The sequence below is a fragment of the Malus domestica genome, chromosome 11, assembly GCF_042453785.1.
Source record: "Malus domestica chromosome 11, GDT2T_hap1".
Lineage (NCBI taxonomy): Eukaryota > Viridiplantae > Streptophyta > Magnoliopsida > Rosales > Rosaceae > Malus > Malus domestica.
Window position 1 is genome coordinate 11545921 of NC_091671.1, and position 287290 is coordinate 11833210.

At 37.6% G+C, this 287290-nt stretch overlaps 18 protein-coding genes, 5 long non-coding RNA genes, 3 other non-coding genes and 3 pseudogenes across 55 annotated transcripts; 16 read left to right on the forward strand and 13 right to left on the reverse strand.

The window, feature by feature from the left end:
* Positions 1-5713: 5713 nt before the first annotated feature.
* LOC139189334 (exonuclease V, chloroplastic-like) lies at positions 5714-8154 on the reverse strand. Of its 2 annotated transcripts, none has more exons than XM_070808170.1 (5): positions 8020-8154; positions 7049-7198; positions 6804-6957; positions 6492-6568; positions 5714-6135 (listed from the first exon to the last, which is right to left on the reverse strand). In XM_070808170.1, exons 2-5 carry the CDS (start codon positions 7171-7173, stop codon positions 5919-5921), a joined length of 573 nt encoding a protein of 190 aa, XP_070664271.1. In that variant the 5' UTR covers positions 7174-7198; positions 8020-8154; the 3' UTR covers positions 5714-5918. The 2 variants fall into 2 exon arrangements, with proteins under 2 accessions (XP_070664271.1, XP_070664272.1); XM_070808171.1 differs by having other exon boundaries at positions 7049-7193; positions 8020-8133.
* Positions 8155-15089: 6935 nt separating this feature from the next.
* On the reverse strand, positions 15090-18215 carry LOC103430000 (uncharacterized). 2 transcript variants are annotated; one of them, XM_029088497.2, is made up of 7 exons: positions 18084-18215; positions 17273-17678; positions 17029-17181; positions 16358-16462; positions 15923-16132; positions 15628-15732; positions 15090-15397 (listed from the first exon to the last, which is right to left on the reverse strand). In XM_029088497.2, exons 2-7 carry the CDS (start codon positions 17537-17539, stop codon positions 15209-15211), a joined length of 1029 nt encoding a protein of 342 aa, XP_028944330.2. In that variant the 5' UTR covers positions 17540-17678; positions 18084-18215; the 3' UTR covers positions 15090-15208. The 2 variants fall into 2 exon arrangements, with proteins under 2 accessions (XP_028944330.2, XP_028944331.2); XM_029088498.2 differs by having other exon boundaries at positions 17273-17705; positions 18084-18194.
* Positions 18216-33340: 15125 nt separating this feature from the next.
* Positions 33341-36654, forward strand: LOC103447939 (vicilin-like seed storage protein At2g28490). Its single transcript, XM_008387163.4, has 4 exons — positions 33341-33767; positions 34641-34819; positions 34931-35011; positions 35465-36654. Exons 1-4 carry the CDS (start codon positions 33365-33367, stop codon positions 36482-36484), a joined length of 1683 nt encoding a protein of 560 aa, XP_008385385.2. The 5' UTR covers positions 33341-33364; the 3' UTR covers positions 36485-36654.
* A 3011-nt stretch (positions 36655-39665) lies between these two features.
* Positions 39666-42425, forward strand: LOC103447857 (protein disulfide-isomerase 5-1). The gene is made up of 5 exons (XM_008387061.4): positions 39666-39937; positions 40378-40436; positions 40523-40698; positions 41931-42030; positions 42115-42425. The coding sequence occupies exons 1-4, from the start codon at positions 39818-39820 to the stop codon at positions 42023-42025; spliced, it is 450 nt and encodes a 149-aa protein (XP_008385283.2). The 5' UTR covers positions 39666-39817; the 3' UTR covers positions 42026-42030; positions 42115-42425.
* Positions 42426-42602: 177 nt separating this feature from the next.
* On the reverse strand, positions 42603-45609 carry LOC103447856 (elongation factor 1-alpha). The gene is made up of 3 exons (XM_008387060.4): positions 45396-45609; positions 43883-44365; positions 42603-43784 (listed from the first exon to the last, which is right to left on the reverse strand). Exons 2-3 carry the CDS (start codon positions 44342-44344, stop codon positions 42903-42905), a joined length of 1344 nt encoding a protein of 447 aa, XP_008385282.1. The 5' UTR covers positions 44345-44365; positions 45396-45609; the 3' UTR covers positions 42603-42902.
* LOC114819868 (small nucleolar RNA SNORD25) lies at positions 44536-44618 on the reverse strand. The gene has a single exon (XR_003767167.1). It is a non-coding gene; the product is annotated as a small nucleolar RNA SNORD25 (small nucleolar RNA).
* Positions 44746-44826, reverse strand: LOC114819869 (small nucleolar RNA SNORD25). Its single transcript, XR_003767168.1, has one exon. It is a non-coding gene; the product is annotated as a small nucleolar RNA SNORD25 (small nucleolar RNA).
* A 1557-nt stretch (positions 45610-47166) lies between the features above and the next one.
* LOC103413049 (histidine biosynthesis bifunctional protein hisIE, chloroplastic-like) lies at positions 47167-52488 on the forward strand. 3 transcript variants are annotated; one of them, XM_029088500.2, is made up of 10 exons: positions 47167-47408; positions 48003-48070; positions 48190-48222; positions 49879-49927; positions 50060-50135; positions 50231-50418; positions 51201-51446; positions 51520-51615; positions 51707-51858; positions 52121-52488. In XM_029088500.2, exons 6-10 carry the CDS (start codon positions 50245-50247, stop codon positions 52323-52325), a joined length of 873 nt encoding a protein of 290 aa, XP_028944333.1. In that variant the 5' UTR covers positions 47167-47408; positions 48003-48070; positions 48190-48222; positions 49879-49927; positions 50060-50135; positions 50231-50244; the 3' UTR covers positions 52326-52488. The 3 variants fall into 3 exon arrangements, with proteins under 3 accessions (XP_028944333.1, XP_028944334.1, XP_070664097.1); XM_029088501.2 differs by having other exon boundaries at positions 47204-47408; positions 49813-49927; XM_070807996.1 differs by lacking the exons at positions 47167-47408; positions 48003-48070; positions 48190-48222 and adding an exon at positions 49003-49045.
* An 8669-nt stretch (positions 52489-61157) lies between these two features.
* On the reverse strand, positions 61158-66765 carry LOC103403969 (pentatricopeptide repeat-containing protein At2g27800, mitochondrial-like). 6 transcript variants are annotated; one of them, XM_029088504.2, is made up of 7 exons: positions 66690-66765; positions 64812-66159; positions 64301-64638; positions 63977-64177; positions 63551-63801; positions 62364-63032; positions 61158-61329 (listed from the first exon to the last, which is right to left on the reverse strand). In XM_029088504.2, exons 2-3 carry the CDS (start codon positions 66053-66055, stop codon positions 64635-64637), a joined length of 1248 nt encoding a protein of 415 aa, XP_028944337.1. In that variant the 5' UTR covers positions 66056-66159; positions 66690-66765; the 3' UTR covers positions 61158-61329; positions 62364-63032; positions 63551-63801; positions 63977-64177; positions 64301-64634. The 6 variants fall into 6 exon arrangements, with proteins under 6 accessions (XP_028944337.1, XP_070664095.1, XP_008341039.2 ...); XM_070807994.1 differs by lacking the exon at positions 63977-64177 and having other exon boundaries at positions 63561-63801; positions 66690-66761; XM_008342817.4 differs by lacking the exon at positions 61158-61329 and having other exon boundaries at positions 61718-63032; positions 63977-64182; positions 66690-66761.
* Positions 66766-68914: 2149 nt separating this feature from the next.
* LOC114819525 (uncharacterized) lies at positions 68915-71173 on the forward strand. 2 transcript variants are annotated; one of them, XR_011573285.1, is made up of 3 exons: positions 68915-69149; positions 69696-70797; positions 70883-71173. It is a non-coding gene; the product is annotated as an uncharacterized lncRNA (long non-coding RNA). The 2 variants fall into 2 exon arrangements; XR_011573284.1 differs by having other exon boundaries at positions 68915-70797.
* An 8983-nt stretch (positions 71174-80156) lies between these two features.
* Positions 80157-82920, forward strand: LOC103447859 (elongation factor 1-alpha-like). The gene is given in 3 exon segments (NM_001293878.1): positions 80157-80228; positions 81082-81564; positions 81763-82920. Coding segments are annotated over 2 exon segments (1344 nt in total). The 5' UTR covers positions 80157-80228; positions 81082-81102; the 3' UTR covers positions 82645-82920.
* A 5645-nt stretch (positions 82921-88565) lies between these two features.
* LOC103422849 (uncharacterized) lies at positions 88566-89518 on the reverse strand. Its single transcript, XR_011573081.1, has 2 exons — positions 89056-89518; positions 88566-88913 (listed from the first exon to the last, which is right to left on the reverse strand). It is a non-coding gene; the product is annotated as an uncharacterized lncRNA (long non-coding RNA).
* Positions 89519-103478: 13960 nt separating this feature from the next.
* On the forward strand, positions 103479-104464 carry LOC139189308 (uncharacterized). The gene is made up of 2 exons (XR_011573082.1): positions 103479-103786; positions 103865-104464. It is a non-coding gene; the product is annotated as an uncharacterized lncRNA (long non-coding RNA).
* Positions 103628-103724, forward strand: MIR391 (microRNA MIR391). The gene is given in 1 exon segment (NR_120970.1): positions 103628-103724. It is a non-coding gene; the product is annotated as a microRNA MIR391 (primary transcript).
* Positions 104465-104673: 209 nt separating the features above from the next.
* LOC103447862 (proteasome subunit beta type-4-like) lies at positions 104674-108734 on the reverse strand. The gene is made up of 7 exons (XM_008387067.4): positions 108513-108734; positions 108360-108424; positions 108098-108174; positions 107030-107159; positions 106688-106847; positions 106377-106562; positions 104674-105073 (listed from the first exon to the last, which is right to left on the reverse strand). The coding sequence occupies exons 2-7, from the start codon at positions 108419-108421 to the stop codon at positions 104960-104962; spliced, it is 729 nt and encodes a 242-aa protein (XP_008385289.1). The 5' UTR covers positions 108422-108424; positions 108513-108734; the 3' UTR covers positions 104674-104959.
* A 4322-nt stretch (positions 108735-113056) lies between these two features.
* Positions 113057-125060, forward strand: LOC103447861 (E3 SUMO-protein ligase SIZ1). Of its 4 annotated transcripts, XR_011573084.1 has the most exons (19): positions 113057-113396; positions 113533-113665; positions 114449-114529; positions 115249-115291; positions 116406-116478; positions 116690-116852; positions 117062-117192; positions 118138-118206; positions 118654-118741; positions 118831-118906; positions 119066-119139; positions 119334-119441; positions 119996-120157; positions 120785-120889; positions 120978-121058; positions 121171-122383; positions 123854-123917; positions 124023-124193; positions 124291-125060. XR_011573084.1 is itself a non-coding variant. In XM_008387065.4 (18 exons), the coding sequence occupies exons 2-17, from the start codon at positions 113642-113644 to the stop codon at positions 124163-124165; spliced, it is 2634 nt and encodes an 877-aa protein (XP_008385287.2). In that variant the 5' UTR covers positions 113168-113396; positions 113533-113641; the 3' UTR covers positions 124166-124193; positions 124291-125060. The 4 variants fall into 4 exon arrangements, 2 of the variants coding, with proteins under 2 accessions (XP_008385287.2, XP_070664098.1); XM_008387065.4 differs by lacking the exon at positions 123854-123917 and having other exon boundaries at positions 113168-113396; XR_011573083.1 differs by lacking the exon at positions 123854-123917 and having other exon boundaries at positions 113170-113396; positions 121171-123593.
* Positions 125061-125747: 687 nt separating this feature from the next.
* Positions 125748-127909, forward strand: LOC103447860 (putative pentatricopeptide repeat-containing protein At1g12700, mitochondrial). The gene has a single exon (XM_029088507.2). It carries the CDS (start codon positions 125876-125878, stop codon positions 127694-127696), a length of 1821 nt encoding a protein of 606 aa, XP_028944340.1. The 5' UTR covers positions 125748-125875; the 3' UTR covers positions 127697-127909.
* A 2055-nt stretch (positions 127910-129964) lies between these two features.
* Positions 129965-132683, forward strand: LOC139189309 (uncharacterized). The gene is made up of 2 exons (XM_070807998.1): positions 129965-131839; positions 131882-132683. Exon 1 carries the CDS (start codon positions 130382-130384, stop codon positions 131666-131668), a length of 1287 nt encoding a protein of 428 aa, XP_070664099.1. The 5' UTR covers positions 129965-130381; the 3' UTR covers positions 131669-131839; positions 131882-132683.
* Positions 132684-133539: 856 nt separating this feature from the next.
* LOC103447941 (putative pentatricopeptide repeat-containing protein At1g12700, mitochondrial) lies at positions 133540-135580 on the forward strand. The gene has a single exon (XM_008387164.3). The coding sequence runs from the start codon at positions 133654-133656 to the stop codon at positions 135457-135459; it is 1806 nt and encodes a 601-aa protein (XP_008385386.2). The 5' UTR covers positions 133540-133653; the 3' UTR covers positions 135460-135580.
* Positions 135581-141790: 6210 nt separating this feature from the next.
* On the forward strand, positions 141791-143377 carry LOC139189433 (pentatricopeptide repeat-containing protein At1g12300, mitochondrial-like). Its single transcript, XM_070808384.1, has 3 exons — positions 141791-141934; positions 142492-142666; positions 142773-143377. The coding sequence occupies exons 1-3, from the start codon at positions 141791-141793 to the stop codon at positions 143375-143377; spliced, it is 924 nt and encodes a 307-aa protein (XP_070664485.1).
* Positions 143378-143408: 31 nt separating this feature from the next.
* On the reverse strand, positions 143409-144856 carry LOC139189310 (uncharacterized). Its single transcript, XR_011573085.1, has 2 exons — positions 144528-144856; positions 143409-143949 (listed from the first exon to the last, which is right to left on the reverse strand). It is a non-coding gene; the product is annotated as an uncharacterized lncRNA (long non-coding RNA).
* Positions 144857-145013: 157 nt separating this feature from the next.
* LOC114819738 (general transcription factor IIH subunit 2-like) lies at positions 145014-161594 on the reverse strand (annotated as a pseudogene).
* A 5334-nt stretch (positions 161595-166928) lies between these two features.
* On the forward strand, positions 166929-171060 carry LOC139189088 (uncharacterized). Its single transcript, XM_070807359.1, has 3 exons — positions 166929-167631; positions 169110-170753; positions 170840-171060. The coding sequence occupies exons 2-3, from the start codon at positions 169121-169123 to the stop codon at positions 171016-171018; spliced, it is 1812 nt and encodes a 603-aa protein (XP_070663460.1). The 5' UTR covers positions 166929-167631; positions 169110-169120; the 3' UTR covers positions 171019-171060.
* Positions 171061-172712: 1652 nt separating this feature from the next.
* LOC103422850 (uncharacterized) lies at positions 172713-184656 on the forward strand. 16 transcript variants are annotated; one of them, XM_070808001.1, is made up of 10 exons: positions 172715-172866; positions 172954-173271; positions 173387-173432; positions 173628-173677; positions 173831-173871; positions 174232-174307; positions 182559-182635; positions 183460-183544; positions 183728-183777; positions 184326-184656. In XM_070808001.1, exons 7-10 carry the CDS (start codon positions 182597-182599, stop codon positions 184458-184460), a joined length of 309 nt encoding a protein of 102 aa, XP_070664102.1. In that variant the 5' UTR covers positions 172715-172866; positions 172954-173271; positions 173387-173432; positions 173628-173677; positions 173831-173871; positions 174232-174307; positions 182559-182596; the 3' UTR covers positions 184461-184656. The 16 variants fall into 16 exon arrangements, with proteins under 16 accessions (XP_070664105.1, XP_070664102.1, XP_070664108.1 ...); XM_070808007.1 differs by lacking the exon at positions 184326-184656 and adding an exon at positions 183186-183283 and having other exon boundaries at positions 183706-184130; XM_070808000.1 differs by adding an exon at positions 174687-174755 and having other exon boundaries at positions 172716-173271.
* A 1341-nt stretch (positions 184657-185997) lies between these two features.
* LOC103422851 (putative pentatricopeptide repeat-containing protein At1g12700, mitochondrial) lies at positions 185998-188300 on the forward strand (annotated as a pseudogene).
* A 2337-nt stretch (positions 188301-190637) lies between these two features.
* On the forward strand, positions 190638-194360 carry LOC103447942 (putative pentatricopeptide repeat-containing protein At1g12700, mitochondrial; annotated as a pseudogene).
* A 38-nt stretch (positions 194361-194398) lies between these two features.
* LOC103447864 (auxin response factor 4) lies at positions 194399-200034 on the reverse strand. Its single transcript, XM_008387068.4, has 12 exons — positions 198964-200034; positions 198791-198847; positions 198435-198617; positions 198260-198344; positions 198094-198184; positions 197430-197594; positions 196659-196778; positions 196495-196570; positions 196106-196268; positions 195285-196030; positions 195008-195198; positions 194399-194827 (listed from the first exon to the last, which is right to left on the reverse strand). The coding sequence occupies exons 1-12, from the start codon at positions 199300-199302 to the stop codon at positions 194644-194646; spliced, it is 2400 nt and encodes a 799-aa protein (XP_008385290.2). The 5' UTR covers positions 199303-200034; the 3' UTR covers positions 194399-194643.
* A 26304-nt stretch (positions 200035-226338) lies between these two features.
* On the reverse strand, positions 226339-232550 carry LOC103430002 (MLO-like protein 3). 2 transcript variants are annotated; one of them, XM_070808022.1, is made up of 15 exons: positions 232321-232550; positions 232143-232200; positions 231772-231983; positions 231541-231657; positions 230567-230627; positions 230330-230424; positions 228610-228684; positions 228393-228484; positions 228211-228260; positions 228069-228109; positions 227802-227975; positions 227661-227696; positions 227262-227329; positions 227051-227111; positions 226339-226829 (listed from the first exon to the last, which is right to left on the reverse strand). In XM_070808022.1, the coding sequence occupies exons 1-15, from the start codon at positions 232447-232449 to the stop codon at positions 226470-226472; spliced, it is 1629 nt and encodes a 542-aa protein (XP_070664123.1). In that variant the 5' UTR covers positions 232450-232550; the 3' UTR covers positions 226339-226469. The 2 variants fall into 2 exon arrangements, with proteins under 2 accessions (XP_070664123.1, XP_070664124.1); XM_070808023.1 differs by lacking the exon at positions 228610-228684 and having other exon boundaries at positions 232321-232537.
* A 26548-nt stretch (positions 232551-259098) lies between these two features.
* On the reverse strand, positions 259099-262938 carry LOC114819526 (uncharacterized). Its single transcript, XR_011573559.1, has 2 exons — positions 260390-262938; positions 259099-259978 (listed from the first exon to the last, which is right to left on the reverse strand). It is a non-coding gene; the product is annotated as an uncharacterized lncRNA (long non-coding RNA).
* Between the last annotated feature and the right edge of the window lie 24352 nt (positions 262939-287290).

The following is a 287290-nucleotide window of genomic DNA, read 5'->3' on the forward strand; positions in this document are numbered from 1 at the left end:
AGCTCAGTTCAAGAATAAGCCTGTGGAAAGTTACTTCTTCAAAAGCAAAAGTATCTCATATCATCTCTTCTCATTTTTCTTCTCTTTATCCTTCATGCTGCTGCAAGATGGGGAGAAGGTGAACAATCAGTCGGAGCTCTGATTGCTTACCTTGTCTGTCACCTCTTTCAGCAGACCCCCTAGCTCGGCGACTTGGGGGACTCCTACTACATGGTTTGTATCGCGCTTGACCAAGCCTGAAACTACAAGTAAGCTTCAAGTGAAATTGATACATTACCTTGTGCATCTCCACCAGTTAAAGATACCACCCCTGGATGGAGGAAGAGTACTTCCAGAGAAGATGCCACATCTACCTATGAGACAGATAAGGCAAGTCAAGACGACACCACACTCCGATACTTAGAAGTTTCGTGATTACGAGATCATTCTCCCATAATATTTCCTAATGTCATTTGTACTAAATCATTCACTTGTACTCACTAAATGAGAGCTTGAACCTATGTACTTGTGTAAACCCTTCACAATTAATGAGAACTCTTCTATTCCGTGGACGTAGCCAATCTGGGTGAACCACGTACATCTTGTGTTTGCTTTCCTATCTCTATCCATTTATATACTTATCCACACTAATGACCGAAGCAATCTAGCGAAGATCACAAAAAGCGATCGTTTTCGCTACCTAGGATCTATCTCGCAAGAGAACGGAGAATTAGATGGAGATTTCAACCATAGAATACGAGCTGGATGGAAAGAGTGCATCCGGCGTGTTGTGTGACCGTCGTAGGCCACTGAAGCTCAAGGGAAAATTTTATAGGACGGCAATAAGGCTAGCGATGTTGTATGGCACAGAATGTTGGGTGGTGAAGCATCAACACGTACACAAAATGGGTGTAGCGGAGATGAGGATGCTTCGTGGGATGTGTGGGCACACGAGAAAGGATAAGATTGGGAATGAGGATATCCGAGGTAAAGTAGGAGTAGCCGAAATTGTAGGAAAGATGAGAGAAAATCGGCTCCGGTGATTTTGAACATGTGCAAAGAAGGCCGACTGACGCTCCGGTTCGAAGATGTGACTACGGGACAGAGGTTCAGGGCCGAAGGGGTAGAGGAAGACCTAGGACAACTTTGGAAGAGACTCTAAGAAAAGACTTAGAGTACTTGGATCTAACGGAGGACATGACACAAAACCGAGCGCAATGGCGTTCTAGGATTCATATAGCCGACCCCACTTAGTGGGAAAAGGCTTTGTTGTTGTTGTTGTTGTTGTTGTTGTTGTTGTAGGGTTCTTACAGGTTGAATTAAAATTCAATATTCTTTGCGCTTTCATGCTTGTGTAATTGTTTTCTTGGTACCTCCGATGACTTAGCATTGTGGTTTAAATGATTGAGATTAGGGGTTTGCATCTAGAATTACTTGGAAGAAAATAAAAATTCCTTCTGAACTCGTCACTTTTCTCGCCTGGTAAATATCCTCTTTACTGCTTTATTTATTTATATATGTGTTTGATACATTTGGGTATTATCTAATTGATTGAATTTACATGCATATTATGATCATAATCATTCATATTATCCAACATCTACACATTCCTAAAAAGTTGCAAAAAGTGGTGAAAAGAAACGGTTGCAAAGGTGGAAAATTGTGGGATTGAGAGATGTCGAAACCATTGGAGAGAGGACGAAAATGGGTTGAAAAGAATCATGGACGTGGAAAAACAGCAGAGGGAAGAGGAAAATGAAGGTCGGAATCGAGCAGCGCGTTGTTTAGTAAGGCTGGGTTCAGTTCGGAACGGTTTGGTTTTTGCCAAAATCGAAACCGAACCGAAATTTCGGTTCGGTTTAATTTTTTTTCGATTTTTTCGGTTCGGTTTCAACCCGGTTCGGTTTTTTTTTTTTTTTATCCTCCCGTTCTTCGTCTTCTTCTTCAATAGCAAAAAGAATTCTGAATTGCCGAAAACATTGAATACATTCTTCAATCAGTTCTCAAATGCACTTAATAAGATACCTTAAAACAAACATATGCAACTAGTTGTTGGCAAATTACATCTAAACCAATCAACAAATTTAAGTGCACCATCGCGAAACATATGAGATTTAAGCTGCTCATCAGCAATTAAACAACAATCCTTGCATTTCTTAATTTCCAAGTGAATCAAATTACATTCAAGAAATTTGAATTATGCATTATAGCTGACATCTACCATTTCACCCTTCTACTACTATGCACAATCAAGAAAAGCAAAATAGGTGCAGCATAAAAACCCATAAATCGACAAATAAATAAGAGAGATTAGGGATCTTTGGTGAAGGGAGGGTTGCTGCGGGTTATGGAGAAGAGGGTAATACTTACGGATTGTAACCACAGTTGGAGCATTTGAACTGAAACAAGAAAAACCCAACAGTAGAAAAGCTATTTCATAAACCACAAACAGAAAACTCCCAATTTACCATATTAAAATCAACCAACAACACAACACAAAAACACAACCAAATTAAAATCAACCAAAACGAAAAAAATAAATCTTTTTTTTAATTAATAGTTAAAATAAGGAAGAGATTGAACCAATTCGAACTCCCTCAGCCATCCTCCTCTGCTTCCAATTCGAAAGGGACGAGGGAAAATTATGATTTGGAAGAAGGAATTCGTGAAGAGAACAGGAGAAGACTGAAGAGAGAGTGATTTGGAGGGAGAGAAAGAGATAGAGAGAGAGAGAGAGAGAGAGAGAGACTGAGGAAGCAGAGAGATAGGAAGAAAGTAGCATAGGGGTGAGAGAGAGTGTGTATGAGAAAAGGTGAAAACTGAAATGGAAGAGAGAGTGACAACTAGGGTTTGTAAACTTAAGAAATTTTATAAAAGCATTACATATTAGAAACCTATAAATATATTACTGGTTATAACATCACAAGCCCATAGTTAAGTTGTCTTGAAACAACCATCCCTAACCTGTAGGTCAAGGGTTCAAACCTTGACGCCAACACATTTTTGAGTATTTATATATAAATTATTTTTTTTCGGTTCGGTTCGATCTGGTTCGGTTTTCGAACCTCAAAAATCGAAACTGAAATGGTCAAATTCGGTTCGGTTCGGTTTAGCAGTTTCGGTTTGGTTTTTTTTTGTTCGATTTTTTTTGGCTTCAGTTTGGTTTGGTTTTCAATTTTTTTCGGTTTTCGATTTTTTGAACCCACCCCTACTGTTTAGCGCCGGTTTGGATAATTTCTCAAATGGTTAAATAATTAGGAAAACTAATGAAAATGACTTGAAAACTTTGAGTTTTAACGATAAGGATAAAATAAAGGGTAAAGTGAATAGTACAATGATTGATTTTTTAGTGTAAAAATGTGGTTTTTCGTTAAAGTGAATAATACCATGAGTTTTTCATTAAAGTTCTCATAATAATTTCTTACGACCAATACCACTTTGACAACGTTGGGTTGACAGATGTAAAAACAAATTTTTTTTTTAAGGATAGGTTGGTTTTTCAATGCATATTTTCAAGTACCATTTATCCAATGAGGATCCTCTTCGTGAGGATTCTGGAGAGTCTTAAATCGTGTCCATTCGTCGTACATTGTGCGGTCAGAAATCATTTTAAATATTTTATTTTAAATTAAATATGAATAGTGCCTAAAGAAAAATGATCACACGATATACGATGAACGAACACGATTTGAGGATCCTCATGATCCTTACAAAGAGGATCTTGAAAGGATCCTCCTGGCTCTTTGTCAACTAAAAACCAAGAAAAATACTATTATATTCTTCCCTGAATAATTAAAAAATAATAATAATCTATCATCTAATTTCATAAAATCTATCGTTTGACAAAAAAAATAGTATCAAAATAAAATTATGAGCATTAAAGTAATTTCGCACAAAAATATTTTGCTATTTTTTTTTAGGAAAACTAATGAAAATGACTTGAAAACTTTGAGTTTTAACGATAAGGACAAAATAAAAGGTAAAGTGAATAGTATCATGTTTGACTTTTTAGTGTAAAAATGTGGTTTTTCCTTAAAGTAAACAGTAACGCGGGCTTTTCGTTAAAACTCCTTTTTTTTTTTCTTTCCTAACCCACATGTCAACAAAACATATATATATATATATATATATATATTAAAATAAATATAAATAAAAATTCCCATATTCTCTCTTTCACATTTGTCTCCAACTTATCTTTCTTCAATGTACTTTTTTACTTTTAAATTTTTTATGTGTGGACTTCATCTAGTGCTAATTTATAAGTACTTTAGTATAAGTGCTTTCTGCAAAAAGCAAGCTCAAATGGATCCTTAATGTATGAGATGTTGAATACTGGAAAATAGCTTGCATTGGGAATCTTGGGATGATATTAGAGCCAAGCCAAGTTCCACTATGCATCTTGGTTGTTCTCCGATTGGCTAGAGCTCGTAATAGTAGTTATTAGAGTCAGGTAAATATATCGAGGCATTGAGTTGACATCAGCCTAGGAGTGGGTTCAAAAAATTGAAAAAATCAAATCGGACACTAAAGTAAGCTGAAAAAAAAAATTGAATCGAAATCCGTTAGTTCTGTTTCGATTTCAGCCCCACGCATCTAAACATTGTCATTTTATTTTATCCTATGAGGTCATCTCCAACCGAAGGGTCCAAAGGGTCAGAAGGCCAAAAATAGCCCGAAAATCGTCTCCAACCGGGGGCTAGGCCAGAGGGCTCGTGGAATCTAAGAGGGCCCCACAGAATCTGAAAGGGCCAAAGAGCTGGAGGGCTGGCCAGAAAAACTGGCGTCAGTTACGGTTGGATTCATTTTTTTTATATAGGTTTTTTGGGTCCTTTTTTTTTTTAATTCTCAAAAATTCTATTTTTTTCCCTATAAATAAAACCTAAACCATTCATTCACCATTCCTCACAAAATTTTCACCATTCCTACACCATTTCAATTCTCATATTTTCTTTCCTCTTTCAAAAATCTATCCTTCAATTTTTTCCATAATTTTCAAATGGCCTCATCGTTTTTAAATTTTATTTGTAGTTTTTAAATTTAATTCATCATTTTTAAATTTAAGTTATAGTTTTTAAATTTAAGTGGTTGTTGGATTTGAATTTAAGTTGTTGTAGTTTTTAAATGTAAATAATAAATTATGTTTGGCCCTATGGCCCTCAGTTGGATACGGTTCTTTGTGATAGGGCTAAAACGAGCCCTATGACCCTTTGGCTCTCGGTTGGAGACGGATGCAAATATGGTCATGTACTATTAATTAAAATATTAATATCTTGAAGGACCAGAGGGCTACGAGCCCTCTGGTCAGCCCTCGGTTGAAGATGGCCTGACATAAACGATGGGGTTCCGAGCTTTCCTCCCCACGCCTCACTCTCCTCCACCTCCAGCCCTCTGCACTCTCTCACTCCGTGCTCCTCAATCCTCACCGTACCTCACGGCCCGGCCTCTCCTCTGTCTGCGTCTTCAAGTTTTACAGGGAAAAGCATATAGAAAGGAAAAGGTAAGCCGTCCCTTCCGCACCGAAGTGTTGCCAAAGGAGTAAAAGGACTGCCATCGGGACAATGTCCCACACTGGAAATGTGGGAGTATGCTTTTGGGCACCATTTTCTTAAAGGCCGGTTTTATCGACGCAAGTTCCCCATATGGGCTTGTCTCATTGAGTAGTTTGCGGTGGTGATAACTTGACACCCAAGTTTTCAAGTTCTTGACCCATCAGACTTCATCCGTTGAGCATAACTTTCAGTACAAAACAATTGAATTTTAGAATATCTGTTTGACGAAACAACAGAAACGATACATTCAATGTACATCCTAGAGCTCAAATCCAACACAGCAATTACCCCAAAAAAGCAACTCAAAAAAGAAGCAACTCTAAAAATTTATGCTTCTTGTACCCTTGTATAGGATGCTGATTGAAACATAACCAATGCAGGTGCTTTTCTCTAACTTGGTGGACTATTATAGTCTGCTTTTTTATCTTGGCAGTCATTGGAATGTTGACAGGACAGGCATTTCCATCGCTCTTCCTTAGGAGTGCATCTGGCTTCACGCTCTCCTCGCAAGAACTCGAGTCTACACTGAATTTGACTTTTGATCCAATCAGAGTCATATGCAAACTCATCTTCACCAAGTAATGAATGATCTCTCTGTAACTCATATCTGAATCAGAGACAGTCATATCAGTGTCTTTCCAAAAGGTATAGTACCAAGTATTTCAACATGAACAAACGTTTACTTGAACTATAATTGAAGTAAGGGAAGCATACTGCTTATCTTTTCATACATTGAATGATACCATAAGTCTTTTTGTTGTTGTCAGCAATGATTCGGGAAATCAAAATGGACCGGCTACTTTTTCACTCAAATGTGTTCAAAGTTCAACTATTTACACCAGATGCAATCTTTGTGGCAAATCATATATGACCCGGAATTGGGACATTCAAAGATATACCTATAGAAACAAAATTGAACAAGCAAAAGTAAAAGAAGATCTCCTGCATAAATTTTACACTTACCTCAATAGCAGCTGGTCATGAGCAGGTCGCAGGTTGCTGCACATGTTCCCATAGTGTCTCACTATGTCATCAAGGGTCTGCAAAACCAAGAGAAAGTTTTACCTATAAAAAAATGCCTTTGAGAAGTGGTAATTACCTGAAAGCTCTACGTTACACACTTTTCCTATTAACTAACCATTTAGTTAATGTAAAAACCATCAATAAGAAGCCAAACCACTTACTAAAATAAGTACAGTAATATTGATAAATCTGAAAATCATGATTTACTAGACTGAATGTATCTATTATAATTCAAGTGGAGAGACTCTTTACCACCGCTGGGAACCCTGACTTAACAGTCCTCGCTCTGATTGTCTTAGGTAAAACGTAATGAGGTTTCAAGGAAAAGAAATCATAAAACTTCTCCGATGGGAATTTATTGGCAGCTAAAGCATCCCAAATACATTTGTAGCACATCAACTGAACCCTGCAAAAATAGATGTACACAGTGTGAGTTCATTTCTTCTGCAATGGCAACGAAAAATCAGCACGAAACATAAGCTAATAAAGGTGCAGACCTTCCATTTCTTTGTTGTGATTCATGAGGAAGTGTATCTTTCACACGAGTCTTTGTGTCAACTAATATTGGGTTTCTGTTGGTTTCCGTTACAGACAGTCGAATCTCATCAATCACACCCACCATCCATACCCCTTCTATAAAACCTATTCTGATACCATAACAAAGTATAGCCAATCATTGAAAGAAAGGAAGTTAAGAAGATCAATGCTCGGATGCCATCAATTCTATGAAAGAAAACAGAGAATTGGCTGTAAGAATAAAGCACAAGAAAGAACGTGCCTATCTGACATACCAATATATAAATGTCATCAATCTCAGAAGAATATCCTGAAGCATATTTCTAAGGACTAATCCTACTAAAAGTTAGATGTTTTTGTAAGACACTCTCAATCATGTTTCATTTTCAGTATTGAGGTTTCAGATATCCAGAGCATTGTCTCATTAGGTCCCAAAAACCACATCTGGATCACCGTCAGCAATTAGTAGAGTGTATTTCATATCATTTCAATCAAATACATGATAAGTTGTATATTGACTTAAAGGGCACCATAATCTTTACAATCCAGGATTCATACTAACATCCAACCCATACAAAAAACTCCCAAGCAAAGCATCAGAGCTGCAAACTTGAGCCAGACATCACTCCTTATAGATGATAACTACTTTGTGCAAGAATGAGCCATATGATCCATTTATTAATTGATTATAATGCTAAAGAAGCCATTGAGCCATATGATCCATTTATTAATTGATCATAATGCTAAAGAATCCCTAAGAACGCTTTATCTAACTAATTATAACAAAATGCCCCACAAAGATAAATTAATAAATAGAAAGATGAATCTTGGACCTTGCATGGATTGACAGCATATAATATCAAGTAATGCCAAGATTGAATCAAGTAGTTCCACCTAAACAATGTATCAGGAGTCAAAGATTGAATCAAGAGACGCAGATGAATTAACTTACAGTGGCAGCTCACGTGTCAAACTCCGCCTATGTAATTTTACATTGCCGGTCCCAAGCCCGGATAAAGGAGGAGGGGGAGGGCATCAGGTAGTCGACAGCCGGCACTCCATGATCACGTCGAATCCTTATGAAAATGAATCCAGAACAAAATCGCGCTAAAGCTAGGGCGTCACCCGTAAGTGGCGCGCTGTGTGGCCCGAGCACAGTGATAAGTGAGCAAGGGTCGCTGTATCTCCATCGGCTCCCGGATGCAGTGTTAAATGAGCAAGGGGGCCGTAGAAACTTCTTTTCGAACGACTCCACTCAAAGTTGTTTGGGAGCATATGCTGCTATCAATTTTACACGGGACACACAAAAGAAGTACTTTGATCCTATTAGACGGGGGATGGTGAAGAAGCTAGGACAGAAGGGTAGAGTTCAAGAGAGCAAAATGCGTTTAGGAACGTGGAATATAGGAACCTTAACGGGAAAATCTATGGAAGTAGTGGAAGTTATGGTGAGGAGAAGGATAAATATTATGTGCCTACAAGAAACTAAGTGGGTTGGTAGTAAGGCAAAGGATCTAGAAAACTCAGGGTTTAAACTTTGGTATTCGGGCACAAATAGAACGAGAAACGGTGTTGGCATCATCGTGGACAAGACCTTGGTACAAGATGTTGTAGATGTCAAGAGGGTAGGAGATAGAATCATGGCAATCAAGATTGTAATAGGACAAGAACTTATCAATGTGATTAGTGCGTACGCACCTCAAGTAGGGTTGGATACGAGTTCGAAGGAGAAATTTTGGGAAGACCTTGGAGACTTGGTGCAAGGAATTGCTCAGACGGAGAAGTTATTTATAGGAGGAGATTTAAATGGACACGTGGGCAGGGAGACAGGCAACTATGGAGGTTTTCATGGTGGCCATGGTTTTGGGGAGAGAAACGAGGATGGGGAAGCTATCTTGGATTTTGCAATGGCATATGATCTCTTCTTAGCCAACACCTTCTTTAAGAAGAGAGAAGAACATGTGATCACCTACAAGAGTGGGTCGTCAAAAACACAAATAGATTTTCTTCTAATGAGGAAAGGGGATCGTATAACTTGTAAGGATTGCAAAGTTATACCAGGAGAGAGCGTGGCTAATCAACATCGCTTGTTGGTGATGGATGCACATATCAAAAGAGTGAGACAAAAGAACAAGACTTGGAAGTGCCCAAGGACTAGATGGTGGAATCTAAAAGAAGAAAAACAAGCCATTTTCAAAGAGAAGGTAATCACCCAATGTGTGTGGGATAGAGAGGGGGAAGCTAGCCAAATGTGGGATTCCATGGCTAGTTGTATCCGAAAAGTAGCAAAAGAGGTATTAGGAGAGTCCAAGGGCTTTGCCCCACACCAAAAGGAATCTTGGTGGTGGAATGAGGAGGTACAAACAAAGGTGAAGGCTAAGAAGGAATGTTGTAAAGCCTTATACAAGGAGAGGACCGATGAAAATGGTGAAAGGTATAGAAAAGCGAAGCAAGAGGCGAAGAAAGCTGTCAGAGAAGCTAAGTTAGCGGCTTACGACGATATGTATAAACGACTAGATACCAAAGAAGGAGAGTTGAATATCTATAAACTAGCTAGAGCAAGGGAAAAGAAGACAAGGGACCTAAACCAAGTGAGATGCATCAAGGATGAGGATGGAAAGGTTCTTGCTACAGAGAACGCGGTTAAAGACAGATAGAGAGGTTATTTTCATAATCTTTTCAATGAAGGACATGAAAGGAGTGCTTCTTTAGGGGAGTTGAGTAACTCAGAAGAGTGTAGAAAATACTCTTTTTATCGTCGAATCCGGAAGGAAGAAGTGGTTGTAGCTTTGAAGAAGATGAAGCATAGAAAAGCAATAGGCCCAGACGATATACCAATCGAAGTGTGGAAAGTTTTGGGAGAGACAGGTATAACATGGCTCACTGACCTTTTCAATAGGATTTTGAAAACGAAGAAGATGCCAAATGAGTGGCGAACGAGCACTTTGGTGCCTATCTACAAGAATAAGGGCGACGTGCAAAATTGCATGAACTATAGGGGTATTAAGTTAATGAGTCATACAATGAAGCTCTGGGAGAGAGTCATTGAGCATAGATTGAGGCAAGAGACACGGGTTTCGGACAACCAATTCGGGTTCATGCCAGGGCGCTCAACCATGGAGGCAATCTATCTCTTACGAAGATTGATGGAAAGATATAGAGATGGGAAAAAGGATTTACACATGGTCTTTATAGATTTGGAAAAAGCGTATGATAGGGTCCCAAGAGACATTCTTTGGAGGATTTTAGAGAAGAAAGGAGTACGAGTAGCATATATCCAAGCTATAAAGGATATGTATGAAGGAGCAAAGACTGCCGTAAGAACTCATGAAGGACAAACCGAAAGCTTTCCCATAACTGTAGGATTACATCAAGGCTCATCCTTAAGTCCTTACCTTTTTGCGTTGGTAATGGATGAGTTAACAGGACATATTCAAGATGATATTCCTTGGTGTATGCTTTTCGCAGACGATATAGTGTTGATAGATGAAACTCAGGAAGGGGTAAATGCAAAGCTTAACCTTTGGAGAGAAGTGTTGGAATCTAAAGGTCTTCGCCTAAGCCGATCAAAGACAGAATATATGGAGTGCAAGTTCAGTGCAAATGGAGGCCAAAACGAGTTAGGGGTGAGGATCGGAGATCAAGAAATACCAAAGAGCGACCGTTTTCGTTACCTAGGATCTATCTTGCAAAAGAACGGAGAATTAGATGGAGATCTCAACCATAGAATACAAGCTGGATGGATGAAGTGGAAGAGTGCATCTGGTGTGTTGTGTGACCGCCGTATGCCACTGAAGCTCAAGGGAAAATTTTATAGGACGGCAATAAGGCCGGTGATGCTGTATGGCACAGAATGTTGGGCGGTGAAGCATCAACACGTACACAAAATGGGTGTAGCGGAGATGAGGATGCTTCGTTGGATGTGTGGGCACACGAGAAAGGATAAGATTAGGAATGAGGATATCCGGGGTAAAGTAGGAGTAGCCGAAATTGAAGGAAAGATGAGAGAAAATCGGTTACGGTGGTTTGGACATGTGCAAAGAAGGCCTAATGACGCTCCGATTAGAAGATGCGACTATGGGACAGAGGTTCAGGGCCGAAGGGGTAGAGGAAGACCTAGGAAAACTTTGGAAGAGACTCTAAGAAAAGACTTAGAGTACTTGGATCTAACGAAGGACATGACACAGGACCGAGCACAATGGCGTTCTAAGATTCATATAGCCGATCCTACTCAGTGACTTGGATTTTCCAAGTCTCCAACCGAGAAGTTTTCCTCACTTGGAAAATTAAGGGAACACTACCCCAACCTACATGCTCCACTCAGAAAGCTTCAACATACAAGCTTCAACAAAAGAAAATTCAAAGAACTTAGCGAAGAAGGCTTTGGTGTATTTAACACAATACGTTGAAATGAAGGAAAACTTATTTATTGATATCCCCGATAAGCTACAAATATGTACATATACATGAGTCAAAATAAACAAACAAGATGGAGCCTTCACAAAGGTTGCTTAGGAGAAGTCTCAGCAGTCGGTAGAGCCCCAGAAAGAGAAGGCATCGAAGGGGGATCATTCAGAGCCTCAGTATTGGACAGAACCCTAGAAGGAGGAGGCATCAGAGGTTGATCATTTGGAGCTTCATTACGCGGTACAGCCCCAGAAGACGAAGGCAATAAATGCCTTTGGAACAAACCCACAAATCTCTGATGATCAAGTAAAACCTGACCATCAGTTTCCTTCATCTGGTCAAGCTTCCTCTTCATGTTTGTAGCATAGTCATGTGCGAGCCGGTGCAACTGTTTATTCTCATGCTTGAGCCCTCTAATCTCCTGTTTGAGACTCATCACTTCGGCCGCCAATGATTCAACTTGGCGGGTTCGAGCAAATAGGCGTTGGGCCATATTAGACACAGAACCTGCACACTGAACACTGAGAGCCAGCGAATCCTTAACAGCTAACTCATCAGACCGTTTGGAAAGTAGTCTGTTATCTTTGGGAGTGAGAAGGTTCCTGGCCACCACCGCAGCGGTCATATCATTCTTCATCACGGAATCCCCAACGGTAAGAGGACCAGTAGGGGAGACGAAGGATGGGCGCCATATGTTGTCTGGAGAAGGCGGGGCTGCCTCTTCAACAAGGTTCAAGTCAAAACGACGGTCGGAGGGGCCAGACATTTTCAAAGGTGTTGAAGAGAGAAGAAGTCGGACAAATCAAGATCTTAGAAGTGCAAGAATGGAGCTTCTACTGGTGGAGATTCAAGTGTGCTTTGGAACTTAATGCCAGCCCCTATAAAAAGCTGCACTCGACGGAGCTTCAGACATCGAAGAGGCGCCTGCTCAGAAATCGAAGAGGCGTTTGCTTTCTCAAAAGCTGAGCTGCTTAGAGACCACGAGGGTGATCTCATAAATCGAAGAGGTGTTTGCTTTCTCAAAAGTTGGGCTGCTCAAAGACCATGAAAGCCGATCTCAGAAATCGAAGAGGCGCTCGCTTTCTCAAAAGCTGGGCTCCTCAGAGACCACGAGGGCCGATCTCAGAAATCGAAGAGGCACCTACTTTTCCAGCCTTGTCAGCACCTGTCACACGCACACTCAGCTTTGCGGAAATTATGGGTATTCTGTCGAAGACTTCTGGGGAAGTAGAAAACACATGAATCTTACTGTCCAATCACCCACTTCCCACACGCAACAATAGCTCATGGGTACCACAGATAACTTTGCCAAAGTTCTCTGCCAAAGTTGAGCACGTGAAGCTTGCAGCTCCCACTACATCGCTCTGACCAAGAAGGGTAAAAGAATAGCAAAGAAACAGCACTAACAAAGTTTAGACCCATAAATTTTAAAGGTCTAGCTACCATATTATTACCCACAAGGGTAAAGGAACAGTACCACTGCTGGATAATTGGAAAGTCCCTGTGTCTCAACCTCTGTGCCTCGTGGCAAGGTAGACTAGCAAACATGCCCAACCTTTACTCACATCCGAGAAAACACTCCCAACAAGATTGCTTCCTAAAAAATCGAAGAGGCACCGTCCTCCGAATCTCGAGAGCCAGACTCCCAACATGATTACTTTCTCAAAAATCGAAGAGACACTGCTCCCCGAATCTCGAGAGCCAGACCCCCAGCATGATTGCTTTCTCAAAAATCGAAGAAGCATCGTTCTCCGAATCTCGAGAGCCAGATACCACATACCACTTTTTCAAAGTGCTCTGACAGAGTTAAAACATGTGAAGCTGGCAGCTCCCACTACCGTGCTATGACCAAGCAGGGTAAAGGAATAGCATTACTACTTGTTGTTAGGGAGACTCCTATATATGTCGACCTCCATCCCCAACGGACAGGCAGACCTGCAAAAATGCTTAACCCTTCCTCATATCTGAGAGGGCACTCCCAACGAAGCCTTTCGAAATATTCAGCTTTCTTTCACCCCGATAATACCTCTGCAAACAAGCTATACTAGAGCAAGAATATCTCATATCATCAGGGTTAAAAGCAAGAGTATCCCATATCATGCTTTTTCCCTGTCTTTTCCTTTGGCCTTGTTTTTACCTGCAAGACAAGGAGAAAGAGAGCAATCAGTCGGCACTTGAAATCAAGCTCCCAACCAGGAACTGACTGCCTGGAACCCCTTACCTGATTACTTACCTGGCATTGCTCTCGAGTACTCATCTTCAACATCTTATGTTTCCAGGGAAGATACCGCATCTGCTTGAGGAACAGATAGGGCAAGTGCGAAGGATACAAGGAAGCATGTGGAGACAAGCGTAACAGCACACGTGCCTATACATCCATTACTCTGTCAAAGGCAAAAGTATCCCATATCAGCAGGGTCGAACGTACTCTAGATTTGATGGACTTGTTTTGACCCTCAAATTCTTCAGTCGGCCTTATACTCTGGAGGAAACCAGAAAACCCTCCAGCTCAGTTCAAGAATAAGCCTGTGGAAAGTTATTTCTTCAAAAGCAAAAGTATCTCATATCATCTCTTCTCATTTTTCTTCTCTTTATCCTTCATGCTGCTGCAAGATGGGGAGAAGGTGAACAATCAGTCGGAGCTCTGATTGCTTACCTTGTCTGTCACCTCTTTCAGCAGACCCCCTAGCTCGGCGACTTGGGGGACTCCTACTACATGGTTTGTATCGCACTTGACCAAGCCTGAAACTACAAGTAAGCTTCAAGTGAAATTGATACATTACCTTGTGCATCTCCACCAGTTAAAGATACCACCCCTGGATGGAGGAAGAGTACTTCCAGAGAAGCTGCCACATCTACCTATGAGACAGATAAGGCAAGTCAAGATGATACCACACTCCGATACTTAGAAGTTTCGTGATTACGAGATCATTCTCCCACAATATTTCCTAATGTCATTTGTACTCTAATGTCATTTGTACTAAATCATTCACTTGTACTCACTAAAGGAGAGCTTAAACCTATGTACTTGTGTAAACCCTTCACAATTAATGAGAACTCTTCTATTCCGTGGACGTAGCCAATCTGGGTGAACCACGTACATCTTGTGTTTGCTTTCCTATCTCTATCCATTTATATACTTATCCACACTAATGACCGAAGCAATCTAGCGAAGATCACAAAAAGCGACCGTTTTCGCTACCTAGGATCTATCTTGCAAGAGAACGGAGAATTAGATGGAGATCTCAACTATAGAATACGAGCTGGATGGATGAAGTGTAAGAGTGCATCCGGCGTGTTGTATGACCGTCGTAGGCCACTGAAGCTCAAGGGAAAATTTTATAGGACGGCAATAAGGTCAGCGATGTTGTATGGCACAGAATGTTGGGCGGTGAAACATCAACACGTACACAAAATGGGTGTAGCGGAGATGAGGATGCTTCGTGGGATGTGTGGGCACACGAGAAAGGATAAGATTGAGAATGAGGATATCCGAGGTAAAGTAGGAGTAGCCGAAATTGAAGGAAAGATGAGAGAAAATCGGTTCCGGTGATTTGGACATGTGCAAAGAAGGCCGACTGACGCTCCGGTTCGAAGATGTAACTACGGGACAGAGGTTCAGGGCCGAAGGGGTAGAGGAAGACCTAGGAAAACTTTGGAAGAGACTCTAAGAAAAGGCTTAGAGTACTTGGATCTAACAGAGGACATGACACAAAACCGAGCGCAATGGCGTTCTAGGATTCATATAGCCAACCCCACTTAGTGGGAAAAGGCTTTGTTGTTGTTGTTGTTGTTGTTGTTGTTGGCAGCTCACGTGTCAATCCTTCAAACAGTAATTGATCTACACCAGTTATAAACTTCAGAAGCTTCAGAGCCCATACAACTTCAATCGATTTGACACGATCTTTAACCCTTTTTACAGCCTGCCCACAAATATAAGCAGATTGTAAATGTGCATAGGAAACATGGAGCTACGAAAAGGTATGGAAAAGTGCTTTGTACTTTGGCAAGTAAGAAAAAGGTTCCATTCATCTAAAAAAAGGCTGAATTCTAGTTCAACATGAACTATGATTTTAAAATGCCAAGAGTCAGCTAATTCATGCAGGACAAAACCCCAAATACTACCAAATCGTAACTCTTTTTGAATGCTTACCTCTTCTTCAAGTTTTACATGGCGAGCAATACATGCTTCCATAGCCTTACTCACTTCTTGCATGCCAACAAGGAAAACAAGCTCCATGTTTCGGTCATACCATTGCTATAATGGACATGTAATGAGAACAGATCTAGGTCAAATATCTTTTGAAATCGTTAAGTTGGTGGACAGAAAACTTACATTAAACCCTCTTGCAAAGTAATAATAGCATTCAGATTACTAAAGTTAATTATTCATAGTTACTACTACACCGGCACATTGCAAATACTATCTCGAAAAAACAACCATATACCACGGTTTCAATGTCGATGATACTAAAGTACGTGACACTCAACCCTTTCTTCCTACACAGGTGCAATGAGTCCGCCACCCGAGTCATCTTCTGGGCACTCTTCAAACCTACAGCATCCTCGATATTGGGTTCGGACAAAACTGATAACCTGCTCTTCGGATCCCATTTATCTTCAATCAATTTGACACGAACTTTAGCTTTTTTTACAACCTGCCCAAAAATATAATCAGATTGAAAATGTTCGTAGGAAACGTGGAGGTATGGAAAAGTGCTTTGTACCTTGGGAAGAAAGAAAAAGGTTACATTTCGTCTAACAAAAGCTGAATTCTATTTCAACATGACTACCAAATTGTAACTTGACTACCATAGGAATCGGCTAATTCATGCAGGACAAAATCCCAAACCCCAAGTAGTAATCACCTTTTGAATGCTTACCTCTTCTTCAAGTTTTGCATGGCGAGCAATACCCGCTTTCATTGCCATACTCTCTTTTCGCTTGCCAACAAGGAGAACAAACTCCATTTGTTTTTCACACCATTCCTGTCAGTGACATGTACGGAGAACAGATCTAGTTCAAGTATCTTTTGAAATCATTAAGTTGGATGGACAGAAAACTTAAACTAAAACCTCTCACAAAGTAATAATAGCTTTCAGATTACTAAAGTTGTTTATTCATAGTTACAACTACACTGTGCCCATTACAAATACTATCTGGAATTAGCGACCATATGTGGAAATTAGAAGCATTTGTGAACACACACCGGAGAAATGGGGATTCTCAATCTGATTCCGCCTCATTTTCACTTTCCAACTGAAAATTATTCAAATTTCAAATTTCTAAATCAAATATTTTGCTTTAGACTCATACACCATTGATGTGTCATAAAGAAAAGCAGCAAATTTAAATCAATCTATTGCATAGAAACCATTGCATTATCATCGCTATACAATTCAAAAATCAATCCCAAACATTCAATGTAACCATCCAAATCCATTACCAAATGATTAACAATCAAACAACAGAGTTTCAAAATTTACAAACATAAAGCAAAACCAATTTTGCAAAGACCTCAAAAAAAGAATCCGAAAGCCAATAAATTCCATACACTGCCAGTAATGTCGGTGACAAGCAAGCCCTTCTTCCTATACCGGTGCAAAAACGATTCAGCCACCTGAGTCTTCTTCTGAGGACTCTTCAAACCACCCGAATCCTCAAAATCGGGTTCGGAGCAACCCGATAGCCTCCTCTTTGCATAGCCCTTCTCCCAATAATGAGATAAAATGTTGTAATGTAAATTATCTAAAACACCAAGTCAAGAGAGGATAAAAATTATAAAGCATCAGACTTACAAAATGAGAAGATGTGATATTTGGGACCGGGGAAGTAACAAGGATCCTGTGTACCAGTCGATCTTCAAATCCAGCATTTCGAGCAGACTCAGAATTCAAATGCAGATGATTATAGTCACGTCTCACTTTTGAGCACTCTATGACATCTTCATTCGTGAATACTCTAGCTTGCTTTAATGTATCTCCAGTTCCAAGAAAACTAGCTGGTGCTGACAAAAAACCTCTCAAATAAGGTAGGTTGACTGAGAGTAAGTTCCGGCTGAGCATAATTGTAAAGGGTTTATAAACGCTGTCCGACAGAGCAGCACCCCAACAAAGTTATGTTCATTTTTGCCTTTACCAGATAAGTGTTGTCCTCTCCATAGAAAATACAGGTCTTGGCATACTAACTAGTGTATGCGTACACCTGCACCATCAAAGTACACCTTCAAACCTTCAATACACGTAATGTTTCAGGAATCAGGATCATGGGCAAATTAGTTTTCGCGTATATTGCTAGACTGAAGTGAAAGCCTTCATTTTTTCCTCATATCATTCCTATGTTGCTTGTACTAGGCATTGTCACAAACAATTGGCAGGCATAAATTTCAACAAAACATAGATACACCCAGTTATCAAAATGTTTGCTAGGATCGACCCGCGAGATTCCAAAAGCTACAGATGATTTATTATTCATATGAATGTCAAAAGCATTGCCGGTCGAAAACTAGACAAATGAAAATATAAAATCTCCAAGCAGAACATTAGGCGTTTGGAAAAGCAATCTGCATACAGTTGGGAATGCGAGAACACGGATTGGGTTGATTTTTACCTGATATTGGTCGCCTTAAAACAAATGCATCACTTGGTCTTTGTTTTTTAGGAGAACTGAAGAGAGGGACTGAGAGAGAAAAGGCAAACGAAACTAGCAAATGGGTTGCTGCCTGTAGTTAAGGAGAGATTTTTTAGTGTATCACACGAGGTGGTACCATGTGTTCCTATATAAATCGTGGGTTATGTGTGTTAAAAGGATAATAAATTAAAAATTAAAATTTTTCACCACTTTCATAAAAACACGTGATGTACCATCTGTGTTCCCGTCACAACTAAACATTTCTCGTAGTTAAGCGTCTGGTTAGTATTCTACTTGAATCCAATTTTTTAAACTCAAAACCAATTTTCAAGTTTTAGACCTTAAAATCTTGTTTGGTATGACTATTTTTAAAGGGGTGTGATATTCACACACCTCTTTTTACTTCTCCCACACCATTTTGGTTTTCGACTGTCGGATCGGATGAATTAAAGAAGATCAACAGACATAAATTAACAAGGGGTGTGTGAGAAGTAAAAAAGAATGTGTGGATAGCACACCCCTTTCTAAAAACTAAATTCAAGACTAACTAAAAAATATAGTCTATTATCTAAAAACATAAAAACTGAGTTTTTAGAGTTTTTAAACATAAACTCACTCCTTTCCTTTCTCTCCCTTGTCCTTCTGACTCCAAATCTATCTCTCTTTTCTTCTCTCTCTCCTTTTTTTTTTTTTTACCTTTTTCGTCTTTTCTCCAATCCACTCTCTTCATTCTCTCGGCTCTTTCTCTCACTCTTCTTCCTCTCTATCTCGTATGATCCTCTCTCTTTTTTCTCCTTCCTTCAATCATCTTTTACTTTCTTTCCTCCTCTCTCCTCTTTCTCCCTCTCCTGCGACCCCCTCTGTTTAAATTTCTTTGTCTAGTTTAAGTCGTAAGATTTAAAATTTTTAAATCGCAAATCAATCAAGTTTTTAAGTCTTAAAGAAAATTGTTTTCAGGAAATGTTCTTAAGAAATGATAAAAACTTTCAAATAGAATACCAAACAGGCTCTAAGCATTTTACACTTTTTCTTCGTCGGAGACCTCTTCATCAACGGAATGTAAAATATTCATACTATTCACCGGAAAGATGTAAATAAAAATATATATTCACATTCTTTTATATCTTTACGGTAATCTCCACAAGTTAAAGGGAGAAAAATAAATGAAACCACATATTTTTATCTCTTTAGAGATGCAAAGTGCGACGTAAATACATTTCATAAAAAAACCAAATGATGATTCTTCAATACGCTTTTCAAATTGCTTTTCTAAAAAATTACTTAGATAGATTTTTAGTAAAAAATTCAGAATGTTAATAAAAGCCTTGTAGTTTAAGTGCTTCTCGCAAAAGAAATTCCAAACGAATTCTTAACGTTAAGACTCAAATATTGCAAGTTGGAAAAATAGCATGCATTGGGAATCTTGGGATGGTATATGAGGCTATGAGCATCGTATTAGGGCCACGTTCCACTATGCAACTTGGTTGGTTTCCTGTGGGCAAGCTCGTATTAATTGTATTAGAGCCAGGTGATAGCATCGAGTCATGGAATTAATACGACCCCTTTTTTTCTTTTTCTTTATTGTTAGATTGGAATTACACTAGGGCAAGGCAAAGCCAAAATACATTAGAAAAGCCCACACAAAGGACAAACAACGCTACAAATCATATAAACAACATACAACAGGGTGAAAGAGGGCTAAAGACCGACACAGTCAACAACTACATGTCACCCTAATTCACTCCAACACCAACTCTATTTAATGTGGGCAAGGTAGACCATCTTTGTTCATAATATGTACAATCAAAGATGGGGGTCTTTCGACCCAAGTATAATTGTTCATCTTCGAGCCCTTGCTCCTCGAAATCTTGCCAAAGGAGAGAAGGGCTACCGTCGAGACAATATCCCACTAGATACTCCTTATATGCCCTTTTTAATTGGGCAACTTCTACATATGGGATTGAATCATCGAGTTAGGGCTTGTTTGGAAGTACTTTTAAAATGTCTACATACGCTTTTGATGAAAATGTTTTTAGAACCATTACTTAGTAAAAACGCAAGTAAATCCTAAAAAAACACTTGAAGTGCTTTATGGGAGAAGCACATAACTGGTGTTTTTTCTAAGAGGCACTTCAAGTTCTTTTGGAACCCAAAAACATTTTCTCTAAAAGCATTTGCAGTCATTTTAAAGCACTTCCAAACAAGCACTTAGTGTTGGTGGTAACTTGACTCTCAAGTTCTCATCCCACATAAGTTTTACACGCTCATTTTTACTTCTCACACACCTTAATTTTCGACTATCTGGTCAAATAAATAAAAAAGACCAATAACTACAAATTAACTAGAATGCACGAAAAATAAAAATAAGTGTACGAATAGCACTATGCTTTTCAAAATTTTGAGTCAAAAGTTATATTTGCCTGCAAACTTGATTAATCCATCACTAATGTTAGAGTCATATATGACTTTGGAGTTATATAGGTCGAAAGTATTATAGAGTCGCAGGTGCATCCACCATAATTGATAATGCAAAAATTATATTTGACTCGATCCCTTTTTAAAACATAAATTAAAAGTTAAAAGTTAAATTTAACTTTGTATGCATTGTGAATGACATAACTTGCACCATATTTATAGATCACCATTACACTATGTTGATGTACAAAATCGGGTCAATCATGTAAATTCGACAGTAAATCACACATACACACAAGAAGAGAATGATATATTGTGGTTTACTCCAAGTTAGGGTTACATCCACATTGGTGTTAATTCGATTTCACTATGTAAATGAGGGTTACATCATACACAGAGGCTAGAGAGGCCATTTTTGTCATCCATCTAAAGTGAGGGTGAAAGATCCTTTTCATGAAACAAGGATTTTTTTTCACCTCTTACATGCATCATGGGCTAGTTAGTGAAGCCCAGATATTGAGGCTCAATATATGGTATAATTAACACACTAAAATGTTAAAAAATAAAATATACTATTCTAAAGACAAATACAAAGTCATATCCAACTATATATATATATATATATAAAGGGAGAAGGCCAGTTTGGTGAAGCATTCAGAAATGCCAAGAAAACCCCTTTGTTTTCTTCACAATTGAAATCCAGAAAAAGCAAAAAATGAGGACAAATTGGTAAAAAACCATAACTTAAAAAGAGATAGCATCATAAGCGTGAGTTTTGCCGAATGAAGAATGAGAACCATGCCGTGGGATTTAACCACCCTCCACATTCTGCAAACTACCAACCAAATCAAAAACGTCCATTCCCTCACCTCCCTCCATCTCCTTATCCTCCAAGAGCTCACTGGTCTCTTTCTTTTCACTCTCTCTCTCTCTCTTTCTCTCTCTCTCTCTCTCTATCTCTCTCTCTTTCTCTCTCTCTCTCCCTCTCTCTCTCTCTCTCTTTAAAAGCTAAAATTGACAGAAACTGACGACGGGTTTGTAAATGCAGGGAAGAGGAATTCTCGGAATTTAGTTTTGCGCTGGCATAGTGTGGGCTTTGAGAGCAAGTCGTACAGTTTTGGTTTCTAAAGGTTTAGGATATCACACAGTCTATTGGGAGCAGTCTGGAAATCCCAATGGCCGTGTCTAGGTATGTGTTCAAATTTTTCTCTTCTGTGATTTCTTCGTTCATCGATTCTTCCCTTGCTTTATGGTATGATCGTATAAATCTATCCTAGAACCTTCCATATCTGAAACTCTGGAAAAAAGATTTGGGTTGCTTGACAATTCACCCTGAACTTGATAACATCAACGCCATGGAAGCCTGATTATAGCATAAACAATACTTTCAACTTTGAAGATGCATCAACTCTTGGAATTCATTGGGCTACTCCCCCTTAGCAGTTACGAACAATTGGGAAGTTAGTTTTCTTTTTTATTTTGAATTTCAATTTTGGTCAAAGTTGGGAATTGTATTGGGAAAGAAAACAAGTCCATTAAAAAAAATGAGTACGAAATTTTGGGGTGGTTTGTTGGCCGTATGATAAGGTTGGGGATGAGATGATTGGGTTGGGTTTAGAAGAGGTTGATTTCTAGGAGAGGGGTGGAGGAGGAAGTCTAATAAGAGGCTAAAAAGGCTACCACATAATTCTCTAAGGTTTTTCCTCAACTGGGTTCTCTGCTTTAATTTCTTTCATTTTAAAACTCGGTTGAAATGGATAAAAAATCAATGCATGTACTCAAGGTTTTGTTTGGTGTCTTTGTTGAGTTTCAGAACTTTCCTCTCTGGTTTTCTGATTATGTTCTCAGTTGGGATTATTTCTCACCAATTTCCTTTGAGATTTGTGCGTGTGTTTGTTAATGCTATGTTTCTTCATTTTAATAGGAGATGGAATTGCTCTCTTCCTCTTTTGGTACCTACATATGCCCTCTTTCTCACATTCCTTCATTTGGGGTCTAAAGTTGAGGCTTTTTTGTGTAAAATATCATTCTATTAAGTGGCTTATCATATGTTGGTTCTCTACACTTTCTGCATAGTTCAGAAGGCATGTTTTTTGGTTCTCTAGCTCTCTCTCTCTCTCTCTCTCTCTCTCTCTCTTCTATTGGGGTTTTTTTTTAATTTCTGTGAATTCTACTGAGTTTTCTTGGTTTAGAAATGTGTAGAATTACATTTAAGAGGCAATACAATGGAAGAGAAGCACATATAAGTTCTTAGGCATTTCCTACATGATGACTATGCTTAATTGCCTACTCTCCGCTTGGTATGCTGCTTTGCTTCTCACTCCTTCAACTACTCTCTCTCTCTCTCTCTCTTCCGCATGGTTGAAAATTTATTGGATTTCTATGCAAAAAATATGAATCTTGATATTGGGTTGCATGATACTGTACAATTATCCTTTGTGTATTACATGGTATATATACCATGTTTAATGTGTGACACAATAGTTTTGTACACTTCAATTATTAGTCTTGTGTAATTAATTAATAATTTGGATTAATTTAATTAATGTATTATGTATGATTTACTTACATTTTACAATGGTTTACTACTGTTTGTTTCGCATGAGGCTCTGGAACAATTTGAGAAAGAACAATACTTCTTCAAATCATAGCCCTTCATATGTAATAGCTGCAAAAGGTGTGGGGGGTTCAGTCCCAACGTCCCTTTATTTTTTTCATTCCTATTTGTCTTCTAATTATTTTAGATTTTTAGATTTTTGCTTTCTATTGGCTTTTTACTTGGGTTTGGGATGGAGAGTAATGATGTATGTTTTCTGATTAAAGAGTTAGATGATTGTGGTTATAACGACACGTTCCATCTTGGTGAAGTTGATATATTCTTTTTCTTTTAGGAATCTCTTTACTTTGTGTTGGTTTTTCTATGAAGAAATGAGATAACATGCTTCTAATAAAATTAGTTCTTCATATAGGGTTTGCAACTGCATATCAATAAATTTCAAAAAGAAAAAACAATGTTGGACTTCATTGGTCCATGGAGAGGAGAAAGCCAAAAAATTTATTATCTTTTTACGAAAAACAAGCTTTGTAGTTTGCACTTTATGTATTACTTCAATGTATTCCAAGGAAAATTGTGAATCTTGTTGATGCACAAAATCAGTGGGGACTTTGGTACAACAGAAAGTGTCAAGTTTGTGACCTTCGCTAGATTGCTCTGGTCACTAGTGTGGATAAGTATGTAAATGGATAGAGACAGGAAAGCAAACATAAGATATACATGGTTCACCCAGATTGGCTATGTCCACGAAGTAGAGGAGTTCTCATTAATTGTGAAGGGTTTACACAAGTACATAGGTTCAAGCTCTCCTTTAGTGAGTACTAGTGAATAATTTAGTACAAATGACATTCGGAAATATTGTGAGAGAATGATCTCTATTTATAAAAGAGAGTTTCTAGTTTCAGTCTGACATTAACACATGTCGTGTTATGATTAGCTTCTGATGTCGACACGTGTTGCGCTATGATTGGCCCTTCTGATGTTGACACGTGTCGCGCTGTGATTGGCCTCCTTCTGGGTCCTTGACGGTATAACGTTGACCGGTGCTCAGTAGTTTCAGGATTGGTCAAGTATGGTACAAACAGTGCTCCCCTAAGTTCCTGAGTGAGTGAAGTTCCTCGTTGGGGACTTGCAAGATCCAAGCCATTGAGTAATCACGAAACTTCTAAGTACCGAAGTGTGGTATCATTTTCACTTGCCTTATCTGTCTCATATGTAGATGTGTCATCTTCTCTGGAAGTACTTTTCCTCCATCCAAGGGTAGTATCTTTAACCGATGAAGATGCACAAGGTAATATATCAATTTCACTTGAAGCTTACTTGTAGTTTCGGGCTTGGTCAAGTGCGATACAAACCCTATAGTAGGAGTCCCCCAAGTCGCCGAGCTAAGAGATTTACCGAATGAGGTAACAGACAAGGTAAGCAATTAGACTTCCAAGCAAGCAACTTGGATCGGAGGTTCAACTTCAGCTTCCGGTTGATTGTTCTCCTTCTCCTTGTGTCGTAAACAGCAACAAGGATAAGGAGAAGCAAATGGAAAATAGATGATATGAGATACTTTTGCTTTTGAAGAAGTAACTTTCCACAGGTTTATTCTTGAACTGGGCTTGAGGGTTTTCTGGTTTCCTCTAGAGTATAAGGCGACTTAAGAATTTGAAGGTCAAAACAAGTCCATCAAATCTAGAGTACGTTCGACCCTGATGATATGGGATACTTTTGTTGTTGACAAAGTAGTGGATGTATCGGCACGTGTTTTGTTACGCTTGTCTCCACATGCTTCCTTGTATCCTTCTCACTTGCCCTATCTGTTCCTTAAGTAGATGTGGTATCTTCTTTGGAAGCATAAGATGTTGAAGATGAGTACTCGAGAGCAATGCCAGGTAAGTAATCAGGCAAGGGGTTCCAGGAAGTCAGTTCCTGATAGGAAGCTTGATTCCAAGTGCTGACTGATTGCTCTCTTTCTCCTTATCTTGCAGGTAAGAACAAGGCCAAAGGAAAAGACAGGTAAAAAGCATGATATGGGATACTCTTGCTTTTAACCCTAATGATATGAGATACTCTTACTCTGGTATGGCTTGTTTGCAGAGGTATTATCGGGAGGAAAAGAAGCTGAGTATTTCGAGAGACTCTGCTGAGATTGCCTTCTCGGATGTGAAGAAAATTTGAGCATTTTTTTTTATTTGCAGGTCTGCTTGGCTGTGGAGGATGGAGGTCGACATATATAGGAGTCTCCCTAACAACAAGTAGTAGTGCTATTCCTTTACCCTTCTTGGTTATAGCAATGTAGTGGGAGCTGCAAGCTTCACGTGTTTTAACTTTGTCAAAGCACTTTGAAAAAGTGGTCTGTGGTATCTGGAAAGCTGATGTTACGTGTGAAGATTGCAGACAAACTTTATCCAAGGAAATCTGGCTCTCGAAGTTCGGAGAGCAGTGCCTCTTCGATTTTCGAACAAGCAATCCTGTCAGGGATTTGGCTATCGAGATTCAGATAACGGTGCCTCTTTGATTTTTGAGAAAGCAATCATGTTGGGAGTCTAACTCTTGAGATTCAGATAGCAGTGTCTCTTCGATTTTTGAGAAAGTAATCATGTTGGGAGTTTGACTCTTGAGATTCAGAGAGCAGTGTATCTTCGATTTTTTAGAAAGTAATCCTATTAGGAGTCTGACTCTTGAGATTCGGAGAGCAGTGTCTCTTCGATTTTTTAGAAAGTAATCATGTTGAGAGTCTGACTCTCGAGATTCGGAGAACGGTGCCTCTTTGATTTTTGAGAAAGTAATCATGTCGGGAGTCTGGCTCTCGAGATTCGGAGGGTGGTGCTTCTTCGATTTTTGAGCACGTAATCCTGTTGGGAGTCTGGCTCTCGAGATTCAGAGAGCGGTGCCTTTTTGATTTTTGAGCAAGCAATCTTGTTGGGAGTGTTTTCTCGAATGTAAGTAAAGGTTGGGCATTTTTCCAGTCTGCCTTACCACGAAGCACGGAGGTTGACACACATTAGGACTTTCTAGTTATCAAGCAGTGGTGTTGTTCCTTTACCCTTATGGGTAATAGTAGGGTAGTTGGACCTTCAAAATTTATGTGTTTAAACTTTGTCAAAGATCTTTGGCAAAGTTATCTGTGGTATCCGAGGAGTTGATGTTGCGTGTGGAAAGTGGTGCCTCTTCGATTTTTGAACCAACGGCCCTGTTGCCCTTTCTTTTATAAGGGCACCAATTGTGTGCAAGAAGTACATTCAAAGAGTTATTGCTTATAGGAATTTTCCCCCTACTTCAGAGATTTATTGCACCTCATTTCTCCTTCATCATTTTTGATAATGTCTGGCTCATCCGACAGTCGTTTTGACTTGAACTTTGGTGAAGAGGCAGCCATGCCTTCTCAAGACAACATATGACGCCCATCATTCTTATCCCCTACTGGTTATCTTACCGTTGGAGACTATGTGATGAAGAATAATATGATCGCTGTAGTGGTGGCTAAGAACCTTCTCACTCCCAAAGATAACAGACTACTTGCCAAACAGTCTGATGAGTTAGCTGTTAAGGATTCTCTGGCTCTCAGTGTTCAATGTGCAAGTTCTGTGTCTAATATGGCCCAACGCCTATTTGCTCGAACCCGCCAAGTTGAATCATTGGCGGTTGAAGTGATAAGTCTCAAACAGGAGATCAAAGGGCTCAAGCATGAGAATAAACAGTTGCACATGCTCGCACATAACTATGCTATAAACATAAAGAGGAAACTCGACCAGCTACAGGAATCTGATGGTCAGATTTTACTTGATCATCAGAGGTTTGTGGATTTGTTTCAAAGGCATTTATTGCCTTCATCTTCTGGGGCTGTACCGCATAATGAAGTTCCAAATGATCAACCTTGGATGCCTCCTCCTTCTGGGGTTCTGCCTAGTACTGAGGCTTCGAATAATCACCCTATGGTGCCTCCTCTTTCTGGGGCTCTGCCGACTGCTGAGACTTCTCCTGAGCAACCTTTGTGAAGGCTCCCTCTTGTTTGAATATTTTGATTCATGTATATGTACATATTTGTAACTTATCAGAGATATCAATAAACAAGCTTTGCTTCATTTCAACATATTGTGTTAAATACATCAATGCCTTCTTCACTAAATTCTTTGAATTTTTCCTTTTGTTGAAGCTTGTATGTTGAAGCTTTATGAGTGAAGCATGTAGGTTGAGGTAGTGCTCCCTTAATTTCCCGAGTTAGGAAAACTTCTCGTTTGGAGACTTGAAAAATCCAAGTCACCAAGTATCAAGGTGCAGTAGCATATGGTAGGAGTCCCCCAAGTCTCCGGTCGATGGAGTTAACGAATGAGGCATTTCCTTTCTAAATGGTAGCCAAAAACTCCTTCTTCATATATATTTGTTATGAAAGTTGTTAGGCCCAAAGAAGATGAGGCCTAGGCAAATTTTTTTTTTCAAATTTTTTTTTATTCAAATTTTCGAATTTCTGAATTTTTGAATTTTCGAAATATATATATATATATATTAAATCTTTGTAGGTGAAGTTTTGGTGTTGAAGCTTTATAGGTGAAGCTTTGAGGTTGAAGCTTTGTTGGGTACCATGAATTGATTTTGCTTCACACTATCTTGATCAAGATAGTGTGAAGCTTTTGTAGGTGAAGTTGTTGTGTTAAAGCTTTGTAGATGAAGCTTTTGTGGGTGAAGTTTTTGTGGTGGGTGAAGCTTTTGTTGGTGAAGCTTTTATGGGTGAAGCTTTTGTGGTGAGGGAAGCTTTTGTGGTGGGGGAAGCTTTTATGGGTGAAGCTTTTGTTGGTGAAGCTTTTATGGGTGAAGCTTTTATAAGTGAAGCTTTTGTGAGTGAAGCTTTTGTGGCGGTGAAGCTTTTGTTGGTGAAGCTTTTGTTGGTAAAGCTTTTATGGGTGAAGCTTTTGTAGGTGAAGCTATTGTGGGTGAAGTTTTTGTAGGTGAAGCTTTGGAGTTGAAGCTTTGTAGGTGAAGCTTTGGTGTTGAAGCTTTGTAGGTAAAGCTTTGGAGTTGAAGCTTTTGTTAGGTACCATGAATTGATTTTGCTTCACACTATCTTGATCAAGATAGTGTGAAGCTTTTGAGAATTTGTAGTTATCCTCCATTGATGAAGCTTTTGTTGGTGAAACTTTTGTGGTGAAGGTTTGTTGGGTACCACGAATTGATTTTGCTTCATGGTGAAGCTTTTGTGGTGAAGGTTTGTTGGGTACCACGAATTGATTTTGCTTCACATTATCTTGATCAAGATAGTGTGAAGCTTTTGAGAATTTGTAGTTGTCCTCCATTGATGAAGCTTTTGTAGGTGAAGCTTTTGTGGTGAAAGTTTGTTGAGTACCACAAATTGATTTTGCTTCACACTATCTTGATCAAGATAGTGTGAAGCTTTTGAGAATTTGTAGTTGTCCTCCATTGATGAAGCTTTATTGAATTTCCCTTTTTTTTTTTTTTTTTGGGAAACTAGAAATTTGAAAATATGGGAAAGACAACATATACAAATTTTGCTTCCACACTGTTGAGCAAGAGATTGTGATGCAAGTCGTACCTTGTAGTAGTCGAATGTTTGGATGAACCATATAAATTGAATTTGCTTCGAACAGTCTTGAATTTGCTTCGAAGGTTTGAGAATTGTAGTTGCCCTCCATTGATGAAGCTTTTGTTGGCACCATAAATTGGTTTTGCTTCACAATGTCTTGATCAAGAGTGTGAAGCTTTTGAGAATTGTGGTTGATCTCCTTTGATGAAGCTTTTGTTGGCACCATAAATTGGTTTTGCTTCACACTGTCTTGATCAAGAGTGTGTGAAGCTTTTGAGAATTGGGTTGCCCTCCATTGATGAAGCTTTTGTTGGCACTATAAATTGGTTTTGCTTCACACTGTCTTGATCAAGAGTGTGTGAAGCTTTTGAGAATTGTGGTTGAACTCCTTTGATGAAGCTCTTGTTGGCACCATAAATTGGTTTTGCTTCACACTGTCTTGATCAAGAGTGTGTAAAGCTTTCTACGAGTTGTAGTGTTTGCATTGTTACAGAGGGGAAATGTCTGAAGCAGATGCAAGAGGGCTGAATAACTTGATCTTCGTATGCCATGCACTGAAGTTGTTGTTAGTTTGCAATAAGACTTTGTTGGTGACTATAACTCTTGTTGGGTATAAGTGTTCCCCTAGTTGAGTTGTCAAGCTTGAAGGCATTTTATTATTTGTGAATGCTAGGAGTTCACATGTACAAGTTTTACCACTCGTCTTCTGGTAGGTAGAATGAATGGTGAATTGCTTTCATCACTTGGTTGGTGGTACGAAGGTGAGTTCCTTCATCACATTTCATCACCTGGTTGGTGGCATGAGGATGAGTTCCTTCTTCACCTGGTTGGTGGCATGAATGGCAAGTTGCCAAATGATATTAAAGTACGGGTTGTACATTTCATCACCTGGTTGGTGGCATGAAGATGAGTTCCTTCTTCACCTGGTTGGTGGCATGAATGAGAGTACGGGTTGTACATTTCATCACCTGGTTGGTGGCATGAAGATGAGTTCCTTATTCACATTTCATCACCTGGTTGGTGAGAATAATGGCAAGGTGTCGAGGCACATTGTAGTAAGTGTCGAAGACACAAAGTATGTTAAACTCTTTCGAAACACAATTGGCTTATGTATGGATGTGTTGGAATGTATGATGTTTATGTATGAATGTGTTGGAATGTATGATGTTTATGTATGAATGTGTTGGAATGTATGATGTTTATGTTGATAGATATGAGTGATGCTTATGAATGTTTTGCTATGCATGAAGGGATCCATGATTTTGATATGTGAACCATGTTGGTTGTAACACTTAGTATCACATACTTTGTGTCAAAGTACGCATGTTGAAGCTCTGAGTTGGAGTATAAGGGTAGGTCAGCGTAGACCAAGTGTTCTAGTGCTAGGAACGCAAAAGACTCAAAAGAAGTTGTCTGAATTCCCTCTTCTTTAAATATTTGCCGAATGGCTTGTGTGACAAAAGATCTCAAGCGGTTGAGAGTCAAAACATTTGTAATGTGTATGTCTTCTTATAATAGCATTTCCTTCAGTACCTAGTCCTCCACTTTGAAAGAGTGAAGCTTGGCCCCATAGTCATAATAGTCGACGGTACGTTCACCCCTGGTTGTCTTAATACGAACTTTTATCCCATTTGTTGTAATAGGCTTGCTGAGAGTAAAAATCCTTCCTCTTACCAAGAGACAAATACGTTTGGTGACTTAGCGAGTAGCTAAATGAGGTAGAAGATGATGCAATGGGTGTCTGAATGGCCAATATCTCATCACTTGGTAGAACTTGACTTCCACTTTCCACTTGTTGATAGGGGTTAACCATATGGGGGTTCCCTTAGCATATCCTTGCTTCGGCGGATGCGTGGTTATAAGCATGTGTCATCACCTCATAGTAAGTCTTTCAAGTGTTGGCATTGATCATGTACTTGAAGAAACAATCACGTAGGCCTGCCGTGAAGGCCTTGAAGGTGGTCTTGTTAGCACAGCGAGAATACTCATGGTTGAAGTGACCGGCATACTCTCGTAGTGACTCATTCGGCTTCTGGCAAATAGTATACAAGTCATCTACATAATGCAAGCGATCGGTCTGGAAGATGTGTTGAGAGACAAACAGTTTCCTCAGTTCCTCAAATGAGTCTACTGTCTCAGGTGGAAGACGGCAATACCAGTTTAGAGCTCCGTCAGAGAGGATGGAAGGGAAGAGAAGACATCACTCTTCGTCGGTATGCATCTGATATGCCATGGTGGACTCAAAGAGGTTAAGGTGTTCAATTGGGTCCTCCCTTCCAGTATAGAGTTGTAAACCAAACTTTTGTTTTGTCTTCGCTTGAATGGGGGTGTCGAGGATCCTTCTTGTGAGAGGGCCAGGCCTGGGTTGGTTCCAGTCAAGTATCTCAGCATGACGTTTGGCCTTCAACTTGTTTACTTCCTCAAGGAGCTGTAAGACAATGGGGTCCTGAGTGGAGTCATGTACCACTGGAATTTTCTTTCGTAAGTCTCCATCGCCTCTTGGAAATAGGAAAGTTTGAGTAAGGGCATGTGGTTTTTTCTTGGACTCGTCGTATTGACTTCTAGGGTGAGTCTGTTGGAATACCTCAGAGTCTCATGTACCTTCATGTTCCTCTGGGACATGTCGTTTCTTCCCTAGATTGGCAGTTGGCCTGGGTCGTGGGAAGGGACTGAGTCTTTCAGAAACCCTTGGGTCATTGATCTTCGAGCATATGTGGAGGGGATTCTCTCGACGTTGCTTTAGGAAGTCTCGGCAGTCACAATAAACGGCTTTCGATCCTTCCAACCCTTCTGCAAGGAGGTGTCTTCCTCTACTTCTTCTGCTTCGGGTCGAAGCATCTGGGTTGAGAAAAGTCTCATGTTGATCAATGTTTTGATGATTAGCTCGCTCCTCATCAAGGATACCCATGTCGAAGGGAGGTGACCCTCCGTGTTGGGGGGCACCCAAATGATGGTTGATGTCCACAAGGGCAGCGAGCTCGCGTGTTTGAGTACGCCTAGTTTCATGGAGCGTCCCAAAGAGCTTCTCATACTGCTCATGTAGGACCTCATTCTCCATTGCTATCTTGTTGTTCTGAGCTTCTAGCTCATCAACTTTAGCTTGAAGAACAACCCTATTTCTTTCCTTCTTTCGTTGCTTCGCACTAGGTGCAAAATGGGTGTCATTCTGTGTGTTGTCACTTCCTTCGCTCCCCATGTTGGAGATGGATACCTGGTCAAAAGAGAGTGTACGAATGGTGGAAAGCTTGGCAAAGCTGAAGAGAGTGGGAATAAGTGTCGTTCCCACAGACGGCGCCAAATGTTGATGAACAAAATCAGCGAGGACTTTGGTACAACAGAGAGTGTTAAGTTTGTGACCTTCGCTAGATTGCTCCGGTCACTAGTGTGGATAAGTAAGTAAACAGATAGGGACAGGGAAGCAAACACAAGATGTACATGGTTCACCCAGATTGGCTACGTCCACAGAGTAGAAGAGTTCTCATTAATTGTGAAGGGTTTACACAAGTACATAGGTTCAAGCTCTCCTTTAGTGAGTACTAGTGAATGATTTAGTACAAATGACATTCGGAAATATTGTGAGAGAATGATCTCTATTTATAGAAGAGAGTTCTAGTTTCATTCTGACATTGACACGTGTCGTGTTGTGATTGACTTCTGATGTTGGCATGTGTCGCGCTATGATTGGCTTCTGATGTCGACACGTGTCATGCTGTGATTGGCCTCCTGGTTGGAGGGAAACTCTTCTGGGTCCTTGACGGTATAACGTTGACCGGTGCTCAGTAGTTTCGGGATTGGTCAAGTATGGTACAAACAAATCTCATATTTCTTTGTTTTCTTTTAAGTATAAACATATCCTGTATACTGTTTAAAGACTAAAATTATTCATTGCAGTTTGAATGTCATAATTAAAATCAAGTTCATTATTACTTGGTGCGTGTTCTGCCAATGCTTTGACGTTAAACAATTGTACAAAAAAAATATCATAAGGAGATAATTGAAAGAAAAATAATATAAAAAAACAAGAATATCTAAAGCAACACATCTTTGGAGCGCATAGCGCTTGTGATGTAAAAATACCTATCGCATGCGCGTACGTGCGTGCAGAGAGGCTAGTCTAACAGTTAAAAGCGGGTACTCCCCATTTATTAAAGACAAGAAAAATGAACTCGATGTCAAACCGTGATAACCCTATAAATCAATGGAGATTGATATCTATACACAGATAATTAACAAATTACTGCGAGTTTAAAATTAGAATAAACTCTAGTAAAAGATGATGCAAGAAATGCATTACTCATAACAAAAAATCTGAATTGTTTTCTGAGCTTTCGACAAAGAAAAAATTCTTTTTTAACAGAACAAGTAGATTTTCGGTAAAGAGAGATTTTTCAGTGTGATTAAAATACGTGATCACATGTTATTATATAAATAATTAGATATATATGTTAAAATATTAATAAATTAAAATATAAAAAATTTCATCATTTATATAAAAATACGTAATGTACTATTTGATTTTTTTTTTTTTTTCAAAAGCGTGAAGTGATGTCTGTTTGTCAGACTTACACTCTCACGCTGTGTTCGAATATTTCTCTTTCAAACACCAACTGTGTCTAAGCCATAAACCGCCAGCAAACAGCATAGACTCTGCATGGCCAACACGCGTCCCCATGCTCTTTCCCTCCCTTCTATATAAACCCCACACTTCGACCTAATACTTCACAGAAAGGTCATCACAGAGAAGGCAAAAAAACAAACGAAAAAATGGGAAACAAAGTGATGACGTTTGTGGTTCTGATGCTGGTGATGTGCTATGGAGTTTCAGTGGCGGTGGGGTACACTGGTGATCAGGATGAAGGTTGGAGGAGAGGGACGACGGAGGAAGAAGATAGGAGGGAGGAGCAGGAAAGCGGTGGGAGGAGGAGGCCGGAAGAGGAGGAGGGGCATTATCCAGAATCGGGAGGGGAAGAATCGGAAGAAGGTTGGTTTTTGCTGCCACAGGCAAAGCAGGTAGTGAAAACTGCAGCAGGAGAGATGAGAGTGGTGATGAGTGCGCGCAGTAGGGTTGTTGATAAGCCCATGCATATCGGGTTTATTACAATGGAGCCTAAGTCTCTCTTTATTCCTCATTATCTCGACTCCAATCTCATCCTCTTTGTCCGCAGAGGTAATCTCATTACTAATCACTAATTAAGAAGATTTTTTTTCTTAATCTGCGAATGCATGCAAGGATGCAAACTGGTTTACTTTGAAATTAGTGAGTGAATGATACCATTTAGATCGACACCAACACCAACATGCGGTCTTACAAATTTATAGGTTTTTTTTATATTGAAACGATAGTAGATTTCATTGAATGAGGCGAGGCCAAAACAGCCCCAACCCCATCAAGAAGGATCCATTACAAACAGTCCTGGAGGACAAGATCAGCGATAAAACTAGGAGGTCAGACCAGCCAATCCTGGCGGCTACCGATACTTGGTGTTACGAATCCTTGTTTGATGATATAGGCTCTTTGATGAGTTGCTTAATCTTCCTTGCTCTATTTGCTTTTTCTTTTTTCTTTTTCTTTTTTAAATAAAAATTGGTTTTAATTTCTTAATTAACTGAAGCGGATGCATGCAAATTGTGCAATTGGTACTTCCAAATTGGCGAGTGATCACACCTTTGATGGATTGCATCTACTTAATTTTAACTGGTTTCTTCTTAGTTAGTTGATTTTACTTTTTGAATTTAAATAATTTTCTCAAATGTTTTTCAATTTAGTTAGATGTATGCAATTGTACAATGTGGGACTTCCAAAATGGTGAGTGAGTAGTAGACAATGGAATCCTATTTTTTAATTTTTTTTCTTAATTAATTACATTTATTTTGTTTTTGGTGGATATTTGCATTTGATCTTGTGACTTGAATTTTATCCATGCAATTGTGGAAAGTTGGACTTCCAATTTTTTTAGTGAACAAAATTCCCTTTGATGGGTTGGTTTTGAATCAGATTCTAATGAGTTGTGGAACATGAATTATAATTGTTTGCTTGCAGGAGAAGTAAAGGTGGGGTTGATCTACAAAGATGAATTAGGAGAGAGGAGATTGAAGACAGGGGATGTGTATAGAATTCCAGCTGGGTCTCCATTTTACTTGGTGAACACTGGAGAGGGCCAGAGGGTTCACATCATTTGCAGCATTGACACTTCTGAGAGTTTGGGAATGGGTTTGCAGGTACATAACAGATTAGGTTTATGGTAATTGAAAACTTCTTAATTAGGGTTTATGGTAATTCAACATTTCAGTATATATAACTAATTTGGATGTTTTTGCAAAATAATGCAGTCCTTCTTCATTGGTGGAGGAAGCAACCCACAGTCTATTATTGCTGGATTTGACCATGAAATACTTGCAAATGCCTTCAATGTAAGCACATCACAGTTTTATGATGATCAATTCTTAAATTTAAAATTGCTACATATTATTGATATATCATCATATTTTCAGTAAGAATCCGTTCATATTGATGTCTGAAATTCACAAAATATGTGACACCAACTCTGGAATACATTTTTTTAATCAAATTTAAGCACGTGACATGTGAAATCATGGTTGATTTCCCCGATTTATCCCTTAAAAGAGACTCGTGCACAATATCACATGTTTAATTTTGACCAAAAAATCTAACATAAGTTAGTGTGAGAACCAACGCTCCACATTTTGTCGAACTCGCGGATACTAATTTGAATGGATTTTTAATTCAGATACCAAAACTACAATTGGGTGTGCACAATTTTCTCTATGATTAACAATAATCCTAGAACACACCAAATTTGTTTACCAAAAGTTAAAGACACAAATGTGTGTCCAATACTGCAGGTCACATCATCAGAACTAAGAGAGATGTTCACAAGTCAACAACAAGGTCCAATCGTCTTTGTGCCCGAATCTTATTCGCCAAGTGTCTGGTCAAAATTCCTCCAGCTGAAACAGCAAGACAGACTTCAAGAAATGAAGAGGATGTTTGACATCCAACAAGATGATCACCAAGACAAATCAGAAACATGGTCATGGAGGAAGCTCTTGAACTCAGTTTTTGGCGCTGATTCAAACGAAAACAAGAGGAGGCGAGATGACTACGATAAGGGCAAGGGAACAGGAAAATCACCAGACTCTTACAACCTCTACGACAGAAAGCCCGACTTCAGAAATGACTACGGATGGAGCATGCAGCTCGATGATTCTGATTACTCACCGTTGAAACACTCTGGCATCGGCGTTTACCTTGTTAACCTCACCGCTGGGTCAATGATGGCACCGCATGTGAATCCGAGAGCGACAGAATACGGCATTGTGTTGAGAGGCTCCGGAACACTACAGATTGTGTTCCCAAATGGGACACAAGCCATGAATGCCAACATAGGAGAAGGTGATGTATTTTGGGTGCCAAGGTACTTCCCCTTCTGTCAAATCGCATCAAGAACTGGCCCGCTCGAGTTCTTTGGATTCACAACCTCGGCGCGGAAGAACAGGCCTCAGATTTTGGTTGGTGCGGCGTCTGTTCTTCAGGAGCTCAAAGGACCCGAGCTTGCAGCTGCTTTCGGCGTGACTGAAGACCGGTTGAGGAGGTTTGTTGATGCTCAGCGCGAGGCAGTGATCTTGCCTACGGCACAAGCAGCACCGCCGTACAAGGAGGAGAGGAAGCCGCCGAAGGAGGAGGAGGAAGAGAGGAGGCAGCAGCATCCGGAAGAGGGCGAGAGAAGGGAGGGCGAGAGAAGGGGGGATGCGGGAAGGGGCGAGGAGATAAGGGAGGATGACAGAAAGGATAAGGGGAGGTTTGAGAGGGTGCCAGAAGTGATCAAGAGTGTTGGGAATGACATAGTTATGGGTTTTGATTGAGAGAGTCCTGGTGGTGAATAAAACTTCAGGTTTTGTGTAGTTTCTATCTCTCGGACTTATTTAGGAGCTTTTTGTTCATGTTTTTACTTTTTTTGGATAAATTTGTGGTGGTTTTCTGGGACCTTTGCGAAGGAGTTGCTTATTAATAAGACTGTAGCACTTTCTGTTTCTGTTTGGTGACTATTTTTTGTGAACGAATTGTTGCTTGCTTTACGATTTTTTTTTTTTTTTTTTTTTGGTTGGGCGTTGAAAACCAACTTGATGTAGTGTGAAATGGACGAGTGGGATTTTGTAAACGGATAACGGATGAACAACGGGTGAGATTTTAAAAAACAGATTATTCGCTTCTTTACTTTAATGGTCTCAAAACCTTCAAGAACCAATACTACTCTTGGTCTTTACTCTTCTTCTCAAAACTCCAAGGTCTTAACGGTCTTAAAGCCCACAAGAACCAGTACTTCTGTTGGTCTTTACTCTTCTTCTCAAAACCCCAAGGTCTTCAGCACAAGTTTGCTAAGAATATTCGAATTTGGGAGGATGGTTGGATGCCCTTTCCTTCCTTGTTCCGAGTTTTCTCCCCAAAGCCTGACGGTTGTAGCTTGAGCTATGTCAACGAGCTGATGAAAGATAATCCCGGTTGATGGAACTTGTGCTGCTCCGAGAGTTTTTCACGGGCAGGAAGTGGACCTCATTAGATATCTGTCTATTGGATTGAGAAGGATGGGAGACAAGCTTATTTGGCACTTTGACAAGGGTTTTTTTTCGGTGGAGAGCGCTTATCACCTAGCAAGACAATGGGCGTGTGATCGCTCTGCTGCAGCTTCCTCTTGTATCGCTGGAGACGCTGGAATAAATTGTGGCGTTCTCAAGTGAAGTGGCACTGGCACACCGCTCTTGGTTCGAAGAGCCCCCTGACCTTATTGTAGACCTGCTCTACGAAGAGTACAATAGGTGGTCTGTTGGTGCAGCCGTATGATTGCCGCTGTCTAGCTGCTGGCTATCTATTGTAATGCTGTTCTCATGTATTGCTCCTTTGGTTCAATGAGAAGTCTATCTTTTCAATCAAAAAAGAAAAAGAAAAGGAAGCCCTCGGTGCATTCTCGACGTTCATGGTGTGTTTACCAAAGGGGAGTTTACCAAAGGGGATAGGATATTTTATTGTTTTGAAAAATAATAGATTTTTTCAGAACTTTAAAAATAAGAAACACGTGACATCTTTTGATTGAGCCAAATCAAAAAATGAGTATACGAAATTTGAGTACCTAAGTATTATTCCCACGATATCACCCTTACACCTTCATGACAATATATTTTCTCACAAAAACTGGTGGAGGTACAGAAAGAATTTATGTGTGAGAGTGTGTGTAGTGGTGGCGCTGAAGGAGGGGAGGTGGTGGATATGGGTATTGACATTTCTTTGCCCTCTCTTTGTTCTTGCTGGGCCCTTTTCTGTCATTTACTTCAATCCATTTGTGATAAAAAAAATAAAAAAACATATAAATTACTTTGCACAAAAGCATTTTACGAATCACATTAATTTTCATTTTCATTTATGTGAATTAGTCAACAGTTAGCTTTCAACAGAAGAAAAAGAAAAAAAAAAAGAAAAAAAAAAGTCAGGCTTGTGCTGCTAGAGGAATTGATCCTTAAAGAACCGCATATTTTGACAGGATTGTACACTTTTATGTCTCGCTATGTGACTTATATAGATGAATGTTATTCCTACTTTGATTTTTTTTTTAAATTAGTAAACAATTTTATTAAGAATTTAATTCTGACTCCATCAAATTTCAACTTCTTTTCAATTCAATTCGTCTCATTTTAATTATGAACTAGAAGATGAGCACACACTTTGTGTGTGAACAATTTCATTTTCTTTTTTGTTTTTTATTAAGGATTTATTTTTGATTAAGGAGTGTGATTAGTTTTTAAAAATTAAAAAAACAAAAGTAGACAATGATGATGAGATCTCTTAATAAGGGCCTATTTTTCTTAATATTACATAATTACCATTTTGCCCTTTTTATGTAAATATTGTGTATCAAAAGTAGGGCTGGTTCGGTATGGGATACCGAACCGAAAATGACATAACAAATCCCGAACCGAAAATTTTCAGGACGAGAATAAGAGGACCGATCCCAAACCGAAACTTCGGGATTCCCGAATTTCGGTATTCCCAAAAAAAATTTGGTATTTCGAGATTTCCCGAAACTGAACTTGCATTGAAATCCAAATCAACTAATTGAAATCGAAAACATTCGAACCTGCATGAAAAACCCAAAATGAAATCAGAGAAGTGACAGTGAATCAGTGAAGATTGATGGGAGATAGAGAGACAGAGTGAAGAGATAGTTCGTTTTCCTCTTGACCCGAGCCCCTAATTCGAAACCCTAATCCCCAATTCGAAACCCTAAGCCCCAATTCGAAACCCTAATTTGAAACCCCACATAGAGAATCAATGGAGAGAATCCGAGGTGGGGATGAAGCCGTGATGTGTGGTGGTGGCCGGAGGGGAGAGAGTTCGTCGGAGTGAGACTGTGAGAGGGTGGTGGCTGCTAGGCTTCGAATTCGAGAAGGAGAGACAAAGAGAATCTGAGACTGAGTGAAGGGCCAAAGATGAGAAATGAGAGAGAGTGAGTATGGATGTGTCGGCTTGGGTTTGAATTGAGTTGAAGGAATGTTTTGGTGGCTTCGCCTTTCTGGGTTGCAAAGCAGATGGAGATAATGAGAGAGAGAGAGAGAGAGAGCAGCAGACAGCACCCATGTGCTTTGATAAAACTTCAAGCGTCGGGCACACAATCAGATCCTTATCCCCACACTTAAGTTATTCTAATAATATAAATAGGCCATATACATATATTCCAACATATATATAACAATAGGGTTTAAAGTTCGGTTCGGGATGGGAATACCGAACAATTTTAAGTGTGAGACCGAATCTCATACCGAAAAATTCGGGATCGGTTTGGTTTCGGTATCAAAATTTTCGGGATTTTCGGTATGGTTTTTTTTCGGTTTGGTTTCGGTATGGTTTGGGATTTTTGGTATTTTTTTCCACCCCTGATCAAAAGTAAGAGTAAAATAAAAAAATGGGAATATGATTATCATTTTGTCAAAATGTTAAAATTACAATTTTGCCGTCCTTTTTTGTCAAGAATGACTCAAAAGTGAGGCCAAAAATGAGAAAAAAAGGCAAAAAGTTGACGAGGATGGTTTTCTAAATATACAGTTAAGTGTAGATTCGTAAACGAGCTGAAGTTGGGAGAGAACTTCACATAGGCTCGTCCGTCGATCATATTTTCACGGAAAATTTTTATAATTTTCTCAGCAGCGATGAAAACCCACTCTCCTTGTCTAGTTTTCATCTCAGTTCTTCTCTTTCTTCTTCCAATTCTAACAACATATACCGAAGCCGAGGTTATAACCCTAACCGCTGACACCTTCTCCGACAAGGTAACAACTGCAAAACCCCTTCAAATTCTTCATTGATTTGCATTCAATTTCACAGATCCAATCTAAATAATTTCACGGATCCAATTTTTCAATTTCTACACACAAGCATATATAGTTAGGGTTTTTAACCCTAACCAGATCATATTTTTCCTTACTCATCAATCCCTGGCGGTCTTATCAATGCTAATCCCTAGTTAGTTTTGCCCTTTTTGTCAATTGTGTTTTGATATAGTATCGGTGACAGAATTAAATGGCGATTGAGTCTACGAAATCGGACTGGAAGTTAAAGTGAAATTTTTTATGGGTTGAGTTTTATAAGAAATGTATGTTTTTTATTAAGTAGGTAGGAGTTTGGAAAGATATGCCATGCCCGCTAATTAGAAATTTATTTTCCCTTTATCGCCTTGCCGATTGTTTATTTGCGTATGCGTTTTTCGTAGGTGAAGGAGAAAGACACGGCATGGTTTGTGAAATTTTGTGTGCCATGGTGTAAGCATTGGTAAGTTTCTCGCATCTTTCGAGTTTATGATTGGCGAGATTTATTTGATTGTTATTCATACTGGTAATGGTAACATTTGGTTTCAGTAAGAACTTGGGTACATTGTGGGAGGACCTTGGGAAGACAATGGAAGGTGAAGACGAAATAGAGGTTGGGGAGGTTGATTGTAGTACGAGTAAACCAGTATGTTCAAAAGTTGACATTCATTCGTATCCTACGTTTAAAGTATTCTATGATGGTGAAGAAGTTGCAAAATATCAAGGTGCGATTTGAATTTCGTTTCTGCTATATCAGTTGTGTTTCCATCCATATTCATCTTTGTGCTGCATAAAATCTTTTCTATTTGATCTACTCAGGCTTACTATTATCACTTACACTATCTCTAAACAATTGCGCTTCCAATTTCTATGAAATTCCTGTTGAAGGGCCTTGTCCAGAAAATAGATTTCAAGTGCAAGCTTCTCGCAGGCTTGGGCACGTATTTCCCCTAAAGTGCCTGTTAGTAACATCTGAGAAAAGAAAGTGTTCATATATATTTATTTTCAATTCAGATCAGTAGCACTTGCCTATTCATTTTTGTTCGATACAGATTCATTTGGGAAAGCATTATAATTTATTTTGGGCATATAAATTGGCCATCACATCTGCGTATCATTCATTATCCAACTTGTCATCTTAAATATAATAACAACAGTGGAAATCCATCACAAATAAGAAGTCCTAACATTTGGCTACGGCTGACATTGAAAGAGGCAATATGGTATTGTTGTGGAAAAGTGATAAATACTGCACTTTACCTTATCATACCCCAATGTTGAAAAAGATATGTGCATGTTTTTATATTATTTTTTGCACTTTTTTCTTTTTTGGTGGAGGAGGAATGTTAGATATAAATTGCGAAAAATGTTTGAGTGGTGCTGTCTTAAGTGTGTACCTGTGAAAGATTTGGCTGCTTTGTGTAGTATAGCGGTGCTAGAGATGAATATTTGTGGTGACTGATCCTTGGCTTATTTAGTATATACATACTTAATATTGGCTGGCTTTGTTTAGTATAAATAATGAATATTTGTGGTGACTGATCCTTGGCTTATTTAGTATATACATACTTAATATTGGCTGGCCTTGTTTAGTATAAATACTGGGACATTGGTTCTGTTAACCATTAGATTGGTGGCCATGACAATGACTATTATTTCTGTGTGATGATGATACCTCAGATTATAGTCAAATACCTAGGTTTCAAAATATATGTAAACTACTCAGGTCCCATAAGCAAATGTAGGTGATGGAATATCTAGCTATGGATTCATTTGAAGTGAGTTTGATCTGTTATCAGTCCAAATAACTGTTTCATCTGTTGTGTATATTATTTGTAGACTCCGGTCAAGTGCAGCCTATTCAAGGCTGAGTTTTTAATTTATGGCCCAAACGACGTATTAGACTTTCTATAGTGCAGTATCTCACTTAGTTATTGTTTCTTGTACAAATGATCAGGGCCGAGGGATGTTGACTCACTAAAGAAGTTTGTCTTGGAAGAAGCTGAAAAGGCAGCAACAAAGGCACAGCTTGACAGTGATAAGGAGTTGTAGATCAGGTAGATACCTTGTGAAGGCTAATTGTGAAATCTGAAACTATGTACTGCAGATGTGTGTGTAACAAATGAATGTACCTGCTGCAGATGTGACTTGCGTGTTGAACCAGCAGTAGCGCACATTGCGACAGACATCATCTCAGCTTCGGTATTTTGGTTCGGGCACAACAATTTTGAATCGGGATCACAACTCCAGCGAGGCAGATATCAACCACAACCGATACGTACGTGGGCAAGAGCAGCTTGTATTCATCAATGAAATTTAAATACTACGTAAATTTCTCACAGGATATTTTGTTTGGATGTTCGTTAGGTTGGTGGGATTGTCCATGTTTAAGTTGTTGCAGATTTAAATTGAACACGAATGTTCGGATTTATAAGATGTTTCAATTGCGCAAGATAGTGTTTTTTTTTACTGAAGTTTGGCACGGTCTCTGGCTGACCAGAAGGTTTGGGCGGATAGCTAGTATCCGAAACACGGTCTGCACAAAGTGTGGTATTCACCACATAAAAACTCGGCACGCCCGAAATTCAGATCTAAAAAGAAAACATAAGAGCAAAAGCCAAGAAGACAATTTTAACACAAGCAGATTTAACACAGATTGCGGACATTAATACAAAGTTGTCCAATGACCCACTAAACGACCGATTTCAATGTATAAACCAACAAATAGCATACAACACAGCTTGCCGAGCAACCAGAATCGCTTCTAGCGGCTCAGCTCCTCCACAATCCTTGCAAGCAAGGCAAGAGGGCTACGATGTAAAACTTGTAAAACCTGTCCAAGTAACTCCGAGAGTAGCACAAAAATGGAAAATAAACGACTTCAGACAAAACTGATCTAGCTAAGGGCGGGACGATAACATAAAACACTTCACTTCTTCTTGGCTGCGGCTTTGGTCACCTTGGCACCAGTTGGCTCCTTCTTCTCCACACTCTTGATCACACCCACAGCAACGGTCTGGCGCATGTCTCTCACAGCAAAACGTCCGAGAGGGGGGTACTCAGAGAAGGTCTCGACAACCATGGGCTTGGTGGGAATCATCTTAACCATACCAGCATCTCCGTTCTTCAAGAATTTGGGCTCCTTCTCAAGCTCCTTACCGGATCGCCTGTCAATCTTGGTCAAGATCTCAGCAAACTTGACAGCAATGTGGGAGGTGTGGCAATCGAGCACTGGAGCATAACCATTTCCAATCTGCCCAGGGTGGTTCATGATGATGACCTGAGAGGTAAAGTTGGCAGCCTCCTTTGCAGGATCATCCTTGGAGTTGGAAGCAACAAAACCACGCTTCAGATCCTTGACAGCAACATTCTTAACATTGAACCCGACATTGTCACCGGGAAGAGCCTCCTGAAGAGCTTCATGGTGCATCTCAACAGACTTAACTTCAGTGGTCAGACCAGTGGGACCGAAGGTCACAACCATACCAGGCTTCACAACACCAGTTTCAACTCGTCCCACAGGCACAGTTCCAATGCCACCAATCTTGTACACATCCTGAAGTGGGAGACGGAGGGGCTTGTCTGAGGGCCTCTTGGGCTCATTGATCAGGTCAAGGGCCTCAAGAAGGGTTGGTCCCTTGTACCAGTCTAGGTTGGTGGACCTCTCAATCATGTTGTCACCCTCAAATCCAGAAATGGGGACAAAGGCAATTTTGTCAGGGTTGTACCCAACCTTCTTGAGGTAGGATGAGACTTCCTTCACGATTTCATCGTACCTTGCCTTCGAGTACTTGGGAGTAGTGGCATCCATCTGCAAAATTCAGAAATAATGAAACATAAGTTAGAACTGTCCACAAATAAGTACAACCATAACAACTGAAATGTCCCCAAATAATGTATAAGACCCACCTTGTTGCAGCAGCAAATCATCTGCTTGACACCAAGAGTGAAAGCAAGCAGAGCATGCTCACGGGTCTGACCATCCTTGGAAATACCGGCCTCAAAACCACCAGTGGTGGAATCAATAATGAGGACAGCACAATCAGCCTGGGAGGTACCAGTGATCATGTTCTTGATGAAATCACGATGTCCGGGAGCATCAATAACAGTGCAGTAGTACTTGGTGGTCTCAAACTTCCACAAGGCAATATCAATGGTAATACCACGCTCACGCTCAGCCTTGAGCTTGTCCAACACCCAAGCATACTTGAATGACCTCTTGTTCATCTCAGCAGCCTCCTTCTCGAACCTCTCAATGACACGCTTGTCAATACCTCCAAGCTTGTAGATCAAGTGACCAGTGGTGGTTGACTTCCCAGAGTCGACATGGCCAATGACCACAATGTTGATGTGAAACTTTTCCTTACCCATGATGGGATCTCAGCAAGTTATCTGAAAGTGCAGAAAACAACAATCATCAAAACACAACGGGCAATTAGCCTGAATGAAATATACAATCATCTAGGCATGGCCAATTAATCATCAAACAATTAGGCAGACAGCATATATTATAAGAAATTAAATCCAAATCAACAATGTAAAGTATTTATGGAAATATAAAATAGAACTCAGTCCCTTAGATGTTCTTAGATATGCGATCATTACCGCAAATCATTACAGGTCTGAAGGAATCATCACAGTTACTACAAAATAAGTAAATATTTACAGGATTTACAAATTAAAAGAAACAAAGATAAATTTTAATATAATTTAAAAACATGCACAACCAAAAAAGTTAGTTGCTACAGTGTTCCTAAATAAACAAGAGAAAATTGAACTCAGTCCCTTAGATGTTCTTAGATCTGCGATCATATCCGCAAATCATTACAGGTCTGTAGGAATCATCAATGTTACAATCAATTTATTGAACCCAAATGCATGATATTACTAAATGTAACAAAATTAAACGTTTTAAATACAAATTTCGAAATTAATTTATGAATAAGTTTAGTTGCACCAATAATCCTCAAATAAACAAGAGAAAATTCGAGGTAAAAATTTATGGAAAGCAACACGATTAATATTGCTTCAAGGGAACGAGTCACATGGAACTGATAAATCCACAAACCAGATAATGAAGCCTAATATGGTAAAAAAGATAAACCCAAATCTGATTAGATCTTCCGCATCTGATACAAGAAGCTAAAGGATTTGCATGCACATTCAAGAACCCAGTTCATAAATCCTCAAACATTTTCAGAAAAAAAAAAAAAAAAAAAAACACAAGAAACCCACATGCAGTTTCTTCAAAACCCACGAACGCAAATGAAAAATTTTCAACACAAACCCATAGATCCAATCACAAATATTCATCCACAACCAAAACCCAGATCATCGATTCACTTCAATAAATCAGATAACATGCAAACCAAGAAGATTTCAAGAATTTTGAAGCCATAGAAGTTTAAGCAGAAATGCTAACCTCAAGTAATCGAGGAGTGAAAGATGGAAGGGGGTTCTCTCTCGCCGCAGACTTTGTAATCAGGAGCGAGATCGAGTAGAGGAAGATGGCAGTGAGGACCTCGGGGATTTAAAGGGGAGCGAGTGCTGCATCAGTTTCGTTAGGGTTTCTTTCTGAGCCGTTGGATGTTTGGTATTTGATCTAACGGTTATAACGTTTACTTAGCACTGCGGCTGGCTTGTGCGTGTGGTGATGCCCTAATGTTTACACATGATGTTGCCACTTTGCCGTTTCGCGTATTCTTTCTCAGTAAATGACCATCTTGTCCTTTCATTTCATTATGTTGATTTACCTCTCTCGTATTTTGTATTTTCTGCTTATTGAGCTCTTGCATAACCGTATTGAGTTTGGATTTTGTCAGTAACTAATTAAATATTCAATCTAATAAAATTTATCATTTGAAAAAAAAAAATTAAGATCAAATATAAAAAATAATAATTAAAAACAAAAGTTTTAACTTGAAAACTCACTCACTAGAAGTCAACAAAGATGTGCCAATAACCATGAAATATGAAATACGAGAGAATTTTTAGCGTGCTCAAAACACAGTGGTACATCATACGTCACTATACAAATAGTGAGATACTTGTGTTAAAAAAATTAATAACTTAAAAAATAAAACTCTTCACCACTTATATAATGACACGTGGTGTCCACCTCTATTCCTAACACACTAAGAAATTTTCTCCATAAAATACCAAATGCCATAATGAGATCAAGTCTTGGTTTGGTAAACATTCAACTTCAGCTTTTTTCACAGCTTTGGGTGAAAAAAGCCAAAAACACAAATATGAAAAACCCAGCTTTGAAAAATCAGCTTTTTTTCACAGCTGCTTATTCTCACAGCACAGCAGAAACAAATTTTTTTTTTCAAAGCAAAGTAATACCAAACCAACCACAAGTCGGTAGAAAAGAAACCTTGCCTAGCTTGACCATAAGACGCCATCCAAGAAGAAGTGTCATCCGCTTAACATCCTCCTTGCACCAAATCTCACTCTCAGAAAACTTGGTTGGAATAGAAGACTTTACAGAATTCTATTTTGTGACAACAACTATAAAAATTAAATTTGACATTCAACAACTATAAAAATTAAATTTGACATTTCTATTAAAGACGATCTAAAATATCAAACTCATTCGTAATGAAAATTACCACTAGACTAATAATGGGTAGAATTGGCACTAAGATGTCAACATTTGGGATTTGGTGTGGAGATCAATTTTCTGGGTAGTCATTTCAATTCAAAACGTATTTGGGCCAAAAGTTGGGTTTGGCTGGGTTTAGGCCAATCTAGTGGATCCCGTAACAAACCGCACGAGCCTCTTTTTTTTTTTTCTTTTGCACACGTGCCTCCTTTGTGATATATAATGTTTTGTATTGTCATAAAATAGGGAAAGGATCCTCTCTGATCATTTATACCAAACTCATCAATTCGGGCTCTTAAAATTTGATCAACCAATTAAAAGCAGGTTCCTTTAAAAGTTATGATAACTTTAACCGTTGAATCAAATTTCAAATGTCCGGACTGGTGAATTTTGTGGAGGAAAAATCCTTTTCGTAAAACGGCACCACTTGAGCAGCAGCAACAAACGTTCAGCAAACAGCGGTTAGCAGTAACTGGGGGTGGGCAAACAGGTATAGGAACCGTGGGTCGGGACAGAGATACGGACGGGTTCCTAATTTTTAAAAAGAGAAATGTGCAGGGGTGGGGCTTTGAAATTTTAGGAGCGGGGCAGTTTCAGAAGTATAGAAAAACGGGGATCCGGACCGGCCCGTTTGTAATTGCAATGGACGGACGGGATTGAAAAGGAACCTACCAGCAAATCTGAACCGTTAGTTTTACCCTAGGACCTATGTCTCCTCGAGCTCGACTCGATTCTCTCTGGCCTTCTCGCCTCGTCGTCTCCTCCACCACCCCGAGCTCGACTCTGTTGATTATGACCTCGTCGTCAGCAATGCCCAGACCAATGAAGGTTGGTTCTGATTTAGCTATTACCTTCTGAACATGTTGAAATTAATCACAGATATGGGTACGAACAGGTTGTATGAGAGTGTGTTTGTCTGATTGAGTGGTAAAATCGTCGACCACCACATTCTCTATGGTGAATTGAGTCAATCTGAGTGGGGACAGCTTGTGTGAGGTTGAAATCTGGGCTCTTTAGGAATGGTTAATTTGACTAGAAATTCCTAGGAATTGTGGGTTGTGATGTGGGGATTCAAATTTTGGTAGCTTTTATCCTTGCCTTCATGGATTATATCATTACAATATTTTATGGTCTTTACGAGCTATGTTTTGTAATTTCAGAGTATCTTGATGAAGTGATGTTGATTCCCAAAAATACGTCAGTTGTATTGTTACTGATTCAGATCCTTTAACTTCTCGTCTTTAGTTAAGTTGCAAAATCCATAATCAATTTAGAGTTGGCATTATTACTTTGATCTTGTGTTTAATGAATCTGTGACCCCTAGGGCATGTACTTGGATAGGGTGATTGTGTTTCTTATGACCCCCTAGGGCAGATTTCAAGGGTTGGTAAAGTTAGGCTATTTTTGTTTCTTTTGTTGTAGGTGAAAGGTGGAAGATAAGGTGGAGTACACTGAACCAGAAAGGACTAGTTTCCCGGCGGCTGAATAAGGTTAGTAAAAGTCTTCTTCCCACTGTATTCATTTCACCATTCAAACCCACTATTGATTTTGGTCTGATAAATGTAGATGGTCAAGAGTAACTTACATTTTTATCGTTTCTCTCTTGCAGCTGTCTGGAGAAGAGTGGCTCCAGATTCTTGAGGTTGGTTTCTGTAAATTTCATCATTTTATAGCCTCAAGAACTTATATTCTGGACTGATCTGTCTTGAAACCACACTTGCTGCTTAAATTCATTATCCTCATCTTGTGCATGACATCATTTATACATTGCACGAGATCAAATAATCACCGACTGGTTGGTTGGCAACCAGAATGTTAATGCTTAGAACTTATTTGGTGGATTTCCTGTTCTGTGTCTAATTTGAGTCTATTGTTAGCTGCTGTTCCTTTTTCCTCAGGGTTGAGCCTATTTTTAAGCTGCTCTTCCTTTTTCCCTCTGCTTCTCGCATTCCTGTTTAGGCATTATTTATTTTCTTTAGGAACTGGAAGATCCTGTGACCTTATAGTTCTGTTGACCAATGTCAGAAGGCATTCGTAATGTAATAAAACATATGCAGCCCTATATTTTAGTAGTCTTGTGTTATGATTCTGTGGTCTGTTTTGTTTGTAGTTAGGTTAACTTAGTTAATTGAAGATCAGCTGCTATGTAGTTAGGTTAACTTAGTCTGGCATCGTAATGCTTCTTCTAGGGCACTGTAAAATCTGTAAAAATTAAGTGTTTTTTATTTCCCAAAAAAAAAAAAGGGACCCGTGTACCCGGACCAAACCGGCCCGTTTGAAACGGGCCGAGTTAGGTCCGGTTCCTGTTTTAAAATCTGTTGTACCTGCCCCGGACCAACCCTTTTTTTTTTTAAACTCCGGTCCGGTCCGTTCCTTCAAAATTTGGCCTGGCCCGGCCCATGCCCAGCCCTGGCAGCAACCAAGTACGCCTCCCTTTTTACTCTAGCTCTGTTCAGATTCTTGAGGTATGAATACATGTTACTAAAATGGATTCCGTTCCTAGTTTTTTTCCTTTTTCACATACACCCACTGATTAATGCTGGTTTTGAATTTACTAAAAAAGCTCTGCAAATTCATGGGTTGTGAAGAATTCATTGATACCCAATAAAAAATAATGGGTTTTGGAAGAAAAAATTGATTAATGCTGTTGCTTTGGATTTGGAGTAATTAAGTGGTGTAAAGTTTGGAGCATTTAAGTAATATATGCCTGGGTTTTAAATTTTCAGTAGAAACTTGATGGGAATTTTGTAAAAATGTGTTCAAATATGTTTATAAATTATAGGGAGGCAGCTACTGATGTTGTTGTGAGGACATTTTGCAAGAAGGTTTGAACTTTTGGAATACATTTGAACCGGTTTAATCGAAACCCCCTTCATAGGACTATAGGAGGTTTGGTTCTGCATTGTTATGGAACAAAAAAACTTACATTGATGTACTGAATATTCTTATTGGGTGATTATGGAATATACATAGCTATACGTGATCGATCATTGATATGTCGTTCATATTATTGGTTCCTGAAAAATTGATTATGCGGCTGTTGATATGGATCCTGCTCCAGCTATAGTCGATATGGGTGATTAGAATATGAAATCATATAATTTTCTATCATTGCATCACCTCAACATGAATCCTTTGTGGAACTGTATTCATTTCATGTGAATCAATATCTGACAAGATGAATACTAAGTTAAACCAATGCTCGATTTCCCATTTTTTATGTACAACACAGAATTATGTTAGCTTCTGAGGAGAGGACCCTATAAAGAATTATTATAAACTTCTCTTTTTTATTTAGGGAATCATAAGAATCAGAAAGGGACTGGTTGGAGAAGTTCTCTGCTATGGTATTCTCTCTCTTTATCTCTCTCTCTCTCTCTCTCTCTCTCTCTCTCTCTCTCTCTCTCTCTCTCACACACACACACACACACACATATTTCTATCATAACTCTCATGATTTATCTATTGTATTATTGCAGATACGATTTCCATTGTCTTAATTCCTCTCAAGATTTTTTAACTTTGGGGGACTCACGCATATTTCTTCAATCCTAGGTATCATTGTGGATGCATTTGTAATTGATATTATTTTCTTATTTCCATTGTTCCTTTTTGGTGACAAATGACTTCATCTTGTATTTATGTCTCAGGAAAGTTGATGTGAATGGCGATTCCACATTTGCATTCTCTGCAACCTGTGAGAGTTTCTTCCCCTTGCCGCGTTTCCGTTTCTAACCAGTATCACTATGGTAGAAGCAATTTCAGTAGAAAGAGCAGTTCTCTTGTTTACGCTTCCTCCACCAGCAACTTTGACAGGGACCTCCATCTGCAATCAAAGGTACCTATTTCACTAACTTAATGTTGATTGTCATTCTTTACTAGAAATATTTCTAATTGAGATGTTGAATAGAGAAATTACAGAAGGATTCTTCATTGTTTGAATATGTTTTGATAAACCCATCAGCATTTACAGAAATCAGTACCGAATAGAACTGCAACACTCCTTTAGCTGCTTCTGATGATAAAGATAGCCTTGTTATATCTTCTTTTTTAATTACACTGCTTCATTTTGATCTTGTGACTTAGCATGAATCATCCTACAGAATGAGTGGTAATACTGCTTAACCAAGCCCTAAATTTTTACTTAACCCATGTTCTGCGGAAATGCAACTCAACCATACAGGGCACTACATAATTCAGTAAAAAGAAAAATTGTGTTTTGCTTTCTTAATTTTTCTATATTTATGGAGTTCTTATCATTCAATATTCATAGTAGGTGTTTACTAAGAATTATACAGAAGGAAATTTGATGTAGTTTGTCATTTCCTGATATTTGAGCCCCATCTGGAATCTAGAGACCAACCCCCTTTCCTTGAATGTACAAAACATGTACCTACAAGTAGTGCCAATAGATGACATGTATTCATCTTCACTTAGTTTCGTATATGTGCTAAACTTGTTACAAATCACTCTCATATCGTGACAGGTACTGTAGTGCCAATAGATGTAATGTATGCATCTTCACTTAGTTTATTTTGGATGCCGTCTTTTTCCTCTTCCCATTTTCAGAATAGAACATGTAAATGGAGGAGATTATAATATCCACCAATAATATTTCAGGTTGAAACAGTGTTAGACAGTGTAAAATGGGATGAGAAAGGTTTGGCAGTTGCCATAGCTCAAAACGTTGACACAGGAGCCATCTTGATGCAAGGCTTTGCTAACAGGGAAGCAGTGGCCACGACAGTTTCCTCCCGGAAGGCTACATTCTACAGTCGGTCGCGATCAACATTGTGGACAAAGGGAGAGACCTCCAATAATTTCATTAATGTTCAAGAAATCTTCCTTGATTGTGACCGAGACTCGGTATGTCATTGGCTATTTTAGTTGGAACCCATTTTCTAATCCTCAACTACTTTAACTCAGACCTTTTTCTCAGATAATATACCTTGGGAAGCCTGATGGACCTACTTGCCACACAGGGTCAGAGACGTGCTATTACACCCCAGTTCTTGATTTGTTGGAACATCGACAGGTTTTCAATATTAATCAATTAAAATAACCTATATATTTTTATCAAGCATCAAATTACTTGTTTTGTAAGTGATTCAGATGATTTGTGACAGGACGAAGAACATAAATTGGCATTGACCACTTTGTACTCGTTAGAGTCAACAATTGCTAAGCGAAAAGAAGAGTTAGAAGTTCCAGAGAGTGGAAAGCCCTCATGGACTCGGCGTCTACTATCTGATGAGAAGTTGTTGTGCTCAAAAATCAGGTAAAATGTTCAAAATGTCATATTGTGTCAGATTTGAGTCAGAATGATATAAATTTGCATTTTATCTTAACTTCTCAAGAACTCGAAAAAAGGTAGCAGAAGGAATTAGAGAAGTAATATCCTTGTTATTCTCAGATACAGACTTTTGGGTGGTTCGAGTTATAGATGTTATCCTCATTGTCGAAAACTATATTACTAAATGAGCTATCTTCTGTATTTTCACTTGTAAGCCTCTGTTCGTGGTTTTTCTTTCTCGATCCAGGGAAGAGGCGGATGAGCTATGCCGAACACTAGAGGAGAACGAAGACAGGCTGCGTGCTGCCTCAGAGATGGCAGATGTGCTTTATCATGGCATGGCTCTTCTGGCCCGTAAAGGCGTGAAAATGGAAGAGGTTTTGGAAATTCTTCGGCGTAGGTTTTCTCAGTCGGGTATCGAGGAAAAGAGAAATCGCAAGTCACAAACCTAGGCATAGGCAGCTTAGCCTGTCAAGTTTAATGATATTCTTTGATCAAATTTTTCCTGTTCTTCTTAATCGTTTTATTCACCAGGTACTGTGGTCTCAACTGCTAAAAGACGTATTTATGAACGTTTATTTGCAGTTAATTTGATTAGTGTGTGTTTTAAACTGATTTCGTTGTGAGTGTCAATTGTTTGGATTCGAAATTATCAACGTATATCCGGTTGATCAGTAGTCTTGGTACTTAGGTACTCCTTAATTATGTTTATGGAGAAAATCCTAATTAATTGAGAGAGAAACGAGTATAGGAACGTACAATTATGGCTTGTTTCTGGTTATTGTGTTATTTTTTTTCAAACTTACTTTTGCTGTGTTGTAAGAATAAACCATTGTGAAAAAAATAAAAATAAAAACCAAATGTTGGATAAACTATGTGGTAAAAGTGCTTTTAGCAAGAAAAAGATGGGGTTAGGATTGTCAATATAAAAGTTTCATTAATTGATACTATTTTCACCTGCCTCTAATGAAAAAAGATTTCTTTTTTTATTTTTATTTTTAGAAGCATGTGTAGAGGTGCTTCTGCTTTCTATTGGTTTGGATCCATCATTTTGAAAAAAATACACTTTTTTTTATATGAATATAGCTTTTCTTCAAAAATCTCATTCTACACTCCTCATAAATATAATTTTCTTGCTAATTATAGAATGTTTGAAGTGTAAAATGAGAATATAGCATTTCTTCAAAAGTCTCATTCTACACACCTCACAAGTATAATTTTCTTACTAATTATAGAAGGTTTGAAGTATAAAATGAGATTTTTGGAATGTCAATAACAATTTCCTTTAAATAAATAAAAAATTTAGTTATAGAAATAAATAACAAAAACAATTTCCGCTGCCGGGATTCGAACCCAGTTGTTGTGAAACAATGCTCAAACCAATTTTTCGTGCTACAGCGGATTTTTAGAACTTACTTTTGTTGTGGTGTAAGAATAAACCATTGTGAAAAAAAAAAAAAAAAAAAAAAACCAAAGGTTGGATAAACTAGGTGGTAAAAGTGCCTTTAGCAAGAAAAAGATGGGGTTAGGATTGTCAATATAAAAGTTTCATTAATTAATACTATTTTCACCTGCCTCTAATGAAAAAAGATTTTTTTTTTTTTTTTAGAAGCATGTGTAGAGGTGCTTCTACTTTCTATTGGTTTGGTTTGAAAAAAAATACACTTTTTTATATGAATATAGCATTTCTTTAAAAATCTTATTCTACACTTTTCATAAATATAATTTTCTTGCTAATTATAGAAGGTTTGAAGTGTAAAATGAGAATATAGCCTTTCTTCAAAAGTTTCATTCTACACACTTCACAAGTATAATTTTCTCACTAATTATAGAAGATTTGATAAAATGATATTTTTGAAATGCCAATAACAATTTCCTTTAAATAAATAAAAAATTTAGTTATAGAAATAAATAACAAAAACAATTTCCGCTGCCGGGATTCGAACCCGGTTGTTGTGAAACAATGCTCAAACCAATTTTTTGTGCTACAGCGGAATTTTAGATGCTGGTAGAAGAATTTAAAAAGTATTTAAAAGTAAGAGACTCTTTGCAATTTGTGATAAATATGCCAAATTTGAATCCCCTCATCTTTATATATAAAGCCAAGGGCCCAATGAATAATGTTTTTTGGTGTCACAAGCTTAACCAAACATAATTAGACAAAAATACCCCTCAAACAAAAAACTTCAAAAGCAACTCAAAATAATGCAACAAATGTGGCAAGGGTATTTTTGTCAAATTGACAGTGTTTTTTTAATAATTAGTTTTTGAGATGTGTTATTCCCACCCCGATGTCTTATCTTCCCACCCACCTTTTTATGAATTTTTTAATTACAAATTTGTCCATTTGTAAAATGACTAATAAAAACCTTAGATACCCCCTTTTGCATTACTTTTTTTTTATATATAAAATAAAAAAGAAAAGTTTAAGTGTGATAACTCTCACGCTATGTTTATAAATTTTTTACAGAAGATCTTATAAGGATTGAATGCATTTATTTTAAGTTATAATTTTCTTGTAGTCTAGTTTAATTAAGTTGTACTTTTATGCAGGTGTTCTTGAAATCAGGTCATCCAATTCCTCCTATAGCGACAAATTGGGAAAGATATTGTGAACGATGGTGTTTAGAATGGGCTACTCCGTACATTGATCGTATACAACAATTCAAACTTATTGTAGGGTCTACTGTTATAACTAGAGAGATCGTGGAGCTTGGCGAAAATTGAAGAGAGTAATATTATTTGTTTAGAAGAGAGTAAAATATTTGTTTATATTCTTTTTTTAAGAGAAATTTATCTCTAATTATATATAGGGTTATTTTAGGAATAACAGTGGGTGAGAAAATAACATTTTAATTTTTTAACTTTTTATAGTGGGTGTAAATATAACGTGGGTGGGAAAATAAGACAACGGTGTGAGTTTAGCAGCTCTCTAATTTTTTCTATACATTTTTATTTTTTTTAAATAATTAGTACCTCACAATAGGCTAGCAATAATATGATTCAATCAGTTGTTCATTAAATATTATTTTCTCTATTTATAAACACGTTCAAAACATCTTAAGATGTGTTGACATACCTCGACCTGGGATGTCCGCTAGGACTCCGAATCGAGCTGTGCTGGCCGATACTTGGAAGGTGACGAAGCCATAAAATATAGTTATGTGGAAAATATGAATAAATTTAAACATAAAAGTGCCTAAATATAAGAGTATGCAACACAATTCACAAGTGTAACAATGCAATATTTAAAAAGGAAAACTAATGAAAAGGGCTTGAAAACTTTGAGTTTTAATGATAAGGACAAAATAAAGGGTAAAGTGAATAGTACCAGGATTGACTTTTTAGTGTAAAAATGTGGTTTTTCGTTAAAGTGAACAGTACCGGGTGCTTTTCGTTAAAGTTCCCTATTTAAAATGTAATATATATATATATATATATATATATATATATATATATATCCCGGGCCGGGATGTGACAGGCGTGAAATGCCAGTTATAAAAAATGTCTTTCATACGCGGATAATAATGTGATTAAATTAGTTGTCAAATGATTTTTTTTTTTTTTGAACAAAAGATATTATCTACACTAAGGGGAGGGTGTGGGCTTAACCTCACAATGGGTTAGGAATAATGTGATTCAATAAGTTGTTTATTAAATTTTATTTTCTATATTCTTAATATAAACTCAATAGATACCGATTTTATTATGTGGATTTAGCTACTTTAATTGGTTTATGAAGAGTTTCTTCTAGCATGATCTAAGCTTATTCATTTACTTCAAATATTTGACCTTTTTTTTTTGTCAATTTATGCATATAAATACATTTAAAACGTGTATGACGCGTAGCACGTCGTGATTCAAAAAATGCATTATGCACACACGTAAGCGCATGCATGAAGGCTAGTAGCATATTAAGTGAGTGGTCAACTAAGATTGACCGATGGGTGGCCATAATTTTAATTATGTGGGTTTAGGAGAACATGGTCATATGAGTAATGTTATTCATATCATGTTTTTGTACCACATTTCTATACCACATTAGGTGGCATTTGATGTGGACAACCACATCATTTCAAAATTTTGCAAAACCCAAGGAAATGAAGGAGAAAAACTCCTCGTATACCACAATCATCATTTAATTAACTAGTTTTTCTTAACTATTAGTTTATTAAATAATGAACTAAATTTAAAAATCTGATTAATTCAAATGATATGGTTGTCCACATCAAATGCCTTATAAGGTGGTATGAAAATATGGTACAAAAACATGGTATGAATAGCATTACTCATGGCGATATATCTACGTGTCAAAATATCACAATCATCTCCGAATTCTTATTTTTAATATATGCTTTTTTATACTATAGTTCAACTGGTTGTAATTATAATTTAGATTCCTACCGCTTAAGGTTATGTAATATTCTATATATTGTAAGCATTATACACATAAACAATCAAAGAATAATATTTCTATATGATCTCGGCCTAACTAGGTCCTAGGGTTTGTCCCAATCCTTTTCAGTGGTTTTTCTCTCTCCCTCTTTGTCTCCTCTTTCAGCACGTCTGCCTCTTCTTATACTTTTCTACTCGACCCCAACACCACCCAATTTGTCAAACTTACCGAATCCAATTACCTTCACTTTTCGATTTGAATGAATTTATAAAGTAATGACCTTTCAGTAATGATCTAAAACATATATTCATTGAGATATATTGTGGAGCGGATCCAAATAAATGGTTACCGTCACAAACTGATTAGTGCTTGAGTGCGTAATAGTAGTAAAGACCAGCAAAAGAAAAAAAAAAAAAATATATATATATATATATATATATATATATATATATAAATCTAAACTTGGCAATTAAGAGAGAAGTTTGACAAGAACAATAACAAGTATTAATCAACATTATAGATATTAGAACCCTTTGTTCAATGTTGACTATAGCATATTCAAAAGAAAGCCAAAACCATGAAAAGAAAAATGAAACAAAAGCAAAACGATTGATCTGTCTTTACGCTTCAATCTTCAAATTACTTCTTTGACGCTGTTTAAGTGAAACAAGGCTCTCCAAGCACGTAAAAACACAACCAACTTTGCCGATTCCACGAATGTTGATTTTCCAATGGCTTTCGTCATTAAAATTGTACATGATTAACTGTTCTCCGAACACCATCAAATCATGAGACTCTGTCCAGAAACCGGAATGTTTTAATGTCGAATACAGGATGGAAACCCTCGTTTTAGTCCAAGACTCCCTCACTCCATATTCCGTCATGACCCAAAACTCGTTATATGTTCCACCACGAGGATAAGAATGATGCGTTATGCATAAACAGTGTCTGAAGACTCCCAATTTCATCTACCTCTTAATACTTTCAACAGAATCGCATTCAAGTGGGAGTGAAATTTCTCGAACCCTCTCCTTCCTCGTTAGAGCGAGGGAAACAATCGCTTGTGACTGATCTTCGAGTCTTTCCCCGAAACAATGGAGATCTCCATTCAACAAAATCCCCTGTTGACTTGTAATGTAGGGAAACAATCTCTCAATCTTTCTCCAAGAATCGGTTTACAGCGTATAAACACTAAACACAACCCCTTCATTGAAATCATCGATGAAGGGGTTGGTTAAGCAATCGTGTTTATTGTAGATTCCCGTAACCACCTTGTGTTCATTAGTGGAACGATCAAATCCAACCCCGTATACCTTGACTGAATTCCGATAATTCTCTTCTCTTGGTATTTCGGCAGTTTCTTGGTTTCCTTGGTGGAGGGGTCAACCAAATATAAACTTGAGTCACACAACATGCATAACAAGTCGTTGCAGGAACACAAGAAGGAAACGAAAAAACCCGACACTTCGCTACATACTCGTGCTCGATGGCTGATACCTGTGCCACATCAGTAACTATGACGCTTCGTCTTTGGCAGAGTGTCTTTGTCTTTGATTGCCTTGTTGAAGTGCATTGTGATGAATTTGGGGTTGGCGATTAGAGAACGCCATGGCTTTGAGACGCACTCAAAGCGGCGCAAGGACTTAACTGGCAACCATGAAAGAATCTCGTGTATGAGCTCGGACGGAAGGTGGCTAGGGCTTTCCCCCAGCTGGGGTTTCATTCTCCTGCAGAGAGAACTAAATTATTAGGGGTTACAATGCAAAAGATAATTAACTGACTTTTCCAGCAACTTATATATTAGGGGTAGTTTGCTTGTTATTCTAGTCCTAGCCGTGTTTTAGGACCTGCAATGTTGGCATTGAACAAGGAATCCAGCAGGGTTAAGGGCCCTATCCCTATCAAAGGTAATTAAGGAGTCTGACTGAAGGATTCTAGAATTAATTTCCGAAATACAAAACAACAAAGCCTTATCCAACTAAGTGGGTCGACTGTAATTTCCGAAATACTACAGATAAGTTTTCAATGAAATTAATCAAGGTCAAGAGATGAGAAAAGAAAAAATCATCAATTACATACCCAACTTCTGCCCCCTCCTCCCCTCAGAACAAAATTCTTTCCGCATGTGGGCTCTTCAAATCCTTTTCCTCAATTTTTGCTCAATTCGATTACATCTAGTTCAGAGTACAATTATTTGGGTATGCTAATCCAGTGACTTCATAATTATAAACAAGTAAAATCACGTGACAAAAGGTTCACATACGTGTATTTACCGGGCCTCTGATTAACAGCTAGGGGAATCACGAACATGTGAGATTCAACAAGACAGCCGACAAAATAATCAACCAGAACCCCAAGTGTTCATCCACAGTGTCTGTAAAGCAAATCTGGACAACCTGTGAACTGTGACCTGTGAGATCATGCTTGCTAATTATAGAAGGTTTGAAGTGTAAAATGAGAATATAGCCTTTTTTCAAAAGTCTCATTCTACACACCTCACAAGTATAATTTTTTTACTAATTATAGAAGGTTTGAAGTATAAAATGAGATTTTTGGAATACCAATAACAAGTTCCTTTAAATAAATAAAAATTTAGTTATAGAAATAAATAACAAAAATAATTTCCGCTGCCGGGATTCGAACCCGGTTGTTGTGAAACAATGCTCAAACCAATTTTTTGTGCTACAGCGGAATTTTAGATGCTGGTAGAAGAATTTAAAAAGCATTTAAAAGTAAGAGACTCTTTGCAATTTGTGATAAATATGCCAAATTTGAATCCCCTCATCTTTATATATAAAGCCAAGGGCCCAATGAATAATGTTTTTTGGTGTCACAAGCTTAACCAAACATAATTAGACAAAAATACCCCTCAAACAAAAAACTTCAAAAGCAACTCAAAATAATGCAACAAATGTGGCAGGGGTATTTTTGACAAATTGACAGTGTTTTTTTAATAATTAATTTTTGAGAGGTGTTATTCCCACCCCGATGTCTTATCTTCCCACCCACCTTTTTATGAATTTTTTAATTACAAATTGTCCATTTGTAAAATGACTAATAAAAACCTTGGATACCCCCTTTTGCATTACTTTTTTTATATATATAAAATAAAAAAGAAAAGTTTGAGTGTGATAACTCTCACGCTATGTTTAGCAATTTTTTGCAAATGATCTTATAAGGATTGAATGCATTTACTTTAAGTTATAATTTTCTTGTAGTCTAGTTTAATTAAGTTGTACTTTTATGCAGGTGTTTTTGAAATCAGGTCATCCAATTCCTCCTATAGCGACAAATTGGGAAAGATATTGTGAACCTCCGTACATTGATCGTATACAACAATTCAAACTTATTGTAGGGTCTACTGTTATAACTAGAGAGATTGTGGAGCTTGACGAAAATTGAAGAGAGTAATATTATTTGTTTAGAAGAGAGTAAAATATTTGTTTATATTCTTTTTTTAAGAGAAATTTATCTCTAATTATATATAGGGTTATTTTAGGAATAATAGTGGGTGAGAAAATAACATTTTAATTTTTTAACTTTTTATAGTGGGTGTAAATATAACGTGGGTGGGAAAATAAGACAACGGGGTGAGTTTAGCAGCTCTCTAATTTTTTCTATACATTTTTATTTTTTTTAAATAATTAGTACCTCACAATAGGCTAGCAATAATGTAATTCAATCAGTTGTTCATTAAATATTATTTTCTCTATTTTTAAACACGTTCAAAACATCTTAAGATGTGTTGACATACCCCGACCTGGAATGTCCGCTAGGACTCCGAATCGAGCTGTGCTGGCCGACACCTGGAAGGTGAGGAAACTATAAAGTGCAGTGATGTGGAAAATATGAATAAATTTAAACATAAAAATGCCTAAATATAAGAGTGTGCAACATAATTCACAAGTGTAACAATGCAATATTTAAAATGTAACTTATTTACGACATGGCAAGCAAAACATAATTCCATATAAAAACATATATATATATATATATATATATATATATATCCCGGGCCGGGATGTGACAGGCATGGAATGCCGGTTATAAAAAAGGTCTTTTGCACGCGGATAATAATGTGATTAAATTAGTTGTCAAATGATTGTTTTTTTTTTTTTTTTTGAACAAAAGATATTATCTACACTAAGGGGGAGGGTGTGGGCTTAACCTCACAATGGGTTAGGAATAATGTGATTCAATAAGTTGTTTATTAAATTTTATTTTCTATATTCTTAATATAAATTCAATAGATACCGATTTTATTATGTGGATTCAGCTACTTTAATTGGTTTATGAAGAGTTTCTTTTAGCATGATCTAAGATTATTCATTTACTTCAAATATTTGACTCTTTTTTTGTCAATTTACGCATATAAATACATTTAAAAGGTGTATGTCGCGTAGCACGCCGTGATTCAAAAAATGCATTCTGCACATGCGTAAGCATGTGCATGAAGGTTACGCATGTGCAGAATGCTAGTAGCATATTAAATGAGTGGCCAACTAAGATTGACCGATGGGTGGCCATAATTTTAATTATGGGGGTTTAGGAGAACATGGTCATATGAGTAATGTTATTCATACTATGTTTTTGTACCACATTTTTATACCACCTTAGGTGGCATTTGATATGGACAACCACATCATTTGAAAATTTTGCAAAACCCAAGGAAATGAAGGAGAAAAACTCCTCGTATACCACAATCATCATTTAATTAACTAGTTTTTCTTAACTATTAGTTTATTAAATAATGAACTAAATTTAAAAATCTGATTAATTCAAATGATATGGCTGTCCACATCAAATGCCACCTAAGGTGGTTTGAAAATGTGGTACAAAAACATAGTATGAATATCATTACTCATGACGATATATCTACGTGTCAAAATATCACAATCATCTCCGAATTCTTATTTTTAATATATGCTTTTTTATACTATAGTTCAACTGGTTGTAATTATAATTTAGATTCCTACCGCTTAAGGTTATGTAATATTCCATATATTGTAAACATTATATACATAAACAATCTAAGAATAATATTTCTATATGATATCGACCTAACTCGGTCCTAGGGTTTGTCCCAATCCTTTTCGGTGGTTTTTCTCTCTTCCTCTTTGTCTCCTCTTTCAGCACGTCTTCCTGTTCTTATACTTCTCTACTCGACCCCAACACCACCCAATTTGTCAAACTTACCGAATCCAATTACCTTCACTTTTCGATTGAAATGAATTTATAAAGTAATGACCCTTCAGTAATGAAATCATTGAGATATATTGTGGAGCAGATCCAAATAAATGGTTACTGTCACAAACTGATTAGTGCTTGAGTGCGTAATAGTAGTAAAGACCAGCAAAAGAAAAAAAAAAAAAAAAAAAAAAAAATATATATATATATATATATATATATATATATATATAAATCTAAACTTGGCAATTAAGAGAGAAGTTTGACAAGAACAATAACAAGTATTAATCAACATTATAGATATTAGAACCCTTTGTTCAATGTTGACTAGCATATTCAAAAGAAAGCCAAAACCATGAAAAGAAAAATGAAACAAAAGCAAAACGATTGATCTTTCTTTACGCTTCAATCTTCAAATTACTTCTTTGACGTTGTTTAAGTGAAACAAGGCTCTCCAAGCACGTAAAAACACGACCAACTTTGCCGATTCCACGAATATTGATTTTCCGATGGCTTTCGTCATTAAAATTGTACATGATTAACTGTTCTCCGAACACCATCAAATCATGAGACTCTGTCTAGAAACCGGAATGTTTTAACGTTGAATACGGGATGGAAACCCTCGTTTTAGTCCAAGACTCCCCACTCCATATTCCGTCATGACCCAAAACTCATTATATGTTCCACCACGAGGATAAGAATGATGCGTTATGCATAACTAGTGTCTGAAGACTCCCAATTTCATCTTCCTCTTAATACTTTCAACAGAATCGCATTCAAGTGGGAGTGGAATTTCTTGAACTCTCTCCTCCCCCCGTTAGAGTGAGGGAAACAATCACTTGTGACTGATCTTCGAGTCTTTCCCCAAATCAATGGAGATCTCCATTCAGCATAATTCCTTGTTGACTAGTAATGTAGGGAAACAATCTCTCAATCTTTCTCCAAGAATCGGTTTCCAGCGTATAAACACTAAACACAACCCCTTCATCGAAATCATCGATGAAGGGGTTGGTTAAGCGATCGTGTTTATTGTAGATTCCCGTAACCACCTTGTGTTCATAAGCGGAACGATCAAATCCAACCCCATATACCTTGACTGAATTCCAATAATTCTCTTCTTTTGGTATTTCTGGCAGTTTCTTGGTTTCCTTGGTGGAGGGGTCAACCAAATATAACCTTGAGTCACACAACATGCATAACAAGTCGTTGCAGGAACACAAGGAAACGAAAATACCTGACACTTCGCTACAAACATACTCATGCTCGATGGCTGATACTAAATTCTGTTCATCGGTATCATTATGATCGAGAAACTCGTCGAGGTGCATGGAGTAGAGTCCATTATGTGCCACATAAGTAACTATGAAGCTTCGTCTTTGGCAGAGTAAACGGTCTGTCTTTGATTGCCTTGTTGAAGTGCATTGTGCTGAATTTGGGGTCAGCGATCAGAGAACACCATGGCTTTGAGACGCACTCAAAGCGGCGTAAGGACTTAACTGGCAGCCATGAAAGAATCTCGTGTACGATCTCGGATGGAAGATTGTTAGGGCTTTCCCTCAGCTGGTGTTTGATTCCCCTGTAGAGAGAGAACTAAATTATTAGGGTTTTCACTGCAAAAGATAATTAAATGACTTTTCCAGCAACTTAAATATTAGGGGTAGTTTGCTATGTTGGTATTGAACAAGGAATCCAGCAGGCTTAAGGGTCCCTAATCCCTATCAAAGGAGTCTGTTTAAATAATTCACTAGAAGGATTCTAGAACTAATTTCCGAAAAACAAAACAACAACAACAAAGCCTTATCCACTCAGTGTGGTTGGCTGTAATTTCAGGAATACTACAGATAAATTTTCAAAAAAATTAATCAAGGTCAAGAGAAATAATTAATGAAAAAGTCGGCAATTATTTACCCAACTTCTGCCCCCCTCCCCCCAAGAACAAAATTCTTTCCGCATGTGGGCTCTTCAAAACCCTTTTCCTCTAAATTTTCCCTCAATTCGAATGCATCTAGTTCGGATTACAATTTTTTCGGTATCCTAATCCAGTCAATTCATAATTATAAACAAGTAAAATCACATGACAAAAGGTTCACATACGTGTATTTACCGGGCCTCTGATTAACAGCTAGGGGAATCACGAACAAGTGAGATTCAAGAAGACGACAGCCGACAAAATAGTCAACTGGAACCGCAAGTGTTCATCCACAATGTCTGTAAAGCAAATCTGGACAACTTTCTGGGACCTGTGACCTGCGGGATCAAACTTGGTGAATACTGTGGATGGCTGCATTGATGCTTTGTGAATCAAATTCCATGATCTTCATCCAGTTCTCAACGTCTCCGATTTCCTACGACACAAACCCACAAAAGAGTCGGAACTATTAGTACATTCCACTCTCAAGAACTTCAGAATTTTCGGCACACCTATTGCCAAAAAGCGTGGCTTTGGTTACGAGTCTTGTGACTCTAGCTCACATTTCTCAAAAGCTAATTATTATTTTGTTCCTTAGAAATTAAATGAACCTTAATGGCGGTGTTGATAGAGTGCATGACTGAGAGCCATTGATCAGTCCGTTTGACGAATTGGGAAATGGCGGCAGTCAATGCCTGAATTTCAAGATCGATTTGTTTCTCGTTTACAAACAATTCTTTCACCCCACAGTTCACTGCTTCCACCAGAAGCTATGCCACACTCACAGCCTTCTTAGTGGCATCATCACTCGCCTTCTCTGCCGCAATCAATCGCATTATTCTTAATTATTTATCTATTAACTAATTCATTCAAACAGTTGAGAATTCTGGCAACATAAAGAAACAAACCACAGATCAAATGTCGGGGGTACTGACCAGTGAGTTTGTGGATTCTGAGGGAGGGATGGTGGTGCTCTTGTACCAATTGAGCAAAGAATCTTCTAGTTCTCCGGGCTTTGTCTTGGACAAGCACGATGCCACAGGAGCATGTTCTAAGGGAAGAGATGCTGGTGAATACATGCTTGACAGAAAGTTCTCGGAGAGTGAGCTGTGCTGATTTCTTAACATCACTGTTTGAGGTGGGTTAATATATTATTGTTTCCTGAAACGATTTTCGACCAAATGGCAACATTTTTTGTAATCATCGAACACAACGTAATGATGCACTGTTTTAACTTCAACAATAAGAGGGGTAACTTGTAAAACGTGTTTATCTGCCACAACAAAAAGGAAACACTGGATCAGATTCTATTCACATCAAAAGATGCTAACTAATAGCTTTCCTCCAAGATAAGAATACTTCTCAGTCACTTGAAGTCCGGTAAATTTGTGCTAGATGAAATCAAAGTAAACGGGAGATGTGCTTGCAGGTGATCAATGACACTACCTGAATTGAGCATGGGCATTTGGATCTCCATAGTCGTCTTCAAGCACATATAGAAGCTTCCTGTAAACATGCCCACTCAGAAGGTCTTTCTCTTCGAAGTCCTTCAACAATTTCATTGCTTCGCCAACCCTTCCTTGTCTGCAGATTTCATCAAGTATTGTCTTATAAGTAATGAATTCAGCTGATCTTCGATTCTCAATCATCTCCCACAGATACTTCAGTGCTTCCTCAACCTCTCCATGAAGAGCCAAAGCATTCACAAGTGAGTTGTATGATTTACTACTCAGCATAAACCCTTTGCTCTTCATTTCATTGCACAGCTGCTTAGCATTATTTGTTCGGCCTTGGCAACATAACCCATGAATGAGATAATCGTAGGAAAATGAATTTGGTGTGCATTTATAGACCACGCCCATCTGATGGAATATTCTAAGTGCATCATTGAGATGAAGGGAAAGTACGTACCCCTTAATCATAGAATTCAAAGAGTAAATATCAGGCTCAATCCCATCATCCACCATTTGCCGAAACAGACACCTGCTTGTCTCCATATACATGTGATTTATGTAAGAATTAGATCCTCTACTCAAAAAGGCCGTAAAAAGAATATTGTACGTCCTGATTGAAGGCCTACACTCCATGTTTCTGCTATTCCTCATGTGTTTAAATATATTGACAGCTCTAGTCAACTTCCGAGCTTCCGTGAAAAAATAGATAATGGAATTGTAAAGCGCCTCAGAACCAATGTAAGAAATAGCAAGCACTTGGTTGACAACATCATCCATTTCTTGATACATTTTAGCTATGCCAAGTTTCTTTATCGTAATGTGATAAGTAGAAACATCATGTCTGAACCGCGGCTGTTGTGATGCCCAATTGAACAACTCTAAACACACAAAAGGATTGTCTTGCTGAGTTATAACATTGCAAAGCTCTTCAGGTGTAAATCTAGGCAACAACTGGGATAAGGCCCTTTGAAACTGGACTTCATCAAGAGTTGATCTATTGGATTCCGATCTTTTACGTTCTCTCCTTCTAAACGATCGTGATGGGGGCTTGGTCGAGTAAAAATTATGCAGCAAAAACCGCTCATATATACCAAAATATCCATTTGAAGCGATTTTGGGAACTGGGTCAATTTGGGTTTGAATCAAATAGTGTATAGGCCGCAATGTGCTAGTGATGGAATTCAAACTATATGAAAGAACATCCTTTCTAAAGCAATATCTACGAACGGAAAGCATATTACTGAATGATTTACCGCAAGATCGAAGCACCAAGCTTCGTAATACTGCACTTCTTAATTTGGTTGTGCCTCCTTACAAATTATGAACTTGTAGCCTGAAAACTGAAATCACAAGAAAAAATCATCAAAAGCTCAATCAGACAAATACTTTTAAAGATCGAAAACATATAAAACGAAAAAAACCAAGGCCTTTCATCATCAAACATAATTTTTTTGAAAAAGAAAAAAAAACATGAAATGATTGCAAAAGCTGATTTAAATAAAATTAGACCTTTCTATATGATTATACAAAATAAAGCTAACCCAGAATCCAAAATCCACAAATTACAAAATTCTCCAACATTACTCTGGAAACTGACTGAAACACCACAAGGGGGTAAACAATGCGCAATTTGTACCGAAACCGATACGAAATAGCAGACGCCTAGCTTAAAAAAATTAAAATAAAAAATAATGAAAAATGCTTGAATACCTAGCGAATACAGAAGCATTGAACGCAACAGTTTCCAGGAGAAAGAGAAACAACATACAGATTACTATTTGTATTATTTCCATTCCTTTAATTCATTTTCGGGTTTCTCGGCAACCAAACAGGTCGTAAGGAAATAAAAAGAAGTTGGGAAGAAGATTACCTGAGAAAGTGGTAAAGATGAGAATGGATGGGAAAAATGCTGGGGAAATGGGAACTCCAATGCAACTCCAATATGTGGCCTTCTAATGGTCTGTACAAAACTCACCGTTCTAAGGACGCGGATCCTCTGGATCCTCTTCTATCCGGAGCCTCCAAACACATTAATCCTAGCCGTTGAAGTAGATCGTGCGGCTAGGATAACTGTAGCTCCTTTTTCATTTGTCAAAGACTCAAAGTTGTCTCTTCTCCAAAAGCCAATTGAACTTTAGGACTTGTTTTTTCTTTTAATTGGCAGCCAAAGCCAAAGCCAAACCGTACTTGTTGTAAATTGGAATCGACAGGTGAACCACAGCAGAAGGGAAGAAGGGAGAAAAGATGAGAATTTGCAACTCAAAATTGAAGGAAATTTAAACGGTATTGTTGTAAGATTTGAGAGAAAAGACTTGTCGGAAGAAAGATGTATGCACTAAAGTATCGTTTTGTATGCAGATGGAACGGGACAGGATAGGATGGGACGGAACGGAGAGGTTATAATTTTGTGTTTCATGGATGTGGAACTAGTCGTTCCAGGAGGTGAGGCAGAACAAAAATTCACCCAAAATTCTGTTCCACCTGTTTTAGGTGCATCAAACGTGAGACGGAACGTCTCGTCCCACTCCATTCCGTTCCGTTCCACGTACCAAACGGTATCTAAAAGGACAATTTTTTTTTTTGTGGGGAGGGGGAGGATTTTTGCTAACTGTAAAACAATCCTTGATTCACTATTAATTTACAATCAATGGATAGAAACAAAAAGGCGAGTGCAAAGAAATAGAGAGGTTCCGCTCGGCATGACATTTTAGGTTTCACAGTAAGGCGTTCACGCTGAAAAATTGGTCGCATTATTGGACCCACTAATCTGGTTTGGTGCAGCTTTTGTTTATAAGTATTTTAATTCAGCAGAAAGTAAGACATAACAGTACAAATCAATTTCACATTAAATGGATGCGTTTTAATTGTTTATTTATCTATATTTTTAGATTAATATTAGAGAGATCAAAATTTTAAACCAAATTTACAAACCAAATAATATGGTTAGAGATGATTGGATTATTGATTAAATGTTGATTAACATGTTTGTTTCTTATTAGTGACATTGCAAATTTAATTTAAAATTTTGATTTCCCTAGCATTATCCATCTTTTTATACAATTATATTGAGGTGGGGAATTAAGCTAAGTTACATAATGACTTAGGGCTTGTTTGGATATGTTTTTAAAATGTCTAAAAGCGCTTTTGGTTAAATTGATTTTGAGTTCCAAAAACACTTTAAGTGCTTTTTGGAAGAAGCACCAGATATGTGCTTCTTACGGGAAGCACTTAAGCCATCTCCAACCGAAGGGTCCAGATGGCCAGAGGGCCGAAAATAGCCTGAAAACCGTCTCCAACAGAGGGCTAGGCCAGAGGGTTCGTGGAATCTGAGAGGGCCCCACGAAATCTAAAATGGTTAAAGGGTTGGCTGCATGCAACCAGCCAGCCAACCTAGGGCTAGGCAGAAAAATGATTAATCATGTCGGTTATAACCGACATGAATGCTTGAGCTAAAATTCAAATGCAACGGCTAGCTGACGTCAATCAGCTAGCTGTTGCATTCGATTTTTTTTTTTACAGTTTTATTATTATTTTTTGTTTACAAAATTTTTCCCATAACTTCTATTTTTCATTTTTTTTAATTCTATTTTTTTTCCTATAACTTTTATTTTACAAAATTTGTTTCATATTTTTTTTTAAATTCCATTTTTGTCCTATAACTTCTATTTCACAAAATTTGTTTCATTTTATTTTAACTTCTATTTTTTCCTATAACTTCTATTCCACAAAATTTGTTTCATATTTTTTTTAAATTATATTTTTTTTCCTATAACTTCCTAAGCCTTTATACAATATTAAATTAAATTGTGAAACAACATTAAACAATATGAAACAACTTTAACCAACATACAAATTATACAACATAAAAAAAAAGGGAAAATTAGAATCCCCCTTACTTTTCGAGTACTCTTTAGATCAAACATTGGTTCTATTTTGAAATTTGATTAGGATGCCTAAACTATAGTCATGTCAGCATTTTTATATCTTTATTTAAATTACATGTTTTTTATAATTTAAAATATTAATTATTAAATTCCATATATATCCTTTTGGCCTGATATATTTCTAAACCCTATTTCTATACGTGGCCTTTTTTGTAGGATGTGCCGCTGGATTGTGTTTCCAGAATTCTTCTTTCATGTTTGAATTTTGTGATCCTCATTTTTTAATTTTGAATGGACTTATCCATTTCAATTAATGGTTATTTTTGCTATTTTATATTGATATCATGTGAGATAATTAGACGTATTCTATATTCTTAGATGCTTGAGGCTGTTACGTTTAGAAGGTTTTATTGAGATTCTCTACAACGTCGACCTTGTTGTCTGTGGTACGTACAGAAGGTTTTTAGATAATTATCATAAAGTTGCAGTTTCATCGACTTTAGTCTGGGTTCGAAAGGGGATTGGGATTGATTATTTTGTTGTGCGTTTGTTGCTTAATGCTCTGTTTGCTTGTATTTCTTCTGGTCTATGCTTGAATACTAGTAGTTCATTTATATTGATAAGTTATAAGATGCACACTGAGGAGTTGTGTTGAGTTTTTGAAGATTTGAAAGTTGCCCAACACATGTTCGATGAAATGCCCCAATAAACATTGGTGCTGCATGTATTTTGCTTGGGCGTGTAAGGCTTATGAAAGGCTTGTTTTACACCAATTTTTAACAAAATAAACGAGAGAAAAATTAAGCAATTAATAACAATGGAGAGGACAGTAATATATCTTCTTTGGTGTAAATAAGTTGTTGTAGAATAGGTTGTTTTTTGTTTTTCTTCTCTGCTACTTGGCTAACTAGGAATTCCCTGGTCCAATTAGTTTTTCAGCATTGATCGATTTATAGGTTTACATAGCTCAATTTTCCAATGTATTTTTGTAGGTAGGACTTCATGGAAGGAGCTATTGTTGAGAGATGTACCCATAATGATATTACTACTTCTATTCCCATTTTTTAGCACACTTCATTTTCTGAGTTGTGCAACCAGGTTAGCTCAAGGTTCAGTGGTTTGGTAGTTGGTTCATTTAACTTTACATATGCTATGAATGGATGCGCATGTTGTCTTTTGGAATGTGACATGGATGTGCGTGTATTGCACATATCTGTAACAAAGGAGAACGCATATTTTGTTGATATATTGGTGAGTTTAAAAGAATCAAATGAAATTGGCAATGCTAGTCAAGATATTCGTATTACATAACCATTTTTGGCTGAAGGTGTAATGCACACCGATGGGAATGAGTTTTTGGAGAAATTTAAAACACCTACTGCTAAGATGTATTTATCGCATCCTTGGAAAAGCTATATAAGTCATGTTGGTCAGGATTATGAGGATGGAGCGGATGAGTTCAGGCTTAAACTATGCAAGTATGTTGTTGAGATGGGTTTTGAATTTGAGTATGTCGCAAATGAGCATAAAAGGATAATAGCTTCTTGCATTACGAAAGATATTGAAGGTTGTATGTGGCGTGTTCATGCATCTATATGCAGTGCTAATGGCCATTTTGTTATCCGGACATCAAATAATCAGCACATATGCAGCGGTCGCATTCGAGAACGTGAAAGTGGGATGATGATCTCAAAGATTGTGTGTTCCATACTGGTTGAGCAAATTCGGTCCAATCCACACATTAAACCAATTCAGATAGTTGATGATTTCAAAAAGAATTATGGTTTGGATGTTTCCTATTACAATGCATGGTACGGAAAAGAGATGGCGATGACAATGATTCATGGTGATGACGTTTTATCTTACCAAAAGTTAGGTTGGTGTGTTGAACAGATCCGCAAAAGTAATCCTGATCCCATTGTGTGTTGGAGTGCGATCCAAACACCTCCCACTTTCGTCGTCTATTTATTGCTTTTAGAGGTTCTATTGAAGGGTTTAATTATTGTAGACCCTTACTATTTTTGGATGGTACGTTTGTGAAAACAAAGTACAAAGGCACTTTGCTTGGTGCGACAGGGAAAAATGGTAACCAAGGTATGCATGTAAAGATGTTTATATATTTTTGTATGTTAATTAACATCATGTTGTATTAATTCTGTTATATTTTTCATTTGTATAGGTTTTTTCCCTCTTGCATTTGCTCTGGTTGATGCTGAAGATGAGGCTAACTGAACTTGGTTTTTGATGAACTTATCTGACGTATTATCTGAAGATGAACATACCATTACATTCATATCGGACCGGCACAAAGGATTGCTTCAATCTGTGGCAAATGTTTTCCCTACTTCTCCACATGGATTTTGTATTTACCACATACAAAAGAATATTAAGAAAACATATCCTATTGGCTTTGGGAAAAAGTTTCGTAAGATAATGGTCCAATTATTCAAGAACTAAGCTTATTCATCCACTCCAGAAGTGTTCGACGTAAACCTGCAGATTTTGAGAAAAAAGGGTGGTGGACTAATTGACAAACTTATCGCATTAATATGTCAATATAACGCTAATTAACGTACCTATTAGTTGATAGTTTAATACCAATTGATCATTAATCGTCTAACTAATGATAAAAGACAAACCAAATAATTGGTACATTTGGATTAACACACCAACACTTTGGTAGCTTCTTATGTTTCAAAAATAAAAAACTTTACGTACCAAACGCCTGAAATGATCTAATTTAATATTATTTCATGAATCAAACGATCAATATGAGTCAGTGTAACATTAAGTTACGTACCAAGCTACTGGTACATTACAAACAGACATTGTATAACGTTTTTCCAGATCGATACATTTCAAAAATAAAAAAACTACACGTACCAAACGCCTGCAATGATCTAATTTAATATTATTTCATAAATCAAACTATCAATGTGAGTCAATGTAACATTAAGTAACGTACCGAACACCTGCTACATTACAAATACACATTGTATAATGTTTTTCTAGACATATACGTTTCAAAAATAAAAAATTTTACGTACCAAATGCCTGGAGTGATCTAATTAATTATTATTTCATGAATCAAACTATCAATATGAGTCAGTGTAACATTAAGTAACGTACCAAACACCTGGTACATTACAAATACACATTGTATAACGTTTTTTCAGACAGATACGTTTCAAAAATAAAAAAACTTTACGTACCAAATGCCTGGAATGATCTAATTTAATATTATTTCATGAATCAAACTATCAATATGAGTCAGTGTAACATTAAGTAACGTACCAAACTCCTGGTACATTACAAACACACATTGTATAACATTTTTCCAGACAGATACGTTCCAAAAATAAAAAAACTATACGTACCAAACGCCTAGAATGATCTAATTTAATATTATTTCATGAATCAAACTATCAATGTGAGTCAGTGTAACATTAAGTAACGTACCAAACACCTGATACATTACAAATACACATTGTATAATGTTTTTCTAGACGGATACGTTTCATAAATAAAAAACTTTACATACCAAACGCCTGGAATGATCTAATTAAATATTATTTCGTGAATCAAACTATCAATATGAGTCAGTGTAACATTAAGTAACGTACCAAACACTTGGTACATTACAAATACGCATTGTATAACGTTTTTCCAGACGGATACGTTTCAAAAATAAAAAACTTTACTTACCAAATGCCTGGAATGATCTAATTAATATTATTTCATGAATCAAACTATGAATATGAGTTAGTGTAACATTACGTAACGTACCAAACACCTGGTACATTACAAATACACATTGTATAATGTCATTCATCTTGTCGTATTCCTATTTGACATGATCATATCAAAGACATAACATACTAGTTAAAACATTCAATAGGTAAAGTTTAAAAATATGCAAATATATGAAAAATAATTAAGCCAAACATGCGAATGTGAATATCTTTTCAATACGTACCAAGACAAGAATAGTCATAAAGAATGACTTATGTTTCAATTTCTTATCACTTGCTAGCCTCCTACATAGCACTTCTGCATACGCATCTATGGTATGCAAGTACTTAAATACATTATTACGTCTCTAATCTTTATACCTTCAAATGACCCATTAATTACCTGCCATGTGATTCCCTTGTTAGTGATTAGAAACTCTACATCTTCTTGCATTATTTGAGTTGTCTTTCCTGACCATAATGCTATCCTGTGATATATGGTACAATAACACAAACACATTAATTACAATGCTCCAATTACCAGTCCTATAATATGCATATACAATGGTGTAAAAATGATTACTTACCCAGAATAATCGCTATTTATGAAGTCTTGAAGGCGTTCGTAGTCATCTTTATCAAACCTGGGACCCACAAACGTTTCAGACAGAACAATATTTTTCTCATGACATTTTCTTGCAACCTTCTTCGAAACATAAGTATCACAATCTATCTCTTGTCTAATTGGATCATGAGGTGACCAACATCCAATTTGTTTCATCTTCTTTCCTGTCTTTGCATTTTCATAAGGTACGTCACCAACTTTCCTCATTGATTCATCAATTCCAGAACTCTTGTGTTCCACATTTTTCCTTTTTTTGCCAGATTTTTTTTTTTGTATTTGCATATTCAAAGTCCGCTTTTCTAAGTACCTTTCGTACCTGTCTTCTTTTCACTCCTTTGATTATGGATGCTATTTCTGGGGATGGTTGTTTTTTTTTATCGACCTCTTCAAGTAAGACACTGATTTGCATATTCGGTAGTTCATGCTCCCATACTTAACCGTTGGTAGCGCAATGATGTACCTGAAACATTTTTAATCAAATAATTTGTACCATTATATATATATATATATATATATATATTGTAAGCTGCAAGATGTCCACACGAATCATATATATAGCACACTACACGATTCATAAATCCTAGGCTGCAGACGTACCAAATGCTACCAAATAAAAATTGCGATCAACATAATGTTAGGATTATGCAGTGTTTTGATTGACTTTTTTTTTTCGGCAAGTACGGTGAAATGTGCCGATTCATTCAATTCTTGGATTAGGAAAAAAAGGCTTCTGAAACTTAGTGTTTCCTAGTGTTTCCTGGCCTCAGTATCTTTGTCATACAGTCCCTCTACTACTCTATATTTGTCCCGCTGTCCAGGCGCATCACTGGCCATCCCCACGGTGCTTCTCGGCTTCTGAGAGTGGGGATAGGCCTGGGGGTTTCAATCCTATCTGTGGCGTGGGCGGCAATTTTTGAAAGGTACCGAAGGAATTATGCGATACAGCAGGGATACGAGGCTAGTTTCTTAAGTGCAATGCCCAACCTAAGTGCAACGTACCAAATCATAGCCAACACACAAAAGATCAAAAACCTTCGACTTCAAAAGATAATCAAAATCAACGCATCCAACTGATAATTTGAATAAAAATCAACACTGGAACCTGAATACTAACGTCGACCTCAGTGCGGAAAGTAGGCTTCTGAAACTTATGGTACGTTCATAGGAAGGAAGAAAGTGCCCCTGGAAAATTGAATTCACTAGAGATAAATAACATTATTAATATCCTTCTTATATTCAACAAGTAGTATTCTACTTGGATTATAACTCTGAGACATTAGTTAGCAAGAATCTAGGAGCCTTGCGTGCAGTTTGGCATGAAGAAACTGGATACGGGAAACACGTATGTTAAAGGCTACGGCAAATTATGTAATTTAGGTACATTACAATGGGTTAATTAAAATACACATGGCCCCAAAATTATAGAAGAATGCTTAATCAAATTGTTAAAATGAACAGATGTTTAATCTAAGAAGTCTAAAAATGAGGGGTCTATATCAAAACGCCCCTAAAAAAAAACATTTAACAACATGAAACTTAAACAATATTTTTAAAAACATTTAACAACATAAAACTTAAACGTCTACTCCATGCTTCTTTTGGCCCAAAGATGTGCAACAAGATCATGTTGTAGGTACTTGTTTGTGAAACGTATCTTTATATAGCGCCTCATGTACTCATTTATAAAGATACTACCAGTTCTTGGATTGAAAGGCAAATTAGGCCCATCATATATTTTTGCACGAGCCCTTCTTAACCTATTTAGATCTTCTTGGTCGTCATCGGACTCTCCATCAATATACTCATCTCGCTCACCCTCCACTATCATATTGTGTAATATGATGCAAGACATCATGATGGAGTCCAAATTTTCTCGACTCCACCCTCTTACCGGTTCGCTGATGATCTTCCACCGTACTTGTAGAATACCGAAAGCTCTCTCAACATCTTTTCGGTATGCCTCTTGGTGTAAGGTAAACAACTTTTTTGCCTTATTCCTAGGGTTTGGAATTGCTTGGACAAGTGTCGCCCACTTTGGGTAGATGTCATCTGCCAAGTAATACCCCATATTGTATTGACGGCTGTTGATGTAGTAGTCAAGTTGAGGTGTTTTACCTTCCGTCAAGTTATTGAAGAGAGGTGAATGCCCAAGAACTGTAATGTCATTTTGGGATCCAGGGACTCCAAAGAAAGCATGTCAGATCCATGTGTCATATGAGGCAACCGCCTCTAACACAACAGTTGGCTTTCTCGACCTTCCGCTAAAGATTCTTTGCCATTCGGTGGGGCAGTTCTTCCAATCCCAATGCATGCAGTCTAATGACCCTATCATGCCCGGAAACCCATGGTCTTAAGCTTTGCGAATGAGCCGATTCAGATCTTCTTGATTTGGCTTGCGGAGATACTCGTCTTTGTAAACCTGAACAATTGTGTCACAGAATTGTTCAAGAGTATCAAGGTATGTAAACTCAGACATACTATAGGTTTCATCCATCGAATCAGCTGGGGAGCCATAGGCCATCATTCGAAGTGCAACAGTAACCTTCTGATGAGGTGAGAAACTAGGGCGGCATGCTCTATCCCGCTTTTGTCGAAAGTATGGATTGACCTGCTAGACATCACGAAGTAAACGCTCGAAGACATGATGCCTCATCCGGAAGCGACGTCTGAAATCCTTTTTTGTGTACATTGAGTTGGGGTTGAAGTAGTTTTTCATCAGATTAGCATATGCCATCGCTCTGTTTCGTGGTTTGTAAAAGCGACCAGCAACAGAGCTACTCCATTGAGGTTGTTCCTCAATTGGCTGACACACCTTGGCCGCAGCCATGGCTGCTGCTCTGTTTTGTTTGTTGCGCCTTACTTGAACTTCTTCATCTTTTCGTCTCATTTGCGCCCATTTTCTTCTAATTTGGAATTGGATGAGGACCCCCAGTTGGAATCCGAAAAGGATACAAAGTTGGAATTCATTGCAAACTTGAATTGAAAGAGATTGAATTCAAAGATGTGTGAATTATAGCCTAATATCCACCCTATTTATAGCAAAAAAAAAAAAAATTCAAATCCAACAGCTAGTTGACGTCAGCATGATGTCAGCTACCAACGGCTAGTTGACGTCATGCTAACGTCACTTAGCCGTTGGATTTGAATTGAAGTTGTAGTTTTTAAATAATAAATTATGTTTGGCCCTCGGTTGGAGATGATTTTCTGTGATAGGGCTAAAACGAGCTCTATGGCCCTTTGGCCCTAGGTTGGAGACGGAGGCAAATATGGCCATGTACTATTCATTAAAATATTAATATATTGGAAGGCCAGATGGCTAAAACGAGCCATCTTGCCAGCCTCCGGTTAGAGATGGCCTTAAAGTGCTTTTCCAAGATCCACTTGGATTTTTACTAAGAATTGGTGTCAAAAACATTTTCACCAAAAGCGATTTTAATCACTTTAAAAGCACATCCAAACAAACCCTTAATACCGAACTCGCTTTATGGGAGTCAAACTAAGACTTTGATTTACAACTAAAGAGGAATATTGTTACATTATCGTGTAGTGAAGAAGAATATCGATCTTTTTTTAGTCTTATTATGATTTGCAACTCACATTTGATCTCCCGCACCAAATAATCCTACTTCCTTCTTCTCTCACTTCAGTTTTGCATCTCGTCCATCTTTCTCTCATCTATTCCACCAAATTTTGAGTTGCTCTCATATATTCCACAAAAAATCATAAGTTTTAGGAAAATTACTTTTTTTTTTTAACAAACGATATTACCTACACTAAGTGAGTGGAAGAGTGGGTTAAGTCTCACAATAGGTTAGCAATAATGTGGTTCAAATTCGCTTTTGGTGAGAATCGAACCGAAGACCTCTTACTTAGAAGTAAAGAGGAATACACACAAAAAATGTCAAGATTTTAAAGAGATGGACCAAAAATATTGATGCTTTGTCAAGATTTTAAAGAGATAAACCAATGATCAACTTTCAACAAACACCAAAAATGTCTAACTTGCATTGTGCATACACATTCAAAACACCACATGTCTTGTATTTCATTGCAAAAGGCCTTTATATGATGACTCATTATATATTTTATTTTATTTTGTCAATTTGTTGACGTACAATTTTTGCAAGATAGTTCTATCCACACACCGATTTTTTCTTTTTATATACCTCTCTCAATTTTTGGCAGTCTCATCAAATAAATAGAAAGAGATCAATAACAAAAGTTTAATAAGTGCGTGAAAGGTAAAAATTGACATGTAAAATGTCACTTTCATTTTTGCATCTCATACTCCTTATATGGTGAGCTATACATGCATCTATCTAATACCACATTCGCGATGGATCTAAATTTTTGTTGCAAGCCCAATAATATTTTGGGAAGTAAAGACCCAATAATAGTTCATAAACTCGCTACAACGTCAACAACGTCATACAATTGTATTTTGGGTGTGCTATCCACACAACTATTTTTACTTCATACACACCCTCTTAATTTGCAGCTGTCGAATTGACTGAATTAAAAAAATGATCAAATGACAGAAATTAACAAGGATGTGTGAGAAGTAAAAAGATGAGCCCTTTTTTATTTGTTTTACTCTTAATTAAATCATTTATTATATAATACAATAATGGCAGTCCTATATAAAAAGAAAATTATTTTAACTAATAATATATAACAGTATTACAATCACACTAAAATGTTATCCCACAAGTGTATCGCTTAAACCTTAAAGATTTTTTTTTTAACAAATAATATTATCTACACTAAGGGAGGGGGTGGGCTAAGCTGTAACATCCCACATCGCCCAAGGGAGTGATCCTTAAATGTATATTTTCATCCCTAATTAGCATGAAGCCGTTTGGGAGCTCACTGGCTTCGAGTTCCGTAGGAACTCCGAAGTTAAGCGAGAAAGGGGCTAAAACACTCCCAGGATGGGTGACCCATTGAGAAGTTGCTCGTGAGTTCCCAGAAACAAAACCGTGAGGGCGTGGTCAGGGCCCAAAGTGGACAATATCGTGCTACGGTGGTGGAGCGGGCCCGGGAAGTGATCCGCCCCGAGCCAGGATGTGACATTAGCCCTCACAATGGACTAGCAATAATATGGTTCAAATTTGTATTTGGTAAGAATCAAATGTAAGACCCCTCTCACTTACAAGTAAAAAGCGATACCACTAAATCCTACTACTAAGTGACAAACCTCAAAGAATTTGATAATTCATCAAACACTCGAGCTATTTTTTTTATGAAAATAATTTTCTCTTATTTATTTTGTAGTTATTAAGTCGAAGAGAGACGTCGTAGATGGAACCCGCAATAGAGTGCTTAATCATAATTGTATTATTTATTATTTTTTTTCTAAAAATAAGACAACGAGTGGCAAGTCACGATTATCTACTTTTTTTGTGGACTGAGAAGACTCACATAGGCATTTTAAGGGGAGTGCCTCTCCTTGGCCACAAGTCTAGCTTCCACTCCAATAGCGTGTTTCGAACTCGAGACCTATACACATTTTTTGTAGTGATTGAAGGATGCCTCGCATCTGCCTTTACCACTGAGTAGTGGCGAAGCTATGTGAGGGCGAGGAGTGGCTGTTGCCCCTCCCCTCACCTGAAAACACATCTAGGAGCGCTGGTTCAACCCATTCGCTCTCGCCGGAAATGAGAATTCTCGCTTCGGTGATCTAGTTTCTATAGTAGGGCTGGGTTTTTTTTTTTTTTTTTTTTAGATTTTTGGAGAACGAAATCTAAAAAAAAAAGAGGTAAAAAAAAAAAAGGTAGTTGCAGAGCGGTGGAACCTGCGAAGAAGATGAAGGCTTATCAGTTTAATATTCCCTATACCAAACGGCGACAACTGAAGAAAATTAAAGCCACCAGAAAACTCGCTACACCGATTCATCTCCGCCATAAATTTGATGCTCATCATAGTTCATATCTTATACAAACACATAGTTTGATTCTTGTGAAAAACATGATAGGCAATAACATCAATTGACATATGATAAGAATGATTAAAACTATAAAATAAAAAAATCCCAAAGTATTGACCATGGATAAGTTAAGCAGCAGAATGAAGAGGTCGTCGGTGTGGCTTGCTTCGACAACGAGAGTTGGATGCCTCAGCTTCCAGCGACAACGCTCTCGATCTCCTGATTCTGATTCTGGTGGAGTTGGTGGAGGTTATTGGCATTGGGGTTGCCGGAGAAGAAGGGGATTGGGTGGGGTGTAGTCGAGGTTGACAAAGAAGAGGTATTGAGGGATTGGTTGCTAGAATAGTAGATCTGTTGTTGTTTGGTTAAAGAGTTAAGAATGATGGATGTTGTAATTTTATTGAGCCATAAAGTCTAGTGAGTAAAATTGGTGAGTACTCAAGTTTTGTCTTTTTCTTTTAAGACCCCTACCATATTTATCTTAAACTCTCACATTATCTATAAATATTGTATTACTTTTTAAAAAATAATGTAAATATTGTTTAATACTTATTTTACGATAAAAGAAATTCATTTAAATCCATCTAGGCTCCTGACTAGATCTTGACTAGGCGCCTAGCTACTAGGCCCCAGTTCGCTGCCTGACTAGCACTTTTTTTTATAATCTAATCCTAGCCAACTTAAGCTTATTACATTAGCTTTGATATTACCGTTTACAACTGTTTTAGTGAAGAGATTATTTTCTGCTATGAATATTGACTTAAAACTTTGCACTCTTCAATATAAAAGCAACCGATTTGATTGAATCTTACACTTTTTTGAATTTTACCCTTCCCCTCGGCAAATCCTAACTTCGTTACTACCATTAGGCCACCAGTTCGTGGTTAATCATAATTGTATTCAGGGAGATTATGATCATCTGTAATTATTTATTTTTTAAAATACTAATATTGAAGGATGTCGTTAGCGAAAAAAGCGTAAAACGGGATTACCGAAATTTTTTGAACATGCCAGGGCAGCAAATTATGTAAGTTCAAGCAAACACTCACAACCGTCAGATCAAATCCTCAATCATCCAAAGGCGGAGAGTAAAACCCTAGCCCTACAGAAGCCCCATTTCCCCCTATTTAAAATTCACGGGGCTCACACATTTGCTATCCTCTGCTGTTCTCGCTCTTCACACTCTGAAGTCGGCGTGAGAAAGCTCCTGAATCTTCCTGTCGCTCTCGTCTGTTTCTTCCAGGTTTGCTCAGATCTTTGTCTCTTTGTCGCAGATTTTATTATATTTAATTAAATTCTGTGCGATTATATTTGTTCGATTTAATTTTGATTCCTTTTAGATGTTAATTTCCTGAAAGTGTTTGAAAATTTTATGGTTTTTTTTGTTCGTTCACTGATGAATTGATGAACTGGGTTGTGGTTTTTGTTTGGTATTTATATTTGTGATCAGATCTGGATTTATGCGTGAATTGCATGTGGATTTTAAGGGTTTCGTTTATCTGACACTGTTAGAGGAATTTATTTATTTGTTTCATTTGATTTGGATTCTGGGTCTGTTTCATCTGTTGAGAGAGTTACAGAAAAGTATTATTTTAATTTTTTTTTACGTTAATAAAAAAAGATATAGTTTAGTGATTGTTTATTTGCTGATCGGATACAATCACGCATGTGTTACATATGATTTTGTTTTAATATTGTTTATTAATTTGTGACTCGTTGGTGTTGCGTTTTGAAAATCTGTCCCTCGATGAATCGTGGTGAATTTGTGAAATTTCTGAAACTATAATTTTCCCCTTTGTATTTTGTTAAAATTACAAAAGATATTGTTTACTAGATTATGCAGCGAGTCTTTTTCTCTGTTATCAACAGTGATGATTTTTCAGTCCTGTAATCATTTTTGCGGATATGATCACCGATCTTTAGTAATATCGAAAGGACTCTGTATTTTGATAATCTTTGCATTGATTTAGTTGTATTTTTCTCGTATGTTATGCAGTATTTTGTTGTTTTGGCGATGAGTGATCATAATCTGATGATCTTCTAATCAAATAAAGCTAAGTGACTGATTGATTTCGGTTATCTGCTTGGATTTTCAGTTATTTTTCTGATTATCCAACATGGGTAAGGAGAAGTTCCACATCAACATCGTGGTCATTGGCCATGTCGACTCTGGGAAGTCGACCACGACAGGTCACTTGATCTACAAGCTTGGTGGTATTGACAAGCGTGTTATTGAGAGGTTCGAGAAGGAGGCTGCTGAGATGAACAAGAGGTCATTCAAGTATGCCTGGGTGTTGGACAAGCTCAAGGCTGAGCGTGAACGTGGTATTACCATTGACATTGCCCTGTGGAAGTTCGAGACCACCAAGTACTACTGCACTGTCATTGATGCTCCTGGACATCGTGACTTTATCAAGAACATGATTACTGGAACCTCACAGGCTGACTGTGCCATTCTCATCATTGACTCTACCACCGGAGGTTTTGAAGCCGGTATTTCCAAGGATGGTCAGACCCGTGAGCATGCTTTGCTTGCTTTTACTCTTGGCGTCAGGCAAATGATTTGCTGCTGCAACAAGGTGAGCCTTATATATCTTGTGTCGATTGTATTTCAAATTTTATACGGTGTATTGGTATTTCAATGTTTTTATTTTGCAATTATATATCTAATTTTGTACGGTGATGATATTTCAATTGGTATTGGGTGTCAGCTGTTATTGCTGTGAGTTCACAAGCAGTTTTAACTCACGTCACACAATGTTAATTATTGTGTACAGATGGATGCCACCACTCCCAAGTACTCAAGGGCAAGGTATGATGAAATTGTGAAGGAAGTGTCGTCCTATCTCAAGAAGGTTGGCTACAACCCAGATAAGATCCCCTTTGTCCCCATTTCTGGGTTCGAGGGTGACAACATGATTGAGAGGTCCACCAACCTTGACTGGTACAAGGGTCCCACCCTTCTTGAGGCTCTTGACCAGATCAACGAGCCCAAGAGGCCCTCAGACAAGCCCCTCCGGCTTCCACTTCAGGATGTGTACAAGATTGGTGGTATCGGTACCGTTCCTGTTGGACGTGTTGAGACTGGTGTCATTAAGCCTGGTATGGTTGTGACTTTTGGCCCAACTGGTCTGACTACTGAGGTCAAGTCTGTTGAGATGCACCACGAAGCTATGCAGGAGGCCCTTCCAGGTGATAATGTTGGATTCAACGTTAAGAATGTTGCTGTCAAGGATCTCAAGCGTGGGTACGTTGCTTCCAACTCCAAGGATGATCCCGCAAAGGAGGCTGCCAACTTTATCGCTCAGGTCATCATCATGAACCACCCCGGCCAGATTGGACAGGGATATGCTCCAGTTCTCGACTGTCACACCTCCCACATTGCCGTCAAGTTTGCTGAGCTCGTTACAAAGATCGACAGGCGATCTGGCAAGGAGCTTGAGAAGGAGCCCAAGTTTTTGAAGAATGGTGATGCTGGATTTGTGAAGATGCTTCCCACCAAGCCCATGGTTGTTGAGACCTTCTCTGAGTACCCACCGCTCGGACGTTTTGCTGTGAGGGACATGCGCCAGACTGTTGCAGTTGGTGTCATCAAGAGCGTTGAGAAGAAGGATCCAACTGGAGCTAAGATCACCAAGGCCGCAGCTAAGAAGAAGTGAACCGCACTGGTTCAACAGATTTCCGCAGGCGAAATCTTCTATCATCTTTATAATAATAGTAGTCGTAAAAACTTCTCTATTAGTATTTCTTTGGATTGCTGGTTGTGTATTTTCGTGTCGGTGTCGTCGTTAGGCATTCATTCTCAGAACTGGGTGCTTGACCGGCGGTGGCGCTGCTAGTGTTTTCCTTTTATGTCCTCTGTTGAGAGTCAAGGTGCTCTGGGTTCTTCCCGGAGCGGCTAAAAGCTTTTGCGACCTGGTTCTTGCTACTCTCGCTATAAAAACATAGTTTCTTTTAAATATCTTTTACTTCGCATGTTCGCTTCTTCCAGTTGTTTTTTTATATGAATTTGAATCAGCTTGTGTTGTGGTATACTTGTATGATCTCTGATTCCCGAACTTCAAAATCTCCGGCAAGCTCTGACTGCGGTGGAAGTGGTCGGTCTACGATGTTTTTATGTGGAAATGTTATAGAATGTCTTTGTTCTTTGTTTAAGATCAATTTACATGGAACGGTTTTGCTGTGGTTGTGACGGCTTGGTCAAAACACAACTGTATTATTGGATCGAATCCGTTTTATGTAGCTCATTCTTGTCCATGGGATTAGACTTGTTTGGTGATTGGTCTGACCAACAAAATAAGGGTTTGTTTGGTATTTTATTTGAAAATTTTAATCATTTCTCAAAACATTTCTTAAGAACATTTATTGAAAATAATTTTCTTTAAAACTAAAAAACTTGATTGGTTTACTATTTAAAAATTTAAAATTTTACTACTTAAACTAGACAAAAAGATCTAAAAAGATGGGGTTGCAGGAGAGGGAGAAAGAGAAGAGAAGAGGAAAAGAAAGTAAGAGATGATTGAAGAAAAAATAAAGAAGAGAGAGGATTGGATGAAATAGAGAGGAAGAGGAGAGAGAATGAATCGAGAGAACGAAGATAGCAGATTAAAGGAGAGACGAAAAAGGTATAAAAAAAAAAAAAAAAGAGAAAGAAGAAAAGAGAGATATATTTGGAGTAAAGGGGAAGAGTGAGGGAAAAGAAATGAGTGAGTTTAAGTTTAAAAACTCTAAAAACTCACTTTTTATGTTTTTAGATAATAGATTATATTTTTGAGTGAGTCTTGAGTTCAGTTTTTGAAAATAATCCTACTAAACAAGTTTTTAAGGCCTAAAATTTGAAAATTGTTTTTGAGTTTAAAAAGTTGAATTCAAGTAGAGTACCAAACAGGTCCTAAGGTTTGGGTTAGCATTAGATTAAGGTTGATGGATGTGTCATTTGATGCCTTGAACATTTGTGTCATGGGCAAATCATTCGGCTGGGATAAGCGACTAAATTTGCCTTCAACTTTTTGACAAGGCAATGTTGCCTTGTTAAACTCCTCGAGGCAAGGCAATGCTGCCTTGTTAAACCCCTCTCGAGGCAACATTTTCCTGTTCTCTTGTCCATAGGAGAGGTGAAATGCAATTGGGAATCAACGACTAGATTACAGGCATTTGCTAATCATGGTGTTACATCTGTTTTGTTTGCTCTTTTTTTTATTTTTTGGAAGACAGAATTTTATATCCGGGCAAAGATGCCAAACAGGAACAAGAAAGATTTATGGTCATTTACTACTAAATCTAATGTAAATGGCTGAGATTAAAATACTAAAAGCACATGATTCTCAACCAGTGATATTGAATATAAGCGTGAGGCATGAAATTTTTATCATTCAGGGATGAAAAGAGATTCTCTCCGGATCTCTTCCACCAAGGCCATCGGATTAAGTGATCCGGACTTTTGAAATTTGATCTAACGACTAAAAATAGAGGCATCTTTTAAAAGCTATAATAATTTTAACCGTTTGATCAAATTTCAAAAATTTGGATTACTTGATACGGTAACTTTGGTGAAAGAGATCCGAAGATAATCTCCTTCCTCCAGGATCAAGGGAACATTGCTATTAAGTTTCAGGTCTAGAAAATAAAATAAAAATTTGATAGGACTAATTGGCATTTGGCAATCTTCCTGCCGCATATTAAATTGTAATGGATAAATCCGTTGTTGAAGGAAGAAATGAAAAAGTCGTGTCAAACAATTTCGAAAGGATAGAAGTACCTATTTTCTTAATAATTGTCACTATCAGATGACTGCGATCTAAGAACCACCATTTTAAATTAATACTATGGACCTCATCCTCATGGACTAAAATTATTTCCCTATCTCTTTCCATCCCCTTCCATTCTATCATCTCACATTCTTTTTTTTTTTTTTTCTCTTGCTATAAAAAATTAATATAAGATGTTAACATGATTTAACCGTGACCGTTCAAATAAGAAGAAAGAAAAAAAAAAAAAATAAGAGAATGCTACTCTCATCCTCACACTTAACTGGCGGCAATTTTGGCCCACAATCATCATGCACGCAAGTACGGAAAACACTTCCTCAGCTTCCGTGATGTGTATGTCTCTCTTCACATTTAATTACGTGAGAAGAGGAGAGAAACAGACATTTCAAGTTGCAACAACGCGGATAGGATTAAAGCAGTTTTTTTTTTTTTTTTTTGTTTACGCATTAATCCTTACAAAAGGAGATAAATCTCACTAAGTAATGGCTCGTCTATGAACATGAACTTGAATAGTATATATCTGCAAGCCACTATCTCTTCATGCTGTCAGTTTTCGAAATTCTTTTCTTTTTCATGTCATATACTGTTATATGAGATTAGTAGTTTTCAAATTCATGTTTGTAGAAATTAAATGGAATTTGATCCTTACATGGTGGCTTTCTGTACCGCACAAGGCCCATAAGTGCATAAGCAAAGTCAAGGGATTTCCTTCTAACTAGTGGCTAAGCGTACGCAACCTACATTCATTCACTAGATTTGTGCTTTAGTCAATAAGTCATTTCGGTCACTGAGATTTGAAATCGATAGAAGTGGTCATTGAGTTTATCTATAGTCAATCATTTTGACCTTTATGTGAAAATTTGATAAATAACCTCAATTTGATAAATAATAATAGAATACTATTTTCGCTAAAAAAACTTTTTTAAATAGACGAAGGACTTGAAAAAGTTGACGGTAGGATTAATGGTGCGGGGCGGAAGTGGTCTAGCTGAAGGACCACACAAACTAAAATACGAGTTAAAAGATTAAACCGTAACGCGTATAGGTATAAATTCAAATACCATTACTCTAATTACGTAATAGTATTATTCATTTCTACCCATGGCGTAAACTGGTAACAACTCAATCACGATTAAACAAGTAACATAGAGCTCTGTCTGCCAACGATTGAATGACTAAACAAGGAAAAACACACAAACAATTGACAAAGATGGATGATTGTATACGCTCATGTGTGGTCATGTCTTCCACATGTTGATTGTCCCAAGTCCCAACACCGCCAAGAAAACTAATCATCCCCCCCCCCTCCCCAAAAAAAAAAACAAAAGGAAAAGGAAAAGAACTCTTGGTCTTTCAATTTTATTTCGTCCTTAAATTTTTAAAAGTTGCTACAAAAATTGATAGAATAGCACGTAACTATTTTAGAACGACCTTTCAATAAATCACCTGTTTTTCCAATCTACCGTAAATATGCTGCCATGCAACTAGTTGACCCTTTTTATCGTGGAGTAAGCATTTATGTTGCAAAACAGACATATCCACCAAATTCAAATAGGTCGATTTAGTTTGGAACTGTTTCTTTATTCAACACTAAACTAACTAAACCCGCCAACGAGAGTTGATTGAATTGATTAGGATCATTCTCTTTGCTAGGCCAATATCTAAGTTCGAGTTCAACCGAAAATCTCTCTTAGTGAGCGATCTGTAAAAACCTGTAAGTGTCCCCTCATCCTAAACTTTTAGTAACAAAAAAACTAACTGAACAAATAAAACTAATTTTTCACTTTAAAAACAATTGGCTGTAAGGGACAAGACTGAATTATATGATTTACATATTGTTTTTTACACACGTCTCCATTTGACAAGTCGTTTCACTAATATACTAGTTTACGAAACGCCGTATCAACTTGGTTTTTATCCGTGCAAAAAATGTTTTTGCTAACACAGCTGACACTGTGATCTGTTTGAACAAAAGAATCAACTAAATTAAATTGCGTTCACGATTAAATCTATCAACTTTTATAGCTAACGCCACAATTATCCTCTCTTTTAACATATTTTTTGAAAGTTTAAAGACTAACTTCAATAAAAGGACCAAAATAGGCAACCACTAAAAATAATGCAACTATTTTGTAATCAATTTATTATTTGGACCAACCCTTTTCTTTTCTTCTAGGACACATGATATTAATGCTTTAGGAGATTGAATTCAAGCGTACTCCAACTCCACCCCTAAGCTATCATATAACAAGAAATTTGATTTCATGCAACCCATTCTCAACCCATAACCATATGAGCTCCAATCTTTTAAACGTGAAACTTGTTCGTATCGGCTTCATAACTAATTTCAAAAGAAGCTTCGATCGGTTCTATATATATCAATATAATTCTTGGATATAGCACTTGGATTACTAGATTTGGTATATTTTAATCCATTGATTCTCGTCATAAAAAATAAACGAATCCATACCAATAATTATAACTAGTACCAGAGCATTTGTGGTTTCTATGCTCACGACAAGAGTTGAACTCTCGTCATCGTCCTTTTGCTTAGCCAAGCTTTAAACCTCACATGAATGAAAATCGAAAACAAAAGGAAAAGAGAAAATATATTTCTACCCATAGAAAAGGATAAGAGAACTAAAACTTACATATGGTCGAAAAGCTGATGCCGAGAGAAGGGGACTCTAAGTATGTGGGACATCCATTGTCATATAATCTTCCTCTCTAAGTTTTTCAATGATTTGCAGACAAACTTACAAATGGTTGAAAAGCTGATGCCTTGAGAGAAGGGGACTCTAAGGAAGTATGAGGGACATCCATTGTCATATAATCTTCCTCTCTAAGTTTTTCAATGATTTGCAGACAAATGATCGATATTTTACTTTTAGTTCTTACATAAAGAAATAGTAATTAAATCAAATAAATGATTTCGAATGCAGATAGATTCACTTTTACTAGCTTGAGAAATGATAAACAAACACTCTTTTTAGTTTTTTACTCACCCTTGCTTAATCTTGTGTGTTGTTCTAGTTGATTTATTCAATCTGACGACAAAAATAAAAGGCTTTATAGCCAAAATGATTTCCGAGATTGGCATAATTCTTCGTTTTGGTCTCTATGATTTAAAATTGATACAACTGGTGTCTGAGTCTTTCCACCGTTAGTTACTTTGGACATTTTATGACAAATTTTCGTTAAATAAGGAAAAATGATAAAAATACCCTTAATTTTATCATATCATTTGGCCCATTGTTTATTAAATTTAGGGTATTTTTGTCATCTTAGTGCTTATTTATCAGAGATTTTTCACGAAATGACCAAAATAATTGATGATGAACAAACTCAGAGACCACTCCTATCGATTTCAAATCTCATATAATATTTGAATAAAAAACCAGAATAGAAAGAAGTATACGAAAAGTCAAAAAGAGGTGTAAAAAATCACCTCGTTATAAACTTTTCTTTTTATGGTCAACATAAGAATTTGAAGTTGGATCAAATTCAAAACATGGATGGATGGATGGAGGGGTGGATGGATGCATTGCTCATGCTCATGCTTCATGTGATGAGTGTTCTTTGCTTTGTTTAATGGTCAAGATGATCGTTCTTTGTTTTTTTGTTTTTTTTTTAGAATACTGATCGTTCTTTGTTTGAACAATGGTACAAGTGTGCCAAAAGCAACCAGCAAACAAGAAGAACGACAAATCAAAGGCAAATATCCCAAAACCCCATAAAGCAAAAACGCCAAAAAAACCCTGATCAAGCATAGACTCCAAATTCTGACCCGAAATAAAATAGAACTCCAAATATATGTTAAAAAATTTCATCAAATCCTTCATACATCATTAAACATTAATTCATAATCCAAATTAAGTAGGTTCATAAAACACATAAATTAATTAAGATTAAATTTAATAAGCTAACTTAAGCTAAGCTAATAAGCTTATGCAGCTTTTGCAGTACAAGCCAAATAACTGCAACGCAGATCATGTAGTGCTGTAGCTAGATCTCCATCATCATCATCAAACTTGATCTCTTCTTCTGCAACTCTTTCACTTCTAACTTCAAAACCCACTTCTTGATTTGCATGCAGAGCTGCCCTAGCTTGTGATCTCTTCCTTCTCATGGCTTCCCTCCTGCGATCATGATCTACCATCCTAAAACAAAAACCACCCACAAAAAAGAATCAAAACCCAATAATATATTCTGAAAAATGGAAAGAGAGAGCTTTAGAGAGAGAAAGTAGTGAGAGAGAGAGAGAGAGAGAGAGAGAGAGAGAGAGAGAAAAGAAGTTTATACTCCTTAGAAAAGGTGAGATGGTGATGGGTTATCCCTGAAACACAGAGAGGAAGGCCAAAACTGCCATGGAGGTTTAACATGGACTGCATTTTCTTTCTTCTTTTTTTTGGGGTTTTTTGAGGAGAAAATGATTGGGAGAAATTATTGTATGTGTTTTTGGTGAATTTTGGGATGGGGATTTATAATATAGGGAGGGATGGAGAGGAGTTGAGTTGGTGAGGCTCCAAAGATGAAATAAATGCAAAAGTCGGGTGGATCTATGACCGATCTAATTGCAGAAAGGAGACTGAAAGTGTAGAAGAAGAGCATAGCAAATATAAGAAGCATGCTTGGGTCCTTTGCTATTTACTGTGCAGGTTAAGATGGAGATTGTGCCACATGGTAAGAGACATGGGCTCTCATTTCCTTTGCCATTTGAGTACTAGGCAACATTTGGGTTGATGTAATTTGGACCTAAAAAATAAGGCCTATGTATATGTTAAGAGCAGTCCAATGTGAAAAGAGCAGTCCTATGTATATGTTATGAGTTCAATATATTGATATCACACTCATGAGTTCAATATATTGGTATTACGTTCAAATTTTCCAACCCACTATAGAAGTGTAATTCCCATTTGGGTTAAATATGTTGGTATAATATCAAACTAGCAATATTCTGAATTCCAATAAGAGGGTATCATGTGTAGTGAAATCGTTAATTTGTATTACATACGATATTAAGTTCCATTCGGTTTACATATGTGTCAACATTATTTAACCCAATCTTATATTGAGACTTTCGGTTCAGATATGTTTGGTTTGGTATAAAATATAAAAAGCATAAATAATTTTCAAACTCGGTTAGCCGAAGGTTTAATTTGCAACTAATAAACTCTCAATACTTATATTGAGATTTTCGGTTCGGATTGGTTTAGTTTGATACACAAAATAAAAAAAGCACAAATTACTTCCAAACTCGGTTAGCAGAAAGTTTAATTTGCAACTACTAAAACCTTAATACTTATTTTGAGACTTTCGATTCAGATCAGTTTGGTTTGGTACAAAATAAAAAAGAGCATAACTAATTTCCATACTTGGTTAGCAGAAAGTTTAATTTGCTACTACTAAACCCTGAATACTTATATTAGAAATGCTAGCTACTCGTTCTTATTTAACAATTCAAAATCGTCTATTGACCAAGTTTAAAAATTGTTTAGTCATCTAACAATTTTAAAATAATTTCATAATTAACCTTGAGCAATGAGTACGGCCGGATCCATACGAAGTTCAGAAATAAAATTATAAATTTTGATATTAGAAGGTAAAGATATTATAAAGAATGAAGCAAACTAAAGGTGGAAATTTTGTGTGCACATTTTTTCTTAACGAGTGAACGGTTGATATTTAACTAGTTAAGATCGTTCACAAGTGAAAACAAATGTGTGAGCAAAGCCCAAACTTGAGTTGCACAAAACTAGAACACATGGTACAATGTAATATTGCAAACTAACAATATCAAAATATTTCTTAACAACGAGATATCTTAAACTAGTTTAATTTCCGAGTAGGGGAACTCAAACTCGATCGGTTGCAAAGTAACAGGAATAGCAGATCCAATTATGACATTCTTCAAAATCAAGAAGGCTGGCAATCAGTAATGAAAGAAAAGAGGAAGGATTAGTAGAGATAAAACTACACTTGCTCTTTGACCCTATCGTAGTTCCAACGGCTATATGCCCGTTTTAAAGATCGGGTCAAAGAGCTTCAAGGTGTTATGATCCCACATCGACTACACTTATGGGGGTGTAGGGGTTCTTAAGTCCTTGGGGTCCTCTCACCTATTGGACTAGTCTTTTGGGTTGGGCTCTTCCCTTGGGCTTGAGTACCTAACATTGGTATCAGAACGTAGATTCCCAACACTGCAGAGGGGGCGACTTGGAAAGGGCTACCTTAATGGGACTTCCAAAGGGTGCGCCGCCGTTAAGAGTGAAAGCCACCAGAGTAAGGGCCGCCGTGGGTGTTGGCTTCCGAAGGGTGGTGTAATGTTATGATCCCACATTAACTACACTTATAGGGGTGTAGGGGTTCTTAAGTCTTTGGGATCCTCTCACCTATTGGACTAGTCTTTTAGGTTGGGCTCTTCCCTTGGGCGTTGGGTCCCGACGCCACGGAAGGGGCGACCTGGAAAGGGCAACCTTAACGGGACGACCAAAGGGTGCGTCGCCGTTAAGAGTGAAAGCCACCAGAGTAAGGGCCGCCGTGGACGTCAGGTCTTCTGAAGGGTGGTGTGATGTTATGATCCCACATCGGCTACACCAGAAATAATGTAGTGGTACTTAAGTACCTTGGGGTCCTCCCACCTATTGAACTAGTCTTTTGGGTTAGGCTCTTCCCTTGGGCTTGAGTACCTAACATTCCCAAATTCTAACATGCGCATGATTTCTCAAAAGTCTACGGGTCATCTTCTTCCCCTGATAATGTAATGTAATGGCATTGTTAAACATACGACAACAACGTCTAATTATAATAACATTGCATTCTGAAAGTAAATTTAAACAAAACAAGGATGGAAATCTTGGTTTAATTTCACAAAAAGCATCCTAACTTTCGGATGTGAGTCCAATATTCGTGATTTTAAGTGCACCGAGATATTACTGGGACGGAAAAAATTGATAAAAGTATAAGACCTATTTCTTTAAATCTCACCCGTTTATTTTATGATGTTGTACATGTTCTGCCAAATCTCAGCCGTTCATTTTGGATGTGAATCCATATATTATAATGCCTAAGTTGCTCCATTGCTGGAAATAACGGATCAGGATCCTCTCCTGAGCTAAGGGTGAGGATCATCATGTGCAAGCCCATTGGGCCATTCAAATTTTATCCAACGGTTACAATTATTATAACTTTTAGAGATACCCCTTGTTTGTAGCCGTTGAAAAAAATTTGAACAGCCCGTTGGACTTGCTCAGGAGGATCCTCACCCTTAGCTCAGGAGAGGATCCTGATCCGGAAATAACATTCAGCATTCTCCATGCCTATAGTCTGCAATAACAATATAGAGAGCGCCAATTCACAAATTTCATATGTAGGGGTATGTAGGACTTTTTGTATCCAAAACTTTTAACAAAACAAAAATTTTAACTTCTTAATTCTTAAAAGTGGGTTTTACTTCTATGCTACGTAGCATTAAATGCTACGGCATTGAATGATCAGAATTCAAGGGATCACAACAAAAATAATAAGATTCAAATTTAAAATGTCTTGCTTAACAAAAAATGGATGGAGTTAACCACAAAGACCAAACTGCCACACCAAAAAGAGTTTAAGAACTGTAAAACGACAAGAGAAAACTTCAAAGACAGCTATAAAACTCGGGGACAAGTTAAGGACCATCACTGTAACTAATCCTATGTCTCCGCTTTGCTATGCAAAACAATGATATGCTGATAAAACCTCATGAGCCATAACCAACTGATCGACACCAACTACACATCATCGAGGGCAACATTCATGGCTTTGTTCTTGGCGTTGTTTAATAGATTTCGAGTGCCGCTTATCCCCGAGCTTACTTATTTCTCTATTTTACTAAGATCGGAGGTGGAAGTGAAGCTGCTAATCGATGGAGCCGGAGTGGTTAACCACCACGTTGCTCAATATATAGTCCGTTAAGGAAATGGTCAAACTAGTAGCTAAGGATTTTGCTCCGGATAACATATAAGGAAGTCTTTAACATGACAGACAAGATGAAGTATCTTCGTCTCGTAAAGTGAATGGACTAGGATTCTTTTTAGATCCCATCTGGAACTTCAATCTAGAACGTTCATGCAAATCGAGTGGCCATGAATAATTTATTTAGAGACCGTTTGATAATCATTTTGTTTTCATTTTTATTTCACTTTATTGAAATATGAAAACTAAAATCTTCTTTTGTAACTACTTTAATTTTTTTTTAATTAATGAAAACTACTTTCTTGAGTTTTCACTGTTTGGTTTTCAATTTTTTTTAAGGGTCATTTTGGTTCCGGTCCCTAATCAACCTAATTGTTAGACTGAAACCTTGTTTGTTTAAATATTTTGATCGAGGTCCTTCGCTTCATTTAAGAGATTTAATTCATGCATTGTGCATTTAATGTCCCACAAATTATGAAATTTAAACAAATTCAAATAATATTTTTAAATATAATAAATACTTAAAAATCAATTTTAGAGTAATATTGTTCTTCACAAAAAGCAAAAAAATAATGTTCTTCACAAAAAGCAAAAAAATAATGTACCCATAATTATTAACATATTATAAAATAAAAAATAATGATATATTTTAAAACATAAAATAAATACATATAATTAGCATGGGTACATTTAAATTAAAAAATATGGGTACAAATACAAATAAAATTTAAAAAATATGGGCACAAAAATGAATTAATATATTGGTACAAATTAAAACTGAAAAGAAAAATGGTACAAATTAAAATAAGGCTTGCAAATTAAAAATGGGTACAAACTAAAAATAAAAATATATGATAAAAATTTTACCCATAAGTATAAATATACAAAATGTAACGTTTCTAATACTAAATGAATATATTTAGAAATAAAAAATATTTTATTATTGAAATAATTAATGACGTTTATTGAAATCTAAGAACCTTGATAAAAAAAAATTGAAAAAGAATAAGGTTTTAATCAATGGAGTAGGAAAAATAGAGATGGGAACCTAAGGGTCTATTTGGTATTCTACTTGAATCCAACTTTTTTTACTCAAAAACAATTTTTAAGTTTTAGACCTTAAAAACTTTCAAAAATTGAACTCAAGACTAACTCAAAAATATAGTCTATTATCTAAAAACATAAAAAGTGAGTTTTTAGAATTTTTAAACTTAAACTCACTCATATCTTTTCTCTCCCTCCTCCCCTCTCACTCCAAATATCTCTCTCTTTTCTTATTTCTCTCTCCGCCTTTTTTTTTTTTTACCTTTTTCGTCTTTCCTCCAATCCCCTCTCTTTATTTTCTTGGTTCTTTCTCTCACTCCTCTTCCTCTCTATCTCATCCAATCCTCTCTCTTCTTTCTCCTTCCTTCAATCATTTCTTACTTTATTTCCTCTTCTCTCCTCTTTCTCATTCCTTGTGACTCCCTCTTTTAAGATTTCTTTGTCTAGTTTACGTCGTACGATTTAAAATTTTTAAATCGCAAACCAATCAAGTTTTTGAGTCTTAAAGAAAATTGTTTTTAAGAAATGTTTTAAGAAATGATAAAAAATTTCAAATAAGATACTAAACAGGCTCCTTCTTTTTTTAAATTGAAAAATAAAAGTAGTTACCAAACAAGATTTCAGTTTTCAGTTTTTGTTTTCACTTTTCTGAAAACCAAAATTGTTTGGTAACTACTTTTAGTTTTCAAAAAGTGAAAACTACTCTCTCTAGTTTTCAAATTTTGGCATTGAGTTTTTACTTTTTGGTTTTTCATTTTCATTTTTTTGAAAACTAAAAATAGTTACTAAACAAAATTTCAGTTTTTAAAAAACTAAAAACTAAATGGTTATCAATCATCCCTTATGTTTTCACGAGAAATGATGGACTAGCCCCCTCATTTGTTCGTTTTCTTCCCTCTTCTCTCTATTCGACTCTATTACCTATCTTCTCAATCTGCTCTTTTTGACACACCCCGACCTAAATCATGGTGTGTTGGTCGTCACGTGAGAGTGACGTAACCATGTGCACGGTGCGGAAGCAATAATGATATAAGGAAATACGAATAACTAAAAACCAAGCTACCATAAATACTAGCTAAGAAAATGTGCTAGTGCGAGATTAAGTCTGAAATACACCATTAGAGCATAAATAACCTAAGTGCAGTCCGACTGGACAAGTACTAATTATACAACATCCAAAGGTGATCCTACATTTGCGATGCTCTGTCAGAACCACCGTTCAAATCCCCGTGAGCCAGTAAAGCACCTCTACCTAAAACCTAGAGGGGCGCAAAACAAAAAGTGTGAGTGGGCAAAAACAAAGCTTTTCAAAATCATTTCATTTATAAAAAATGCTAACCCCTCGCCGTAAAACCTGTATAATTTTCCAGAAAAATATGTATATATAATAATAGAAATCATGCTCAGGATTAAAACACATAGAAATATACCATGCCAAAGTATCTCAAATAAATGCCATAAGTAATCCAATTCAAATGTATCAATGTCAGATATCATATCAGCCGGATCAACCTAACCTGCACGGCTGAGTCTATAGTTCATAACCAATCTCAATCATACCAAATTAAATCATGCACACGAGTCGGAACCACCTAAAGTGGTCTGTACGACAAAACTAGGTGTAAAATAAATATGCTCTAGTGCTACGATTATGTGAAGACTGTGCGAATAATCGCGAGTCACCTATGAGTCGGAACCACCTATAATGGTCTGTACGACAAGCCTGTGCACCTAACTTGGATTCAAGGTAAGCATATGGTGCAGGAGGTGAACATCACGTGAAGGACTATACCCTAACTCTGGGCGGGAGCACTAACACCGGGGTACAGGTTTATGAGCTTTCAATACATCACACATAATCACATCATATCTCGCATAACTGAAGCTATCTCATATCTTTAATTTATGAACTTACCTGGCAGTTACCTGTGCGTCCGCAACCCCAATCATAAATATATGCAACTACTAGTGCATAAATAAAATAGGCAGATACTTTGCATGGTATTTCAAAAAACGTATAATCATTCAAGTTCATTTTCTGGGAAAAATCTCAAGTATATAGGTATATACGGAAAACCAAAATCCCACTCATTGGTATGTCGAAGGGTCGTAGCCCCCGAGCCTCGATTGATGGCGCTCGTCCTAAGGATAGGTCTCACCTATATGCGAAATAACTAAATAAAGGTTATTTAAAGCACATACACAAAACTAGGAAATAATTTCTTATACAATGCTTAAATAGGGTGTTTGAATACACCAACGTGATCTACTCAACACCACGAACATCCCCATATTTTTAGAAAAAAAATTTGAGCACCCACGCGCCGGCCAAAGCACGGCCAGATGTGCTGCCCACGCGTAGGCACGTGCCTGGCACACCAAACGGATTCCCTAACGGCGTTAGGGAATATTCCGTAAAAAATCAGAATATGCCGTTATGTTTACCTGACGGCGTCAAAATATTCCATCAACTTTGACGGAATATTCTCCTCCTTTTTCCTCAGATCGCTAAAGCCCGGCGCCGGTCGTCGCTGCACTCTTCGGTTTCTGGAAAAATTTCAAATCTTCATATCTCCTTCATTTCTCAACCAAAATTCTTGAAATTTATATCAAATTGAAGCTTACAACAAGTAGAACAAGACCTTACCAATTTTAAGCCTTAAAATCCACAGAATCTCGCCGGAGAAACCTCGATAATCCAGCCTAAATTTGAAACTCGCGAACTGGGACTTCCCGACTTCCAAAACACTTTAACTTTCTTCCCCGAGCTTCGTGAAGATGTTTTAAGGCTTCCTATAACCTTAAAACTTCTTGAAAACTTCACAATCACGAGTGCATGAACAGTACTCAAAATCGAGGTTCTTGGGTTCTCGGGTTTTCGAAGCTTTCACATCCAACCAAAGGTATAGAACAACTCCTGAGCTTACTAGGAGTTCAAAGATGCCAACTACAACCTCGATCCGTGACTGGAAGTGTTGGTTTGGAAGTTGTCTGTATGTTGTACGAAAAATGGATGAAATTCGAGAGGGAAGAGAGAGAGAGAGTCAACGGGAAGGTGATAGTGATGGTGTGTTTGTGTGTGGTCCAGGTTTGGCAACCAAACCAAAAACAAATAAAACCTTAAGTTCTAATTGGGTCCAAGTACTTAGGAAAGAAAATAATTGGTCCCCAACCACAACTTAAACCGCACAACACCACAAACGTTCAAGGGTACTATAGTCATTTCACACTATCGAGGAAATGTTTCGGGATAGGCTGTCACACTTTTCTTCTGTTCTCTCTCTGTGTGTGCAAAGTTTGTGAGTTTTTTTTTTCTTTCTCTTGCAAAATTTGTAAGTTTCCTTACCAGTTAATTTTATTAGAATAGCAAGTAGATTGAACAAATTAATAAAGGTTTTGTCATAAATGATTTTGAAATTGATCTAATTCATTATTTTTCCCCTTAATTTGAAAATCAATCTATGTGGTCCCTAAATTTGATTACCTCACATAAATGTAGTTCATGCTGTCTAAATTTATCAAATTTTTTGTTTGTTACTAATGTGGCAAAATAAAATAATAATAATAATAATAATAATATATTTTGGATATTTAAAAGAAAAAAAAACTTTAGCCCCATCCACCGTTTGCCAAACCCAACCACCAAAAGCCCATCTCCACTCCGGTGGTGGCAGTTGTGTTGTTGAAGCTACATGTGAGGCTTGCAGTCTCTCTCTTTATGTATATATACATGCAAGGTTCTAAAAATCGTTAGGCGCTAGTCGGGCGGCGAGCAGGGACTTAGCGCCTAGGCGGTTAGGCAGCCAATGCGAATTTATGTTAATTTATTGTATATCTTGTAAATAAGTGTCTATTTACACTTAAAAAAAAAACTATAATTGTGTTTGGGCCCAAATTTACACCATCGGTCCAAGTAATTAAGGCCGTCAGATGATTAGAGATTTTTCTTGACATTACTATTGTTTTGAAAATATCCTTAAAGTGTGCAGAGTTGTGATATGCGTAAAGCTCCATGTAGAAGAGGCTGTGTGAAATGCCGTGCAGCATTAGAGTCCTATCTTGCATGCGAACCACAAGGAACAATAACACAAAGATGCAATTAATATTGGATGATCATCATGTGGTTATGCCATTTGGAGTAATCAAAATAAGGTGATGTGATAGGATCATGGTGGTTTTGCAGATAATGCAAAACCATCAACCATGTGTTTTAATTATCATGCATGCATGGATAAAGCTTATGAAGAGATGGTGGGATAAGTAGCACCACCAAATTTACAAGATTGGATTCGGCAAATGGTGATGACGTAAAGGAAGGTCATGATAAGGATGGTGATGATGTAATCCTATTTTAAAAGATGGGATTAAGCTTTGATTGATGTGATAAGGTCTAAGGCGTGAATGTAGGTGCATAAAAGATAAAGTTTTCATAGTTTCATTTATTGTGAATATGCATAAGATAAATGCGTGGTTAGCAACAACAATTAAAGATTTGGAGTCACAGAGCAATTGGGATTATTTTCCACAACTTAGGCATGCAGGTCTCTATAAATACTTAGGCATGCAAGTCTCTATAAATACCAAGCGGCATGCAACATTATGGGGACCTCCAACTCAACACACAAACTGCCATGCGCAAACCTTCACTCTACGCGAAACCTCTCAAACATCTTAAGATTTTTTATTTTCTTTTTCGCCAACACATCTTCAATTTGGATAAACAGCACTGTGAAGGCAACCGGCAAACATCTTCAGTTTGGATAAACAACACTGTTGTCGTAGAATCAGCCGACCGTGGAGCACCTTCAGTTTGGATAAACAGCACTGCGTCGAGGCCGATTGGTTATCTATCCAAGTCTCGGTCGAGAAGGATTTTCGAATCCTTATTGGCAGAGGTCATCTCATTTGCCTTCTCGGCGAAGTGAGGTGTTACAAGTTACTACATTCGGCACATTGAAAGCCAAATTTGATATTGAACTTCGCATAACTAGCAGCCTTGTCTTCAGGCTCTAGAACCTGAAGGCCGAGACGTGTTCCTTCATCGGCCGCAGTCACAAGATTAAGAAGTCAGCAGCACACCCAACGCAACATCAACATATTTTACTCCTCGACCGAGCTCGGCCGACGAGTTGGCACGCCCGCATACAACCGAATGACGTAATTAGCCCATTAGTTGCTCGGTCTGCGCGTCACGTAGGCTTGGTAGTTTTTAGGGTCAACAACTTGTATGGACAATAAAAGAATGACTACATGCAAAAATAGAAGTAGAAGAATACACAAAGTACATCCATCCAACAAGTTCAATATTTAAAAAACAGTAAGCATATGATCATAATGAGGAGTATTCTTGGATGATTGACTAAATTCTTCTTGTTCATGATCCTTGCATTGGATATGATTGACTAAATTCTTATTGTTTATGATCCTTGAATTACATTGGACATAGACCAAATTATTTAATCTTGTTGTATCTAGTTTATTTCTTTTCTTTGTATATATCCCTCAAAAGTGCTCCAGTTCATTTCACAATTGGATGAACTTGTAGTCAATCTATCATTTGCAAATTAAGTACGCCATTTCCATAAGTATACCACCATGAAACTAAAAAAGAAAAAAGCACACAATTAATCATAAAAAATAAAAATACAAATAAAACCAAACCGCTACCGCCTAGGACCGCCTAGCACCAGACCAATTTTTCGATGATTTGCACTAAATCGCAGCAGACCACCTAGGGTCTAGATGGTTGTCTAGAACGATTTTTAGAACACTGTATACACGTTATTCTCGTTCACTTGGATGGGAGCCGAATTCAATTTGCATATAATGTGTGCCTCCCCTTATGTGCAACGTCATCAAATTCATAGAAAAAACTTAACGAATTTGGATGGCATTGAATATATTAATGTGAGGTAGTTAAATTACATTGATTGATTTTTAAATTGTGAGACCAAAATAATGAGTATGATCAATTTCATGAATCATTTGTGATAAAACCTAATTAAGAATTTAAGATGGAGTGTGCAAAACGGAAAATAACAAACTAACCTGCTACAACGGTTCAGATTGGCCGATTTGGTTGCTTTGGCCGACCTGATGCCCACACCAACATGTAACAGTGGCTAGATCCTAATTATTGGATGAGTAATGCTTGAGAGATCAACATTTTAAAGCAAATTTTGTAAATCATATGACGTGATTATTGATGATTAGATTACTGTTTAAGTGTTGATTAACATACTTATTTCCTATTAGTCACACATTATTAAGACTAACAGATAGCGTGGTTGTTGATGATTGAATACTGATTGATCAGTTACTAGTGCATTATTGATTTGGATTGAATAGTGAATTATCTCTCACACTAATAACTAAATGGCTAAAAACTTTCAACTTGGTCGATTTTGGGAGCAACATATATGTGACCCCTACATTGAGCGATATGTCTCGTCTCTATACACACACGCATGACTTGACGGTCGAATCTCATCATTTTCATCCAATAGGGTCCTCTTCCAATCATTTTGATGATCTTAGAGATCCGTGAATTGTATATGTTCATCGTATATCATGCGATCAATTTTTGTCAAGTACGGTTTATGTTTAATTTTAAATAACAATATTTAAAATGATTTTTTATCACACGATGTACGATAAACGAATACGATTCACGTACTTTCCGGATCCTCACAAAAAGGATCCCACGAGAATCCCGATTCCATTTTCATAGTTAACCTTTAACAGTTGTGTAATGTACCACATTTCCTAATCACCCACCAGACAGGGACCAGTGCGGTCACCCAGCGCCACAAAAATGCCCAAAGAGTGGTCACAGTTGTTATGCTCGATCTACTCCTATTTTTTGTTTGCTGCTGAAACAAACCTGTGAGGTCCAAACCTTCTTGAAGGTCTGCATCATCATAAATGAAAACAAAGATGTGCTGGGGGTAGGAATTGAATGAACTCTATACATTGAATGCATTCGTAAATATTTTTAGGGTTAAACTCTGTTTACTACCTTCATGTTTCGTGATTTTTAATATTTAGTACATCAAGTTTTTTGCATTCTAGAGTTATATCTAAAGTGTTAATTTTGGAACAGTCTCATATATTCGTTAGTCAAATTGTTAATTCTCTCGTTAAGTGATGACGTAGTGCCCATGTGGATAATGATTAGGCGCCATGTGTCATTAAAAATATTAAAATAATCGCGTTCCCAACCTAGAAGAAGAAGAAGGAAAAAAAAAAAATAAGTTCGTCATTTCCAGATTAATGGAGATCTACCACAAAACCAGTCCAAAAATCATCTCAAACTCCCCATCTCAAAGTATTTTCGAAATTCATCCACATTGAAAATCCCAAAAATATGGAGTTCATGGTCTGGGTTCGCGTTTGCGGTCGCGGGGTGGGGGGGGGGGGGATGAACTGGGTTTGGGTTGCTGTTTTTTTTTTTTTTCTTTTCTTCTTCTTCTTCTTCCCCATCTTAAAGTATTTTCGAAATTCACCCACACTGAAAATCCCAAAAATATGGAGTTAATGGTCTGGGTTCACGTTCGTGGTCGCAGGCCGGGGGGGGGGGGGGGACGAACTGGGTTTGGGCTGCTGTTTTTTTTTTTTTTCTCTCTCTCTTCTTCTTCTTCTGGGTTGCAGATTCGGTTTTTTTTTTTTTCTTCTTCTTCTTCCTCCTCCTTCTTCTTCTTCTTCTTCTTCTTTTGAGTTGCAGATTCGGTTTTTTTTTTTTTTTCTTCTTCTTCTTCTTCTTTTGGGTTGCAAATTCGGGTTTTTTTTTTGTTTTTTGTTTTCCTTGTTCTTTTTCTTCTGGGTTAGGAGCAGGGGGAGAAGGGATGGGGTTTATTTATTTATTTATTTTTCTTTTTAACTTTTTCTTCTTCTGGATTGCAGATTTGGTTTTTTTTTTTTTTCTTCTTCTTCTTCTGGGTTGCAGATTCGGGGTTTTTTTTTTCCTTCTTCTTCTTCTGGGTTGAGGGTGGGGGGAGAATGGATGGGGTTTATTTATATTTTTTTTCTTTTTAACTTTTATTTAACTTCTTCTTCTTCTGGGTTGCAAATTTGGTTTTTTTTTCTTCTTCCTTCTTCTTCTGGATTGCAGATTCGGGGGTTTTTTTTTCCTTCTTCTTCTTCTTCTTCTTCTTCTGGGTTGGGGGCGGGGGGGGGGGGGGGAGGGGGGGAAGGGATGGGGTTTTTTTTTTTACTTTTATTTAATTAATTTTTTAAATATTTTTTTAATGACACGCGCCACGCCATCACTTAACGAGAGAACTAACAGTTTGACTAACAGATGTATGAGATTGTCTTAAAATTAACACTTTAGGTATGACTCTGGGACGAAAAAAATTTGATGTACTAAATGTTGAACACCAAGAAACATGAGGGTAGTAAACAGAGTTTAACCCATATTTTTAATTAACTGAGTTACAAAACTATATCAATAATTCATCTCGTCTAAACTTGATAATATCAAAATTGCAAAAAGTAAATTAAGAGCAAGAGCAAAGCACTTGAACTATCCTTTGTAAGGCATAACAAAGAGGCTAAGGATCTGGGAGGCAATAGGGCAATAGTTAGCATGAGGTATAATTTGCCGTTCCATGCCAACAAGTCCTCCCTTCCAGTGAGGATTCTCTCTCCTCTTATTTTTGGGTGGCATAACTCAAAGACATCATATTTCTTTTGAATGGTCTAAATTAAAAGACGGGGATGGGAGGAGACAAAAATAGAAGGGGAGATAATCCAAGTCTCTAGTTTTTTAACAGTTTGAGTTGCTACTTGGACTTCATTATGCAGATAAGAAGCGTTCCTCCACGCAAGCACAACTTGATATGTTTGTAGAAATGTGTTATTTTGTATTTTTATTAAGCTAATTATGTACACATATCAGACTATGATTCGTCATTTAGTGTTCGGAATTCGAAACTCTCCCGCACTAGCTAGCACTTCAATTATTGAAGCGATCTTAACTCATGCACCAACTGTGATTCATCATTTAGTGTTCGGATTTCAAAACTCTCCCGCACTAGCTAGCACTTCAATTATTGAAGCGATCTTTACTCATGCACCAACTATGACTCGCCATTTAATGTTCGGAATTCGAAGTAGCTAGCACTTCAATTATTGAAGCGATCTTGACTCATGCACCAAGCAACAAGTTGCTTGTTAGTGCAACGTTCATGCCGCTGTAACCTCTGGTATTTTAGCAATATGAAATTTCACTAATTGACAAGATAATGCAGACAAAAGACAGCTCGTACTATATAGCACTCCTGACGTACCACAAGTGACCTCATAAATTGTTTATGTGACAATTTAAGCACTTAATTCCGCCAGCCACACAAAAAAGTGTGCTTGAATCATATTTCAACGTGACGAACTATTTATTTTGTAAGTTGCACCTCATAAATCATATTTGCAAAATATTTAGCTCATTCGGAAATATTTAAAACATCTAATAGAATTCAAAGAAATTGACCAACAATATGTTTTGAGAAACATTAAAATTTCATCAAGACAATTAAATGAGAAAATGGTTCCGGATTGAATTGAATTTTTGTAAGAATGATTCGTGAATCAAGACTTACAAAATAGGCTGGTTGGATTGTTGAAATTCAATGTGAAGTGAGTCCCACAACTAATTTTTATTTTTTTTGAAAAAAAATGAGGATCCCTTGTATATATATAGGATTTAGGATAGACCGTATACATTTATATATATTTATCTATGTTTATATGCATATATGGCTGGAGGCAGCCTGGATAAATATGTTTGTATATATAAAACCATGCTCCATACTGAAGCAGACTAGAAGCTCGTACACCACTGACCACGCCGCCATGGATACTAGGAGAGTAAAGAATATTCGGGAGGTTCGCTACGCAGGAGAGATGACGCCGACGGTCATGTTCTTAGTATTAGGATTAGAACGACGGCGTCATCTCTCCTGCATAGGAAACCTTGCATTGTATGTGCACCAAAACCACTGCCACGGCAAATTGGCAATCAGATTCGGATGAAAATAAGGTCCTACTCATTATTTCAATTCGTGCTTAACCGTAAAGTTTGTTGTTTAGTGTTAAATATGTAGTCTTAGTTTTGCAGGTACACAACCTAATTCGATATGGTTCATTGCACTTCCAAAGCTTGGAAGAAGAGCTGCATAAAACTTGGTTACCAAATGCTTATATTATAACTAATATTTTGGTTTTCTCTTTTTGTGACTAGCGGGGATAGGTGATTCAAATTTAGAACCTCTTTCAACATTCGAAAAAGAAGAATCAGGAGGTTTTCATTTTCATTTTTTTAAAATTCTCCCCTCCTCTATGCATCCTCGAGAAACTCCGAAATTGGTGTACACTAAAGAGGAATGACGGCAAACCTTGGTCGCACAAATTGGCCCACAATTTGTGCAACAGCTAGACAGGAGTCAACCATCCCATGTCATGTTTACACTTCATCCCAAAGTCATCTTACCAATCAAACTCCACTAGCGTCCCAAGCTGCCCCTTTGGAGTTGGGTGGCAACAATTTCAACACTCCAAGTTGCCAACCAACTCCTGGGGTTTCTAGTTGGCAATTTTTTTTTTTTTTTTTTTTTTGGTTCTAGTTGGTAATTTTGATAGTTGATTTGTACTCTGTTTTACCTTTGTTATATTACCTGTGTTATCTACAAGATTTGAAAGCAAGAATCTATTTCACCGATCTGTTTTGTAAATCCATTGCAACAATAATCCAGGATGTGCGAAAATCACTTCTCTACACGATATCCGACTACGATCTGCAATCTCTCAATTAGCACGGGTTTATGATAATCGCTCTACTTATTTACATGTATTGTCGGGGCTTTTGGACCATGCATTATTTACGAATAAACTTGATCAGTGGTTCAGATTCGCAATTGACAAAATATATGAATTTCAAACCACATTTTTCCCAAATAATTCAAAATAAGTACGCACAATGCTTTAAATATCACTACAATACGTTCATGCTTGTTGGATGCTGCAACACCAACATAAAGAAAACCCAACGATGTATTATCGCTAAAATGTTTCTCAACACCAACCAGCCACCAAGAAATATATTCCCAGGTGTCAACAATGTTAAAAGTTCATAGTTCCAACCGTAGAAACACAACAAATTCCAACTTGGCTCCATGCTAGTTGTTCCATGTTCCGAAGATATGTAGCCATCCAGCTACCATGATCCTTCAGCTCCCAATGTTGGGTTTTCGAAAGCGGAGAAACCCCAGAAAGTCTTCAAAGAGTAGGGCTGCGAGATAGTCACGCCTTCTTCAGTGATCTTAGATATCTGCAATTTCAAATTTTAAGAAGTGGTCATCTTACAAGGAAGACAATAAACTCCACCCTTACAGCAGACAATATTATCAAGAACCGTCCAGAGACAAATTGCTGCGTTTCTTTTTCGGCCTTGCAACTACTGTGTTAATTTCAAACTACTAGTTCACACAGTTATCCAATGTGTGCAATCATCACTTTATTCACAGACCTATAACAAAGATCAAAGTTTTCTCCGCTAACAACTTCCCCCACTCGGTGAGGAAGTCTTAAAAAGCTTGAACTTTTTCTTTCCAATGGTTGGGCTCATAAGAGTATGACTAATTTTAAAAACTGAACTCTTTACACCAACTAATGTAAGAGAATATATGCAAACCCAACTAACATAAAAGTGAAATTTGGAGGAAATCCTCGATTTATTAATGACACTGAATTCCGAAGGCAAATAATTTTCCACTAGGCCTCTACAAATAAAATCAACTTGAAAGAGTAAGGAAACATAGACATGCAGAAATAAAGCTATTACATATTTTGTCAACCTCAATATAGAACACTTCCTACACTTGGTGAAGAGTTAGGACATACAAGCTAGCTAGCGTCCAGGACTCAAAAATTGAAAAAGGAATCCATAGGAAGCTGGTAGTACTATTGTCTGGCATCTAACTAAATCCATAAACATATGCCACCAACCTTCAACGCCTCTTCGGAGATGAAGTTGACAATGAAAATAATGTGATGTTCATAAGCACATTGCACACATCTGACAAATGGGGTTTTCAAGAAGAATATTTTCCTCTCAAAAGGACCACCATCACCTAAATACTTTCTTCAATAAGTATATAGAAACTATGATTAAATTTTACCAAGAACCTCATTCTACAATGTATTTTACAGAAAGTACGTATATTAGAAAACTTGTTGGGTAGAAATAGGAAAACGAAATCAAACGAAAATTGAAATCAAAACCATGCAGTCCTGTTCATCAGAATAACAAGTAATATTTCTCTTCGCCCACTTTAAACAATTTCCGGGGCTAAAGCCCAATCTATTATCAGTAAAATAACTAGTAATTACACGGACAACAATAGCACCAAAAAGAACAATCTATTGAAAAAGGCTTATCAGGTTTCATAAGTGTTGAAGATAAAAGATGACAGACAGGCGGCTTATATGCCAGTTAAAGAAAATAAACAGATAGATGCATAAGAAAGCTCTCAGGAATCGTTAGCCAAAAATTACGGAATATATAACTTTAAAATTGTTAGTATCAAAGGATACTAAATAATAGAGCAAATAACAATAATCAATTACTCTACCTGAAGCTTGTTCACAGCAGACCGATCACGATAGAGAAGGACACGCATGCATTTCTCCAGCAGCTTTACACCTTCTTCGAAAGTCAAGTTCTCATGCCACTCATCACGAAGAATAGGCCGTGCAAGGTGATTTCCAAACCCAGTTGCTACATGATTGTCCTCGAAATTCACGCCTATCATGCTAACCTGGATAAGAATAAAAATATGACAAGTCACTAAGTCAACTCATTCAGTAAAAATAAATAAAAAATATGTTCTAAAACCATACAACATGCTACAAAGTGTTAAGGGAAGGAAAAAAGGAGCCCTACCATCCCAAGATACTTCTGTCCCTTTTTTACTCCACCAAGGACAAGAGAGTTCCACAGTGGATTGAACTTGTTACGCCTATTGTACATCACACGAGTCAGATAGTTGTGTACCTCTTTCGGTCCCAAAGAGTTCCCATCATCCCACATGTTGTCGTATAGGCTACAACCAGAAAACTCAAAATGAATAATCCTTTAACCAACTGTTGCAAATGATACAAAGAAACAGCAAAACCAAAAAAAAAAAAAAAAAAAAAAAAAATGAAAAACAGAAATGCAATGAAAACATTAAAAAAGGTAGCTAAACGGTCATCTTCATAATTTTCCTTAATCAGGAATGCTTACATGAGTTCATCAAGATAACGTAATAGCTCCTGAAAGTCACTTATTTCTCCACTTGCACCAAGAAGAGAATGCTTTCCAATGGGCTTCATTCGCTCCACACTCTTATATCGCAGGGTAGACCCATAAGAACCTATCAACAAATCCATCATTTTGATACTGTTAAGAAAGATGAACACACACAAAAGGAGCATGCATGGGTGTCTAAATTTTGCGTCATGAAGTACTAGACCTCCAACCATAAAAAAGAAGAAGAAAGAGATGATGAATATTAATGATAAAAAGATGGGCCATAACATAAAAACAATGAGATAGATAATACATTACATGGTACAAAGACCGTTAACAGTTACAATAAGTGCACAAAACTGGCACTCAGCAAAAAGAGAGGAAGAAGAAAACAAAAACAAAATAAAGAATACCCTTTTGTTTATGTACCCCCCAAAAAGGAATTCTGCAACATTCTTGATAACTTTAAACAGTATCGATGCAAACTACAAACAACCATTTATCCTTTGATTAAATGAATAGCTTGCTAGGACCTAAGTTGCCTAACTTTGCTTCCTGAAACATGCGGAGGAAATTGAAGATATCCCATTGTCCTGCACACACTCTGTGCTTGTTTTATTTCTTCCCGATATTTGTAACTTTCACAGAACGTGAGAAGTTCAATTCTGTTTTTTATTACCATTTTAGCCTTTATCGTTAGTTTATCTCGACTACATTTGGCATTGTAGGGATCTAACTGCTAACAATGGGCATTATGTATAATAACACAGAAACTAATGTACCGTACTTTGGAAAGACTCTAATTTGAACTATTTCTTTTCAAGATAAATTGGCACAAAGAGAATAAGCGTACAAGAACAACTCCGAAAACTCCATAACAAACTCGATAAGAAGCTAAGATAAAGGGGGAAAGAGTCCCACCTTCCAACAAACACCAGAAAAAAAGTTATACACAGCACTAACATCATCAATTTTCAATCTAGAAACTGACCAACAAGTTCAATCAAATAAAATATTAAAGCTTTGTTTTGTGACGCAATGTGAAAGAAATTGGCAGCTAACCTCCCATATCAGCAGCCATCAAGATTCCATCTTTGTACTTGAGAGCCACAACAGATGTACCAGTCACATATGGGTACCTTCAAAAAGTACACAAAAAACACAAAAAACAAAATTAAATAATTGAAACATCAAACAGAAAGCTAAATCCCCAACAGCCCAAAATACCCTAATCTCTGTTACATTCAAAAAGTACAGAGAATTTGTTGAAATTAAACATAGAGAAAACGACGAGAGAGAGAGAGAGAGAGATTAGAACACATACAGGGTTCTCTGAGAGCCTTCAGGATTGCACAGCAGGCCGGGTTTGGATTGATTCGACTCCATTAACTGCTAAAAAAAAAACCCTTCAAATGTTAAATCCAAGCAATTAAACGACAATCTGGGTGGTGAAATCAAATGGGCACTTGAAACTTACACTCGTTCTTTGCTTTCTGAAGCTTTTTGTTGTGAGATCGCAGAGAGAAGAAAGCGTTAGACGTTCTGAAGCTCAGTGAGGTACAAATAAAGACTTTTTACCCCTTTTCCTTCTGCTCAAGACATCGCGACCCGAAACATTACTCGGATTCGATTAAGGAACACTTGGCGGAATTGGACTACAATTCTAAGCCCAACTAGAAGCTATGGCCCAGCCCAATTCAAATAATTTGGGCGTTTTTGTTAAATTAACTTGTCTTCGACGTTAAGATAAATTGTGAGTTTTAATGACAATGTTGGAAAAATTGAGTCGTTTATAGTAGTTCCACCCTTCCATGAATTGCTAGGTAACTGGTGGGTCAACTTCAGCTGGACTAACAGCCCATGTAGATATTGCCTAGGCCTTTACCTAGGGGAGGTGACGTCAGGCTGACGTTACTGTGACGTTAGTCGCGCAATGAGGGGAAGTGAGCCGCCAATTTTTGTTGTCAGGGGCTTACGTCTGTTCAAAAAATAGAGAGCATGATTCTCTTCCTTTGAAATCCCGTCCCTTCTCTTCTCTCATTTTCTTCTTTTATCTTTTTCTCTCTTTAAAGAAGCGAACACAATAAGTTGTATTGGCTCAATAGTAACTGTTCATTTGTAAGTGAAAGATTTTACGTTCGATTATCGTCAAAATACGAATTTGAGCCACATTATTATGGCTAGCCAATTGTGAGGCTTAGTCTATTCTCCCCTAGTAAGGATAATATCGTTTGTATAAAATAATAATAAAAAAAATAGAAAGGGAAGATGAATTTACAAGGGAGAGAATCAATACTCTAAAAAGGAAAAGGATCCTAGCCGGATTCTTTTCCTGTGGATCATAGGAATTCTGTAATCGTGATCGTTCATCGTATATTGTGTGGTCAATTTTCGTTAGGTACTATTTATATTCAATTTTAAATTTTGAAATGATTTATGACTGTACGATATACGATGAACGATCACGATCACGGAATGATCCTTTTCCCTCGAAAAAAATAGGGCACCTCCAACGATTAGTACAAGTGGATCTCTCTGAGTTGTTGAATTTCCATTGATCATAGGATCCAATGAACAAGTTTAATCTTGCTTTAACCAATTTGTTTTTTTTTTAAAAAACTTTAAAAGAATGTTTTAAACATAGGAACATAAAATTAAAAATACAAAAAGGAAAAAAAAAATATTTGTCTATAAATTCTCAACCATCTTCTTCATTTCTCGCACCAAAATACAATAGAATCTTCTTCCTTTCTCGTATCTTTTTGAACTTTTGTAGTATTGCTTTTTATTTTACTTTCATGTGAATAGTGTTTACTAAGACTAAATATTGTTACTCAATTTAATTATTTTGAAAAGAAAAAAAAATCGATAGTAATTGTCATGCAAATTGTAAATGGTGGAGTTGCACTTGCACTGACAGCTTGCTAACCTTCTCATCCTCTTCTTTTAGGTACTATTGGAATAATAAGATTTCTTCTTTATATTTCATCTTTCAACACCTTCAAAAGTAAAGTTTTGTATTCCAATCTAATCCTTTACATCAAATGAAACCTAAATTAGCGATTCCGGTTTCATGTAAGCGATATTACAATTCGAACTGAGGACAAGTTTTTTGAGTTAGCTCACCCTCCTGGGATGGCGACCTTTTGTCCCGGCCATTGTACTCTTTTTCTGTAGTGGTGGCCACCACTATATATAAACAAGGGCTTCTAATTGCTAATTAGTTCTCTGGTCCCTTGATGTGATAAATATATACATAAGTGAGACATAAGCGTTTTGACTACGCTTGGTATGTGAGAAAGAGAGTTTCGGAATGGGAAAATGCTGCCTTTTTCATGGTTTGTAAGTCCATGCTTTTTTTATTTTATATATATTTATATATTTTTATTTTTTAAAGGGGGACAACTGGTGGCAAGCCACTTTTATCCATCCATTTCGGAGGCCGGAAAGATTCACAGAGACATTTTAGCCTTTATTTAGCTACAAGTCTGACTTCCACACCATGTAAGTTCATACTTTGACAAACGATTTACTGGGTCACGGGAACATAGTGGGGGGGGGAAGTGAATATCTTCACCAAGCATGAAAAGCATTGATTGCTATATTTTTATAATAAATTTGTCCTCATTAAAGACTAAAAATGTCATTATATATAAAAAAATTATATTTCTTACCGACTTTTCTATCGTTACCAAACATAATAAACTTTTTATTCGTTGAATTCCTTTTTACGTAACAAAAATGGTATTTTTTGTGAAAGTTTACCTTTTTACTTTGCACTACACAGTAATCTCATCGAAACAATACAATCTTATAGAAGTTATCTAATCAAAATTCAAAGAAGTTAGATATTTACCAAAACAATTTTGTACAGAATCTCAAATTCATAGGCTCATAGCCCTCCAAGTTGTTGCTTTACCAAAACAAATTGTGGGGTGCTTTTACATTTTGGACTGATGTATTTTCCTTTTGACTTTGGAAACATTTTCTAAGTTTGTTGCTTTAGAAAAAGGGAACTCGCTCCTCAAATGATGAAGGGTACTTCATTTTCAAAATACTTCGTGGTCGGTTATTGAAACGTCATGCTTATGGTTCGAATTGTTAATATTACAACATATTTTTCTGAAAATTGTCCATACACGAAATAATAAATTACACTGTAAAATTTGTTTTAAGCTTATCAAACTGTATAAAAGCAGATGAAGGAATTTGATAAAAAGAATTTGACAAAACGACCTTAATTTTTTTAGAAACGATATATGCAAAATAATTTAGGGTGCGTGGTAGTAAAGGTCCCTGAATTTTATCCCATGTTTAGTTTTCGTCCCTGAACTCTTATATTAGTTTCTTGCGTCCTCCAACTTAACTCTGTGTTGCACAATTAGTCCTTCTGTCAAATATGTTATCTTTTCCGTTAAATTTAAGGGTATAATGGTCTTTTTAAGTTATGAATTATAAGATTCCCAATATGTGAATGATATCCCTTTCTAGATTAATTTTCCCGCCAAAAAAAGGCTTATTGTGATATGCCTTTGCCCAAAAAAAAAAAAAAAAGTCTAATTGTGATATGCAGTTTTCCTATTTAATCCAATTGTTTATCATATGAGTTTTCCTAGTTGTTGACGAATTATTATTAGGTACAATACATTACATATATATTATCTGCAGGTACGTTTGAATTTACAAAAAACATTAATTTGTACATTTATTTGCAATTTTGGTACGTTTGATTTGATACTTATTGTTAATATTGGTACATTATTTTTATTTTGGTACGTTTTATTTTGTACACATTGTGTATTGGTACGTTTATATTATTCACAATCTTATTTTCTCTTAAAGTACTAAAAGAAAAACTTATTTCGGTACGTTTGATTTTGGGGGATTTAAAAATATTTTAAACTATTTTGGAAAGAAAATATCTTAAATCGTAGATAATTATTGCTAAATTGTAGCATTATTGTGAAAATAAATTGAATCTAACCAACTTTTTTTTTTACAATTATCTCTAATGGAGGCGATAGTAATCAAAAGTTTAGATTATAGGAAATTTGTTACAATATAATGTGCATATAGCACCAAAATTATGACCAAAAAGTTTAATCAAATCACTAAAAGGCATGGATGTTTGATCTAGAAAATTCAAAACTGAGGCGCCTATATCAAAAGATTCCAAATAAAAATACCAGCCTTACCAAAATACGAAGTTTACTACACAAAATATGTACCAATTCTACAACCACAAATAAGATTCCTTTGGGCTAGCAAAATGTCATATTTGCCCACCACAAAAAGGTCATGTGCAAGGCATGTGATCATATTTAACGGAAAATGTAACAAACTTGACGGAAAGGACTATTCGTGCAACATAAACTTAAGTTGGAGGATGAGAGAAACTAATATAAGAGTTGAGGGATGAAAACTAAACTTATAATGTAGTTCAGGGACCTTTTCTATTATTTACCCAATAATTTATAATATTAATAAGTTGATCTACTCATTATTTTGCTCATAAACACAAAATTATGTGAATGAAATATTTTGCTCGTAAGATAGGAACTTTTTTGAATAGAGAAATTTTTCATTGTGCTATAACCAGAGGGTGAAACACCATTTATCATTGTACAAAAGAAAAAAGTGATTTTTTCGAGTATCATTCTAATTATATAATGACATATAGTGTTACACATGTGACCCTAAAACACAGGAAAATATAAAGTCGATCTCTCCGGAGTATCCCAACTGCCTTTCAAATTTTCAATACTCTTTTTATCTCTTTGATTAAAATAAACAAAATTATCCAGAAAAAAATAAAAAGAATTCGTACATGTGCTTGCAGAAGAAAAATTGGTACTCTGCGGGACCCACAGGCGATGGTTTCGTGCTCCTTCCTCCTTCTTTCCTGATTCTCTCGTGCATGCTTTTTCCCGGTCCACTTTGATGGACACCAAATCGTACGGTTTATTAATTTTAAAATCAAATTACTTAAAAAACACAGGATTAATTGTTTCAATTTTGAACGAGGACGTGGCAAGATCAGAGCGGGCTGGGCCCCCCTTCGACCAGACCGATGAGTCCACACCGTACGAATTTGCCCGAGGCTAAAATGCGGGCGCGGCACACAGCGTGCACGTGAGCGCACCGGAACCGAACCCGGACGTGTCCCCGTAAAAAAACCGGATTGGATAATCGGCGACAGGTCCGAACATTGTAATTGGGGGGATTGGTTCTGGTTGGGGGTCTTCGGTCAAAATAGAAAAAAAACGCAAAAACGATTACAGGGACGAAGAACAAGTAGCAGTATCGCAAAGTCGGCGCTCGGAAAAAACCCTAGACTCCCTCCCCCAATTCGATCAACAAAGTAAGACTTCAAATTTTAGGGTTTTTTTTTTTTTTTTTTTTTTTTTTTTGCCTGCGATTGTTCAATTCAGGACTATCAGTTGAGAACTTGAGATGGTTTAATTTTTAATAATTTTGTGGTTTTTTTTGGTGGTTAGATCGGTCCCTGAGGAGGCTATGTGCTCGTTTTTCTGGTTTGGTGGTTGATTAAATTATTGGTCCGGAGGTGATTGTGTACTTTCTGGGCCTTCATTTTTGGCGGAGAAAATGGATTTGGTAGCTAGTTGCAAGGTATTTTTGTTGTTTTTTTTCGATTTGATTACGTTTTTTTCTTGATGCTTGATGTATTGGTTGGCTGAATTTGCTTGAAAAAGTCGAGTTTGCGGCGATTATTTATGCAATTTGATGGATGATGCAATTTTGTAATGGGTGGAGTTTTGGCATGTGGTAGAACATTAGCCTCAGAATGTTTGCTTTACTTGCGAATTTACCTTGATGAATATGGTCAACTGGTACGCGAGCGGTGTTATTGAATGCATCAGTGGAAATAAGCTCATATAAGTAGCTTTAGGTGTTTGTCACTTAGTTTTTCTGTTATTCAATTAGTAGATGATATAATGTAGTCGGGTATGTCTCAAATGACAACTTTTTTTGTTTATGGTTAGTTTTATCGTTAGTGTCGTTCATGTGACTTGCATAAGGTGTTAATGGATGAGATAAGAAGAATGAGTTTGGGTAGCTTGAAGCAGAGAATGCGAAGAAGCAAAGACATTTGAATACAGTTGATCATGAAAAGTTAGCAAGTAATTGTTGGATGGTGGAGATTTACCTTCTAAGAAAGAGTAGTAAATCTAGTTACGTATTCGGTTATAAGTTTTACTTTCTTTTTTCATGTCCCATTTCTTTCCCCTTGAGGTTAAAATATCCTTCACAGCTTTTAATTCATAGAGACTGTTTGAAATGCATGATGCAGACACAATTTTGCTTGTGCTGTATACATTGAGACTGTTTCATATTATTCAACTTGTGAAATTCATATCATTTTCAACTTAGAATTTTTGTTTATCATTGCAGGAAAAATTGGCATATTTTCGAATAAAAGAGCTCAAAGATGTTCTCACTGAATTAGGTCTATCAAAGCAGGGGAAGAAGCAGGTAAGATGCTAGAAATACCGCCCTGTGATGTGATGTCGGGTTCCTGTATATTGTGGATGTCATCTACTTGCTCACCTCTTCATTCCTTTATATAAGGGATATTACTTATGTACTCAACTTTGCACTGCATTTTGTGCTCTGTGGCATAATTTTTCTGAGTTCACAGGGGTTTATGTTGATGTAGGGTTCCATTGTTCTTGTCAATACTCCTATAAAGGAAAAGAGGTCCTGTTATATTCTACAAACTAATTTAGGTGTATTTATCAAGGTTGGATTGAATCTTCCTTGGTATGTACTATACAGTATTGATGTGTTATGGAGAGTTACTTTTGCATATTGGGATGCATTATAGTATCAATGACTACCGAAAGTTGCTTAGTTATTTTCCCTCTCTTATTTTCCCTATTATTTGATCACTTAAGAGTGCAATTGTCAATTCTATGAAAATATTTGCAACTTTCAAGATGGATGGTTTCACCCACGAGTATTTTGCATGTACTTTTATTATTCCTTTCTGTGCTGTCATTTGACTGCATGGATCTTTCAAATTATTTTGGATACCTTTTTGGCTGGAATTTTAGTATAATAGAACCCGTTCATTGCATAATAATTGGCTTAACTTCTATGATGGTATCTTGTAAAGCATTTTACAAGGTTTTTGAGATGAATGGCGTAAGAGAAAGCTGTCATTGTCTGATTTACCAATATCTATTATGCAGGATCTTGTTGACCGGATATTGGCCATTCTTTCTGATGAACAAGGTAAATGGTTCTATAGCAATTGTTTTTTTTCCTGGTTCAGATGATTTAATGTTATAAGCCTACAGTAACAGTCCTGTATGCTATAAATGTAGCTTATATGTTGGGAACCCAGTGTACATATTGCATAGTTCCTTGTCTTCGTCCAGCCAGATAAGATATTAGAAGTATTTGTTTCTTATTTGGCTTCTATAATAAATGCATAGGAGATGAGAATTGATTGTGTCACAAGTTATTGATGTACTTCGTATGACATTTTATGTTAATGAGCATGCTACATCCTTTTAGCATTCATAATGCTTTCTTTTTGCAGCATTAGAAGTGGCTTTCATCTGCAGTTTGTCTTCTATTTGGCTGACCTAGAAACGTTCGGGGATCATGTATCTGGTTTCTTAGAGTCTTAGAGTTAGGAATGCAACTGCTTTTTTCCCTCAAAGCGCATTTTCTGGTTCAAAAACCATTGAAAACATTTTATTTATAAATCTTGTAAAACTAATGATGTTATATGTTATCCACATTCTTTTTAACCATCAGCCTTTGGTTAAAGGTTGTCATTCATTAATTCATTTTTTGAGACATATTCCTGATAGAGAATCAAGTCATTCTGAATCTGGATAGTTTTTTTCATATCCATATTTTTGAACCTAGGTGTCATTTCCTTTTTCCCGTGCACTGAAATTTGCTTCTCGACCTTTTTGGTTTTAGGGCCTGTTTGGGAATGCTTGTCGGAAGCTCTCTGCTCTTTAGCGCATATGTTAGAAACCCCAATTTTTACTAAAAAGTCTAGTGCTTCTTGGAAATGCTTCCTCAAGAAGAAGCACAAAGGAAAAGCACTAAAAATGTTTTTATTGCACATAAGTACTTCTAGTTATTTCTGTCAAATTCTGCTAAAAGTGTTTTTATCTATTCCAAAAGCAGTGCCAAACAGGCCTTTAGCTTCTATGCTCCAAACCATTTTTCTAATGATGGTGTTTTCATTTAATCTTTCTCTGGTCTGGTTCTTTTGGGACTACTTCTTTTAGTTTGTGACACCATGATATGTGTGCATTATTTTGATTCTTTGGTTATGTTTCCAATTCTTTGTTTTGATCATTAAAAACTTCTACTTTATCTCCAGTCTCTAAAATGTGGGCAAAAAAGAATGCAGTTGGAAAGGAACAGGTGGCGGAACTTGTAGATCACACCTATAGGTTTGTCCTCATATATGCCATACATTTGTTGCATTCATTTTATTGAAGGGATGGATTTATCTTTGCCTCTTTTTTTTCTTTGTTGTCTGGTATATTGAATGTAGAGCTGAAGTCCTCAGATGTGCTTTATATATAGTTCTCTATTTATTCAGACTACGTATTTTACTTTGCTTTTGTCCCCTGACTTGTATTTTTTTTCTGTTTGCTCCAGAAAAATGCAGATTTCCGGTGCCCCTGATTTAGCATCAAAGGGACAATGCATCTCTGATAGTAGTAATGTGAAAATAAGAGGCGAAATTGAGGATCCCTACCAGTCAGCTATCAAGGTTCGCTGTCTCTGTGGGAATTCATTAGAAACAGAGTCAATGATTAAGGTATCCTACAAATTTTCATATTCTCTTCCCAAGTCCCTTAGGTTGTAGCATGTTTGATTAATCACGAGTCTTCTCCTTGTCGCATCCCTTTATCATTTGACTACTATTGTGGACATGAAACATTTTCTTATTTGAACACATGTACTGCACCCTTTTTATGGTTTTTGCACTTTCTTATTTGAATGACTTTACTGCACCTTTAATGGCAGTGTGAAGATCCAAGATGCCAAGTGTGGCAACACATGGGTTGCGTTATAGTTCCAGAGAAACCTATGGAAGGCAATCCACCAGTTCCCGAATTATTTTATTGTGAACTCTGTCGACTAAGTCGGGCTGATCCGTATGTAGCACCAGTATTTTCTTGTTATAAAAAAGTGATTATAGCTTGGTTATTTTTTGTGTGTTTTATTTTTAATTATTCATGTAACCATTAGCCAAGCCATCTTCTTTTTCTTCGTCATTGTTTTGCTTTTTGGGGACCTTGGGGAGTTTGTTTAATTTATACATGCAAATCCTTTTTGCTAACTTCTTTCCCATTTTAAATTGGGCTATTTCTTTCATATGATGATGTTAACATAGTGAAAGTGATTTTTATTTTTTTCGGTTATGACCTTTATAACCTGCTCTACACAGTTTATGTACCATTTGAAAAATTCAATATTTATAAAAGGTGCTGAAGATTTGCTCAAACAAAAAATTAGGTCTCACTTTGGGTCCATAACATATTTCTTTATGATTGTTTGCATAAAATTTTGAGTGTCACTTGAATAATAAACTAGTTACAATGATTAATTGATGGTAAGGTGCCGTTTTGGAAAGGCAAAGTGTACATTGAATTGAATTGAGGGGGTGGTAAGATCATTATGTGGTATGATTTAAAAGACGATATGACTTCAGTTCCAGATAAGTAGGCAAAGAGATTCATCTTGGTCCCAAGTCCCAACACAATGATTGTGGTGATGGCCTGGCTTTTGGCATGCTAATGTGTGTTTTTTATTTAGTGTATCTTGACTTTTTTGAAACTGCACCTATTTTAACTAGTAACTTAAGTATGGTGGGTCAAACTCAGTGACTAGGATTTATGGCTATTTGATGATTTCTACTTATATCAGGTTATGGTATTTTGGTTTGAATGAGTTCTTTCACTTTATTTGTTTTATGTAATAACTATTGCCTCAGTTAGCTTATGTTTTATTTCAACATTGCAAATACTTTGCCCCCTTTTATGTTATGACATTTGTTATCTTCTGTTTTTTTGGCTTAATTGTTTTTTATGTTTATTCAGGTTTTGGGTAACGATTCAACATCCTTTACAGCCTGTTAAGTTGCATGTTACAAATATTCCAGCTGATGGGTGAGTGGACCGTGTTTAATTTTTTATAGTTATTTCTCATGAATGTACTATGCGCACATGCTCTGAGCAATAACTTTCTAATTCCAGCAACAATTAAGTTCGTTCTGAAGATGACATTGCATTGTGTATGATACCTAGCCATCATAAATATGATCCATAACTGTGCGTGCACTGTTATTTCACTCGAATTTCATAATACCATTATGAATCAGCATATTCAAAAGAGTAAACATCCTGTTGCCTGAGAGTAGTTTTCTTTTGATTTAATATGAAGACTTCGAAGGTTTCTTTAACAGGTAGAATGAACGTTATGAGTGTCAAGTATCTATGTACACTCTCACATATAGACAAGCAAACCCCTTTTGATAATATTTGCACATTTATCCATGTTTTGATGTTTTACTTTGCATCTGATATTTGTTCCCCATCCCCTTGCCAATTGTCCAGTTCGAATCCAGTGCAAAGTGTGGAGAAAACGTTTCAACTCACAAGGGCAGACAAGGACCTGATGTCTAAACAAGAATATGATGTTCAGGTTGGTTAGTGTATTGTTTGAAGATTGGTGAATCATTGGTTTTATATTAGTACTAAATCATTTATTGGTCATTTGACATCATTATGCAGGTTTGGTGTATGCTTTTAAATGACAAAGTTGCATTCAGGATGCAATGGCCGCAATATGCAGATCTACAGGTCAATGGTATGGTTATTTTGAAATTTTTACATAGATTGATGAGTTTTATCTTAAATTAAAATCTTGACTCTTGTCTTTAAAGATGCTGCTTTGGAATTTTTTTTTCAGTGTATATCCACTTGAATGTGCTGTGTATTATTGGAGATTGTTCTGTATAATTTGCAGGTATGCCTGTTCGTGCAATCAATAGACCTGGCTCGCAACTTCTTGGAGCTAATGGTCGTGATGATGGTCCAATTGTGAGTTTTTTCCTATGCAATTATAAGCTTTTAGTTGTCTGTTTTTGTTCTGTGTGTTGGACCCTTTCTTTCTATTTTAGATGAGATTACTTGCCTTGTTACTGCAGGGCCTTTTCTGATTGCTCTGTAATTCAAAACACTTAAAATAAGTTGTTTGTGTTAGTATCTTAGTGTACTTCATGTTGTTTTGTCAGATCACACCATATACGAAAGACGGATTTAATAAGATTTCCTTAACAGGATGCGATGCCCGCATTTTCTGCTTAGGGGTTCGTATTGTGAAGAGACGCACAGTGCAACAGGTAGTGCTGATGTTTTATACATTGATTTTGTTTCTTTGGGTGGTTGAGCTTGCATTATGCTCTTGTAGTTTCCTTAGCATATACTTGTCGTCGTAAAGGTCGTACCCAGTGCACAAGGCTCCCGCTTTACGCAGGGTCTGGGAGAGGTGAATGTCGGCGAGCCTTACCCCCATTTATGGAGAGGCTGCTCCCAAGTCCTTAGCATATACTTGTAACCGGAAAAAAACTCTTCTGGAAGAAGATTGTTGGTGAGGGGGAAGTCAAATCCATAATGTCAAATTATGCTGTTGTTGAATTGCCAACAATCTTCTCAATATATAAAAACACAACAAATATCTTCTTGATTGAATGTCCTGAAGCAGCAATTTATACATGATTAACTTTTTGAGTTCAATCTTGTAATTTACTGGACTATTATTGTTGTCGTAGAGTTGATCATTTTATATTATTCCAGTACCGGTTGATATTTAAGTATAATTTTCGTATGCTTTCTGTTATTGGTTTTCCATGGCGTTTATTACATTAGCGGGTCTTTTAAATTTTACTTTTTCTAGATTCTCAACCTGATTCCCAAGGAGTCTGATGGTGAGGGTTTTGAAGATGCGCTTGCTCGTGTGTGTCGATGTGTTGGTGGTGGGACTGCTACGGATAATGATGATAGTGACAGTGATTTGGAAGTTGTTGCAGATTCTTTTACTGTCAATCTACGTTGTCCGGTAAGTTGTCATCCGAACTTACCTTTTGTGCGATGAAATGCTCACTTCTATGTTAGGAGTTTTAAGTACAATTGGGAAATATGACTCACTTATCTGATGCATTATGGAATACTTCAATGAATTTTATTTTTTGTGTATGAGCTTAATGTGCAATTAATATCTCATGGGTTCAAGAATGCTTAGTTTCCAAGCATATGAATAACCAAGGGATTCTGCTAACTTCTTCAGATTCTTGTAATTTCGATATCAGGAGTGCATCTTTATGTTGCATGTTAGGCTAATTGTTTAAAGTGCTTTCCAAGTTCCCATGTGGTGCAACAGAGAATAGCACCCCTACTGGTGATGGGACGATCTTTTATTTGTTGGAACATGCTGACACTAATTCTTCCAACTCAAACACATATCTTCTATATGTTGCAATTTTATTTTTTTGATATTGTAGGAATTCTTGTTGATTTTTTTTTTGTAGTACATGAAATGAGTAGTCCGGAGATGAATTATTTTTGTACAGGAAATGAATAGTCCAGAGACAAGTTTTCTTATGTCAACTAACACATTTCATGCCTTGTTTTTAACGGCTAATTGTTCTTGGAACTGAATTGGTATTTTTCTGCATGTATTTTATAGATGAGTGGTTCAAGAATGAAGGTTGCTGGGAGATTCAAGCCCTGCCCTCACATGGGCTGTTTTGATCTTGACGTTTTTGTGGAAATGAATCAACGTTCAAGGAAGGTAAGCCTCTATGCAAAATGAAAGATGTAGTTTGTTTGTCCTTGTTTTTAATTCTGTTTGTTTAGCACGCCTTGGTTTGTGATTGCAGTGGCAATGCCCCATTTGTCTCAAGAACTATGCGCTGGAGAATATCATTATCGACCCTTATTTCAACCGTATCACTTCAAAGGTAATGCCTTTTTATGCACTACATAATACTGTGGTTCTAAAGTATCACTTAACTGATTTATCCTCTTTTTTTTTTTTTCGTTTTCTCATTTTGTTTCGTGGGGTTGTTACAGATGAGGTATTGTGGAGAGGATGTAGCAGAGATTGAGGTGAAGCCTGATGGGTCTTGGCGAGTTAAGACTAAAAGTGAAAGTGATCGCAGGGAGCTTGGGGAACTTGGTCAGTGGCACCTGCCTGATGGTACACTTAGTGTCCCGACAGAAGGAGAAAGTATCCCAAAAACGGAAGTGTTGAAGCAGGTCAAACAGGAAGGTGTTTCAGAAGCTCATACTGGATTGAAACTTGGAATCAGGAAGAATCGCAATGGCTTTTGGGAAGTCAGCAAACCTGAAGATATGAACACTTCTTCTGGTAATAGATTACAAGAGCAGTTTGCAGACCATGAGCTAAAAGTTATCCCAATGAGTAGCAGTGCCACTGGAAGTGGTAGGGATGGCGAAGATGCAAGTGTTAATCAGGATGGTGGTGGAAACTTTGATTTCTCAACTAACAATGGAATTGAGATGGATTCTCTTTCTCTGAATGTTGATTCAGCATATGGATTTTCAGGACAAAATCCTTCTGCACCAGTAGGAGACGCAGAAGTTATTGTACTAAGTGATTCTGATGATGATATAATGCCCTCTGGAACCATCTATATGAATGACAGAACTGATGCTGCTGGGCTTGGTTTTCCTGTGGCGCCTTCTGGAATTGCTGATTCATATGGTGAAGATCACACGCTTGGAACTGGTGGGAACTCATGCTTGGGTCTTTTTGGCAACGAAGATGAATTTATTCCACTCTGGCCATTAGCTCCTGGAACTCAATCTGGTGCCGGGTTCCAGTTATTTACTTCTGAGGCAGATGTACCAGATACCCTAGGTGGTCTGCAGCATAGTTCCATCAATTGTTCCACATCCATGAATGGATACACTTTGGCTCCAGAAACTACCATGGGATCTGCTGCCCTAGGACTTGATTCTTCTGTTGCACGTTCAGATGTTGACATGAATGGTGGCTTAGTTGATAACCCAATGGCATTTCCTGGTGATGACCCTTCTCTTCAAATATTTCTTCCCACAAGACCATCTGATGCATCAGTTCATTCTGATTTGAGAGATCAAGCTGATATGTCAAATGGTGTCCACACTGATGATTGGATATCTCTTAGGCTTGGGGGTGACGCCAGTGGCATCAATGGGGCGCCTGCAAGTCCAAACGGTTTGAATTCTAGAATGCAAATGCCATCCAGAGAAGGTGCCATGGATTCTTTGGCTGATACAGGTTTGTTCTCTTTTGATAGATTTGTTGCAAATGACTTTTAGATTGTTCATGATTAGCATCAGAGTTGCAACACATTCACTATATATAGTTCAGGCAGGTGCTAATTTTGCATCCTTGTATTGCTTCTTGAATGAGGTTATTGACTTTTAACTATATCTCAAGTCTTAAAAGAACAGCTAAAATATTTAGTCAGTTTAATTCTACTCTTAGCAAAAGTTGAATTTAAACTTTTGACTCTGCATATGGAATTTGCTTCCACCTATTTCCTTACCTCAATGTGGCTAAGATTTTGGGCTGTTTAATTAGTACCAATAATACTCTTTTAGATATAGTTTTGTTACGTAGCCTTGTATTGCACTTTCAAATACCCTTTTATCAGCAAAAGTTAGTTTCTTACTTTTTTATTCTTTTGCAACTATTGATGCTCAGAGTCTCTTAGAAGCAAAAAACTAGATTACAAAGAAAACTAATTTTTATTGTTAAACAAATGATAAAGGATTACAAGTACCTGAAAATATATCCAAGCCATTTGTTATATATATATTTTGATTTGGTTGATTTGGGTGGCCTCGCTAAAATTGTTTTATATATTTGGGTCCTGTTAATGAAGTTTTAATTCTCTAAATTCCTATGCTAATAGTCGAAGGTTTTAAGTCAATCCGAGTCTTAGAGGTCCCACCTTATTCTAGTGGTTGAAAGTTCGACTGACTTCTTCCTTTGCATAGTACATTCATGTAATTTGATGTGAACCAGCTCATCTCAATCCAGTGAAACAGTATCAAACACCTTAATCTTGTCGTTAAGCATGTGCGGAGTTCATTTTCTGTCTCTACTTAAGTCTTTAGATTTTGGTGGTTCTTTCAAATTGATTTTGGTTTTGCTTACAACTGTGTAAAAAACCAGAAAGAACTGAATATACATATTATAAACATGCTTAGAATGTGGATACAGTCACATCTAGTTTCATTGAGCATTGTGTGTTTTAAATAAATAACGTGTTATCACAGGTTCTAAAAATCTCTTTTTTTGTCTTTTTAAGTTTCACTGATATATGCTGAGTGCTATCTCAGAAGATACATGCATGAGTTTGAGTAATGAAATGGGTCTATTGAGCTTCTTCAAGCTAAACCATGTGTGGAATCACATGTTCAAGTTCACGAACACCATGGAACTAAAATCTGCAATTCAGATAGGACCTAACTTTTCCAAGGTTGTTGCTTACTCTGTCTGCATCCTTCACTCTTAAGCTTTGAAAAGCGTGAAGTTCATAATGTTCACTAAGGCAAGTTGAATTGATAGAGACTCTGTGATACAATCGCATCAGAGACTAATCACATTTAATTTTCGTCGCACATCTCTGTTAACATTTTCAGAGTCCATAATTGGTGGTTAACAGAGACCATAGGGATCCTTGCGTGTACAATCAACTTTATTTTGTCTTCATTTGAAATATTGCTATCTTTCTCTTAGGAAACCCGCAGAGGGAGTTGTAAAGTCGATAACCTTATTAAAGAGACTGGGTATAGCAATATAGGTGTGTGGAAATTGTCCCGCCCTTTGTCTTGTCGTCATTCCCTTATTTGGCATTCTTTGCAGTTCAATCAAAAAGATTATTGGCTCACTGTTGTACCCTTTGCAGCTTCTTTGCTTCTCGGTATGAATGACGGTAGCAGATCTGACAGGACAAGTAGGCAAAGATCAAACAGTCCTTTCTCATTTCCTCGCCAAAAACGTTCTGTGAGACCGCGATTATATCTTTCTATTGACTCGGACTCTGAATAGAGGAACTGGAGCTTGTTTTGAGAACAAGGTTATTGGATTTTTTTTTTTTTTAATTTTAATTTTTTAATTTTAATCTCCCTGGGATTGGAAGCTGATCCTGGAGTAATCTCTTATGATTGAGCCAGAGAATCTAGTTTTGGGTTTAATTGGAAGAACGCTGACAGACATTTGGTTCCTGACGAGATGAAGCGTTAGATGTTGCACTGGGCATCCGAGGTAGAAGAAAGCGATACAAATATACAAGGCATCCAAATCGACCGCATTGTTACAAAACTTGCGATGGCACCAGGATTCTTCGTGTTCCTCCCGTTAACAATCTGCAGGTCCGATGCTGGTATTGTACAGGAGATTGTGATTTGAATCCGAAAAATTGGGACGTGTCGGAGGAAACCCTGTCAAAGAAATAAAACATGGCTGCCTCGGCTCGGTTTTATAGTGACAAGCAATAGCCTGTAAATATTCACTCCGGCTTCAGTTTTTTTAAATAGATGGTCATTTTTTCGAAAATTGATAATACTGACTTTTTATTGGTGTGTCCATTACTGTTGGGGCATGACATTTGTATTAACTTATAGAGATCCATTTAAAGTACAGGGGATCGGCACTTTGTGCGTCGCGTCGCTCCGATGGCCGACGTTTTAAAGTCATGGTTGCTGCGAGATCATAGTAGAACGCTGACTTCTGGTGAGGCAACAGAGAAATTATACCAAAAAAACTTTTATTATATGTTTTATTGTATTTGGAATGCAATTGAGTTTCATGTTCGGTTATTCCAACTTTATGCAATGTCATCGGATTTCATTTTGTTGTGTAAAAATCCGAGGGCTTTATGATATCCCCACAATTGGATGGAAATTCAAGGGTTTCAAGCTTGCGGCGCAAGTGATTCAGTCTAGCAGTATTGTTCTTCATTTGTAAGTAATAATTATAAGTTTGACAACTTAGACGGCTGGTTTGATCCCTAACTTATCTCCTTGGGATAATTTTTAGGCCCCCTAGGTCCAGCTAATTTTGACTCCAGTTTTGGACGCAATGATATTTGCGGGGTGGATGGGCCGTCAGTAATTAGATATCAAACTCGCCATTTATAGGAGTTGGACTTACAAGTGGAGAATAATACGAGTAGAGCGTTGTGCGAATTTGACTTGAGACCAAGAGAAAAATTTTCTTCTAAATAAATTTCTAGAAATTATGTGTGAGTTTTGTCAAATGTTATAAATAAAATTTTCTTCTAAATGAACTCTAATATAGCAACGAACTAATGATTCAATTATATTTCCCTTCAATTTGTAGGATGGTTCTAATTCTAAATTTGGCTTTCTCCTCTTGACTGTAATTGTTTTTAATTTATCTGCATTTTGGAGTGAGCCTGGTAATTAGAAATATTTTTTCAATGTTTCAACTTATTGTTGTTATCGTGGAACTAAAAGGATGTCGACAAAACCAAATAATGGTTTAACGATGTTCCTTTTCACTTGTTAGGTTTGATTTTCATAAAAGACGAATTTGAACTATATTATTGGTAGTTTATTTTGAAGTTTACCCTTTTTTTATGGTAGATAATAACGTTCGTTAAAAAAGATAACAAAAAATAGATGGAACTTGTAACAGAGATAAGTCGGAATTTAGGGACGAACACACAATTCTTTTGAAGGAAGCAAACTATAAGGAAAAACAAAATCTTACTCAGCACTCGCTACCTCACTGAAGATGATGATGCTGGCAACAACGGCTGCTTCTTCCTCTTCTTTGCAGGTTGGTTGTGGCAGCAGCATCAGCAGCAGACTCAGACTTAGAGGTATGCTGCCTTGTCTTGTTCAATCTTCTTCTTCTTCTGTTGTTTTCGTAAGTAATTACTTGGCTTTGTTTCACTCTCGAGCTTCTAAATCGACCGAATCTAGAAACACCCAACAACACCAGTTTGTTAAAATCACTAATCTCGAGGATGCCCTTAATGTGTTCGACGAAATGCTTCAAAGGCGTCCTCTGCCTTCCGTCGTCCCTCTCAACCAAATCTTGATTCAAGTTGCCAAGTTGAAACAGTATTCGGCAGTCATCTCCTTGAATAACCAAATGGTTGTGTCCGGAATTCGTCCTGATGTTTATACTCTAAACATTCTCATTAATTGCTTCTGCCATTTGCACCAAATCGGGTTCAGTTTATCTGTCTTCGGAAAATTCTTCAAATTGGGTTTTGCACCGGATGTCACGACCTACAGCACTCTAATCAATGGCTTTGTTTGTGAGGGTAGAGAGGCTGAGGCAGCAGCACTTTTCAACGAAATGATGGAGGGAGGTAATTGCCAGCCGAATGTGGTTACTTTCAACACACTAGTAAAGGGCCATTGCTTGAAAGGTAACAACATTGAAGCTATCCAATTTCTTAAGAAGATGGAAGAAGGAGATTGCAAGCCTGACGTAGTTGCCTATAACACGGTCATTGACAGTCTTTGCAAGGATACTCTAGTTGTTGATGCACTGAAGCTCTTCTCAGAAATGACGAGTAAGGGTATTGCCCCAAATGTCATGACCTATACCTCTTTGATTCATGGAGTTTGCAAATTAGGGAAGTGGAAAGAAGCTACGAGATTGTTGAATGAAATGGTGGAGAAACATATCTTTCCAAATGTGCGCACATTCAGTGTCTTGGTTGATACATTATGCAAAGAGGGGATGGTCCATGAAGCAAGGAGTGTGGTTGAAATGATGATCCAAAGAGATATTGAACCTAATATGGTTACTTACAACTCGCTTATGGATGGTTATTGTTTGCGAGGCGAAATGGACGAGGCGAAAAAAGTCTTTGATCTAATGCTTCACCTAGGCTGCATGGTTGATGCTCATAGTTATAGCATATTGATAAACGGCTATTGTAAGCTTAAAAGGATAGATGATGCCCAAATGCTTTTCCTGGAAATGTCTCATAAGGGCGTTGTTCAAGATACAGTTACTTATGGCACTCTTATGAATGGGTTTTGCAAGATGGGGAGAACACAAGATGCACAGAACTTGTTCTCTCAAATGCAAGCTAGTGGCCAACTTCCAAATGTTCAGATTTATAACATTTTGCTGGATGGCCTCTGTAAAAACCAACAATTTTCCAAGGCAGTTGAATTGTTGGAAGAGATGGAGGAAAAGAAGTTGGATTTTAACATTGTAACTTATAATATTCTTATTGCAGGTTTGTGTAGAGCTGAAAAAGTTGAATACGTAAGGGATCTCTTTCTTAGTTTATCATCAAAGGGAATTCAACCTAATGCCAGGACGTATAATACAATGATTAGTGGATTTTGTAGTGGGGAGCTAACAAGTGAAGCAGAAAACTTGCTTAGAGAAATGGAAGAGAAAGGCTGTTCTCCAGATGGTTGCACGTACAACACAATTATCCGAGGGTTTATCAACGACAACGAGACATCAAATGCAGTGAGGGTTATTCAAGAAATGGTGGAGAGGGGTTTTTCTGCAGATGCATCAACTACGGAGTTGATCGTTAATTCACCCGCTTTGTTGGCATTGATACAAAGATTGTGATGAAATTGATTTGCATCTTTGCAGTTTTTGACTAGTTTCGGTGCATCCTTCCCTTGAGTGCTGCATTGGAGGGAGTTGTTCCACTGGTTCCAGTTCAGGTAGCCATTCATTCATGCATTGCTTAGTGACGAATGATATGTGTTATTAATTTAATCTATTAAGTGATAGAGCAACTTTTATGTTATTCTTCAATGATGATGAAATTCGTAGACATATTTACGGCCCTGTTTAACTTAATAGGACAGGTCTATCCAATTACATGTTAGCACTAACAACTCTCCAACTCGAAACAAGGGGAATAATGAAGAAATTCCTCTGTTTCTTAAACAATCGAGATGGCAATAAATTTCGAAACTCAGATTCATGGTTGTACTGCGAACACTATTGTTTTTTTCTATTGCAACGTTTGGTGAAGGCATCCCAGACTTCCAAAAGCCCTCTGCCGCTCTTTGTGGGAACCCCATCTTTACCAAATTAGCAATTGCAAATTCTGCTCTGGCTGGAGGAGGAGGTGCATGTTCCAATATTAACTCTTTTAAGTGCGCCTACACAAAGCAGAAAACATATCAGAAACAATGTTATAAAAACGAACTTTGTAGGTTAAGACTTAATAGTAATAATAACTGTGGATGAAAATCTTAAGGGCTGGTTTGGTATTGCTGTGCTTTGAAAAAAAACTGTTTTTGCTGTGATGTGAGAATAAGCGGCTGTGAAATAAAGCTGTAGAGTGTTTGGTAAACTTTTTTGTAAAAATGCTTTTTAAAAAAAAAAACATTATTATAGTGTTTGGTAAACTTTTATGTCAAACATATGTGAAAAAAAACCGGTTTTTCAAAGTTGGGTTTTGCAGCTTCTTGTTTTTGGCTTTTTATTCAACCCAAAACTATGAAAAAAAGCTGAAGCTGAATGTTTACCAAACACAAAAAAACTCACAGCTTTTTTTGATACAGCTTTTTTCAGAATCACCTCAGTATCAAACTAGGCCTAAATCTTTTAAGTGAAAAACAAAAGACCACTTTCTGGTGCTCAAATGCATTAGAAACCCAAAATTCAGGTTTAGGGTTACCTAGATGAACTCACCTCATCCAATGCAATATAGTATAAGCCACCGGTTTCTTGGCATAGATGTTTGCTTGCATATGAAAATTTCTGCCGAGAGACCAATGACTGAGCACCTAATTTTTTATTTCTTACACTTCTGGATAGTTTCCAGCCTCTCCATAAATGGGGGTAAGGCTAGCCGACATTCACCTCTCCCAGACCCTGCTTAAAGTGGGGACCTTGTGCACTGGGTACGATCTTTTTTACTTCTGGATAGTTTCCAGTATATCTCCTGGATCACAGTTACTGAGAGCTGGATACAAGATCAACACTTCTCTATGACCATACGATGGAATCTGATTCAGATACCCATGCACAAGATCCAATGCATTCTGCAGGGAGGAGTCGCCAGAGCATTCCAGTTTACCCATCAACGCTTTAACATGAGACTCGGGACTGCCACCAAGATCCGTTAAACAATGAGCAACACCATCTTATTTGTTTTTTCGAATTATGAGGTGGTTTCCATATTGTTTCTCTTCTCTTTCAAATAATGAAGATTTAGATTTGAGAATCCATCGTCAAGGCAAAAAGAATTTGAGAGCCCATCACGTTGTAGCAAAAAGAGATCTATAAGGGTGCGTTTGGTACGCAGACGGGACGGAACGGGACAGGACGGGACGGGACGGAACGGGACGGGACGGGACGGAACGAAGGTGTAATTTTTGAAAAAGGCATGGGGTATATTTGTCTTAAAATGGTAAAACATTGTGTTCCACAGACGTGGAACAAACCCGTTCCACAGACGTGGAACAAACCCGTTCCAGGGGGTGGAGGTGGGACGCAAAAACACCCAAAATCTGTCCCGTGGAACAGCCCGTTCCACCCATTTTTGGCGCACCAAACGCGGGACGGAACGCCTCGTCCCGTTCCGTCCCGTCCCGTCCCACGTACCAAACGCACCCTAAATGCATTGCATAATTGGCTATGCATTAACTTCATAAATATAATTTTTGGGTTGCTTCATACTTTCCCAAAAGTTAGCCTACTCTTTGATATTAGTTTTATTGCTGAAAATTTAAACAAATATGATTTAATAGTATTTTTTTTCATTTGTAAGTGAGAAGCTTTAGACTCGATTATAGCTAAAGGTAAATTTGAACTATATTATTAGTAGCCCAAAATGATGTTATCTTCACTAAAGTGAGGAGGGAGTGGAGTTAGCCTTACAATGGAATAACAATAATGTAATTCAAATTCGTCTTTGTGTTAGGATGCTACATGGCATCATCTGGCATCAATTGTGATTGACAAGTGTACGGTAGATATTAGCTAGTTAGAGCTGTTAGAAGTGGGAGGTTAGTACTAATAGAAGCTTGTAAAGGAAGATAAGGAAGTTAAATGAAATGATATTGTTGTTCTGTTACTATCTCTCTGTGCAATTGTAGAAGATGTGGAGCTAGGTTCTAACATTGGTATCACAGCCAAACTCAATCCTTCGACGTTGTATGTCGCGGCAAGCTTCGCGGAAGAATATGGAGTCTCGAGTTTCGAGTCTGGAGACGAGGATTGAAGAAGTCCAGCAATCGCAAGAGAAGGTTCAGGCAAATTTAGAGCTGATTATGGGGGCAATTACAAGCTCTGATGGCAAGGGGTAATGGTGGATTTTTGGGGAATTCTGCAGCTACACCGACGCATCAGCCGTTCATCAAATCGACATCTCCTCTCTCTCGTGTGAAATCGAATGAAATTGTTCTCAAGCTTCAATTCTTCCACAAGGAAAAGGTTCAAGCCCGAGAGAAAAGAGATGAATTCTGGTCTCAATTTCGTCCAAGATACAAGCCCAAGACTCGTCCTGGTCTACGACCCATATTGAAGAAATTCAAGAAGGTGCATGACTACGACAAATACCACGAAGATGATTCTGCAAAGTTTCGTTCCAGTTCCAAATTTCAAGCAATTTTTGGGTTTTTTCGAAGTGAATTGGCTGGGAAGAATGAAAAGGTTTTCGATTTACTCAACAAGAAAGTTGAAGACACTGTGAAAAGTCCTCCATTTCTTGATTCTGATTGCATGAAATCCAAGATTCAAGCTTGCGTTCTGAGTTCTTCATCTCCTAACGAATTGGTTGCTGCGTTTAGCGATAAATTCAATCAATTCAGGACGTCGCCTTCGTCTCATCGGGAATCTAACTGCAAGAACGACTTGGCCCAAGAATTCATTTTCATAATTTCCGTATCTGATGATGGGTTCGTGAAAATTGATTCACTTGCACTCCAAGTGTTTGATGAAAGGTCACACTCAGCAGATTGTGATTTTCAGTTGGGCTATCACATGCCGATTTCTGACACCGGAGGTACACTTCGTAGGTTCTTTACTTCGAATGTTCAAATTAAAGATGCTCATAGTTCTAAATTTCTTGTTTGTAATGGTGAAGTCATGAAAAATGGTACTATTGTGCATTTGAAGCTTGGTTTCCATGAGTTAATTTGTGACAAGGGTGGGACAATTAGCCAGAGGCTCTTTAATTCAAAGTCCAAGAATACAGATTGTGCTCGAGGTTTTGATTGTTCCAAGGTGGTCAAATGTGAGGTAAGTTTTGATTATTCCATGATCATTGATGGGGAGTATGCTGGTATTTTGGGATTGCATCATTTAGTAGCTTGTATGGACAAGAATAGAAAACATGAAAGAAAGTTCACTCTCTCCAGATTTGGAAATGGTTGCTGTATTGTTTGCTGTGTTGTTTGCTATGTTATTCTCGATCATGACTACTGCAAGGGCATTCGGGATAAGGGTGGTGGCTCAAAATTCAGGTATAATGTAGCAAATGGTACTGTTTTTTGGAGAACCTATTATCTGCAGAAATGTTTTCCGTCTTGTTCCAGATTGGACAATGCCAATATGTATTGGGGAACATGTTTTTGGTGATCAGTACCGAGCAACTGATGCAATCATAGAAGGACCTGGAAAACTTAAATTGGTTTTTGTAACTGATGGGCCAACGAGATGGCAGAGTGGGAGGTTTACAAATTTATTGGTGCTGGAGGCACAGCATTGTCCATGTATAACATGGATGAGTCTATCCGTGCTTTTGCTGAGGCTTCCATGAACACTGCCTACCAGAAACGTGCTTTTGCTGAGGCTTCCATGAACACTGCCTACCAGAAACGTGCTTTTGCTGAGGCTTCCATGAACACTGCCTACCAGAAAAAGTGGCCATTTTATCTTAGCACTAAAAATACTATTTCTGAAGAAATATGATGGAAGGTTCAAGGACATCTTCCAGGAAGTTTATGAAGCTCATTGGAGATCAAGATATGAGCATCGTCTTATTGACGACATGGTTGTTTATGCTCTCAAAAGTGCAGGAGGTTATGTGGTACTCTGCTACTCTGCTACTGCTAAGCTTTGTGTGAACTTTGATGTTGCATTCATTGGTACAAAGTACATGCTAAAGCTGGAAAATGGGTGTAGTGTTTCAATGGCAAATGATTGGGTCAATACCATTACTCATCTTTTTGGGAGGGTGTAATGTGGAGTCAAATTTTAGGCAGTGAGCTACTTTGCTAATTTTAGGCAGTGAGCTATTTTGCTACTCTAGAGAAGCAATGCTGTTGCGACTGAAGTGAGTTCAATGACAGAACAGTTCAGGGGTGATGTTACTGAGGAGTGGTATCATGATTTGAAGCTCCAGTTTTCATAACTTGTTGATCTTTGAGTTGTTTTGTTTAATTGTAGTTCTGCACTTTGTTTCCGTAAGTTTTGTTTTAAGGGGGAGGTATTGTTAGGATGCTACATGGCATCATCTGGCATCATCTGTGATTGACAAGTGTACGGTAGATATTAGCTAGTTAGAGCTGTTAGAAGTGGGAGGTTAGTACTAATAGAAGCTTGTAAAGGAAGATAAGGAAGTTAATGAAATGATGTTGTTGTTCTGTTACTATCTCTCTGTGCAATTGTAGAAGATGTGGAGCTAGGTTCTAACACTTTGACAAAGATCGAACTTAAAATCTCTCATTTACAAGGAGAGATGAATATTATTAAGTGATAAGAGATTTCCACTGTACTAAGTCCCAATTTCGTGAGATTAACAATAGGTAATTAGTTACCAAACAAAATTTCAAGAAAAACGTTCAGATTTTGAAAAAGTCAAAAAAAAAAAAAAAAAAAATCTCTATGTTCCTTGAAAAAATTCAAAAAAAAACATTTCAAGAAAAACATTCAGATTTAGAAAAAATTCAATTTAGAATATCAATTTTATACAAAAAAAATAAAAGGGGATGATAAATGATAATATTTGAAAGAGTAAACTATCGATTTGCCCCCTGAACTATCACCCAACTTTCGATTTGCCCCCTGAACTTTTTAATTGGAAAATTAAGGACTTAAACTAATTTTTTTGGCCGATTTGCCCCATGCTGTTAATTTTTCATTCATTCCATCCAAATTTCTGTTAAATGGAAGCATATGCACAACATGTGTGGGTAGTTCGGTCACTTCATTCTTTAAAATAATTGAAAACCTTAGATTTCTAAAATATAAACCTATGCAAATATGTGTGATTCTATAGCTTTTCTGTCTGAAGGTCTAGTGAAATGACGCTTTTGTCCACAAATGAGAGTTACGTGGTTTGCACATGATAAGAGTTAACGTTAATTTGGATGAAATTTATGAAAAACTAACGTTGATTTTCAGTTGGCCAAAAAAATTAGTTTAAGTCCTTAATTTTCCAATTAAAAAGTTCAGGGGGCAAATCGAAAGTTGGGTGATAGTTCAGGGGGCAAATCGACAGTTTACTCTATTTGAAATCCCTATGTTCCTTGAAATTATATGTGAGTTTTCCTTCGTATATCATCCTCAGCAAAAGTTTTCCGAAAGGAGGATTTACGCACGGCCTCACTGACTCACTAAAGATGATGCGGGCAACAACAGCTGCTGCTGCTTCTTTTTCGAAGGTTGGTTATGGCAGCAGCAGCAGCAGCACCAGAGGTATGCCTCCTTGTCTTCTTCAAGCTTCTTCTGTTGTTATTTTCTTCAACAATTACTTGGCTTTGTTTCACTCTCGACCTTCTAAATCGACCGAATCTAAAAACACCCAACACCACCAGCTTTTGAAAATCAATAATGTTGAGGATGCTCTCAATGTGTTCGACGAAATGCTTCAAAGGCGTCCTCGGCCTTCCGTTGTCCCTTTCAACCAAGTCTTGACTCAACTTGCCAAGTTGAAACATTACTCGGCAGTCATCTCCTTGAATAACCAAATGGTTATGTCCGGAATTCGTCCTGATGTTTATACTTTAAACATTATCATTAATTGCTTTTGCCATTTGCACCAAATGGGGTTTGGTTTGTCAGTCTTGGGAAACTTCTTCAAATTGGGTTTTGAACCAGATGTCACGACCTGCAACACTCTAATCAACGGCTTTCTTCTTGAGGATAGAGAGGCTAAGGCAGCAGCACTTTTCAACAAAATGATGGAGGGAGGTAATTGCAAGCCGAATCTGTTTACTTTCAACACACTACTTAAGGGCCATTGCTTGAAAGGTAACAACATTGGAGCTATCCAATTGCTTAAGAAGATGGAAGAAGGAGATTGCAAGCCTGACATAGTTGCCTATAGCACGGTCATTGACAGTCTTTGCAAGGATACTCTACTTGTTGATGCACTGAAGCTCTTCTCAGAAATGACGAGTAAGGGTATTGCCCCAGATGTCATGACCTATACCTCTTTGATTCATGGAGTTTGCAAATTAGGGAATTGGAAAGAAGCTACAAGATTGCTGAATGAAATGGTGAGTAAACATATCTTTCCAAATGTGTGCACCTTCAGTGTTTTGGTTGATACATATTGTAAAGAGGGGATGGTCCAGGAAGCAAGGAGCTTGGTCAAAATGATGACGCAAGGGGATATAGCACCCGATACAATTACGTACAATTCGCTTATAGATGGTTACTGTTTGCGAGGAGAAATGGATGAGGCGAAAAAGGTTTTCGAAATAATGCTTAGCAAAGGCTGCATGGTTGATGCTCGTACTTACAACATATTGATAAATGGCTATTGTAAGCGTAAAAGGATAGATGATGCTCGGATGACTTTTCTAGAAATGTCTCGTCAGGGAGTTGTTCCAAATACGGTTACTTATAGCACTCTTATTGATGCGTTTTGCAAGATGGGGAGAACACAAGATGCACAAAACTTGTTCTCTCAAATGCAAGCTTGTGGCCAACTTCCAAACATTCAAACGTATAATATTTTATTGGATGGCCTTTGTAAAAACCAACAATTTCCCAAGGCAGTTGAATTGTTGGAAGAGATGGAGGGAAAGAAGTTGGATTTTAATATTGTAACTTACAATGTTCTTATTGAAGGTTTGTGCAGAGCTGAAAAAATTGAATGTGCATGGGATCTCTTTCGTAGTTTATCATCAAAAGGAATTCAACCTAATGTCAGGACATATAATGTAATGATCAGTGGACTTTGCAATGGGGGACTTACATGTGAAGCAGCAAACTTGCTTAGAGAAATGGAAAGGAGAGATTGTTCTCCAGATGGTTGCACGTACAACACAATTATCCGTGGGTTATTCAATAACAACGAGACATCAAGGGTTATGAGACTTATTCAAGAAATGGTGGAGAGGGGTTTTTCTGCAGATGCATCAACTGTGGAGTTGGTCGTTAATTCACCCGTAATGTTGGCATTGATAGAAAAATCATGATGAATTTGATTTGCATCTTTGTATTGCCTAGTGACGTATGATATGTTTTATTAATTTAATATATCAAGTGATTGAGCAACTATGTTACTCTTCTTTTAAGATTATGAAATCTGTTGGAGAAGCCGAGTATCTGGACTGATGATATTTGTAGGGTCATTCTATAAGTAATGTCCTTCCATTCGCTTGGGTTGAAACAACGCATTTATTTAGGAGAAATGGAATTAAAATTGACTCGTTCAATCTCATCATTTCAGTTTCGAAAATATTACGTTCCTTATAATAATACTATGTGAAATCCATATAAAATACATTGAATAGTTTTTCTTGTTAATCTAATCTATTCATTTTGTCAAATCCAAATCATTTCTTAATTATCTCATCCAAACAGAATCCAACTTGTGACTATGGAAGTGCCGGATTGCAGGTATCAAACTCAATCATCTGCCGACTGAAAGAGGTGGAATAATCTCCAAACAACGCAAGTCAATCATCTGCAGAATCGTCCAACATCAGAACAACATTAAATAAGCTTCGAACAGTCCTCTCTGGCAAGTTCACCATTGAAACAAATGCCTTGAGTTGTTGATGCGCAGGTTCACTAGTCATGTTGGTAATGTATGCAAGAAGAAGGCAATTGCAAGTAAAGTTTGGCTCCGCTGGTCTTCCATTTCTGAATCTATCAGGGAGGATGCTCAGGGGTGAAGAACTATGATGCATGCCCCGGATGATCCCCCCATATTCAACCGTGATCCCGTGGCACAGAAGCAATATGGAATCCCACAATGGCGTCCTTCACTGAAACAAAGATCAGTAAAACACTACAGTTGTGCCTTCTCCCAACTGATGATGTTTCTCCCAACTGATGATGTTTAATTAAGTACCAACCTGAAGAGAAAGTTGGATTTCTTATCCCAATACAAGGGCAAAAACTGGCAGTCTTTGCCTTCCAACTGCGAGTACACAAGCTCCCGGGAGAAGAGCAGAAGGGACACCAGACGGTTTGGTCGTGACAATGGAAAATTAAAGTCTATTCAGTTGTGGCATTGTCGGCTAGGTCATGCCTGCTTTGGTTATTTGCGAAAATTACTTCTATCATTATTTAATAATATTCCGGAGTCCTCGTTGAAATGTGATGTTTGCACATCAGCTAAAAGTCATCGAGCTTCTTATTCTCCAAGTTTGTATCAAAGAACAATTCCGTTTGAGTTAATTCATTCTGATGTGTGGGGGCCATCTCTGGTTACTACTTAGCATGGTGTTTGTAACATTTGTTGATGATTGCACTAGGATGACTTGGTTGTACCTCATGAAAAATAAAAGTGATGTGGGTGGCATCTTCAAAGCCTTTTATCACATGGTTTATACTCAGTATTCACTCCCTGTTAAAGTGCTTCGGTTAGACAATGGTGGTGAGTATCTTAATTAGGATATTTCTTAGTTTTTTTTACGAAAAAGGGCATTCTTCATGAAACTACATGTCCTCAGACCCCACAACAAAATGGAGTTGCCGAACGAAAAAATCGGCACATGCTTGGGATTACTCGTGCCCTTCTTATTGGTAGTTCTACACCCAATACATATTGGGCTGATGCAGTCACTTATGCTATTTATATCATGAACCGAATGCCATCGCGTGTTCTCTCTTTTAGAATTTCCTTATCCGTGCTTGCTGATCATGTTTTGCTCCCTTCCACTCTTCATCTTGAACCCTGGGTTTTTGGTTGTGTGGCATATGTTCATCTTCACAAAAATCAAAGAAGCAAGCTTGATCCATGTGTAGTGCGGTGTGTGTTCCTTGACTTTAATCCTTCACAAAAAGGCTATAGATGTTATCATCCATCTATTCGACATATGTACGTCACCATGGATGTTACCTTCTCTGAAGACGAATTATTTTTTCCTCCCAGCCATATTCCTAAGGGGAGACAAACTCAGGTGAAGATTATGGTTGGTTTGATATTATGCCTACTGTTTCTGTAAATAGTCCAAATGGGCTTTTAGACCAAATCGGCCTAGATGCTACTCACCAAATTGGCCCAGATGAAGCTAACCATGACTGCCCTGATGGGTGTGCTGACCATGGTAGAAGGAATGGCCTAGAACCGTGTGATGCTTGCCTAAGTGGGCCGCATATTGTACACATGAGAATAATGATGGGTCGCATGCTAACGCTGTTGTTGTTTGTCCATCTGCAGCTGCCAGCCAAAGTGGGCCAAATAGAAATTGTGATGTTGGTCCGAGTAGGCCTTCAAGGGTGATAACTGCCTCAAATTCGAGTAATAGTTCCAGTGAGTTAGAAGACAATAACAAACTCCCTCATAACATAACAAATATTCCCGAGGTAAGTACGCACTTGGAAATTATTGAACAATCTTATATGTTGCCTCCTCGACAAAATCGAGGAAAACCACCAGACAGGTACTCTCCATAAGGAAAGGTGTGGTATTCCATTTCAAACTATGTCTCTACTCATTGACTTTCACCGAAATATGGTGCATTTGTTTAGAAAATGGAAACCATCAAAATACCCACCAGAGTGGAGGAAGCTTTAAAAGATTCCAAATGGAGAGAAGTAATGCAAGTTGAAATGGAAGCACTACAAAAGAATAATACATCGAGTGTGGTCCCACTTCCCAAAGGAAAGAAATCAGTGGGGTGCAAGTGGGTGTTCACTATTAAACATAAAGCAGATGGAACAATTGATAGATACAAGATGAGGCTAGTGGCCAAAGGTTTTACCCAAACCTTTGGGGTTGATTATCAGGAGACTTTTGCTCATGTTGCAAAGATGAATACCATTAGAGTTTTCTTATCTTCTTGCTGCGAACCATGAATGGCCTCTGAGACAGTTTGACGTTAAAAATGCTTTTCTACATGGTGATTTAGAGGTGTACATGGGTATTCCACCAGGTTATGGCGCTGCGAACTCCAGTGGGAAAGTGTGTAGACTTCGGAAGTCATTGTATGGCCTTAAATAGTCACCCAGAGCGTGGTTTGGGCGGTTCCCCCAGGCGATGAAGAAGTATGGGTATCGACAGGGAAACGCAGACCATACGTTGTTTATCAAACGCAAGGATGGCAAGATAACTCTTCTTATCATATATGTAGATGATATGATTGTCATAGGTGATGATACAATGGAAATCAAACGTCTGCAAGGGCATTTGTCTTTTGAGTTTGAGGTGAAAGATCTTGGAGGACTAAAATACTTATTGGGAATTGAAGTGGCTAGGTCTTAGGAAGGAATATACTTATCTCAGAGTAAGTATGTATTGGATCTTTTGTCTGAAACTAGTATGTTAGGGTGTAAACCAGTGGATACACCTATTGTGCAAAATCATCATCTAGCAATTTATCAGGATCAAGTCCTAGTGAATAATGAAAGGTATCAAAGATTGGTAGGACAATTGATTTATTTGTTGCTTACAAGGCTAGATATTGCTTACACAGTAAGTGTGGTGAGTCAATTTATGCATGCTCCTAGTGAGGATCATATGGCAGTAGTAATGCGGATTTTGAGTTACTTAAAAGGAGCTCCAGGAAAAAGATTGATGTATAGAAAGCATGGGCATATGGAGGTGAAGGGGTGTACCGATGTAGATTGGGCTGGAAATATCACCGATCAGTGGTCTACGCCGGGATACTTCACATTTATAGCTGGTAATCTTGTGACATGGAGAAGTAAGAAGCAAAATGTGGTGGCAAGGTCTTTGGCCGAGGCTGAGTACAGAGGAATGACACATGGTATTTATGAGCTTTTATGGCTTCAAATTCTACTCACTGAGATAGGGTTTAAACCAAAAGGTTCTATGTTGTTGTACTGTGATAATCAAGCAGCACGGGAACTAGCTAACAATCTGGTGCAGCATGATAGGACTAAACATGTTGAGGTGGATATACATTGTATCAAAGAAAAGTTGGATGTTAAGTTGGTTGACATTCCGTTCGTGAAGACAAAAGAACAGTTAGCAGATATTCTAACTCATGCAGTTTCTGCAAGAAGGTTTCAAGACTCACTGGACAAGTTGGGCTTAGGTGATATCTATGCACCAACTTGAGGGGGAATGTTGACGTGAGTCAACAATAATAGAATAGAAATGTAATTGTGTTTCCTAGTTTAGGTATAACTCTCCTTTTATGTCTTTAATATTCCTTGTAGTACAAGGATTGAGTATGTATATATATGGGTTGCCTCCTATGAGATAAGAATATAGAGAAATATATTGAAACCCTAAAAAGTAGTTTTATCCCTTTCCCCTCCCAAACCAACTTATTGCGCTCCGTCCAAAGCGTCCAAAGCAGCATCAATACTACATCAAAGTCTACCCCTTTGCTTTCCACAATGCTATGCAACCAATCCTTCATGAACGCACCACGGATGTCCCCCCTACCCACACCCAATGGCGATGCAAACCACACAGCATGGGCAAAGTGACACTCCCGCAACGCATGTTGAGCAGTCTCAAAAGAGGCCGCACACCTAGGGCAGGATCCATCAATCCTCACATTTTTTGGGTCAGATTAATCCTAGTTGGGAGAATACCGGAGCACACTCGCCAACCACAAACCTTAACCTTTGGAGGTACATTCGCCCGCCTAATAGCTTGCCATAAACCTCGATAAGCACTACCCGCGTTTGACGAAGTACTTCGGTTTTAAGATCCGAGACACTAAACGAGTCTGGCTTTGATGTATACGCCAACCTTGTTTCGCTAAGAGTGCGAGATTATGGGAATGTAATCAATTTGGATTGAAGAGGATTTTAATGGATTTTTTTATTGACAGATTTCAAAGGATTTTAATATACTTTATAGTTATATATGGATTTTAGTTGATTTATATTGATTTTTGTGGATTTGTATGGATTTCTTCCATAAATTTCTTAGGATTTTGAAAAAATTGAAAATCACATGTAGAGCCGGATCATTTTTATTGAAATCATGCAGCTGTGACTCAAACAACTCTAATATTCCATTGTGTGTTCAGTTATGGGTCTCCCCTGCCTAACCTTCATTCAGTCTAGCAGACTGACCACAAGCCGCAAGCATTTTCCTAAACTTCAATGCACATTCTGGCTTCCTGCCCTTCCAGTACCCACCACGCATAACATTAGAAACCACATTTCATTAATTTCTGGCAAGCTTCACTTCCCAACAACAACAATACATATTGAACCATCGGGTCTCAAGTAGTGGAAAAAATGGAGGAAGACTATTCGTCTTCTGAGAGACCAGAGAATTTTTGAGAAATTTGGATAAATAACCAAAATTTGTTGGGTTTGATGAGACTGGAACTTGGAGACTAGTATGAACTTGGTTTTGAGTTTGAAGCACCTACTGTCTTTTTGGATCTTCTGGAAACGTTATTTTCAGGGTATATTAGTATTTTTACTACATGTAGACATGTGTGGACATTTTTTAAATCTTAATCGACTACTCTTGAATTTGAATGTATTTTTAAAATCCTCTCAAATCTTAATTTGACTACACCATGATTTTAAAATCATTTAAAATCCTAATTAACTACCCTTAAATTTTAAAGTACATTAAAATCCTATCAAATTCTAATTCGACTGCACCCTCCTACATACGTAAAGTTCACGGTAGCCCAAACCACCTTCCTCCTTCGGTCTCAATTTTAGCTCATTGGAGTTTTGTTCCCTGAGCGGCTTAATGGAATTGAAATGCTAAATTCAATTAAAAAATAAATAAATCCTTTTGTGTAATCTAAAATAAAACCTGATATGGAAACCGAAAGCAAAGGGTCCCGACTAGAACAAAACATGAAATACATGCTCTTCAACTCTCACAAACACAGCCCTACAACAACTCTTTGTTTTCTGTGAATCTCAACTCTCTGCCTCAGAGATGCAGAAGATGATGCAGGCAACGATTGCTGCTTCTTCTTCTTCTTCTTTGAAGGTTGGTTATGGCAGCAGCAGCACCACCGGCACACTCAGACCCAGAGTTATGCTGCCTTGTCTTGTTCAATCTTCTTCTGTTGTTGTTTTCTTCAACAATTACTTGGCTTTGTTTCACTTTCGAGCTTCTAAATTGACTGAATCTAGAAGCACCTAACAACACCAGCTTGTGAAAATCACTAATGTGGAGGATGCTCTCAGTGTGTTCGACGAATGCTTCAAAGGCGTCATCTGCCTTCCGTTGTCCTTTTCACTCAAAATTTTGGGTCAGCTTGCCAAGTTGAAGCATTACTCGACAGTCATCTCCTTGAATAACCAAATGGTTGTGTTAGGATGAATGTTGTGTCAGGAATTCGTCCCAATGTTTATACTCTAAACATTATCATTCATTACTTTTGCCATATGCACCAAATGGGGTTTAGCTTGTCTATATTGGGAGAATTCTTCAAATTGGGTTTTGAACCTGATGTCACAACCTTCAACACTCTAATCAACAACTTTCTTCTTGAGGATAAAGAGGCTGAGGCAGCAGCACTTTTCAACAAATGGGGGGAGGTGATTGCAAGCCGAATCTGTTTACTTTCAACACACTACTTAAGGGCCATTGCTTGTGTTGATGCACAAAATCAGTGAGGACTTTGGTACAACAGAAATGTTAAGTTTTTGACCTTCACTAGATTGTTTCGGTCACTAGTATGAATAAGTATGTAAATGGATAGGGACAGGGAAGCAAACACAAGATGTATGTGGTTCACCCAGATTGGCTACGTCCACGGAGTAGAGGAGTTCTCATTAATTGTGAAGGGTTTACACAAGTACATAGGTTCAAGCTCTCCTTTAGTGAGTACTAGTGAATTATTTAGTACAAATGACATTAGAAAATATTGTGAAAGAATGATATCTATTTATAGAAGAGAGTTTTTAGTTTCATTCTGACATTGACACGTGTCGTGTTGTGATTAGCTTCTGATGTTGACACATGTCGCGCTATGATTTGCTTCTGACGTTGACACGTGTTGCGCAGTGATTGGCCTCCTGGTTAGAGGGAAACTCTTCTGGGTCTTTGATAGTATAACGTTGACCGGTGCTCAGTAGTTTCATGATTGGTCAAGTATGGTGCAAACATCTTGAAAGGTAACAACATTGGAGCTATCCAATTGCTTAAGAAGATAGAAGAAGGAGATTGCAAGCCTGACGTAGTTGCCTATAGCACGGTCATTGACAGTCTTTGCAAGGTTACTCTAGTTGTTGATGCATTGAAGCTCTTCTCAGAAATGACGAGTAAGGGTATTGCCCCAGATGTCTTGACCTAATCAAAGAGTTTGCAAATTAGGGAATTGGAAAGAAGCTACAAGATTGTTGAATGAAATGGTGAGTAAACATATCTTTCCAGATGTGTGCACCTTCAGTGTTTTGGTTGATACATATTGTAAAGAGGGGATGGTCCAGGAAGCAAGGAGCGTGGTTGAAATGATGACGCAAGGGAATATAGCACCCAATACAATTACGTACACTTCACTTATAGATGGTTACTGTTTGCGAGGAGAAATGGACGAGGCTAAAAGGGTTTTTGAAGTAATGCTTAGCAAGGGCAGCATCGTTGGTGATTGTAGCTATTACGTATTGATAAACGGCTATTGTAAGCGTCAAAGGATAGATGATGCTCAGATGATTATTTTGGAAATGTCTTATAAGGGGGTTGTTCCGGATACAGTTACTAATAGTACTCTTATTGATGGGTTTTGCAAGATGGGGAGAACACAAGATGCACAAAACTTGTTCTATAAAATGCAAGCTTGTGGCCAACTTCCAGACATTCAAACTTATTCTATTTTATTGCATGGCATGTGTGCAAACCAACAATTTTCCAAGGCAGTTGAATTGTTGGAAGAGATGGAGGGAAAGAAGTTGGATTTTGGTATTGTAATTTACAATATTCTTATTGAAGGTTTGTGCAAAGCTGAAAAGGTTGAATATGCATGGGACTGTTTAACTTAAGTGATAGAGCAAATTTTATGTTACTCTTCAATGATGATGAAATTCGTAGACATATTTATGGCTCTGTTTAACTTAATAGGACAGGTCTATCCAATTACATACCTCTCTATGAAGTTAGCACTAACAACTCTCCAACCCGAAACAAGGGGAATAATGAAGAAATTCCTCTGTTTCTTAAACTATCGAGATGGCAATAAATTTCAAAACTCAGATTCATGGTTGTACTGCAAACACTATTGTTTTTTCTATTGCAACGTTTGATGAAGGCATCCCAGACTTCCAAAAGCCACCACGGTAGCTGTAGTGTAGATGATTGTTCCAAAAACAAGTACCTGTGACAGTAGCCAGGTCATACATTTGGGTGAGAGTCGTGAGAGACCACCGCAGATTTGGAGGCAGCATCATATTAAAATCAGCTGCACTTCATCCTTCGTTTATATTCGGGATCTTGGAGTGCCTAGTGCTCTCACAACCAGGGCAGTTATGCAAGCTTTCATGAATATACATGTCGCATTCAAGGCAGAAGTGTTGTTTGCATTTTGGGCAAGCGACCCGAAGACCGGGCTTGTTTCCTGTGTCATAAACAGTGAAAACAAATATAAGATAGGGAGGCGATGCTGCCTACACAAGCAAGGTTTTTATATGACATCAATGAATAACTTAAATATACATTTGAGAGGGAAGGTTTTCCCTGTGATTTGAACAAGTGATATTTCCGGGTTCTTCTAATTTTCCCTCTCCCCTCTTATATTACCTAATTTTTTGGAGCTTTTCCTATTTGGACTCATTGTCTCTTTAAGCATATTATTTTTAAAGTAAAAAAGCAGCTTCAAACTGCTGCTTCCTAAGGGAGCGTCTGCTAAAACGTTGCATTAAAACAAAGAAACACTACACTCCCCAGCTTCCTTATCAGACCTGCATAACTTCTGTCAGACCATAAGGCCAACGTTTAATAGAATTGAACCATGCAATTCATATCAAGAATATTTCCTGGTTTGTAGATATCATCCCTGAAGGAAAATACGTTGAAGCCAAATATGTCCAATCTTATTACAACTATAGCTAAAGCTGTTACATTGTGAACGTAGTCTTTCTATCAATTTTATTGCAAAAGCTCCAAAATATATATTTCATGTACAGAAACACTTACCGGGATTGAGAAGACTTTGTTGGCAGCCGAAACAAGATCTAGGAAACTTGTTTTGTTGATCAATTAGTAGTGAGAGGTACATCTCGTAAAAAGGTACAATGGGAAAGAGATGATGATAAGACCTTGCCAAATGAGGGGATGAAATGAGTGTCAACCCACAAATGCGACATTCCGTAGGTAGCTCACATACGCGAGCCTTGCACCTAGGACAAGTGTATCCAGCTCCTACCTTTGCCTCCTTGTGACATGAACAGATGGCCACAGAGCCCTCTGCCGCTCTTTGTGGGAACCCTATCTTTATCAAATTAGCAATTGCAAATTCTGCTATTTATTGGAAGAAAGAATGGCAACTAGGGTTAGGTTAGGTTGCATGTTCACTGCACAAAGGATTTTAGGGTGATAGATAGTGTTGTCAATTCCCTTAATTCAAGGGATGTGTCTTATTTGTCTTGTTGTCAATTCCCTTAATTCAAGGGATGTGTCTTATTTGTTCTTTTTTTGTTAGCTTTAGACGTCAATCAAGGAGGGATAGGTAGTCTTATTTTCTTCCCTCTAGCACATATATATTTGCTATCTCTTGTACCTGATTGTCTCATGATGAATATACCATTCACAAAATTCAATACTATTGTAGGAGGAGGAGGCGCATGTTCCAATATTAACTCTTTTAAGTGCGGCTACACAAAGCAGAAAACATATCAAAATCAATGTTCTAAAAACAAACTTTGTAGGTTAAAACTTAATAGTAATAATAACCGTGGATGAAAATCTTAAATCGTGAAAAACAAGACTACTTTCTCGTGCTCAAATGCATTATAAACCCAAAATTCAGGTTTAGGGTTACCTAGATGAACTCACCTCATCCAAAGGAATATAGTATAAGCCACCGGTTTCTTGGCATAGATTCTTGCATATGGAATTTTCTGCCGAGAGACCAATGACTGAGCACCTAATTTTTGATTTCTTACACTTCTGGATAGTTTCCAGTATATCTCCTGGATCACAGGTACTGAGAGCTGAATATAAGATCAGCATTTCTCTATGACCATACGATGGAATCTGATTCAGATACCCATGTACAAGATCCAATGCATTCTGCAGGGACGAGTCACCAGAGCATTCCAGTTTACCCATCAACGCTTTAACATGAGACTGGGGGCTGCCACCAAGATCCGTTAAACAATGAGCAACACCATCTTTTACAGTCACCAGGCCAACTTGACTAAACGGATTCTGGTAGAAAAACTCTCTTATGAAGGCCTCAACATGTTTTGCAACTACCCCCCGTTCTGCTTGGTCGAAAATCCATTTCCGCAGCTGCCTTCACAACTTAACATCACACTTTAAGTACATACATATCACAAGTACTGTCAAAAAAGAAAAACTCTTGCATCCATGCATCTTACTTTAACATTTTCATCATTGACAGAAGATGATGTAAACCAAACTCCTTGGCTGCCCAAGCTAATGTTATTCTATGTTGCATATGCCTTCTCTGCTCTAAGCACTAGTCGAACCGAAAATCGCAGTACAAAATATTGTCAATGTACTTGAAACAAATTTAAAGCTTCAAACTTTACTAAACAAAGGTTCCAGAAAAAATCAAATTGTAGCAGATCAAACCAAAAACAAAAGAGAGTAGAAATAAGCTAAAAGCTCTCTCTCTCTCTCTCTCTCTCCCTCTCTCTCTCCCTCCCTCCCTCCCTCCCTCCCTCCCTCCGTTTAGGCGCCTTTGTTCGCCGTTGTTCATGGTTCGATTGACCGCGATTTGCTGTGGCTCTTGCCTCTTGGAGTGATGAGACCCAGAGCACCGAGGCACAGACGCCCACCAGTTCATAATTTTGCACCCAACTTTTAATTTATGAGGTATTCATCAATTTCCTCTCTGAATTTGTGACTATTGGCCAATTTCCCCCCTCAACTTTAATTTTGGCCAATTTCCCCCCTTAACTCTCATAATTAGTCAATTTCCCCCCTCAACTTTAATTTGGCCAATTTCCCCCCTCAACTCTCATAATTTGTCAATTTGTACCCTACTATTAATTTTTTAATTTGATCATAATTAAACAAGTGTGTGTAAGAAACTAAATAAGATGTATGTTAATCATTTTCCTATGTCTTTATCCTATTACAAATAGATTAAAATTTAGAATTTTACAATTTATCATAGATAGTATTATTAGTCATAATAAATCAGTATGGAGTAATTTTATTTGATTTTTTACTATACAAAATTGATAAAAAAAATGATTGATGTGTACATTTTTGTATGTGAATACAATTTTCTTTATAAAAGTGAAAGCTAAGTTCAAGTAAATTGCGGAGAATCGAGCTTTAGTGCAAAAATGGCTAGTCAATTCATAATTTTCGACTCCTTATTAAGAATAACCCATTTTATTGAAATAGGTCTGATCCATGAGTTTAGGATTATTATTTCTTCTTCTACATGCTTTAAACCCGATTCATAACTTTTTCTTATAATCAACCCATATCACATACTAATTGTATTATGTTTTTGTACATTTTACCCTATATTATGCAGGTGAGTTTATGTTAATTTTAGTACTTTGTTGGAAGTTATTAGAAAGATTGAAAGAAAAAAAAAAAGAATAGATGGAAAATTAAAAAAATTTAACAGAAGGGGGCAAATTGACTAATTATGAGAGTTGAGGGGGGAAATTGGCCAAATTAAAGTTAAGGGGGAAATTGACTAATTATGAGAGTTAAGGGGGGAAATTGGCCAAAATTAAAGTTGAGGGGGGAAATTGGCCAATGTTCACAAGTTTAGGGGGGGAATTGATGAATACCTCTTAATTTATTTTAACTAAATAATAAATATTATTTTTCTCCAAAAGAAAACGTTATTTCTTTCAATTTATTTTAAATGTTTTTCTATTTTTTTAATTCATCGATATTTTTACACTAGAAGAGGAAAAGTTCGGCGAAGGCACACAATGAACAACCTAATTTAGTATCGAATTCGCTATTTACGATATTCAAACTAAGCCCTTTCACTTTCAAATGAAAATGAATACAAAAAAACTGTAGTACCAAAAAACAAAACATTTTTCTTTTCATAATCACTACAATTTAGTAGCATTCTCTTCACCTGGGATGCTTTTGATTTGACCTCTTTTCTTTTTCTTTTTTTTTGATTTGACCTTTTTAAATGGAGAGTTTGATATTAAATTATGGCTAGTATATTGTGTAACTTAATGAAATCTCCCGCTCTCATACAATTGTATAAAAGTTTTATAAAAAATTATGAGGAAAAAATTATAGCAATGGTTATTAACTTTAACCTAATGAAGTTATGGTATCTCAACTAAAAATTTGTGACCATTGATCTCTTATGTGAAATCCCGTCCCTGAAATTTCACTATTAAGTATGTATCTCGTAATTTAAGTTCGTATTTCACGTTTACGTCATTTTTATTACTTAATTTCAATTCCGTTTATTGGGTTTGAATTTTCGTAATCAATCTTTATCTTTCGTTGACTTTTTGAAGTTTTAACTAGTGTTTTTAAATAGATCTCGAACCCACGAATGCATAGGCAAAAGCCGTTTGCGAGTCTGAGTTATAACGGTATAGTTACGGACGTTTGAAGTTGTGAACTATAGATTGTGGGAATTATTTAATTCCTACATGTGGGTTAAATGTTAAGTTAGTTTAAAAAGGGGAAGGTTTCTGATAAAAAAAAAAAAAAAAGGGAGAAAAGGAGAGGGTCTTATTCTAACCCGTTTTGGGGGTGAATTGGACCCGTTAACCCACAAACTTGATCCGCTTGTATCTCCTCCATTCAAGCTCCGTTTTGAGTGATCTTGGTATCCATGGAAAGCTCTTGACGAGCCCTACAACTCTGTAGTGATAGATTTCCCATTTTATTTTCCATATTTGCAGTTCGAAGCCACAAACCACGACTTTTCTGGCGGTTTATCATTTTTCCGGTGATTCTGGCAACCATTTCCTTCGAACGAGGTATGAAACTTCATTTACTCTTCATAATCTTCAAGGTGGTATGCTTGGTTCGTGTTTTCGTATTCATTTTAGAGTTGGGTGTTTAGAACCCTAGAAATTCGATTTTCTCCGGTGAATTTGGACGGTTTCCGATTAGAATTTATCGTCGGCCTAGTTGTGAAAAGTATTTTCCTTATTGAGCTCTAGCTACCACTTAAATTTGAGCTCATTTAGTTAATATTGAAAATATGATGATCATTACATCATACTATATGTGGCTCTTACTATTGGGAGATAGTCTCTTTGGTTTTGTTTGATGAACACCTATAACTCTATTGCTTTGGTGTGTCTTTTCTCAGTTGTTACCTAACATCCCAGGCTAGTAGACAACCATGATGACGGTTGACACTATGTATGTATAGTCTTATTTGAAAATTACCCATTTATCATGTTGCAATTGTTGCTCTTTAAAGTTAGTGAATGCATTAATGTAATGTTGATGATGGGGAATCGACATTTATATTGTCTCATAATGTGAAATTGTTTCTCATTATATTTAGTACAATGTTGCTAGAGTTATTTGTATACATTTAGTCAAACGTGGTCCATATTTTGTCTTTGTGATGATAGTGAATAGCCATGGCTTTTATATGAATGACAGTGAATAGCCATTGTTGATAAACATATTAATTCTGTTTGTACCATACTTGACCAATCCCGAAACTACCGAGCACCGGCCAACGCTATACTGTCAAGGACCCAGAAGAGTTCCCCTCCGACCAGGAGGCCAATCACTACTCGACACGTGTCAAGATTAGAAGCCAATCAGAGCGCAGCACGTGTCAACATCAAGAACCAATCATAACATGACACATGTCAATGTGACAAAGCTACAAGTTTTTCTATAAATAGGGGTCATTCCCCCACAATATTGCCTAATGCCATTTTGTGTTAAATCATTCACAAGAACTCACTAAATTGAGAGCTTGATCCTTTGTACTTGTGTAAGCCCTTCACTACTAATAAGAACTCCTCTACTCCGTGGACGTAGCCAATCTGGGTGAACCACGTACATCCTGTGTTTGCTTCTCTGTCTCTATTCATTTACGTACTTATCCTCACTAGTGACTGAAGCAACCAAGCAACCAAGCGAAGGTCACAAAACCTGACACTTTCTGTTGTACCAAAGTCTTCGCTGATTTTGTGCATCAACATTTGGCGCCGTCTGTGGGAAACGACACTTATTCCTACTCTCTTCAGCTGTGTCAAGCTGGTTTCTATCATTCGTACACTTTCTTTTGATCAAGCATCCCTCTCCAACATGGGAAGCGAAGGAAGCCACAGCACACAGAATGACACCCCCCTTGCACATAGTGCGAAACAACGAAAGAAGGAAGGAAAACGAGTTCTTCTTCAAGCTAAAGTCGATGAGTTGGAAGCTCAGAACAACAAGATAGCAATGAGGAATGAGGTCCTCCAGGAGCAATATGAGAAGCTCTTCGAGACACTCCACGAAGCTAGGCAAGCTCAGACACGCGAGCTTGTTGCCCCCGTGGAAGTCAACCATCAACTGGGTGCCCTCCAACATGGAGGGTCACATGCATTCGACATAGATATCCCTGATAGGGAACAGATTACCCCTCGACTTGATAATCAACATGAGGCTTCTCTTAACCTAGTTGCTTCGACCCGAACCATGAGAAGTGGAGAGAGACACCTCTTTGCTGAAGGGGCAGAAAGATTGAAAGCCGTCTTTCGCGATTGTCGGGATTTCCTGAAGCAACGTCGAGAGAATTCCATCCATATAAGCTCAAAGATTAATGACCCAAGGATTTCTGAGAGACTCGGTCCCCTGCCACGGCCCAAGCCGGCCACCAATTTGGGGAAGGGGCAACAAGTCCCAGAGAGACATGAGGGTACAGGGGACTCAGAGGTGTTCCGACAGACATACCCTGGAAGCCAGTACAGCGAGTCCAGGGAAAAATCACATGCCCTTGATCAAACCTTCCTAATTCCAATAGAAGATGGAGATTTACGAAAGAAAGCTCCAGTGACACATAACTCCACTCAGGACCCCCTTGTCCTACAACTTCTTGAGGAAGTAAACAAGTTGAAGGCTGAACGTCAGGCTGAAATACCTGACTGGAACCAACCCAGGCCTGGCCCTCTTACAAGGAGGATCCTCAACACCCCCCTTCAAGCAAAGACAAAGCAAAAGCTTGGCTTGCAACTTTATACTGGAAAAGAGGACCCGATTGAGCACCTTAACCTCTTTGAATCCACCATGGCATACCGGATGCACACCGACGAAGAGCGATGTCTTCTCTTCCCCTCCACCCTCTCTAGTGGAGCTCTAAATTGGTATTGTCGTCTTACACCTGAGACGATAGACTCATTTGAGGAATTGAGGAAACTATTTGTTTCCCAACACATTTTCCAAACCGATCGCTTGCACTCTACAGATGACTTGTACACTATCCGCCAGAAGCCAGACGAGTCATTAAGTATGTATGTTGGCCGCTTCAGCCATGAATACTCCCGGTGTGCCGAGGCAGACGACAAGACTGCCCTCAAAGCCTTCACGGCAGGCCTACGTGATTGTTTCTTTAAATACATGATCAATGCCAATACTTGGAAGACTTACTCTGAGGTGATGGCGCAGGCTTATAACCATGCCTCCGCCGAGGCAAAGACATATCAGGAGAAACCCCCTACAACCATCCTTTATCAACAAGTGAGAGGTGGAAGCCAGACTCACCTAAATGAGAAGACCTCGACTTTCCAAACAGCAGTGGCACCTCCCCATGCCTTGCATAATGCTTCACCGAATCAACAGACATATCAATTTCAAGGCAAGAGGAAGGATTTCCATCCTCACCACTCTCCTTTCAGTAAAAAGAGTAAGGGACACTATCCCGATAACCAAGGGTATCGCCACAATAGCGCTCGCCCCCAGGCAGTCAATGCAGTGGGTCAAACCCGCGTCAAGGGTATCGCCACAATAGCGAGGTTTTAGCCTGCCATACTTAAGGTGTCTTACGCCTGCCGAGGCGGAAATCGTCCTTCGGGAAATACATGAGGGAGTCTGTGGAGATCATGCTGGATCTCGGTCCCTAGCACACAAGACTTTTCGCCAAGGATATTACTGGCCAACACTCCACCAGGATGCCATCAAAGTATCCCGCTCATGTGACAAATGTCAACGATATGCGGCTATTCCTCATTCCCCTCCAGAGCCTCTTACTCCTATGATCAGCCCTTGGCCCTTCGCCCAGTGGGGACTTGATTTGATCGGCCCAATGCCGGCAGGGAAGGGCAAAGTCTGTTACGCAGTCGTTGCAATGGACTACTTCACAAAGTGGGCCGAAGTAGAACCCTTGGCAACCATTACTGAGGCAAAGATAGAAGACTTCGTGTGGAAGAACATCCTTTGTAGATTCGGCATTCCCAATGCGATAGTCACTGACAATGGGCGACAGTTTGACAACAAGAAGTTCAGGTTGTTCTGCTCTAAGTTCAACATCAACTTATGCTTTGCCTCTCCAGCTCATCCCCAGTCTAATGGACAAGTTGAGGCCATCAACAAAATAATCAAGCGCACTTTGAAAACCAGCTTGGACAAAGCTAAAGGCTGTTGGCCAGAATTTGTACCCCAAGTTATTTGGTCATATCGCACTTCATATCGGACTTCAACAGAAGAAACTCCATTCTCACTTGCCTTTGGCACAGAGGCGGTTGTCCCTGTTGAGCTCGAGCAAGCAACATTCCGAGTCCAGAACTACATTCAAAGTGAAAATGACAAACAACTCACCCTCAACTTGGATTTAGTCGAGGAACACAGAAACCAAGCTCACTTGAGGAATGTCGCCTACAAGCAGCGCATCTCCAACTATTATGACTCTAGGGTCAAGCCTCGTTCTTTCAAAATAGGAGACTGGGTCTTAAAGAAAAGATTACTCTGCGACAGAGTCCCGAGTGAAGGCACACTTAATCCAAACTGGGATGGACCGTATGAAGTCATTGGCATCAGTCGCCCTGGCTCTTACACACTTAGAAGCTCCGATGGCAAGACCCTTGGCCTTCCATGGAACGCTGATCACTTGAAGTACTACTACAAATAGACTCACGATGTACAAGTGTTGAGCTATAACCGTTCGGCATCCTATGTAATGAAGGCCATTTGGCAATGAATTCAATAAAGAGGTAATTTAGCCAACTCAGCCCTCACTCTTTTACATTCATAGCAAGCGATGCCGGAACCCTTCTCAATCAGAAAGCAATCCGTCTTCCACAGTCACTACAAAACAAGCAAATGAAGACCGTGTCAAGCGCCAAAAAAAAAAAAAAAAAAAAAAAAAAAAAAAAAAAAAAAAAACAACTTCATCCAAAAAGCTTCACCCGAAAAGCTTCACCTCCAAAGCTTCACCCACAAAGCTTCACCTAAAAAGCTTCACCCAAAAAGCTTCACCATCAAAGCTTCACCTAAAAAGCTTCACCCAAAAAGCTTCACCTAAAAAGCTTCACCCACAAAGCTTCACCATCAAAGCTTCACCTAAAAAAGCTTCACCCAAAAAGCTTCACCTGAAAAGCTTCACCTAAAAAGCTTCACCCAAAAAGCTTCACCCGAAAAGCTTCACCTAAAAAGCTTCACCCACAAAGCTTCACCTAAAAAAGCTTCACCCAACAAGCTTCACCCGAAAAGCTTCACCTCCAAAGCTTCACCCACAAAGCTTCAACACCAAAGCTTCACCTACAAAGCTTCAACACAAAACCTTGCTCCAAATAAACAAATTTTGTTCACAAAACCCAAGATGCCCTTGAACTTGTACAAAAACACTTGGGTAAACATAAACATTTTTTGTTTTACACCCACAAGGGCCCAAAATTTTCCTTCTTATTTATTCACTTATATATGTTCCCAAACATATTATAATAGATCCAACAACAAGCCAAAGTCCCAAATTTCATAATGGACAAAAGTACAAGCAATTCATCAATAATGAAGGTGCTACAAAAATTGGAATCTGCCCCAAAATAGAAATCCAACCCAAGAGACTTTTTCTCTCTCTCCCTCTTCCGCCTCCTTTCATCTATCAAATTTCTGCAACCTCTGCTCTTCTCCAATGGAGCTGAATTTTGGACACCCTATATTTCTTGAGCATATGAACAACTTTCAAGAAGGAACCATTTCTGTTTGAGCGACGGAAATTAAAGTGTTGAAGCTCCAAACATGATAGTCGGCTTCTTGCAGATTTCGAAGCTGTTGTGATGTTTCGAAGATCTGGAAATATTTAACCGTTAGTTCATCCTGCATTTTTGATATGTTATGAAAGAGTCGATGAGGAACAACTTCAATGAAGAAAGCATACCGATCTGAACAAGAGAAAATGGAGTTTCGAAGCTCACAACAAATCTGACGGGTTGACAGACAAATAATAACCAGTCACTCATCATACCTGGATTTCTGGAGTTGTACTGCTCCGATGGCTCTCCAATTTGGATATGTTGTAGTTAAGGAATTAACGAACAACTTTCATGAAGACAACTTTGTGATTCGACCTACAGATGATGGTGTTATGTTGAAAAACAATTCCGGTTGTTAGGGGAAATGAAAAACAATTCCACCAAAGAAACATCATTATGATGTTTCATCATTATGGTGTTTTCATCATTATGATGCTTTCATCATTGTGATGCTTCCATCATTGTGATGCTTCCATTATGATGTTAATGCACCAACGGTTACACCTTCTGCAATTCCACTTATTCGGGCCTAGCAACCTTCATCAACAAAATCTATGAAGAAAAAGTCCGGGGCTACCACTTAGAAAACAAAAGAATGAAGTTTTGGTACTTACGACATGGACTATTAGCAAGACACCTCATTCGTCAACTCCCTCGACTAGAGACTTGGGGGACTCCCACCATATGCTACTACGCCTTGGTACTCAAAAGTTCGTGACTACTCAGTGACTTGGATTTTTCAAGTCTCCAACCGAGAAGTTTTCCTCACTCGGGAAATTAAGGGAACACTACCTCAAACTACATGTTTCACTCACAAAGCTTCAACAATACAGGTTTCAACAAAAGCAAAAATTCAAAGAACTTTATGAAGAAGGCTTTGGTGTATTTAACACAATATGTAGAAATGAAGCAAAGCTTATTTATTAATATTTTCGATAAGCCACAAATATGTACATATACATGAGTCAAAATAAACAAACAAAAGGGAGCCTTCACAAAGGTTGCTTAGGGGAAGTCTCAGCAGTCGGTAGAGCCCCAGAAAGAGAAAGCACCGGAGGGTGGTTATCCGGAGCCTCAGTACTTGACAAAACCCCAGAAGGAGGAGGCATTGGAGGTTCATCATTTGAAGCTTCATTACCAGGTACAGCCCCAGAGGACGAAGGCAATAAATGCCTTTGGAACAAACCCACAAACCGCTGATGATCAAGTAAAACCTTACCATCAGATTCCTTCATCTGGTCAAGCTTCCTCTTCATGTTTGTAGCATATTCATGGGCGAGCCGGTGCAACTGCTTATTCTCATGCTTGAGCCCTCTAATCTCCTGTTTGAGACTCATCACTTCAGCAGCCAATGATTCAACTTGGCGGGTTCTAGCAAATAGGCGTTGGGCCATATTAGACACAGAACCTGCACACTGAACACTAAGAGCCAGAGAGTCCTTAACAGCCAACTCATCAGACCGTTTGGAAAGTAGTCTGTTATCTTTGGGAGTGAGAAGGTTCCTGGCCACCACTGCAGCGGTCATATCATTCTTCATCATAGAATCCCCAACGGTAAGAGGACCAGTAGGGGATATGAAGGATGGGCGCCATATGTTGTCTGGAGAAGGCGTGGCTGTCTCTTCTCCAAGGTTCAAGTCAAAACGACGGTCGGAGGGTCCAGACATTTTCAAATGTGTTGAAGAATGAAGAGGTCAGACAAATCAAGATCTTAGAAGTGCAAGAAATGAGCTTCTACTGGTAGAGATTCAAGTGTGCTGTGGAACTTAATGCCAGCCTCTATAAAAATCTGCACTCGACGGAGCTTCAGAAATCGAAGAGGCGTTTGCTTTCTCAAAAGCTGGGCTGCTCAGAGACCACGAGGGCCGATCTCAGAAATCGAAGAGGCGAATGCTTTCTCAAAAGCTGGGCTGCTCAGAGACCACGAGGGCCGATCTCAGAAATCGAAGAAGCACCTGCTTTTGCAGCCTCGCCAGCACCTGTCACATGCACAATCAGCTTTGCGGAAATTACGGGCAATCTGTCGAAGATTTCTGGTGAAGTAGAAAGCACGTGAATCTTACTGATCAATCACCGCTCTCCATATGCACCATCAACTCCTCGGGTACCACATATAACTTTGTCAAAGATCTCTGACAAAGTTTAGGCACGAGAATTTCGAAGTGCCAGCTACCCTACTATTACCCATAAGGGTAAAGGAACAGCACCACTGCTTGACAACTGGAAAGTCCCTATGTGTGTCGACCTCCGTGTTTTGTGGCAAGACAGGTTGGCAAGAACGACCAACCTTTACTCACATTCGAGAAAAGACTCCCAACATAATTACTTTCTCAAAAACCGGAGTAGCACCGCTTTCCGAATCTTGAGAGTCAGATCCTCGACGGGATTGCTTGTTCGAAAACCGAAGAGGCACAACTCTCAGAACTTCGAGAGCCAGATTTCCTTAGATAAAGCTTGTCTGTAATCTCCACACGTAATATCAGCTTTCCAGATACCACATACCACTTTTTCAAAGTGCTCTGACAAAATTAAAACACGTGAAGCTGGCAGCTCCCACTACATTGCTGTGACCAAGAAGGGTAAAGGAATAGCATTACTACTTGTTATTGGGAAATCCCTATATACATTGACCTCCCTCCTCAACGGACAGGCAAACCTGCAAAAATGCTCAACCCTTTCTCACATTCGAAAAGGCACCCTCAACATAACCTCTCGAAATACTCAGCTTTATTTCCCCCCCGATAATACCTCAGCAAATAAGCCACACCAAGAACAAGAGTATCTCATATCATCAGGGTCGAAAGCAAGAGTATCCCATATCATGCTTTCTCCCTGTCTTTGTCTTTGTCCTTGTCCACACCTGCAGGACAAGGAGAAAGAGAGCAGTCAGTCGGAACCTGAAATCAAACCTCAAATTTGGAACTGACTGCCTGGAGCCTTTGCCTGGTTGCTTACTTAGCATTGCTCTCGAGTACTCATCCTCAACTGCTGTCAAGGTCACGAATTCCACCGGCAAATACCTCATGACAGTTGATCAGATATTGGCTCTTTACACTGAAGCTGCCAAGCGTGGATGAGTCACTATGAAGGAATGTTCTGAAGGACCATTTAAATGCAAAGGTTGCACACCACTTCTGCCATGCAAAAGATTGAAGCAGAAGGTTCAACGGTGAGCTGAAACAGATCACTACAGCACGACACCTTTCCATACCACATTCATTATTCCGTCAACAGCAAAAGTATCCCATATCATCAAGGTCGAACGTACTCTAGATTTGATGGACTTGTTTTGACCCTCAAATTTTTGAGTCGGCCTTATACTCTGAAGGGCACCAGAAAACCCTCCAGCACAGTTCAAGAATAAGCCTGTGGAAAGTTACTTCTTCAAAAGCAAAAGTATCTCATATCATCTCTTATCCATTTGCTTCTCCTTATCCTGGCAGTTGAATGAGAGACAAGGAGAATGAGAACAATCAACCGGAAGCCGACGTCAAACCTCTGATCCTGGGTTGCTTACTTGGAAGTTTGACTGCTTACCTTGTCTGTCACCTCTTTCGGCAGATCTCCTAGCTCGGCGACTTGGGGGACTCCTACTATAGGGTTTGTATCACACTTGACTAAGCCCGAAACTACAACTAAGCTTCAAGTGAAATTGATACATTACCTTGTGCGTCAACATCAGCTAAGTACACCATTCCAGGATGGAGGAAAGGTACTTCCAGAGAAGGGCAGATGAAGATCAGACCACACTTCGGTACTTAGAAGTTTCGTGATTACTCAAGGGATTGGATCTTGCAAGTCCCCAACCGAGGAGTTTCCCTCACTCGGGAACTTAGGGGAGCACTGTTTGTACCATACTTGACCAATCCCGAAACTACCGAGCACCGGCCAACGCTATACTGTCAAGGACCCAGAAGAGTTCCCCTCCGACCAGGAGGCCAATCACTACTCGACACGTGTCAAGATTAGAAGCCAATCAGAGCGCAGCACGTGTCAACATCAAGAACCAATCATAACATGACACATGTCAATGTGACAAAGCTACAAGTTTTTCTATAAATAGGGGTCATTCCCCCACAATATTGCCTAATGCCATTTTGTGTTAAATCATTCACAAGAACTCACTAAATTGAGAGCTTGATCCTTTGTACTTGTGTAAGCCCTTCACTACTAATAAGAACTCCTCTACTCCGTGGACGTAGCCAATCTGGGTGAACCACGTACATCCTGTGTTTGCTTCTCTGTCTCTATTCATTTACGTACTTATCCTCACTAGTGACTGAAGCAACCAAGCAACCAAGCGAAGGTCACAAAACCTGACACTTTCTGTTGTACCAAAGTCTTCGCTGATTTTGTGCATCAACAAATTCCATCTCATTGGTTTAACATTATCAAACCTTTTTGCATGTCTGAAGTAGAACGAATCCTTATATGTATGTATAAAATAATGAAAGGATGAAATGGTTTTCTCATTTACCGTATACATATGTCTATGTATGCATATTCAAAGGAACTTACTTATATCCCTGGAAATATATATGCACCACCTGCCAAGGCTTATATATACATGCACTTCTATATTTGTAAATAGCATCTTTACTTATTTTCTATTAGTGTTTCATTCAAATGTTATATTTATTTTGATCATGCTAATGCAAGTTAACCAAAATAGTACTTAGATCTCATAGTGTTATTAGTAGTCCCAAGTAATCTAATTAAGACTAGAGTCGAAAATGATGCATTTAGTAATTGCATATACTTGAGAATAAGAGTTGATCGAGGTGGTGGATGCTTGTAGTAATAATTCGAAACAATGCTTTGGAATCTAGATGGGAAATACAGAAATGGATGGTGTATGTGCTCATGTTGTAAATCATAAGTGTGAAGGTAGGAGGTAGGTTGTGTGTTGGTTTGATTGCACCATGTAGCATTGGTACATGGATGGTCCTGCTTGGTATATCTGCAATGGGGGACCATACGCATTCTAGGAGTGATCATGCTTGGTATATCCGCGATAGGTGATCACTACCTAGAGCTACAAAATACAGTCCTGCTTGGTATATCCGTGATGGGGGACTGTTAGGGGTGATCATGCTTGGTATATCCACGATAGGTGATCATTGCCTATGTTATTCGATTATGCATATGGTTCTACTTGGTATATCCGTGATGGGGAACCATATGTATTCAGGGGTGATCATGCTTGGTATATCCGCGATAGGTAATCATTGTCTGCACGATAAGATTATGCCTATGGTTTTGCTTGGTATATCCGCGATGGGGAACCATACGCATTTTAGAGATGATGATTATTAGTTGTACTTGGGACATTTCGATAGGCGATCATAATTTGGTTTAGATTCCGTTGAGTGATGGTCTGAAATCGTATCCTGGTTTGGATTCCGTTGAGTGATGGTCCGAAATCCCTTCTACTCTGCAATTCCGTTGAGTGATGGTTCAGAATCATATCCTGGTTTAGATTTCGTTGAGCAATGGTCTGGAATCGTATCCACTCGGATTCCGTTGAGAGATGGTCCGGAATCCCTCATACTCCACGATTCTGTTGAGTGATGGTCCGAAATTGTATCCAGCCTGGTTTCATTTAGTGGTTGTTATGCATTGTACTTCGCGATTCCGGAGCGATTCTGTTCAATGATGGTCCGTAATCATATCTACTCGTATTCCGTTGAGAGATGGTCCGGAATCCCTCTTACTACGCGATTCCATTGAGTGATGGTCCATAATCGTATCCTGATTTGGATTCCGTTAAGTGGTTCGGAATCCCTACTCTTGCTCATTTCCATAAGTTAGACTTGTTCCCTGGATTCGAGTGAATGTGATTTACCCATAATAGATCTTGTGAATATAAATTAGAATTATCAAGTTATTACTTGAAATCCAGGCAGGGAATTATGTAGAAGTCATTTATTAATTTTGTGCATTAAGGTGTGGTCTGATTGACTGATTAACATAATTAAATGTTAATATCGTGCCTCCTTGATATCATGGAATGGGTTACTTGAGATGATTGTGGAAGGATGTTGAATATGATTGTTATTAATATGATTAGAGCAGTGATCAATGCGACTAAAGGATACTATTGTGTTGTGTTGATTCTTTGATATATTACATGATATGAATAGCGATTTTATGTTGAAACATAATGATTTATATGATGGATGAAATAGAAACCTTGATTGTCATGCGGGTTGTTATGTAGTTTGAATCGAATAATTCATGCTTGTCAAGTCCAAATGTTTGATTGAGGAATGTTATGCATTTTGGCTTGAACAGACTGTGTTATATGTCGAGTTATAGTGAAGTTGAACTACGAATGGCTTAATCCCTATTGAGGGTACGTAGGTAGTCTAACAAGGAGGTTAGATGCAGCCATAAAATGTACAAAAAATTATTATGCATCTAGATCTTGAATTGTACTTTGTACATATTCCGGAGGCAGGGTATGTTGAGTTACAGATATTTGGTGATGTCACGTGTCGATCCTGGAAGTATGTCGAGATCAGGGCGTGACATCTTAACTCATCAAAACGTGCAGTTATAGTTCTTTTTGTCAACTTCGTTAGAACTTTCATTAAAATAAGTTACGTGCTACAGAGACTGAATCAAGGGGCAATTATAGAAAACCAAATGAAAAAATTGTAGCAGTGGTCCCTCAATTTTAATCCAATTAGAGAAATAGTTCCTCAACTTTAACTCAATTGGGGCATTGATCCCTCAACTTTAACTCAATTGGAGCAATGATCCCTCAACTTTAATCCAATTATAGTAATGATTATTCCAACATAACTTATTTTGACGAAATTGATGAAAGTGAACATAGTTGCACGTTTTGATGAATTAAAGGACCAATGATTATGAATTTTTAATTAAGGGACCAATGATTATGAATTTTTAATTAAGGGACCATTACTCCAATTAGGTTGAAGTTGATAGTTCATTTCCACAAATTTCTCAATCCTTAGTTATTTAACCAATTTGATAAGTAAGATTATGAAAAATCATACCTGCCCGGCTGCCCCACCCCTGATTTTCATTTCCACAAATTTCTCAATCCTTAGTTATTTAACCAATTTGATAAGTAAGATTATGAAAAATCATACCTGCCCGGCTGCCCCACCCCTGATTTTCAAACCCGCTGGAGCCCACCCGCTTTGGCCTTAGTCTTCGGCCTTAGCCGTGGTTTAGATTCTTAAGAATAATACTTAGTTACTCAAAAGATGAGTAAGAGTTTCTACTCAAAACTAGAATTAAGCTGTACCGGCTTGGCTTGAACTAAACAGAATAAAAATAGTGAAGTGTTCCGTGCACTATCGGACTAAGTTATAGACTAAAATAATTTTTTAAACCCTAAATTATTATCTTTATCATTTTTAATTTTGCCATTTCTTCAATTCTTCTCTTACTGTCCGCAAAACAAAACAAAAAATAAGAACTCACAAATTGCTCTGTTTCAATACCCTCACCCTTTTAACCAAAAACCCATAACAAATGAGGATGTGTGGATATATAAAATTGAAGAAACATGAAATGATTTCACAAGTCTAGTTCAATGCCCACTCAACAAGTGCGGAGATCAATTAAAATTTCATTTTTCTTGAAAGCTTTCAAGGGAAATAGGTTTTATGAAATAAACTGAACTTTTTTGGGGACTAAGTGAGCAAAAATCGTTATCAAAAGAAGACTTGTCAATCTATGAAGTTACCTCATCTGAAGATTCCATTTCTGACTCTTTACTCGATAAATTAGTTAAGCGAGGCTTTTCAGCTAGAAGTGGGGAAGGAGGTGGAAGTGGGCCAAGTGGCACAGGTACTGAGGGTGGCAGTGGTGGAGAGGGAAGCGCCATACGAAATGGAGCTGGTATATATTAGAGTATGAGTGTGATTCTCACAGTTTAGTAATAATCATTGTTATTTCAGATTGGTATAAAGAGGTCTTAATGTGTTTATAAGAGTTAATTCGACTTTGGTTTGGATTGAAACTCTACTGTTGGCTTGAGAATAGAACTCATACTTGTACAAGGATTTGGTCTTGTATTCCTTGTAGGATTATTATAGGGTAATCCAGATTTTGTAGTATAAAAACCACAAGCCCCTGCTCTCACAAAAGCGCGCTCTTATTGTTCCAATTACCTATAACTTGGAGAGCATGGAGTTTTGCAGAGAGGAGAAGGTTGTGTGTAGAAGGTGTCTTGGTATGCGTCAATGTGACAGTTGAAGAAGATGGAGAAGTCGGATTGCACACGCAGTGCCACGGCTTGGTGCTTTACGTGTCCTGTTGTATTCTTGAACCCAGTTCCTCCTTGAAACCCTAGCAGTCATGGCTTCTTCTTCCTCCGCTTTGGAAGATAAGTTTATTTCCCTTTAATTGTGTGATTGGTTTATTGTAGTTATATTTGTTATATTTGTGATCCTAGTAACTTGTTGATTTTCAAATTAAATCTTACATGTGGTATTAGAGACTCTCAACTCGTCTAGGATTCAGAATTTCGATCATCTTGTATTATTTTTGTTTGCAGATACAAATCTGCTAGGGAATTTGCAAAGCTTGGGGTTCGGATTAAAGAACTTGATGAGATAATGAAGCAAGGGTTTATTTCGAAACGGCATCTCAGTGCTTCAAGAAGGCACTAAATGAGGAGCCGGGAAATGATATGTATCGCAAGTCTTTCGAAGTGGCTGCTAAGGTGCACTGCTCTCTAACTTGACCTCCTGGTAATGCTTGGTTTTGTTGCTGAAATTTTGTGTTGGCATCCATTTTGCGGTAGCAAGACGTGTAATTATTTTTATAATTACTTTTCTGGCTTCATGGTTCTCATGTAATTATTAAAAATGGTTTTGTTTTGCTTTCATGGGAAAACATGAAGATAAGTTTTCCTAGCCATGTCGTGATAATGATTAATTGAGAAGCAACAAAAATAAATGCATATATAAAGCGACAAAAATAAATGCATATATATAGTGGATGCCAATTGCTTTGTGATTTTGTACATAATAGCATATTTGAATGAAATCTATATATATATAGAGATAGCATTTGTGCATAGACGTTGTAATTATGGGCATGCGGCTTTATCTATATCAAATAGAACTTGCATAAGTTTCTCTGAATATCGATGCATGCATGCATACAAGAAAATATATGAACATATGAATATATAAGGTAGATGTTTTATTGACCGCCTATAATGAGTCCTGTGACAATAAACTTTTAGCCATTTACAAAATATATATTCTATGATGAATCAGAAAGCAAATAATTATTTTGTCATCTTATTGAAAATTCATAAGATTAATGATATGCAAATATCATTATTTTCTCCAAGGACTTGCTTACGAATCTGTATATAATTGATGATGGTGTTGACAATGAATTAAAGGCATGAAGATTTTTAATTTAGATTATTGTCGACTAATCTTATCATGTATATATCAATGCATGCTTATTGTACATGTATATTTGTGATTTCATGATGCATGCTTCCGCTATTATATTTTGGTTGAAATCACAAATAGGGAGGAAGATGAACATCGAGTTCTCCAGAAGAAATAGTGGTCTTGATTATCTCGTTTTAATCAAGATATATTGTTGTGATATATATCCAAACATTATCAAATTTTGGTTGATCTTGCTCAATGGATATTGAACTAGATATTGAACTAGTTAAGATCAAATTGAATGCAAAAATATTGTGCTTGCTATTCTGATTTTGATCATTGTTGAAACTGGTGATTTTGGGTTTATGTGAGATAAGTTTTTCCGAATGGATTGTGACTATCTTTTGATACATAGACTGTTTTGCATAATGGTTTAGATGTATATGACTAAACTGAGATTATGCAATAGGTAAGGAATCGGGAACCAATTGGTTCATATCTCCGGTTTCTTTATCGGTTGTGCAGTATATTCTGCTTATGCTTAAGTGGGAGAATCATATGTTCGAATGTAAGCATAAGGCTAAGAGTATTTAGGCCGGCCATTATAATTCATATAGATACTTAAAAACCAGTTTATGGTTTTATTGAAGCAATTGGTTGAATTATTTGTGTTACTTAATTTGTTTAAGTAATGAGAAGGATCCTATTATGTTAGCATTCAAAAGGAAACGAATTTGGTTTCCATATGGATTCTGATTAGTCATTCATTATATTGGAATGATTTTTAGTTAATATAGTTGCTATTAACTTGTACTTAACTTGGTTGTGTTGAGTATGGCCTTGATAAGTGGGAGCAAATTGGTTTGGTTTTGCTATAATAGTTCACTTAATTACAAAGTGCAAATTAAGTATGTTGTAACTTTTGAGTTAATTCTACGATGTAACAGAAAAGATTCTTAAGTTTAACACTTTAAAATGCATAGGTAAGTTGTATGTGAGGTTAAGCTTTTGTTATCCAAAAGATTTGGTGATATGATAAAGCTGTTGATTGATATAACTGTGCTGTTCATACAATTATGAATAATTTTAAGAGCCTACTGTCAAGAATGTGTGGTATTTTTTAGTTTGGGCTGTATGAGTGGGAGTAGACGTCTTGTTTACTCTTGAGCTTAGATACATTGACATGAATATGAATTGGACATTGTGATTTATAAGTTAAATCTGTATTTTGTGTTGCAGAGGCAATTATAAATTCATTGTTTTGGTTTATGTAAGCTGGTTGTATCTTTGTACTAGTGTGTTGATGAATAACTTATGTGATCACCTTTATATTGAATTTGAGATGATTATTTACTGTTGTGAATCATACTCAAGTGGGAGAATATTAGAGTATGAATGTGATTCTCACAGTTTAGTAATAATCATTGTTATTTCAGATTGGTATAAAGAGGTCTTAATGTGTTTATAAGAGTTAATTCAACTTTGGTTTGGATTGAAACTCTACTGTTGGCTTGAGAATAGAACTCATACTTGTACAAGGATTGGTCTTGTATTCCTTGTAGGATTATTATAGGGTAATCCAGATTTTGTAGTATAAAAACCACAAGCCCCTGCTCTTACAAAAGCGCGCTCTTATTGTACCAATTACCTATAACTTGGAGAGCATTGAGTTTTGTAGAGAGGAGAAGGTTGTGTGTAAAGGGTGTCTTGGTATGCGTCAATGTGACAGTTGAAGAAGATGGAGAAGTCGGATTGCACATGCAATGCCATGGCTTGGTGCTTTACGTGTCCTGCTGTATTCTTGAACCCAGTTCCTCCTTGAAACCCTAGCAGTCATGGCTTATTCTTCCTCCGCTTTGGAAGATAAGTTTATTTCCCTTTAATTGTTTGATTGGTTTATTGTAATTATATTTGTTATATCTGTGATCCTAGTAACTTGTTGATTTTCAGATTAAATCTTACAGTATATTCATTTTGTTCATCAAGTGCAAAACCTACAATTCAGGGTGCAAGTCTTAGATAATATGGTCCAAAATATGTTTCCCTGACTAGATCAAAACAAAGCACATATTCAAATTAGTATACAGTTCCATGAGTTTTGCATGAGATTAGAGAGAACATGTGTATAATAGTGAGGTACAACTATAAGAGCATTTACAATGTTGGTTAGAATATTTCCATCTGGTGGCGGGTAAGCGTACCTATGATGTGTAAAATCAAAGCATTTTAAAATAAACCTATTGGAGGGTACAACATAATTTTCTCAAATACAGGACGACCCTCATAATTTTCAACTAACGATCAAAACCCATTTGGCAATTAACACAAAGAACTTGCTTCTCAAAACCCTTCACCACCATGATTGCCAAAAAAAAAATCAAATTTAGCCCCAAATTACTTTAGTCTAAAGTAGGAGGGGAAATTGCACTATTCATATGAACAGTGACTTGGGATGGATTTTGAGTTATTTACAAATTTGCCATCGCCTTTTCCTTCCGTTTCCATCCCCTTTTCATTCCCTCTTTTTCTCTCCCGATTATCTCTGTGTCATGGAAGAAAATGCCGATAATATCGGCGAAATATCGCCGATATTATCGGTTTTTCGGGATGGCGATATTAAAAGTGGTATCCGAAGGCTTTTCGGCCAAATATCGCGATATTATCGATAATATCGATAATATCGCGATATTTTGGAAATATCGGCGAAATATCCATGGACGGTGGAATCGGAATCCGAGGCGACGTCGGAGAAGAACGCCGGAGACGGTGGGGCGATTCCCAGGCCGGTTTCATCCCAAAAACCTTGCAAAAACACGAATCTTAACATCAATTTCACATATATACATCAGATTTCACGCATGCATAAACGATTCAAGGCAGGGTGAAGTCGGTTTAGGGTTTAGGGTTTCATGGAATCTCACCTGACGAAGACGAAGACGAACGATCCTTGCTCAGCGGCGCACCTCTGACTTCGCCTGAGCCACGATCAACGGCGAAGGGAGAAGAGAGATCGAGAGATCTCTGTGTGTGTGTGTGTGTTTGGGAGAAGAGAGATCGGAGATCTCTCTTTGTATGTGGGTGTTTGGGAAAAGAGAGATCGGAGAAGGGAGAAGAGAGATCGGAGAATGGAGAAGAGAGATCGAGAGATCTCTGTGTGCGTGTGTGTGTTTGGCAGAAGAGAGATCGGAGATCTCTGTGAGTCCGATCTCTGTGTGTGCGTGTGTTGGACTTGGATCCGATGTCAACCTGTGGAGCTCTCTGTGTGAGTGTGTGTGTGGGAGAAGAGAAGGGAGAAGAGAGATCGAGAAGGATGATCGAGAGAGAGAGAGACTGAGGAGCTCTCTGTGTGAGTGTGTGTGTGGAAGAAGAGAAGGGAGAAGAGAGAACGAGAAGGATCGAGAGAGAGAGAGACTGAGGTTGTCTGCGTGCGTGCGTTGTGTGTGCGTGCGATGTGTCTTTTGAGTGTGTGGGTTCCTCCTGTCAGGAGGATACAACTCACTCAATAATCCCTGACAAGTTTTACAATTATTTGGACATGAGACAATTATAATTTGTATTCTTTTCAGACCATGAATGGTGGTCATTTGTGTGTGTGTGTGTGGGTTCCTCCTGTCAGGAGGACACATGACTCACTCCATATTCTCGACAACACGAACAATTATTTGGACAATTTCATGCAGCTTTTACCATTATAATTTGTAGTCTTTTCAAACCATGGACGGTGGTTTCATTCAAAACCGTGTGCCAATATTGTTTTAAAAGGTGGAGTTTCAGAGTTATTGTGTTATTCTTTCAAAGTTGTCATTGTGAAAAAATTTCAAGAGGTGGAGTATCAGTATCAGAGGAGCCTTTTCGATTATTTTATTTCCCTTACCCCTTTCAAAGTCATTCCAGATCCAGAGCTTAAACACAAAGGGTTCCATATTTAAAGTAAGTTTACAAACTTATATTTATATTCTTATAATTTATACAACAACAAAAAAATTTGTGTGAACTCGTATGTTAATTTTTTAAGTAATTAATACTTGCATGTTAGTTTTTGTAAGTAATTAAGTAATGTTAACAATTGCATGTTAATTTTTTTAAGTAATTAAGTAATGTTAATACTTGCATGTTAGTTTTTGTAAGTAATTAAGTAATGTTAACAATTACATGTTAATTTTTTTTAAGTAATTAATACTTGCATGTTAGTTTTTGTAAGTAATTAAGTAATGTTAATACTTGCATGTTAGTTTTTGTAAGTAATTAAGTAATGTTAACAATTGCATGTTAATTTTTTTAAGTAATTAAGTAATGTTAATACTTGCATGTTAGTTTTTGTAAGTAATTAAGTATTGTTAATAATTACATGTTAATTTTTTTTAAGTAATTAAGTAATGTTGTATAATTATTCCCTAGGATAATTTTAATATGTTTAATGTTATTTATTATTTTATTTCCCTTACCATTTTCAAAGTCATTCCAGATCCATTCCAAAGCTTGAACACAAAGGGTTCCATATTTAAGGTAAGTTTACAAACTTATATTTATATTATTGTAATTTATACAACAACAAATAAATTTGTGTGGACTCGTATGTTAATTTTTTTAAGTAATTAATACTTGCATGTTAATTTTTGTAAGTAGTTAAGTAATGTTAACAATTGCTTGTTAATTTTTTGTAAGTAATTAAGTAATGTTGTATAATTATTCCCTACGATAATTTTAATATGTTTAATGTTATTTATTATTTTATTAATATTAGGTTTTATTATCAAATAGGATTATTATTCATTAATATTTGGTTTTTTATTATCAAATTGGATTATTATTCATTAAATTAGATTATTATAAAATTGGATTATTATTCATTAAATTGGATTATTCATTAAATTGGCTTATTATCAAATTGGACTATTCATTAAAGCCCACTCAATGTAGTCTCCAAACTTGACCTTAGGCCCAAATCTCAAACATAACCACACTTGGGTTGGGTTGGGTTGAACCAAAAGGTCCAAAACTTAGGGAAAAAAAAAACGAATTATTCATTTTTATTCATTAATATTAGGTTTTTTTTATTATCAAATTGGATTATTCATTAAATTGAATTATTATTAAAGTGGATTATTATTAAATTGGATTATTATCAAAAAGGAATATTATTCTTCACTATGTTTTATATTAGGATTATTTTCATGAAACATAATTATCATCATTTATAGTAGGATTATTTATATTAGGATTATTATCAAAAAGGAATATTATTCATCATTTATATTAGGATTATTTTTTTATCAAATTGGATTATTATTCATTAATATTAGGTTTTGTTATTATCAAATTGGATTATTATTCATTAAATTAGATTATTATAAAATTGGATTATTATTCATTAAATTGGATTATTCATTAAATTGGCTTATTATCAAATTGGACTATTCATTAAAGCCCACTTAATGTAGTCTCCAAACTTGACCTTAAGCCAAAATCTCAAATATAACCAAACTTGGGTTGGGTTGGGTTGAACCAAAAGGTTCAAAACTTAGGAAAAAAAAAACGAATTATTCATTTTTATTCATTAATATTAGGTTTTTTTTATTATCAAATTGGATTATTCATTAAATTGGATTATTATTAAAGTGGATTATTATTAAATTGGATTATTATCAAAAAGGAATATTATTCTTCACTATGTTTTATATTAGGATTATTTTCATAAAACATAATTATCATCATTTATAGTAGGATTATTTATATTAGGATTATTATCAAAAAGGAATATTATTCATCATTTATATTAGGATTATTTTTTTATCAAATTGGATTATTATTCATTAATATTAGGTTTTATTATTCCATATTATTTTTTTAATTACTTAAATTTTTACAATCATTTTCTTTACTTCATATTGTATTCTTCTGTAGAATAACTTTATTATTTAGGTTCTGTAGAATAACTTTATTATGTAATTCTTTTGTCTAATTTTCATGAAAAATAAATGTAGGTACGTTTAAGATGTCTAGTGGAGCTAGTAAACGTGATCCAGCTTGGGAACATGGCTACCCAATAGACGGAAACAAACATGGCACAATTTGCAAATATTGTGGTCGGGTAATGAAGAGTGGTGGAGTGACACGACTTAAGTACCATCTTAGTGGATTAGATCCAGCAAAAAATGTCCAACGATGCGATAATGTCCCCCCAGAAGTGAAGGCATTCATCAGCACATTATTAAAAAATAAAAAACAGCAGAAGGAAAAGATGACACAAGGAATGGAAAATATTCGAGCTGGGCTACGGGGAGAAGTCTATGGCCAAGCGGTTGACAGTGATGATGATGACGATGAGGACGAATGTGATGATGACATGGGACCTGAAGAACGACGCAGTTTGAAACAAGCATTACGTGCCTCCAAACAGTCAGCATGGGAAAGAGAACACCTTCATAAAATTCCTAATAGGGGACAAGGTTCCGGGACAAGTGGTGGTGCACAAATGAGACGGGGTGGCAGTCTTAGAGAATCACAACCAACACCACCAATAGCCCCAAGTTTATATAAGTCATCCAACGCACGTCAAAATAGTGTTTGGAGTTATTTCAAGGGAGGTAATGTGAAGGAGGGAATGGGGCGTCTAATTAGCAAGTTCTTTATCTATGAAAATGTCTCTGCTGCGAAGGCATCATCACATCATTTCAAAAATATGGTAGTGGGATGTCAACAGGCCGGTGTTGGAGTACAACCTCCCACTCCCTATGAGATAAGAAACAAATATTTGGATATGGAGTATTTTGACATTGGCGAGTATGTTAACAAGTTGAGGTCAAAGTGGGAAACTAATGGTTGCACAATCATGTGTGACGGATGGACCGGCCCGACCAGATTATCTATCATCAACTTCATGGTATACTCCAAGGGAAAGACAATTTTTTTGAAGTCTGTTGATGCTTCAGACCATATAAAGAATTACAAGTATATTTACAAATTATTGAGGGATGTAATCATGGAGGTGGGAGAGCATAATGTTGTCCAAGTCGTGACCGACAACGGTTCTGCATTTGTCAAAGCTGGAAAAAAGTTAATGAAGCATCATAATGTGTTTTGGACATCATGTGCAGCACATTGTATTGATCTTATGTTTGAGGCAATGGGGAAGAGAGAGAATGTTGCTACTGTGGTCAAAAGAGCTAGAACGATCACAAATTATATTTACAATCACGGTTGGTTGTTGGCAAAGATGCGTGAATTTTGCAGAGGAGAAATTATTCGTCCAGCTACCACTCGATTCGCCACCAACTATATTGCATTAAACAGCCTACTCAAGAAGAAAGCAGGGTTGAAGCAACTATTCACTAGTGACGATTGGGCCAACCACAATTTCAGCCGCTCAAATACAGGTCGTATGGTGGAAAGTATAGTGCTTGATCATGCTTTTTGGAGTCAAACAGAACATGTGTGTCAAGTGTTTGAACCTCTTTACAAAGTTTTACGGATCGTTGACACAGAAGTGTATCCTACTATGGGGGCAGTATATGAGTTGATGCGTGTAGTGAAGGATGAATTGGAAAGAAAACATGGTGCAAGGTGGGTCGTAAAAATAATTGAAGACCGATGGTATAAAACATTATACCACGATTTGCATGCAGCAGGTATAAATTATGTCATAATTTGCAATTCATTTCTTTAGTTGCATAAGTATTATTTATCTTATTAGAGTATGTGTTTCTTTGAACAGCATATTATTTGAATCCCCGATACCAATACAGACCCGGTGTTGGAGATGATGGTAACCTTATACGTGCTGTACATAATGTATACTCTAAATTAGACCCTGCATCACCAGCAGTTGGCCAATTTGGAAATGAGGTACACAATTACTTAAATTATAATAATTACTTTGTTGGATTAAACTAACACAATTTATTGTATTCAGCTAACATGGTTTAAAGATGCAAGAAGAACATTTGGAGAACCAACATCAGTTGCTACTCGAACAAATATGTCTCCTAGTGAGTATAAACATATTTCACTATAAGTTTATAATAGAATTTGTTGGAGTTATTAGGCTTATCAACATTATTTTTCATTGTAGCTGAATGGTGGATCATGTATGGGACCGATGCACCAACTGTGAGAAAGTTAGCAATAAAAGTATTATCACAAACAGCTTCCTCATCTGCTTGTGAAAGAAATTGGAGCACATTTGCACTCATACACACAAAGCAAAGAAATAAGTTGGCTCATAGTAGCTTGGAAAAATTAGTTTATTGCTACTACAACATGAAGCTTCAAATTCGAGATAAGGAAGCAGAAATCGATCATGTCGACCGTGGTGACCCACTAGATGTGTTTGATATTGTTGGTGAAGATGATGATACGGAGGGTAACCAACTTTTTCAATGGATTAGACCTCTTCATTTAGATGATGATGAAGGCAACCCAGCTCCCAGAGTTGCTGAAGAAGCACGTAATGAAGGGATAAATGTAGAAAGAGTATTAGAGGAGGAGGTGGAATCTAGCAGCGCTGACTCTTTCGAAGAACTTTTGCACCCAACACCAAGCAACACTGGAATTCCACATTTTTCCAATCCTACACAACCACAACATCGTGCTGATACTAATGATAGCTCTAGTACAAGATCAGGAGACTCACCTACCACCGGAGGTGGGAATGATGAAGGACATAGTGGAGCTGGAGGTAGTGGAGCTGGAGGTAGTGGTGGTGGATATGGAAACTATTATGGACCACCACCTCCCGGATATATGAGCCCCTTCACTGGTGAGGCAAACTTCACGCATGCAACATAGAATGATGACCATGGCAGTAGGCGGGCAGGACCAGGAATTGGTGCCATAGGGAAGGACTATACTCGCAGAGAAAGAGGCAAAGGGATTTTGTCAAGTCAAGAAGATGACTCGTTATCTAGAACTTCAGACTTTGTTGGATTGGGAAGTAGTAACTATGGTTATACTCATAACCAACCATTTCCCTACCCTTCATATCCCATTCCTGTTGGGATGGAATCGAGCGACTCATGGAATCAATCCCAGCCTCAATCTTCAAATGATTTTTCTTATGGACAACCTCAACCAATCTCGGATCCATATGGGTGACATATTAACAATTACATGCAAAACTATTTTGGGGATTTATCATTTGATAACTACTCTTCACAATACACTCATTCTACACATAGAGATGATGAAGATAATGACAAATTTGAACCTCATAGGAACTCTATGTTGTACTAAAGTGTAAAATATTGTACTAATTCATTATATATAAATGATTATGGTGTGTTTAGACTTCTTTCATTAATTACTACATATTTTCTACACTCATAATGTTTGTCAGATCACTATATAATCAACTTGATAATGTTAAATCCATCATGCAATGCATTTCTTTCCAATTTTTTGTGATAAACTAATATATAATTGACTAAATAAACATCCTACAAAGTTTCAATAAAAATTTCCAAGTTTTTCTTACAATTTCCGTGGTTTCCATGTAATTTTTATCGATATCGATATTTTACCGATATTTCCATCGATATTTCCGTGTTTTCAGACTACCGATATTTCCGATATCACCGATATTTTCTTCCTTGCTCTGTGTAACCATCTATCGAATCCCCCATCCCTCCCTTTTCTCACTCTGTAATTTCCCTCAAATCCCTCGCCGATTCTCTCTCGCCATTCTCAGTCTACCCTTTCTCAGCTTGCAGCTCCATGCTCCACCTCCAGATTATAGCATCGGGTGTAAGGTTTTCCTTTTCTGTTTTCTTTTTCCCGATTTGTTGAATTTGTATTTTATTGTTTTCCTATCACCCTTTGACGACAAGGTAGCAATTGTGACGGCTTCCACTCAAGGCATTGGCTCTTGAAGGCGCCTCCGTCGTCATCTCCTCCCGCAAGCGGGTCACTCTCCGACACTCCGGAGGCGGTACAGTAGCGAGGAGGATTCGGATCCGGAGTACGGAGACAGGAGGCGGAAAACGATGAGGAGGAGGAAGAAAGATGATGATAGAGAAAATAAGAGGAGGAAGAGAGATAAGGAGAGGAAGAGAAGGAGGAGAGAGAGATGAAGAAGAAGGAGAGAGGAAAGGTAGGAGCGGTGATGAATTCATGGGGGAAGTATGGGATCATCAGAGAAACTGATATGTGGTATGTTTGCTGAATTTTCTACTGTTTTAGGGTTTTAAAGTTTCTGTTTGGCTGATGAGGAAACGTAGGAAAAAGAGATTTACTTCTCCCACTTGAATTTGATTGTTTTGTATAGGAACAAACGACCAGAGTTCACAGCATGGTTACTGGAAGTAAAACAGGTAATTCATTTTCCAACTATTTTACTACCACACGAAACCATTAACTTGCAGAGGGGTTTATCTTATTAATAAAGTTTCTAAGGTTGTAGAGTTTACTTTTTGATTTGTATGTGTTTCGAAGCCTGTGTTGATCCGTTTCGGAATTGCAGTCGTTGATAAGATAGTTCTAATGGTAATTGTTTTATCTTTCATTAGGTGAACTTGGAACATCTGGCAAATTGGGAAGAGAAACAGATGTTCAAACAGTAAGTGGGTGTGTGTGTTTACAGATGTGTGGATGCATTTAGTTTATCTTCTCCAAAAGCATCTTTATAATGAAGATAACATGAATTTGCTAGGGTTTTTTTTTATATTTTGTTTCTTACAATTTGAGTAGAAATTTGTTTCCATTTTATTAGGTTCATGGAAGATCACAGTACAGCTAGCTTCCCGTTGAAAAGTAAGCTTCTATTGTATTAGCTTGGGGCAGTTTAATTTACTTGCCAGAAAAGAAAAAGTTATAAAGCTTTGTTCCTGCTGTTGTGTTCTCTCCTTTTAGGTAGAAATTATATCTTAATGTGCTTAAGCACCTGAATTTAGGCTAGGTCTAATGAAATGATATGCCATATTTTATAGATCAGTCACAATATTTTTGAACCCGAGGTTGTGGTGTTCACACTTTTTCTCTTAGGATTTAGAGGGCGATACAATGTGTGTATGATCTAATTTGAGTGAAATATCCTTCTTGATTTGCCTAATTCTTTCAAGTGTTATCATAACTTTGTGTGTGATTGATCATTGTGTATAACCAATATACCAGACAACATAACTGAAGGCCATGCCTGCAGAGACTGAACCATAACCGAAGCCCATGCCTGCATCAATTGATTGAAAAGGTAAAAATCATTTCCAAATCTTTTGTGCAATGCGGTTAGGTTTGCACGGCCTATTTATTTGTTGCATTTTATTTTTGGCCTGAAATTATGCTGATATTTTCTAGGTTGTGTGAAATTTCACTAAATCAAATATGAAATCGTCTTAATTTTCACGGCATTATCGATATCGGCCCCGATTATTTTTCTGTGAATGAAGCTTGGAAATTGGAATAGATGGCCCTGGTTGTGTGAAATGTTTGGATGGGATTTTGTATTATTCCATTAAACAAAATTAATTCTCTATGCGAAGCCAAATATTTGATTTTTCACTGTGGTTTGTTACTTTGATGGTTGATCACAAATGTAATTTCTTTCTTTTTTTCTTATGCGTTCTTTGTAGCACCCTCCCCTCACTTTCTCAATTATTGGTTGGGAATGCAAAAATGGATGAGCTGAGAAAAGGAGAGATGTTAGTTTTCTACATTTGACTAGAACCATACAACAACAACAACAACAACAACAAAGCCTTTTCCCACTAAGTGGGGTCGGCTATATGAATCCTAGAACGCCATTGCGCTCGGTTTTGTGTCATGTCCTCCGTTAGAACCAAGTACTCTAAGTCTTTTCTTAGAGTCTCTTCCAAAGTTTTCCTAGGTCTTCCTCTACCCCTTTGGCCCTGAACCTCTGTCCCGTAGTCACATCTTCGAACCGGAGCGTCAGTAGGCCTTCTTTGCACATGTCCAAATCACCGGAACCGATTTTCTCTCATCTTTCCTTCAATTTCGGCCACTCCTACTTTACCTCGAATATCCTCATTTCCAATCTTATCATTTCTTGTGTGCCCACACAACCCACGAAGCATCCTCGTCTCCGCCACACCCATTTTGTGTACGTGTTGATGCTTCACCGCCCAACATTCTGTGTCATACAACATCGCTGGCCTTATTGTCGTCCTATAAAATTTTCCCTTGAGCTTCAGTGGCCTACGACGGTCACACAACCCGCCGGATGCACACTTACACTTCATCTATCCAACTTCTATTCTATGGTTGAGATCTCTCTCTAATTCTCCGTTCTCTTGCACGATATATCCTAGGTAGCGAAAACGGTCGCTTTTTGTGATCTTCGCTAGATTGCTCCGATCATTAGTGTGGATAAGTATATAAATGGATATAGATAGGAAAGCAAACACAAGATGTACGTGGTTCACCCAGATTGGCTACGTCCACGGAATAGAGGAGTTCTCATTAATTGTGAAGGGTTTACACAAGTACATAGGTTCAAGCTTTCCTTTAGTGAGTACAGGTGAATGATTTAGTACAAATGACATTAGGAAATATTGTGGGAGAATGATCTCGTAATCACGAAACTTCTAAGTATCGGAATGTGGTATCGTCTTGACTTGCCTTATCTGTCTCATAGGTAGATGTGGCATCTTCTCTGGAAGTACTCTTCCTCCATCCAGGGGTGGTATCTTTAACTGGTGGAGATGCACAAGGTAATGTATCAATTTCACTTGAAGCTTACTTGTAGTTTCAGGCTTGGTCAAGCGCGATACAAACCATGTAGTAGGAGTCCCTCAAGTTGCCGAGCTAGGGGATTTGCTGAAAGAGGTGACAGACAAGGTAAGCAATCAGAGCTCCGGCTGATTGTTCACATTCTCCCTATCTTGCAGGCAGCATGAAGGATAAAGAGAAGAAAAATGAGAAGAGATGATATGGGATACTTTTGCTTTTGAAGAAGTAACTTTCCACAGGCTTATTCTTGAACTGAGCTGGAGGGTTTTCTGGTTTCCTCCAGAGTATAAGGCCGACTGAAGAATTTGAGGGTCAAAACAAGTCCATCAAATCTAGAGTACGTTCGACCCTACTGATATGGGATACTTTTGCTTTGACAGAGTAATGGATGTATCGGCACGTGTGCTGTTACGCTTGTCTCCACATGCTTCCTTGTATCCTTCTCACTTGCCCTATCTGTTCCTCAGGCAGATGCGGTATCTTCCCTGGAAGCATAAGATGTTGAAGATGAGTACTCGAGAGCAATGCCAGGTAAGTAAGTTCCAGGTAGTCAGTTCCTGGCTGGAAGCTTGATTCCAAGTGCTGACTGATTGCTCTCTTTCTCCTTGTCTTGCAGGTAAGAACAAGGCCAAAGGAAAAGACAGGGAAAAAGCATGATATGGGATACTCTTGCTTTTAACCCTGATGATATGAGATATTCTTGCTCTAGTATAACTTGTTTGCAGAGGTATTATCGGGGGGAAAGAAAGCTGAATATTTCGAAAGGCTTCGTTGAGAGTGCCCTCTCATATATGAGGAAGGGTTGAGCATTTTTGCAGGTCTGTCTGTCCGTTGGGGATGGAGGTTGACATATATAGGAGTCTCCTTAACAACAAGTAGTAATGCTATTCCTTTACCCTGTCAGAGCACTTTGAAAAAGTGGTCTGTGGTATGTGGAAAGCTGATGTTGCGTGTGAAGATTACAGACAGCTTTATCCAATGAGATCCGGCTCTTGTAGTTGGGAAAGTGTTGCCTCTTCGGTTTTCGAACAAGCAATCCTATCAGGGATCTGGCTCTCGAGATTCGGAGAACGATGTCTCTTCGATTTTTGAGAAAGTAATCATGTTGGGAGTCTGGCTCTCGAGATTCGGAGGGCGGTGCCTCTTCGATTTTGGAGCAAGCAATCTTGTTGGGAGTGTTTTCTCGAATGTGAGTAAAGGTTGGGCATGTTTGCTAGTCTACCTTGCCACGAAGCACAGAGGTTGACACACAGGGACTTTCCAATTATCCAGCAATGGTACTGTTTCTTTACCCTCTCTTCGATTTTTGAGAAAGTAGTCATGTTGGGAGTCTGGCTCTCGAGATTCGGAGGACGGTGCCTCTTCGATTTTGGAGCAAGCAATCTTGTTGGGAGTGTTTTCTCGAATGTGAGTAAAGGTTGGGCATGTTTGCTAGTCTACCTTGCCACGAAGCACAGAGGTTGACACACAAGGACTTTCCTATTATCCAGCAGTGATACTGTTCCTTTACCCTTGTGGGTAATAATATGGGGTAGCTAGACCTTCAAAATTTATGTGTCTAAACTTTGTTAGTGCTGTTTCTTTGCTATTCTTTTACCCGTCTTGGTCAGAGCGATGTAGTGGAAGCTGCAAGCTTCACGTGCTCAACTTTGGCAGAGAACTTTGGCAGAGTTATCTGTGATACACATGAACTACTATTGCGTGTGGGAAGTGGGTGATTGAACAGTAAGACTCATGTGCTTTCTACTTCACCAGAAGTCTTCGACAGAATGCCCATAATTTCCGCAAAGCTGAGTGTGCGTGTGACAGGTGCTGCCAAGGCTGGAAAAGTAGGTGCCTCTTCGATTTTTGAGATCGGCCCTCGTGGTCTCTGAGCAGCCCAACTTTTGAGAAAGCAAGCGCCTCTTCGATTTCTGAGATCGGCCTTCGTGGTCTTTGAGCAGCCCAACTTTTGAGAAAGCAGACGCCTCTTCGATTTCTGAGATCGACCCTCGTGGTCTCTGAGCAGCCCAGCTTTTGAGAAAGCAAACGCCTCTTCGATTTCTGAGCAGGCGCCTCTTCGATTTCTGAAGCTCCGTCGAGTGCAGATTTTTATAGGGGCTGGCATTAAGTTCCAAAGCACACTTGAATCTCCACCAGTACAAGCTCCATTCTTACACTTCTAAGATCTTGATTTGTTCGACCTCTTCTCTCTTCAACACCTTTGAAAATGTCTGGCCCCTCCGACCGTCGTTTTGACTTGAACCTTGTTGAAGAGGCAGCCCCGCCTTCTCCAGACAACATATGGCGCCCATCCTTCGTCTCCCCTACTGGTCCTCTTACCGTTGGGGATTCCGTTATGAAGAATGATATGACCGCTGCGGTGGTGGCCAGGAACCTTCTCACTCCCAAAGATAACAGACTACTTTCCAAACGATCTGATGAGTTAGCTGTTAAGGATTCTCTGGCTCTCAGTGTTCAGTGTGCAGGTTCTGTGTCTAATATGGCCCAACGCCTATTTGCTCGAACCCGCCAAGTTGAATCATTGGCGGCTGAAGTGATGAGTCTCAAACAGGAGATTAGAGGGCTCAAGCATGAGAATAAACAGTTGCACCGTCTCGCACATGACTATGCTACAAACATGAAGAGGAAGCTGGACCAGATGAAGGAATCTGATGGTCAGGTTTTACTTGATCATCAGAGATTTGTGGGTTTGTTCCAAAGGCATTTATTGCCTTCGTCTTCTGGGGCTGTACCGCGTAATGAAGCTCCAAATGATCAACCTCTGATGCCTCCTCCTTCTAGGGTTCTGTCCAGTACTGAGGCTCCGAATGATCCCCCTCCGGTGCCTTCTCTTTCTGGGGCTCTACCGACTGCTGCGACTTCTCCTAAGCAACCTTTGTGAAGGCTCTCTCTTGTTTGTTTATTTTGACTCATGTATATGTACATATTTGTAGCTTATCGGGGATATCAATAAATAAGTTTTCCTTCATTTTAACGTATTGTGTTAAATACACCAAAGCCTTCTTCGCTAAGTTCTTTGAATTTTCTTTTGTTGGAGCTTTGTGAGTGGAGCATGTAGGTTGAGGTAGTGTTCCCTTAATTTCCTGAGTGAGGAAAACTTCTCGGTTGGAGACTTGGAAAATCCAAGTCACTGAGTGGGATCGGCTACATGAATCTTAGAACGCCATTGTGCTCGGTCCTGTGTCATGTCCTTCGTTAGATCCAAGTACTCTAAGTCTTTTCTTAGAGTCTCTTCCAAAGTTTTCCTAGGTCTTCCTCTACCCCTTCGGCCCTGAACCTCTGTCCCATAGTCGCATCTTCTAATCGGAGCGTCAGTAGGCCTTCTTTGCACATGTCCAAACCACCGTAACCGATTTTCTCTCATCTTTCCTTCAATTTCGGCTACTCCTACTTTACCCCGGATATCCTCATTCCTAATCTTATCCTTTCTCGTGTGCCCACACATCCAACGAAGCATCCTCATCTCCGCTACACCCATTTTGTGTACGTGTTGATGCTTCACCGCCCAACATTCTGTGCCATACAGCATCGCCGGCCTTATTGCCGTCCTATAAAATTTTCCCTTGAGCTTCAGTGGCATACGGCGGTCACACAACACGCCGGATGCACTCTTCCACTTCATCCATCCAGCTTGTATTCTATGGTTGAGATCTCCATCTAATTCTCCGTTCTTTTGCAAGATAGATCCTAGGTAACGAAAACGATCGCTCTTTGGTATTTCTTGATCACCGATCCTCACCCCTAACTCGTTTTGGCCTCCATTTGCACTGAACTTGCACTCCATATATTCTGTCTTTGATCGGCTTAGGCGAAGACCTTTAGATTCCAACACTTCTTTCCAAAGGTTAAGCTTTGCATTTACCCCTTCCTGAGTTTCATCTATCAACACTATATCGTCTGCGAAAAGCATACACCAAGGAATATCATCTTGAATATGTCCTGTTAACTCATCCATTACCAACGCAAAAAGGTAAGGACTTAAGGATGAGCCTTGATGTAATCCTACAGTTATGGGAAAGCTTTCAGTTTGTCCTTCATGAGTTCTTACGGCAGTCTTTGCTCCTTCATACATATCCTTTATAGCTTGGATATATGCTACTCGTACTCCTTTCTTCTCTAAAATCCTCCAAAGAATGTCTCTTGGGACCCTATCGTACGCTTTCTCCAAATCTATAAAGACCATGTGTAAATCCTTTTTCCCATCTCTATATCTTTCCATCAATCTTCGTAAGAGATAGATTGCCTCCATGGTTGAGCGCCCTGGCATGAACCCGAATTGGTTGTCCGAAACCCGTGTCTCTTGCCTCAATCTATGCTCAATGACTCTCTCCCAGAGCTTCATTGTATGACTCATTAGCTTAATACCCCTATAGTTCATGCAATTTTGTACGTCGCCCTTATTCTTGTAGATAGGCACTAAAGTGCTCGTTCGCCACTCATTTGGCATCTTCTTCGTTTTCAAAATCCTATTGAAAAGGTCAGTGAGCCATGTTATACCTGTCTCTCCCAAAACTTTCCACACTTCGATTGGTATCTCGTCTGGGCCTATTGCTTTTCTTTGCTTCATCTTCTTCAAAGCTACAACCACTTCTTCCTTCCGGATTCGACGATAAAAAGAGTAGTTTCTACACTCTTCTGAGTTACTCAACTCCCCTAAAGAAGCACTCCTTTCATGTCCTTCATTGAAAAGATTATGAAAATAACCTCTCCATCTGTCTTTAACCGCATTCTCTGTAGCAAGAACTTTTCCATCCTCATCCTTGATGCACCTCACTTGGTTTAGGTCCCTTGTCTTCTTTTCCCTTGCTCTAGCTAGTTTATAGATATCCAACTCTCCTTCTTTGGTATCTAGTCGTTTATACATATCGTCGTAAGCCGCTAACTTAGCTTCTCTCACAGCTTTCTTCGCCTCTTGCTTCGCTTTTCTATACCTTTCACCATTTTCATCAGTCCTATCCTTGTATAAGGCTTTACAACATTCCTTCTTAGCCTTCACCTTTGTTTGTACCTCCTCATTCCACCACCAAGATTCCTTTTGGTGTGGGGCAAAGCCCTTGGACTCTCCTAATACCTCTTTTGCTACTTTTCGGATACAACTAGCCATGGAATCCCACATTTGGCTAGCTTCCCCCTCTCTATCCCACACACACTGGGTGATTACTTTCTCTTTGAAAATGGCTTGTTTTTCTTCTTTTAGATTCCACCATCTAGTCCTTGGGCACTTCCAAGTCTTGTTCTTTTGTCTCACTCTTTTGATATGTACATCCATCACCAACAAGCGATGTTGATTAGCCACGCTCTCTCCTGGTATAACTTTGCAATCCTTACAAGTTATACGATCCCCTTTCCTCATTAGAAGAAAATCTATTTGTGTTTTTGACGACCCACTCTTGTAGGTGATCACATGTTCTTCTCTCTTCTTAAAGAAGGTGTTGGCTAAGAAGAGATCAAATGCCATTGCAAAATCCAAGATAGCTTCCCCATCATCGTTTCTCTCCCCAAAACCATGGCCACCATGAAAACCTCCATAGTTGCCTGTCTCCTTGCCCACGTGTCCATTTAAATCTCCTCCTATAAATAACTTCTCCGTCTGAGCAATTCCTTGCACCAAGTCTCCAAGATCTTCCCAAAATTTCTCCTTCGACCTCGTATCCAACCCTACTTGAGGTGCGTACGCACTAATCACATTGATAAGTTCTTGTCCTATTACAATCTTGATTGCCATGATTCTATCTCCTACCCTCTTGACATCTACAACATCTTGTACCAAGGTCTTGTCCACGATGATGCCAACACCGTTTCTCGTTCTATGTGTGCCCGAATACCAAAGTTTAAACCCTGAGTTTTCTAGATCCTTTGCCTTACTACCAACCCACTTAGTTTCTTGTAGGCACATAATATTTATCCTTCTCCTCACCATAACTTCCACTACTTCCATAGATTTTCCCGTTAAGGTTCCTATATTCCACGTTCCTAAACGCATTTTGCTCTCTTGAACTCTACTCTTCTGTCCTAGCTTTTTCACCCTCCCCCGTCTAATAGGATCAAAGTACTTCTTTTGTGTGTCCCGGGTAAAGTTGATAGGAGCATATGCTCCCAAACAACTTTGAGTGGAGTCGTTCGAAAAGAAGTTTCTATGGCCCCCTTGCTCATTTAACACTGCATCCGGATGCCGATGGAGATACAGCGACCCTTGCTCACTTATCACTGTGCTCGGGCCGCACAGCGCGCCACTTACGGGTGACGCCCTAGCTTTAGCGCTATTTTGTTCTGGATTCATTTTCATAAGGATTCGACGTGATCATGGAGTGCCGGCTGTCGACTACCTGACGCCCTCCCCCTCCTCCTTTATCCGGGCTTGGGACCGGCCATGTAAGACATAGGCGGAGTTATTTGACTAGAACCATATTTAAAATTTTTTATATCTGAAATATTATTGATCAATTGTAACTTGCCCTGTTGCTATTTGCTAATGACAGAGGCTAGGAAGATTGTACTTATTCTGTTCGTAGATGCAAGCCTAGAAATTAAGTGTGTATAGGGTTAAATCAATTGATGCTATAGTATTTGTTAAAATTGTTAGATTTAGGGGTTTGGTAAATTGATTTTAGAGATGTTATTTTTAAGGTACCTTTGACTCTTAATTGCCATATGGCATTCAATATATACTCTATTGCTTGCTGGGGTTTACCCTTTGGAGCATTTTATTACGTTTCTTCTTGCTCACTGACTGAAAATTTTAAACGCTCTAGGTGAATGTAGATGCTGCAAAACCCTGCCCGAAAAAGGGATGAAAGCCAGCAATTCAACTTGCTACTGCGATACACAGGTATGTTGAAAACTTTCCCAAATCCTCTGTGGTTACACAATTATACAGGTGTGTATGTACAGCTTTATACATGCATCTATGGAAATGCATATGTTTGAGCCTGGTTTTTGTTTTAATTTATAGGCTGGTTGTCAGGTTCTAGCTGTGTGAAGTTTATGTCGTTAATTTTAATTTTTTATGAAAGTAGCTCATGTTTGCTTACCCAGCGGTGGTTGTTCTGATTTAGTGGTTAAAAATGGAAATTTCACTCGCAATACGGGATTAATTGAGGTTCATGCATGCATCATTGGTGTAAATTTGAGAGACGGAATGATATATGTATGTGTAAAATCCCTCCGTTTGGTTTTTTATTGCATTGTTTAAGTGGTGAATTGCACAGAAAATGGGGGAAGAGAGGGGTACAAATTATTTTACGAGTTTAAAATTGCTCATTTTGCACCACACTAGCAGTTTGACTGTTATCAAATTGGATGTGTGTTTTCTCTTGATTTCAATTCTTGGTTCTATCCATTTTGCACCCCTATTAATTCCCAAATCATTTGTCATATAGATTGACATAAAAAAAAACAGAGAGACAATTATGGAGTGCATACTGATGCTGCATGCACTACCCAGTCTGCCATCAACAGTGGTGTAATACTTCATTAGGTACACAGTACACTCATTCCCTTTATAATTGGGTTTAGTACGAAAATTTTCAAAATTTTCAAGCTGGTAAATATGATTTGGTTCTGTTTGATTGATTGTTTATTTAGGGTTTTTCTTTATAATTCAGTAAATGATTGCTCCTTTGGCTATAAAATTTGACCCCTATAAATTTCCAGGTTATTCTGGGACTTTGTCAACAGCGCAGAGTTCTCTTCACGGCGCATCACTATTCCGTGCAGCATAGCTCGGTAGCAGTTTTAGGTGAGTCTCAATTGCCCATTACTGTTCATCTTCTTTTGAATTTCTGTGCAAATATTTTTGAAGTCCAAGTGATTCAAATTTCAAATTTGTGTAAATTGATAAGTGTGGGTGTAGACACCCAATATGGCTTTTACATGGTGTTGCTATCTGGTTTTTGACAGAATTATATTGGGGACTGTCCAGATTTTGGTTTAGCTGCAGATGAAGCAAGATCAAGAGGTTATAAATTAGAGGTATAATTTATTTTTTATATTTGATGCATCGTTGGATTAATGAATACAGTAGGAACATTGACTTGGTGTATGTGTTTTCATTCATTTTTTAGAATGGAAAACTGAATTTTGTGTGTTTATGACTCTGTATATACTCTGTACTTATTTTAATTACAGTAAAAGTGATTGAAAATAGCATTATTTGGTAGTAAGGAAAATTAGGGTTTCAATTAAAGGATGGCCGGAGGAGGAGGAAGACCTTTGGAGCAAGCACCAACTAGGGCAGTTGTCGATGTTTGTTTTGTTTTGGTTTTGGTTTCGATCCACATCGAATATTTCATTCATTTAATGGAAAGGTTTCCTTTCACACGTAATTGGGTTAATTTCATCTTATGAAGTCACTTTCGGGTTTATTATGAATGCAAAATGAGGTATTTTGATTAAATTTTAATTGCACTCCTTGCAATGGTTGACAAAGAGAAACAAAAGAGCTCTCTATGAAGCTCTTGAGAATATGGTATTAGGGTTCCTATCTTTGCATCTAACAGTAGGATAAGATCGCATTTCAGATATATGTACGTCGAAGGTTGTTGGAACAACTTGGCATCCATGCAATAATAAGCAAGATGTCAAATCGGACAAAGGCAAAGATAAGAGTGGTGCTTCAGATGACAACTCCCACGGAAGGCTTCTCTCAGCCTTGAATTCCAGTGGGGGGTGACCGATATGAGCTGCTGGAGATGACAAATGTGCTCCCAAGGTGCACTGGATTGTCCATGCTTTTAGTTTTATCAAATATGACAAGTTGATATACATGTTTTCTTTGTTTTTTGACTCATACAAATGAAACTAAATGTGATTTTACAAGGTTGCTTTGATTGTTGCCAATTTGATTCTAAAGCAATCTCCACTGTTGTCTTGCATATGATCTTAAATGCCATCTCTGTAGCTACGAATGTGCTATACTTACTGTTAACGTGATTCTTAAACCATTTGTGCTAATTGTACAATGTCTTTTCATGTCAACTGAGTTGAATGTAGATAAAAGCCAAGCTGCATATCTTACTAACCCCATTCACTGCATATCCCTGAGTTCATTCATGATTGTGTTCAATTTATTCAGGTTAAATGTGTCTTATTCATGTGGTTGAGGGTACATTCAATTCCCGCAGCAAAGCGCGGACATATTTTCTAGTTTATCCTAATCTCACTCCATGAACTGTTCAAACTACATTTAACATGAACATTATACTGCATAAAATCAGCATTAGACAAATCTAATCAAGGGTTTGGAGCTAGAAGCTTAGCTAAAAAATTTCATCATACAATCAACAACAACCAAGGCTAATCAAGTTTTTTGGATTTAGACACAATTTTTTTTTGAACCTGAAATTTGGCCTTTCAATTTAACTCTGCGCTGCTTGTGGAAAAACCGCAACCGCCAAAGGTAAGGTTTTGATAGAGAATCAAAGAACCCACGAGGGAAGCTAACTCGGGAATACAATGTAGAAGCTAAAGCCCAAGTGCCATGAGAGATGATTTTATACCTTTTGCCACTGACAAATGCGGAGAATTCCGACTTTGAAAAAGTAAAAAAAAAAAAAAAACCTCAAAACGAAATGGTTAATATACGGTTAAAGTATGAATTTTTTTAATTCAAATTAGAATTATCAATTGGTTGTTTTTATTTAAACCCCATAATTTGTTAAAAACACCCTACATTCAAAATTTATTCTTACAATTCCAGCTTTACCTTTCGTTTTGTTGAATCCACCTAATCTCCCACCCATAAACAATAAAATCCCACAGCTACCCACCCCACAACCACAACCACAACTTCGCCGGTGACCCCATTCAATCTTAATTTTCTCTCTTTCATAGTTATGCTTTTGTTTGGCATTTGACATAGGATTGACGGGAATGATCACACATGCATTGGGCTACTGCGATTATGGATGAAAATGCAGCCTATAAAACTGTTAAAAACCCCTTTCCATCATTTCCATGATAGGCTGTTTGGATGTTACGATGAAATTTTTATCTTTCCCTCATAAGCTAGTTTAGATTTATAAAGTGTATAGCTAACCGTATGAAATTTCAATTTTATGTTTTGGCTAGGTTGAATGGAATCACAAGAGAAGAGTGGTGGTAGTGGGTGGGTGGGTGGGTGGCTGTGTTAGATTTTTTGTATTTGGGAGGTGGGGTGAATTCAACAAAAGGAAGGGTAAAGTGGAATTGTAGGTAAAAAGGGTGTGAGAGAAGTAAAAATGATCCCCTAAAAAAACCCTTTATCAATTTTATGCAAATAAAATAAAAGGGGATGATAATATTTGAAATCCCTATGTTCCTTGAAATTATGTGAGTTTTGTCAAATATTTGTTGAAGCAGATTCATTCCTTCGTATATCATCCTCAGCAAAAGTTTTCCGAAAAGAGGATTTAAGCACGGCCTCGCTGACTCACTAAAGATGATGCGGGCAACAACAGCTGCTGCTGCTTCTTTTTTGAAGGTTGGTTATGGCAGCAGCAGCACCAGAGGTATGCCTCCTTTTCTTCTTCGAGCTTCTTCTGTTGTTATTTTCAACACTTACTTGGCTTTGTTTCACTCTCGACCTTCTAAATCGACCGAATCTAGAAACACCCAACACTACCAGCTTGTGAAAATCACTAATGTTGAGGATGCTCTCAATGTGTTCGACGAAATGCTTCACAGGCGTCCTCTGCCTTCCGTTGTCCTTTTCAATCAAGTGTTGGGTCAACTTGCCAAGTTGAAGCATTACTCGACAGTCATCTCCTTGAATAACCAAATGGTTGCGTCAGGAATTCGTCCTGATGTTTATACCTTAAACATTATCATTAATTGCTTTTGCCATATGCACCAAATGGGGTTTAGCTTGTCTATCTTGGGAAAATTCTTCAAATTTGGTTTTGAACCGGATGTCACAACCTTCACCACTCTAATCAACGGCTTTCTTCTTGAGGATGGAGAGGCTGAGGCAGCAGCACTTTTCAACAAAATGATGGAGGGAGGTAATTGCAAGCCGAATGTGGTTACTTTCAACACACTAGTAAAGGGCCATTGCTTGAAAGGTAACAACACTGAAGCTATCCAGTTGCTTAAGAAGATGGAAGAAGGAAATTGCAAGCCTGGCGTAGTTGCCTATAGCACTGTCATTGACAGTCTTTGCAAGGATACTCTAGTTGTTGATGCACTGAAGCTCTTCTCAGAAATGACGAGTAAGGGTATTGCCCCAAATGTCATTACCTATAACTCTTTGATTCATTGAGTTTGCAAATTGGGAAATTGGAAAGAAGCTACAAGATTGTTGAATGAAATGGTGAGTAAACATATCTTTCCAGATGTGTGCACCTTCAGTGTTTTGGTTGATACATTTTGTAAAGAGGGGATGGTCCAGGAAGCAAGGAGCGTGGTCGAAATGATGACGCAAAGGAATATAGCACCCGATACAATTACGTACACTTCACTTATAGATGGTTACTGTTTGCGAGGAGAAATGGACGAGGCTAAAAAGGTTTTTGAAATAATGCTTAGCAAAGGCTGCATGGTTGATGCTCGTAGCTATAACGTATTGATAAACGGCTATTGTAAGCGTAAAAGGATAGATGATGCTCAGATGATTCTTCTGGAAATGTCTCATAAGGGTGTTGTTCCAGATACGGTTACTTATAGTACTCTTATTGATGGGTTTTGCAAGATGGGGAGAACACAAGATGCACAAAACTTGTTCTCTCAAATGCAAGCTTGTGGCCAACTTCCAGACATTCAAACTTATTCTATTTTATTGCATGGCATGTGTGCAAACCAACAATTTTCCAAGGCAGCTGAATTGTTGGAAGAGATGGAGGGAAAGAAGTTGGATTTTGGTATTGTAACTTACAATATTCTTATTGAAGGTTTGTGCAAAGCTGAAAAAGTTGAATATGCATGGGATCTCTTCCGTCGTTTATCATCAAAAGGAATTCAACCTAATGTCAGGACATATACTATAATGATCAGTGGATTTTGTAATGGCGGACTTACATGTGAAGCAGAAAACTTGCTTAGAGAAATGGAAGAGAGAGATTGTTCTCCAAATGATTTCACGTACAACACAATTATCCGTGGGTTATTCAATAACAACGAGACATCAAAGTCTGTGAGGCTTATTCAAGAAATGGTGGAGAGGGGTTTTTCTGCAGATGCATCAACTACGGAGTTGGTCGTTAATTTATTGTCTAAAGACAAAGTAGATCCCACTTTGTTGAAATTTATAGAAAGACCGTGTTGAAATTTATTTGCAGTTTTGACGAGTTTGGCTGCATCCTTCCCTTGAATGCTGCATTGGAGGGAGTTGTTCCTGTGCTGAGTCCAGTTCAAGGAGCCATTCATGCATCGCCTGGTGACTTATGGTATCTGTTATTAATTTTATCTATCAAGTGATAGAGCAACTTTTATGTTGCTCTTTTAAGATTGTGAAATTTGTTGGAGAAGCAAATTTTGTGGACTGATATGAAATTCGTAAACATATTTATGGCTTGGTTTAACTTCTCCTTTATTTTTTTGGTAATAATTCTGTTAAGGACATTATTTATAAATAATTTTAAAGGATATGAGTCCGATAGCTGCAGGTGGAGGACTCGATTAATTTCTTAAAATTCTGCACTTCCTCTAACATCAGATACAATATAAACACATCTGATCAAATGATGCATCGGAATTCCATCACGAAAGGACCAATCTAATCCGATCAACTGATGTCAGACGTGGTTAAACGAAGAATTTACGAATTCCATCTTTGCTTAAATATGTTTTCTATGTGCACTAGAAATATTGAAAGAAGAGAAGGCCATCTCTCAGTATACAGAAGCCAATTTACACATTTTCAAGCATTCAGGCAAGGAAGAGTATTGTGAAGCTTCTTTTCAGACGCATAATTGTGCAATCCCCAGTGCTAGATCATCGGTATCCAGATGCCTTGCCACACCATCGCAATTTTTCTTTCACTCCCTTCCAAACCAAAGGAACTCAACGGAAGAAATTGAACTGGCCTCTTCTCAGTGATGCACGAGATTTGCAGAAAACTTCTTAGTTGCAAACAGCGTCCTAAACCTTTATGCTTACCACACTCAGAAATGCTATTGTTGAATTTATTTAGTTTAACATTAGTGGTCAACTTATTTCTCACCAACAACCAACCAAAAAATTTCATTTTGTGAGGAATATTTAGTTTCCAAATTTTGTTAAGTAGTCCCTTAAACATGTGACATTGGTTATCATCAATTTGAATTATGTGAGTTGATTTAACTGAGAACTCTCCATTACAGGTAGGGCCCCAAATCAGCTTATCTTCAACATCACTGATTGGAATAGGAATGGCTAAAATTTTGTCAACATTCCAACTTGTATCCATCATCACATTACTCACTTTTTTTATTTATTTTTTATTTATGTAAATTTGACCGCAAAGTCCGTCCCACTCCAGCATTGCTATCATGGGAAGAGACTTTGAGGATAATTTATTGATAAACAAGAAAAATACAATATGTCAGGAGGGACATGAGGCCAAACCCATACCATTTAAGAATTCATAACAACAATTCAAAACCTATTTTAGCAAAACCTATAAAAATGAAGATTAGGATGGTTGTGAGAATAAGCAGTTGCAACACAAGGAGGGCATGAATCCCACCAATGGACAGCGGGGTGATCAACACCATAATTGCCCAAACAATCAGTAACTTGATTACCCTCTCTAAAAATATGAGAAATCAGGACCTGCATGGAGGATATTAAAACTCGACAGTTATGCCAACTGACCAACAGCCTCCAAGGGATAGATGTCAAGGAAGGTGAGGATGAAGAAAGAAGATGAACAACCAGCGAGGAGTCACATTCAATCCATAAGGAATGCCGACCTTTATCCCAAGCTAGAGATACATCACATTACTCACTTTAAGGTTCCAACTAAAAGGGCTAAATATAGTCTCGTCTAAAATTATAGTCATATAAGAAATTATTTTTAAAATGAAGCCACATTCATATATGGATAATATTAGAAAGATTAAAATTTTTAAACCAAATCTGAAAACTAAATGATGTGTTTGTAGATAATTGGATTATTAATTAAGTGTCGATTAACATACGAGTTTTGTATTCGTTACACATCATTTAGTTTGCACATTTAATTTAAAATTTTGGTCATCCTAACAATACTCTTCATATATCATATTCAATTGAAAGTGCAAAACATAACTTTAACATAAATTTCTGAATAATTTATTAGTTTTAAGTTTATTATTTTAATTTAGAGTAAACTGTCGATTTGCCCCCTGAACTTTTTAATTGGAAAATTAAGGACTTAAACTAATTTTTTTGGCCGATTTCCCCCCTACCGTTAGTTTTTCATAAATTTCATCCAAATTAACGTTAACTCTTATCATGTGCAAACCACGTAACTCTCATTTGTGGACAAAAGCGTCATTTCACTAGACCTTCAGACAGAAAAGCTATAGAATCACACATATTTGCATAGGTTTATATTTTAGAAATCTACGGTTTTCAATTATTTTAAAGAATGAAGTGACCGAACTACCCACACATGTTGTGCATATGCTTCCATTTAACAGAAATTTGGATGGAATGAATGAAAAATTAACAGCATGGGGCAAATCGGCCAAAAAAATTAGTTTAAGTCCTTAATTTTCCAATTAAAAAGTTCAAGGGGCAAATCGAAAGTTGGGTGATAGTTCAGGGGGCAAATCGACAGTTTACTCTTTAATTTATTGATACAAACGCCCCTCTAGGCTAAACAATTGTCTAGCTCCTGGTTTATAATGTAGCCAAGTGTCCCAAATAAAGTAATGGCCTAAAACAAACAATAATACCCCATATAAATTTGTCATAAGTTTTCTTCCGGTGATACAAACGATGCCTCTCAACTACTAGTTTTCTTCCGGCCGTTGGATTTGAATTAATTTATGCAGCATAAGAGCTAGGCCCTAGAAAACGGGCTGAATCGCTGAAGATGATGCGGGCAACGATTGCTGCTGCTGCTTCTTTGAAGGTTGGTTATGGCAGCAGAAGCAGCACCACCAGACTGAAACTCAAACTCAGAGGTATGCTGCCTTGTCTTCTTCAATCTTCTTCTGTTGTTGTTTTCTTCAACAATTACTTGGCTTTCTTTCACTCTCGAAACACCCAACACCACCAGCTTGTGAAAATCACCAATGTTGAGGATGCTCTCAATATGTTCGACGAAATGCTTCAAAGGCGTCCTCTGCCTTCCGTTGTCCTTTTCACTCAAGTGTTGGCTCAACTTGTCAAGTTGAAGCATTACTCGACAGTCATCTCCTTGAATAACCAAATGGTTGTGTCAGGAATTCGTCCTAATGTTTATACCTTACACATTATCATGAATTGCTTTTGCCATATGCACCAAATGGGGTTTAGCTTGTCTATTTTGGGAAAATTCTTCAAATTTGGTTTTGAACCTGATGTCGCAACCATCAACACTCTAATCAACGGCTTTCTTCTTGAGGATAGAGAGTCTAAGGCAGCAGCACTTTTCAACAAAATGATGGAGGGAGGTAATTGCAAGCCGAATGCGGTTACTTTCGGTACCCTAGTAAAGGGCCTTTGCGCGAAAGGTAACAACACTGCAGCAATCCAGTTGCTTAAGAAGATGGATGAAAGAGGTTGCAAGCCTGACGTAGTTGTCTATAGCACGATCATCGACAGTCTTTGCAAGGATACTCAAGTTGTTGATGCATGGAAGCTCTTCTCAGAAATGACGAGCAAGGGTATTGCCCCAAATGTCATTACCTATACTCTTTGGTTCATGGAGTTTGCAAATTAGGAAATTGGAAAGAAGCTACAAGATTGTTGAATGAAATGGTGAGTAAACATATCTTTCCAGATGTGTGCACCTTCAGTGTTTTGGTTGATACATTTTGTAAAGAGGGGATGGTCCAGGAAGCAAGGAGCGTGGTCGAAATGATGACGCAAAGGAATATAGCACCCGATACAATTACTTACAATTCGCTTATAGATGGTTACTGTTTGCGAGGAGAAATGGACGAGGCGAAAAAGGTTTTTGAAATAATGCTTAGCAAAGGGTGCATGGTCGATGCTCATACTTATAGCATATTGATAAATGGCTATTGTAAGCATAAAAGGATAGATGATGCTCGGATGATTTTTCTGGAAATGTCTCATAAGGGAGTTGTTCCAAATACGGTTACTTACAACACTCTTATTGATGGGTTTTGCAAGATGGGGAGAACACAAGATGCGCAAAACTTGTTCTCTCAAATGCAAGCTTGTGGCCAACTTCCAGGCATTCAAACGTATAATATTTTATTGGATGGCCTTTGTAAAAACCAACAATTTCCCAAGGCAGTTGAATTGTTGGAAGAGATGGAGGGAAAGAAGTTGGATTTTAACATTGTAACTTATAATATTCTTATTGAAGGTTTGTGCAGAGCTGAAAAAGTTGAATATGCATGGGATCTCTTTTGTAGTTTATCATCAAAAGGAATTCAACCTAATGTCAGGACATATACTATAATGATCAGTGGATTTTGTAATGGGGGACTGACATGTGAAGCAGAAAAGTTGCTTAGAGAAATGGAAGAGAGAGATTGTTCTCCAAATGATTGCACGTACAACACAATTATCCGAGGGTTTATCAGTAACTACGAGACATCAAGGGCTATGAGACTTATTCAAGAAATGGTGGTGAGGGGTTTTTCTGCAGATGCATCAACTATGGAGTTGATCGTTAATTCACCCGCTATGTTGGCATTAATAGAAAGATCGTGATGAAATTGATTTACATCTTTGCAGTTTGGACAACTTTCGGTGCATCCTTCCCTTGAATGCTGCATTGGAGAGAGTTGTTCCACTGCTGAGTCCAGTTCATGTAGCCATTTGATTCACGCATCACTTAGTGACGAATGATATGTGCTATTTTAATTTAATCTATCAAGTGATTGGGCAACTTTTCTGTTACTCTTCTTTTAAGATGATGAAATCTGTTGGAGAAGCAGAGTATATGGACCGATATGAAATTTGTAGACATATTTATGGCTTGGTTTAACTTCTCGTTTGTTTTTTATGTGATAATTCTGTCAAGGATATGAGTCGGACAGAAGAAGAAATGGAGGAAATGATAGCTATAGGAGGAGGACTGAACCCATTTCTTAAAATTCTGCACTTCCTCTAACACATCTGATCAAACAAGGCATCCGAGTTCCATCACAAAAGGAACAGTCTGTATCCGCTCAAACGATGCCCAATGTGATTTAACGAAGAATATACGAATTCCATCTTTGCTTAAACATTTTTCTATCTGCACTATAAAATATTGAAAGAAGAGGGCCATCTCTCGGTGTACAGAAGCCAACTTAACTTTGGTCAGTTGCTTTTGCTGACATTTATACTTGTTTGCAATCATCAAGGTGAAGGATTCGTATTCCTTTTTTGACTGCTTTTTCTTTCTTCTAATAGTCAAATGGTAACAGAGTTATCCATCTCTTTCTTTCTCTCCTCCCATTGTTTTCAGGTCCTACGTGTATTCTGTTGCCAGGGAGTGTGACAACGGAAAAATTGACCCTAAGGTGCTGTAACTGCTGTTGGGGCTTCTAAATTCTTTTTTTTCACTTTAGTAAGTGATCTTACAAGTTCTTGGCATTTGCAAACAATAACTCTTCAAGGTACGAATTTTCAGGATTGTGCTGGAGTTATACTATGTACGGCTGAAAGAGCCACGCAGGTTGCTTTGCAGGTAAAAGATTCTGCACTTACTTCTGCAGATGTGTAATTTTTCTTACTCAAATATAAACCTCATTCGTGCCAATCAATTTAGTCTTATCTTGGCCAGACGAATAGTTTTCTACATATTGCTCGAATGCCCTTAATAAAGTTGGGTAATTTTCGTTCACGTGATTTGTTTCCTAGAGGTTTTTCGTAACTAGAACTGGGATTTGTATATCCATATGCTTGCAACAAACAGATGAGGGCTTGTGCATGATGACTTTACAAGTGCCGTGAACAAGTTTATTTGAACTTTGCAGGCTACACAATGTTTTGGTGGTAATGGTTATGTAAATGAGTACCCAACTGGCCTGTCTCCTTCGCGATGCCGAACTGTATGAGATCGGAGCTGGGATAGTGAGATCAGAATGCACATGTTCAATTGCTGAGCTGAAATGTGTGCAGCTCTCGCCTCTCGGGCACTGCATTCAAGATACACCCGGTGTTGCAGTCCGCCATTTGAGTTTCTTTCACTCGCACATTCCAGAATGCAGAATCAGGAAGAAGGATCGTAGCAACTGGTGCATCCATGATCAGAAAACGAGAATCAGAGTGTTCTTCGGGTAATAAAAACACTGAAAGTTCGGAAATTTCTTTACTTTTTCACCTTTGCTGTAAAACCGTACTCTATTTACCCGTGGTGGTAGCGAGGTTCAGCAGTCGTAGGCTCCGGACTCCGTTTCATCTCTGTAATTTTCAGTTAGAGACAGCATAATCTTTAATGTTTGAACCAAAGTCATGAATAAATCATTGATGTGGAGGGAAGCATCCTAAAGAAACCCTACTAGAAATCGTTTCATCTTCTCCAATATGTTGGAAACCTACAGAGTAATAGCACACATCAACAATTCATGCTCATACAAAGTTACAGTACTACATAATCAAACGTCAATCGGAAAGACGCCAATCTCCGGAAGGCCAAACATGTCTCGGTTTCAAGACTACGACAACCGCAACTACATAACTTAGGACTAGGAACTCAATAAAATACACAATTAGGTTCTGGTGTGCACTATTTGCATATGCAGATATAAGATTACAACAACACAATGACCACCCTGAATTTCATTATTTTTAGACCCGGATAGCCGTCGGAGAAGAATCCGGCTGGCTCACGGATGAGGACTTTGACACTTCAAGCATGACCGGCGCATGTTCCAAACAACTTTGAGTATCATCGCTGATCATTCCGATGGTCATCTTCTCCACTTCTTCCCGGGTATATATATGGATTTTGGAGACCACATTGCAAAATTCACTGCACCAAGAACACATCATTTCCGGAAGGTCATATACAAAAAGCACTTGTATGAATTGTTCAGAAACAAAACTTGCAGCTACATTTATGCTAATTAACTTAAAACAAAAGTTTATAAATGCAGAACTAGATATAAAATTCTACTTTCCGAGAGAGAGAGAGAGAGAGAGAGAGACGTACTGCCATGGGTCATCCCCAACAACCATCATATCGTTCTCACTATCAGTGTACAAGATCCGCCATCCTTTATCAGAATCTCGAAGAAGGCCTTCCATGCCAAACAGCCGCTCCAGTTCGGTCAGCAGGTCACCATAGCCATTCAGTTTTGCGAGATCAATGGCTCTTCCCACTAAGCTGCCTTGCTTGTGAACCTTCACTCAATATATGTAACATCAGTTGGCAAAGATGTCCTAGGCATGGCATTTTAGAGACCAACTTGAGGGCTACAATAGCTTACCTTTGTACAACTCCGCTTACTGGAACTCTGAGAGTTTGGAGAGGGATTGTCCCCGGTCAAGGAAAAACCAAAAAGTTTACACCCAGTAACAGTCCCGTTATAGTCTTTATCATTTGGATTTCTTGGATTTGGCACTAAAGCGGGAAGGGTAGAAGTACTCTCCTGTGTCTTATGTTCACAAGGTTTATTTGGCCTTCCAACTTCATTTCTTGCAACTCCCATCTGCATAGAGTATGGGTTGATTTGCATTTTCTCTCTGGGTAAGTTGGTAGCATTAGAGCACATTGTGGGATCTTGGCCAGCTCTGTGAATGTCACCATAAGGAAAGTACATATTTGGAAGGGATCCAGAAGCTAGAGAGAAATAATTTGGTTTGGGCGGTTGATAAACGTTGAAAGGTGCGCAACCATTGTTGGATTCCCAATCACCTAGGGTGAAATTTGCTTTTCCTGTCAACGATCTCAATGGGCATATTTCTTGACCTTGCAAGACTTTTGGAAATCTATCTGATTCCGCAAATCCTGTGTAGGGGGTGCGGCGAGCCCTCATAAGCTCATCAATAGTAGCCTTCTGTGTTGCATTTGATGCAAGACTTAGATGTGCCGGAGCGTGCATCTCAAAATCTTGCGGGCGGTTTACAGTATCACCCCCATAGAGGGGTGATATGAAACCTATATTTTCTTGACCTTGCAAGACCTTAGAGGATTTAACTGATTCCTCAAAGTCCTTAAACCCAGCCCCTCCAGCTGCAAGAAAATTCACATATTGAGGACCAATGATGATGTAAAAAATGCTTGCAATGTTATTGGGAAGTATCGTACCAGTGATGGAGGGGATGGGTGGGGTTCCCTGCAGACTTGTCCGCAGTTTCTTCAGTCTTGGAGAAGACTGGATGCTCAAAGGTGGGAGAGAAACAGAAGGATCAACCTCCCACAGCGAGACTCTTTCTTGATGATCATTTCCTATATCTTCATCCCATCTGACCTGGTAACGTAACAAATAAAGGTGTAAATGTAACACCACAATAATAGAACTATAGTTTGTGAAGCTGTCATTTCTTTACACGAAGTGCATATGCAGTGCATGCATAGATGCATTTCAATAATTCAGCACTCTCTCTCTCTCTCTCTCTCTCTCTCTCTCTCTCAGAAAAACACGGCATGCAGTTCATTATCGGTTTTAAAAAAGGAAGATAAAATACGAAGCATACCATCAAGCATCTCCATTTTGAGTTTGGCCATCGAAACGGATCCAAGTCGGTGATACCAGTCACTACACCACTACACCTACAAGAAACCAGAATCTATACTGTGTCAATAAAAAGTCTAACAAGGAAAACATGCTGGCCATGCCATTGAATCAACTTATAAATACCTTCTTTCAGGTGAATCATCCCTATCAAATCTCATTTTGAATCGTGTCCCGGTGGTCACCGGATTAGTGATGCTTTTGACATATTTTTGGTAGGGAATGACAAACTCTGCATGGCTTGCCCTGCATCACAGAAATTTAAACAATTTGAAAAGATTCTGTCAATGCATAACCCCGTCCATGCATGTTTACGAATCTTGGTGAAAAAAAAAATCTGTTTTTGTTTTTGATAGATGATTTGAGCAATGGAAAGAGAGGTTACTTCATTAAGCATACAATGGAATGAAAGTAACCATATTTAAGCCTCGTCGAAAGAGAATAAACCTTAAAAGAACGGTTTGCACAAAACACAGGACGAACAAGCTGGTAGATTCTGAAGTTAAAAGATAACTAGAATTATCAGTAGATTTCCGTGTAACTCATGCCAACTGTTGTGATATCCAAAAGTGGAAATACCCCAACTTACTAGCACTTGCCGTACTAGTTTATGGAACCGTATTAACAAAGTAGTGTACTAAATTATTAATGTCATCTCCTTATTTAAGTAATCGCGTCAAGTTCTTGTTTTCTATTGTTTGTGCTTCTTTACCACGAGAACAGGACAAGCATATTTAGATCATACACAAAAAATGTGCAATCATACAGATACGCCACATTTAGTGATCAAATGAAAAATGTTAAGTACGAAAATGCAGAGTATATAAGGGTTCATAAAAACTGTGTGTCAAAACTAACATCACCAAAAAGTAAAGCGGAATAGTATTGTACTAGTACCTTGGACTGTAGAATACATGAAACATGCTCTTGGTGGATATCGCATTAGCCACGAAAGAAAGAACACTAGGGTACGAATTCTGGTTGCCTACAACTGAATCAGGAAGACCATTTCTAGGTCGAACAGCTCTTCTAATTCCCAACCTCAGCTCTCCGTTTTCACCCCTACAAAGACCATTGTAAAGTATTTAAGTTACCGAGGTTACCAGACAATGAACAAAATCAAAGAAACTTTTAGCTTCAAATAGAAGTTAAATTAGTCTTGTTCCAAAGACATAATATTCTTTCATAATAGACAAGGTACACGTAACATAAGTCTACATCCTATAATGTGCGGAAATCTATTTTCGCCTTTGGACATAAAAGTATTTGCATTCCAGCAGCAGAGATTCTTTTACAGAGAAAAATAAATATGTATGCTCAACCAACTACAATATGGCCAATCAACACTTTTTATGATCCTTAGTAATTATTAATAGCTCCTTCACAAGGAAATCTCCGAAAGAATCAACCATTAACATCATTCAGGCAAAAGGCATATTTTTGGCTACTTCTCACCTGTTAAAATATCGATGATAGCCTTTGAATTGGTAGAGAAACAAATTTGAGTGATTCCTAAGCCATGATCAATTTGAAACTAAAATAGTCAATTAATTGCAGTTACCTCAAAAAAAGCACAGCATCCCCCGCTACAAGATTCTTTTGGCTTATGAAAATACTCCATCCTGTAGTGAGCAGATGTCGCCTTGGCTGACCTGATGAGTAATACGCTCAGAATCATACCAAATTAACAATCAATCAAACCGAAAGAGGAATTCTAAATGATTTACCTCTATATATATGTCGAAACCTCCACTCTACCCCGTGTAGGTCCTTTGCAACAAGTTCTTGAGACGGCCTCTGCTGTTTATAGTCCTACCGATAAAAGAAGAATTCTATTAAAAGATATACAAATAGAAAAACCTTCGATGGAAAACAGAGAAATATAAATGCATTTATTCATACCAATGGAGGAAAGCAGTCTTCAGCAGCTCTCCGAGGAACAGAAAACCCTCCGTGTGTACTGGTATCGGAAGCTGTAAGCGTTTTGCAAAACATGTGAGGGGTTGATTTTGTAGGTGATCCTCCATCCCCCTCATCCACTCCCAACTCTTCAAGCTCTTTCCCTTCCAAATTTGTTCCTACCAACTACAGAATACCCAAAATCCACATCCTAATTATAACCGCTATAAACCGATAAAATTGAGCAGCCACTACGAAAAAATAGCATTCCAACAGAAACTTCAAGTCCACAACAATAAAAGGTTAAGAATTAAATAGAACAATTCCACTCCAAATTTCATTGTTTATTACAATCATACCTCAGGCTGAGGAAGCAAAGTGACATGTGTGTAGACCTCATCATTCTCCTTGTTAGCCTGTTAATTCAAGAAGCAACAAATTCAATAACCAAATTAAATACCCAGAAAATATTTGAGAAAATAATAACAAAATAAATACAATGCTGGGAGTTTCATATGGAAAGGTTACTCACAAGCAGCTGGACATTCACAACCTTGCAGAAGATCTGCGGGTGGAGATCAAACGTGGGCATCTCCATGGGAGAGAAAGGAGAGGAGGAGGCAACTTGCTCCAAGTGGCCTTGTGGGAAGTAGACAACCACATTCCCTTTCTTGGGGAGTGAGATGAGAGGGCCAGCACAAGCATGCCAAAGCTCCAGATAAATTGAGGAAGCCACAGGAGCTGAGGATGAATTGGAAGAAGATGAAGAAGTTGAAGAGGACAAGCAATAAACACAAACACCGCCACAATCCCCATTGCAATAAGCATTCTTCTCCACCTCCCTCACTGCATGGTTCAGATCAATTTCCATGAATGTTCCCCAGAATTGCTCAAGAAAAAGTGCTTCCCAGATAAGCAGTCCCAAAAGAAAAATTGACAAGATAATCAAAAACAAGAAAATGAGTAACCAAATGGGAGAAGTGAGGAGAACCCAGAAAGCAGAAAGGGAAAATTTGAAATGGGGAGGTGAAATTCAAATCATTTCAAGGAGTTTTGATGTTTTGAAGGGAACCCAGAAAGCAAAAAGAGGAGATGAACAGAAAAGAAGAAGAAAATCATGTTTGGCTTGGAGGAAAATTTCAGAGAGTGAAGGAGAGAGAAAAGCTGAGAGTGAGAGAGAGAGAAGAGCAAGAAGAAGAAGTGGTTTATCAAATGATAACAAGGAATTCAAAGTATGATTCCATTTCCTCCTCCCCCATTTACAGGTGGTTAGAAGAAGGAGCAGAAGCAGCAGCAGACGTAGACAATTGCATACGAACACAGAAACAAAAGGCAAAAAAAGCCAATGTGGTGATGGCTTTTCGACTTCGACTGTTTAACAGAAGACAGAGAGAGAGGGGAGGAGAGAAAGAGAGAGAGGAGGGTGGAGAGTGTTGGTAATGTACTGTCTTAGCCTGTCCCCCCCACCCAACACAGTCTCTCTCTCTCTTCTTTCTCTCTGCTTTTGCTCTGCCTTTGGCTTTATCTTTTTCGTTTTAATTAGTAATTTTCCTTTACTGTATGAAGGACGTCGTAGGTGAGGCCCTCCACCAAGACAAAAGGAAGGTTTTAGCAAGAAAATATATTGAAAAGACAAAAAGGGGTTTTCATTCATTTTCTATTTTCTTCATTTAAAAATCTTCAAAATTTGTCATTTAGTATTACAATCTAGTAGGTTTCTTCTTCACTTGTAAGTGAGAGATCTTAGGTTCGATTCTAGAAAAAACGAATTTGAACCATATTATTGCTAGCTTATTGAGAGACTAAGTTTACCCCTCCCTTTTAGTGTAGATAATATGGGTTGTTAAAAAAAATCTTCAAAATTAAAAGTACAAAATGGTCATCCCATTAAACAAAGTTTTAACAACAAAAATGAAAATTTGGAGACCAAGAGTAGCCTCTTTTGCCAATTAATTATGGAGGAGAGATTTTTGTATGCTTTGTTTTGTTATGTAGTTTTATCTTTTTCTATCAGCTTTGGATTGAATAAATCAAAATAAAACAGAAGTTTGAAAATTACGCTAATTTTGACAAGAGGAACTTTGTGTTTTGCAATGTTGAAGAATTTATTATTCTCCATTTTGAAGGTCATGCCCTTGTTCATGTTTTGCTTTCCTTTTGAATAAGTGGTTTCAAGAAAGTGTTTTGTTAGAGAGGAAGAAGATCGATGGGGATCCAAGCCGCATCAGAGTGCATAAACATAATTACTTTCCGTTACTGCTCCAAATCCAATCTTTTATAGTACTCTTCCTTTGACATTTTTGGAGAAGGATGCCCTCGTGCGTTTTTGTTGTAATTTATCGTTCTTATGAAGAAGACTAAACAAATATAACCTCCTCCTATCCAATCTATATGGATTATTTAAGAACTAAACAAGTACGTGGAGCAATGAAGACCAAAACTTTAGGTTCAAGTTAGGCAACTTTAAAGTTTAAAGCCATGAAGTAAAGCCTTACTCCGTATGGTGAGTAAACTACCTTACTAAATAAAAAAGAAAGCTTCAAAGTTATCCTTCGTTTTTTAAAGTAAGCAAGTAAACGAATGTTTTTTTTAAGAAAATAGTCGTGCTAAATCAAATAGAGTTAAAAATAGAGAATTGTTATTGACATTCTAAAAATTTTATTGTACACTTTTCACGAGTATGTTTTTTTTTTTCTAAATATAAAAAGTTTGGAGTGCACAATGAGAATTTTTGAGATAATGCTTGGAATACCACATTTATAAACCAAATTATGTGTTACCAATAAGAAACAAGCACGTTAATTGACATTTACTCAATAATTCAAACATTTACAACTACATCATTTGGTTTGTAAATTTGGTTTAACAAATTTGGTCTCTAAGCATTATACTTTTACTAATGCAAGTGCTCAATGCGAATAATTTAGCTTACCCATATGACAAATTGAACGAAAACAACAAATAAATATTAAATAGGATAAATAAAGAGAAAAAGAGTGCATGGTTATTATTTTCCATACCAAAATGAAAACTACTAGTAAACTAAAAACAAACAAAAAAAATCATTTGGACTTTTCTTTACAAAAGTTTTGTGTAAATTGTCTTAAGAAAATGACCAGAATAAGTAGTGATCTTTTTCAATTTTGTGCAATATGATTTAGACTATTTAGTTGAAGATCAATCTCTTATGTGTAAAGACTCTTTTCTTAATATATGACGAAGTGATATTATTTTATTGTCCAAAGGTAATAATCCGAACCATTCATTTATTTTGTCATCTTCTAAAGATCATATCAATAAAAAAAAATTGATTTGAATAAAATTTAATTATTCACATAAATCAAACATGTGGAGGATTAATCATAAAGATTTTACTTTTTATTATAATCGTGATTTGTTTGACACAAATAAATGATAAATAAAATTATAATATTTATATAGTAAAATATATCGACTAGTGATGTTTGAATGGGTGGAATCGGAATCTTGGGATTGACAAGAGGTCATGGACATATCATTTTATGAAAATAGAGAGGAGAGAGAGAGAGAGAGAGAGAGAGAGAGAGAGAGAGAGAGAGCTGTCGATGCAAAATGAGAAAGGAGAGGAGGGGCCCTTGGACAATTTGGCAGCAAATATGGTGGGAGTGGTGTTGTTACTGTCGGGAGTATTTTTAGATTGATTTTTTAGATCAACTTTATACATCATATAATATTATCAATAATAAATAAATACGTTAACCACGAGTTTGTAGTTTGATAGTAAATAGTGGATTACGAGACTTGAAACTAAAAACTGAAGGTCTTGGATTTAAAACCTGTTGTTAGTGTGGAAGTCTCTAACGGAAGGGCTTATCACCAGTTATTCCCATTTAAAAAAAAATTTAAAAAAAAAGTGAATTAAAAAAGAAACCTTCAAATAATAATTCAACAACACGATGCATAATTTAGATATTTTAATTTAAATAATTGATCTCTCTAACATTATCCGATTCCCCCACTGACCCATCAGAGACCTTCCCATCCACAGTCCCACTCTTCTTTGTATCTCAAGTCTCATCAACCCTAAAAATCTCCGTCCTTCCCACCACCGCCGTACTCCATTTCCCGCGCGTGAGTACACGTTTCCTGACAAAGTTTAGCTAGAGGCGTTGACAGGAGCGAAGAGCGCGTGGAGGTGATTCTGGTGTCTTTGGCCTGCGCTTTTGGCGCTGCCTCATTTTGTTTTTGCGATACATAAATTAACATTTCCTTCCTCACACTGTCACACATACATTCTCTCTCGCTCCTCGATTACCGATTTACCGAATTTACCCCTCGCACGTTTTTGTATTCACTAGACTGCCACTCGGTTTAGCGACGGAGAGACTGACATGTGCAACGCACGGGCATTTACAAAGTTGTCCCCCACCTTGCTCAGGAAATTTCTCCGTGTGCCTTGTACATAATTTGGTATCTCACTTTATATATATATAGATAATAAATATTATAATATAAGTGTTTGTAATTTTTTAAATGTGTAATTACTTGTATTATGATATTTAATGTATCAGGTAGCGTTTATTGTACTGAAAAATTTGTCTTTCTTTACATGCATACTGTTTATTTGCCACGAGGTTCTATTGTATATTCGGTGGACCTCTCCGCATGTGATTATGAAAGTTTTGTTTTAAGGTCGTATAACTATTTCGTTTGTGATTTACAAGTTTTTTTAATTTTTTTGAATTGAAAACTATTAGATAGTTGCTTTCAATTTTTAGGTTTTGTTAAATATTACCTAAAAACTAAAATTTGAAAATTAAAAACTAAAAATGAAGTGGTTATGAAACGAGACTTTAGCATTTAATTAATCGAGTAATTATAAATAGTCAATAAATACTTCAATTTTCTTTTTATGGAAAAAAATATTTCAAAATAAATTTGTAGCTCAAGTAATTAAGAATATTTATTTATGCACTGTAGTCCTAGATTTGTTCCTCTTATCTGTTAACGCTTTATATCACTTTATATCAAAAACAACTTAATTTTTCATTTTTTGCATCCCTAACCACTTAATTATAGAATAGAAAAAAAAAATTCCACACTCATCACTTGTACCTACAAATTGATTTCAACGCAACATTTTTTTCTCCACACCACACCTCATGCTCATTTTTTACCGCTAAATCGTATAAAGTAAATAAAATCATGTACATAAACAAATAACTGTGCAAAGGAAGAAAGAATTTATACAAAGATAATTTTCCTTGTACTTTCACATTATTCAAACAGGAGGGAATAAACAATATTTTCCTATAGTCTATAGGATTGCATCAACCCTAACCCTAGCTGGGAGTGCCGCTAGCCTGCTACCACAAAACTACTAATTGTTGCCAATGGATGGCGAAGAACGCCAACTATGGTTATAAGAGTCACTGCCATATATCCATCGCTAAAGAAGAAAGATAGATTGAGGTTAAGAAACCTGAGGAGAAGAATATCGGTACACAATTCACAATTTCGGAATATGCCGAGAACAAGACAAAAGACAGCAAATAACAAAGGGCGATTAGTCAAGTTAGACAACGGGTGTTTTAGCAAGCCTTACAAGGAGATCTAGGAACTTTGAACAGTTGTTTGAACATTTACTTACCATAAGTACTAATATTGATTGGTATGTTTGAAGCGGTGTTTTTCCAAAGGGGCGTGTGATGAATATATTAATTAGAGTGGCAATATATACGTATATCATCACTTTTTTTTTCTTCTATAGAGATATGTTTTCTTACATAAAATACACATTAATTTTTAGAATGAATATCATAAAAAACAGTCCTACAGTCTAGTGCTTCACTAGATCTTCTTCGTTTGCATGTTAAATGTCTCAGGCTTGACATCTAGACGTAGCGAGTTCGGTATCTTATTACGACTCACTCATTTGCCAGGCATTCTTTATTTAACTTTCTTTCAGAACCTCATATACCAATTTTAATCGAGAGTCATGGACAAATGAATTTGTCCCTAAAAGCTAGAAATAGTGTATAAACCCAAGGGATAAAGCCTAACTATAATTTGACAAGATGAAGTGAAATTAACTAGATGTAACAACAATATATACCAACAGCACATAGCACCTTTTCTCATCTACTACTCCGTCACATGCATTGTTTTTGAAAACTTGCTTTGCTACTTGCTAGAGTATCTTCGGTCTTCATTTGAGTCCAAATGTGGAAGGAGAGTTCTATGCATGAGTAGCGAGTAATGGACAAACAATGGCAGCCACAGCTCCTTCTCCATTCCAGAGAATAGAAAAATTACTACGTACCAAAACAATGGAAACCATTTAGGGCGTCTTATATACGGAGATTTGTATTTACTCCATTGTCTTCAACCAGAAGCATCGTATGAAAAACTCTCTATCCCTTAAAAACTAATTTATACATGATATACAATCACATGTATGCGTTTAGTTATGGATTTGGATATGATAATTAGGGAAAAACTTAATTGTAACAAGTTTAATATTGCATTCTCTCGTATCTGCAGTAGTGGATCTAGGAAATTTTATTGGGGGTCAATAAGATTAGTGTGTGTAGCGGGCAAATTTTTTTGGACGAAATATCATGCAAATTGGCATTTCATCGAGCTTTGGTAGGCCTGAGGTCATTTGTTAAGTCATGTTCTATAAGCCTGTCGACAAATACCAACAATTTATGAGCGATCATGTCGACTGATGTCAATAGCTTTTAAGCAAGCATGCAGACAATTGCCAACATATGTTGAGTGAGCCTATCGAATGATGATCACAGCAATGCATACGAAGACATGAGGCTAGCAGCTACACTGCTTAGTGCCCATAGAGATAAATTCGTCGAGCAGTTGGAGGACAACTTTCAAGCACATGTAGCAACCAACTCTTCTATGGAGGATTTCTGAGCTTAGAGGGGTCAGTTGACCCACCTTGCCCCAAAGTGAATCTGCCCTACTGTAACTAATCATGTGATGAAAAGAAGATAGGAGAGGAGAAACCGAATAATTACATGTTAAGTTCTTATCTTCAACTTGAGACTGAACTAGGCCTGGCCAACGGGTCGTGTATGTCGTGTTCGTGTCGTTTTCGTGTAACATCTGTTATCTTAACGGGTCATGTCGTGTCACACCTGTTATCTTAACAGGTCAGGTCACTTTACCCAACGGGTAAAGTGACCTGACCCGTTATAACCCGTTATGACCCGTTAAGAAAAATATATTTTTTTTCTTACATTGGCACATACCACACTTTGCCACATAAATATTACTTCAAAACATTAAAACACATAATTTAATATATACATATATATATATATATAATTATATTATATAATTATTTTAGTTTTTAGGGGTATAAAATTGTTAAATTAATGTATATAATTATTATAGTTTATTCATACTCATTAAGTATAACATAAGATTTTGTGGTATCCACTAGTGTAATTTTTTAATTGAAGATCGAATTCATTCATTGTATTCATATAGGGTCAAGGAGTGTAGCTGTAAAAAATCATCAAAATCAGAGTTAAAATAACCGTTAAATCATAATTTTTCTTTTTATAACCGTCGAAAAGTTTTGTCCCGTTACTTTATCTTTGAATGTTTGTTTTTTGCAATTTTTGGTGTATGCAATCTCGAAGTATATACAAACATGTTTGACGATTGGATCGTTGAAACTAGTTTCGTAGAATGCGTATCCCATCAAAACAATAACTTCACTAACACTTAAGAGTTTATTCATACTTTCATTAAGTATAACATAAGATTTTGTGGTATCCACTAATGTAAATATTTTAAATTGAAGATCGAATTCATTCATTGTATTCATTTAGGGTCAAGGAATGTAGCTGTAAAGAATCATCAAAATCGGAGTTAAAATAACCGTTAAATCGTTATTTTTCTTTTTATAACCGTTGAAAGGTTTTGTCCCGTTACTTGATCTCTATATGTTTGTTTTTTGCAATTTTTGGCGTATGCGATCTCGAAGTATATACAAATACGTTTAACGGTTGGATCGTTGAAACTAATTTTGTAGAATGCGTATCCCATCAAAACAATGGATTCACTAACACTTAAGAGTTTATTCATACTTTCATTAAGTATAACAAGATTTTGTGGTATCCACTAGTGTAAATATTTTAAATTGAAGATTGAATTTATTCATCGTATTCATATAGGGTCAAGGAGTGTAGCTGTAAAAAATCATCAAAATCGGAGTTAAAATAGCCGTTAAATCGTGATTTTTATTTTTATAACCGTCGAAAAGTTTTGTCCCATTACTTGATCTCTGAATGTTTGTTTTTTGCAATTTTTGACGTATGCGATCTCGAAATATATACAAACATGTTTGACAGTTGAATCGTTAAAACTAGTTTTGTAGAATGCATATCCCATCAAAACAATAGATTCACCAATACTTGAGAGTTTATTCATACTTTTATTAAGTATAACATAAGATTTTGTGGTATCTACTAGTGTAAATATTTTAAATTGAAGATCGAATTCATTCATTGTATTCATATAGGGTCAAGGAGTGTAGCTGTAAAGAATCATCAAAATCGAAGTTAAAATAACCATTAAATCATAATTTTTCTTTTTATAACCGTCGAAAAGTTTTGTCCCGTTGCTTGATCTCTGAATGTTTGTTTTTTGCAATTTTTTGCGTATGCAATCTCGAAGTATATACAAACATGTTTGACGGTTGGATCGTTGAAACTAGTTTTGTAGAATGCGTATCCCATCAAAACAATAGATTCACTAACATTTAAGAGTTTATTCATACTTTCATTAAGTATAACATAAGATTTTATGGTATCCACTAGTGTAAATATTTTAAATTGAAGATCGAATTCATTCATTCTATTCATATAGGGTAAATGAGTGTAGCTGTAAAAAATCATCAAAATCGAAGTTAAAATAACCGTTAAATCTTGATTTTTCATTTTATATCCGTCGAAAAGTTTTGTTCGGTTACTTAATCTTTAATGTTTGTTTTTTGCAATTTTTGGTGTATACGATCTTGAAGTATATACAAACATGTTTGACGGTTGGATCGTTGAAACTAGTTTCATAGAATGCGTATCCTATGAAAACAATAGATTCACTACCACTTAAGAGTTTATTCATACTTTCATTAAGTATAACATAAGATATCCACTAGTGTAAATATTTTAAATTGAAGATCGAATTCATTCATTGTATTCATATAGGGTCAAGGAATGTAGTTGTAAAAAATCATAAAAATCAGAGTTAAAACAATAGTTAAATCGTGATTTTTCGTTTTATAACTGTTGAAAAGTTTTGTTCGGTTACTTAATCTCTGAATGTTTTTTTTTTTCAATTTTTTAATGATGCAATCTCGAAGCATATACAAACAAATTTGACGGTTGGATCGTTGAAATTAGTTTCGTATAATTTGTATCCCATCAGGGTCAATGGTATATATATCTATTAAGTGGATTTAAATCTATTGATTATGTATGTATAATTATTATAGTTTTTAGGCGTATAAAATTTAATTTAAAATTATATATATAATTATTATAGTTAATATTTTGGGGGTATAATTATTATAGTATATATAATTATTATAATTAATTTAATATATATATATATATATAATTATAGTATTTTATTAGGGTTATAAAATTATTAAATTAATATTCTGTTTATCGTGTATCGTGTTACCCACGTGTATACCCGAACCAACCCGTTATCTTAACAGGTGCTTATCGGGTAACCCGATAACGACCCGATTCGTTATCGTGTCGACCCGAACACCTGTTAATTTTGTGTCGTGTTGTGTCGGGTTATCGGGTAGTGTCAGGAATTGCTAGGCCTAGACTGAACCCGAATTTAGTTATAGGGCATCAAAGTCAATGTGCTTTTTTGCATGAAGATAGGAGAGGAGAAACCGAATAATTACATGTTAAGTTCTTATCTTCAACTTGAGACTGAACCCTAATTTAGTTCTAGGGCATCAAAGTAAATGTGCTTTTTGGCATTTGAGATGCTTGCCCTTTTAGGTCAGGAGATGCTCTCAAAGGGTTCACGTGTTCAAGAATTGGGATAAAAGACAACCTTGAAATGGACATGACATGTACTGTTTGTCTCTCTGTTTGGGTTTGGAATATGTAAATACCAGATTGGATCGGCTTGGTCCAAATAAGGAGTAGCACAAGAACCTCAAACGGAAAAAATAAAAGAAAATATATTTTACAGCCTGAGCTTACCTATTCTAATAACCATGATGCTGTGGTTTGACAGTCAAATTCGACTGTAGTTTTGCATGTATACTGTGTCCATATGGAACCCTGAGGATGGCTCCAATCATTTAAGAAGATCATAATCCACCTAACATAAGAAATTAGGATTAAAAAAAGACAGTGTTTCAGCAATTTTTTGGGAAGTGTTATTGACACTTCAAAAATCTTATTGTACACTCTTCATAAGTGTATTTTTCTTTCCAAATATAGAAAGTTTGGAGTCTAGAAAGAGATTTTTGGAATGCCAATAACAATTCTCCAATTTTTTTGTGTGAAAAATATGTTTAAACTTTAGTTATGAAACAATTATGTACTCTTATGTTGTCTTTTTCTTTTTTTCAGAGGTGATAAACCTTTTGTCAAAAAGTGTACGTAGTTAATTTAACATAGAACCTTGGGGTTTAAGGGTTAATCCAAAAATGAAAAACCATTATGCAAAACATGGTCATTTTCACATAAGTAAAAAAATCTAACCATGCATGTACGTCCTTTATTCAGTTTGTTGCATGCATGGATGTAGAGTGAAGAGAAGGATATAATGGATTCTTTTAAGGGAAGTTTAACAAAAAACTCCTACTGTTCACTTTAACGAAAAACCATATTTTTACACTAAAATGTCAATCTTGGTACTATTCACTTTACCCTTTATTTTGTCATTATCGTTAAAACTCAAAGTTTTCAAAACCTTTTCATTAGTTTTCCTTTCTTTTAATGTATTCGAAATTTCGAACCCACACAATTATATCACACGTATTAGTTAGTTATTTCGTTTACAATTTAGCATTTGAAGTTAAGAATAGTAACAATAGCCACTTAGTACTAAGGTCTAATGATATTCTTTTTCACTTGGAAGTGAGAGTTCTTAGGTTCGAATCTCGTGGATGGCAAATTCAATACCAAATTAGGTTGCCCATTGTGTGGCTTAGCCGAACTCCTCCTCCTTTTAATTTAAAAATATCAATGTATTAAAAACAAAAATAGTAACAATAATATTGTTAAACAAATCAAAGGATGAAAAAAAAAGAAAAATGAATTACAAACTATGAAACTTATTCCATAGACAAAAATAAAGAACTCTAGCTACAAAATTACTAAGAAAGTTACATAATCCGAATAAAAATTACATCTTGCCATAATTAATTTTACTAAGTTACAATAAGTGTATTTATATAAAGATCTAATTTTGAAACAAACACGAAAATAATCTAATATAAGAATAAACCAAATCGATAACTAGTTAATTTTTCCAACAAATATCCCACATGGAGTATCAAGTACGTCGATAACACAACACACTCTCCGATTGTCATTCCGCATTCCAAACTCATATTTTTCATTAGTTCTGAAGCATTCACAAAGAAAGTTGAATGAAAAAAAGGGAAAGTGAATATCATTGTGTTGTGTAGTAGAGTGATAATTTGGTGTGTGCGTGTGTGTTATATGTTGAGATAAGAAGAGAGAAAAGAAAAGATTCAAAGCTGGATAACACCATGATTCAGATATTGAGATGTCACACCAAAGTTTGTCGCTTAATATAATTAGAATGACTTTATTAAAGTCACAGCCCCAAGTGTCCAAACTTTAGTGAAAAATAAGGTGTGGTTTGTGCCTGCAGTAAGTCTTTGTGTGCATGCGGGTGATCAGCTTAGATCTCAGGGCAGTCAATGGCTTATTTATCTGCAGAAGTGAAAAAAAGAAAGAGAAGAGTGATTAAAGAGAAACCCTCGAGAGTTATGCCGGTCACTTTTTTTGCTGCTTCCACTCACTTCTTGACAAAAGGTTGAAATAAAAAATAAACACTAATTTAATTAATTGATCATCAGTCGATCTCTTGCTTTCCCAGCAGCAGTCAGTACTGTTTGTTTCGACTTTAATCAATTTGTGTTTGTCTGTTGATGTTGTAGGTCCTTTTTATCGACTTTAATTAGTTTTTTGGCTTTTTCATGATCATCATCTTTTATTTTGTTGCCCGCATTCATCGTACCCTTTTCTCATATGTCCATGTCTTCTTCTCTCTCTCTCTATGCCCAAGGCTTTGTATAATATCACCAGGTGTGACCCTACTGTAATAGCAACTAGTAAGTAGAAAAATTTACCACCCACCCCCCTCCAAAAAAGAACTAAAAAGTAGATAAACAAGCAAGCATGCTGCATTAGTGGTTGATTCTCTCTTTCTCTCGCTCATGTTTTAAAACTGTTAGAACACACGGAATGAATACATGTAAAAAATTCAATATTCATGAATCTAACTAGGTTATGAGTCAACACAATGATAACATGTAATTAAAACAACGAGAAGAATCAATATCTAGTTGAGAAACACGTGTTAACAAGCCAGTGACACTATATATCTGTTTAAAGATGTTTTTGTTTTCTTATTTGTTTGACAGGAAAAAAAAAGAAAGAGAAAGAAAATATATGCAAATTAGATGTTTTAAGGGTTCAAGATCTGTCTATGTTAATGGTTTGCTTCTCCAGCCAAGAAACAAAAACCAAAAGATGTGATAAGAACATGTTCCCAGCCTCCCATCCTCTGAACCAAAACCCTAAAGTTGTTTATTTCTAAAGTTTGTGAACTTCTAATATATTAATTAGAAAATTAAATAAATTGTTTTCAATTCAAGCAACAATCACAGTGGGAAAGGAAATAAATGGCAATTTTTAGTTATTTTCCTAACATCAAATATGGGAAATTAAGGAATTTTTCGTTCTTGAGTAGAAAACTACATGGAGATTGATGTATGTGGGACAATTCAACAAAATCCTTGCATGCAATATGTTGTATATATGAATATCCTTCTATTTCTCTACTCACATGACAATCAACAAAAATGTTTTTAGGAACAATCTAATAAATAAAACTTGCACATGAAATAAGAGAAAAAGACGTTAATGTTTTATACAACATGTTGCACGAGAGTTCCTCACGACAGTTTAGGTCGCCTTTTTGAAAAGAAAAAAAGACATTGAAAAAGGACATAATATATGTGCCTTTTCTAATCGTTGCCTCACATATTTTCTTGTAGTGTATGTTGCATGGCCACACACACCGACACACCCGAATACCAGCGGCAAGGAACCTTGGTTGATATTAAAAATGTTCTTGGCGGGGCCTATTTAGGGGGCAAATGGTATCCCCATGATTACCAGCTTGCGATCGGAGCATCACACAGAGTCCAGCTGCGAGTGGTGACGGAAGGGTCACCACAGAGTCATCATGTTTTATGGATAATTTACAACTCTTAAAGCCGGATTATAGATGAGAAGATCTTGTTGTTTGGAGCTAAGATTATCTTAATCATGACAAAAGAAGGATATTAAACAAAAGCCAAGTGGGACCTAAACCCAATCACTTAATCACATGTTAGATTAACATCTGATCCTGATGTGCATACAGCAACTAAAAAACTCAAAACAATGCGACAATATAACTTCTCCTTTATCTGTATCTTTATACATTCAAAGGAAGCCTAGCCAAAATAATCCCATTATCGGCTACAGGCTACACATTTCACTATTATTCATGAACAGGTTCATGAATAGTCCCTTTTTGTTGGGGATTCATGAGTACATTTTGAGGTGGTTACTCATCCAATGTATATTTTTAAACTCTTCATAACCATTTGACAATTTGTAAACCATTAAGATATTTAATTGCAATGAAATAGTGTAGACAAACACGATAATAAAAAAAATAAAAAAAATAAAACCTTAAAATCACAACCCTTTAATCTAATGATTAAATATTTTTAAATTTTGTCTTTTTTTTTGGTATAATCTACAATGAAATACATTGCAATTAGACTCTACAAAAAATACTTTGCACGACGAAATAAGTTTATTGTGCAAAAGTATAATTTTGTCACGTAAAACCTTGTGCGACGAAATTTTGGTCACGCATGGTTCGTTGCACAAAACTCATGAAAATAGGGTTTACGCGATGAAAATTAATCTTCGTCACGCAAGGATTTTTGTTTTTTAATTTTTAATTTAATTTAATATTTTGCGAGACGAAATATTTTGTCGCACAAGGTTTTTGACTTTTTTGTTTTATTATTTCTCTTATATTAATTTAATTATGTTAATTGTTTGTGCGATGAAATATTTGGTAGCGCTAGATTTTTCAAATTTTTACTTTTTTAATTTAATTTAATTGTATGATTTTATTTTTTTAATTACTTTAATTTAAAATGACATATTCAAAATAAAATTACATATGAAAAATAGTGATCAAATTATCCAATATATATAATATATTCAAAATGTACACATAAATTAACAAAGTACAATAATAAAATCCTAATACAAGTCTATTGTGGTGGTATTGGCTGGGGATATGGTTTGTTAGTGTTATAATCCTCAACTTTAGCCGTCAAAATCTCGACGATCCCTACAAAAAAAAAAAAAAAACAAACATGGTCAAATAACAAAAAAAAACAACATAAAATAATATCAAAAAATTGGCATAATCTCCCCTAAAATTGGTATACCCCAAATCCGATCACAAACTCCATCCATCACCTTATACTTGACCCCAAATGTGACAACATGTCCCTAATTTTACTATTTTATTAATTTTAAATGAGGGAATTGATGAAAATGCCCCTAGAGGCAAGGATTTTGACTTTCGTTGACCATCGTTAAGAGAGACGTATGACTCATTCTTTTAGCGTATTTGCGTAGTACGTGATGATACGAACGTGTGCGCACAAGTGGATTCAAATTTGGAGCTACGATGGAGATTTTTCAGAATTACGAATGTGATGGGCATTTTGGTAATTTCCATTGGGAGATATTCTCTGTGTGTTGTTTTGTGAGCCAGCGGGGCCCACATCCCATTTCTCCCCCTCTCTCCCATGTCTCCCAATTTTAGAACTATCATTTTTTTATTTTTCTCAACTCTTCCTCCACTCATTTTCTGCCACCTCACCTTAGCTCATTCTTTCTCAAACTCTCCCCCACCTCTTTTCCCTCTCATCTCTCGCCCTTCTCCTCCTGAAGCACCGAGAGCAGCACCACCGAGCTGCTATCCTCCGGCAAACCATGATGCCAACCACTACTAGGTCTCGTCATTTCCTTCGCCATTAAACAAGAAAAGCAAGAATGAACCTTCAATCTCAAACCCATACGGTGGAAACCCAAGCTCAACTTTGGAAGGTTTATTTTTGTTCCGACAAATTTCTGGGTTTTCCAACTAAGGTAAACTGCGGGTACTCTTAATCCCTTCCTTTTGAAGTCCTGGTTTGATTTTTCGTTCTATATGGTTGATTTGGTGGTGATGGGTACATAAATCAACTTGGGAAGTTATTTCTTAGATGTTTGGTGAATCCGAGAGACTTGTAGGTATTTTCCGACCTACTCCGTCCATGGCCGGGAGTTGTAATGGTATATTTCAATTCCTCGTCCTTTAAGCCTCAATTTGGTATATTAGGTTGCTAGTGTTAGTTAAGTTGCGGAGTCGATCAGAGCCTTTGAACTTCTGGTTTTCTCTTTCACAGAAACCAGTGACCGAATCTGAAAAAACAATAAAAAAGGTAAAGGAAGCCTAGATCCGGCCCAGTCCATTTCTGAAATGGGTTTGGAATATTCTTAGAATATTCCTTATGTTGACTTTTTCAAAATTTTCTCGAAAACCCTCATAGGCTTTCAACGTCCCGAGTCATTTTTTGGCATCCATTTAGTGAAATTATAAAGTTTTAACGTAGTTGACTGCCGAAACGTCTCAGTTGACTTTTTACGAAAATTGCCCGGGACCCTCCTTAGTGTATTTCGATGCGTTAATTTTGAATCCGATGTCCGTTTCTCTAAATTCAAACATTTTAATTGAGTTTTACTAATGGTTCTCAATATTATGCTTAGGTGCGATTACTATCGGAGACTCCGGCTTCCTAACTCGAACGGATGTGACATGGCAAGTATCTGTAAGTGGGTCTTTGCTTTTAAATATTATATACTTATTTATTTTCCATTTATAAATTTAAAAAGAACTTCCTACATATGCCTATATTAGACTAATGTTTATAAGAATTAGCAAAATAACGAAATTTACGAAATTATTCTGAATCTTGCGGGATGCAGAGGTATACGTGGGATGCCTTAATTATATTTGCAGCCATGAATAATATATGATGACTAAAATTATCAAATCATTGTGGCATGATTATATTTATGTTATCTACTTGTTGATGCACAAAATCAATGAGGACTTTGGTACAACAGAAAGTGTTAAGTTTGTGACCTTCGCTAGATTGCTCCGGTCACTAGTGTGGATAAATATGTAAATGGATAGGGACAGGGATGCAAACACAAGATGTACGTGGTTCATCCAGATTGGCTACGTCCACGGAGTAGAGGAGCTTTCATTAATTGTGAAGGGTTTACACAAGTACATAGATTCAAGTTCTCCTTTAGTATAGTGAATGATTTAGTACAAATGACATTAGGAAATATTGTGAGAGAATGATCTCTATTTATATAAGAGAGTTTCTAGTTTCATTCTGACATTGACATGTGTCGTGTTGTGATTGGCTTCTGATATTGACACGTGTCGCGTTATGATTGGCTTCTGATGTCGACACGTGTCGCGTTGTGATTGGCCTCCTAGTTAGAAGGAAACTCTTTTGGGTCCTTGGCGGTATAACGTTAACCGGTACTTAGTAGTTTCGAGATTGGTCAAGTATGGTACAAACAATTCTCCCCTAAGTTCCCGAGTGAGGGAATCTCCTCGGTTGGGGACTTGCAAGATCCAAGTCATTGAGTAATTACGAAACTTCTAAGTACCGAAGTGTGGTATCATTTTCACTTGCATTATCTATCTCATATGTAGATGTGACATCTTCTCTGGAAGTACTTTTCCTCCATCCAAGGGTGGTATCTTTAACCGATGAAGATGCACAAGGTAATGTATCAATTTCACTTGAAGCTTACTTGTAGTTTCGGGCTTGGTCAAGTGCAATACAAACCCTATAGTAGGAGTCCCCCAAGTCGCCGAACTAGGAGACTTGCCGAATGAGGTAACAGACAAGGTAAGCAATCAGACTTCCAAGCAAGCAACCTGGATCGGAGGTTCGACTTCGGCTTCCGGTTGATTGTTCTCCTTCTCCTTGTGTCGTAAACAGCAACAAGGATAAAGAGAAGAAAATGGAGAAGAGATGATATGAGATACTTTTGCTTTTGAAGAAGTAACTTTCCACATGCTTATTCTTGAACTGGGCTGGAGGGTTTTCTGGTTTCCTCTAGAGTATAAGGCCGACTCAAGAATTTAAGGGTCAAAACAAGTCCATCAAATCTATAGTACGCTCGACCCTGATGATATGGGATACTTTTGCTGTTGACAAAGTAGTGGATGTATCGGCACGTGTTCTGTAATACTTGTCTCCACATGCTTCATTGTGTTATTCTTACTTGCCCTATCTGTTCCTCAGGCAAATGTGGTATCGTATCTGGAAGCATAAGATGTTGAAGATGAGTACTCAAGAGAAATGTCAGGTAAGTAATCAGGCAAAGGGTTCCAAGCAGTCAGTTTCTGACTGGAAGTTTGATTCCAAGTGCTGACTAATTGCTCTCTTTCTCCTTGTCTTGCAGGTAAGAACAAGGCCAAAGGAAAAGACAGGGAAAACGCATGATATGGGATACTCTTGCTTTTAACCCTGATGATATGAGATACTCTTGCTTTGGTGTGGCTTGTTTGCAGAGGTATTATCGGGAGGAAAAGAAGCTGAGTATTTCGAGAGACTCTGCTGAGAGTGCCCTCTCAGATGTGAAGAAAAGTTGAGCATTTTTTATTTATTTGCAGGTCTGTCTGGCTGCGGAGGATGAAGGTCGACATATATAGGAGTCTCCCTAACAACAAGTAGTTGTGCTATTCCTTTACCCTTCTTGGTTATAGTAATGTAGTGGGAGCTGCAAGCTTCACGTGTTTTAACTTTGTCAGAGCACTTTGAAAAAGTTGTCTGTGGTATCTGGAAAGCTGATGTTGCGTGTGAAGATTGCAGACAAGCTTTATCCAAGGAAATTTGGCTCTCGAAGTTCGGAGAGCGGTGCCTCTTCGATTTTTGAATAAGCAATCTTGTCAGGGATCTGGCTCTCGTGATTCAGAGAACGATGCCTCTTCGATTTTTGAGAAAGCAATCCTGTTGGGAGTCTGACTCTTGAGATTCGGAGAGCATTGCCTTTTCGATTTTTGAGAAAGTAATCCTATTGGGAGTCTGGTTCTCGAGATTCAAAGAGCGGTGCCTCTTCGATTTTTTAGCGCGTAATCCTGTTGGGAGTCTGGCTCTCGAGATTCGGAAAGCGGTGCATCTTCAATTTTTTAGAAAGCAATTCTGTTGGAAGTCTGACTCTTGAGATTCGGAAAGCAGTGTCGCTTTGATTTTTGAGAAAGTAATCCTGTTGGAAGTCTGGCTCTCGAGATTCGGAGGGTGGTGCCTCTTCGAATTTTGAGCACGTAATCCTGTTGGGAGTCTGGCTCTCGAGATTCGGATATCGGTGCCTCTTCAAATTTTTAGCAAGCAATCTTGTTGGGAGTGTTTTCTCGAATGTGAGTAAAGGTTGGGCATTTTTGCCAGTCTACCTTGCCACGGAGCATGGAGGTTGACACATATTAGGACTTTCTAGTTATCAAGCGGTGGTGATGTTTCTTTACCCTTGTGGGTAATCATAGGGTAGCTGGACCTTCAAAATTTATGTGTCTAACTTTTGTCAGAGATCTTTGGCAAAGTTATATGTGGTACCCGAGGAGCTGATGCTGTGTGTGGAAAGTGGTGCCTCTTAGGAATCCAGAGAGTGGTGCATCTTCGATTTTTGAACCAACGGCCCTGTTGCCCTTTCTTTTATAAGAGCGCCAATTGTGTGCAAGAAGTACATTCAAAGAGTTATTGCTTGTAGGAAATTTCCCCTTACTTGAAGGATTTATTACACCTCATTTCTCCTTCATCATTTCTGAGAATGTCTGGCCTATTCGATCGTCGTTTTGACTTGAACTTTGGTGAAGAGGCAGCCATGCCTTCTCAAGACAACATATGGCGCACATCCTTCTTATCCCCTACTGGTCCTCTTACAGTTGGGGACTCTATGATGAAGAATGATATGACAGGAACCTTCTCACTCTTAAAGATAATAGACTACTTTCCAAACAGTCTGATGAGTTAGTTGTTAAGGATTCTCTGGCTCTCAGTGCTCAGTGTGCAGGTTCTATGTCTAATATGGCCCAACGCCTATTTGCTCGAACCCGACAAGTTGAATCATTGGCGGCTGAAGTGATAAGTCTCAAACAAGATATCAGAGGGCTCAAGCATGAGAATAAACAGTTGCACAGGCTTGCACAAGACTATGCTACAAATATGAAGATGAAGCTTGACCAGCTGCAAGAATCTGATGGTCAGATTTTACTTGATCATCAGAGGTTTGTGAGTTTGTTCCAAATGCATTTATTGTATTCGTCTTCTGGGGCTGTACCGCGTAATGAAGCTCCAAATGATCAACCTTCGGTGCCTCCTCCCTCTGGGGTTCTGCCCAGTACTGAGGCTCCGAATGATCACCCTCTGGTGCTTACTCTTTCTGGGGCTCTGCCGACTGCTGAGACTTCTCATGAGCAACCTTTGTGAAGGCTCCCTGTTGTTTGTTTATTTTGATTCATATATATGTACATATTTGTAACTTATCGGAGATATCAATAAACAATCTTTGATTCATTTCAACGTATTGTGTTAAATACACCAAGGTCTTCTTCACCAAGTTCTTTGAATTTTTTCTTTTATTGAAGCTTGTATGTTGAATCTTTGAAAGTGAAGCATGTATGTTAAGGTAGTGCTCCTTTAATTTCCCGAGTGAGGAAAACTTCTCGGTTGGGAACTTGAAAAATCCAAGTCACTAAGTGGTCGTGAGACTTCTGAGCACTCTTTCCCTCAGAGGCTCTCAATCTCTCTCCCTTACTCCCCTCACTTCTCAGAGAAATACAATATCAGTGTGGACATAGCCCAAACTTTGGGGTGAACCACGACACATCTTGTGTTATTTACATTTCTTGCAGATTCACGGTCGGATTTACATTGTTGCAAGACCTTCGATTTTTTGCATCAACATTTGGCGCCGTTTGTGGGAAAAGCTCGAGAAAAGCTCGCTCGACGTCCTCGAATGTGGGAGCGGTGGCGGCGTAGTTGGTGTCGAGATTGAGGCTGTAGATGAGGAACTCAGGATCCGAAGTCAACGGGGATGAGAGGTCGAGCCTCTCCGATCTTCTCCGCCATTAGACGATGTTGCACTGCGAAACATGATAAGCTACTGGTGCAGTAGGAGGACCGAGAGCTGAGGAGAGAGAAATTTGATTCCTTGGTTTCCTGAATAAGAACCCAAAACCCAAAAAACAACGACCTTTATCTTTCCTGTAGGCTTGTGATGAGTGTTTGAGATTTGGATCTTTTCTTAGTATGGTACAAGCATTGTTCCCCTAAGTTCCCAAGTGATGGAAGCTCTTTGGTTGGGAACTTGCAAGATCCAAGCCATTGAGTAATCATGAAACTTCTAAGTACCGAAGTGTGGTATCATTTTCACTTGCATTATCTGTCTTATATGTAGATGTGGCATCTTCTCTGGAAGTACTTTTCCTTCATCCAAGGATAGTATCTTTAACCGATGAAGATGCACAAGGTAATGTATCAATTTCACGGTCGGAATTACGTTGTTCCAAGACCTCCGATTTTGTGCATCAACATTTGGCGCCGTCTGTGGGAATCGACACGAAAAACTATGTCGGTTCTCTTTCATTTTTTCACCTCCACCGTGAATCTGCAAAATCACAAAAACCAAAAAAACTAGTCCTATCTCTCTTACTCCCTCCACTTTTTCTATCTAAAAAGACTAGTACATACAATTAGATCAAACCCATTTTTCCTATTTCGTATTTGGAGGAGTTGCTGATCTTCCCTGACAGTGTTTGATTTCTGCTGCTCCTTTGATCTAACGCAGGAAAGGAGTTGAAAGGAGCTGACCTTTTCTTATCTGCAACTGCATGTTCAGGAGGAATCCCAATGACCCCAGTCTGTCAAACCCTGAAGCTGACCCAAATCCCAATCTTCTGAGACCCGTTGCTCGGCTCTGTTGCAGAATCAAAGTTTTCCCAATCCAAGATCCTCTATTTCTCTCTCCGATGGCTCCGAAGAAACTTGTAGAAGACCCGCTGGCCGTCGTGGTGGAGGACTTCGACGATAAAGACCATCGCAACTCCAGATATTTCTGGATCGTTAACACCGGCGTAGTCTGCGTCGCCCTCTACCTCATCGCCTATGACTTCATCCTAGACCCTACGAACCCATTCTCTCCAATATTCTCCGTCATTATCCTTTACCTCCTAGCGCAACTCGTGATTCCGGCGTATGCGTTTTTCATCGCGTGGGCCCCAAAGCCAGATCTGGTCGCGTCTGGATCTGTATACCCGTGCAGATGAGCGGCTTCTGAGGCAAATGACGGTGGACGACATGCATCAAATGACAGAGGCGGCAATGAAGGTAAAGAGGAGGCCGGTTCTCGGGGAAGACCACACGATCTTCGAAACGATGAGGACGTTGGATTTCTGGATTTTGCTCGTGTCGATCTTATGTGGGGTGGGGACGGGTTTGGAGGTCATGAATAATATGGGGCATATTGGATTGGCGATGGGATACGTCGACATTTCAATCTTCGATTCGCTCACGAACATTTGGGAGTTTTTCATTAGGGTGTCTCTGCGGTGAATGCATTTTTTTGAGCTGCTAAGTCAGCCCTCTTTAAGCATCCTACATCCCGATGAGAAGAAGCCTGTGCCGCCCCCTCTTCTCAGCAAGCGTGATTAGGAGATTGAACCATTCGAGCTCAACTTCACCAACTCACTTACTATTGGGAATGTCTAAATTTCTTATCATTTATGAGTTTTAGAATGGCCAAATCTTGCAATGTATGTTCTAAGAATATCGTTCTGGTTAAATTCTCGGTTTTGCTTTATAATTCACTGCTAGCAAGGCAGATTCAGCAAATGGTGATTCTGAAGATAGAAAGTCTAAGAGACTACAGTATGAGGGACTTGATCCTAATTTGGCTGAAATGATCGAGAGGGATGTACTGGAAACAGGAACGAAAGCAAAAGCAGAAAAGTAGAAAGAAAAGTACTCTGATGGGGTTTTACAGCTGGAGTACACTAGCTGGTGTTTAGACAGCAGAAAAATAAAAAGGAGGAAGAGTCAGCTTTTTATATATGCTCAGAAAATGGAGCAAGGCCATGAAGGATGAGACAGAGAGAGGCGCAGTGGGAAACAAAAACAAAAGCAAAAGCAAAGCAAAAGAGAAAGCAAAAGCAAGGAGTAAACACCCCATCAGAATGATGTGATTTGCTTTTCTTGTTTTTGTATGATGTGATGTATTTTTCCTATCTTTTAGAGACATCTGTATAAACCCCATTAGAGGGTAATAATAATAAAAAAAAAGGCAAAGTCCAAAATAAATGGGCTGGAATGTTGTGTGGAGAGCGAAGGCCCATAAGCCCAAAATAGCACCAACCAGGCAACCAAAAGTACGCCCGGTACTACAAAAAATTATTTGGCATCCCGCTGCTATTACCACCAACCAGGTGATCAAAAGTACGCCCAGTACTTCAAAATTGTACATGAGCACTACTCATGTCAATCATACATAAACATTCATGTGCATCACTCATATCAATCATACATAAACATTCATGAGTATCACTCTTGTCAACATCCATGAGCATCACTCATGTCAATCAACATAAACATTCATTAGCATCACTCATGTCAATCAGCTTCAAAAGCTTCATTTACAAAGCTCTAGCTTCAAAGCTTCATTTACAGAGCTCTAGCTTCAAAGCTTCACTTGCAAAGCTTCACCTACAAAGCTTCAATGCAGGGTATACAAATACCGCCTCCGAACAACCACCACTTCGGCCCATACATGGATTCAGTTTGAAGTCTCTAGCCAACAGACTCTATTGACCGAAGACTTGGGGGACTACATTATGTACCATATATTGGGCCTCAACTGGGCCTCATGGAAAATACTTGGGGGACTTAGCCTATTATTTATGTATTGAGGAGCGAGCCTTTATTTTATAAAAGGGACTCCCTCACTTTCATTGGAGAGTACTCATGAAAAATACTCGGGGGACTCTAGCCCATCACTTATGTATTGAGGAACGAGCCCTTATTCTATAAAAAAGACCCCCTCACCATCATTAGAGAGTATCAACTCTAGCCCATCATTCATGTATTGGGGAGCGAGCCTTTATTCTATAAAAAGGACTCCCTTACCTTCAACGCCACAAGCCAAGCCAACCAAGGCAACATAAGCCACGAGCCGAGCAGCATGTGCTACTTCTAGTTGAGCATCATTTCAGATTGAGCACTGCCTCATATCGAACATCAGTTCAAGACAACATCTAGTTACTTCAACCTACACATGGACTGAATTTCAAGTCTCCAGCCAAAAGACTCCCTTAACTGAAGACTTGGGGGACTGCTGTTTATACCATATTTAGGGCATCCGTATTTAGATCTCATACAAATACTCAGGGGACTTAAATGTAATTATGTAATAAAACAAGGGGCAAATATGTAATAAATGAGGAGCCCTTATTCTATAAAAGGACTCATTACCCTCATAATTAGAGGAGACCAATTCCTAGGCCCTCTCACCCTTCTCACATCCCCTCTCATATTCAGAGGTTCTCTCCATCACCTTTCATATAAATACAATAATCAGTGTGGACGTAGCCCAAACCTTGGGGTGAACCACGATACATCTTGTGTTATTTACATTTCATGCAGATTCACAGTCGGATTTACGTTGTTCCAAGACCTCCGGTTTTGTGCATCAACACTACTCATCGTTGCTGCACTGGTGTTAGTACTCGCCCGGGCCAGGGCCAGTCTTTCAAGTGTATGTGTACATTACACCATACACTCACTTTGGATCCATTGTAGGTGCCAATCCTATCCTAGATTGCTATAGGCAATTATGACTCATATGTGATGTGCATAGTGCCAATCTTCATGTGATTGTAGTGTTGGAGCGTATATAATTGTTACACTCAGTCATGTTCATGTTAGAATATCTCTGCATGAACTCGTGTGTCAGCATGTGTCTATGAGCACTCAATATAATATGTTTGCTTATGCGAGATTATGTGATTATGGACGTCATGTGTTTACTCACGAAATATTGTGCTGTATTGAATTCTTAAGATATTGCAGGCTACGGTAAGTATTTTCTTACTATACGTAATATGTATATTTTGAAAACTATACTTGTTTTACAGCAAGGGATTATTATGTTTTCGAAAATGTTTTTACAAAGCTTTATTTTTAGGCTCACTCACCCTTGTTTTTTTCGTCCCTCTAGGTTTTAGTGTTGAACTTTCGTGTCAACGAGGATTCTTGGCAAATCTTGGTATAGATGGTCACCTTCAATGATATGATTCTCACCTTACCATACTGTACTTTACTTATGCTCTGACATCACATGTGAAATGGGTTCATTCCCACTCACAAGCGCACTCTTCTATTTAGTCACTTTTAGGTTTAAATTTATTCACATTTTTCACATCACTTCACTTTATGGCTTCATCACCCTTCTGGTGTCGACCAACACAGCTCGATTTAAAGTCCAGGTGGATATTCTGGGTCGGAGTGTGTCACCAAACCTCACACCAAACTCAAAATTAACTCCAAAAACACATATTAATGAAAAAAAATTAAAATTTGGGGGAGAATATACCTTTTGGCAAGATTGAGAGTGAGTGAGAATGAGAGGGAGAAGTGAGTGTGAGAGAATTAAAGGAGATAGTGAGAGAGTGATGAGAGAGTGAGTGAGAGTGAGAAATAATGAAGAGAGAGAAGAGAGATTAAGTGAGAGGAGTGAGTGTGAGAGAGAAGGGTTGGATTTAGGGAGAGGGAAAGAGAGAGGAGAGGTAAGATAATAGAGAAAGACATTGAGAAAATTGTGGAGGAGTTATTTTGGTTTTCAAAACCGTATCACTTTGTTCGATGAAGAATTCAAATTTGTGCAATGAAATATTGGTCGAGCAAAGTCTTGATAAATTTTTTTTTTTTTAAATTTCCCACATCTCATTTTTGGCGCCTGCCCAAATTTTTACAGTTTTGTGCGACAAAGCATTGGTCGCACAAAGTTTTGCATGACGAAGCATTGGTTGTGCAAAGTTTTGCGCAATGAATGATTGGTCGCACAAAGTTTTAAATTTAAAGGAAAAAAAAAAGAAATCCCGTGTCCCATTTTTGGCTCCCACCCAAATTCAAGGATTTTGCATGACCGGATATTGGTTCGTCGAGCAAAATTTATAAAAATAATTTTTATAAGTAATTAAAAAGAAAATAATTTTATTTTACAATTTAAAATATAAATAAATAAAAATAAATAAGGTTTAGGCGACCAAATGTGTATTCGTCGTGTAAAGAAAATAATAAAAATTAAAGAAATAATTTAGTTTAACAATATTGTGGAGCCTAAAATAAGTTGAATGAGTTTAGCGTTTTATTTATCATTGTTGAATGAGTTTAAGTTGTTTAATGATAATAAATGTGGTAATGAATATTACCACAACGTTAAAGCCGTGAGCAAAAATGCACACATGTTTGTTGGGGCCAGTGGGCCAACGGGGTGTCCCAATGGAAACTATCTTAGTCAAATAAGGCTGAAAACTAAGCACCAACATGTTTTCTAATAATTTTCTTTAACAAGTGGGTCTCCAACTTTAACTATATGTTTTGTGTCGCACCACGATTTGATTGATTGATTCCAATTTCCACACCAAAATGGTTGGTGTTTTCAGTATGCCTTTGGGCCGGTGGGCCTTAGTATTAATTGCAGAATTTTAAAAGATGATAGATACTAATTGTGTAACAGGTTGGGGCTTTGAATTTAGGCACCTCCGTAGGCTTAGGCAAACTAAAGAGGATTTGAGTACATTTATTACATATCGTATAAATTAATTAAATTTATTATATAACATATAACATATAAAAATTGAATAATATGTTTTTTTATTAAAAATATATATATAATATAATGTGAGAGTTTTAAGTACATAATATGGTGTGGTTTTTTCTTTTTTTTTTTTAAAAAAAAAGAAAATAAAACATGGACTAGGATCCTCTCCAGATTCCTTCTCTCAGGATCCTTGGGATTCTTCAATCATGAGCGTTCATAATGGATGAAGTTCAGGGATTGTTTTGAATTTTTTCTTTTCTTTACAAAATGAAGTCGTCGCCTCAGTCTCTCTTATTCACTTTCTTCTTTACCCTCCCTCTCTTTGAATCCCCACCTTCTTCTCTTCACTATTTCTCACTCTCCCAATAATTAATTTCAATTTTTTGTCAAATTTCTAGTAGATCGACATTGTTTATGTGATCACTTTCTCTCTCCCGTCCAATTTTGCTTCTCAACGTTTCACATTCCTCTTGCCTCCCAAATTTCAGATTCTTAACACAACCATCATTGTAAATTTCCCATCTAAACTCTCTCTCTCTCTCTCTTTTATCAAATCTTGCATCATCTGCGAGAGATGTGATTGCGACCAAAGACGAGAAAGCCAATATTTAAAAATAAGAAAAAAAAAACCATTGCCTAGATCGCCGCCTAAACCTCCTAGAGTGCGCCTAAGTGGCGTCTCACTCCTACCCGATTTTGCTGAACGATTTTGCCTAAATCGCGATGACGCTCCATTGGCTAGCCCCTAGGGTGATTCGTAGAACAGTCATTAATTGTTGTAAATTGGCAAAGGGCATTACTCTTGTCTCATATCTTGTACTACATGTTGATTCCTTTAACAAATGTTTCTTTGTTGCCTTAGGCGGCCACCTAAGCACTGGGCAACAGTGCTCCGCTACGATTTTGGTCAGTACATTTACAAAAGCCGGGAGGAAATAGGCGAGCGCCTAGGCGCTTTAGGCGGTCATATGCAGCTCTAGTCGGCAGTCTAGGTGGGTTCTGCAATTTTCGATTCACCATATGCAGGCATCTGCATCATTGACCGTTCACCATCTACAACCCGTCTCTGCAATTTTTGACAACCTGGTTCTGCAGAAGGTGGGTTTTGGGTTCTTTAGAGAATGAAAGAGGAGATAAGGATGGTGATCAAGAAGAAAAACCTAGCCGCAAGAGGAAAAAAATATCAAAGAAAACCTACGACCACTGGCCCCAATTTTGACCTTAGGTCGACAACAATCCTTGATCCCTTCCTTCTATTTCTATTTTTTTCTTTTTCATGATGGTCGCTCTCTTGCTTTGTCGAGAAGAGTCTTTGTGGTTGTGATTGTGGTCACTTTCTCTTTCTCAAGAGGAGAGCTTTTGTGTGGTTTCGTTATCAAAAGCCTATGAGGGCATTGCCATGGTGTCTCGTAGCATGGCTTCTTTGCCGAATGAACATGGTATTTTGCAAGTTCATCAAAAAGTGATGCAAGGTTTTGCCCTCTTGAGCGTTGTTGTTCCATTTGGTTAAATGTGGTTATGTGGGGATTTTTGTATTGTCTTTTCTATTGCGTTCGTAATCATGGAATTGTATTGTCGATGGATGATGTTCTTGGTTTCATTTGATTAATAAAATATTTATTACCTTAAAAACAAGATATAGAGGATAATGGGTTAACAAAACATTCAAATTATAATCGGTATATACAGGGTATGCCAAAATTGAAACGAGAAACTCCAATCCTCTAATTAATGGGCTAACCTATTTATCACACTTGTTTGGTTTTGCCAGAAAGGATTAAGTGTGTGTTCTGGTGACCTCAGGCATTCCTATATGTACCTCAGTAGATGACGCATTACTGGCTAATTCAATTTCATTTTGGCCAGCCCCTTCTTGATGATCCTCAACAATTTCTTGGTTATCATGAAAATTCTCAGTTTCTCTAGGATGACTCTGGTTCATTTCGGCGAAAGTTAATTGGGGGCGATGTGAAGAGAAATCAGGGGAATGCATGATTCTAGACGAATTTTCGTCATGACCAGATTGTGAATAGTGTGATTTATTTTTCCTCCTTCTCTTCACGTCAGCGTGCCACTGCTTTATAACATTTGTTGTTTGCTCTTCAAGCACTGCTGCACTCTTGAAATTTGATCCCATCTGCATGCATGTATAACCCGAGTTTAGGTGTACAATATCGAGGGTTATATTCTTCTTATCAAATGATATGTTACACTATCAAACTGTGAGTTTTTAACAGTTGATCGATTCGATTGTATTCGACTGTGTGATTCACATTGATAGTTTGACGCATAGCATAACATAGTATCTGACGAGAGAAAACAACTATATGCTCATATGCAAGTAAAGGCATGCATTACCTGGGTCACTAGAGCATAGAGGGGAAGAGTAATGTAACTGCACATCACTTGAACCGTCACCCTACAGAAATTTGTCAACCATTTACTTTTAGTAGAACAATGCTAAGTAGCATCTGATTTGTACAATGACAGACATGTGCAAAATTGAGTGTAGATATGTAGATGATGAGAGAAAGTAGAGGAAGATTCGAAGATGAGCGTTGGTACTTACGCTAAAACCACTCGTACGATTATAATATATATGTGTTCATGGTAGCAGGAGTGTATCCCAAATTGCATCTGAAAATAATTAAGAAAGGAGAGGTATGTTAGTTTTTATCTTAATTTTCATTAGAACAAAGTAACTTTTATCTCGAGTACTATATCGATTGACTAAACCGGAGTAGTGTACTTTTATCAAACAGTCTGACGTGTTATATTATCATGTTGTCGATCTAATAAATAACATATATATATATATATATATATATATATATATTCAGGTAATGGTTAATCTAATTAATGGTTTATTAGTTTAGATAGAGAATATGATAAAAATAACAAAATGTATGTCAAGATAACAACACATTTCTAACTAAATAACGAACAAGTGGAAATTAATAACACGTACCGTGACCCATATAAAGAAAGCAAGTTCAAAGGCATTCTGCAAAGACGAAATCATGTCAGTTAATTTGATCATAGTAATAACTGAGATGATTAATTAGGCATTAGTACTCATACGGAGTTAAGAAAGAAGATTAGTATTTACCATAAACAAAGTGAGATGTAAAAGAGTCAAGACGAACTGCGGTTGACTGAACCAGAAGTGACTGTCTTTTGGTTGCACCAGAGGAGTTCCTTTAATCACATTATCCTGGTCATGAAGTTGATGAGCCATGTTTGCTACTACTACTTCAAGTTTGGTTCCAAGAACTAGCACTATCTACGAACACATCTTAATTAGCCCTTAATTACTACAAGAATTAGTAAAGTAAAACCATGATTAGAAAGAGCTAGTTTAAAATTTAGTACATACAATTAGTGGCACAAATGATACCAAGAGATACACCTGCCAACCTGTTTAAGTTCATATAGTTAATTAGTACCAACCAGAAACTAAAGAAATTATTTAGGTTGAATAAGCAAATTAAGGACTTAATTGGTTGCTTCTTAATTACCATGGACATCAAGGAGGATGAAGATGACGACAATAAACCACAGGAGAGGGCTGCCAAGTGATGGATTTCACAAACACACAATTAGCCAACATGAACAAACTAAATTAATTGTAGATATAATTACCAACCTTAATGAACTCAGGTTTTCTAATTAAAATTTAATAAAAATTACAAGCGGCAACCTGATTCCGACTACAGTTCTAAAATCATCGTCCAGTGATCGTTGTATGTACTTTTGGAAATCGAATGCATTGTGGTTTGTGGACAAATGAGTCTGCAAAATTTGTGAAAAACATACTTGAGATATAAACTACTGAGATATGAGAACCAATTAATTAACAGTAAACAGAATGATATATTTTTGATGTCTTATTTGTTTGTCTATTTACATATACTCACTGAAACGAAACCGTGGCGCAAAGTGAGGTAGTCAACTTTGTCCACTGAATGATAGAACTGCCGGAAGAAGCACCTCTGCATAATACATAATTAACAATTTAATAATTAAGGGTAAATTACACAGAACTACCTCAGCTATTGGGTCATTAACAATTTCATACCTCGTCTTTATAAAGTTTCAATGTCATACCTCATCTACGAATTTGTTACAATTTCATACATTCCGTCAGTTGTTTGTCAATTCCTACGTTAAAATGCTAACATGGCAAGTGACGGGATCCATTTTCTATTAAAAAAAAAAATTAAATATTAAATTAAAAAAAAAAGAAACCCAAACCCAGATCCCATATCCCCCCCCCCCCCGGCGAAACCCATCCCCCCTTCCCATCTTCCTCATCCGTCCCCCCCTTCCAAACCCAAAACCTCATCCCCACCTCCCCCGCAACACCCCCTTTCCCCCTCCCGAGCCTCCCAACCACCTCCCTCTCCCCCACTCTCTTCACCTCCCCTCCCGAGCCTCCCAACCACCCGTCTTCCCTCCCCTGCACCCTTCCTCCCTTCACTCCAGAACCCCCCGCGCCCTCTCTTCCTCCATCTCCTCCTCCCTCCCATGGCGCTACTCCCTTTCCCACTCCTCCTCCTCCTCCTCCTCTTGCTTCACTAACCTCTCCCCCCACCCAAGCCCAACCTGCAACCCAGAAAAAAAAAAATCACCATCTTCATCTTCCCCGAGAGGGTGGGTGCAGGGAAGGGGGGGGGGTCGGGGGAAGAAGGGATGTAGATTTTTTTTTTCTTTTCTTTTCTGGGTTGCAAGTTGGGCTCGATGGGGGGAGAGGGGGTGGGGGGAAGACGAACTGGAGGTTTTGGGTGGGGGGAATGGATGTGGATTTAAGGAGTGGGGTGTGTAGAGGAGGGAAGAGGGTGGGTGCAGAGGGTGGGTGCGGAGGAGGAGGTGGAGGATGGGTGCGCAGTGGGTTTGGGGAAGACGCGAGGGGGAATAAAGGGGTGGGTTGCAGGAAAGGGGTTCTAGGCTTGGAATGAAGGTTTTGGGGGCCGGGGGGGGGGGGGGGGGGGGTGGGGGGGGGACCGACGGGGGGAAGGGAATGAGGGGTTGGAGCTGTTGGAGGGAGGAGGAAGAGAGGATGTGGGGAAGGTTGGAGTTGTTGGCATGAGTGGTAAAGGGGTCGAGGGTGAATGAGGTGGTGGCGGGTGGAGATGTTGGCGTGGGTGGGGAAGGGAAAGGGGGTTGTAGGGAAAGGGAAGGGAGGGGTCGAGGGTGAATGAGGTGGTGGCGGGTGGAGATGTTGGCGTGGGTGGGGAAGGGAAAGGGGGTTGTAGGGAAAGGGAAGGGAAAGGGAAGGGGAAGGGGTCAGGGAAGATGGGTGTGGGGTTTTTTTTTTTTTAGGGTAAATTATTATTTTAATAATTTTTTAATAGAAAATGGGCCATGTCTCAAGTCACGTCAACATTTAACAGATGAATTAACAGACAACTGACGGGAGGTATGAAATTGTAGCAAATTCGTAGATGAGATATGACATTGAAACTTAGGTATGAAACTGTTAATGACCCAATAGTTGAGGTAGTTTTATATAATTTACCCAATAATTAATTATGAGCAAAAAACTTATCATGATTCAGGACAACCACATATATGTTAACATAAAATCTTATGATTATAATAATAACAATAATTAAAGTGAAAAGAAAATCAACTCACAATCCACAGTTGAGCAGTGGTTCCTCTTCCTGTACAAGAACTCATATGTCGAAGAGCAAATGTAGTCTGCCTTGTAAACCTAAACCGATTAGGATCTATACCCAAAAGAAGTTGAGTATTGAAAAAAGAAGATTGAATTACCTGCTGTACTTTATTGAAATTGAATTATGGAACAAATGAAACAAATTAAGATTACACCTAAAACGATTAAGAATTTTATGTCATTGTTTATCATACCATTTGCCACTTGGTATTCCACTGTCTGAGTTTCTTTTTCCCATGCTTCCCAACGCCTCATCTGTAAATTTGTTTGAACGCAATGTTAAACTAGTTACCCGAGTAACCAATTAGTTATAAATTAATAAATTATTACAAGGGAAATAAAGTGCTCTGCCATTTAAGTAAAAGCCACTAGAATATTATAAATGCAAAGACTTGTTTTAAAAATGGGACTCTTCATGAACTCGCCATTTTATATTTTTGGCACAATATTTTATGATGTTGGTATGAGAATTAACGTTAAAACAATGAGGTGACAAATAATCTATGGAAAGTCTCATTTTAAGAGTCTTCTTAACATTTCTTCTAGAATGTATGTTTTATTTTTTTCGACTAAAGATTTAGAATACAACAAATTGAAGTGGCTGCCACAATATTTTTATAATTAATTAACATGTAGTAAGATAATACATATGTAACACAAATAGGATTAGAATAATTTGAAAAATTATATACTTTTCCTTTGACTATATGACATGACACATGATCCGAATCTTAATGCATTTTTTCTGCCTTTCAATGCTCAAAGCTCCCCCCGGCTGCCTTGGAGGGGGGGCAAAGGTTTTCCATGTGAAACAAACAAATTCTTTTCAGTTTCAGGTTGGGATGCATTCTCAAAATCTAAAAAAAAAAAAAAAGTCAATTTGTGGAAATTTAATTGGGATTCTACTATTTTTAACAACCAGGTTCTCAACCCCAAACTGTCGGTGAGGTGTGATTTGGAGAACATTGGGTGGGATTATGGTTGAGAGTTGGCGATGGAAGAGCTATAAACACCCAAACTGTTGTTCACATACAATTATTGAACGATCGACTGTTTTGCATGATACATGCTTTGGACTCTAAAGATTGTTGCTCTCGCACGATGCCAATGTGTGGAAAAAAAAAAATGTTATACAAAAGAAAAAGAGTGAAAAATTAGAAATGCATACCTTGGCCCTTCCTAAAGCCATGGTGAGAACACTATACACAATCTGCATAACTGCCAAAATAAAGATGAAATTGTTGAGCTGATTGAGCCCCCCTTGAGATATAAATGAGGTCTTTCCCTGCAAACCCAAAATTTCTTTTAATTAAATAATAAAACTAAATTAAAAGAGAAAAACAACTACCCTCTTCATCGCAAAAATATATCAATAAAAGCAAAATACTTAATAACATACCTGGGATTCACAGTGATCCTCACTGGTATTGGCTGCTGCAAGCATTCTTTCTATTGGTATTTGCTCTAAACCAAGAGCTTTGGTGGTTTTTGTTGGTGCATTTTTTCTGCAGGGAAGCATGGTGAATGCAACTTTTGTGGGTATGCATATTTTGGATATGGATCTTTGTGATACTGTTAAAATTAGTGACATAAATCCCAGGAGTATAAGCACTGCACCAAAAAAATAAAAAATTTGATTCAGCAAATTGTGTCAAATTACCAACTAGAACATACATTCTGCATAAACTGCCTACGTGGGAAGAATACTCTCAGAATTAGGATAGGTTCTGAGTTCTTTTTCTAATGAATCAGCAAACAGAAATAACTTACCTGATTTGAGCTTCTCTACGGCCTCGAACAAGGCGGTTTTTCTGTGTTTTTTGAGCCACTGCATCAAAAAACATGATCAAATTAAAGAAAATTTGAAATTAGTGAAACCAGTTTAAAAAACCATTTGACTTTTTCAACAAGTTTGATGGTAATATTACAAAAGGTAACATGTACATACCTTGCTAATGAGATGGATCAAGTGCTCTATAAATAGAGAGAGAAAAATGAACACAAAGCAAACTGCTGCCAAAGCCCAGGTGGGGGTGTCTTGAAGTGAACGGCTGGATGCTGATCCTGCAGAAGCCATAATTTCTGTGTTTTCTTGGGGAAAACTGGATCAGCATCAAAGGAGGAATTAGTGAAGACCTGAAAGAACCACACAGAAAGGTTGTTCATTTAAATACCTGAAATAAATAGAGACGAAGGGGATGGACCAGGATCCTCCTGAGCTAAGATGAGGATCTTTCTCAGATGTGGGCCGTTGGATGAAAATTCAACGGCTATAATTATTATAACTTTAAAAGAACTTTTTGCTTGTAACTGTTGAATTTTTATCCAACGGTCCACATCCATTGATAAAGAGGATCTTCATCTTTAGCTCAGGAGAGGATCCTGATCCGAAGGGGATGAATGTTCAAATCTTCTATGCTGCTGTGACTTCCAAGTCCACGCAAAGCTGCCCCTTGTGAAAGTCGTATGCATTAAATATGATTTGACACGGTTTATTATATTATATAATAAAGGTTTGTTTGATGGGGATTTTGAGTCCCATCTGTTTTTCTGGGTTGGAGATTTGGGTCCCGTATTAACGCGGTGCAAATACGTCCATATGTGGAAGTGGTTAGGGCAGGTGGTTCCATTTATTTGGGAACTCCTTTTCTGCAGCACGACATGAATGTTACTGTTATGGATAATCAAATATCGATGTTATGTGTTCACTTTTGTTGACCGCGGCACTCAACTGACTAGATGCTTCGGCCAAAATAAGAGACGGACACGTTTTTTTTTTTTTGAAAAAAAAGGTAAATTACAATTTACCGTATTCTCAGGTTTGAGGTATATTATAACCACATATAACATTCTCAAAAAATTTCATTTTCATACCTCATTTATTATTTTATTTCAATATAATATGTCTGTTACATTTTCTATTTATTGGTCCGTTAAGAGCTGATGTGGCAGTAATGGATCCCATTACACGTCAACCCACTCCCTCCAAAACTTGCATACGTGGATATCCATCTGCCACGTCATACCAACTCAGCAAAAAATAAATAAAAATTTGAAAAGGGGATCCGGGCAATCATCCTCTTCCTCCTCCTCTCGCCACCACTCCCGGGCCCTAGAAGGCCCAGCCTAAACCCGCCGTCGCTGTCCAGCTAGTTTCGCCGAACCACACCCACCATTTCGACGGTTTTCGAGTGGAGAGGGTCGCCAAGGAAGTTCAATTGAAACCCAGCTCTCCGCCGCTGCTAGTGAGCGGAAGGCCGAATCAGGGTGGTCAAGGCTCACTTCACCCACTTGCCTTCGACTCCACTGATTCGAACCAGCGAGTTCGTCATAGCGGATCTGCGTATATTCAACCTATTTGATGGGAAAGATCTGGTGTTTTGACTCCCTCCTTGGTTCTTGTGAAGGCTGCAGCGAAACGATCCCGGATGTGATGTCGGCGAGCACATACAGGTCTTCTTCGGCATCGAAATCGGTTTGGTTATCTTCGAAATAGCGATGGATCGGTTCGCATAATGGTTGTGAGAGATCGAGCGGTGGTTGATGGAGAACCGGACGGACGAAGACGGAGAGGAGGAGGCCGAACGGACGCTGATCGGTGGTGGTGGTGGTTGTGGATATGGTGATTGTAGTAGTGGTGGTTCTGGTGGTGTTGGAAGAAGGAGGAGGCCGGAGACAAGAAGCTGGAGATTGTCGAAGAGATGGGTGGGGGGTTGTGGGGAAAGGGAAATGATAGGGTTCAGGGCAATTTTTTTTTAAAATTAATTATTTTTACTTGCATTAAAAAATTATTTTTTAGGCACGTGGCACAAATGTGACAGCCACGTCAGCTCTTAACAGGACAATGGATAAAAAATGTAACCATGTATTATATTGAAATAAAATAGTAAAATAGTATTTGAGGTATGAAAGTGATTTTTTTTTAAAGATGTTGTATGAGATTGAAATAGACCTCAAACCTAAGGTGGTAAAGTATAATTTACCCCAAAAAAATTAAAAAAATAAGGCATGCAAATTTTGAGGAAAAAAAACAATATTCATTAAGAAGAGAACACGTACACAAACATAGAGGATATGGTGCGTGCTGAGCCTCGATAAAAATTTTGTTAGGGATTTCAAACCAAACAAAGGAAAAAAGAGTGTTCCGCACACTCAAACAAAGAGAACTAACCTCTTAATAGGACAATCAAATCAATTACTACCTAGAACAATCTTCCAACAAAACATCCATAATTAAATCCCACAGATCTTCAAACCACACCATCTCAGTATCATTACCAATTCATGTTCGTGCTAGCCGATGTGCCACCTGATTGGCTTCCCGTTGAACATGGGAAGCTCTCACCTTGGTAAATGAAAGTAACAGCAGTCGCCTAATGTCATTGATAATTGGTCCAATAGTGGACACACCCTCTTCTTGTCTCTTCATGGTAGTGAGTACAATATCCAAATCCCCTTCAAATTACACAGGCCCTTCATCTAGAATCAACTCATTGGCAAACAATAGAGTCATTCTAACTGCCAATAACTCCACCTGCAATGGAGAGGCATCATGTGCAATGTGGACCGAGAGTCCAACCACAAACTCACCTTCCTGGTTCCTGAAAACAACCCTTACATTTCACCTAAGTTAGGGGTGGAGCACTCCAAATTTGCATGCTGCGAGTCCGAGGCTCCTTATATTGAGGGTAAAAATGTAAATACAAGTGTAAAAGATATTCCTTAGATATTGGATAGTTTGTTATAGTTGTTTTCAGTTAGTTAGAATGAGATGTTTTCTCTCATTAGTTGAGAATACTTGTATATATACATGTTGTAATATTATTATTCATTCAATGAAAAGATTATTCCCAATATGGTATCAATCGCCTTCTATCTCACGACCTGATCCAAACACGCTTCATCTTGTACAATTTCTTCCTCATTTTTTCTCAGCGATCTGGATCGCGATCTCTGCACTTTCTCTATCTCCAAAACCCTAGCTTTTCACATCAATGACGGATTCTGCTTCTCCTTCCTTTGATTCTACAACTTAAGTTCATCAACCTCATCCGATGACTTCCTCTGTCACAATCACTCCTCCGGCACTTCCTCCGTCATGATTTAGAACATTGGATACATGGTGCTGATTAAGCTCACAACTACCAATTATCTAACTTGGAGTGCTTTGTTCGCTCCAATGTTTCGTTGTTACAATTTCACCGACATAGTTGATGGATCAACACCTCCACCGCCTCAAATGCTACATGATGATTCCAATAATTGCACCTCTCTCATCAATCCAGATTATGTTTCTTGGTACGAGGGTTACATGCGTGTCACATTTGTGTAAACCTGTTAAGGACCAGTTATTAACGGGTTCTTATCGTGTGACCTGATAACAACCCGATTAGTTATTGTGTCGATCGAAAATCTATTATTTTCGTATTAAATCATATAAAAAATTATTAGGTCTACTTGGCGTAATGAAACGACTGCCATAAATTAAAGCATATCCTCCAATTTGGCTATCTTTGACTTTTCAAACAAGCTAAAAGCCTATCTAGGCTAAAGCTTTATCACATCGCCACCAAAGGCCAATCCTATCTATAAGCCACAATTTGTTACATCATTTACCAAAAACCAAGCTAATGACCATCATATCATCTCGCCAATAATTCATTATTTTTCTTTTGGTGATCACAAATACCACCACTTACCACGTGCTGGTCTTGTTTGATGACCAGAATGTAGTCATCATCATTCATCATTGTCACAGCCCGTCCCAAATATATATTTATCGACGACATGAATTGACTAAATACCCTTGGACGTTAGTTGGGTAATGTGGTTTAAGTGTAGCTTTGAGTTAATATTCTTAAATCCTAATTGTTTGGAACCAATTAGGATTAAGTTATGGTACTTTTTTATGGTTGACTAGTCCTAGACCACACACACACACTATCTCTCTTCTCTCTCCCGTACCTTCTCATCTCTCTCGGACTCTCACTCTCTCTCTCCTTCAAACTCATACAGACAAACATCCAAAGCCCTTGAAACTTCACAGATTGAAACTTTAAAGTTAAGGTTCTTACTTCTTACTCATTGTAACCTCCTGAGTACATTGATACCCTTGTTTGGATGTGAATGCTTCGAAAACCTGAGAAAACCCTAACCCCGATTTTATGCACTGTTCATGCACACGTAAAATCTTGCGTTTCAGGGAATTCTAAGGACATAGGAAGCTTAAGGAGGTCCTCACAAGTCTATGGGTACTTCGTTGGAAGGATTTGGACGTCGTAGGACTGAGATCGACATGTTTCTAGGTAAGCCGAGCTATCGACCTTTCTCAAGAAAAATCTAGTAGAATTATAACCTGATTCTACATGTTATTAGCTTCATTTTGGTACCAATTTCATGAAAAATGGTTGAAAAATGAGTGAGAATAGTAGGTTTAAAGTTTTACCTAGTTTTCCGACGATCGGCTACTCGCCGGAGAAGATGACGGCATATTCCATCAGTTTGGACAGAATATGCTGACGCCATCAGTCAATTTTAACGGAATCTGTTAGGTTTAACGGAATATTCCCTAACGGTGGTTAGGGAATCCGTCATGTTTGGCCGCGCGTGGGGGCGTGTTTTGCCATGCCCTTGCCGGCGTGTGGCGGCGCTTGGGAGCTCGAAAAAATTATCTAAAAATTTAGGGATGATCCTGAGGTTGTGTAGATCACTGTGGTATATTCATATACCCAATTTGAGCAATGTATGAGAAGTTATTAGTTAGTTTTGCCTATGTGCTTTAAAATAACGTTTTTATAGTTAATTCGCATATAGGTGAGACTTATCTCGAGGACGAGCGTATCCAAGGGCGACTTGGGGGCTACGACCCTTCGACATACCAGTGAGTGGGCTTTTGTTTTCAGTATATATTTATATACTTGATATATTTCCCAGAAATGCATTTTTTAAGGAAAGTATGCTTTGAAATAATATGCCAAATGCTTTTATATTCTGAATATGCATTTCATGGTTGTATACATATAAATGTGGTGCTGTGGATGCATAGGTAAGTTCAGGTAAGTTACATTTGGCTATGTGAGTCATCGATGATGTGATATGTGAAATGATGTTGAGCTCATAAAACTGCACCTAGGGTGATTGAGATTTAGCCAGAGATAGAAAGTACATGCCTGTTTATTTATGTCACCTCCCGCACTATATGCTCATATTGGATCTAACTTAAGTGCACAGTCTTGTCGTACAGACCTTATTCATGGTTCCAACTCGTAGGTGACTAGCGATTTATCGCCCGACTATTATGAGATAATAGAGTTGAGCATAATTATATTTCACCCAATCTTGTCGTACAGACCCCTTTTTAGTGGTTCTGACTTATGTGCAGTATATTGCCGTATATGTCATTATAGTGACTCCGACTAGATTGACTTTTGAGCTATGAATTCAACCGTACAGACTACCTTAGGGGTTTCGGCTAACATATCATATTTCTATGAAATCATTCTTACCTGGATTGTTTACTTTGTTATATTTTGGCATGGTATACATATGAATATGATTATGTGAAGCATGAATTGAGTTGTTATGATTTAAGATATATATATATATATATATATATATATATATGTGTGTGTGTATATATATATATATATGTGTATATATATATATATATATGTGTGTGTATGCTTATATCTTAATTCTGGGAAAATTTTACATGTTTTACAGCGAGGGGTTAGTATGTTGATAAATGAAATGGTTTTGTAAAACATTTGTTTTTGCCCACTCATGTTTTCTGTTTTGGGCCCCTCCAGATTTTAAGTAAGTTTGATGTTGGTGGCTTGAGGACGTCGGCAGTTCTGACTTATCTAAATAATAGCAGGACATTACTGGTACTGTATAACTAGTACTTGTCCTACTGGACTGCACCTAGACTTTATGCTCTGATTAGGAGTGTTCACTGTTTTAACTAACTCCTATCACTTTCTGTTTAGTAGTGCACTCTAGTAATTTGGCTTTTAATTATTCGTATATTTCTTATCTTTATTGCTTCCACACTGTGCACATGGCTACGTCATTCTCACGTGACGGCCAGCATGCCTTGATCTCGGTCTGGGTGTATCAATCATCCATTCAAACTATTCTCTACGTCAACTTTAACTGTACCATTTGCTTCCAATTTGGAGATATAATTTGCATCTCATTTATTTAGCATAAGAAAATCAGGACAGTTTAATATATTATTAAGAGTGAATTATTATGATTAAGAAGATCACAATATTATCCCTCAATAATATTAAAAAATTATCTTTAACTGATCTTCTATTCAACAGTTTAGAACTCTATTCCTTCAATTATCTCGTTTGCACAGACTCATGACATAATATTAGGTCCAACAATATTGCATTGAATTTGGAAAAAAATAATATGGTCTTTGTAGGTTTAGTTAGGTTTCGTTTGCCATAGGTTGGATTAACTTGCGGCTTTTGTTAAATAACGGAATTGATTTGTTTATAAAAGTAAAAACAATAAAATGACAAGGACGCATAAATACACACCCTCTAATTAGTATCTCCAACGAGAGATGGAAACTGTTTTGAAATGAACAATGTACATTTTTTTTTACTCCACAGTAAGCTGAAATTTGTTGATGCAAAATACACAACTCACTGGAAAATAGAAAAAATTAATCTGTATTTCCTTTTTTTTGTTTTTTCCATCTCCCAGTTCAGAGAAATTGATGGTATTGCGCGGTTCCTCACGCCCCTTGTTGAATACTGGCTGTTCAAAAAAAAAAAGAAAATTTTTAATGTACCAAAAACAACATTAAATACAAAACTGTATAAAAGAGGAGCTCAAAATTATCAAAAGAGTTTGAGTGGGCCCGCCATTGAAGTTGAAAAATTAAGATTCAAAAATTGATGAACAGAATTCCAAAAGAAGAATGTAACTTTTAGATGAAAATGGAGGGACAACAGTTCTTTTTTTCTTGGTTAAATTGGATTAATGGTGCCTGTGGTGAGAGGGTAATCGGAAAATAGCCCATATGGTAAAAAAATTTAGATTTAAACCCTCATGGTGAACTTCGTTAGGATTTGAGTTCAAAATTGACATTTATATGATCTCTCTGTTAACCTAAAATTAACAATCCCACCATTTCCCAAAAAATTTCATTGGATTTTAAAACTATGAAGTTTGCTGCGTTCAATCCCAAGCATATGCGCCATTTGTCGATAACGCCAGTGCTGAAGCCACATCAAAGGAACCAGGGTCGCCCCGACAAGTGCCAGCATATATTCCTCGTAGTTCAACTTTTTGGCAGCCGCTTCAACTGATCCCGAGATCGTTAATGGTGAGGAAATATGGTGTTTGGGAATTCTACTGTGGTTCAGTCACAATCCTGCATGCTCAGATGTTCGTACCGTCTGGCAGATATTCTAGTTGTGATCATTGCACGAAAAATTATCATATTGGTGTATTCTATTAAGGGTAATATTGTCAATACACTATCAAGGGATAATACTTAGAGGTTAAGGAAAGTTGTTATTTGTTATGAGTTAGTTAGTCTACACAGGTGTATATATACATTCAGATTGTAATCTTATTTCATTGAGTAAAATGAAAATATATTTCTCAATATGGTATCACTCGCCCTCGTCTGACGACCTCTCTCTTCGATCCCAAATCTTCCCGCTTCTCTACTACTCCGATCTTGATCTCCGATCTTGTTGATCTTCTCTGATTGATCTTCTTCTCTGCATCTCTGATCATGGCTCCTACCGTCTCTTCCTCTACGGCATTGGATTCTCCAATTCTTCCACCGTCGGAAGCTTCAAACCCTAATTTCTCAAATTCTACCTCAATTACCATACAGAACATTGGATCTATGGTTCCGATTAAGCTTACCACTACCAATTACCTGACATGGAGTGCTCTTTTTGCTCCAATTTTTCATCGCTACAATCTCACCAGTTTGATTGACGGTTCTTCGCCGGCGCCGCCTCAATTTCTCACTGACTCATCCGGAAATCGTAGTCTTAATCCGGCGTATGTTGCTTGGTTTGAGAATGATCAGAATATTCTCATCTGGCTCAATTCGACTCTCTCGGAATCCCTAATTCCTTATACTGTTGGAGTTTCCTCGGCTCGAGAACTATGGGCCAAATTGGAGTTTCGCCTTGCTGCTGCCTCGCATTCTCACATCCACGAACTTAGATCTCGCCTTCGAAGTCTCACCAAAGGAGATCTCACAGCCGCTTAATATCTTCAACGCACTGAAGAGATTGCTGATGCTCTTGCTAGTGCTGGTGCTCCAGTTGAAGATTCAGAGCTGATTTCTGTCATTCTACATGGCTTACCTCCTGAATTTGACTCGTTTGTGGATGTCATTCAGTTTCGTCTTGGTTCAACTACCATGGATGAACTCCATGGTTTGCTTCTTAGCAAAGAGATCCAACTGACCAATCGCAAGCAAAGTCCACCGGTGTCTTCCTTTCAGGCCTACAACACCTCCACTGGTCTTCTTCCTCTGCCTGTTCATTCTCTTTCTCACGGCTATGTTGCTCAGCAGTCGTTCTCTTCTCACAATCAAAATCGTGGACTGGATCGCAACTTTACTCGAGGCAACCACAATTCTCGTGGCAATTTCAGGCAGAACAACAATCCGCGATTCTCCACTTTCAATCGAGGCAACAATCAGCGTTCAAATCGAGGCCCTCGGTCCAATTTTTCATCCAACAGGAAACTTTCTTGTCAAATATGTCGTCAATTTGATCATAAGGCTTGTGACTGTCCTCATCGCATGGACCCTCACTATAATGGCAAGTCATCCCAAACTGCGTTGGTTGCCAACACCTCCAACTCCTCCTCTCCATGGATTGTCGACTCTGGAGCCACTTCTCATATGACCAACAACTATGCCACTCTCCAGAATCCTGAAGTCTACACAGGGCCTGAACAAGTGTATATCGGTGATGGCAAAGGTTTGCCTATCACTCACACTGGCTCTTCTTCCATTACCACTTCACATAGTAATTTTGCACTAAAAAATGTTTTATTTGTGCCTGATCTGAAGCATAATCTTCTCTCTGCAAATCAATTTCTTATTGATAATCAATGCTCTATGCATCTTTATCCCTCTCACTTTACTGTGAAGGATCTTTCTTCGGGGAGGATGCGTTTTAAAAGTCGTGTTCAGCATGGCTTCTATCCATTTTATCCTTCATCTCACACTGGTGCCAAGCATACAGCTCTTACTGCTACTCCAAAAGCTTCCCGGACTCTGTGGCATGGACGGTTGGGCCATCCTTCAGTCAAGATTTTAAATAAGCTCGCTTCTCAATCTTGTATCTCTGTGTTCCAACATAAGACCTCTTCTTTTTGCTCAGCCTGTGCATTAGGAAAGTGTTCTCGATTGCCATTTGTATCCACTACATGTATTACCACGAAACCTTTAGAACTCATTCATACAGATGTTTGGGGACCCTCACCTATAGCTTCTCAGGATGGTTTCCGGTACTATGTCATATTTGTGGATGATTTTACTCGATACTGTTGGTTCTACCCTCTGAGATACAAATCTGATGTACTATCAGTCTTCATGAAATATAAATCTTTGGTTGAAAATACTCTGTGCACCAAAATTATTACCTTGAGATCTGATTCTGGTGGTGAATACATGAGTACTCTATTCTCTACTTTCTTGGCACAACATGGCATCCAGCATAAGTTATCTTGTCCTCACACACTTGAACAAAATGGGTGTGCTGAACACAAACACAGACATCTTGTGGAAACTGCCCGGACTTTTTGCAGCATCTAAAGTTCCTCACTTTTATTGGGTCGATGTTTTTGTAGCTGCAATCTATCTCATTAACAAGTTACCTACTCTATCTCGGCCCTCACCTTGGGAGTCTCTTTTCAAGACATTGCCTTGTTATGGTACACTCAGAGTTTTTGGTTGCATCTGCTTTCCGTGGTTAAAGCCGTATACTTCTTCTAAGTTGGATGCTAAGAGCAAGCCCTGTGTTTTCTTGGGCTATAGTCTCAATCATAAGGGGTACAAATGCCTTGATCCAGTTACAGGACGCCTATACATTTCTCGGCATGTTCTCTTTGATGAAAGCAAGTTTCCATTTTCTGATCTTTCCTCTTCCTCTCCTTCTTCCCCATTACAACCTGCAAGTCCATCCTCTGTTATTCCATCTTCCTTAACTTTTCCATCCCTTACTCCATCCTCACCCTCATCTCCTTTCTCTAGCCCATCCTCCCCCCTCCTCCCACTGCACCACTGCCATCCTCACCACCCTCTGGACCATCCTCCTCCCCTCCTCCTCCTGCACCACCACCGCCATCCCCTCCACCCTCTTCCTCCATAAACACTCACCCTATGCAAACCCGTTCTAAGTCCGGCATTTACAAACCTAAAGCTTTTACTGCCACAAATCATCCTATTCCCTCTCATTTGTCTCTGGATTATATTCCTCCAACCTATCTCCAAGCATCTAAACACCCCTATTGGCGCCAAGCAATGCAGGAGGAATTCAATGCTCTTCTTCATACTCAAACATGGTCCATGGTTCCATATCACTCTTCACAGAACATAGTTGGCTGCAAATGGGTGTTTCGCATCAAACGAAAACCCGATGGCTCCATAGATCGCTACAAGGCTCGGTTGGTTGCCAAGGGCTTTCACCAACAGGAAGGTCTCGATTACACTGAAACGTTTAGCCCTGTGGCTAAACCTGTGACAATTCGCCTCTTACTCACCCTTGCTGCTCAATTTGATTGGTTTCTGCACCAACTTGATGTCAGTAATGCATTCTTACATGGCACTCTTTCTGAATCCGTGTTTATGCAACAACCACCCGACTTTGCAGACTCTACCAAGCCCCATCATGTGTGCCAGCTTCATAAATCGTTATATGGTCTGAAACAAGCTCCCCGAGCTTGGTATGATAAACTACATGCTGCTCTTGCTTCTTTTGGCTTTGTTGGTTCTCAAAGTGACCACTCTCTGTTTGTCAAAAAGGACAATTCCTTGGTCTTTGTTCTTGTGTATGTGGACGATATTTTGGTTACTGGGCCCTCTTCTGTTGATTGTCAGCATGTGATCACACAACTCAGCAATTTGTTTCCTATTAAGGATCTTGGTCCTTTACACTATTTTCTAGGTCTCGAGGTCAAGCGCTCTTCTACTGGCATTTTCCTCTCCCAAACTAAATATATTCTGGATTTGCTTAACAAAGCCAAAATGGTTGGTGCAAAACCCTGCAACACACCACTGAGCACTTCCAAGATTGATCATGTTTCTCCTCTTCTTGACAATGCTTCTGAGTACAGGTCCTTGGTGGGTGCTCTTCAATATCTAACACAAACAAGGCCGGATCTTAGTTTCGCTGTCAACCTTGTATGCCAGTTCATGCACACTCCCAAAGTCTCTCACTTCCAAGCTGTCAAGCGTATCCTCCGATATCTTAAGGGCACCATTGATCACAGTCTCTGGTTCTCGAAGTGCTCCTCTGTTCCATCTCTCAAGGCCTTTTCCGATGCTGACTGGGCTGGTTGTGAGTTAGATAGGCGATCCACTGGTGGTTACTGCATTTTTCTGGGTAATTCTCTCATTAGTTGGAGCGCTAAAAAGCAACCCACTGTTGCTCGTTCCTCTACCGAGGCAGAGTATCGCTCCCTTGCAAACACTGCTTCTGAGATCACTTGGATTTGTCAATTACTTGCTGACATTGGCTATTGTCTGCCTTGTTCTCCTCAACTTTGGTGTGATAACGTATTTGCTATATCCCTTGCCAAGAATCCTGTTTTTCATGCTCGGACCAAGCATGTCGAGCTTGATTATCATTACATCCGTGAAAAAGTAGTTGCCAAGCACATCTCCCTTCACTACATCTGCTCCCAAGATCAAGTGGCTGATATCTGTACAAAATCCTTATCTGCAGCACAATTTTTGTTTCTCAGAGACAAACTTCAACTTCGGGTCCCTCAGTTTCGTTTGAGAGGGGATATTAAGGGTAATATTGTCAATACACTATCAAGGGATAATACTTAGAGGTTAAGGAAAGTTGTTATTTGTTATGAGTTAGTTAGTCTACATAGGTGTATATATACATTCAGATTGTAATCTTATTTCATTGAGTAAAATGAAAATATATTTCTCAATATATTCATGGGTGTTTAGGTTTACAACAACGGTGATGTTGTTCCATACAGGTGTTTTGTAAGAAGCGATGTAAAGGACCAATAACAAGGACGACATAAGAAATGCCGACATGGATTTTTCTGATCAAAAGATTGAGGTTGCAGCTATTCAAATACGATGCAGGGAGAAAAATGTAGGACAAATTGAGATTGAATGCAGCAGATTTCGTGGTTTTAAAATCCAACGAAATCCTTGGGGGAAGTGTGGGATTGTTAATTTTGAATTAACGGAGAGTTCACATAAATGTTAATTTTGGGCTTAAATCCTAACGGAGTTCACTATGAGGGTTTAAATCTGAATTTTTTCACCACGGGGGCTATCTTCCGATTACCCTCTCACCACGAGGACCATTAATCCAATTTAGCCTTTTTTCTTTCTCTGTCTCTCCACAGAAAATGTGTGAAATTCTCTCTAGTACCTTAATCTGCAATCATTTTTGCTGGCCCTAGCCTTTGGCTTAGGTGCTGGTGGTTACCTTGTTAATTCTCCTTCCTCTTTCCCTCCTTCTCTTCTTTTTTTTTTTTTCTCTTTTTTTTTTCAAATTTCCCCTGAGATTTTTCTTAGCTTATGTGAACTCTGTCTCCAATTTTCCCGTGAGTTTGTCTCACCTTTGAGCTTCATGTCCCTCTTTCCTCTAACCATTACTTTCCAAACCCAAAACTCCACCTCACCTTATATTTTCCTTCTACCTCTCTTCCTCATATTTCATCCCTATCTTGTCATTTGCTCTGATCTACGGACTCCGAGACGGATATGGTTGCCAAATTTAACTCCCTCCCTCACTTTCCCTCCCCCAACTAGCATGTCAAATTTCCCTCGAGGCCAAGTGCTCTGTGGTTACGAGCAAAGTAAGGGTATTTTACATACTCCCTTAGCCTTACCTTTTATCCATGAATTAAGGGTATTTTACATACTCCCTTAGCCTCACCTTCCATCCATGAGTTACTTTGTTTGTATATATTTGCAGGGATTGGTGAATGGGTTTTGGATCCGGTAACTATCTTTTGGTTCTGTGTCTTTGGTGAAGAAATTTGGATGTTGTGTGCTTTTGGTTGTGGGTTTGGTAGTTTTGTGCGGTGTTGTCTTGGTCGGTTTCACCACTTTGTCTTTTTCTTTACTGTTGCAACTTCGGCAACTAGTGGCATGACTTTTGTCGTGGTGACCGCGGTGGAAGCTGCTTTTTGCAGTCAAAGATTAGGGATTTGAGTTTCCATTTTTACTTATTTAATTGGGCTAGGCTTTTATGTATCTGATTTACCCCAATGTATTTGAGTTATTTTACCTTCTTCTGTGCTGGCCTGTAACCATCTTTCGTTTTAATGAAGTTTACTTTTCATATCAAAAAAGATGAAAATGTAAATTTTGTTGCAGTCCTTAGATTAGAAATGTGATTGTGTAAATCTTAACATATCTAGAATATCACCATGGCATTCTACAATATCTTTTAGACTATATATTTTGTAATCCTATTGGGATAAGAAAATTATCTTTCATACTATTATAAATAAAGGCACAATGTGATGATATAACACACCCCTCATAATTACACATCTCTCTTTCTCTTTATGCCGCCGCACCCCCTCTCTATGCCTTTTATATTATTCAATAAATTAGACGTACAACAAATTTAACATTTGAGGACTTTGCAACTTATCAATGGAACAAAAAAATGTGTACATCTTGAAATATTTTTTAAAAAATGTCATCGGAGATGGTAAACATCGAATCCGAATCCTCGCCAGATTCTCTTTGTGAGGATTCTGGAGATCCGTGAATCATATCCGTTCATTGTACATCGTATGGTCAGAAATTATTTTAAATATTTTTATTTAAAATTAAATACAAACAAAATTTGACAAAAATTAATAGCACGATGTACAATGAACCGATACGATTTACGAATTCCCATGATCCTCACCAAAATGATCCAGAGAGGATTGGGTAAACATCATTTCACATTTCCAATTTTATATTTTTATATTGGAGATACCCTAACAGAGTACAAACCATACAATTAAAAATGTACCAGAAAGCGTGAGATTGAAGGACTAATCCAATTGATAAATGCTACTAAATCGCGTCCAAAAAAGACAGTGCCTGAACTCATATTGAAAAAAAAAATCCTCATATTAAAGAAATGGATTTAAAAAAAAAAGAAAAAGAAAAAAGAAATGGATTTAAAAAAAATACTCATATTTGAGAATGCGACCTTCACTACAAGATTTTTCAGTTTTTTGGTCATCCGTTTTTGGCCGGAAGCATCTGTTTGAATTTGTTTACGTCGCGTGACTTCCATGCACACCTTACGGCATATTAATATATGCTCTGCTCTGGAAGCCCACAAGCGACTTTTTACTACACTGACATGTCTTCTTGTTTTAATTTGAAGCATTTCCAACAAGCGACTTTTTACATTGTTCATAATAGAAGAGTTAGTGGACCTAAGTATTGACCATTCTTTACACTACTTGGACGTGCTTAGTCACTATCAAATTCATTGGAAAGTTGTCCAGAAAATTTTGTCCATAAAGAATATATTCACATAAACTCTTCTTAGATAATTAAAACATTTTCACGTTTGATTCATATATTTTCAATATTTCAGAAAAAGGCAGTTATCGTCTCACTTGTTATTGTGTTTCGACAGTTTGTCCCAGGAACTTGTAAGACACTGTCAATTTTCTTTCTAAACTTTTATTTTAGTCAATTACTCTTGTTAAACTTTTATAATCTCAGCCCAATTTCCCTTACAATTAGATTTTTGAATTTTTCAACTTGACATTAGGTCATTTTTGTCACATGTTGTGCACATGAGAAACTTTCGACAGTAAACAAGTAATTTTGTCCCTCACTAAGGATTAGATGGAAGGGAAGAAAGGTAGAAATTGTTGTAGTTATGAGTTAGGGACAAAATTACTTTTTTTCTCAGATGTCTCTCACTTGGCCAACATATGCATGTACAAAGATAGATAAATTGTTAGATGAAAAGTATGAGCATCTAACGATAGGGGGGATTTTAAAAATTATAATAGCAGGTAATTAGCTAAAAAAATAAAGAGCTAGAAGCAAAATAAGAGATCACACGAAAAATCACTTTCAAGCCGCAAATTCTTCTATCTCCACACATGATCCAACTACATATCAAGAATGATGGCACGAAGCCTTGCATAGAAAGAAGTGAGATACCCTAAACTCTTGAAGAAACCACAACCAAATTAACCTGCAAAATCTTAAAAAATCCCATCATAAGCTGCAGGACTCGAGTTACCCTTAGCAAGGCCCTCCATATTCATTTTGACCCGAGGATACAAGGGAGGATGCCAAAGAACGAGAATTATTGAATGAGCTTTCAACGACTCAACCGATATCTCAAGAGAGACTAAGTTGTTTATCCAAAACACCATGGATATGATCAGTGGTGAAGTCCAGAATTATCGAGGAGATCGGCAAAATTTAAAGGGTAAAATGTTCCAGAAAATATAGACAATCATTCAAGGTCTAAGACTTGGTATGCAAGAAGATTGGACAATATTTCATTCAACTAAGTGACTTTACTTTATTGAAAACCATCTATAATATTCAAATAAGGATTTTGACTAACCAGAATATTCGAATGAGGATTTGGACTACCTGAAATATTCGAATGAGGATTTGGACTACCTGAAATATTCGAAGGAGGATTTGGACTAATCGGAATATTCGAAGGAGGATATAAGCACCATTTCTTATAGTATAAATCCATTACGTGTGTTTGTATAATGAGCAAGGTTCTAACATATAATATATAAAAATTGATAGACTTTCCTAAATATTTTGGTGAATATGATAGTATGAGATAAAAAGTTTAAGTGATTACGAGATGTTTTTTGGAAACTCGTATGGATTTGTAGTGAATTTTAAGAAGAATAACTGTGTCAAACATGTGGCCTAAATATTTCAAATAACTTGACTGAATTGAATATGGCGCACGCAGTGTAGAAGCAACGACATCAACCTACATTCAAACATTTCATCAAACACTTTCTGTGCAAGGTTAAAGGAGCGGATTCCTGATTTTTCATGGGGATTTTTTATGACTAGAAGGGTGATCACCCATCTTTGCTCTAATGTAGCTTCGCCCATGGACATGACTATGAGAGAAAACTCCAACTTGCCTAATTTAAGGTAAAGTAAACGACAAAGGTGACTAACCACCACGGGGCGGCCCAGTGGTTGGGGAAGAATTTCAAGCCCGTATTCCACACGGCACGTCTTGGGTTTGATTTCTGGCTTGTGAATGACACGATGGTGGTCAAGGGGAGGTTGAAATGCCTCTATGAGTCTTCTCGGCCCCTGAAAGGGTGAACTGCAATGACGAAGCCACCAGACGGTCCTTTAAAAAAAAAAAAAAAAAAAGAGAGAACGAGAAAGGCGACCCACCATTTGGACTAAGTTACACAATATATGATATTATTAAGAAAATGTTCATTGTCATCATTTGGACTAAGTTACTTAGTAGGACAATCATAATCATAAGATATTACATTCACCATTCAAGCAACTTGAATATGAGATCTCCTATTTATAAGTAAATAAAATATTATTAAACTGTAGTATAGTGTCTACAATCTTATATTGAATTAAAATAATTTATATGGTTATCTAGAAAACAAAAAGTAAAGTCCATATTTTCTTCCCAGTATGGGTTCTTAACCCCTCAAAGATGATAGATGAGAGTTAGGCTCAATTATTGTATCCCTTCGTAAAGAGCATTTCCAAATATCTTCCTTATTTTGATCAAGGCAAGACTTCATTCCAATCACCAACTGTGTATGTTTCGGTCCTTTCTCTTTGAAATGTTAGAGGTACAAAATGTAGATCCACATTCCCCCCATTACATTATTATTTTTGGGAAGACACCACTAAAATTCATTTGTTATTTGTTGTGTAGGTGTTATATATTGTCTATCATTACCCAATAGAAATATACATATTATGCAACCACCAAGATTGAATGGTTTGAATATTAATGAATGAAACATTTTGAAAATTTCAAAACATGATTCCCCTTGAAAAAAAAGAAAAAATAAAATTCATTGGCATCGCTAGTTGGTCAAATTGGCAAAAGTAATGTTCATCTCTATAATTTGTTTCTTTGATGATATCGGATTATGAAGTATTAAAATGGCGAGAGTGACATGATTCATTAATTAATAGGTCATTTATTTGCCACAACAAGCAAAAAGATCCAAATCAGAATCGCACATACAAGATTAAGTAGTTAAACTTTATGATTGATGGACTTGACAACTACATACGTTTTACATACATACGTACGTACATGTATACGTATGTACATACATACATACATACCTACTTAAACTATAAACGAAAGAGCTAAGTATTAGTTTGGTACTGAGTTTAAAAAAAAAGCAGGTATCAAAAAAAGCTAGAAGCTTTTTGTGTTTGGTAAACATTCAACTTCAGTATTTTCTCACATTTTTGGGTGAAAAAAAGCTAAAAGTTCAAAGCAGCAAAAGCTAGCTTTGAAAAACCGGCTTTTTTTGCTTCCACAGCTTTTGAGCAAACCTAATTTGCAAGAGGCGCTGAGCCCTTTAATGAAACTTTCAAAATGAAACTTTCAAACACCCAAAATGACCTTAAACAATTAAATAACTACACATAATACCAACTGGAAAACGTCGCCGACTTCAATTGGGAGGTCATCCTTGTAGATCCCGCCACAATGTTGTTCACTCCCAGCTTCAACAATCACCGTTATTGACCTTGAATTCCATACCGTAGGACGTTGTTTCTGCCTCTATCTTTCCTCCCATCTCTTGTCTGTCCTCTCTCACTCCCATGCCATCAAAATTGCGTTGAGAAATACCACCATTTTTTTCGGCAAGGATCAAATTCGGTTTTGGCATCGCAGATTTTCCCAGATTTCCCAGATTGCACCACTTACAAATGACTGATCTTCGTATTTTTGCAAATTAGGAGAGCCCAAATTGCCCAGACGGACACCAAAACTCAATTATTCCAAATACCCAAAATTAAATACAGGAAACTACTTCATATGATCAAATTCACACTATACAATTTCAAAAAGAAAAAATGATTAGTCTCGGAAGAAGAAAGAAACCAGCATCCTGGAGTGTTGGCCATGCCCGATGCATATAATGAACTCCTCGAGTAGCTAGACCATGTATGTACTGCAAATCAGATGACAGGTGAGAGAGATTGAGAAAAATAAAAAAGAAGAAGACGGAGCAAAAAAAATAAAAAATAAAAAAAAAACTGAGAAAATTGGGGTTGTGGGGGGAGACTTCTAGAGAGATGCTTTTGATTGTTGGAAAGTCTGGTTCAGTGGTGGGGTAATGGGAGAGACTACTCGATGCAGATGGAGAAAATTAAATTAATGGCACATATAATATTATACCCTTTTTGGTTATTTCACACAGTCACAGCTGTTTTACGTAAAAGTTTACCAAACATTATAATACTACTTTTTTCTTTTCTTCCATAAACACTTTTACAAAAAAGTTTACCAAACACTCTGCTGCTTTATTTCATAGCTGCTTATTCTCACAGCACAGCAGCAGCAGCAGTTTTTTTTTCAAAGCACAGTAATACCAAACCAGTGCTAAGTGTCTCTACATACTTTTTCTTTTTCGTAAGTAACTTACAAATGTTTAAATGTCGTCATCAAGTTTTAGATACACATAGAGGCTTGAGAGTACATCTTGTCTTGTCGAAGGCTAGATGTACTAATAAGCTATAACTTTTTTTCAAGGATTCAGATCGTTTATATTTTAGTACATTATCATAGATTATTCTTGCAAAAAGTTAGCTAAAAATATCTAAAACTATTAAGATATCCAATTGTAGTAAATAAAACACACGAATACAGTTCTTTAAAGAAACATTAAAATGATTCGAATAAAAAAAAAACTAAAATGACTACTATTTAGTTATCCAACTATCATATGCTTTCGGATTTTTGTGGCTTTTGGTGGAGATAATATTTGAAGAAATGACTAACGGAGATCCATTGGGAATTGGGTCCTTCGAGAAATCCCAAAATAAGCTTTTTTGACGGATCTCTCAATGAAAGGGATTAGATATATGTATATGTGTGTATCAAATAAAGCACAACCTATAAACTCTGAATTAAAAGCCTAAAACGTCATAATTTTTTTTTTCAGCCATTGCCCTTAATGGAAACCCCATTCTGTTAGAAATCAATTTTCCATATTTTTTTTACAATTATGCCACTACCACCGACAAAGAAGCTCACATATGTTATTCAAAAGGTGCCTACCCAGCAGACAAAGATGCTCACGATGTCGTTCTCGGAGAAAGCCAATTTCGACATTCCCCAAAAAAGTATCTCTGCCTGCTATCCCGATCCCTGCCTCCTCTCGAGTGCCTGAAGGGCTTTTCCTGCTCGGCGTCCTACGGTGGCGACGACTTGTACCTCGACGGCTTTCTCTTGAAGTGCTGATCGTCGTCGCTCGACTCATACTCCATGGAAGCAACACTGATCAGTCTTTCTGCTTCCAGTTCCGCTGCTCGCAGCCTTGGCCGTTGAAGACGAGTTGTACTCGTCGTAGAATCCATTCGCCAAGGACGATGATGACTCCTTGTGATAGTGATGTGCCGACGATTATCCCCACCGCCGAAGTAGCAATGGCAGCAAAAGCAGTGGAGGAAGAAGAAGGCCTTCCGCTTCTTGCTCACCTCTCTCTTAGGAAAGCTTATGCGAGAGAACGTGCTTGCCTTGTGCTTCCACTCCGCCGCCGCTTTAGCCGTAGCAGCTGATGCTGTAGTTGATTATATATATGCAAAAACAAGACATTGTTATAAATAGGCAAAATTTATAGAGAGATAACCTTTACTCGGTGAAGGAACGAAGCAGTTGCAGAGTAATATACCGACACAAGCTGTTGCAGAGGAAGTAATGTATATTATTGCTATTAGATATATTTCTCTTTTCTTTCTTCTTCTCATTTACTCATCTTTGCACAATTGAAGTGCTCTATTTATAGAGCTACTTCAATGGAAAATTACAAAATATTACTATTTAGCTTATGAGTATATAGTATACAAATGTGATACTTTACTATACACATTACTATACACATGTGGGCAAACATACCCATTATTTACAACAGACATTACATTGTATTGCGTTTCACTTTGCGAATAATCATATATAGCTACAGCTTTCACAGGCTAAAATGATCTTTTAAGATTTAAATTAGTTCAAAATTGGGACTATACTAAAACAATTTACGACAGGAGCATCTTAAATATCTCATCGGGTTAAAAAAGAAGCAAAAATTATCAGAAATAAGGATTAGACACAAAGGAGGGGCAATAACTTTCCTTTCATTTTGCGAACCCCATGCTAATTATATATGATGCAGGAAAAGCTAAGGGAGTCTCTGGGAGAAGGGGGATGATAATCTGGGATTCGTTCAACCAGGGGCAACGGAGCTCGCTCTCATCGCTAATCGTGGATTCACTCACACAACCAAGTCAAATGTTTAATTTTAGAAGGAGAAATCGCTCTCTTCAAATGCACAAGGCAAATACAATTTTAATTCATTCAAGTCTGTCATTCAAGGCTTTCTAGTACAATATTTATAAGCGTTTACAAATTAATAGACTTTAAGTTTCCATGACGGCCATACAACTCCCAAGATAACTTAACAAATTCCTAAGTAATTAAAATACAAAACCTTTATTATTCCAAAGCATATTAATGGTTTCAAATTGTTTTCTCCAAGTCTACCTCTCGCATCAGAATCGCTTAACCAGGGGGGACGGAGAGCGAGGACGGAATCATTCACATCTCTACAGGGATATAACCTGAGAATCCACGATTAGTGACGTGAGCGAGCTCCGTTGCCCCTGATTGAGCAAATCCCAGGTTATCATCCCCCGTCTCTCCGAGACTCTCTTGGTGATAGAAGCATATTTATGCGACTTAGTTGGCTTGTTCTTGTGCATTTATGTCGTGTTTCCTTAGTTATTTTAATGTTTAAAGTCATTTTCGTGTGTTTTCAGATTTTATGGACAAAGTAGGCAAGAAGATGCATTTTGGAGGCCTTTGGAGCATGTTTCGGGCTTGGAATGGATAGCAAATGCATGGGCCAAGTGGATAGACGAATTTGAGAACTAAAGAGGCCAAGAATATGAAGAATTATGGTCCAAAAGATGAAGAAAACAGCCCAAAAATCTGTCGCCCCAACTTGCATTCCTTGCCATGCAAACCACATAGAATTCCCTTTAGATTCCATGCCATGCTTGATCACTCTTGTCCCCTACATAATTTCTAATTTCATGCTTCAATTCATTTAATTATTACACTCAATTGCTTGATACCTCTTGTTCCCTTTACTCATTAGATTTTAGACAACATTTACATCCATTACATGCACCAATTGATGCTCCATCATTCACATTTGGAATCGAATGCCATGTGCAACACATGTTGTTGCACCTTTGACCCATTTGTTGACACATTTCACCTCCCTTTCCATCTCTATGCAATGTACACAATCATTCATGCTCCCTAGCTACAACACCACTCCATTTTACCCTTCACACTTTGCATCATTACTTCATTTTCACCCTTGGACCATTGCACACCACACACACAAATTGCCATGCATTTCATCCTTAACCTAACCTGATTTTCTAAGGTTTTTGGGGCCTATAAATACATGTTTACACCCCTTGGCAAAGGGTTCACACTCTCATATTCATCATTCATCACAGAAAATTCGTCCATACAACCTCTAGGTAGCAAAACACCCCAAAAACACCATTCTAGTGCCTAGAAAACATAACAGCCACTCCACCTTCTTCCACCCTCTTTGCCTAGCTCTCCACCACCCTCCAACCTTCAAACACTCCTCCACACTCACCCTAAACCCTTCCATACCATTCCCCATCCATTGTACATCATAAAACTACCCAAAATCTGTCCATAACCCAATCTGCCGCAAGCATAGGGAAATGAGGAATCTTGGATGCACTTGCTACCAAGTTGGAGCATTTTAGGTGTTTTCTTTCCTTTGATTTTAATGTCTAATTTTATGTATCTTTGCTTTGTGAGTATGAGGAACTAAACCCCTCTTAGTTAGGGGGTGATTCGAAACTATGTTCATACTTGCAATATGATTTGATTACATCCAGTTGTGATTCATAAGTTGTGAATTCAATTTACTTATCCGTTCATATAAAAACTAATTTGTGTATGTTGGTTAAGAGTGCACGCTTAATTTTCATGCATGAATTTGACGCTAGAATATAAGGGAGTTTCACCTAATCGTTATAAACTTATATTCACAAGTAGTGAAGGTTGCTAGTCACAATCACGTTAAGTAAACTCTTGGCATAAGTTTCATGCAAATCATAGTAATGAGTGCCTCGTCAATGCTTATGTTTTTCATAGAACTTAATGATTCTTGCTTGTATCTCTATTATGCAATTCATGTAGGGAACTTGTAGGGAATGTTTTGGGTTGTCGTATGCAATCATCCAACCTAATAACTTGTGGAAAAAACTGAGGGTTAATTAGTGCAATTCACGGTTAATTTGGGGCGTTGAGTATTCATAGCTTATCGAAAAGCAACTGGAAATCGTTTTGTATGCAAGTGTGACATATGTGGAGAAGAACCTCCTAGCTAATCTTCCATCCATAAGTTTCATTCAAATTCACTTACAATCTGTTTTGTTTTACAAAGTTGTTTTGTTTTCAAATTCATTAAAACCAAAATCCCCCTTTTACTTTATTGTTTCAAAGTGTTTAATTTCTGTTTTGGTTGTGTGTTAGAGTGTTTTGATTCACCCAAATTTGTCTAAGAATTTGTTTACTTTGTTCTTGTCTTAATTTAATTATTTTCGTCAAAAATCAACCCCATCTTATTTCTTTGAGTCATATTAATTAGAACTTGTCTTAGATTATGTTTTTAAGTGTTTTAGTTCATTAGAAAACCAAAATTTGTCCAAGTTTGTGTGAGAGTCCCAAAATTGCCCAGATTGTGTTTTTAAGGTAGTTTTGAGTGTTTAGGGGCTGTTTTGAGTCTTTTGGTTTGTTTTAGTGTTTTAAAGTATAGTTTTGCATTATTTGAGTCTAGTTAGTGTTTTAAACTTTGTTTTTACGTTTTCAAGTGATTTAGCAATCCCTCCTAATCCCCGGCCTAGAACGATCCCTACTTACATACTTTACTACAATTGATAAAAAGAGGGTTTAATTTGTGTGTTTAGTTATTTTACGCATCACTTGGCTTTTCCTACGTCAATATATAAGCAAAAATGACAGTAGGTTGTATTGCAATCAAGTACAATATATGTACAATTATAATTTTTTTAATCAAATCTTTTCCCAAGTTGTGATCGTACGATGGATTTTTCATCCCAATTATGCAGTGGAACCCTCCTAGTAATTAAAAAGCTCTACAACTTTATAGCAAGGGTTGGGTTGGATTTGGGTATCTCATGAAGAGAAAGTGAAAAAGAAGGGAGGAACAACTGGGTATCTCATGATGAACGTCATGGGCATGGGCATCACCACCATCATGAAGGTGGTTGTTGCTCATATCATGGGATGCATCGAAATTGGAAAAGGCACTATTTCTAAAACTGAACAAAAAAATGGTCCAAGAAAGAGACACTATGACACTATTTATGAAACTGGATCAAGAATAAGACACTATTTATGAAACTGTACTGACTATTATATACTATTTATGAAACATGACCAAGAACTAAACAATATTTATGAAACATGACCAATAACTATGCACTGTATATGAAAGTGGACAAAAACCTAGGCACTATTTATGAAACTGGATCAAGAATGAGACATTATTTATAAAACTGTATCAACTACTATACACTATTTATGAAACATGACTTAATAACTAGGCACTATTTATGAAAGTGAATCAAGAACTAGACACTATTTATGAATCTAGACCAATAAATAGTATACTACCGTTTAATTTCATAAATAGTATAGTGCCATTCAATTTCATAAACAATGTAGGACGGTTAAGTTTCATATATAGTATAGTACCATTTAGTTTCATAAACATTGTCTGTGATGGACGCGCGAATCCCACTCATTAGGTTTTTTTTTTAATATTAAAATTGTGTTAGTTTCATTAAAATTTAAGTTATTTGTCATATGTATTAAAATTTAAAGGTTTTTCATTAAAACTTAGGTTTTTTTCATCAAAAAAAAGTAATAGCATGATTTTTTTATTAAAATAAACTTAACCCAAGTCTTTTTCATCAAAACTTTATTTTTCTTAACTTTAAAGAAAAGACTTCCGTAAACTTTTTATTAACATAAAAAAATCATCTAATAACTTTATTTAATAAAATGGCTTAAACTTTAGTAAAATGACTTAATTGTTAAAAGGACAAAAGTTAAATATAATAAAAGGTTTTTTTCATCAAAAAAAAGTTATAGCATGATTTTTTTATTAAAATAAACTTAACCCAAGTCTTTTTCATCAAAACTTTATTTTTCTTAACTTTAAAGAAAAGACTTCCGTAAACTTTTTATTAACATAAAAAAATCATCTAATAACTTTATTTAATAAAATGGCTTAAACTTTAGTAAAATGACTTAATTGTTAAAAGGACAAAAGTTAAATATAATAAAAAATAAAATAAGTAATAAAAAATTAATGCACGGGACTTTGCGCGTCCTTTACACACACTCTCTCCATCATTCACTATTTCTTAAACTGAACACTAATTATTTCTTAACATGACTATTTTTTAACTTAAACACTAACTATTTCTTAAATTGACTAATTTTGAAACTGAATGTGTGTACTTCAATATTTCTTAAATTGAATATTTACTATTTTTGAAAAAACATAGCACATATACTATCACCAATTTTAAACTGAATACTACTACTATCATTATTTCTTGAACTGAAAATTGACTATTTCTAAAACTAAACTCGGATACCACACTATTTTTTAAACTAAACCCAGGTACTACACTATTTTTTAAACTAAACCCACGTACTACACTATTTTTTAAACTGACGATTTTTAAAACTAAACCCGAGTTGGCATGCGAGCATGCGCTTTGCTTAGTTTATTTTTTGGGAACTTTGATGAAAAAGGCTTCGACAAATGAAACTGACTATTTCTTAAGTTGAGCACGAATATTACACTATTTATTAAACTGAACATGAGTACTACACTATTTTTTAAACTGAACATAGGTACTATCACTAAACAGAACATTATACTATAACTATTTCTTAAACTGGACACTTAACTATTTTTCAAACTATCTATTTTTGAGACTCAACATCGGTAGTACACTATTTTTGAAACTGACTATTTCTGAAACCAAACACGGATATTGTTTCTAAAACTAACTATTCACAAATATTTAATTGTGACAGGGTGACTTTAGTTCTAATCGACAAGTCCAGACAAAGAAAACATGTCAAAGCTTTTTGTTTCAACTAATGCAAAGAAAAGATGACTGAAACAAACATTAGGGTTTTGTTGACCCTAAAAATTACTTAGCCTACGTGGTGCGCATACCGAATAGCTAATAAGCTAACTACGTTATTCGGTTGAATGCAGGGCTTGCCAACTCATCGGCCGAGCTAGGTTAGGGAGTGAATGAGTGTTGATGTGGCGTTGGACGCGCTGCTGACTTCTAAATCTTGCGATTGTGGCCAAGGAAGGAACACGTCTTGACCTTCCGGTTCAAGAACCTAAAAAGAAGGATGCTAGTTCTACGAAGTTCAATATCAAATTCGGCTTTCAGTATGCAAAATATCGAGTAACTTGGTAACACCTCACTTCACCAAGAAGGCTAATGAGATGACCTCTTCCAACAAGGACTCGAAAATCCTTGTTGACCGAGAATTGGATAGATAACCAGTTGGTCTTGAAGCAGTGTTGTTTATCCAAATTGAAGGTGCTCCTTGGTCGATTGATTCTACGACTTTAGTGTTATTTATCCAAACTGAAGATGTTGGCAACAATGCTGTTTATCCAAACTGAAGGTGTGTTGGTGAGAAAAAGGAAAATAAAAATCTCAAGGTCTTTGAGAGGTTTTGCTTAGAGCAAGAGTTTGCGCATGGCAGTTTTGTGTGTTGATTTGGAGGGGTTTCAATGATGCACTCCCCTCTCTATTTATAGTAGCAATTTCCTCAATAGTCGAGGTAGAGTTTCACTTGGACTAGAATTCCTTATCCCAATCCGAATAGATCTCGGCCAATCCTGACTCTTGCAGGACTCTAAATCAAACTCTTTAATCACTTAGATTTAGCCTTTGATTCTCTGCATTTTTTTTATTCGAAGCATTCCTAGTTTCTGATAATTTCTTGTTGCATCAGGACTTGATTGCTTCACCCTTATTTGGATGGAACCTTCTCCTAATAGGACTCGGCAGAAATCCAATGGACCAGGCCCATGATGGGAATATTCCTGACACCTCATACTGGACTGAGAACAATTATGGGCTACATCATTGCTATTAGCAACCTCAAAAAGCCTTTTACCACTTAGATTCTCAATGTTTGACTTCCAATTATTGGATTGTAGTTTACTAACAAGTTTTAATCCAAACATCTGGCTATTACAGTTCTTTCCATGAGTCGTCAAGTGAAATAGCTCCCTTAATAACAGCAATAAAAAATGTTAATCCTCCAATTGCAGTCTTGACAGTAACACACATATTTACAAAGACCAATATTACTAAGGAGTTACACTTATTCCCCTAACAAACCAAGAAGAAATTCTGGAGAGATCCTCTTACAAGACAAGAACTCTCCACTAACAAACCAAGAAGAAATTCAACTAACCTTCGCAATAGGTCTTGGCAAAGTCAGGTAGACGCATCAATTAATTGGAAGGGAACTGCAGAGCTACAAATATATATATTATCTATGGTAGCATTAACCATTTCTCTCTTGTTTTCCCGAATAGCCTCGAGTTTAAAAGTGCAAATCCATATGATCAAATTAAGAAAATACGAATTAAACCCATAATTCAGATTTCATACGTAAATTAAGAGCGCTTGAATAATTGAATTTCAGCTTAATACCTCAACAAGATTAATCAAAAAACAAAAACTCGTGATTTTTTTCTTTAAATTCCGTTTCTTTCTAGTTTTCCGTTAACCAAACACAAGAACAGGATTCACTTTTTTATTTCCCCATCTTAATCTCAATTTTCTCGTCAACCAAACAAAAGATTGAAATCAAGTCGCATACCGGTCCACTTAAGCTCAGGTATTGAAGCAGCCACCGGTACCCAAAAGTATCTCAGAAATTGATGGGGTCGGGTGGAGGCCATCTGCCGTACAATACGCAGGTCAGCGTCTGAATGCCCCTCAGCAGCCGCCCTTCGCAATGCTATAAAATAATAGTATTATACTTCACATGTCCGATCGAATTCTCCGTTCTAAATTAAAATTAAGGAAACAAAACACAGATTTATACATGCATAGAAAACTAGCTAGCGCTTGATGAAAGTAGGATTTGGCACCTAGCCACTGTCTCTCACTCCCTCTCTCGTCTGACAAAAGAATAACGAAATTTATTTTGTTTTTTTGCATTAATTTTGTGGTTTTTATTTTCAACAGTGACGCTTTGGAAGGGTATTTCAAAGGGTTGCGAGGGATTGTAAAAGGTTTGTGCAAGGCAGTGTCAAAAGGCTTGGGATTTGATGAAGAATGCTACGTAGACAAAGCTTTTATTTCCCCATCTTAATTAATCTCAATTTTCTCATCAACCAAACAAAAGATAGAATATCAAGCTGTATACCTATCGACTTAAGCTCAGGTACAAGAGCAGCTACGGGTACCAAAAAGTATCTTGGAAATTGATAAGGTCGGGAGGGAGGTCCTTGCTGTCAGAAGACGCAGGTTTGTGTCTCAACGCCCCTCAGCAGTCGCCTTTTGCAATTCTTGCACCTCAGGTACAGCGCCATAATCCAATTCCGTAGGTTTCTTCGACGGAAGCTAGATTCGGCAAGGGCGTGTCGTCTAGGTCGTACAACGACATCTCCGCTTCTTTCCGAAGCGAGATCTGCATCTGTTTATCACATGCATCAGGATTTCCATTGCCATTTTTCAGAGTTGGTGGTTGTCGATGCGTGTGTTGGAATTGTGGTGAAATGAAAAGATCTGAATTACTGTTCCGACTTTACTAATTGTGATGAAACGAAAAGATCGTTGGAAAGGGAAGACAGAGAGGAGTTGTATCTTAATTTAGTTGGAAGAGAAAATTACCTGGTCAGTCGGAGAACCAGAGAATCAAAATGGGAACTCATTGATTTAACGGAGAAGAAGATCGGAATGGGCTGATGAAATGACAAAATTACAGACATGAATCTAGAGAAATTTTTTATTGTGATCGGAATACAGATGGTACACCACGTGTTTTTATATAAATAATGAAAAATTATATTTTATAAGTTATTAACTTTTTAACACATATATCATATCATTTGTATAGTAACACGTGGTGTATCACCGCGTATTTCGTTTACATTGAAAAATCTCCCATGAATTTGAACTCTATACACGTTTCCTAAGCGAAACGGACCAAATAAACAGGAAAGATTTGAAGTCATGGGTAAAATGGGAAGCTCAATAAATTACATTTTTTGGGCTAGTCTTATTGGGCTGGTTTACTATTGAATTTTGTTATAACCATTAAATAAAGTTATTACATGATTTTTTGTTAACATTCAAAATTTTCACTCTTTTAATTGGTTTTCGTAATTTTCCATCACTACTACAAAACTTTACCTCCCATAATATCCTTTGTAGAGTCTTAGAGTTTTGAAATCGTAAGCTCCATGGAAGCCTCATGCTCAAATTGAAAGCACGATCACAATCCCTTCAACCGAGTACAAGCAATTGCATGTACGTATCAACTCCTCTACATCTCCACTCTCATTTTCTTCACTAATATCCAGCTTCGTTCTTCGTTTCTGATCGCTTAGAGTTTCTGGTTCCATACGGTGCTTTTCAATTGGCTTGAATGTTGAAACTTCACCTACTTACAGTGACTGATTCGCTAGGGTTATCATTCAGCAGGATAGGTTAGGTTTTTCTCAATCACATCTCTGATTTTGTTTCTTTTGTTAGCAGCAGCAAGACAAAGACGAGATGCTTGTGCATCACTCTAATTTGGTCGAAGAAGCCTGTCAAAGCTTTAATTTTTAATAATTTTTCGATGATTTGATGTTTGGAATTATTAAGTTTGTGTTTGCGGTGTGATTTTGAAGCTTTTAGTGTTGCATAATCTATCTGGTGTGATTAAAGTGATTGCATTTTCTTTAGGGTTTCGATTTTTTTGTTTGGAAAAATTTATGGTATTTAGTGTTTTGGTTGTAGCTGAACTGGAGCCGGCTTGTACAAGGAAATTGGAGTTGTTTTATGGTTTCAGCAATGTTGCTGATAACTTTGTATCATGGTTTAGACATTCAGTTAGTTTTGGAGCAGGATATGTGCGGATGATCAGATATTCAGATTGACATTCATTTACTTTTGAAGTTTGTAATATGGTTTTGACATTCAATTTATCTAATAAGCTCTCCATTTTCTATTTGTCTGCTATTTTGGATTCTCTTTTTTCTTTCAATTTAAGAATTTAAGTGGTAGTTAATCTACTACGTTTTATTTGCACAGTTTCTGGTTTTTTTTTCTTTTCAAAGTAGAGTAATTCATTAAACAAAGTCCAAAATGATATAAAATAACTTACAATGACCCTAAAAAGGACTAGCATACAAAAAGAACACAACTGATGCAAATAAAACATGAGTAAGTAGTAATTCATCTAATAGTTCCCTTCTGCAGCGAGTACAAAAATGATAAATAACATAAATGCATACCGGGTTTCAACCCAAACTCCTAAATGGCCCAACCAATAGAGGCTTAAAAGTGGCTAGTGGAGAAAACCCTAGAAGCCTATGTGAGGGATGGCTAGCCGTAGAAGACCGAAACCCAGAGACAGCGAACCACACACATCGCCAATTTCATGCCACAAGACAACAAATGCTCCCTAGTTTATACCATATACAGATATCCAAAAGCCTCAAATGATAAACAAAGCTAAACCACAAACAAACAACATTAGGGCAACACCAAAACTCAAAATTACCGCCAAACAACCTGCAAACTTGGTTTCACACACCTTCAATTGAATGAGCGACGATTCACTCTCGGGATGGGTAGTAGACACAAGAGCTCGGTTAGAATACTCAATCGAAAGCAGCCATTTTGACAACAAATGAGAGTTAGTAGGGCCAGGGTGGAAAGGAAACGGTAAAGGATAACGGAGAGGTTAGGGAGGACTGGGGTGGAGTACATTTTAGTTGGCCACTTTCATTTATTTTTTGTAACACGGCGACTGGCTGGCATCATTAACTGGGCCTTCGAATAAGCCCCTCTTTTTGGTCCCAAAAACAAAAGGTCTTTTTGTCCAAGAAAAACATAAGCCCTAAGCCCTTTCTTTTTTGCCTCTTTATTTTGGTTAGATACTGTTTGAGATGAGCTTTAACTAGTTAGTAAGTTATTATAAAGTTAATCATTGGTTTTGACGTATTCCACAATATTATATAGGGTTATTATACAAAATGGTCTCTGAGATTTGCATGATCAATAGAAATGGTCCCTGAGATTGTCCACCATACATGATTTTGGTCATTCCGTTAAAAACTATTTTGGATAATTTTCAAAGCTTTGTAACTCAATCGTTTCTTAACCAAATTTGACCCATAATATATCAAAATGAAGATAGGAAAGTGTAGAATAATATTATACCTATTTGGAAGCCCAATGGTTATCGGAGATGGACAGAAAATAGCCTGAAATGTGACTGGTCCGCGGGAAAACTGGAAAACTCGCTGGAAACTGGGTAAACTTTAAACGTTCATAACTTTTTCAATACTCAACCAAATCTAGTGATTCAAAAATGAAAATAATACTTCTTGACGAGATGAAAAGAATTGTACCTTTTTCAAAGGCTAACTCGTCGTGGTTTGGTCGGACAATGGCTCGAAAGTGGCTAACCATTTTTGAGTTAGCCACTTTTGAGTAGTTTTCTAGCCAAACCACGACGAGTTAGCCGTAAAGAAAGGTGCCATTTTCTTCGTCTCGTCGAGAAGTATGATTTTAGTTTTGAATCACTCGATTTGGTTGAGTATTGAAGAAGTTATGAATGTTTAAATTTTACCCAATTTTCGGTGAGTTTTCCAGTTTTTCCGCGGACCAGTCACCTTTCAGGCTATTTTCTAGGCATCTCCGGCAACCATTGGGCTTCCAAATAGGTATAATCTTGTTCTACACTTTCTTATCTTCATTTTGATATATTATGGGTCGAATTTGGTTAAGAATCGATTGAGTTACAAAGCTTTGAAAATTGCCCAAAGAGTTTTTAACGGAATGACCAAAATCATGGATGGTGGACAATCTCAGAGACCATTTCTATTGATTTTCAATCTCAAAGACCATTTCTATTGATCATGCAAATCTCAAGGATCATTTTGTATAAGAACCCTATTATATAATATGAGACGATATTTTTTGGTCATCTTTCAAAGATTATACCCACTAAAATTCACTCCAATTGAAAACATTTTACTTATCTAATTGTGACCAATTAAATTAATGAACTCATTGTTGTCGATAAACAATGAAATAACAATAATCAAACAATGAAATGATTTTCAAATTAGGTGAATTTATTCAAAAACAATATTTGAATAAAGACCTAAAAAAAACAAACAATTCACTTTAAAAACCAGCTGCCAGAGGGGAGGAAAAAGCAATTTTGTTTAATGATTCAATTTTTCTTTCAAAGTACTCTCAAAATCTAAGACCTTTCATGATTGTTTAATGATTCCAAGAGAGTTTCTTCTTTATTTGGCCACTATTTAAAAAAAAATATTCGATTTGGTCACTGGAGTCCCTTTCTTTTAGAAAGTCAGTTCTCAATAAAGAATTCTAGCTTCAACTTGGGTTACAACTTGGAAATACAGACTGAAGACGTGTTTTATTTTTTTTTCCTTTTCTAAATCAAGTGGGGTACGTAAAGGTGGGGTGCGGTTGAGGTAGATAACATGTGTTTTTTTTTTTTTAACAAAGGATATTATTTATATTAAGATGAATAATGTGGATTAAGTTTCACAATAAATTAGTAATAATGTGGTAGATAATAAGTTTATACGATACAAAATTAATTGGACCGAATCCTTTGTCCTCAAAGTTTTATATTTTTTTTTCTATCCACTGGTATTTAAGTTTGATTTTTTTTTTCTTTCCAAAACAGCTGATCATTCTTACAAGATGAATCATTAGAAATTAAAAATACTTGACATGTCAACAATATGGACTATGTACATTATATTTCACGTGTCAACAATATGCCGTATTTCAAACTTCACCTAATTTTGTTTGCTCTTGTATCTTTCAGAAAATTAATGTGATATTTGGAAGTGTGACATTATACGACTTTGTATATGACATGGCCTACGAGTCAATTTTTATAAGAAAATTTAGCCCCGACTTTGCCTACTTTGCCGACTTGGTTTTGCATGGATAGTTCGAATTTTAAATTACGATGACGAACTTGTATTGCGTTTCACTTTTATTATCTGATAGACCTACAAAAGTAAACAGTATGATACATTGCTCTCGTTCCACTCTGTTTTATGAAATATTTTTTCTCTCTCACTTTTGCCACTCTATTCTAGGAAAGATTCTCTCTCTCTCTCTCTCTCTTTCTCTCTCTCTCTCTCTCTCTCTTTTGCCTATTTATAACATGTATTTTATTTCCTACAATCCGTTTGTTCTAGTAATTTCTTCTAGAACATAAAACAAAAAGGAAAAAGAAAAAACAAATTCTCTTTAAAGAAAGGAATATTACTTGAGCTTCCAATAGTGAGTCATTAGACCAATGCAACCGAAGGTTCTAGAACCCCAAACAAACCCCACATTCATAGAAGCCTCTGGCAACAGGTCCTTTAGGCCATCTCCAACCTGATAACAAAAGCTCTTGTATGAAGGAATCATGGAGATTTGAAGAAATTATAGAGATGAAGGAAGCAAGAAAGTATGAAGAGCTAGAGAGAAAGCGAGCGGAAGAAGAAACAATAGTTGTATTGAATGAATCAATTGTAATGGTTTACATCAGTTATATCCTAACAATTCTAACTAACTAGTCTAGGTGACCATCCTCTACATCTCTGCTTATACCTCCTTATCATACTCTAACCATTCAATAATTGCCACTTGTAATCTTGTATTATATTTCAGTTATTACCCCCCCTCAATCTCATCTAGGATGTCCAAGACTAAGATTGATACAATGCTTGACAAATTGTGGACTATGCAATCCTTTGGTGAGTATATCAACAACCTGGTTGTATGTGGAAACGTAATGAACATTGATATCCTTCTTTTACACTTTCTCTCAAATGAAATGATAATATGTATCAAGATGTTTGATTTGAGAATGAAACATCAGATTAGTGCTAAGTAACAAAGCTAAAAGATTATCACAATACAATGCTGGAGGACCAATCAAAACCTCATGCAAATCTTTTAGTAGTGACCGTATCCAACGCACATCCGCAGCACAGTTTGCTAATACTTTATATTCAGGCTCTGTGGAGCTTCTAGAAACTAATGATTGTTTCTTAGATTGCCAAGATATAAGATTAATACAAAGAAAGACAACATAACCTGTAATTGACCTTCTTGTATTAATATATGCAGCCCAATCTGCATCAGAATATGCTGAAATATGTGTACTAGAGTCTACAAAATATGTAAGACCACAATGTATAGTGCCTTGAAGGTATCTAAGTATCCTTTTCACATAATGAGCTATATCAAGCCTAGTGAATGTTAAATACTAAAGTGCACCAACTATGCTTCTGTAAACAATTGGATCAGTTAAAGGTTGACCCTCAGAGACTAGCAACTGTGTATGTGGTTTCAAATGAGTTGGGGCTGGCTTACAATTCTCCATTCCAGCCTTTTTAATATGTTCCTTTGCATATTTAGCTTAGTTGATGAACACATCACCATTATCTCTGTATTGTATCTGTAGCCCCAAGAAGTATGTCAACTTCCCCATGTCTTTCAACTCAAATATTTCACTTAGAGTAGTTACAACAGCTTGAACTTTGGAATTGTTATACCCTGTGAGGATTATATCATCTACATATAGAAGTAGAATGATTACATCATTGCCTTCTATTTTAACAAATAGGCTAGTATCTCCTTGAGATGTTGTGAACCCTAGAGATGGTAGCACACCTATGAACTTTGAATTCCAAGCTCGTGGAGTTTTTTTTAGACCATATAGGGATTTGACAAGTTTGCAGACATAATCTGGATTCTTTGAGTCCACAAAGCCTTGTGGTTGTTTCATGTATATTTCCTCCAGCAATTCTCCATGTAGAAAGGCATTTTTAATGTCTAATTATTGAAGCTCCCACTTGTGACTTGTAGCTAAGGCAAGGATTAATCTTAATGTAGTATGCCTTACCACAAGGCTAAATGTCTCAGAATAATCTAATCCATGTTCTTGTGTATATCCTTGTGCAACCAACCTTGCCTTGTACTTGGATATGCTGCCATCTGGATTTTTCTTCAATCTGTAGACCTATTTACTGCCTATAATTGTTTTGTCAGGAGGTTGAGGCACTAGTGTCCATGTACCTTGCCCCTTAAGAGCATCAAATTCCTCTTGCATAGCTTGTTGCCAATTGGAATTCCTTATAGCTACTTTAAAGGTCCTTGGTTATTCAGAATCTATAATCTCAACCAGAAACGAGAAACCACCACAAAATATAGATTCATCATCAAGCTTTAGAGACTATAATTCAGGTAAGTTGGCATGAAAAGCAGTGTAATCCTTTCTCTGAATTGCTCAAGTCTGTAATCTTGTATTCATAGAGTGAGTTCTGGAAGCATCACTAGATGATGGATGAGAAGATTGTTCCCAATCAATCATAGAAATAGGAAGTAATACCTGTAAGCCCGATCTAGGACATGTAATAAGGGTTGATGCATATCTTGTACTGGAGTATGTAAGTGTGATGGCAGTGGTTCATATTCCTGTGTATTTGTTGCCTCCTGTGAACTTTCAGAAGACACATAAGAGATATTTAGAACATAAGGAAGAATCATCAGAGACTAATTGAACTGTGTCATTACTTCTATTGTCTTGTGTATTTGGAACCTTTAACTGAACTATAACTGGAGCTGAATGTGTTGAAGTCTGTACATTACTACTTCTTGACATTGCAGAAGGCCGATACTTAGCTGGGAAAGTAGACTCATCATGAATAACATGCCTAGAGAGAATTAATGTAACATCCCACATCGCCTAAGGGAGTGATCCTTAAATGTATATTCTCATCCCTACCTAGCACGAGGCCTTTTGGGAGCTCACTGGCTTTGGGTTCCGTAGGAACTCCGAAGTTAAGCGAGAAGAAGGCCAAAGCACTCCCATGATGGGTAACCCATTGAGAAGTTGCTCGTGAGTTCCAAAAAACAAAACCGTGAGGGAATGGTAAGCCTAAAGCGGACAATATCGTGCTACGGTGGTGGAACGGGCTCGGAAAGTGATCCACCCCGGGCCGGGATGTGACAATTAACCTTTTGGTTGGCAAGTTATAACATATAGCCCCTTTATACCCTGAAGCATAGCCTAAGAAAACACAGACTAATGTTCTAGGCTGAAATTTGCTGTCATTATAATGTCTCAAATAAGGATAAATTACAGATCCATATACCCTTAAATCTTTAAGAGATGGATGTTTATCAAACAAACAATAGAAAGGTGAGTTCATATATAATGCTTTACAAGCCATCATATTAATACACAACATGTGCATATGAATGAAACCAAAATTCATGAGATAAGCTTACAACATTCATTAAAGTTATCACTGTTTCAACTATATGTCGATGTCTCCTCTCAACCAACCCATTTTGTTGAGGAGTATAGGGACATGACATTATATGAATCATCCCTTTTGACTGCATAAACTCCTTAAACAGACCACTCATAAACTTTCCACCTTTATTTGATTGTAAACATTTAATATGAGTACCAAATTGAACTTCAACATACTTATATAATTTGACAAATACTAAGAACACTTCAGATTTATTATAAAGTGGGAAAATCCACATGTATCTTGTACAATCATCAACAAATACAACATAGAACCTATATCCCTCTATGGATTTTACAGAAGAAGGTCCCCATATGTCACATCCCGGCTTGGGTTCCATCACATCCTGGGCCCGTTCTACCATCGTAGCACGATATTGTCCGCTTTGGGCCCCGACTACGCCCTCACGATTTTGTTTCTGGGAACTCATAAATGGGATTGCTCTCGTGCGCTACTCACTTAACTTCAGAGTTCCGATGGAACCCGAAGCCAGTGAGCTCCCAAAAGGCTTCATGCTAGGTAGGGATGAGAATATACATATAAGGATTACTCCCCTAGGTGATGTGGGATCTTACACCATACATCTGAATGTATTCTATCAAAAGGCAAAACACACCTAGAACTATCATTAGAGAAAGGTTTCATGGTAATTTTCCTATGAATACAATTAGTGCAAATTGCATGCTTATTATCTGCAAAAACTGAAATATTAGACTTAGCTAACATAACTGCCAACACTTCATTTGTAGGATGTCCCAGTCTTTGATGCCATAGTGAAGAGTTTACTAACTGCCCAATGAATGCACTTGGTTTCTTCCATGATGACACAGGAATCTGAAAGAATTCTTGAGGCCTACTCCTTCCTTTGTACAAGATCTCCCTTGTCACTTTGTCCTGCACAAAGAAACATGTGTCATCACAAATAAACCAACACCTATTGTCTTTGCATAATTGTTTTACAGACATAAGATTGACAGCAGTTGATGGGACATGTAACACATTCTTCAAAATAATGGAATGAGATGGTGTTGTAACAATTGTGGACCCAATGTTTTAAATTGGCAAACCTTGACCATTTCTAATCTTAATTTGCTGTGATCCTTCAAATGGAGAAACTTGATTGAGACTGGCAAGATCCGAGGTTATATAATGGGAAGCCCCTGTGTCCATGATCCAAGTTGCAGTATTAGAGTATGATGGTGAAGCTTGTGTAGACATACCTTGCATTGGAGGTTGCATTTGATAAGACAAATCTAACATATGTTGTTGAATTACATACGATGTAGGTACTAGAGCTTGATAAGAGTAATAAGCAACATAATTTTGTTGATGTGGAATCACTTGAGGTTGACCTTGATTCACAGATGCAAGAGAAGCAAGTGGTCCAGATGGTTGATATGAATAGTTACTCATGTGATAACACTCAAGGGCAATGTGGCCCCTTTTCCCATAAATATGGCATTCTGTCATGAAATGTGGTGAATTACTCTGAGAGTTTCTGTAAAAACAAGTAGGTGCAGTATGCCCCATTCCCCTTCTTAGACAAATTTGACACTCAGGATGCAGTGTGATTCTTGACTCAGTATTGCCATTTCAGCCACTGTTATTTCTGTAATTATTTATCCATTGAATCACCACCCTTTTATACTGTGTGTAACTCAATCTTCAAATGATTAATACCAGTGTTAGACACCAATGCATATTTGTCTTTAAGATTAGCCCATGCCTCAGCAACAGTCTTACATCCAATTACATACTCAATATCATCATCTGATAGAGCAGTTATTAACAAGCTTAACAAAGCCAAATATGTAGTCTCCCATTCTTGAAAAGCAGTTGTCACTTCTTTAGTAACTCCAGTTTTAGCACTCCCATAAATTTGGAGGGACAAATTGCAGATCCATCAAAATGATCAAACAGTTTGTACCCTTTAAACACCAATTTGAACTGAAAGGACAACTTAGTGTAATTGTGATCACTCAACTTAATAGTCAACATTCCTAATAGACCCTTAATTTTCACAGATGAAGAAGTCATATTTGATAAACTTCAAGAAATAGTCTTTGAACAATCTTCAAGAAAGAAAACAATTTATAACTGATACTTCAACAAATATAACTATGTTTGAGTAACTGGCATTGGCCTTTTGTGAATCTCCTTTGGCTCAGAGTAAATGACATTGGCCTTCTCAAGATACTCAGTGCAAATCTATTTATTTAACCTACAAATACTAGCATTGGCCTTCACAAATTCATACACAAATCTACCAAACTACACACCAAGATATCGGAATACAAACTACTTAATTGCATCAAAAGATTTTCCCAACAAATTTTCAAGAAATATACAATAAATTGCAGAACATCAAGCATAGAACCTGAAAAATTTCTGCCGATATGAACAACTCAGTCACTGAAATCAACGCTAATATGATTAACCCAGTCACTGAAATCAACGAGATTGCCTTTCAATTGCAGAAATTATCACATAAAAATTCCAAGTCGCCAAAAAGAACACCAATCACCAACACCATCATAGCCGAACAACGAACCCAACAAGCTCACAGAAGGTCGCTAGCTCTGATACCATGATAACAAAAGCTCTTGTATGAAGAAACCATGGAGATATGAGGAAATTATAGAGATGAAGGAAGCACGAAAGTATGAAGAGCTAGAGAGAAAGCGAGCGGAAGAAGAAACAGTAGTTGTATTGAATGAATCAATTGTAATGGATTACATTAGTTATATCCCAACAATTCTAACTAACTAGTCTAGGTGACAATCCTCTACATCTCACTTATACCTCCTTATCATACTCTAACCATTCAATAATTATCACCTATAATCTTGTATTACATTTTAGTTATTACAACCGAAAGGGCTAAAATAAGGTTTCCGCACATATTTTGTCGCTAAATGAATAAGCCTCTGGATTTCTTATCTTTATATAATCTCAATAATTTTTCGGATATGATTTCGAGTGACACATGTCGCTCAATGTTGTTTAAGTTTCATGTTATTAAATATTTTAATTTTACTTGCATGTTAACAACTTAGACATTAATTCAAAGATCACAATTTAATTGAATTACAACTTAATTGAAATACAACATCTTAAATATTAAAACTACAACAACTCATATATTAAAGATTACAACACATTAGGAGGTTAAAGAGTGTGAAGAATTGAAATAAAATGAGATAAGATAGTATAGAAGGGCGAAAAATAATGTGAGAAATTGTGTAGAAATAACTTAGGTATTTATGGGGAAAAAAAATTAGATTTTTTATTGTTTGTTTTTTAAATTTCGTCCTAAAAAAATCAAAATCTAACAGTTAGCTAAAGCTAGCTAGCAAGTGGGTTGTGACAGATTGAGCCCCTCAAAACACAGGATGGTTGGCTAGCTAGCTGGTTTTGTCCAGCCTAATGACCATCAAGCTCCTCTTTGGCCCAGTGGATCCCTTTCTCCTTTGGCCCAGCCCTCCATTGGAGATGATTTTTTTCTCATTTCGGACCAAAACATGGCCTATGGCCTTTTGGCCTGGTCGGTTAGAGATGACCTTAAACACATCAATTTTCTATCTTACTGACTCTTTATATTTTTTTATTTGAAAAAACACAAAATAGAAAAAATAAAATCATAATATATCTCAAAAAAATAAAAGTTAGTTACAAACCACTCTGTGAGTTTTTTTTTTTTTTTTTGTGATTTTCTTATTTTATTTGAAAATTTAATGGGAGAGGGCAATTTTTGGGATTATGAATGTTTCACTATTTTTGCCTTCTCCCTTAATATTTTATTTGAAAATTTAATGGGAGAGGGCAATTTTGGGATTATGAATGTTTCACCATTTTTGACTTGTTCCTTTATATATAGAAGATATAGATATTGTCTATATCTATATCTTCTATATAGATATAGATGAGCCTTTTTCTCAAAGACTAAAATATTTAGATTTGGTCCTTAAATTTTCACTATAATTTATAAATGGTTGCTAAATGTCATCTGATGTTCTTGCCATTAACCTCCGTAAAAAATCATGTTAAACTAAATATGGACCAAGGGAAAGTTTAGAGATCAAATTTAAATTAGGACGACATGGACCAATTGTGCATTCTATGTCCTCACAAGTAATCAAATTGACGCAAAATCTCATAGAGGAACTCATAGTGCATGTTTTAGCGAGCTGCCACACTTAAAAGGATTTTTATTTTAAACCGCATCTTCTATCGGTGAAGACGTACTTAATTTCTTGGTCCACTGGTTTAATTATATATTGAGACAATGCCTTGTGAGATGGGGTGGTACAAATTTTGAAGAAATCAAGTAAGTAGACATTTTTGTTGTTGTTTTTGTTTTTCCTGATTTGATATGCCAGAAAACACAAAAAGGGGTCTTATAATTCATAGCTTCATCAACTGATAAGATTTTCGTCGGACTTGTATTATACGTAACTTTAGTAGTGGAGCACTTTCTTCGTTCATAGAAAGAGTTCGACCCTTATGATCCGACTTGGTTCCCAATACATCTAGAAACTACTCCACCACATGGAAAGATGCATGGAAACCAGTTAACTGACAAAGACCAAGAGAAATATAACCTTTGTTTGAAAAAGCAAGATGCTATAAATCTAACAACTAAGATTTGATGGGTTAAATGGAGGTCAACTGAAACCGTGCTTTGTGCTGTAGAAAAAGAAAGAAACAAAAGAGAAGTAAACGCGTGAAATGTTGTTCGGATGTGGCTTGTATGGTGGTCCAGTTGAACCACCGATGTGCTACGGTGGGTAAGGGGGATGCCCTCTGGACTGGGGAACATTTCATTCTAGATGCTTTGAGGTGTACTTGTTCTCATTTATGACTTATAAGATATTGCGATCAAGTCCTACATGTAATTGAGTTGGGATACGAAATAATAACCCTACTATGATTTTATACTTTGTAAGGGTGTTTGGTACCAAAGGTTTCTGAATTTTGCGTCATGTTTAGTTTTTGTCATTAAATTCTTATATTAGTTTATTCTATCCTCCAACTTAACTCTGCGTTGCATAAATAGTCATTCAGTCAAATCTGTTTTCTTTTCTGTTAAATTTAAGAGTATAGTGGTCTTTTCATACATAAACAAGTATAATTATTTTTAAAAAGTGAAGAGTTTGGCTCCTTAAGGTTAAGGAAGATTTCCTCCTCAAAATACTTTATGACCTACTCAAAGAATTCCATACTTAAGATCAAAACTTTCCATATTATAAATCACTATGTAAAGATCATCTTTGCAAAAAAAAAAACCAATTAAAACTAAGATCATTTAGTCAAAGGAGTTCCGATTATAAGCACGAAGTTCTGTGAATAAGTCATGAGGTATGTTAAGGAGGAATTCTTCCTCAATCTTTAAAGAAAATTTTCAGTGTCCTGGGAACACGGGCTAATACATCAAGTGTTATAATAGAAATGGTTAGAATTTGTATTTAAGTATTCAACCACTTGTATTACACATTTGGCGTATGAGGCCATGTTCTTGGCGCATCGAAAAATCTCTCCAATCCTTGTCCTCCTCTTTAAAATCTTTATTTTTTTTATGAAATTCTATTTTATCATTTAACTTAATAGGAAAGTTGACCGAGTTAACGAAAAAGACTACTAGTGCAAAAATGACATAACTCGAGGATGAAAGAAACTATCACTAGAGCTAAGGGACAAAAATCAAACTCGTGGTATAGATTAGGGACCTTTGTTACAATTTAGCCTATATGTAATATATCTGTTATATATAGTTTAAAGGAAAATACTAGGGAACCAAAATTATAAACCAAATTTGCAAAACAAATGATGTGTCACCGATAGAAAATAAGCACGTTAATAAAGGTGTAGTGAATGGTACTAGAAAAATGTAAAAATGTGGTTTTTCGTTAAAAGTGAACAATACCGGGAGTGTTTCATTAAAACACCCTTGACCCGAAACAAATAAAAATGGTTAATTATAATATTATTTTACGTAGCATTTTATATTTTCATACAAATTTCTTTCATTTTATATTTTCCGTCGTCTTTAGTTTTGACAAACTTATACCTACAAAACAAATAAACGCCTTTAATCAAGGCCAAAGCCTCACATGCCCACGAGATGGGAGGAAGGGTTTAGTCAATGGATCTACGATGTCTAAGTCAGATTCTCTCAAAAAAGAGTGAGTGCTTAGGGCTTAATTGTGTAACCAGAGCTTACTAGAAATTGGTGGAGATGGAGTATTTACAGGGAAGTGGCCGGCCATAAGGTTAGGGTTTTGCCCTACACATGGCAACTTTCCATTGGCTAAGGTGGATGGATGTGGAAAGAATAATCCCAAAAATATTAATTAGGAGATAATATCTTTGGATAATGATGAAAGTATCCTTGATTAATTATGATGAGGATTCCTTACTTGTTCGATTTAATCTTCAATCAGGAATATATTAAAGATATGACTTAGTAGGTAATTCTATCTTTAATGCTTTTGACATTTCTCCTTGCCATGGGCAGGAGAGCATGATGAGGTTGTAGTTGTTGCTCATGTCGTCAGGGATGTTGAACTGCGAGAAGTGTAATGAGGACATCTTCGTCACTTGTAAAATTCTACGCGTCGATTTTTGGATCTACAAATGTCCCGCACTTGTTGTGTTGTACATAGAAGGTGCGGGAAGTGTAGAAATCCAAGTTGAGTAGGTCTGCCAAAAATGGGTTCTTTGACTGTATTGGATTTTGAGCTCAAACTTGTAATAAATGTCTTTTGGGAGATGGAATCCAACTGCCCGTAGAATTCATTTAATCCTACCTTAAGTAGGGGACTAAATAAACCTAGAGAGCAATTTCCTTCTAAACAAGCAAAAGAGAAAATCAGAGGATATTGTTCCTCTTTCATCAATTTTCTTCTTTGCTTGCCTTGTGAAGAGTTGAAAATAATTTCCTTCTTCTTATTACTGCAGCAAGGCAGCAAGGTAGGGTGGGCACGAGCCGGGCCGGGTCCAAATTTGAAGGGACCGGACCAGACCGTCTTTAAATTACAACGGGGCGGGCTAGGTCAGGTAATAAAATTTTTGAATCTGGAACCAGACCTAACCCGAGCCGGGTATTAGAACAGACTACATACTCTACTGCATCATGCAATTTTTTTTTTTTTCCATCTTCGAAATTCCTAGATCCCAAATTCCAAATAACATAAAAAATCCAAATTTCCAAGATCCAAAATTAAACCAAGTACAGAGCCTATAGATTATAAGATCCAAAATTTTAAATAACATCGAAAGTTCAAGGTCTGAACATCAAAATAAAATATAAGCTCCGTAATAACATCCAAAACAACAAAAAATAGCAACAGAGACATCCAAAGTCCAAAGTTCAAATTAACATCCAAAATAACATAAAATGAAATCCATAATAACATCCAAATTAACATTCGAAATGACTTCCAATATTCTGGTGATTTATGGTAGAAAGACGACACCCTTCCTTGTGACCTCTCGCTAACTACAATTGAGGAAGAAACATATCAGATCATCATAAATGAGAGATTAGAAGCATGACATAATCAGTAATTGCATGAAATATAATACATGATTAGTATAATAAATTTCATAAACATAAAGAAAGCCAACAAACTTTTCATTATTGGCTTTGCTCAATAATCTAGTCAGTTCCGATTCGGCATTGAAAATCGAAACTAATAATGGATATCAAATAATCTTCACTATTGCTTTGACTTAAAAGCATCAAGATTGTAGCTTCAATTACCAATTTTAGTTCAAAAATCAATATCTTCAAAAAATTGTTACAAAGTTAAATACAAAACAACTTAAAATCTACAATCTATAAGCAGATCCATAAAATTCATAACCAATCTAAAAGTTTCAACAAGTAATCAAATCACATTAGTCCATATAATGAATCGAAAAGCTTATGCAATCACAGCCCAAAAAAAATTAATTTCCCAAATCAGAAACCCACGTAATTACTAAATCAATTGAAAAGCTTATGCAAAAAATCCTAAATTCCTAAATTAGATAGCCTAATTCATAAATTACCTAAATTACCTAGGGATTTGCAGGATGATGATGGTGTTCTCAACGACGAGGATGGTGTGGTGGTGGCCGGAACTTGCGATTGGGAAGACCAGAGGAGATTCAGAAGACGATGCCACGATGGTGATGGTGGCTAGTTGTTGTGATGTCGACACAAACGAGGTCGACTCAGTCACTATGAGTCTCAGGGAGTCGAGTCGAGTAGGGGTGGGAGGGAGAACGAGAAAGTGATGAGAGTCGATGGACTAAGATGGGCGCCTTATCAAGGTCTGAGACGAGATAGGAGAGGAGATTCAAGGAGTAGGAAAGTCTGAGTGCGATCAAGGTCTGAGAGACAAACGCTGTTATATGTTTTAATGCAGAGATTTAATTAACGGACCATGTTAAATCACAGATTTTTGGACGGTGGAAACTGTCCAGGTCGGGGACCTGTTTCCTCAGCAATTAGGATCCGCCCCGTCTCGCCCCTCACCGTTTCAGATTTTTTTTAAAAATTGGACCCACCCCTACTCGTTGGTCCAAGCCTCATTTTCTCATCCCTACAGTAGATGACTGGTAGGCTGGAGCCAAAATAGGTGACACGACAACATAAGTTGCCTGATAGTGGGCATCACCGCAGCTCGAGCAGGGTCGAGGTGCGAGAAATTTTATGTTACATAAAATTCAAAAAGTGAATGCGAGAGCCTTTTTTGTAGTGTTAAATCAGGCTCTAAATGAAAGCACCATTTTGTGGTATCAACAATTTGTCGTCTCCAGTTTTGACGAACTTGTACCTATAAAAGGCAATGCCTCACGCGCTCATAAGGTCGGGGGGAGGGGGGCTAATGAACCTCCGATGCCTAAGTCAGTTTCTTTGAAAAGAGTGTCTATTTAGGGTTTAATTGCATGGCAAAAGCTTACCAAGAATTGGTGGAGATAAGGTTTAATTTATAGGAAGGTGACCAGTCATAAGGTTAGGGTTTTGCCTTACACGTTTCCCATTGGCTAAGGTGTGCCATCCGGAGGATGATGAGGAAGGAATATTCCAAAAGATATTAATTATGAGATTATATTTCGGGGATGATGGTAAAAGTATCCTTGATTGACTGCGATGAAGATTCCTTACTTGTTCGAGTTCATCTTCAATCATGAATGTATTAAAGATAGGATTTTGTAATTATATGTTTAATGCCTTTGACTTTTCTTCCAATAGGCAAGAGAGCTTGATGAGATTGTAGTCGACTACTCAAGTCCTCAAGGAATCTTTGTGAGGCCTCCAATTTAATAAGAGCATCTTCGTCACTTATGAGTAAATTTTCAGGCTTCAACTTCAAAATTTTAGTATTATTTTTTACTCCACATTGTTCATCCATCATTCTTCCATATTTTCATCCTTATCTCTAGCTAGCTAATAGAAAAAAGAAACAACAACAACAACAACAACAAAGCATTTTCCCACTAAGTGGGGTCGGCTATATGAATCCTAGAACGCCATTGCGCTCGGTTTTGTGTCATGTCCTCCTTTAGATCCAAGTACTCTAAGTCTTTTCTTAGGGTCTCTTCCAAAGTTTTCCTAGGTCTTCCTCTACCCCTTCGGCCTTGAACCTCTGTTCCGTAGTCACATCTTCGAACCGGAGCGTCAATAGGCCTTCTTTGCACATGTCCAAACCACCGTAACCGATTTTTTCTCATCTTTCCTTCAATTTTGGCTACTCCTACTTTACCTCGGATATCCTCATTCCTAATCTTATCCTTTCTCGTGTGCCCACACATTCAACGAAGGATCCTCATCTCCGCTACACCCATTTTGTGTACGTGTTAATGCTTCACCACCCAACATTCTGTGCCATACAGCATGGCCGACCTTATTGCCATCCTATAAAAATTTTCATTGAGCTTCAGTGGCCTACGACGGTCACACAACATGTCGGATGCACTCTTCCACTTCATCCATCCAGCTTGTATTCTATGGTTGAGATCTCCATCTAATTCTCCGTTCTTTTGCAAGATAGATCCTAGGTAGCGAAAACGGTCGCTCTTTGGTATTTCCTGATCTCCAATCCTCACCCCTAACTCATTTTGGCCTCCATTTGCACAGAACTTGCACTCCATATATTCTGTCTTTGATCGGCTTAGGCGAAGACCTTTAGATTCCAACACTTCTCTCCAGAGGTTAAGCTTCGCATTTACCTCTTCCTGAGTTTCATCTACCAACACTATATCATTTGCGAAAATCATACACCAAGGAATATCATCTTGAATATGTCCTGTTAACTCATCCATTACCAACGCAAAAAGGTAAGGACTTAAGGATTGTTGATGCACAAAATTAGTGAGGACTTTGGGACAACAGAAAAAATTAAGTTTGTGATCTTCGCTAGATTGCTCCGGTCATTAGTGTGGATAAGTATGTAAATGGATAGAGACAGGGAAGCAAACACAAGATGTACGTGGTTCACCCAGATTGGCTACGTCCACGGAGTAGAGAAGTTCTCATTAAATGTGAAGGGTTTACACAAGTACATAGGTTCAAGCTCTCCTTTAATGAGTACAAGTGAATCATTTAGTACAAATGACATTAGGAAATATTGTAGGAGAATGATCTCGTAATCACAAAACTTCTAAGTACCGAAATGTGGTATCGTCTTCACTTGCCTTATCTGTCTCATAGGTAGATGTGGCATCTTCTTTGAACGTACTCTTTCTCCATCCAGGGGTGGTATCTTTAACTGGTGGGGATGCACAAGGTAATGTACCAATTTCACTTGAAGCTTACTTGTAGTTTTAGGCTTGGTCAAGCGCGATACAAACCATGTAGTAGGAGTCCCCCAAGTCGCCGAGCTAGGGGATCTGCTAAAAGATGTGACAGACAAGGTAAGCAATCAGAGCTCCAAGCAATCAGTCCCAGATCAGAAGTTTGATTTCGAGTTCCGGCTGATTGTTCTCATTCTCCCTATCTTGCAGGCAACATGAAGGATAAAGAGAAGAAAAATGAGAATAGATGATATGAGATACTTTTGCTTTTGAAGAAGTAACTTTCCACAAGCTTATTCTTGAACTGGGCTGGAGGGTTTTCTGGTTTCCTCCAGAGTATAAGGCCGACTGAAGAATTTAAGGATCAAAACAAGTCCATCAAATCTAAAGTACGTTCGACCCTGCTGATATGGGATACTTTTGCAGTTGACAAAGTAGTGGATGTATCGGCACGTGTTCTGTTACGCTTGTCTCCACATGCTTCCTTGTATCCTTCTCACTTACCTTATCTGTTCCTCAGGCAGATGTGGTATCTTCTCTGGAAGCATAAGATGTTGAAGATGCGTACTCGAGAGCAATGCCAGGTAAGTAATCAGGTAAGGGGTTCCAAGCAGTCAGTTCCTGGCTGGAAGCTTCATTCCAAGTGCTGACTGATTGCTCTCTTTCTCCTTGTCTTGCAGGTAAGAACAAAGCCAAAGGAAAAGATAGGGAAAAAACATGATATGGGATACTCTTGCTTTTAACCCTGATGATATGAGATATTCTTGCTCTGGTGTAGCTTGTTTGCAGAGGTATTATCGGGGGGAAAGAAAGCTGAGTATTTCGAAAGGCTTCGTTGGGAGTGCCCTCTCAGATATGAGGAAGGGTTGAGCATTTTTGCAAGTCTGCCTGTCCGTTGAGGATGGAGGTCGACATATATAGGAGTCTCCCTAACAAGTAGTAATGTTATTCCTTTACCCTGCTTGGTCATAGCACAGTGGTGGGAGCTGCCAGCATCACGTGTTTTAACTCTGTCAGAGCACTTTGAAAAATTGGTCTATGGTATCTGGAAAACTGATGTTGCGTGTGAAGATTACAGACAAGCTTTATTCAAGGAGATCTGGCTCTTGAAGTTAAGAAAGCGGTGCCTCTTCGGTTTTTAAACAAGCAATCCTGTCGAGGATCTGGCTCTTGAGATTCAGATAACGGTGCCTCTTCGGTTTTTGAGAAAGCAATCATGTTGGGAGTCTGGCTCTCGAGATTCGGATAGCGGTGTCTCTTCGATTTTTGAGAAAGTAATCATGTTGGGAGTCTGGCTCTCGAGATTTGGAAGACGGTACCTCTTCGATTTTGGAGCAAGCAATTTTGTTGGGAGTGTTTTCTCGAATGTGAGTACAGGTTGTGCATGTTTGCTAGTCTACCTTGCCACGGAGCACAGAGGTTGACACACACGGACTTTCCAATTATCCAGCAGTGGTGCTGTTCCTTTACCCTTGTGGGTAATAATATGGTAGCTAGACCTTCAAAATTTATGTGTCTAAACTTTGTTAGTGCTGTTTCTTTGCTATTCTTTTACCCTTCTTGGTCATAGCGATGTAGTGGAAACTACAAGCTTCATGTGTTTAAACTTTGTCAGAGATCTTTGGTAAAGTTATCTGTAGTACCCATGAGCTGATGTTGCATGTGGAAAATGGATGATTGAACAGTAAGATTCACGTGCTTTCTACTTCACCAGAAATCTTCGACAGAATGCCTGTAATTTCCGCAAAGCTGAGTGTGCATGTGACAGGTGCTGACAAGGCTGAAAAAGCAGGTGCCTCTTCGATTTCTGAGATCGGCCCTCGTGGTCTCTGAGCAGCCCAGCTTTTGAGAAAGCAAGCGCCTCTTCGATTTCTGAGATCGGCATTCGTGGTCTTTGAGCAGCCCAGCTTTTAAGAAAGCAAACGCGTCTTTGATTTCTGAGATCGGCCCTCGTGGTCTCTAAGCAGCCTAGCTTTTGAGAAAGCAAATGCCTCTTCGATTTTTGAAGCTCCGTCGAGTGCAGATTTTTATAGAAGCTGGAATTAAATTCCAAAGCACACTTGAATCTCCACCAGTAGAAGCTCCCTTCTTGCATTTCTAAGATCTTGATTTGTCCGACCTCTTCTCTTTTCAACACCTTTGAAAATGTCTCGCCCCTCCGACCGTCGTTTTGACTTGAACCTTGTTAAAGAGGCAGTCACACCTTCTCCAGACAACATATGGCGTCCATCCTTATTATCCCCTACTGGTCCTCTTATCGTTGGGGATTCCGTGATGAAGAATGATATGATCGCTGCGATGGTGGCTAGGAACATTCTCACTCCCAAAGATAACAGACTACTTTCCAAACAGTCTGATGAGTTGGCTGTTAAGAATTCTCTGGCTCTCAGTGTTCAGTGTGCAGGTTTTGTGTCTAATATGGCCCAACGCCTATTTGCTCGAACCCGCCAAGTTGAATCATTGGCGGCTGAAGTGATGAGTCTCAAACAGGAGATTAGAGGGCTCAAACATGAGAATAAACAGTTGCACCGGCTCGCACATGACTATGCTACAAACACGAAGAGGAAGCTTGACCAGATGAAGGAATCTGATGGTCAGATTTTACTTGATCATCAGAGGTTTGTGGGTTTGTTCCAAAGGCATTTATTGCATTCGTCTTCTGGGGTTGTACCGCGTAATGAAGCTCCAAATGATCAACCTCTGATGCCTCCTCCTTCTAGGGTTCTGTCTAGTACTGAGGCTCCGAATGATCCCCCTCCGGGGCCTTCTCTTTCTGGGGCTCTACCGACTGCTGAGACTTCTCCTAAGCAACCTTTGTGAAGGCTCCCTCTTGTTTATTTATTTTGACTCATGTATATGTACATATTTGTAACTTATCGGAGATATCAATAAATAAGCTTTGCTTCATTTCAACGTATTGTGTTAAATACACCAAAGCCTTCTTCACTAAGTTCTTTGAATTTTTCTTTTGTTAAAGCTTGTATGTTGAAGCTTTGTGAGTGGAGCATGTAGGTTGAGGTAGTATTCCCTTAATTTCCCGAGTGAGGAAAACTTCTCGGTTGGAGACTTGAAAAATCCAAGTCACTGAGTGGGGTCGGCTATATGAATCTTAGAACGCCATTGTGCTCGGTCATGTGTCATGTTCTCCATTAGATCCAAGTACTCTAAGTCTTTTCTTAGAGTCTCTTCCAAAATGAGTTAGGGGTGAGGGTTGGAGATCAGGAAATATGTTGTTTGGGTATGTTTGGTGTTTTCTTAGAGTCTCTTCCAAGCACGCGTGCAAACCTTATACCTTCGTATAAATATGATCATACATAATTAGATATTGGAAATTGTATGTTTATAGTATCATAATATTTAATGTTTGTGTGAATGAAAGATAAGAGTCAAGTGTTTTAGTTAAATTTAAATTCATGAGTTGCATCTATTCATTGGAACTTTAAGCAACAATCACAGTGTTTCAAAAGGAGTGGTTTGAGTTCTATATAAACTCAAGCATCCCACCCATCTAAAAGTAAACGAGAAGAGTTTTCTCGAATGTCTTTTATTCTTTGTTTGTCAAATTTTGAATCGTGTCTTGAGAATACAGAATATATAAAGTTCGTCAGAGTCGGAATATTGCAGTGCTTCAACTTTGGATTATAGATTGTTAAATCCTGGGAATGGACGCCTACCAAACTACATTTAAACAAACCTCAATCTCCAGGTTTGTTTGTTACACTTCTTACTTTCTCTGTTGCTTACTTTGATTGCATACACACTTATTGTTGTAGTATTTTGGTTTGTGATTTTTATGATTATTCTTAATGACTAGAATTTATGTTGTTATTTTCATATTTTCTAACATTACTCCAACATTAGACGGAGGAAGACATATGTAAGGTCATTGTGGATAACTCCAAGAAGGTCGTATGTAATGTAATATGTAAGTAGTCTGAAAATTGCATAACCAGTTGGGCACGTCGCTGCTAATGATACGTTACTACGGATGCTACAAAAAATAACAATGTATAAGGTTAAAACTTGTGTTTCTCTTGATGACTATTTTAGTGATTCGAGTGAAACGTCATACTGAGGCACATTTAATTACTTATTATTTAAGTAGGAAACATTTTGTAAATACTAGAGATACTTTATTTTAATCTAAATTGTGAGTAGAGAGATTTAAACTTACATGCATAAAAAAGAGCAAGTCATTCCAACCAATATGGCTATGCACAAGTTTACAACGTTTTCTATTCCGAAGATGAATGACTATAATGTAAGTATAGTTAGAATTTTTGTGGTCAACCGTATGGTTCCTTTTTTCTTGGTTTAATTATTCTCACTTTTAGTTGCTTCTTATACTGAATTATGTACATTTTTTTTATAAGAGGCAGATCAGTGACACTATTTTTTTACATAATTTTTGACACACTTTTTGTACGGCCCACTTCGTAATGTATTTTAATGATCCGAACATTGTATCTTTTAGAATATCATTCATAAACTCTAAAACCTCAATCATTGCAATTGGCAATAATCTTTCTATGGACGTCCGGAAATTTGTTTCATGTAGCTTAATGGTTACATGGTTTTAGATTTGGATAATTTTTAGTAGATATGATCCATTACGAATTAAGCTCCATAAAAACTTGTGTCAAACGTTATGTAAAGAAAGTAGTGTCATAGATTCGTTCATTTTTTTATATTGCTTATATAATTTTTGGTATTATATATCATGTATGGCTTCTAGGCAGCCCACAAACAAGACAAGGCAATCATTAGGTCGTAGTTAATAGAAGCCTATTTCATATATGGTCAAATGGCCTAAAATTCTAAATCGTTGTGCTTTCCACGGTCATCATTCTGCGTAGCATGCATTTCCCTAAAATTCTACTAACAGACGTATCGTACAAGGCTACGCATTTGTCTGAATGAAACTGGACAAACTTTGGTTGGAGACGTCAGGAGCTTCTTTCCAGCCATATGTTTGTCCGAGACTTCTTTCCATCCTTGTGTACGTAGACTAAAACCAGCTTGTCAAAGGCAACCAAATTGGCACCATGATTGAGACCAGTACTGTAACAGGATATGACAGCGAGAGGCTCTCCAAAGTTCTATTACCGTGGTCAATTATATTTTGTCTATTAAAGTGAGACTCTCTATTTCTTTGACTTATTCAATCCTCGTACAACATGAATTAGCAATCCTCTCACAATAAGACTTTTCTATTTAAACTTGGGACAAAAATAATGGGCTTCTAAGACTCATATTCATGATCATATTCTTACCAATCTTTAAATGAAGATTACAAAATTGAAAGGTTTTATTATAAAATTTTTACAGTGAAGATACGCTATTCGCAAGGCGTGTGATATGTGCATTCTCCCATGTGAGTTGTAAGTGATATCCATTATATTCTATTCTAAGGAGAGATGATATATTCTACTCTAAGGAGATATGATATATATCTACTCCAAGGAGAGGCGATTGAGCGAAGCACACAATGTGCTAGCCATAACTAGGTATCGAACTTACGACAAATATTATACGTAGTTGTCATCCACGTAACTCGAACATGAGACTTCTTACAAACAACTGAAGAGAAATATAATTAAACTGTGTTTATATTTTTTAAAATTTGACAAATAACTCTAAAGTTACAAGTAGTTACAAAATTATTTTTTAATTACAAACAATATTCTACACTAATCTACACTAAGTGGAGGTGAGAGCGTTTGGACTCGATATACAATGAGTTGGAAAAGAAGACCCAAACCATGCACCAGATCAATCTACCACTTGCGCGGTTACAAAATTGTTAATAACTCATGCATGACTATCAAGTTTACTGCTTTATGCTGCATAAGAGGGATTTTTTTTTTCAATTTCTAAGTTATGATTTTATTTATAAGAAGAAATAAAAAGTCTTATTTGTTATAAGCATAATTTACTGAACAATTATATAGGACATACAAGTTTACTACTTTATGCCGCATAAGAGGGTTTTTTTTGTTTTTCAATTTCTAAGTTATGATTTTATTTATAAGAAGAAAAAAAAAAGTCTTATTTGTTATAAGCATAATTTACTGAACAATTATAGAGGACATCAAGAAGGTGTGGCACATTAGAGAGGGGTGTGGCACATTAGAGAGAGATGTGTAATTGTGAGGTGTGTTATTCCACCCCATCGTGTCTTTATTTATAGTAGTAGAGAAGGTAAATTCCTTATCCCAATAGGATTACAACTCTAATAGGATAATATCTAGTCTAAAAGATATGGTAGAATCCTATAAGGATATCCTAGATATGTTAGGATTTACACAATCACATTCCTAATCTAATAGGATTGCAACACCCCCCCCCCTTGAGTGTGTAAATATTCAAACAAATGACATCAGGTCTTCAGCGATGAAGTAAGTACAGTTGATGAAGTCATTGGCACAATGAGCGAATGTGAGTCTCAAAGTAATCGAAGAATGCATAAAAGCTAAAAATCACAAAACCTAGCCATGGTAAAACCCAAGGTGGGAGAAAAACCCATAGGCTAAGGAGAAAAGTGAGAAGTTTCATTAAGTCAAAACTATACGTCTTCGGGACACAAATAGAAGAGCTTACAGGGGTATGACCAGCCTAGGATGGGTGCCTCGTCAAAACCTAGTTAGATAGCAAAAATCCTGTGGGAAAAATGCTCCTAATCGTAGGGGAAAAAGTACATTAAGATCAAGTGAGTATACTTTTGGATACTCCCCCTGAGTTTGACAAAACTTCTAAATGAGAACTACAAGCATTGCATATGAATAGTTAGCATACCAATTCCTCAGATAAGCTTCTGGAATGTTGACTTTGGCAATGATGTCGTGTAAAGGTCTGCAAGGTTGTCTGGGATCGGCTTGCATGACTTCAATCTCCTGATGCTTTGCTGATGTGATGTAGACGTAATATGTCTTGGTGTTGGCTTTGTTGATGTATCATGTCTTGGTCGAGTTGATACATATGGCATAGTCTTTATGGATCATTGTCGGGACTCAACAATGGATGAAAACAGCAAGTACTTCGAATATGCATAATAAAAGCTCTCAACCATGTCTCACATATGGCATAGTGAATTAAGGTGAGTCTTGGAACGAGTAAAAAATTTCGCAACTAATGTCATATTGTGGACATCTAAGATATTGTGATATCCCTAATGGTAAAGACATGACCATTCGGGGATATACCTTGTGCGGGTTTGATAAGTAACCAGCGTCAACATAATAAACAAGGCAAGCATCATTCCGATCATTAGGGTCAGATTTGTTCAGGATGCATTAGGATTAGCCCAAATCCATAGTACCTTCATGGTAGTGGAAAAACGTCTGTAATACCAATTTAGTGGTTGCGTGTAGGCGCGGTGCTGCATCTTTACCAATAAATCAATAGCAAAGGAGATGTCCTATGTAATAAGTTAAGTACAACAAAGCGCAAAATTGAACTCAAATATGGAACTTCGGATTCCATAACCTCTTCAAAGGTCTCATTTGCATATGGTGTATGGAATATCATAGGTATACTTAAAGGTAACACCTTCGGTGTGTAGTTTGACTAGTTTACTAAAGTACTATCAGAACAACGCTTTAACTTCAGGTCAAGGCATAAACGAGTTTTCCTAAGATCCATCATCTCAAATTCCATCTCCAGGTGCGAGACAATTTTCTCAAGCTCTTCTAGAGTCTTAGTGAGATTCATGTCATGGACATAAATTGTAACTCTAGCAATTTGGAATAAGACTTCATAGTTTAACATGCAAAGGCTTAATTCATATCCCTAACTGATCAAATAATCACTTAGACGAGTATACCAGATCCGTCGAATTGCTTTAATTTGTTAGTGAACACCTCAAACGAGTTGAGATGGTGTTTCTTTGTTTGGAACTATTTAAACCAGTCCATGTAATTCTTTAAGGCACTTACATGTAAATCTCTGTATCACTATACCTA

Coding starts and splice junctions, on each gene's coding strand:
- LOC139189334 (XM_070808170.1), bottom strand. CDS start 7,173: ATGGTGGGTGTGATTGATGAGATTCGACTGTCTGTAACGGAAACCAAC. Junction 6,569..6,803: donor AGTCAGGGTTCCCAGCGGTG/GTAAAGAGTCTC, acceptor TTGGTTTTGCAG/ACCCTTGATGACATAGTGAG. Junction 6,136..6,491: donor CATGACCAGCTGCTATTGAG/GTAAGTGTAAAA, acceptor TCTCTGATTCAG/ATATGAGTTACAGAGAGATC.
- LOC103430000 (XM_029088497.2), bottom strand. CDS start 17,539: ATGCTCAGCCGGAACTTACTCTCAGTCAACCTACCTTATTTGAGAGGT. Junction 16,463..17,028: donor TCACCGACATTACTGGCAGT/GTATGGAATTTA, acceptor TGTCACTGACAG/GAATGGTGTGAAAAACAAAT. Junction 15,398..15,627: donor ATGTAAAACTTGAAGAAGAG/GTAAGCATTCAA, acceptor ATTTGTGGGCAG/GCTGTAAAAAGGGTTAAAGA.
- LOC103447939 (XM_008387163.4), top strand. CDS start 33,365: ATGGGAAACAAAGTGATGACGTTTGTGGTTCTGATGCTGGTGATGTGC. Junction 33,768..34,640: donor CATCCTCTTTGTCCGCAGAG/GTAATCTCATTA, acceptor GTTTGCTTGCAG/GAGAAGTAAAGGTGGGGTTG. Junction 34,820..34,930: donor GTTTGGGAATGGGTTTGCAG/GTACATAACAGA, acceptor AAAATAATGCAG/TCCTTCTTCATTGGTGGAGG.
- LOC103447857 (XM_008387061.4), top strand. CDS start 39,818: ATGAAAACCCACTCTCCTTGTCTAGTTTTCATCTCAGTTCTTCTCTTT. Junction 39,938..40,377: donor CTGACACCTTCTCCGACAAG/GTAACAACTGCA, acceptor CGTTTTTCGTAG/GTGAAGGAGAAAGACACGGC. Junction 40,699..41,930: donor AGAAGTTGCAAAATATCAAG/GTGCGATTTGAA, acceptor ACAAATGATCAG/GGCCGAGGGATGTTGACTCA.
- LOC103447856 (XM_008387060.4), bottom strand. CDS start 44,344: ATGGGTAAGGAAAAGTTTCACATCAACATTGTGGTCATTGGCCATGTC. Junction 43,785..43,882: donor TGATTTGCTGCTGCAACAAG/GTGGGTCTTATA, acceptor TGAATTTTGCAG/ATGGATGCCACTACTCCCAA.
- LOC103413049 (XM_029088500.2), top strand. CDS start 50,245: ATGGCGATTCCACATTTGCATTCTCTGCAACCTGTGAGAGTTTCTTCC. Junction 50,419..51,200: donor ACCTCCATCTGCAATCAAAG/GTACCTATTTCA, acceptor ATAATATTTCAG/GTTGAAACAGTGTTAGACAG. Junction 51,616..51,706: donor ATTTGTTGGAACATCGACAG/GTTTTCAATATT, acceptor GATTTGTGACAG/GACGAAGAACATAAATTGGC.
- LOC103403969 (XM_029088504.2), bottom strand. CDS start 66,055: ATGCTTTCCGTTCGTAGATATTGCTTTAGAAAGGATGTTCTTTCATAT.
- LOC103447862 (XM_008387067.4), bottom strand. CDS start 108,421: ATGGAGTCGAATCAATCCAAACCCGGCCTGCTGTGCAATCCTGAAGGC. Junction 108,175..108,359: donor GAAGGCTCTCAGAGAACCCT/GTATGTGTTCTA, acceptor TACTTTTTGAAG/GTACCCATATGTGACTGGTA. Junction 107,160..108,097: donor GATGGCTGCTGATATGGGAG/GTTAGCTGCCAA, acceptor ATTTGTTGATAG/GTTCTTATGGGTCTACCCTG.
- LOC103447861 (XM_008387065.4), top strand. CDS start 113,642: ATGGATTTGGTAGCTAGTTGCAAG. Junction 116,479..116,689: donor CTTGTAGATCACACCTATAG/GTTTGTCCTCAT, acceptor TGTTTGCTCCAG/AAAAATGCAGATTTCCGGTG. Junction 120,158..120,784: donor CTGTCAATCTACGTTGTCCG/GTAAGTTGTCAT, acceptor TGTATTTTATAG/ATGAGTGGTTCAAGAATGAA.
- LOC103447860 (XM_029088507.2), top strand. CDS start 125,876: ATGATGATGCTGGCAACAACGGCTGCTTCTTCCTCTTCTTTGCAGGTT.
- LOC139189309 (XM_070807998.1), top strand. CDS start 130,382: ATGGCAAGGGGTAATGGTGGATTTTTGGGGAATTCTGCAGCTACACCG.
- LOC103447941 (XM_008387164.3), top strand. CDS start 133,654: ATGATGCGGGCAACAACAGCTGCTGCTGCTTCTTTTTCGAAGGTTGGT.
- LOC139189433 (XM_070808384.1), top strand. CDS start 141,791: ATGGGGTTTAGCTTGTCTATATTGGGAGAATTCTTCAAATTGGGTTTT. Junction 141,935..142,491: donor TTTTCAACAAATGGGGGGAG/GTGATTGCAAGC, acceptor TGATTGGTCAAG/TATGGTGCAAACATCTTGAA. Junction 142,667..142,772: donor CTCAGAAATGACGAGTAAGG/GTATTGCCCCAG, acceptor ATATCTTTCCAG/ATGTGTGCACCTTCAGTGTT.
- LOC139189088 (XM_070807359.1), top strand. CDS start 169,121: ATGTCTAGTGGAGCTAGTAAACGTGATCCAGCTTGGGAACATGGCTAC. Junction 170,754..170,839: donor CCACGATTTGCATGCAGCAG/GTATAAATTATG, acceptor TTCTTTGAACAG/CATATTATTTGAATCCCCGA.
- LOC103422850 (XM_070808001.1), top strand. CDS start 182,597: ATGAAAGCCAGCAATTCAACTTGCTACTGCGATACACAG. Junction 182,636..183,459: donor CTTGCTACTGCGATACACAG/GTATGTTGAAAA, acceptor ATAAATTTCCAG/GTTATTCTGGGACTTTGTCA. Junction 183,545..183,727: donor TAGCTCGGTAGCAGTTTTAG/GTGAGTCTCAAT, acceptor GGGACTGTCCAG/ATTTTGGTTTAGCTGCAGAT.
- LOC103447864 (XM_008387068.4), bottom strand. CDS start 199,302: ATGGAAATTGATCTGAACCATGCAGTGAGGGAGGTGGAGAAGAATGCT. Junction 198,345..198,434: donor AAGACTGCTTTCCTCCATTG/GTATGAATAAAT, acceptor TTTTATCGGTAG/GACTATAAACAGCAGAGGCC. Junction 195,199..195,284: donor GTAAGCGGAGTTGTACAAAG/GTAAGCTATTGT, acceptor TATTGAGTGAAG/GTTCACAAGCAAGGCAGCTT.
- LOC103430002 (XM_070808022.1), bottom strand. CDS start 232,449: ATGGCTTCTGCAGGATCAGCATCCAGCCGTTCACTTCAAGACACCCCC. Junction 227,976..228,068: donor TATCATTTGTGCCACTAATT/GTATGTACTAAA, acceptor ATGTGTTCGTAG/ATAGTGCTAGTTCTTGGAAC. Junction 227,697..227,801: donor TACATCTCACTTTGTTTATG/GTAAATACTAAT, acceptor TCGTCTTTGCAG/AATGCCTTTGAACTTGCTTT.